Source organism: Thamnophis sirtalis, unplaced genomic scaffold (genome assembly GCF_051295495.1).
Source record: "Thamnophis sirtalis isolate CommonGarterSnake01/CBP01778 unplaced genomic scaffold, rThaSir2_p1.2 scaffold_15, whole genome shotgun sequence".
Lineage (NCBI taxonomy): Eukaryota > Metazoa > Chordata > Lepidosauria > Squamata > Natricidae > Thamnophis > Thamnophis sirtalis.
This window is the reverse complement of record NW_028261395.1, coordinates 33,146,043-33,377,838: the sequence shown is the minus strand read 5'-3', so window position 1 is coordinate 33,377,838 and position 231,796 is coordinate 33,146,043. Positions and strand designations below refer to the sequence as shown.

Here is a 231,796-nt window from a genome sequence, read left to right as displayed (position 1 = left end):
GCTAACTGTTAACTGTATACCACAGATTTGTGTTCATCCTTCCATCATAGCTGAAATTTAAACCTTTTAATTGTATCTAAAAAAATGAAGTCAAAGGAAAATTGTGATTTGGTAAATTTTCTTCTTTCCTGTTCCACCAATGGAAATGATGCAGTGGATCAAAAGCTTTTCTTCTTCAAAATGCCACTTGTTTATTAGAAAGTCAATAAAACTGTGCACGTAGCTGACCCAAAAATAAAAAAAAATTGGAAAAAATTAATAAAAGAATATTAAACGCTTTAAAGTCAAAAATTTTCCCCCCACAACAGATGTCATATCTGGCCTCAAATATTGATAGATCTTTTGATTGACAAGAAGTGCAAGTTGTTATGCCTGATAAACTATCACATTTATCTACTGAGGAATAGTGTGAGCAAACAGGAAGTGGCAAACAACATGCTAGAATCTATTTATGCTACTATGCGGAGAAACTAAATGTAAAGTAGCTGTTCGTTGTTTTGAGATATACTCTACACATTTATAAGTGCAGACCATTTGCAAGTTCTGAAAGAGGCACAAAATCAGCTCAGTGTTGATTCACTGGGGACTGTTAAGATCTGGTTAATGGGTTATATATGGAACTTTAACAGATTAACAGAGTTGGAAGGGACTTTGTAAGACATCTAGTCCAACCTCCCGCCCAAGCAGGAGACCCTACACCATTTCTGACAGATGGCAGTCCAATCTCTTCTTGAAAGCCCCCAGTGATGAAGCCTCCACAACTTCTGAAGGCAACTTCTGTTCTGTTGATTGCTCTGTCAGAAAGTTCTCCTTATTTCCAAGTTGACTCTCTCCTTGTTCAGTTTCCATCCATTATTCCTTGTCTGGCCTTCAGGTGCTTTGGAAAATAGCTTGACCCCTTCCCTCTCTGTGGCAGCCCATGAAATATTAGAAGACTGCTATCGTGTCTCCCCTGATCCTTCTCTTCTCTAGACTAGCCATGCCCAGTTCCTGCAACCGTTCATTGTATATTTTAGTCTCCAATCCCCTAATCATCTATACCCTCAAACAACCACATCTACCTATCTCAAGTCCTTAGAAAGGGCTCAGTTGGCAGATAAAAATGCCAAATCCTTTTTCCCACTTTTTGAAGATTTTTTTTTACCACCTATTAGCCTGAACCTGTAGTGAAATAATGCTTTAAAAAGTGAAAAAAAAGGTTCCCACGATCGCATGGCACAGCTGAACCTTCTCCCCCCTCCACTTCTTAAAGCATTTTTTACTACCGATTTGGGTGAATAAGTAGTAAAAAATGCTTTAAAAATTAAAAAAGTTGGCCACGCCCACCCAGCCACATGACCCCCTCACCAAGCCACGCCCAGAGAACCGGTGGCAAAAAAAAAATACATTTCACCAGTGGTTTGTTCCATCTTCACAGCAGTCTCAGAATTAATTGACTTGGCTTACTATTTTTAGCCATCAGAAGACTATGAAGATAGATCTTCCTTGCTGGGCTAGGAAGCTGTCTGTATTTGTGTGTGTGTGTGTGTTTGTGTGTGTAAAAAACAGTTTGATTGGTCTGCCCCTTGGTGGGAAGGGTTGGTTTCTTTTATTCTCGTGTAACATCTACCGCTAATATATTGCCTCCCCCCCGCACGTTCTCAGTACTAGCACTTTGTTTTATACAACTTAGAAACTCTTTATAACATCCTCCATAATGTAGGAGCAGATGAGCAGTAACTCATGGCCTGCCAGAGCCTTGGAGTCTCCTTTATATTTCTCTATGGAACAACCTTTTGCATTGTTAGTTATCATTTGTAACAAATCTGTATTGTCATCTGCTTTTGTTTCCGTCTGCAAACAAGATTTTTATATTCTTTTCTTTAAAAAAATTTTTTTTTGAAAGATCAGTCTATTTTGCAAAATAGGAGATATGATATGTGGGAAAATAGGTCTTCTATAATCTGTTCCTTTTTTTTTCTGAAGTTGTATTTTCTGCAATCGAGTTTGAAGCCGTTTACCTTGAGTTGTATTGTTTATTTGTCTGTCTATGTATTATTGTGCTTGAAGCTGAAGACGTCGTTGACAGGCAAGGTATTATAGCAGACAATTTTGTGCACTATGCTTAGATCGAACCACAGGCAGTTCAGTTCCAGATTGTCCAAGCCCAAAATTTCAAGCCTGATGGCATAGGGAATTCTATTGTGAGTAGAGGTATCTCGTGAAATACCTCTGGACCCGCTCAATCATGTTAATGTCTGATATACAGCGTGGGTTCCAGGTGAACGAGCTGTATTCAAGAATTGGTCTGGCAAAGATTTTGTATGCCCTAGTTAGCAATACAGATATGAAATGAGATAACTTGCCACCTCTTGCCCTGTAGCACTGAAGCAGGTGGCTAGGGAAATCTGTTTCTCCTTCTCTTTCCCTAATAGAACTTTCCAGCCCATCTATATTAGAGTTAATGAAGATTTTATATATCCCCAGGATGTTTGCATTATGGACTAAGAATCTATTACTTTTAACTTTAGCACATTCAGACATGTATGGCTATGCAATGTACACTTGAGCACTAATTTCAATTGCTAGAGAATTGGAGTATATATCACTTTTAATGTACAGAAGAGGTTTTAAATATGTGGGAAACATCTTAACTTGAAATGTTATCTTGCTACACAAAGCAAAACTCTATACCCCGCTTGTCTCCCCACAGTATTGGGAGGGTTTTTTAATTTATCAATTTAAAAAATGAGATTCCTGAGGAATTAAGTTGAGGTTTTTTCCCCCAATCAATTTCTCTCTTCCTCCTGCTTTAAATATCTTTCCCATGACTAGGATTATGCAAAATGAAAACAAATGAACATTTGTAAAATTTAGGGTGCAGTGAAAAAAGGCCCCAACCTATAGCTGAAGAGAATATTTAAAAAAGAAGAAGAAATTAAGAGAGAGTTTCCACTGCTGTGAACAGATTAATTCTCACACAAAAGATGCCAAAAGATTTTTTTCCCATCAAGTATGTTTATTTACGGATTCCTCTAAAAGGGGATAGAAGGACAACATATACAAAAATGACACAATTAAATTAGTGATTTGTTAACAAAAATCTTAAATCTAAATCTGGATCAGTGCCACACAGCCAAGTGCCTAAGTTATGCTGATAGCTAGGACTGTACAAAACGTTCCCTAGTATAGGAAACAGCTGGAAAGCAACACTGCAGCTGGAAACTGGCCATGCAGTGGCAGGAGAAAAATATAAGGCAGGAAGGCTCGCATGTCAGAAGGGTGCAAATAGTACAGAGCATCAGTTGACCACTCACTGTATATTTAATATTGAAGTATGGGAGAGCAACTACACTGGACAGTTTTCAGTCTGAAATAGGTTCCATGCTGCCTGTCACAGCAGGCATTTGAAAGGAAAGTTGTTCAATTATTACAAAGAAACTGCCGTTAAGGGACACTCTCTTTTTAGACAGACATATTAATATTGCACACTGCCATGGAGAGAAAAGAAGTTATGTGGAAGTTAAAAGCTTTGCTTTTAGCCTTTCCATTCTGGTTGGAAGAAGATCAACCATTTCTCTACTCAGTTCTAGCTCAGTTTCAATAGCTTGGACCGCATCTGTGTGCTTCTCACAATAATCCACTAGAAATGAGTAATATTCCAAGGAGGACTGCATATTCTCCAGCTGCTTTTTGCCATCTGCAGTGATAAGCTTGCCATAAAGGCGTGCAATATGGAATTTGGCCACCATTGCAGGGCGTAGGACATCTTCCTCAAGGATTTCTGGGAAGATCTTATCAGGGTTCCTCAGTGAATCTAAGAAGAGCTCATAGAATTTCATGGCCATCTGAGCCAACGAATTTATTTTCTTGACTGTGTGGGAGTCAAGCTCTTCTAGTTTATTGCCAATGGCCACTTTTAAATCCATCATCTCATAATAGGTATCTGCCAATTCAAACTGAAGTTGTCTAGTGAGTAGCAGATAATACTGAGGATTTAAGCCGGAGTACAGTGGCTCCAGCATATCGATCCTACGCTTATGCATCTTGCAACGCCTCTCAAAATCATCTTCAAAGAAAGCCAGCACTTTAAATAAAGCACTGTGGTCTTGGATAATTTCAATGTGATCCGTGACATACCCATCTACCTGAAAGAACTCTTTGGCTTCATTGACATAGTTCTGACCTACTAAGAAGACTTCTCGGGCTTCTTTGAAGTCTAATGGAAACACACAACTCACTTTCTCTTCCATGGCCAAAATAGAATCACACAAATCACTCGTTCCAAAAAGAACAGCCTTTTTTCTTTCTTTTTCCTTCTCATCCTCCTCTTTTTCCTGCTGGGCTTTCAGTTCCACTTGCCTGTCTGGATCCAGCTCACCAATATTGTCCTAAAAATCAGCAGAATTGATTTTTAAACAATGGCTTGAATGTCACAGAATTAATTCCTTACATAAGGACAGTTCTAAGTTCTTAGTACAACAAAGACCACTCCAATTGTTTATAATTTCAATGAGACCAGTTCCAACATTTTTTTCCATCTTTTCCCCATAAAGAGTTTCCTATCTTTTCATTTGCAATTTGAAACTCTACAGCTAAGCTTTGCAACAATACTTTATGTATTACAAACTAGTTTCTCAGACTTCACTCGAATAACGTATATCACAACTAAAATAGGCGAATTATATCTAAAGGAAAGTCTCGTAAAGCAGTACACTTCACACTTGCAGTTTATGCGAATGTTTGTGAAAGGCTGACTTATTCACATCTGCCAAGATACCTGGAAATATATTTTGGTAGCCTGACAAGTATACATTCTGCTTGAAAAGAAATTAACAGACCACTATGAATGAGTCCTGCTTAATGCCTGCTGATTTGGTTGTGCCCTGATTCCACCTGAGGCCATGATTTATTTATTGTGTTGTGTGTGCTAGATATTCAAATATGATCCTTTTCCAATCCTTCAACAGAAATAATCCTAAACTCTTTTTTTATCTGACTTGGGAAACAAATCACAGAGGGAGCGGTTGTTGGCCATGCCTGCTATCAGGAGGTGCCAGCAAAACAATCCAAGCAGTGTGAGTTACTATGGTAATGATTGCATTACCGTTCTATACAAACACAGCCAATTCTTTAATAAGAAAGCAGTACTTTTGCTAAAAGCAATTTGCTGCTTTAGATGCACATAGTACAGTTCAACAATCTCGCAGCCCTTTGGTTCTGCACAAGGATTTTTTTTTCAATTTCTAGATGCATATTTAGACACAGAAACAGCCAAGCATAATATTCTATGAAGAAACTGTGACTAATTATTAAGCTGAAAGCAAAAATTATTTAAAACATCTCTTTAAACTCAAAAGTAGTAGAATGGGCAAAAACTACCATCACACATTCGTATATTTTTCTTTTAAGTGTACCTGATGCTGCCTTTTTTGTACTTATAGTTGATAGACACACAATTAAGAGTTTGTTACGGAAACAGAAGCCTGTGTATGCTGTTATATGCCACACTTAATTTCCAGAACCTAACTAGTTCCTATCTTTGGAGATGTAGCAGATACCTCGAGGATGAGCAATTTGTGGCTTACAAGCATCCAAAACTGCCCCATAGCCTCCCCTTCTTATCGTCTGCCTGAGAAATTAGGCCCCTCAAGAAAACTCATAGGATTCCCCCCCTTTTTTTTAAACCCTAACATTCACTTCTGCTCCACTGATATCTTATCCCACAGCATTTTTTGTAACGTCGTCTACTGCTGCTTGGTGGTGGGGAAGAGTTTTGAATGAGATGTTTGTACCATGCTTAATGGCAGGAGTAAATTAATATGCATGTAAGATATGAGAATTGCTTCATAGGGAGCCGAGGTAGCGCAGTGATTAGAGTGCAAGCTACTTCAGTTGACTGCTAGCTGCAGTTCAACAGTTCAAATCTCACCAGGCTCAAGGTTGATTCCTCCTTCCCTCCTTCCGAGGTGGGTAAAATGAGGAGCCCGATTGTTAGGGGCAAATAGGCTGACTCTCTAAACTGCTTAGAGAGGGCTGTAAAAGCACTATGAATAGGTATGTAAGTCTAAGTGCTATTGCTATATATGAGAAAAAATGAATTCTACGTTCACATTTTTGCCCCTTTGTCCTGATCCAGTTATTGATACAGAACTGCTACTGAAAATTAGTCTTAAAGTAATGTAGGGCTAGGATGAAATAGGCTCCTTCTCTCTTAAGGCTTCGGTTTCAGTAGGAGATGTATAATTATTTAGGTTTATAGTTACAAAAGTAAACAGCAACAAATGACAGTTATTTACATATGGTCCCTTGCATACCTCAAGCAGCTTTCGGGCTTCCTGTAACAGGTTCAAACAGTATTTAATCCAACACCTTGCAATTTCAGCTTTTTTCTGTCGAAGATCTTGCTGGTCTTGTTCGGATTCGTCTGATTTTAAAAATATAACATGCGTTAAGCTGGCCCCCTCCAGTTAGACCTGGAAGAGTTTTCTCAGAAAAGAACATTTCAAAATCCCAACTTTCATTCTTAATAGCTATATTAATAGCCGATTATATAGCCAAAATCTGATTCTGAAACTATTCCATATACTGACATTGATCAATTTCATGACACTTCCTTGGCTCTGTGAATTTCCATTTGGGAAAGGCAGGATATAAACACAATTTAGAAGTGAAACATAACCTGTTTCCCTGAAGATAAGACCTCCCTGGATAATAAGCTCAATCGAGGTTTTTGAGCGCATGCGCTAAAATAAGCCCTCCCCTAGAATATTTAAATGCATGTGCTGCTGGTCCCTGCCATTTCTTGGGGGGGGGGAACATGCAACATGCACCCCACATGCACCTGCCATCCACACAGAATGGCCTTGCAGAGGCCGCTCCTGAAAACCTAGCTACCATGCCCTTTCTCTTAGTGGCAGAAATAGAGACAGAACATCTTGCCCTCTTTGGATCAGCTGATCCGCAGGCCATGGGCCGAGGTTAAGGGCCTCCTGTACCTCAAAAATAATAAGACCTTCCCAAAAATAAGGCCGCTTATTTCAGGGGTCAAAAGGAAATAAGACCCTGTCTTATTTTCAGGAAAACACAGTAGTTTTCCTAATAGGATTAAAATAATTTAAATCAATTTCTATATCAACCCTCCAAGTAAAAATAATACATAAAACGAGCAGAGTTTATTGCAAATATAAATTATATTAATAAAGGAACCTATCAAATGTTTTCTTCCTTCCTTCTGCCTAAAGGCAAAATAGCAAAGCCATTTCCCCCTTAGCATTAGCATGGCAGTAGCCTAAATCCATACCAAAACCTTCACAATGATATAAGCATAACAATGAAAATAAAGTCTTATTTGGAGTACTTATAACCAACTTTCTCAATGTACCTGAATATTTAAAATAATGTAAAAATTACTAGGGATAGCCAAAAGCATACACAGTGTAAGTTTTCCCTCACTTCACTTTCCTGTTAATTAATTTCTGGGCCAGGGTAGATTTTAGAGGAAATGGCTGCTAGAAGAGTACGTCTGGCTCATGGTGAAATTTCCTCTCAAGCTGCTATTTTTCTCTCTGACCGTTTTTACTCCTACTGGCTGATGCAAGAGAAACAGTAGGGGCAGAAACATTTATAAGCTATCTGAAGAAATTCTAGTTTGCTAAAAGGAGATATTTATACTTTTTTCCCCCTCAACTGAACCCTCATTTTAATGTTACAAAAATCAACTCGATGGTGAAACTGATTGAATGAGACAAAGATGAAGGGGAACAATGGCTGGAGTCAAGAAAAGAAAGCAAGGCATTTAGCATTGACACTAAGCCAAAATCAATATCACCCCAGTTAAAACTGGAATGAGGATACTTACTGTCTTCTGCAGATGGCATATGTCCAGCTTCGCCAATGATGACACTGGCAGCTGCTAAACAATGCCTGGATTCCATGAAACATTGCTGTAGGGAAATGATATAATGGTGCTTGTTTTGGGACCATAATACAATCCTAGATTTCAGTTAAAATACTTTAATGTTAGCGTTCTGAAATTAGATGACCTACTATGTTGCTTAACCTTATAGCTGAAAAACCAGACAGCAAATAAAATTTTGCCTGTATAAAAATTGTTCCAAAAGAGAACATCATTCAAAAATGAAGAAGTATTTATATGCTTGTCACCACCAATTTTTTGCTACTTAAGACATTATTGAATATAACTTTCACTTATATAAAAGCCAGAGACTCTAAAAAGGCATTGCACGTTTTGCCAAATATCTTTATTATGTTCTTTGATTAGTCTTTGACCAGCCTTTATAATAAAAAGTACAGTAAAATAATGGTTTAATAACAACAATTAGTTCTTAAGAAATGGAAAACATAATGAGATTAAAACAGCATGTCCACTTAAAAAAAAATTGCACAGCTGTTTGACATGGTAAAAAAATTGGCCACCTGATTTGTAAGTGTCCCTTAAAAATAATACATACAATCTGCATGGCCCTCTTATTTGGAAATGTTTGGTGCAATCAAAGCATGTCTTGGGGCATCATACAAGGGGCACCATATGTGAACATAGGCAACTTGCAGTTATTTTTGTCAAGGGAAGTGTATATAACAGTATACAGAATAAGAGAGTTGGAAAATACTATTATTTCATCTCTGTCAGTAAGAATTAAATCCTCTAGTTCCCATCTCTACCTTTTGGGAGATAAACATGCTGCCCAAATCCTAATATTTAAGATAATTTCTGTAGCAATATTTTACTGATCTGTGTGCAAGGGTATGTGAACATAAATATGTACATCTATTTTATATCGTAGTCTTAAAATAAAGCTCACTACACTGATATATTCTTTAATATTTGTCAATTAAACAGTATTATTTTGAGATTTCATAGCTACTCTTATAATATGTCTAATTATTATGCATTATTGACTCAGCTTTGATCAAAATGTAGGAAAACAAGTTATGTAACTGAAAATCAATGTCAGATCTATTTGCTTGACAAAATAATTTTAACAGCAATCCAGTTCAACCAGGTGAGTCCATGCGGGAATCTAATGCCTGCCAATAAGCATCATCCTTTTAATATTTTGATTTAACAAATAAGATACACAGAAGAAAATACTGAAATAATTACCTTGGTGAGATAATATTGAGACAAAATGGCTGCATTGAGAGCCCATTCTATTGGGTAGTAGCCACTATACTCAAGCTGCCGTTTGAGAGTGGTGTGGCAATACTGGGCAGCTTTTTCAGTCATTTCCAGGTGTTGGTAGACTTGGGCCAGATAATACAGTGTATGAGTATAGACTTTCTCAAACCTGGAGAAACAACGTCTTAGTTTTAATGATACAAAATAAACTCTTTCACCAATTTCCATTTCATTTTTTTAACTCACCCACCTTTTTGATCGCTCTTGGTCTGAGTGTTTCTCTTCCATCATGAAGTGCTCGCTGGAATCAAGTGGAGGATTCCCATTCTGCAAAACACAGCATGTGCTGAAGGTAACATACAGCAAACTTGTGCTCACTCTGCTGGCTGCATTGAGGTACTACGGCAAAACCTGTTTAGAACTAGGATACACTCTAAGGCAGAGGTGTCAACCTCCATTTCACTGAGGGCCGCATCAGGGTTGTGTTTGAACTCGGGGGTGGGTGGGAGGGGGATAGACGTGGCCAGGGTGGATGTGGCCAGATCGACATCACTCGTGTAAGGGACGCCTGTGGTGGCCTGAGCACTTTGCTAGTGACAACAAGCTCCCAAGCGCTGTTTTCGGCTGCAATGGCCTCCTGCAACCCTCTGCCAGTGAAAATGGAGCACAGGAGGGCTGCATGCAGCCCTCCCAAGTTCTGTCTTTGCTGGCAGAGGCACCGCGGGCTAGTCCTTCAGTGTTTCCAGGGTGGCGCCGCAGGCCAGATCTAAGCATTCTGGAGGACCGGATCCATCCCCCAAGCCTTGACACCCCTGCTCCAAGGAATCACTCCAAACGTATAAACAAAATGAAATAGCAGAAATTAAAGACAATTCAATTGTTTCTCCTTAGGAGAAAAAAATTATTTCAATTTATATGACGGCCCATCTCAAATTCATGACCCTGGGCAGCTAACAATAGTTAAGGGCACTAACCAAAACACAAAGCAATAAAAAAAAAAACAAGAGACATACAAATAACAAAACTGGCTCTACTAGACATCCAGATCACTGAGCTTTATTGCATAGCATACACTGCTAATCACATAGGTTTAACATATATTCCATCTTCCTTATTCCAACGAAAGAGAACTGATAGAAAGGAAACATTTTTAAACCAAGGACAGGTAATCTAGCGCCCAGAGATATCAATGTGCACATGACCTTTTCTGCCCTTAAGTACTTAAGGTAATAAAAATAAATAACTTAAAAACTGGTGTATCACTGTAGTTAAGTACGTAACAAGGTTGTAAGATGAATCTGGCTTCCCCATTGATTTTGTCAAGTCCCAAAAGATGAACACATGATGCCAGGACACTCATAAATATGAGTCAGTTGTCAAACATCTGAATTTTGATTACATACTATGGGGATGCTGCATCGGTCATAAGTGTGAAAAACAAATAGTAGGTCATTTTTTCAATGCCATTGTAACTTTGAACAACTTTGTTGTTAAGTCTAGGATCACCTGTACTAATGAGTTGAGTAACATACTGTATTTTTTGAACTATAAGCCGCACCGGAGTATAAAACGCACCAAGATTTTGAAGTGGTAAATTAAAAAAAAGATTTTTGCACTCTGCAGGGCTCCCAAACCCTCTGCATGCCTCGTTTTTTGTGAAAAATGGGGCATGCAGAGAGTTTGAGAGGCCTGCAAAGTACTCCTGGGGGCTGGCAAGGCAAAAATGAGCAAAAACGGCAATGTTTCGCGAAAACAGGCCTGTTTTTTTCAAAAAACACGGCATGCATAGGCTTTGGGAGGCTTGTAGAGTGCTCCTGGAGTTGGTGAGGGGACAAAAATGGCCCATTTTTCGCTCATTTTTGCCCTCCCCAGCCCACAGGAGCACTTTGCAGGCCTCCCAAAGCCCATGCATGTCCATTTTTGTGAAGGGGGTGGGGTTTCGGAAGGTCAAAAATGCTGTATTCAGTGTACAAGACGCACCCAGATTTTCACCCTCTTTTTTGGAGGGGAAAAGGTGTGTCTTATACTCCAAAAAATACAGTAATTTGTATTACAGTACATGGTTTGGTAATCCCTCGGAATGAAAGGCAGGCCGAACATTTCTAAATTAAAAGAAAAACAGAAAGGTCCAAATGGAATGCTTTTTTTAACCTCTATTAGGGAGCATCCAATCAGATACGATCCTGTAGAACTTGGATACACTTCTATGGAGTGGAATGACATAAAGATAATAACAGATCTGGTATGGTAAAGACCACTAATGAGTAAATTCATGTAAAAGATGAAGCCTGGCAAAGAACCCATTAAAATTGTATTTGAAGAACTGGCTTGTTACTTCTAGTTGAAAGAAAATTCAGTTACATAAGACCTGAACAATAACACAAACCAAGTGAAATATTTTCTACATTCATATGCATTCATTCACCAATTTTCTGCTATAATTCATTAAAATATGTCTGAAGATGTCTCCTGGGGTAGCTGCAGATATAAATAGAGCCAAAGATGGCTATAACAATAGATCCATTGTGCTAAATGTAACAATATAACAAAATCAACTGATTGTAATGCATGGTGAATTTGGCCCCCATTACAAAGTGCTTTATAAAAAAACAATGAAATTTGATTGTTCTTTGTAGCATTATAGCCACACAACAATACTCTTACTGGAATATTTCAATACAACTGGTAAAACTAACAGAAGTAATGGTAAGATTGTTTTGGAAATGCTTTAATAGCTAAAATGTTTAAAATGTTAATGCAATTTAATGTTGCATGGACACTAATATTCTAAGCAATTTTTGCACCGATGTTTAAACATCAATATTTTTTTTGCAATTGCAACATTTGATATCTCAGGTACATTTAGCTATCAATTTTCAAAAGCATGACACATAAGAGGAAAACCTTTAAAAATCTTTGCAGGCATTTTTTTCAGAAAACTCAATCATCCACATAAGTAGCCAAGGAATACCACAAAATTATGAAGTAAACTGATTCACGTATTACCTCTTTCATGTACTGGTTATATAAAGCCTCTGCAGATTCCAGATAAGTCTGTGCTGTTTTAATGTCATTTCTTTCTGACCAGAGGATACCCAGATTATTCTACAAAACATGAACAAGTGGGTTATTTTTTAAAATGATAAATGGCACATAATAGATAACCTGTAACTGAAATTACATGGGAGTAATATGGGGATCATTTCAGAAACAAATACTATATGAACTGCACTAAACAGAAATTCACTAGAGTCGGGAACGGCTAGCACATATGTGCAAGGAGAACCTTTACGTTTACCTTTAAACAGAAATATTATAATCATTTCAAGTACTGGAAACATTTCATGCTTTATTCAGGAGAAACTCCTAGGAAACAAGCTGTATTTGATATCAATTTTACCTACGAGGAGCAGTAAAAATTATTTAAATTATTGCATCAGATAATTATTTTCAATTCTATAATTTTAAAGAAAATATTGGATAGTTGAAGGCATAATTTAAGCAGGATGTTACTAACTATGGTTCCTTATTGTTCAATGTTATTTGGCAGGAAATAAAGGAATTTTTAAGAATGTAATGTAAAATTCCTGACTTCCCAGAATGACTCTGTGAATAACTGAACAGGCATTCAACTCTGCCTTCAACAGCACAGGATATTCCTAAGCTGTGAATGGAAATGATGCTCACTTCCAACAGAGCAGTATATACTAGCTCCCTTATGGACCAGTCTATTGCCTGTATGCTAGATAGAACAGCTGAACTTCCTTGATGACTATCAGAAACACAGAATTGATGACAGCAAAGAGACACAGCATGCTAGACTGATACCATTCCCACCCACCCATCCATCCCCAAACCCTTATGTCGCCTAGAATAGATATTTCTCTTGCAGGCTTCCAGTATGAAGTAGGGGAAAATCATTCTAATCATTAAATGGTAAAGTTCTTATTCTGATTTGTGAAAGATGCAAAGGCGTTTCACTGGGTCTCTTATTAAGCAAATTCCAAAGCTTATCCCTACAGGGTAGCCACTTTGAGGAATTGATCAAGGCAATTCTGCAGTCTGATCAAAGCTTGCAACAGATCACTAAAACGCTGAAAACAATAGGCCTGTGAACACTGAAACACCATCCACATTGCAATATTCTGCTTTTACCAGCTCAATACAGACTAAAGCCTTATTACCCAACTCTCAGAATTTTGCATCACTGTTCAGAGGGGCCTTTTATCAACTCAGTATTTTCTTTTACTATTCGAAAATACACAAACATGTAAGAGCTAACACAGCGTTCTCAACACACTCCTCCATACAGGACTGCCTGATGGGCAGTTGCCTGTGGGCCCCACGAGCATAGGGGCCCAATACTAATCTGTGTATGTTAACCCTTCAATGCACCTTGCATCATAGAAACACAGCAACACATTTATTACATTTTACTGCATGTTTTAAAATTAATAGGTAAAGGTTCCCCTCGTACATATGTGTTAGTCGTTCCCGACTCTAGAGGGCAGTGCTCATATCTGTTTCAAAGCCGAAGAGCAAGCGCTGTCTGAAGATGTCTCCGTGGTCATGTGGCCGGCATGACTAAACGTGAAGGCGCACAGAGCGCTGTTGCCTTCGCTTCAAAGGTGGTTCCTATTTATCTACTTGCATTTTTACCTGCTTTTGAGCTGCTAGGTTGGCAGAAGCTGGGACAAGTAACAGGAACTCACTCCATTACCCGGCGCTAGGGATTCGAACTGCTGAAGTGCCAACTTTTCTGACTGACAAGCTCAGCATCTTAGCCACTGAGCCACTATGTTCCTTTTTAATTAATACTAACATGCAAATGCAGATTTGATTTCATCGACCATTTACATTTTTTATTCCTGGGAGTAGTTGTCATAGGTGTTCCAGTATACACTGCTTTGCCAGGGGGGCCATCATGCTGTTAAGACAGCCACGTGACCCGTCAAATGCACGCCCGTCAAAAGCGCGCTGACAAAACCGCGGCGAAAAAACAGCGAGGACGAAATCGCGCCCACAGAAGCGCGCCGATAAATGCGCACCGACAAAAGCGTGATTAGGGTTAAGGTAAGGGTTAGGGTTAGGGTATTACGTTGTTTTTGCGTTGTTTCTTGATGGCGTGCTTTCGTCGGCGCGCATTTATCGGCGCACTTCTGTGGGCGTGATTTTATCCTCGCTGTTTTCTCACCACGGTTTTGTCACCGCGCTTTTGTCAAGCGCGCATTTGTCGGTGAACCAGACAGCCCTGCCTCCAAACAGGCCTTCTGACTTCAAAAACTCCACTCACTGGAAAATTCTGAGAGCTAGTCGATACATGTCAAAGCAGCCCAAGTTCCTGGATCCGAGCTGGCTGGCTAAGGGAAAAAGCTTGCAGAATGCAACATTTCCATCCCTGTCTTACCGTATATTGGATGCTGTGCTCCCTCCCCAATCCTAGCACCCTTGTCCCCAAATGAAGCAACACCATCACTCTGCTAAACAACTAATTCCTCACCACTGTCAAAGTATTCACTAAGGCTGTTTTGCTATTACTATTAGTCTTCTCATCGTTCCTATCACCCATCTCCTCCCCCTTATGACTGCAGGACTGTAACTTTGTTGCTTGTATCCTTACTATTTATGTGGATTTTTATTGTTTCCTGATTGCTTATTTGTTATCCTATGACTATCATTAAGTGTTGTACCTTATGATTCTTGATGGATGTATCTTTTCTTTTATGTACACCGACAGCATATGCACCAGACAAATTCCTTGTGTGCCCAATCACACTTGGCCAATAAAGAATCCCCTCCTATTCTTTATCCTATCCAATCCTATATCCTATCCTCTGTCCTATCCTCTTATCCTCTATCCTGTCCTATCCTATATTCTATCTCCTCTCTTATCCCATCTCCTCTCCTCTATCCTATCTCCTATCCGCCCCTGCCTCCCATCCTTGGCGGCCTCCCCCAGATGTGCCGGGGGACGCTCCCATCCGCTCTAAGCGGGCGGGCGAGGCAGGCTCCTGCTTGAGGTGGGGGGGGGGGTCCTTCCCGCACCTGGGCTTGGATGTAGAGGGAGACGCAGTCGCGGGAGAGGCGGTGTCGCTCCAGCAGCTGCAGGCACTTGACCAGGTGCTCCTCGCCGGCGGAGCACTCCTGGGTATCGGTGTGGTTCACTCCCAGCTCGTATTCCACCACGGCCAGGCGCACCGCGCGGAGCCGCTGCTCGCCCTCGGCGGACGCCTCCTCATCCTCCTCCTCCTGGCCAGGGCCGCGAGCGCCTTCGGCTTCCCCGGCGCCCAGCAGCTGCTTCAGGCCTTCGAGCAGCTCCCGCGCGCCGTACTTGGAGCGGTAGGGCTCGGTGTCCGGGTCCTTCTTGGACTCCACGTAGGAGAGGTTGAGGGCGCTGTGGAAAGTCTCGCACAATGAGGCCCACTCGGCCGCCGCCGCCGCCGCCATTTGCCCACTCTCGACGCTGCCTTCGCGGAGGACGCCGCTTGCAGCTGCTCTCGGCTGGCGTCGCCGGACCCCCCTCCCGGCGCTCTCTCGCTCTCTCTCCGATAGTCCGCATGCGCAGAGAGAGAGAGAGAGAGAGAGAGAGACGTTCGCTCACGCGCCTGGTTTTCCCTCAGTCAAAATGGAACAGCCGTCGCCGCCGCGGGAAGTTTTTCGTGACAACGGTCGCTAAGCAACCACGGACTCTTAAGAGAAACACCTTCGTTCAAGGGTTCCTCTAGAACGGGTCTCCAACCTTGGCAACTTTAAGACCGCTGGACTTCAATTCCCAGAATTCCTCAGCCAGCTTTGCTGAGGAATTCTGGGAGTTGAAGTCCACAAGTCTTAAAGTTGCCAAGATTTGTTGTTAGTTGCGACCACATGGACAACGTTCCTCCAGGCCGTCCTGTCTTCTACCATCATCTGGAGCTCACGCTGATAACTAATCAAATGAAATGTTTAATATACAAAATTAAATTTGAGGATGTTATTAACAGTAAAACAGAATAATAGATGGAAATGATATGTTAAATATTAACTTGAGGCAAATAATGTCAATATATTAAGAAGATATTCATATTAAGCAGATTATGGAATGAAGATGACTGAAATGGAAAATGGAAAAAAGATGTAAAAAGTACATCTTGTAAATGTAAAATGTACATAAGATGACATAAAATGTAAAATTAGAAGATGTAAGGAGGGGAAAACCTGGACAACACTTCATTTATAAAGAAGTTTAAAGTATGTAACAAAACAAAAAACTTCGTTTGGAAAAAAAAGCTCACACCTACTGCTTCAGTGACTCCATCCAGCCACCTCTTTCTCTGTCGTTCCCTTCTTTTGCCCTCAATCGTTCCCAGCATGAGGCTTTTCTCCAGCGAGTCCTTCCTTCTCATTAGGTGGCCAAAGTATTTGAGTCTCTTCTTCAGGATCTGGCCTTCTAAAGAGCAGTCAGGGTTGATCTCCTCTAGGACTGACTGGTTTGATTGCCTTGCAGTCCAAGGAACTCGCAGGAGTCTTCTCCAGCACCATAGTTCAAAGACCTCCATTCTTTGGGGCTCAACCTTCCTAATGGCTTCCTTTCACAGCCATGTGTAACCAATTTCGTTGTATTTAAGTACAATGACAAAGATTATACTTATGTCAAGGTTGGACACCTCTGATCTAAGGTTGCCCAGCTCCCTCCAGTCCTCTCGGATCCCGGGACATGGCCTAGCATGTAGTTTTTCTGACACCAAAATGGAGAAGGGTTTTGCCATTGCTTTATTCCGTGTTCTTCTTGACTTCCCCACTAAATTATAGCTGTAGCATTTTTGGGGGGTCTCCCATCCAGGGATTAACCCGCTCAGACTCTGATTAGCTTTTTTTCAAGTTAGCTTCCACTTACAGTACATAACAAGGTTGGAAGGGACCTTGGAGGTCTTCTAGTCCAACCCCCTGCTCAAGCAAGAAGCCTATGCCATTTCAAACAAGTGGCTGTCCAGTCTCTTCTTAAAAACCTTTTTGAACTTTTGAAGGCAAATGGTTCCACTGATTAATTCTGTCAGGAAATTTCTCCTTAGTTCTAGGTTGCTTCTCTCCTTAGTTAGTTTCCGTCCATTGCTTCTTGTTTTGCCTTCTACTGTTTTGAAAAATAGGTTCCTTCTTTCAAATATTGGATGATTGCTATAAAGCCACCCCTTGTCCATTTCACTAGACTAGATATGCCCAATTCCTGCAACCATTCTTTATATTTTAGCCTCCCGCCCCCCTAATCATCTTTGTTGCTCTTCTCTGCACTCTTTCCAGCATTTCAGCATCTTTTTTTATATTGTGACCAAAATTAGATGCAGTATTGCAAGTATGGTCTTGCCAAGGCATTATAAAGTGGCATTAACACTTCACATGATCTTGATTCTACCTTTTTCTTAATGCAGCCTAGTTCCACATATCTGTAGTTTACAAATCACTTCGACCTCTAGCTGAAGAACCTTGGGAACTATAATTCTACAAAGAAAATAAGCAGCACAGACTCCCCCCATTTTCACTTTTCATTATTTTAAAATTAAATTCATTTTTGAAATTATCCAACTTTTCCCACACTCAAAGCCATGTTAAGTTTCCCAATAGAACGGTGCTCTTTAAATATTACATACACTCTTCGGCCACTTGGAACATTTAGCATTTTTCTTTAAAAGGATTGACAAGTGGATTCCTATGCACTATATGAAACTTAGCATGTTTTTGGTTTTCTAATAGTAAATACGGTAGTTTATTATAATTTTAGTTCCATCTCTGCTGCTGTTGTTGTTAGTCACAAAATTGTATCTAACCCATTGCGACCCTGATGGTTCCTATAGACATAATGAGATTTGAGGGAGGGGGAATGGAACAGCAAAAAAAGAGCAAAGAAATTCAGCTGTTACAAGTGGAATGTTGTGCATTTGAACATTCTGATAGAATGTTTCTTATCCCCCCCCCTTTTTTTCTTTTGGCTTCAGCCCCAATTCTTTTCATAGCCCTGAGAATTCTGAGAGTTGGAGTCCACAGGTCGTAAAGGTAATCGACCCTGACTTAAAAAAAGTGCTAGGAGCTCCGTTTCTACTTGTCCCGCATGGGAGATCAGGAAGTGTAAAACACGGAAGCCCCAGAAGTGCATCTGCGTGCTGACATTTTCTCTGCGCTGCAGTTTTTTTCTTCTATTTTTTTCTAAAGCTTTGTAAAACAATCTGAAGGGGCAGAAAAAGATCAAGACAACAATTTATGATTTCAAGGGATTAACATTTAAATCTTCCTTCTATAAAACAATAGTCAACTCCAGGCTCGCAAGATCTAGTTTGTTCTTAAATTAAACCTCAACAGCTCAGTAACTAGAAAAAATTGTGCCCACAAGTTTGAATACCGTAGTAGACATACATAGAGCTTGCAAGCACTTTAACTCCAAATCTGTTACATGGGGAGTTCCCCCTGTGCATAGTTCCTACACTATGCACAGTATTTAAAAAATTCTAACTTCTTTAAGCAAATCACCCAGGGAATTAATCAAATCTACTTTCATCCCGTGATGGGATTCAAATAATTTAACAACTGGTTCTCTGCCCTAATGACCAGCTGGGTAGGGTGTGGCTTGGTGGTCATGTGACCATGACCAACTCAATGTCACTCAGGTCGATGGGTGCTTCGCCTTAGCTGTTACAATGTAATAAGGGTTAACCAGAGGCAGTTTCTGTAAGCAGGGCAATAAAGATTAGGCTAGAAACAACACCTGAATATTTCCTTCCTGCCTTCCTTACAGGATTAGCTGTGTAAAGTGGAAAAAAAGAAAATGAGATTTCTTCCAACAACTGGTTCTCTGAACTGCTTAGAAAGTTAACAACCGGTTCTCCTGAATAGGAGCGCACTGGCTGAATTCCACCACTGCTTTCATCCAACCATTTACATGAAGGGAATTTTAATTAGACCAGTGCTTCCTGAGTTTTTTTAAATAATGATCTGTCTTCTATTATCAAAAACTTTTGAGAGGTATCATTTGAACCAGGGATTGGCATCTCTGAGGAGCATGCTATACACAGTGTATCAGAAAGAGATCTGCATGATTTCCAAATAAAAGACAAATTCTATTTAATTCTTTAAATATCACCTGAAAAAAGTCAAGTAACATCTTTTCAATAAAATAGTCGATGTTTACTTATACCAGTAAAGGAATGTATTCTAGAAAAAATAAAACAATAATACAATTTCAAATTCTGCAATTTCAATTTAAGTTGAATGCGGATTGTCTCCTTCCTCCATGTTAGGGCATATGCAAAAAATAATAATAATCATCGAACGCACTTTTCCAGATACATAGGAAAATGTTTTTAGAATGATATTCAGTTGCTTATTTCTGTCTTATTTCTGTCACATATGCCCTTTAGGTTAATTCATTTAACATCTAACCACCTTCCAAACTTGTGGCTTTGATTTAACTAAATAGCAGTATTTTTAAAAAAGGGAAGCCAACTGAATGAACAAATCTCAATTTCAAGAATTTGAAATTTGATATGAACTGATCTGCAAAAGCTTTCTTAAAAAGCAAGAAGAATGGATGACTGTGTAGATCATGGTTTCAATAAGGTTTAGAAATCCTTAATGATCTGGAAAAAGTAAATAATACAGAGAATGGGGGGGGGAGCCATAGGGAGCATCCACAACATATTCTCAACATTTCTAATGTGCTACCAACCTCCAAAGGCTAGAAATTTACTTGAGCCCAAGATATTGGGGCACTGCAACTAATTGTGGCAGGGTAGCAGTCCTTGTGCTTAAATAATCTTTTCAATCTGAACTTTTGCAGCCCAAATTGAATGAACGAGACACATCCAGGCTAATAAATAAAGTGTAAATTAATTTTACTTATAGTAAAATGAGGTTCGAGTCCCATTTTGACATATTAACAAATTATCAAAAAGCTTGGTTGTAGCTCCGTTTTTGGCCCCTATTTCTAAATCGATCAGGCCTGTTAAAACCACCGTTTCGTCTTCCATTCCGGAAATCCGAGCCTCCATTTCGGCCTCCCTCCCGTGGTGAATTTTCAAGCTCAGGCAATTCTGTTGCTACAGAAAGTTGCCAGCGTCTTGTATCTTGCCAGGTTTCCTAATTTAAAAAAAAACATTATTTTATAAGAAGAGCAGAACTGACAAACTTGCATGCTGACCAACATGACTACTAAACAGAAAGTAATAAAAAATGTTTAAGCTTCACCAAAGAGAGACACATGAATTATCACAAACTACTGTATTTTTTGGAGTATAAGACGCACCAAGATTTTGAAGAGGTAAATTAAAAAAAAGTTTTTGCACTCTGCCGGCCTCCCAAACCCTCTGCACGCCTCATTTTTTGTGAAAAACAGGCATGCAGAGTTTGAGAGGCCTGTAAAGTGCTCCCGGGGGGGGGGGGGGGGGAGAGAAGGTGCATCTTATACTCCGAAAAGTACGGTACTTTTTGCACCTGAATTCAAGGTCTTTTGCTTTCTTTCGGAACAATGTTTTCAGGGGATTTCAAAACTTGGTATTTAACATAATACTGATAAAACAGTGTAAATGAAGGATGCTTTCATAGGTTTGAAGCACTTATAAAATAAGAATAGGAAAAGGCAACTTATTTAACCCTTGAGTAAGAAACAATCCATTTTTAAAAAAAGGATGTACAATCACCAACAGCACATCCTTAGCCTAAGTTTGAGATCATGAGATTCTCCAAAATAGTTTCAGAGGAGTCATCAGTGACAAAACGTGGATTATGATGTCATCATGAAGTTTTCATCATTTGCTCCTTGCTCCTCCAATGCATGCCTATGCTTACAGTGTAGATCATGGGTATCAAACTCAAGGCCCACGGGCTGGATCCAGCCCACAGGGTGGTTAAAACTGGCCTGCGGGGCTGGCTTGGAAATAGTGAAGGACTGGACCGTGGTGCCTCTGGTAGCCAAAACAAGGCATGGGTGGGGGCACAGGTACCCCCTATATCCTGTTTTGGCCAGCAAGGTGCTGCTGGAGGCCCCCCCTTCCCCCGCACGAGAACTACAATGCTGATCTGGTCCTCAAAGAAATCCAGTTTGACAACCCTGGTGTAGAGCAACTAACATTTCAGTTTACTCTATCTCCTATTCAGGTGTCTAGAAAAAATACAACGAAGGTTTAAACTATGTAGATAAAACTTCATCCCTAAAGTGATAAGAGGAATTTCATACAGGCTTGGGAAGGCATTGCATGGACAGCAACTGCCTCATGAAGGACCAGGCCATGTGTGACTCATCAGCTGTGGGAGGAAGAAGATGGCAAAGGTCAGGTGGAAGGTCTGGGGGCAGGTGGAAGACAAGAGAGGCACTAAAGTGCAGGGCACTGGGGGTACAAGACACAGTGTAGAGTGAGTGGTTAAATGAGCAGGGGGAGGGGAGATATGTGGGTGGGGGGAATTGAAGTGGAGGTACTTATGCCATGACATCACTGTAATTTAGGAAACATGACACAGCTGGCAAACAGCTACTTAATGGATTTCATTCATTTTCAATTGGGCAGAACTAGTCTGCCCCAATTGCGGGTCCTAGTCTCCACTACTCTACATGCCATATCAAACCACTTCATCCCATTAATATTATATGCCACAGCAGTGTTAATTCAATTCAATGACAATAGTCCATAACAAATGCTTATATGCCCCCAATTAGGCAAAAAACCCAGATCAGATTCTCACAGGCTGAACTGGAAACTTATGCTGCTGATTTTATACAGCATTGCTGAATCCAAATTTGCAGACCTGGGAGAGGACTTCAATGCTAGATTTGGGTCCCAGGAAATACATCCTCTATGCACAGCACAAATTTCCCCTCCCAACTCTGGAGCCAATGGATTCCTTCCCATCCATTGCTTAAATGTTAGAAAGCAAACTTTGCAGGACTGCCTGGCTCAAACAGCCTTAAGGCTAAATCTCTACATTTTAAATCTTTGGCTGTAATTAAGATTTGATTTGACATGAATCAGAGGCAAGTGCAGCAGGTCAGGAGAAGCATGAAGCTTAATGAATGCAACCAGCACCATGAAAACTGCCATTGCAAAATGGTGTGGTCACATGATATTTCGCCTAACGATGGCATGGCTTAGCAGTGAAAATTCTGGGTCTAATTAGGGTTGTTAAACAGGGACTACCTCAGTGGTGTGTTACGGATCCATACCAGATTCCGGTACGGTTGGAACAGGCCCGGCGGCGTCCACATAGATGTATGCAGTGCATGTGCACACAGTGAATGCATGTGTCTTACCGCCTCTGTGACGCTCCAGCTGCTCAGCAGAGTGTCAAACAGGCACTGTACGCGTCATGAGCGTAAGCCTTAAAAGAGGCTCATGCGGACGGGTGGGCTCTCCGGAGCACCGTACCAGAACGGTATCTGGTGCTCTGGGCAGGCTCCAGTACTCCCGTACTGGGGCGTACTGCCTGCAACCCACCACTGGCTACCTGTACATATTTTAAGTTCACTCTGACACTTTATGAAGTCTCTGGTAACAGTGGACTGTGAAACAAGCATACAAGTAAATATATGTAAGATCATCTGAGTATAAATGACAGCTGAAGGGTATCCAATGGCATGAGCTACTCAAGGCCGATTCACATTGGAAAGTAAAATCTTACCTTTATTTTATTTAATTCAGCTTTTGGAATATCAAAACATACGCCCTTAACACAAGAAAGAGACAGAATATCAGTCATTGAAGAAATTCAAAATTCTTTAAGGAGCAGGATACTTGCATTAATATACAAGCAACAGATTAGTCAAGAACACCTGTCTTTAATCTACTGTCCTAGTTATAATAGTTGACCCACACAGGAATTCTGAATTGTAATTTATTCATAAAATATAAACAACCATTCTAGTCTGGGTTTCTTCTAAGTCCAAAACTCTCTTCTGGATAAAGTCTTCCCCAATACCTTATCAACACCGTATGCCTGACTTAAGCTTCACTCATTACCAAAGTAGGCAGTAAAGAAAGCAATTACTGGAGGAAAATTTCCAAGTAATGCCTATAAACCATATAGGCAGGAAAAAAACGTTTCTTACCATTTTTCCTTTGAGAAAACACAGTCTGGATATTTTGTTGTCAATGTCCTCACCCAATTGTTCTTTCAGACCCCGCCAAGCATAACCAGCGGAATGCATTTCAACCGAGCACTGAAGTATCATGGTCACAAAACCCTTTGTTTAAAAAAAGTGATATAAATTTATGATAGTGTAATTATTAGTGCATACACAAACACACAAATTGCTAAAGCTATTACCAGTATTGATTAAAGAATGCTGAGATATCTGCTAAACATTTTTTTCAGTGAGCAGAGTATGAACAACTGAAAAATGGGATAACAGCAACCCAGCAGGCAACATAATAACCAATCAAAAAGGGAAATACATAGAATATAGTATACAGTAGAAACATAGGGCTGGAAGGGACTTCGGAGTCCACCCCCTCTATTCAAGACAGAAGACCCAATACCATCCCAGTCAAATGGTTGTCCAATCACCTCTCTATATAAAAGCCAACTACCACTCACTCATCATGAAATCTCCAGAACTATAAAGCCTACAAACTTGAAATTTGGCACATATGTTCCTCTTGGCTTCTAGGTGATGGCTAAGAAAGGATTTGTCAAAATGACTATCAGATCATCAGTATTCCTTATACAGTATTATATTAGCATGCATCAATGCTAAAGGAGTTAGATGTTCTACTCCCCCTGCCCCTCGCTAAACTGGGTGTGGGTGTGGCCAGTGCATGACTCATCTGGCCTGCGGGATTTACGTGTCAATTTATCAAGCCCGATTACATAGTTTCGCACCAAAGCACGGATATCTCTGTATGTGTTCATCAACAGGATAAAGATAATAGTCAATTATTTTTAATTTGCACTGGTTTCACTTCGCGAAACACATTTAATACTTCTTGAGACTGAAGCCATTAATTTGTAATATAGGAAACTCCCAATTCTTAATTGTAAATTTCTTATACAATAATATTTATTTTTATAATTTCTTAAAATATCTTTGAAATATATTCAAAATCATCGATTTTAGAGGCAAATAGGGCATTTGGGCCAAACAGGTAACATAGCAAGTTTTAACTGAACATATTGCCATTCAGTTGTATTGGCATATTCCTTTTAGTTTTTAAAAAGTTTTTAAAGTATCATTAATACCTGATTACCTATCTTATTTTACCCCATGTTTTGTAAAGGAGACATTTTTTTCTGATTTTTTTTAAATATAAGGGTAATTCCACTACATGACAGATAAGCTTACATTTGAATTTCTTACCCTGTAATGACTAAATGTATTCAAACACCTTAATTGTAGGAAATATTAAATAATTCCAGGAATAGTTACTTAACTTTGGAGACACAATACTTTTTATGACTCTACACCAATTTACTAGCTACAGTTATACTTGGATAGATTAGAATGGGGGTGTCAAACTCGATTTCATTAAGGGCCACATCAGGGTTGTGTTTGACCCTGAGGGGACCAGGATGAGCGTGGCCAGCTTGACATCACTCATATCGGGAGCGCCTGTGGTGGCCTGAGCGCTCTGCCAGTGAAAATGGGCTCCTAAGCTCCATTGGCAGAAGCACTGCAGGCCAGTCCTTAGCTGTTTCCAGAGCGGCCCTGCTGGCTGGATCTAAGTACCCACGTGACGCATCCAGTCCCCAGGCCTTGAGTTTGACACCCCTGGATTAGAATAATCCATGCCCTGCTAGTATCCTGACAATTGCCACCAGGGTCTCCTTAGTACCCATCCATGTACTAATTAAGCTTCTATACCCAGGAAGATTGGCCAGTCAAAGAAGAAACTGTTTCTATTTTCTTAATTGTGATTGAAAGCTGTACTTGTAAAGGCCTCTTTGAAAACATATGCATAATGCATAAATTTTAAATGAGTCCTCGGGTTACAAATATTGCATTGGGAAAATCAGGATGTGTGTAAGTAACTATTTTATTACCGCATCAGAGTTGAGCAAAGAGCGCTGTTCAAGAGAGGTAGCTCCTGAGATATGAGCCAGGGCTGCAGCCAGAGCTTCCACGGCCCCCTTTTCTTCTATTAGCTGTTCAGCAGATTGTCTGAAGTAGTCAATGGCAGATGGAGGAACAGAATCCAAAGATCTGAATGAAAAAATTTAAGAATCAGTATTTACAAAACCACTAAAATGATCAATGAACCATTTATGAAATGTTCAAACAGAAACTAATGTACAGTGGTAGCAACATACATCACGCATGAAATTAAAAAGGCTTCTGTCATAAAGCTGTTTATCTCATTTCAGATACTAATTTTTACTTAACGTTTAGGATTAACGTACCTGATTGCATCTTTGCTGGAAGCTTTAATTATGTCTGTTGCTGTAGGAACACCTACACGTTTAAATGTAATGCCCTGAAAATAGAAGGCACACTGTTTCACTGACAAAAGTTAGTCAGAAAACTAGTCCTAAACACTTCAGTTGAAATGGCAAAAAGCACTTTAAAAATTTATACGGCTTTTAAAAAATTACAACATAAGAGAGATGTCACAACTTCCACTAAGAAATTTAAATATAATTACCGCTTTTTGTTCTACAAGTTTCAGCTGATAATCTTCCCTGCGCTGATAGAAACAGATACAGATCCCAGTCCGTCCAGCTCGGCCTGTGCGTCCAGAGCGATGAATGTAAGACTCTACATCCTTTACGAAGAAACATTCAAATGATATGCATGTTGCAGAAAAGCCAACATTTCACTTACAAATATACAGAATGCTGTACTCTTTAAAATACACTATTAATGAAAGCAGAAAGCTGAAACGAAGCTATATTTGAGCAAACTAGGAATTGCCACAACAGGAAATTATTTACCTTATTTTTCAAAGTATAAGAAGCACCTTTTTCCCTCCAAAAAGAGGGGAAAATCTGGGTGCATCTTATACATTGAATACAGCATTTTTGGCCTCCCAAAATCCCCCCCCCTTTCAAAAATGGCAGTGTATAGCTTTTAGGAGGCTTCCAGAGTGCTGCTGGGGGGAGGTGGGAAAATGAGCTACAAATTGGCTGTTTTTTGCTCATTTTTGCCCCACCAGCAGGAGCACTCTATAAGCCTCCTAAAGGCTATGCATGCCCTTTGTTTGACAACAGATGGGTCAGTTTTCGGGGAAAAAAACAAAAAAAAAACCAGGCCATTTTTGGGAGGTCTGCAGAGTGCAAAAACTTTTTAAAATTTGCCTCTTCAAAAACCTGGGGCGTCTTATACTCCGGTGTGTTGTATACTCCGAAAAATATGGTATGTCACCATTGTGTGACATTTAAGTGAGAATTCATTTTAAGAAAGTTAAAATTAATAGCTTAAAAAAATCTACGTGAACAGCAAGATGATATAGGGAGAATTCATGAAGAATTACAAAGTATTCATGGATGTGCCTGGAATAAATAGCTGCTTTGGAATCCTTGTAAAAACAGTTGGAATCTGGCCCATCCTCACACCCCAATGTCCTGATAAGACAGTATAGCAAATTTTAGCTAGCAGTCTAAGAGACAGATTAAAGTTCTATTTTTGAAGAAATAAAAATAATTTCCCGACTTTCTCACTTCAACTGTTTTCCAGCAGAAAAGGCAAAGCAACTTAAATGAGGATCCCAAGTCCTCTTTGCAGCAAGCTTTAACAATTTTTTTGGTGTCACTTTAACTAAGCAACAGCACCTTTTGGTACAAATAACTTTTCCCTCTGCCCAAACCAGTTATTTTACCTTTGGTGGGGAACTCTGTATCACCAGATCAACTTCTGGAATATCTAAGCCACGGGCAGCCACGTTAGTTGCAACCAGTACTCCAAACGCTCCATTACGGAAGCCTTTCAAAGTGACCTCTCTCTGCTTTTGTGGAATATCACCATGTAAAGATTGTGCATCCTGAAAACATAAAAGAAATAAATTAAGAGAATTGTCCAAATAACAGGATTGATTTCCTTCAATTCAATGAGATACCAAAATCTCTGCTTGGCAAGACTATACTAGAGTTACTCCAAATATTTTGAAGGCTAAACTGCTTCAAGACAAAAGCACTGCAGATAGCATCATAAATACCACCACATTTTAGAATTAAAAAAGGCTCATATTTTCCTTCAGCTAAACTCCTGCACCCAATTCCTGGATGTCAATTCTGCCTCTTCCCTTGATCCTGACGCCTACCATATTTTTGGAGTATAAGACGCACCAGGATTTTGAAGAGGCAAATTTTTTAAAAAAGTTTTTGCACTCTGCAGACCTCCCAAAAATGACCCGTTTCTTTTTCTTTCTTTCTTTTTCAAAAAAAGGCCATAAATAGCCTTGAGGAGGCTTGTAGCGTGTTCGGGGGGGGGGGGCTCCCCAAAAACGAGCAAAAAACAGCCCGTTGTCCACAAAAACAGGCCCGTTTTTTGTCACGAAAAGGGCATGCATAGCCTTTAGGAGGCTTATAGAGTGCTCCTGGGCACTAAGAGCAAACATGAGCAAAACGCAGCCCGTTTTTTGCTCATTTCTGCCCTCCCCAGCCCCCAGGAGCACTCTGAAAGCCTCCTAAAGGCTATCTACAGCCATTTTGGTAAAGGGGGCGGGGTTTCAGGAGGCAAAAAAAAATGCTGTATTCAGTGTATAAGACGCATCCAGATTTTCAGCCTCTTTTTTGAGGGGAAAAAGGTGCATCTTATACTCCGAAAAATACGGTACCTCTCAAATATATGGAAAGAATTTTACTCCAATGTCTATAGCTGCCATCTCAGAATACCATAAAAACAGCTGGATATCCACCTGACGAAATCCCCCCCAAAAAACATTTAGGACATTTGGAAAATCAGAAAGTAATGGTTAGAAACATTATTAAAGAACAATTGAGGTATATTAAAATAAAGGGTAAATAAATACAATATGGAAATCTGTCACAAACCTCATCTTACTTGAACTCTATACATCAGGTTTTGTATGCAATTATATTAGGTCACAAACTGAACAAAAACTATATATAAATGAAAATTGGGATTGGTATTAAAACTTTCTGAGAGAAAGCCACCTGAAGAGACTAGAAGCATTTGAAATGTGGATTTACAGGCAGCTGTTACGTATAAGCTGGGTTGACAAAACCAGAAGTGAGGTAGTGATAAGCCTCCTAGGAAAGACAAGGGAAATCATCAAAACCATTAAAAAGCGAAAGAATATTTTGGACGTGATGAGACATCCAGAAAACTATGGCATCTTTCACTTAATCCTCCAAGGAACGATTGAAGGCAAAGGAGGTCCAGGCAGAGGAAGAACATCATGGCGTCAAAATCTAAGGGACTGGTTTGGACAAAGAGCACCTCTGTGCGGCTGTTGATAAAAATAGGATTGCTAACATGATCACCAACATCCAATGGATATGGCAAAAGAACAAGAATTAAAACTTTGGAAAAAAGATAAGGCCTCAAGGGGGAGAAATCAAGCACAGAAGAGGTCAAGACTCACTGAACAGCAGAAAAGTAAAGGTCAGATAAGCACGGAAAATTGTGTTCAGAAATATTTGAGGGATCAAGAGGTATTGCAGTTATGGATCGTAAGAAATCTTAGAAAAAGAAGAGGATCAATCAGGTTGTGAATTTGAAAGTATTTTGAAACAAATTCCTCTAAGGAACATACCATATCTGAATAAGTTGTTCATCTCTCTCTCATGTTCTATTATATTTATTCCTTTTCATACTTTTGGGTCACTCTACCTGTTTGATTGAGGCATTAAGAGCCAGTTCAGTTGCGTCTTTTTTTGTCTCACAAAATATGATGGTTCGTCCATGACTCCCGCTGTAGACTTGAATGACATCTCCAATCACTGCAGCTCTTTGGGACCAATGACATTCGATGGCTAAATGCTGCCAAAGCAAAGCCGTATTCATTAGCAATTAGCAAAAAGAAAAGGATGTGGGTGACAGAAATAAAAAATGTGAAATTCTGGTTTGTCCATCCATGCCCGCCATCTCAATCCTCTCTACTAGATCCTACAGACGCCCTTAGAAAGGGCTATGTGTATGCATACATGTTCATGATTTCCATCCAGATGCAGTTACAGTGTTAATCTTATGCTATTATAAAAAAGTTAATTTACCTCTACAGTCATAGCAGTTTTTTTAGTCTTCTTTCCAATAAGATCAACTTGCTCATATTTGGATTTCATATATTTCTTTGCTACATTGTAAACCCACTGAGGGCACGTTGCAGAAAACAAGAGTGTCTGTGGATTATCTTCGGAATCTTAAACAAATAAATAACACATATAAATGTTTAGAAAATCCATAGACATGCTCAAAAAAGAGCAAAGCAAGAAACATGTTTTATGATAGTATCTAGAAATATGTTTTGTGAATCTGAATGCCCTGCTTTCACTTGCATCATGACATTTGAAAAACTCAACAGATTGCAGGTTTCAAACATTCCACAAATGAGCCAAGTAGCATCCAATGATTTGAATTCACAATATTTTGTACATCTCATTGCTATGTAAAATATACCATATTTTTGGGAATATAAGACACACTTTCCCCTCCCTCTAAATGAGGCTGAAAATTTGGGTGCGCCTTATACACCAAATGTAGCCCCGCACATCCGCCAGCCCCCACCCTTCAGCCTCCGCCCGTTTCGTTTTAGACCTGTTCCAGGCTGCAGGGATTGTCACAAACACCCACCCACCCCCCGCTGCGCTTGCGTTTTTGGCTTCTGCACCTTCGCGAGGTGCAGAGGTCAAAATGGCAACCCGGAACAGCTTCCTTTTCTGACTAGTTCCGTGCTTCGCTTACTGTACTCACTGGAGCTCCCTGCGACAATCAGCTGAGTTTTTGAAGCTGCGTATCAGCCCCAATGAGGTATGTGCGAGCGAAGCAAGCATGCACGCTCACAACCAGTGAACCTGTTGCTAAAGTTCACCTCTGGGAACAGCTGATTGGGGGTATTCCAGGAGGCCAATCGACCCACCAATCAGCTGCTCATGTTGAATCAGACTAATGTGCTGAAGCTGACCAGGCTGTTTGCTAAGGACACTAGCCAGATGAATACAGATGGATGCTGGTAGGCAGAAGCAAAAACTTTCCCCCCCCCTTATTTTCCTCCTCAAAAATGAAGGTGCGTTTTATATTCCGAAAAATATGATAATCAATATGAATCTCAGAATATTGATTATTTGTGTGCTATCATTATTGCCAAATACTTCCAAAGTGTTTTTGGATGGGTCAGCAAGAAAAGAAATAAGGGAATAAATTATTATGCTTTTAGTATACAGGTGGTCCTCGCTTAACAATCACTCATTCAAACTTGCAATGTCTCTGAATAAGTGGTACTTATGAACAGTCTTCAAAACTTCCGGCTGTTGCAGCATCCCTATCACTGTCACTATTTGTGACATTTTTTGCCAACTTCCTACAAGCAAAGTCAGTACAGAAACAATAGGGTCGCAAATGATGACATGATGTCCTTGCTTAATAAGGGCGTTGGAGTCTCTTAAAGACTTGCAATTAGGAAGCGCTAGAACAGCTGTTGTTAAGCAATGCAATCATCTGTATCCCATTTTACAACCACGTTGCTTAGTGCTTATAATTCTACTCCCAATTGCCCCTGACAACCTGTATCCCAGGTTATTTTGATACAGGTTTTTAACTACATTCCATTTCTTTATATTCAGGCCCTATGACACATTACAATTGGCTCCAAATTAAATTTACCGTACAAAGTTAAATTTGACATAGAATCAGTGATCGAATCAGTGGCGAAATCCTCTGAAGTCTGCTACTGGTTTGCTTTGCGCACACATGCACGGCATTCGCCCGAACCAGTAGTAAAAAACTGCTGCCAGTTCGGGTAAACAGGTAGTTCCAACGATCAGCTGTGCTACAATCAGCTGTGCTGCGCGATTTCTAATTATCGCAACTACTAGTTCGCCTAAACAGGTACTATTTTTTTTACTACCAGTTCAGATGAATCGGTCCGAACTGGTAGCATTTCACCCCTGAATCGAATGGACCAACTGGTTTTCCTACTCCTGCACTTAATCCCTTACATCTTCTCTGAGCATTAAAAGCAAGGAACAGAAGATTCCAAAATAGAACAGATACATAGACAACATGCTTACCCTTCTTATAAGAATTCACTAAGATTTCTTCTACTTGTTCAGCAAATCCCATATCCAACATCTGATCAACTTCATCCAAGACAACATGTTTCAATTTAGAAAAGTCCAATTTATTATTTTGGAGGTGATCTTTTATTCGACCAGGAGTCCCAACGAGGATGTCAATGCCATTTCTAATTAGATCCACTAGAAGGAATTTTAACATGTTATGTATCAAACTTGCTGCTTAACTCTTATTGTAAGGCCAATGTTCTGAAATGTCAGCATTATTTATGTGTTTGACCTATATTAGTCACCAAACATGTTCCAACAATTTTCATCATCGTGCACTTAATTTAATACATATTCTAAATAATTGTACAAATATAAGAATCTAAAGCCACAATGAACTTTTACTTTAAACTAGGCACCACTCTAAAGTATCTAAAGCATCACACTAAAGCGTCCCTTCAAGTATGCATACATTAAATTGATTTTGTTTCACTTTGCTATATATGTTTTCAGTTATTTCAAATAACACATTAAAATAACATGTTACAATTTCATTACATTTCTGAGTCCAACAAATGAACATAATGCATTACAATAGTTTTTTTTAGAAGTATTATGGAGCAATATAATGCACATTAAAAAAATGTATTTTTAAATTGAAATGTTATATCATCAAAAAGTAAATTGTACTTTCTTACACTGTCCATTATACGCTGTTCCTCCATAAAAACAAGCCACGGTAAGTTTCTTTGTAATATCTTTGAAGTCTCTGGCAACCTGCATTGCCAATTCTCTGGTTGGAGTCAGAACTAGTACCTAATTACAAACAAAGAATTATTTGTGGATTCTTCTACAATTAGCACAAAGAGCAAGGTGAATCATCCTCCCCATTCCCCAAAACATAATAAAGATGTTAAGGCAAATAGATCTGCAGCCCATATGATGAGAGCAGTATCACTATGTACTTCTCATGTATAATTATATGAGCAGGGTGGATAAAAATTGATTATTTTTTAAAAAATAAATTTAAAAATTTGGATTTTTAAATTTTTAAATCAGATTTTTTTTAATCAAATCTATTTTAATAAAACACTTTTGGAGTAACAATCAATCTAAAGATTCTATTAAAGATACATTAATAATTTAATTTATTCAGCATGACATGGAGCTTAGTTTTGTAGCATGAGTCTGTATATATTCTGCAATATTGGGACTGTTGGTGAGTCAACAGCAGGTCAGAGGAAGAGCCGCTGTGGGACAGAGATGACAGTTGCTCTTTAAAAATTATGATTTAAATCGAGTTGATTTAAATCAAATCTACCGTGCATGAGTGACTAATGTATTTTTGTCCCCCCACTCAAGTTTGTAATTTCATTGTGACTTAATTACCTTTGGTGAACGGCCTCTTTTTCTTTCCTGTGGATCTCTATCAAGTTTTTCAATTAATGGAATGGCAAAGGAGAATGTTTTCCCTGTTCCTGTCCGAGCTTGGGCAACTACATCTTTGCCTTCAAATACTGGCTTGAAAGTCTTCACTTGTACTGGAAACAGGTAGGTGACACCACGAGCTGTGGAAGAATACGATTAGATTTTCTCTAGAAAAATATATGTTTATCATGATTAGTCCTAAATTTTTCTGTAACAAAACTTAAAAAAAAAAAAAAAAGAAAATACACAAGAGAGACTATGCTAGAGACATTTTTATTAAATACTTTACAAATTTGCTACACTCAAGTGACATGGAGTAAATCCAAGTCCAGCATTCTACCTAAAAGCAACAACATCCAGATCTATGAATCAAATCTTCCTTCCTTCCTTCTTCCTAGAACAGTGTTTCTTAAGCTCAAAAACCTTTGCATGTGTGGACTCCAAGTCCCAGACTTCCAGCCAACATAAAGTTAAAGTCCACAAATCTTAAAGTGGCTGAGACTGAGAAATGCCATCCTAGACATTTACTCTGATAATTAATCTTATAGATCATGGCATATTTTTTTCTTTTGTCATGAGGCTACAACTAATTGCTGAACTCTAGAATGATTAAAAAAATGCCTGGAGACCACCTTCCTACAGAAATATGCAAAATATCAATTGTAAAAGGATTTCATACTACTCAGGTGTTTGCACCAAGAAATTACAGCTTTTATCATTTTTAACCAAGCTATCTACAGTGTGTATATCTACATGAAATGTTGTCTGTGGCACCAAACATTATTATTCCTCAACTTTTATCTCATAAAGAACATGAAATTTATTCATGAGTTTACAGGATCTAGTAAGAATCATAGTAACATCAGAGTAAGTCAAAATTGACCCCTTACTTCTAAAAGAAAACAGCATATTCATTTGAAAACCAAGTTAACTTCTATGCAAATCTTTTGCAGGCAGTAATTCATCAATTAAATTAGGAATATTTCAATTATACCAATTCTCATCTGCTAACATCAAATCCTTTCGTGCAGAGATCATCAGGCTACCAGATAAAATTTGCTTTGGGCTGAAAACATTCAAAGAGTGTACCTTTCAGAAGATCAAGGGTTGCTTTAGAGATATCAAAATTGCTAAAAGCACCTTCCTTTTGTTCTGCTGTTAGTTCCTATTTGAAACAAAAATAAAAAGCAGTTATTTTTATAAGATTTTAATTCCAAAAAATATTTAAAGAACTGAAAGAAAAAAAGCATCTACAGTACTCAATACCCACACTTTGAAATATTCCCAAGGGGGAAAAATTAAATGCAACTATTGTTATAATTTATTTACAGAGCAATAATGTATGCAGCATGTATGTGTGTAATTAATAACATAGATGTGCTAAGATTGTTAAATACAAAATGCACCAAAGATAAACATTAGAAATACAAAGAGTAAGAAAATATAAAATAATGGAGGACAATTACTACCCTTATTTTCCCTGAAAATAAGACCTTCCCGGATAATCCAATTCCCGGCTTTTGAGAGCATGCGCTAAAATAAGCCCTCTGCCAAAAATAAGCTCGTCCCAAAAATATTGCAACACAGCAGCAGCTATGAGGTGACAATGCTCACCACCTCATACACCTCAAGAAAAATAAGACTTTCCCGAAAATAAGGCCAAGCACTTATTTTGGGGAGCAAGCAAACCGGCACTAAAAAAAAGCCAGAACCCACCCCTGCCGAGGTGAGATTGGAACCATCCTTGGTGTTCCTCTACAGAAATCCCTTAAAAATTATTATGTCAACAGGCTCAGGAGTCTCACAGAAATGGAGATTTAATGAGGTGGCTAGATTGTATATAACATCTATGCCAGTGATGGCAAACCTTTTTTGGCTGCCCTGGGAAAAGCGGGGGGAGCACGGGGGGGGCGTGCGCTGGCATGCCACACCAATGCTATGCGCACGACCACCCCAAGCACATGCGCATGCACACGATCAGTGACCACCACCCCGCTTTTGCCGTGGTTTTTTCACCTTCCCCAGGCTCCAGAGGATTTCTAGGAGCCTGGGGAGGGCGAAAACAGCCTCCCCTTCCCCGCTCCCCTGGACGCCCTCCAGAACTTCCCTGAAGCCTCTGAAGGGCAAAAAACAGACCTAAGGGGAACCCAGAAGTTCGGGAATGGTGATTTTTGGGTTTCCCATAGGGCCGATTTTCTATCTCTGGAGCCTCCATGGGTCTTCAGAAGGCTTCCCTGAAGGCTCCGGAGGGTGAAAAACAGCCCTACGAGCAAACCGGACTTCTGGTTTGTCCGTAGAGCCATTTTTCTCCCTCCGGGGCCTCAGGGAAGCCTCTTGAAGGCTCCGGAGGGCGACAAACGGTCCTACGAGCAAACCGGAAATCCATTTCTAAATTTCCGGTTTGCCCATAGGGCTGGTTTTTCGTGCTTTGAGCCTTCAGGGAAGCCTCCAGAGGGCGAAAAATGAAGTCAGCTGGCCAGCACACACATGGTTGCTGGCCAGCTGACAGGGCAACGCCTCGCATGCCCTGACAAATGGCTGTGTGCCACCTGTGGCACGCATGCCATAGGTTCGCCATCACAGATCTATGCTCTTCCTACCCTATTTTCTATTTAATATTATTTTAATTTTAGAGTCTTTTTGTAATTATTTTTTTATGATTTTATGTACACCACCCAAGAAGAGTCACATTTCGCTGAGATTCATGGCAATAAATATGTCTGATAAGTAAAAGTCTTTTTAAAAAAAAATGTTTTATGGGTACATTTTTTCTTTAAAAACATAAAAAATTCCATGTCTATCTGAACAGTCTGGGCATAATTCATTTTGTGTAAAGGTACAACAATAACCATTATCATACTAATAATTTTAATAAACATAGCAATATTAATCACAAAATAATAATACAATTAGTTTGTCCATCTTCCAATATTTTCAATACACATTTTATTATCTCTTTAAATTCTTTTTAAATTCTAACCTCTGTTTCTGTTAGTTAACGATTGGTAAAATATATCCCATTTTAAAGAGTATTCTGCTTCTTTCTTTTATCTTAAGTGTCAGTCTACCCATCTCAGCACATTCTAATATTTTTTATTACATTTTCATAAGTAAATGTCTTTTTGCAGTATAGATAGTCTACATTTGGAGACAACTGGGAACTGGCTACTTGATTATTAAGTGAAGCAGTCACTACGTGAAACTATAATTGCACTTATGATCTTCAGCTTTCCTTTGCTTTACAGACCTGTAAAGGTCATAAATGCAAGTATTGGTCACAAAGTTACTTTTTCATCATTGTCATAATCAAACAGTCCCTAAAACAAAGACTACCTATTAAACATCATAAGAAAGTGGCTCTATATCTCAATATGATATGTTAATATGATAAAGGATCTAATATTACACATCTTGACCAGTGGAAGAGCGAAAATGCCCCTTCAGAAGAGGAGACGATAAGGAAGATACTAGTCTGTGTGCAAATGAACAGACTAACATTAAAAATAAAAGATAAAGGAGATACAGAATACTATGCTACAATGGGATAGATTCTACCAATGGTTAGAAACATGAGGTAGAAGTTGGAATGTGGAAAAAATCAGGTTAGGTGGACATGGAAAGAGATACTATATATGTATTAGAATATAGGTATTAGAATGATAGATAAGTTGACATACTAGAATATGATGGTCAGAAATTACTGTACAACACTGTTTAAAATAGTATATATGTTATTTTGTTTTTACCTTTGTTTTATGGCAAGTGGAACTCCAGGACAATTATACTGTATTTAATATATTTATATGTAAACAATAAAAATATATTTTAAAAAAGGAAAGTGGCTCTATATCTTAATATTAACATACTATATTTGAAATCAGAGAATGAGATATGCAGCCTGATTCTATGCTTTTTATTCAAACTCCCAGTCTATAAAATCATGTTTATATACCATATTTTTCGGACTATAAGATGCACCTGTGTATAAGATGCACCAAAGATTTTGAAGAGGTAAAAAAAAAAAGTTTTTGTGTTCCTTGGCCCCCAGGAGCACTCTACAGGCAGGCTGGGGGAAGGCAAAAATGCCCCAATTTTTGCGAAAAATGGGCTGAAAATGGGCTGTTTTTTGGAAAAACTGTGGCATTTTTGCTTTTCCCCAGAAGCACTTTGCAGGCTTCAGCAGGGCTGGGGGAAGGCAAAAATGCCCCCGTTTGTGAAAAACGGGCAGAAAATGGGCCGTTTTCCGCAAAAACAGGAGCATTTTGGCCTTCCTCCAGCCCTGCTGAAGCATGCAGAGTACTTCTAGGGGCTGGGGGAAGGCATCCAAATGGGTTGCAGGGGCGGGACTTCGGGAGGCCAAAAATGGCTGTATTCGGTGTATAAGATGCACCAACATTTCCACGTTTTTAAGGGGAGAAAGGTGCGTCTTATACTCCGAAAAATATGGTAATCTCAAAAATACTTAATATTCAAATAGAAATGCACATAAAGATTATACTAATGAGTCATCAAGATTACGCTTTGCCCTGACATAGCTGTAAAATGCCTGATCTTTCTACTTTATAGTATTGACATTCTAAATAAAATATATTTAGTACAGAGAATAAATAATCTCACCTCATCTTGATCACTTTCACATTCTATATGTGAATCTTCACAAGAATTCTTCTCCTTTTTTGAGTGCTTTACCCCATTACTCATGTGAGATATTGAATTGCATTCTGAAATTCCATCTTCATTTTTAACAGCCATTTCTTTCTTTTTTTTAATTTTCTTTGCTTTTGGTGGCTCCAACTCCAAATCCAGTAATTCAGTCTCGGCTAATGTATGCTTTTTCCGTTTCTGCTTTTCTGCTTTATCTTTTTTATTCTTCTGTAAAGCAAGCATATTTGAACAAACATATTCAAATTATTAGACATACTTTCTTCAAACCCCCACAAATCATTTTCCTAACATTTATTACAATGTTAGGAATATAATTTTATACAGAAGAAACCAAGAAGAACAGAATCATTGCTAAAGACATATTGCTACATTTTTGGGGTGAACAGGATGCAGAAAATGGAAAATGTGTTTTGTTTTAGATCTGAGACAAACATACTGCAAATTGAATTACACATTAGCAAAAGTCAAAGATTCTGGGTTCTGGGCTACCTGAGTGGTGCAAATGGTTCCTGTAGTCTACAATTTTTTCCTCTAAAAATCCATTCCTGCTCCCACACAATTCAGTGACCCTAAGGACACAGATAAACCTCCAAGTGCTTCAAGGACCCTCTAAAAGGATGCAATGACCAGCTGTCTGCAAGGAATAAAAATCCTTCCATTCCCCACTATCCTGTCAAAGTTGAAGAAGCCTCTTGGATGAGAAACGAAACATCTTCAAAGAAAAAACAAGAAAGTCCAGTTGCCTCCTGAAAAAGCACTTTTGGGACAACCTGGATGACTGAGAATCTCTACAGACTTTGTGCATTAAATGGTAATTAATGCTCCATCCACAAAATGTACTATTGACATGAAAGATGACATTTAAAGAATACATAACCATCAAGTTTTAAAACACTATCTTTCTACTAATTAAACAAATGACACATTTTCCCCTTTGGCATAGATTTCATAATACAGTATTTTACAAGAGCAGTTTTAATGCAGAATTCAATATAATTATTAAATATGCAATACATTTAAATGATGTATATCCATTTATTATGCTCATTTTGGGGATTTCTTTTATTTCATTTGTTACTATAACTTAGTAACTAATTTTATTACTTATGTCATTTTACAATATGCAAGGCTGCCCAATTCAACACCAATTTGTGCCCCTTACAGTAGAAACATAAGAAACAATTAAAAAAAAAGAAATTCAAAGAAAAAATGTTTTAAATTTTATGTATTGTTTTCTCTATTTCTTGTTAAAAATTGTAATATAATTATTAAAAATATAGGAAACAAAAAGAGTGATTTTTTTCTAAAAAAAATTTCGTTGCCAAAAGCAACAATAATCAATGTTTCAGTAATAGGTTACTATTGTTAAGTAACCCGTCTGAAAATTAAAAGCATTAAAATATATCCCCAAAGATGGATATTAAATTAAGGCTCAATAACAAGAAATCATCAGTTATGTATTTAAATGAGGTAATTATATTTCCTTCATCCCAACTGATCTTCCTTTTACCCAAACCTAGGGCCTTCCAGATGTATTTTGATTCCAACTCTTGAAATCAATTACCTAACAGTCACCCCAATCACCCCAAAATAGGGGTACAGGAAACTTTATTTATTTTATTTTATTTATTTTGTTAAGCATGTATAAGATAACAGTTATAAGTACAAACATGATTATAAATACAGGAAATGGATCCGAATAAGTGGGGACAGTAGGGGGGGAAATTATCCAGAGGAAAAAAATATTAGCCAGATATAAAATGTTTAGAAATACTGAAAATATTCAGAAACAAGTAGAAATATATAGAAATGGAAATGTAACTGAATATCCATTGTACAGGGATCTCTTACTAACTCTTCGTTTTCTATCACAAAAACTTTCATTACGAATACCTTAGTTTACACATAAAACGATATTTGGTGCATTTCTTGCCATGCCTGCTTTTCGTTTTACATGCATATAATATATTTATTACATATAAACCTTGAAATTATAAGATCGCTGACAAGCTGGCAAAAATAAAAACGGGTGAAAAGGTTAAATTTTAAGAAAGCGGAGGAGGGACTCATTCCGGCCTTCCGCTCCTCCACGTGGCCCTACTTTTAGAACCAGGAGGAAGGAAATAAGCAAGTTTGTAAATATGTGTATACGGTAAACATACGGTAAAAACTGGATTATAAAACATTTTTGGTGGGAAAGAAATAGGAGCAAGACGTCAGCCTCTCGTCTTAGTATAGCCGCTATAATTGGGGGGTGCAGATTTTTGTACGGGAAGGAAGCCCGGGGAGAGGGGGATGAACGACGGGGAAGCCCTACAATGGGGAAGCCTCCGCCGTCCCGAGCCCTCCGCTTCCGGAGCTAGGCCAGACCGACACCGCAGCAAGCAGGCCGCTCGCTTCCTTGCGCAGCCGCGTCGTTTCCTGGCCCGCTGCCCCGCCTTCGGCCCCTCCTTCCCTGGCCGCTTGCTGCCGCCACGAGGCCGCTCGGCCGGCCTAGCCGCCTACCTTGCTCTTTTTGGGGCCGGCGTGGTGCGGAGCGGCGTCGGGCTCCATGGGGGTCTCGGGCTCCAGGTCGTCCTCGCTCTGGGACTCGAAGCGGGGGGCGGCGGGCATTTCCTGGGACTCTTGGCCGCGGAGGTGATGGCAGAAGCGGCTACTCGAAACCGAGGCCGGCGTGAAAGGAAAGAGCCCCGCCCCGCCGGCCCTGGGGAGGAAAGAGGGGCGGCGCGGGAGGAGGAGCGGCGGCCGCGGAGCTGCCAGGAAAGCGCTGCGGCCGTGGAGGGGGAGAAGCTGCCGGGAACGAAGCTGCCTCTGTACCCGTCAAGCGGCTCGCTGGGGTTGCAGGTACGGCGTCACCCCGCGGGGCAGCCAGGTTGCCCGCGTGGAAGGCAGGCCGCCGGGGCTCTCCTGGTTGCTGCGGCTGGAGAGACCGGGCGGCGTTGGTGCTCTGGGAGGGCTGAACCGTTCCTGCCTCTGGGTGGCAGCCGGGCTGCTTTCGGCGCGTCTGGAAGGGGACGGGGGCGAGGTGTGGGTGGGTAGGAATTGGAAAAGGTGAGGGGAAAGAAAGAAAGAAAAAGAAGAAAGAAAGGAGGGAGGAAGGAAGGAAAGATATAAAGAAAGGGAGGGAGGAAAGGAAGAAAGAAAAAGAAGAAAGGAAGATTGGAGGAAAGATGTAAAGAAAGGAAGGAAAGGAAAAGAGAGAGAGAAGAAAGGTAGAAAGAAAGAAAAAAGAAAGAAGGGAGGAAGGAAGGAAAGATTGAAAGGGAGGAAAGAAAAAAGGAGGGAGGGAGGAAAAGAAGAATGAAAGAAGAAGAAAGGAGGAAAGAAGGAAGGAAAGATAGAAAGGGAGGAAAGAAAGAAAAAGAAAGGGAGGGAAGGAAGGGAGGAAGAAAGAAAAAGAGGAAGGGAAGAAAAAGAAAGAAAGGTGGGAGGGAGGAAAGAAAGAAAAGCAAGTCTTTCCTGTGTTGGAAGACATGTCCATCTGGGTTTAGCTCCAAGTGGGGAGAAAAACACTGGAAACATGGAGGCTGTTTGGAAAGATGGTTTATTGATGGTCAGGACCACATGGGTTTGAGGTCCCAGGGAGCTGAACACCTGGTTTAATGAGCACCTGAATTTTTATACAGTTTGTTCTACAGCATTTTGTAATTTAGAGGCTTCTTGCTTTGTGTATTTTGTTATTTAATTTGAACTACTTTGTCTGGCAAAGGCCGGCAATGAGTTGGGGTTTTAAAATCTTGTTTAACAAATGTAATGTAATGCTAGATGCTGACTTCCTTGGGGTTTTAATCTTATCTTGAATAGAGTACCAAATCTGCATTTCTAAAAGTTGGCCCCTTAGTTTCTTACTTAGGGCAGAGAGCTGGGCTCTGAGTTTATTTAGAAACATGTTTCTCCTTTAGGGGAAAATAGTAATATTCTGCCTTTTTAATATTTCCTAACATATTTTGTTCTTCTTAAGAGGGGTGAGTGCAAACTTTCTTCACCTGCAAGCTAGAAAGTGGAGGGTTTGCAGACTCGCTGCCAAGGTTTGCATGGTCAGGTGGGAGAGAGGCTGGTAACTGAGGGGGGAGAGGTAACCGGCTCTCCCAGGGCTGGAGGCGTTTGGGAGGGGGTAGCCTGGCAGCCCAACGCTTGCGAACTGAGTTTTTTCTAGTACTTAGGAGTCCTAAGTTACGTGGGAAGGTAGGTAGGTTTAGGTTTTCATAATGATGTTGATAAAATAGCCTCCTAATAGCTCTGTTTAAGTTTACTTTATTGTCATTGCACCTTGTTATGTTAAATGTCTTCAGTGTACATTATAACTATAAAAATAAAACACACACATCCTTCACAATCTATTCAATTGAATAGAAAAACTAATATTACATTAGTATTGCACTGTACAGTAGAAAACAAAATTCTATTTAAAGCAGGCTTAATGCAACCAGCTTGTCAGAGGGAGAAGGAATGCACCAAACAGCGACAAATTATAGATCCATGTTGGCGAACTAAGGTGGCACACGGAACCAATTGTTAGGGCATGCGGGGCGCTGCCCTGTCAGCTGGCCATTGCATATGCACACACTGGGCAGCTGACTTCGGCCTTCTTTTGAGGCTGTTTTTTGCCCTCTGGACCCTTCAGGGAAGGCCCCTGAAGGCTCCGGAGGTCGAAAATCAGCTTTATGGACATACCATAAGTCACCATTCCTGAACCTCCGGGTTTCCCATAGGTTCATTTTTCGCCCTCAGGGAAGCTCCTAAGGCCTCCCGAGGCTGTTTTCGCCCTCCCCAGGCTCATAGAAAACCCTGGAGCCTGGGTAGGGCGGAAAAAACCACGACAAAAGTGGGGGGGGTTCCGCTGGTCCAGTACTATGGGTATGGCACGCCCGCACATGACCCCTCTGCGCTCCCACAACTTTTGGCATGGAAGCCAAAAAAGGTTCACCATCACTGTAATGTATGAATGAAATGTGATAATAAAACTACATAGAAGCAAAACTGCATGGAAATTGTTGGACCAATAGGATATGAAATGTGAGAAAACTCAAAACAATGGGACAATTTCCACGGGATAAGCAGAAAACAAGCTACGTGTAGATTCCTGTCTGTAGTGAGAAGGGAGATGCAGTAAAAGGTCTGAGACTGAATGATACATGATTATTCTTTTAAAGAGACTCTTTTTAAGAACTGTATAAAAAGGAACTCGCCTTGAATATGCTTGATTTGGAATCTATTCTGAAACAGCAGGTATTCTATATAAGCTAAATTTATGCAAAGATCTCTACATCTTGGTGGAGCACAACAGTCTAAAAATCCCCAGAGTTCCTGGGACAAAAGTATCATGTCTGTCTCTCTCTAAATAAGAAATAGGGAAACAATAAAAAATGTAGAACTATGCTTCCCACTGTCTTTTTGTCAAATATTATCACTTTGAACTTTTTAACTTTTGTCCATTTTAGCCTCCAAATCCTTACAAGGGTAATCATCAACTTAACTATTTGTTTAATGAACATTCAAGGTGATAATGGTGCTGACTGTTGTAGCATCCCTATGGTCATCTGATCAAAATTCAGATGCTTGGCAACTGGCATGATTGTTGCAACATCCAGAGAGCACGTCATCACATTTTGCAACCTTCTGACAATCAAAGTCAGATTTCAACTATGTTATTAACTTAACAACTACAGTGATTTACTTAACAACTGTAGCAAGAAAGGTTATAAAATGGAGCAAAACATACTTAACAATTGTTGCTTAGCAATGGAAATTTTGGACCAAATTGTGGTTGCAAGTTGAGCATTACCTGTAATGGTATGGTTTTCATCCGGCTAGTAAAGATGTTATTCTTTTCTGGTGTGTAAAATTAATTGTTTTATTTTTGTTATTTATTTTGTTATTTTTTTATATTGTGGTTGGACGGTGCCTGATTGGACCATGTGATGGACATGTGGGTGCTGGGCAGGGACCTGGACTTTCAGTTGGGTGGGGAAAAGCTGGAAGCTTTCAGATTTGGGTTTTCCCACATGTGCCAATATGACATCTCTAATAAAATGAAACTTTGAGGAAACTCAAGCCTCGGAGTCTTCTTTCTTTGGGAGTGTTACTTGGAACCCCGACACCTTATCCTATTTTGTTCACAGCTCAACTTCTGTATTTCACTCTTCCAGTGGAGGAGCAGTTCAGAGCCTCATGTTTCATACAGCACACCCCTAGATGGGGGTTAAAACTTTATAAACCATTGCCCAGAAGAAAACGGGTGCCTCAGTGTAAGCCAGTATTAGTGTATGAGGGTGAGGCCATCATGTGAGTCTTCGGAGCCCATATTTCACATGGTCGGTATTTCCAAATCTAAACTACAGAGAGTAAAACATAGGCTGTATCAGGGAGGTAGACACAATGGCAGCCACAATGGGGGTTGGGGTGGAGGGGGAGGCAGTGGCAGTCCCAAAACAGATTGACCAAACCAACTGGAGGCCAGTTCTCTGAAGATGTCTCCTTTATGTCCCCTGGGAGGTCGTCTGTTGAGATAGCACAGGGATCGGCAAACTTAAACACTCAGAGCCATTTGGACCCGTTTCCCACAGAAAAGAAAACCACAAAGGTCCTAACCGGAAGCTCCCTGTTCAATTCTAGAGCTGACCGGAAGTTCAGTTCCCCCACCATAGAGTCTCCTCCTAGCGTGGCGTACTTTTTCCTCTACCTGTCATAACCGAAAGCCCTATCAATTGTGGAGACAACTGGAAAACCCTCCCCTTGCCATAGAGTCTTCTCCTGGTGCACTATGCTTCTCTCCTCCCCCCCCCCCAGGACACACACTGGAAGCTCTCAAAATTGTGGCGCCAACCAGTGACGGAGCCGCAGCAGAGGGAGGAAAGAGCCACATGCAGCTCCAGAGCCACAGTTTTCTGACCCCTGAGATAGCAGGTTAAATGCTGATTTCATAGTAGAATACATTAGACTGACTTCTGCCACTTCATATGCTGCTGGCACAAAGACCAAGTTGTGGGAAGACAATCATGGGAAATGGTTAGTGCGGCATATCTGTACTACAGCAAATGGAATATGAGGACAAATGAAGGCACTGGTTGTTTTCACACTACGGGTGGAACCACACGCTAGAGGGAGTCCTCGTTTAGTGATTGCCTCAGACAGTGACCATTCGGAGTTACAAGGGTGACTTTATGACTATTCTTGCATTTAAGACTTGGCAGGTTTATAAAGCAAAGGAAGATCGCAAGCAGTCACATTTAACATACTGAATGTTTTGCTTAACTGGGTTGCCGGTTCCAATTAAATGAGGAATACTTGTAAAAGTATATTTTTTGCATCTACTCAACATATTTTCACATAAAATATTTTTTTTTAATTTCAGGAATATTCTTAGTCATGAATTTGCAATACTTTACCACTGAAAAATGAAATTCACCCACCATCATTTTTCTGAAATGTCTGGAATGTGATGCGAATGAAGGCATTTATATCGTGATAGTAACTTAATAAGCATGCCTTGGTTGATTATATGAAAGACTGAGTAAAGAAGCAGAAGAAATGTGGATCATATGAGTTCATGCAAGAAGATTGCACAAACTGATTGTAAACAACCTAACAGTTTCCAAAATGATTCACTGAAACATCTGTACATCCAGTACAGGAAATCCTTGACTTACAACAGTTTATTTAGTGACTGTTCAAAGTTATGTCACTGAAAAAAGTCACATGACCTTTGCAGCATCCCCATGGTCATGTGATCAAAATTCCAACACTTGGAAATGGTAGGTATTTATGATGTAGTGTTCTGGGTCATGTGATCTTTTGTGACCTGACAAAAGTCAGTGGGGAAGCCAGATTTAATTAACAAACTTGTTACTAAACAATTTTAGTGATTTAACTGTGGCACAAATGGGACAAAATTCACTTACTGTCTCTTAACAACATAAATTTTGGGCTCATTTGTGGTTGTATGTTGAAGACTACCTTAATGAAAAATTAGTGGGTTTAAAATTAAGAATGAGCAGATTAAAATATTCTGGGGTTTCTAAATGAAATAGAAATAGTCTTGGCTCATAACACATCAGATTTAACTGTGGCTGAAAAGAAGACTGTGGATAATTGATGTAGCAATACCAGGGGATAGTTGAATGGAAGAGAAAAGAATTGGAGAAAAATCACAAAGTATCAAGATCTCAAAATCAGAGTTGAAAAATTGCAGCATAAACCAGTTGCAAGGGTCACAGTGGTTATTGACACAATGGGTGCCACACCAAAGAATCTTGGAAAATCTGTACATTGACAAAATGTCCATTTGTCAATTACAAAAGGCTTCTCTGCTTTAATTTGAATGTATACTTTGCTGATACATTATAGTACATCACACCAATGAACAAACTGGTAGCTGTGACTTCATAATTGGGTGTTGTAGTAATAATAATAGTAGTAGTAGTAGTAGTAGTAGTAGTAGTAGTAGTAGTAGTAGTAGTAGTAATAATAATAATCAACCTAATAAATATAGCTTTATTTTAAAAGAAATGTATTTAACATAAACTAATGAATAACCACACATTTATTTTTCCAAGAAAGAATCCCTCGTTACTAGGATCTGAGTTTATTATTATCAAATACAGCAGTAAAAAAACAGTAGAAATATTTATTATAAAGTATTCATACATCTTATGGGAGAAATAGCCAACATCTTACCTACATTAGCACATGTGTTAGTTTACGCCATTATAGCAAATACATCAATAGATTTACAAACAGGCTCATCAACTTGGTTAAAAAAGGAGGAAAAATCAAACTTTCATCACTGGTGTCAACTGAAGCAAGGAGTTTGGGGTAAGAGACTTTCTGCCGTGTAAAGTCTTCTCTATACCTTCTAGGTTTTTGAGGAAGCTGCTGCTTTTCTTCAGTCCATACAAGATGGCAGAATTAGCAGATACCATACTTTGTGCTCCGGAAAGAATGGTATTTTTGAAACAAAAGATTCACAAAAAGGTTTTTCCATAGTTCATTGTACATAACAAAAAAAAAAATCAGACAACTCCAAAACTCTTAGAAAAAATATTGGCTATATGAAGGTTGTTCATCCAAAAATCTGTTTAAAAGGCTTTCATTTTAAGGTTTCTTTATACAGTCTTATAGTCATTTACTTCCAGAAATGTTCAAATGTATAAAGGTTATGTTTTCCATGTTTACATGCTGTTCTATAAAGTTACCCAAATCCTTGGAAACTATACTGTACATATTTTTCCAAATATGGGGGAACATAACCCAGTAAGCTGTTGCACTGTAACCAGTTTATATCCATCCTGCCTGATCTGGTTAGTTTTCTGGGTCTGAAATAGCCCTTAGCTTTTTTTGCCAATTGCAGCCAAAATACTTGTAAATTGCTTCTCTTGATGCTTGTAAGGCATAGTAGAAACACACTCCCATCACTTAAGGTTCCCCCTTGCACATATGTGCTAATCGTTTTTGACTCTAGGGGTTGGTGCTCATCTCCGTTTCAAAGCTGAAGACCCAGCACTGTCCAAAGACATCGTGGTCAAGTGGCCAGCATGACTAAACGCCGAAGGCGCATGGAACGCTGTTACCTTCCCACCAAAGGTGGTTCCTATTTTTCTATTTGCATTTTTCGTGCTTTTGAATGGCTAGGTTGGTAGAAGCTGAGACAAGTAATGGGAGCTCACTCCGTTAACGTAGTGTTAGGGATTCGAACCGCCAAACTGTTAATTGCCACTGATAGTCACTGAGCCACCTCATCTCCTACAACTAGCCTAATCCAGGCTTGTGATGAGAGCTACAGTATATAATTACTTTCATTTATATGCTGCTCAGTTAAGATAACCACACATACCCAAACTGGGTAACAACATTAAACCTTCCTGTTGGTTAACACAATGAAGAAACAATCATGAAAACAAGAACCACATTTTTCCAGAAGAGGATCTGCATACTATCACTCCTACATTCTAAATGTGCTTTTTCCAAAAAGCAACTGGACTTTCTTGGTGTTTTCTTTGGAAACATATCACTTCTCATCCAAGAAGTGTCTTCAGTTCTGAACAAGAGACGCTCCTAGGATGAGAAGCTAAACATTTTCAAAGAAAACACCAAGAAAGTCCAGTTGCTTTTTGGGGAAAAAACACATTTGGGACAACCATGGCCGGCATGATTGAGAATCTCCATAGAGTTTTCAGATCCTAGAGTTTCCAGAATAGCCAGGTATTGGGAGGCTTTCCTGAATGGCAAAAGAGATGGTGGTGACTAGTGCTGGGTTTCAAAAATTTTTAGAACCTCTTCTGTAGGTGTGGCCTGCTTTATGGGAGTGGCTTGCTGGCCATGTGACTGGGTGGGAGTGGCTTGCCAGCCATGTGACTGGATGGGTGTGACCAACTTGTAAAATGTGATGAAACTCACTTAACAACATTCTTGCTTAGCAACCAAACTTGGCTCAGAAACTCTGGCATTTGAAGCATGCAAGTCTTAAAGACCCTTGTACCCCTAACCCTTTAGAAAAAAAAACCCAGGGGTGTTCAAACTTGACAACTTTAAGACTTGTGGACTTCCTCCTCTCGCTCTTCCTCTTGATGATGTGCGGACGGGCAGGGGGAGGGAGCTGGAACCGGTTTTAAATGGCACTGTAGAACTACCAGGAACCCACCCCTGGTGGTGACTTAACCAGGAGTAGAGTGCTGTTTCAAAGGAGAGACAGTAATAGAAAAGGCGTGAATGCCTTGTGATCCCAGACAAAGACAATTCCTCAAGATGGAATTTGAAACATATCCTTCCTACCAAGTCTTATTGGACAAGTAGAAACACAAGCCTAGTTACCAGAGGTGGGGATCACATAATGTAACAACAGTGGTGGTTCCTACTGGTTTGGATGAACCGATAGTGGTATGGCAGCCCGGGTTGCTGGACCCGGCTGCGACCCAGGCCTGCCATGCTCTCGAATCATTTCCTTAGTCTGCCGTCACCAGCATGTTTCTGCACATGTGCGCATGCACAGCAACATGCAGCGCCCACACAAAACGCCCTTTCAGTGAACCGGTAGTAAACCGGTTAGGAATCCACCACTTTGTAACAACCAGTTTGCCCAGCATCGAAAATGTACATGTGTGCCTTCTGTGTATGCGCGCAGCTTAAAAAACAGTGATCATATAAGACAGGAGAGAGCCGGAGTGGGTGGGTAGAACCCGCTGGTCAAAACTACTGGTTTTCCCGCACCGGTCCGAACCGGCAGCAGCCCATCTCTGCTAGTCAGGTTTCAAGGCAATACGGCTTTAAAGATGACAACCAACGCCTTGATTTGCAACTAAAAGCCAATGCAATCAAAGCAGCTCTCACAGTAGTGATGTAACCTGAGCAGACCAATAGACCCTGCTGTAGTTTATGGACGAAGTTCAAGGGCAAGCAGAGATGAAAAAAAATTAAATTCAACAATTCAATTAACATTTTCCCAGTATACCTAATCTTGAAGACCATACTAAGCGTAATAGATGGAGATGGGCAATAGAAACAGCACTCCCATATTTGTGCTTACCTGGGAGAATCTATCCCACTATCTCCTGTTATACTCTGGTTTCCTGTGTCTTGTAAGTGGTTTTGGTCATGTTGGATTCCCCGATCTAGAGGAGCATCACCTGAGTTAACAAAAGACTGTCGTATTCCCACAAGGTCTGCCTTAATTTCCCAGTCTTTGGATGACAACATCAAGGAAGCTGTTTCCATAGCCACTTTGTCGGCCGACTTGTTCCAAATTCTGTTCTCTGCTTCCTGCACCTCACTGAATTCAAGGACATGCCTTTCATTACTATCAGTTCTCCAGCCTTGATCATAAATACCCTCGTTCTCTTCATTGTTTTTAGAAGATACTTGGTGGCACATGTCAGTTTCTCCTTCCAAGTTCATTTTGTCATATTCCTTTAAGGTACCCTTCGATTTACTCTGACTAAGAAAACCACTTTCTTCATGTTGGTATGTATCAACAGTATCTATATCGTTTGGGTAGCTTCGAAAGAATGAGCCAGCCTTTTCCTTTCCCAATACTTTTGGACTCGTGTCTTCTCTTACGTCATTCCATTTTTCCAATTCCGTTCTATATCGGAGTTGATAAGATTTCAATTTGGATGATTCAATTTCTTCTTCCCGGACAACGTCATTGTACATAGGACTACGAGCACCATCATTATCCACTTTTTGATATTGAACCGGGTCATCATAAATGAATCCCTCGTACTGCGGATTCACAGACTCAAGCCATTCGCTTGTGTTCTTGGACTGTGTCTCACTCTTAAAGTCCTTTTGTCTGTGCATGGCAACAACGTTAGACTGTTTAAATTGGCAGATAATACCTGCATCAGTGGGAAGATAGCAATCAGAAGGCTGACTTGGTAAACTGCTCGTGTTTGCTTTATCGCAGTGCGTTTGAATGCATTTTTCGGGATGCTTTTTCTCTTCTTCATTTTTGAATGTAGCATAAAGGTTAGAAGCCTCTTGCATCTCCACTGCATTTTGGGAGTTTGTCCCTCGTTGCAGATTACGTTGACAAGTGGCTCTCTCTGCCAAGGATGTCGGTGTGCCATCTGTTCGTAAAGCTTGGCATTGCTGGTGATCTGAGTGTTTCTTCTTGTCATCTTCAGCATCACACATCCCAGAGAGAGAGACTTTAGCTTTACAGTCCATGGTTCGTAAGGAATCTAAAGACTGGTACCATGAATGATGCTTCTCTGTTCTAACAACCTTGGAGTCTATATCATAATTTTTCTGATTTTTATAACCTTTGGATGACTTGTTCCTCCTATTTGGAATATCTTGAAATGGGTTATTAATTTCCCTTTTATATAAAAGGGGAGGCTCCATATCTAATGCATCATCAAACAGCTCTCTATTGCAAACCATCAATTCGCTTGAAATGTGACATAATGGATGTTCAACGGAGCTTGCCAAATGGTCATCGGCCAGTACCACTTCACTGGTTTTATATTTTCCTCGTTTTTCTTTAATATGCTGTCCCTTCCGGTGATACTTCACGGCTTTGTTCTGTTTTTTCCAACTGTGTGGTTTTGAAATGTGTTTGTGCTTCATTGTTAGTAGTTCTGTAGAAGTCCCTTTGCTGATATACTTCTTCTGTTCCTCCATTTTCCGCATGAGTGCTGTATGTTTAGTCAAGTTGTCGACAGTCAATATAGGATTGATACGCTTGATGATTTCATGTTCAACATCCCGTGGAATGTTCTCCAAATTATCTTCATCTCGGACCGGCCATTTCTCAGGAGGAAACTGAGCAGAAAATGTAGAGTGGGATTTCTTAGCCTTTTCTTTCTTGGAAGTGTTGCGCCAAAAGAGGCTAAGGCTAAACCTTTTAGCCTTGTCTTTTCCCTTGGCGGAAAATACCGAGTGGGCGATTCCATCAGCAAGTGACTCTGTACTTGGTTTTGGAAGTGAAGCTCTAGATTCACAAGAATCTTTCTGACTTTTCCCATTTGGCTCCTGGCTAATTAATTCCTGACATTTTGTTGGTTTCACTTCATTGTGCCCAAGGAAACAGTAACAGGATCTACAGTGTGAGACAATAGGCAAAGGATCTGGTGCCAGCTCTGTAGCATCTTCCATGCTTACCAAGTATGTGAAAGAAGGCTCAGGGAGGCATTTGTCTTCCAGCAAGATCCTCTTGTTGCTCTTCCCAGTGTTATTAGAGATAAAATAGGTATTTGGGGTTACTATGAAGTATCCTTCCCCGGTATGGTATATCTTTCGCTCTTTAATTAGCATCCCGAGAGTACTGTAGAGAATATCATGGGTGGGAGTTGCAATACCTAGAATAATAAGGATAATAACTTTTGTTAGGATTCATTCAACATTAAAATATTTTATTTTGATTAGTTTTTCATATAATCACAGTATTACAAGGTATTATGACTCTATCCGTCATCTCTCAGCCTAGTATAAACTGGGGAAAGAGATATAATCCTGGTTATTAAATTTTATTAATAAATGGTTTCATTAATGTTTATAGGTATTAGGAATATGGTAGCATTTGAGTAATACTTAAAATATTAAAATATTGGTGACTTAACAGGGGTCAACAAACAGATTGTATGAAGAAATGTAATGGACATTGAAATATATTTTTGGAGAAAACCATAAAGAAAAAAACTCATTTAAGATATTTTAGATTCTGGCCATATTTGCCATCACAGTAAATTATGAAAAAGCACCTATGATGATATAATACTATGTCTTTTTTCCCCAGAATTAAATGTCATTGGTTTCAGTTAGGTCTTCTTTATTGCTAAATACTGTATATACAGTGTCTTTAGAAAATGAAAAACAAATATGAAACCCTCACTGCGCACAAATAAGTTTCCTAATCAAAAAGACCAAATAAGAGTTTTAAGGTGTTATTACTCCCCCACTGTGTTGGAATGTAATTCCCACTGGCCATGCTGTTTACTAGAGGATAAGAATTGTATCATAAATTCGCCCCTCCCGAATGATGAATGAATGTTGCTTATTACTTTTATTATATGTGTCTACGTCATTGTTTGTATTCCCCCCTTCCTGATTTTATGTGAGCCGCCCTGAGTCCCCTCAGGGAAAAGGGCGGCCTACAAATGTTAATAAACATTCCAAACAAACATTCCAAACATAAAGAAACATAAGAAAGTCCAGTTGCTATTGCAAAAATGCGGTAAAGCATACACTCTAAGCTATACTTTAGATCTGAATTTAAAAAGGTGCTTCAAAATGCAAGTTAAAGATGCATTCACAAAGCTTGAAGATTCCTCTGAACACAGGACATTCATAAATTGCTATTAATGACGAAATCTGGGCCCTTAGTCTACCTTCAGGCTGAAGGATGTAACTTCTGGAAACTGATTTGGGATCTATTAAAACAACAAATTATATTTTCTGGAGGAAAGCAGGCAGATCCTTCAACTGCAGCATAAAAATGTCTTGAGCAGGCTGGAATGTAATTTCAGGCTGGAATGTGTATTGCACTGCAACTGCACTAATAGAACTGATCTGTGATTTATATACTTACATTTGGTATCTCACTGGGGAAAAAAATTATAAGGCTTTCTTTTTTTATCAGCAAAATGTTTGCTGTAAAATGCCTAAATACAGGTACATATATAGTTTCAAAAGAAAACTATCTGGACAATCCAACAAGGAATAAAAGATTGCTTGTTGAAGAAACTGAGTTTGACTACAGGAATGAAAAGAAAAGAAAAGAGATATAAAATGGAGTATCTTAACCAGAATTTTAAACCAAGAGCACTTCATATTAAAACGTTGCAGATCCCTTTTGGGGTGTATGCTTTCAAACTTTTATATGGAACAACTGTAGACTTGGGAGTCCAATGTGGCATAGATTGTATCTTCAAATGCCTCTAGTAGGATGCTTTCTCACAGTTGGACAATAGTGGGCAGCAAATACATAATAAACATTGCAAATGACCTACTAAGTAATGGAAGCTTGTGATTAGTTGACAGGTTCACTGCATGTTCATTAACTCTGAACTTTTTAAAAGTATCAAGCAGAAGAACCACAGTTCTTCACCACACAAGATACTGGAACTGCTTTGGGGGTTAGGAAACAAACTCTTTTGTCAATCCTAGGATTATTGGAGTGCAAAAACATGAGTGGAGATGGAAGCAAATGAAGGTGCTTTACTCCTTGTCAGAACTACAAGGTTCTCATTTCAAAATATATTGGATGTGCTCCCTGAACCATCTGCTAGCCACGGACTTGATAATTTAGTGACCACTGTGTCAGGCAACATGTTTTCTTGACGAATGGCATCTCACATATATGATTCTAGATGACTCACAACAGTTAAAACCAACAAAATGTAGAAATAAATGCAACGGATGCACAACTGTATTAGAAACACTATTAAAAACTCAAAACACAAAATGATGGCAGGCGAACACCAATCATACATCCCATTCAGTAGACAGTCCTCGACATACAACCATTCCTTCAATGGCCGTTCAAAGTTACAACAGCACTGGAAAAAAGTGATTTATGACCGTTTTTCATATGACCATTGCAGAATCCCCCTGGTCACATGACCAAAATTGGCAAATGGCATGTATTTATGATGGTTGCAGAGTCCTGGGGTCATGTGATCCACCTTTCGCAACCTGATAAGCAAAGTCAATGGGGAAACCGGATTTACTTAATAACACTGTTACTAACTTAACAACTGCAGTGATTCACTTACTGTATTTTTCAGAGCAGTAGAAGCACTGGGGTATAAGATGCACCAAGATTTTGAAGAGGTACATTAAAAAAAATTTTTTTTTTGCACTCTGCAGGCCTCCCAAACACTCTGCATGACTCATTTTTTGTCAAAAACAGGACATGCAGAGAATTTGTGAGGCTTGCAAAGTGCTCCTGGGGTTTGAGAGGCTTGTAGAGTGCTCCTGGGGGTGGGGGCAAAAATGAGCAAAAAACAGCCCGTTTCTCACTCATTTTTGCCCTCCCAGGACCCCAGAAGCTCCCAAACCCTATGCACATCCATTTTTGCAAAGGGTGAGGGATTTCGGGAGGCCAAAAATGCTGTATTCGGTGTATAAAACGCACCCAGATTTTCACCCTCTTTTTGTAGGGAAAAGGGTCTGTCTTATTCTCCAAAAAATACAGTAGCTGTTGTGGTAAGAAAGGTTGTAAAATGAGGCAAAACAACTGTCTTGCTTAGCAAGCAACAGAAAGTTTTGGCTCAATTATGATTGGTGTCAAGGACTACCTGTAAAATGACTTGGAAGCTCGTCATTACTAACAGTTTTTCCTAAATTCTAAAAGGGTAGTGGCCAATTGGAATTTCAAGGGAATGATGGTCCAAAGAAAAAGCACCAAGGCAGAAAAGAGGTCATCAGATGACACCCCTCCCCCATTAATAGATGGAACCTATAACATGCCTCTCCTGCTGAATCTCATGGGACAGGCAGATGTAACCAGGGAAGGATACTCCCTCAAATCTCAATCTTATGCCACATATGACTTCATACATCACGAGAGAGAGAGAGAGAGAGAGAGAGGGAGGGAGAGAGAGAGAGAGAGAGAGAGATTACTAGCAGATTGAACAGCATCTGGAAACACTCTGCAGTCAGTGAACCAATTTTCTGGAGTCACTGCTGGGTAGCTAGCTGAGAGAGGGCCAAATAACAGGGAGAAGAGTAGGATGTTGACACATCTTTTGCTGGAAATGAGCAGTTCGCCCATCACAGTGTATGGCAAGAGGCTGCACATCTCTGCATGCTCACTGGATACAGAGGCATTATGTGTATCTTGGGAAGAGCTGGTGTCACTTTGAGGTCCAAGCTCCAAAAATGCAGGGATAACAAGGCAGCTTCAAATGTGCATTTCCAGGTTTATATTGTTACTCTTAGGATGACCCAAAGCAAGTTAGAAGACATTGTTTTACATTTTGATCTGCAAAGGGAATTAAGATGGCTCCCCCATTCCCAAGCAGTCTCTAGCTTTTCACTCTTCTCACTGCAGCCTGAACTTTTATATTCAATATCCACAACCCTCGATTTAGCCGATTACCTGGGTAGTATTTTCCCAACTGATGCAGTAGTGTTTCCTGTGTAACTGTAATACGAGCTGCATTCATATCAGATATAGCACAACACAAGACCTCTGCCAAAGGAACAAACTGAGACTGGGAAATTGGATTCATGTGCACTGGAGAGACATCACCTACAATAAAAAGGGGATGGGGGGGATGAAGAAGACACAAGAAAAAAAATTAATTTTTGTACTTTTGAGTATTTTGTCCTGCCCCCCCCCCGTTTCCTTCAAAAACTAAGCTTTAAAGTATGTCTAAGAAAAATTATCAGAAAATACCTACAGATATCGGACTGTATTGAACAATAAATCTAATAATAAATCAAATATCAATAAAAACCGCTGCAAGTTCTGCAGGAGAAGATTGCAGTTGAGCACAACAGGAAGCAACTTTTTGGAATGAGATTGTGATCATGTCAAAATTAAACATTTGAGGAGGGATCATTGTTTACATTTCGCTGAATTGGTTAAGGGTACGAATTGGAGTAGAAAGCCTCCTGAGGTGTCCTTGATGCTCTCTGAGCTTGGTTGTTTTCTTGCAGACGTTTCAGTACCCAAACTAGGTAACATCATCCATGCCGATAGGGAATGTTGTTTGCTGTCAGTTTATGTTCTAACCTTAACATCAGACCAACAATCAAGAAGTAATATAGCTAATCAAAGAACTGCCAAACAAGGTAAACCCAACCAAAGAACTACCAAGACCACACCCACCAACTGGCAAGGCAAGTAGAATATAAATGGATTACAAACCCCATTCCTTACTACCACTGATGATGTTATCCATTTGGGCAGTTTGGACTGGTTCAGGTGAACCCGTAGCAGAAATTTTGAGTAGTTCAGACAACCGGCAGATACCGCCTATGTTTGGCACCACCCTCCCACCCTCATCATTCCCTGTCCTGTATTCCCTTGTTTTTTAGCTCAGCTGATAGGGCCGTTTGGGCAGAGGTGGTTTTCAGACAGTTTGGACTGGTTCAGGTGAACCAATAGCAGAAATTTTGAGTAGTTCGGAGAACCGGCAGATACCACCTATGGTAGGCCCTGCCTTCCCACCCTCATTGTTCCCTGTCCTAAATTCCCTTGTTTTTTAGCTCAGCTGATTTGCACGGCAGAGCGGATTCCCGCGCCACAGCTGAGCTAAAACACAGCTCAGTTCACCAGCATTGACACTGAGGGTGGTCCCTGAGCGCATGCACAAAGTGCTCTCTCATAGAACCGGCAGGAAAAGATTTGGAATCCCACCACTGAGTTTGTGTAATGAAACAACTACAAGAAAACAACCAAGCTCAGAGAGCACCAAGGACCCCTCATTTCAATCCTGAGCTACAAATTCCCCATTATCCTATCAGAGCTGAAGAAGCTTTCTTGGATGAGAAGCAAAACGTCTTCCAAAGAAAAAATAAGGAAGTCCAGTTGCCTCCTGAAAAAGCACCTTCGGGACAACCATGACCTGGATGACTGAGAATCTCTACAGACTTTTAGCTATACAGTTTGGGATGAACACCCTTTGAATGGTGTGGGAGTAGGAATGCATTTCCAGACGGAAAAAATGTAGACTTCAGGAATCATTTGCACCACTCAGGTGACCCTGAAGTCACAGATAAACCTCCAAGTGCTTCAATTACTCTGTAAAAGGATGCAAATGACCAGCTGTCTGCAAGGAACATAAATCCTTCCATTCCCCACTATCATGTCAGAGCTGAAGAAGCTTCTTGGATGAGAAGTGATTTGATTTGATTTGATTTGATTTATTGCATTTCTATGCCGCCCTATTCCCAGAGGGACTCAGGGCGGCTCACAAACCAAAGTAAGGGGGGGGATACAAACAGGAGGAAAACAACAGACAAACAACTACAACAATTTAAAAACAATCAACAAGCACACAATTCGAGCGGGGACGGGAACTCGTCCGCCCCAGGCCTGTCGGAACAGCCAGGTTTAAGGGCTTTGCGGAAAGCCTGAAGGGTGGTGAGGGTCCGAATCTCCACGGGGAGCTCGTTCCAGAGGGCCGGAGCAGCCACAGAGAAGGCCCTCCTCCGGGTGGTAGCCAATCGGCATTGGCCGGTAGATGGAATTCGGAGGAGGCCTAGTCTGTGGGATCTAATAGGTCTATTGGAGGTAATTGGCAGCAGGCGGTCTCTCAAGTACCCAGGTCCAATACCATGAAGGGCTTTATAAGTAACGACTAGCACCTTGAAGCGTATCCGAAGACCAATAGGAAGCCAGTGCAGCTCGCGGAGGATAGGTGTAACATGGGTGTACCGGGTTGCACCCACAATCGCTCGCGCGGCTGCATTCTGGACAAGCTGAAGTCTCCAAATGCTCTTCAAGGGCTGCCCCATGTAGAGCGCAAGTGAAACGTCTTCAAAAGAAAAAAACAAGAAAGTCCAGTTGCCTCCTAAAAAAAGCACCTTTGGGACAACCATGACCCGGATGACTGAGAATCTCCTCAGACAATCTAATGTCTATGTGTTCAATTTCTAGTAGTGAATTTGAAATCCTTGGAAAGATATGGCTGGGTATGTATGACTGATCAGTCCTAGTATAAGATGAACCTAGTTATGTTCGGACTTCTGCTGGTCAAAAGAAGTTTTAAAAGCAGCTGTATGTGGAGGGTTGAATTAAACGAATGAAATTATGCATAACTGTTCAATTCTACATCTTTTACCTTTCATTAAATAATGTAGACAAATACATTTATTCAAATCCTTAGCACAGAAGCGCTGCATGTTATTTCAAGTATTTATTCTGTTCATATTTTAAAAACATCCACCTGACAGAAAGACCATTAAAGTCTTTCTTGGAATTATATGAAGCGTCCAACCTACATGTTAGTTTAGAGCAGGGGTGTCAAACTCAAGGCCCGTGGGTCGGATCCAAGTTGCAAGGTGCTTAGATCTGGCCCACAGACCCATCAGCGAAGGACTGGCCTGCAGTGTCTCTGCCAGCAAAATGGAAGTTGGGGAGGCTGTGTGCAGCCCGCCCCAATTCCATTTTCAGCCGCGACGGCCTCCTGCAGCCCTCTGCCAGCAATAACGGAGCTCAGTGAAGCTTTGTGCGGCCTGCCCAGGTTCCGTTTTCGCTGGCAAAGGGCTGTAAGAGGCCGTAGCAGCTGAAAACGGAGGCTCGATGAGTGACATCTAGCTGGCCACGCCTACCCTGGCCATGTGTGAGCAACATGATACAATTTGGAGTTAGAAATTACAGCAAAGCTAATCTTCCAGAACAGCTCTGACAATTTACAGCTAAAGGCTTAAAAAACAAATCTGAGATCGTTTTTTCTGAAGTCAACAAAAAACAATAGTCTCTTTTGAAGAAGCTGTTAAACAGTTCTTGACCTTTGTTTTACCAATTGCTGTTTTTATGTTTAACAGAATGCCTTAGGAGAGGTTCCAGAGAATAACTTCCTCAGTGACGTTGCTAGGTTACTCCTACCAGGGATTTAAATCAGGGTCAGCTTGCTTTGTATGAAACAGAAGTGTGCACACCCGCACGCACACAGAATGGATTACTGTAAACAGAATTGGTTTCACCACTTACCTGGAAAGGACACCTTAAATGTTTTTACTCTTTGCATAAGATTTATTTTCTGTATTGTAAAAAATTCTTACACAGGAAATAACAAAATATCAGAATAACAGAATTGGAGGTCTTCTAATCCAAACCCCTACTCAAGGAGAAGACGCTATACCATTTCAAACAAGTGGCTGCCCAGTCTCCTCTTTAAAACCTCCAGTGATGGAGCATCTACAACTTCTGAAGGCAAAGCTGTTCCTCTGAGTAACTGTTTTCATTGTCAAGAAATGTCTTCTTAGTTCTAGGCTGCTTCTCTTGATTAGTTTCTATCCATTGTTTCTTGTCTTGCCTTCTGATACTCTGGAAAATAGGTTGCCCCATCTCCTTTGTGGCAGCTTGCCAAATACAGTAACACTGATATCATGTCACCCCTAGTCCTTCTTTTCACTGGCCTAGACAAACCCAATTCCTGCAACCTTTTTCATATGTTTTAACCTATAGTCCCCTAATCATCTTTGTTGCTCTTCTCTGCACTCTTTACAGAGTCTACGTGTTTTTTATAATATGATCACCAAAACAATGCAATATTCTAAGTGCGATCTTAGTAAGACTTTATAAAGTATATTAATACTTCACATGATCTTGATTCTTGTTAATGCAATCTAGGTTTCTGTTGGCTTTTATGGCTGCTGCCGCACACTGCTGGCTCTCATATTTAAATAAAATGGTTACCAAATAAAACATAAATCAACACTGTCTCCTATATACCATATTTTTCGGAGTATAAGATGCACTGGAGTATAAGATGCACCAAGGTTTTGAAGAGGCAAATAAAAAAAAGTTTTTGCACTCTGCAAACCTCCTAAAAACGGTCCATTTTTCGTGAAAATGGGCCCGTATCCCCCCCCCAAAAAGGGCATGAATAGCCATTAGGAGGCTTGTATAGTGCTCCTGAGGGGGGGGCAAAAATGAGCAAAAAATGGGCCATTTTTTGCTAATTTCTGTCCTTCCCAGTTCCCAGTAGTTCTCTGGAAGCCTCCTAAAGGCTCTGCACGGCCATTTTGGTGAAGGGGGCAGGATTTCGGGAGGCAAAAAATGCTGTATTCAGTGTATAAAATGCACCCAGATTTTCAGCCTCTTTTTTGAAGGAAAAAGGTGCGTCTTATACTCCAAAAATATGGTAAATGTATAGTTTCAAAACATACATTCTTACCATCCCTATATTTTACTACATTCATAAAGTTTAACAAAGTTTTCTTATATATACAATGTTTAAGGATTCAATCGGTTGGTACATTGTTCTAGCACAAGATTTGGATTACAAAGACCAGAAGGAAAAAAACAAACCCTAAGTAAATAGTTTAGGAAAGAAAACATGTAAAATAACAGCAGCAGCAACTCTGTCAAGATGGAGAAACTAAAAACATATTGAGAGGTACTAGTGTTCTTTGGACTCAAATTTACAGGTTTCTGCTTATGAAAGAGTACAGTAGTGGAATCCCAGCAAAGAAACCTATTTTCAATTTGGAATCAATATATCTGAATGAACATGAATGGTAGATATTCTCCAATTTTCTTCACAATCTCCATTTTGCACTAGAAGTTGGCTCTCTCTGCTGATGTGAAGTCAGCAACTTTAGTAGTCAGAGAAACCAAGTCCTAATATTATGATTCCAGTCCAATATTTGTAGAAAGAAAGGGCAATTAAAAAGACAATCCTACCCTCTTTCTCCCCAAATAAGACCTAACTGGAAAATATGTCCTAGCATTATTTTTCAGGATGCTTGTACTATAAGCCCTTCCCCCACAAATAAGCCCCAGTTAAGATTGCCAGCCAGATGGATGCATTAAGTACCATATTTTCCCCAAAATAAGACCTAACCAGAAAATAAGCCCTAATGCGTCTTTTGGAACAAAAATTAATATAAGACCCAGTCTTATTTTCAGGAAAACACAGTAGCTTCACTGCAGAAGATGGGGCTGAATCATTTCATCATTACTATTTATCTGATGTAATTATGGGGTATAGTATAAGCTGACCCAAAGGCCTAAACCTTAACAGAGGCAGAATAATCTCATCTGCCTCAAAGGCCTTCTTCTTTGCCCAGCCTATACACAGGGAGAAGTCATATCAGGTCCTTCAATCATTATTTACAAACCAAAATTCCAAAATTTTCCAGCAGACAAATAACATAATGGATCGTGGGGAAGGAAATGGATTAGCATTAGCCGGAACATTTCAGGATGCGTCATGGAAACAGAGAAGTTAGTGAACAATATCAGTTATTTCATGGATTCATGTCTACTTTGCAAATCTGAAGTTTTTCTACTAATTCTCCAGTTCTTACTGATACTGCATAAACAAACTCCATACAATTTTTTTTTCGAGGAATAAAAAGGTGCTCCTTCAAAAATTTTCCAATACTTGTAAAAAAAGAAATCAGCCAGTTTTCCGTCTGTACAAATTTCAATTAGCATCTCTTCCCTACTTCAACAGCCCTATATGCTTGAATAATCTAGCATCAAAAAATTATATAGGAAGAAGTGGCGCTAAATATATACTGCTTATCATCATCTTAGGAAGAAGTGAAACACAACCTCTCATAACTTATCTTTAAAGCTTACCAAGAATATTTTTTTTGGCCTCGAGAAAGAGGGAACCTGTCATTCATGACGGAAACCAAATCCCAGCCCTGCTAATAGTTAAAATACAGGGGTGGGGGGATTGGGGGTGGGAGGAGAAGAGGGGTTTGTTTACTGAAGCAGTCCTAGACAACTTGCCAAAAATTAATGTATAATTGATGCACAAATGATTTTACCCGTTTATACAACCCAGCTAATTGTTTGCATACACAAAACCAGCTAACCCATTTTCCTTTTTGGGGTATAGGGTGAAACTTAAATGTGGGAAAGTCGTTTTCATTACAGGGGTCAGATAAAAAAAAAATTCACAGTGGACAGAAAGTCTCTAGACACACTTTACCCACATAAAGAGATGTTTTGTTCTCCCTGAAATTTGAGCTTTGCTGGATTTAGCAGTGCCTTGAATGAGCAGATATTACATTTCTATTTTTTATTCAACTTAAAATGTGGCATAACTCAGGTCTTCAGTGTTCGGATCAACAGATCTGTCTTACGTGGGAATTCAATTTCACTTTTTTTTAATTGAAAGGTAAATACTGATTACATTTAAGACCGAATTCTGGCTCTTCCAAATAATATAATCCATACCTGTAATGTAATAGGTATCTGATTACAATTTTGTCACAGAGGACCAATGAGAAAGTAGCATCCTTTGGTCTTTGGCCTATTTGTAAAACCTCCCCCACCCCAATCATTTTTCCCCTCAAGATAATCAATTTCAGACAGAAATATCAACATTTCAGCTGTACGAGAGTATGCTGCCTCTTATACACATTTCAAAATAAGTTTCTTGCTGTCGTTGCACCCTCAAACTCTACACCTGAAGATTTTTCAAAAGTAGTCTAGTGAAATAAAAGTTAAAAATATGTATAATTAATCCAGATCTAAGAGATCTCTGAAGGTTACTGGAGATATCAGAGTCAACCTCACAGTAAGAGTTAAGGGCATCAAACATATCCACACCTTTAAAGATACATATTTCCAGTTCTGAACTTCCATCTTTTTTAAAATAATATTTTTATTGTTTGTATATTGCAAGTTCCATTTCTATATTGAACAGTGTGTTTTCTTGGTATCCAAAGTGTTCAAATGTAAACATCATTATAATCATATCAACATACAAACATATATTAAAAAATATCGATCATTATTAAAAAGTATACTATATTCTATATAGACATCAATTATATAACCATCAAAGTATGGTTATATGTTCCATCTCACTGGGCTGTCCCTCTCCCCAAAAATGGGAGGGGAGAAATACTGGAGAAAAGGGAAATAAACTCTCACTCATCCGTAGCCACTCCGTAAAACGTGGAAACAAACAAGCTTGCTTGATACAGATTTAATGAAGAAAGTCCAAAGTTCGGCACGAATGATTCCTGAGTAGTTGTAAAGCCAACACTGGGAGCTACCACCTACCAGTACTCTACCATAGTCACGCCCACGCCCCAGCCTCACCCACGTAGCCAGCTTTCAGAGTAGCCGGGTTCCTCTTCCTCGCATTTACTAGTTACTTTGAGATTGGTGCCAGTCAGCTGTTTCGCAGGTAGTGCCAGTCAGATGAAGACCTGCTGGTAAGGAGGAGCAGGCAGCCATCGGCCTCCTCACGGGAGCAACCGGGACGCTATCCACCGGGCCCACACCATTCCCATAGCCATTTCCGACTTCCCGCAGCTGTTTCAGCCTTCCCCCATTTTCCTCAGGTTTGGCAAGACAGTTGGAGCTTGACATAAACAACAGGAGATAATTAAAGGATGATAAAATTGCTGCTGGGTGACCTTGGGCCAATCCCTTCCTCACCTGTAGGAAGAAGAAGGAGACCAAGGAAAGCCATTTCTGAAAATGCAGCCAAGAAAACTTCAGGGACTTGTCCAGGCAGGTGCTAAGACTCAAAACTGCCTTGAAGGCACACATACACATCAAAGAATCTATTATAAGTCACATCTTATATACAACATAAAGGCAAAGCTCTTCTATAAATCTTTACTTACAAAGAAAATTAAACATTCAAAATCCCACTGAAATTGATGGGGTTTAAATTATTTACAAGGAGCTTGTCCTAGGTTGCTACAATTAATTTATAATAAATATCTCAGTGGATTTTAATAATTTACCGTAGTTTAGGACCATATGTAACTAAGATTTTAATAACTTTTACTGAGTCCGTTGAGCTCACCGGATTCGCAATTTTGAACAGCTTCTTAAATCAGAAAGCCTATTAAATTATCTCCCAATCCTCTAACTGTTTGAGAATTTTACATGAAGTTATAACATTTCCTTCCAAGTCTGGCTTGGTCTTGGATCTCAGATGAAAACTAAAGATTGGCATAAAAATCTTTATTATAATCATCCACTAGTCAATGCAGGTAGTTGGTGACTTACCGTATTTTTCGGAGTATAAGACGCACCAGAGTATAAGATGCACCAAGATTTTGAAGGGGCAAATTAAAAAAAAAGTTTTTGCACTCTGCAGAGCTCCCCCCCCAAAAAACACCTTTTTTTGCGAAAATGGGCCCATTTTTTGTCAAAAAAAGGGCATGCATAGCCTTTAGGAGGTTTGTAGAGTACTCCTAGGGGCTGCCCCCCCCAAAATGAACTGAAAGCGGCCAGTTTTTTGCTCTTTTCTGCCCTCCCCAGCCCCCAAGAGCACTCGGGAAGCCTCCTAAAGTCTATGCACGGCCATTTTTGCAAAGGAGGTGGGGTTTCGGGAAGCCAAAAATGCTGTATTCAATGTATAAGACACACACCCAGATTTTCACCCTCTTTCTTATACTCTGAAAATATGGTACATCCATAATTAGGACTGGAAATTCCATTGCTAAGGATTGTGGTTATTGCATAAGCTATCCCAAAACCATGATCGGTTTTATGACATATTTACCATGGTCGCTAATCATATTAGGCGGTCATTAAACCAATCTGGGTTCCCCCTTTGTCTTGGTTTATCAGAAGCTGGCTGGGAAGATTGCAAATGGTGATCCATTGTAAATGCATGCCAATTGCCAAGTGCCTGAATCATGATGTTACTGTAGGGACGCTGTGATGGTACAAGGAAACTGGTCATAAGTCATTTGGGTTCGAAGTTTGGTTGAAATTGCTTGAGGTGTTTCAGAGTTATGCAGACACACATCCATTTACATATAGAGATTTATTAGATATAGAGATCAATATGACATATTCTAACACTCCCTTCTCCCCTTTTTCCCTACAACAAGATCAATTTGACCCTGGGTCTCCCTAGTGCTTGTCCATTACCTTGACCACTCCAAAATGCTGGCTTAATTCCAACAGGTTCATATTATCATATGTGGTGGTCATGTGCAGAAGCAAGAAAACATTGGATTAAAATAAGAGCATGGCTAGTGAAAATGTTACAAGAAACAGAATTTAGACCAGAAACATTTTTATTAGAGAATAAAAGAAGAGAAACATAAGAAAGAGGACACTTATTTGATTATACATGTAACTACTGCAACGAGAATTGTATTTGCTCCAAATTGGAAATTAAATAAGTTACCAACAGATGAAGAGATAATAAAAAAAAAAAAACCTAGATTGTGCAGAGATGAACAGTTTGACACTGAAAATAAAGGATAAAGAGGAATCGGTGTACTTCAAGACATGGGGAAGATTTTGATTGGCTAGAGAAAGGAAGCTAGAAAAGAAAGTAAGGAGAACATACAAAACCCAGAAGATACACTATTAAATGAGAAACGGGAAAGAGGGGAAAAACAGAAAAGAAAATACTAAATATACAAGTATATATTCAAGAGCGAGATATAAACGCAAAAAAAAACATAGGATAGATTAGTGAAGGGACTAAGAAATGATACTAAATTATATTTGTGTTTGTGGAAATACCATCCCCCAAAAACATAAATTGAGATTTGAAAGAGACATCTATAACAACAGAAAAAAGGGAGAGAGGAGGAGAGAATGAGAGGAAGAGGAGGGAAGTAAGAAAGGTAAGGAGAGGAGGGTGGAAGGGTGAGAAAGAGAAGGAGAGAGGGTAGGAAGGGGAAGAGGAAAAGTAGGAGTAGGGGAGAGGTAGGGGAAGAAGGAAGGGGAAGGAGAGGAGGAAGAAAGAAAGTAGAGAAGGGAGGGAGAAAAGAAAGGAAAAATAAGGTGGTGTTACAACAGGTGGAAGGGATGGTAAATAAAGCAACCCAAACTGTATATTATAACCTATTAAATGGAATAACAAATGTATAAGAATGACAAATGTAAAGAATAATAATAATTATGTGAATATATACTTACAATGGTATGTAAGAGAATAAAAAATAAAAAAATTGGGAAAAACTGCTGGCTTAATTTCAGGGCATTTAAGTAAGCAATAGCTAAGGATGTTTTCTACACTAACTTATTAAAAGGGCAACTTTAAACTGAACTCACTCTTGGAATGGGGATGAGATGAAGGTAACACCCAGGGTGACTTGTCCAAAAACGGAAAAATTTGTGGTTGGGTGCACCTGGAACAAGACAGCCTTAGGTAACCCTTGTTTTTAATTATTAATTCCATTTTCTGAAGCCATACCATGCTATATGTAATTTTATTAACGTTTTTCCCCACCCACTCCATGGAAAACAGCATTAATTGTTGACTTGAAATGAATGTGTGCCAGGACATATAAGATCAGCTTTTTCCTTTATTAACATATGAAACGTCAGAGGAAGAATAAACAAATGCGGTGAAAACTATCTAGTCAGCAGGATTCCTTAGGCCCTGCTTACTCCTTTGTCAAATGAAGCAAATCTTCATTAACATCAGTATAGGATTAACTCAGGGTTTAAGAAGGGGAGTAATGAGGAATACTCATTCCATTTCAAAGTTAATTTCTAACCAAGGCTTTCTCTCTTACTTCCACAAACACACTTTTTGTTTTGTTTTGTAGATGTGCTTTAATTTGGTCCAAAGTGATTTTCGTCCCTGTACCTTCCCCCTTACCCCCTACTTCTGAAATTTCTGTTTATTGACAACCACAAAAAACAAACAGCCTGAAATGTTGCAGTACAATTTAGATCCTATTGTGAAACCAGGTATCTTTGTGTGCAGGAAAATCATAAACTGAGAAAATAAACAGGCAGAAGTGGAGAGTTGCAGAATATATTTCTGAGATTTCAACAACCTTAAAAAATAATTGCAGATAATTAATTACTTGCATCGTATTTAGAACCAAAATCAAAGTATCAAACATAGTTGGCCCTTTGTTATAACTTCAGCTAAAAATCTTTTTCTTTATAATCATTTTCTTAATTTCCTGGTCTTTGTTACACTTGACAGTATTGGGATTATTACAATAATCGATGAACTTAAATTCTGAAGGAACATCTCTCACCATACTCCTCATTTACTGATGATCTATTTAATTAATTTATACCTCAACTGTTCACCAAAGAATTATCCTCAATGCAATGCAGTAAAATGTAAAACTAAAGTGTTAAAAAGTTTAAAGCATGCATCATACATCACAATACATTGACATCATAATATTCTTTATCTTGAGTGACAGCAGATAAACTGGAATTGAATCTGAGCAGAGTTTGAATTTGGAGTTTTGGGTTGAGTTTATGAATATACGGTAGGAATCAAATTAGATCCAACGAAACTTGTGTAGAATTTTTTTTAATTTAAAAAAACCCATAAGATCACTGTATTTATGGCTGCATCTTCTTGAAAACAAATCCTTGTCACTAACTAGATTTTTGTTTGGTTTTGGTCTGTTTGATTTGGTTCACAGGATTCAGGCTACAGAAATATTAATGAAAACAACTTGCTATGTAAGTGCCAAGGGAATACTGATGGATGAAGGCACATGGTGGTGTTGGAAGAAATATCCATCTGGGTTCACTTCCAAGTGGGGAGAAAGATACTGGAAACATGGTGGCTGTTTGGAAAGATGGTTTTAAATGGAGGACAGGATCACATGACTTGAAGATGTTGGGTGAAGAAAAAAAAGTGGGGGGGGGAGATGCTGAGAGTGCCTGAGTTTTATACCCTCTCTGGGCTTTTGAATTTGAGCTTGCATTCTGATTGGTTGTCTGACTCCCATGGGGCCATGCAGGGGCAACTCTGTCCTGAGTCCCAGGCTTGGTTGAGCCTTGCTGAGTGATGTAATCTTCCCAGGTGCCATGTGGTGAGATGGGTAGAGGGCTAATCTTATCATGTCCTGAGGGCCATGTCTTAATCCCATCACCTTGGAGCTGAAGGGGGCGGGGAGACAGGGGGCTGCAGGAAAGTGCTTTGTCTTTAAAAACATGTTTCTCCTTTTCTCATCGAGGGAAATATAATATTCTGCCTTTTTAATATTTCCCAGAATATTTCATTCTTTTAGGAGGGGGTGGGTGCTAACTTCCTACAGTGGAAAGGAAAGAAGGTTAGTTAAATTATATCTACTTTCTTTTGCTTTTGAATTTTCCTGAGGTATCTGGCTGGCCACTGTTAGGAAAGGAAAATAAAACTATCAAGTCAAACTCCACTCCTGGTGACTTTGCAGACATTCCCATGAAGTTGTTTTGGCAAAAGTATAGAAATGGTTTGAAGTTTTCTTCCTCCTCAATGTTTTTCCACCACCCAGCCCAGGCTAAAGCACTATTATTCCATGTTTATTAGATCTGAATCTAAGGAAAGAGCTAACAGAAAGTGTTAACAGAAAATGCATATTCTGGCCAAAAAAGGTCCCTATGTTTTGACAAAAATAAAAATCTAACCCTAATATTAAAAGAAAAAAACCCAGCATTGATGGTTATCATTCAACCTCTGGTAAGAGAGAACTGAAAGAAGAAATGATAGAAAAAGCATCAGCAGTCCTATCTTAATAAAAGAGAGAGAGAGAATTGATATAAATAAATAAATATGTAGATTTAAAACCATCAAGGGACCCGTTGTACAGCTTATTCCTTTCCCTTTTAGTATTAAACTGACTACAGGCCACATAGTTTATGGACTGTAATTTTAATTTAGTTAAGACTATGTATAATTGATAAACTGGATTTTATCACAGACTAGCTGATAACTGGGTGCTGCCCAGGTATTTATTTATCCCAACCCTCCTTCGATTAATGTTGCCACAATTTCTAATGTTGGATTTTTCCCCTTACCAGGGGGAGCCCCCTTATGGAGCACTGTAAAACTGTTGCTATGGCAACTCCACAGTGCTGTACAGTAGAAGCCATTTAAGGCAGTATGGTAGAAGCCATTTTAAGGCACAACAGGCTGTATCTTAACAGAACACACACCCCAAGGGGTGTTAGGGGTGTCTTACCCCCACAATATTTGTTTCCAGAGAGTAAGTCATCTATGTACCAAGTTTGATTGAAATTGCTCGAGGCGTTCTAAAGTTATGCTGGCACATACAGAAACACACACACAAACAGCCATTTTTATATATATAGACTAGATAGATTTTACCTGTTATTTATTATTTTATAGATGGAATTTTTAAATTGTATATTTACTGAGTGTTTTTATTTGTTCGGGTCTCTGGTCTCTGAATTGAAACCATCAAGGAATGTAGAAAGCACCAGTATGAAAAAATGATTACAAAAATGTGAACTTGAGTCCCTGATTCTTCTAATTACATATGAAAGAGCCAGTTTGGTATACTGGTGAAGGCATCAGGCTAAAAACCAGGAGACTGTGACTTCTACTCCCACCGTGGGCACAACGTCAGCTAAGTGATCTTGGGTCATTTACTGTACTTTTCGGACTATAAGACGCACCAATCCGATACACCTAGATTTACATGAGAAAAACAAGAAAAAAATAGTTTTTGCCTTTCGCGTGTCACATTTTTGCCCTCCCCAGCCCCCAGAAACACTCTGCAATGCTCAGCACAACCCGTTTTCACCAAAAACAGGCCTGTTTTGGCCTGCAGAATGCTTTTGGGGGCCGGGGAGAGCGAAAACACAACACACGGAGGGCTTGGGAGCCCAAAAATGGGCTTGTATTCAGTCTATAAGACACACCTAAATTTTCACATGCTTCCCCCTTGGAAGGTGTGTCTTATACTCTGAAAAATATGGTACTGTCTCTCAGTCCTAGAAAGGAAGCAATAATCTAAAAACAATAATGAAAAATCTTGCAAAAAAAAGCAAAGTCTCCAAGAATCAGACACAAATAAACAGGAAAAAGAATAAGACATCAAAATCTAGGATATATATCCATTTTCCTTCATTTACTTGCCCCATCTCATCAAAGGTTTTTAATTTTTTTTTAACTGCAAGAATTGTCAAGGTATTTAGAAGTGACTGCAGGCAAATTTCATCCAATATTCAAATTCACTCCAGAACATCACCAGTTCCATTATTTATTGGCAGAAAAGGGCTACAAATATAATATGTACTATATTATAAATATAAATATTATCATAATATTTAGTGTACTAAACAATTCAGAACAAGCATCTATTACAAGTTCAAGCTTGAATCCATTAAGCTTCTTCCTATGGATTCTTGTTTGATCAAAATTTAATTTCAAGATGCTCAAGAATTAAAGGTAAAGGTTCCCCTCACACATATGTGCTAATTGTTCCCAACTCTAGGGGGCAGTGCTCATCTCCATTTCAAAGCCAAAGAGCCAGCGCTGTCCAAAGACGTCTCTGTGGTCATGTGGCTGGCATGACTAAATGACAAAGGCGCACGGAACATTGTTACCTTCCCACCAAAGATGGTCCCTATTTTTCTACTTGCATTTGTACATGCTTTTGAACTGCTAGGTTGGCAGAAGCTGGGACAAGTAACAGGAGCTCACTCCGTTATACGGCGCTAGGGATTCGAACCACCAAACTGCTGATCTTTCTGATCAACAAGCTCAGCATCTTAGCCACTAAGCCACTGCATCCCTCAAGAATTAGAAAGTGGTTAATTCTTAACCAGACATTAACAAAAGTCATTCAACTCCTGTCTGATAAAGCTGTGAACCAAAGGACGGTCTGATGGGAGTGCAGTGAAGCTTTTCTGTTCCCATGCCCCTGGCCTTCTCCTCCAGAAAGGTGGGTCTTCCATGAAGAACAATGGGCTGTACCAGCAAGGGTGTTAATTACAGAAGGTCTGTGTACATGTAGAAGCAGATGAGACATTTGCAAAGAGATATTTTAGTCAGACCCTGCTCCTTTAACCTACCCTTATCATACTCTCTGGCAATGACGCCTTCATCCATGTTCCTTTCTGTTATTATAAACTGGACAAAGTAAAGCTAGGCACCTCCTTGTTCCTCAATTCCAGTAGCCTCTTTATCATCCTAGTTGACAGCCCCCAATAATCTGGGGCTGCATTTTACTGACTTTGGAAGCAGTGATGAGATTTTTAAAAAATTACTACCGGTTCTGTGGGCATGGCTTGGTGGGCATGGTTTGGTGGGTGTGGCAGGGGAAGGATACTGTAAAATCTCCATTCCCTCCTCATCCAGGGGAAGGATACTGCAAAATTCCCATTTCTTCCCGATCAGCTGGGACTCGGGAGGCAGAAAATAGATGGCGGCGGGGCCAGTCAGAAGTGGTATTTAATGGATCTCCGAACTGCTCAAAATTTCCACTACCAGTTCTCCAGAACTGGTCAGAACCTGCTGAATACCACCTCAGCTTGGAAGGATGAAAAGCTGAATCAACTTTGAGCCAGTCAGGTTTGAACTCCTGGCAGCGTGAGCAGAGTTAGCCTGCAATACTGCATTCTAACCACTGCACCACCATGGCTCATGGTGTCATAAAGTGTTAAAGAGCAAAGGGAGAGAATCAAAAATACCACAGTAGTATAAAAATAAAATAATATTTAAGACACAAGACAAATGTACATGTAGAGGGAGATATCCATATATTAGCTAGAGTTGGAAGCTTGTTGGAAAAGGGCCCTCTTCACACACTGTATTTTTCGGCATATAAGACACACCTTTCCCCCCCAAAAAAGAGGGTGAAAATCTAGGGACACTGGATACAGCATTTCTCCCCTCCTGAAACCCTGCCCCATCCCATTTTTTGCAAAAGGGTGTGCGTGGCCTGCAAAGGGCTCCTGGGGGCTGGGGAGGGCAAAAACAAGTGAAAAGGGGCCCGTTTTTCACAAAAACGGGGGTGTTTTGCCCTCCCAAGCCCTAGGAGCACTGCAGGCCTTCCAAATTCTCTGCACGCCCCATTTTTTGCTCGTTTTCACTCTCTCCTGCCCCCAGCAGCACTCTACGGGCCTCCCAACCCTCTGCACACCCTGTTTTTTGTGAAATGCAGCTGCCAAAAAAGCCAACACAGTTCTAGGCTGCATAAACAGAGGGATAGAATCAAGATCACGTGAAGTGTTAATACCACTTTTTAAGGCTTTGGTAAGGCCACACTTGGAATACAGTTTTGGTCACCAGGATGTATAAAAAATGTGGAGACTCTAGAAAGAGTGCAGAGAAGAGCAACAAAGATGATTAGGGGACTGGCGACTAAAACATATGAAGAATGGTTGCAGGAACTGGGTATGTCTAGTTTAATAGAAAGAAGGAATAGGGGAGACATGATAGCAGTGTTCCAATATCTCAGGGGTTGCCACAAAGAAGAGGGAGTCAAACTATTTTCCAAGGCACCTGAGGGTAGAACAAGAAGCAATGGGTGGAAACTAATCAAGGAGAGAAGCAACTTAGAACTAAGGAGAAATTTCCTGACAGAACAATTAATCAGTGGAACAGCTTGCCTTCAGAAGTTGTGAATGCCCCAACACTGGAGGTCTTTAAGAAAATGTTGGATAGCCATCTGTCTGAAATGGTATAGGGTTTGCTCCCTAGGCAGGGGGTTGGACTAGAAGACCTCCAAGGTCCCTTCCAACTCTGCTATTGTATTGCATTGTATTGTATTGTATTTTATTGTATCTTCCCTTTCCTCGTTCCACTCTTTCCATCTCCAACCACACTCAGTTCACTGTCAATATCCACTGTTATCTTGCCTCTTTGTTCATTTTTCCCCTGGGTTTTTAGGACTCCAGCCTCCACTTTTTCCATTTGCTGAATATCTTCTATTTGCTGAGTATCTTCCATTTTTTCCATCAGGTTCTACCACATTAAAGTTTATATTTTCAATGTTTTCCAATCTCTTCTCAATTCTCTCTGTTGTTTCTAATAATTTTTGAATTCCAGACATAATCTGTTGTAATGTTATGGTTTCTTTTTGAAGTCGTGTCATCCTTCCAATTAATTTAACACTGCCACTCTAGTTTAAAAACAAATATTTGTTTTCACTTCTTTCCAGTTAGCCAGAAGCATCCAGAGAGCACCTGCCTAAACCACCCATACTCTTCTCTATAAACAAGCTGAAGCCTTTGAAGTACAAGGTCAAAATGATCAAAGGGAAAAAAGAAAAAGCAATGTTTCCAGGTCTCAACCTCCAACATCCAAGTGGTAGTGTAACTTCTTTTCCCTCTAAGATTACTACCTTCTTTATATACCTTTTAAATCTTCTTTATGTTTCAGGCTTAGAAGAAACAAAGTTCTTAAATGAAACCAAATAAAATGAAAAAATCCATCCCAACCAGTATTGTAGAAGTAAAGGAAAAGATTTAATCCATAGATTAAAAAAAAAAGAAAAAGAAAATCCAAAACTTTCACTTTAAAAAGTAAAAAATGTTCACAAAACTTCCGTTGATTAAAAAAAATTAAATAAAAAAAGATAACACACTGTCCAATAAGGCTTAGTTTTGCCGCTTATTTCCTTTTCTTTACCAGTTTAATTTAACTTCAATCTTTTTTGGGCAGTCTTTTATAAAAATAAGATTTCCTCACCAGATGGACACACTTTCTCTTTCCGCTTTTCCTCCCATTGCGGAGCTGTCCTGACTTCAGCAGCTTGAGGCTGTGCTTTTTGTCACCGGCTAGAAGAGATTCTCTTGGATCCATCAGGGACTTTGCAATGTCCCTGAGGTCAGCAAGATGTACTCTTCCCTGTCACCGTCTCTTTGGGATGGTTTAGGTCCAGATGGACCGTCCAGCAGCAAAAGTGTTGACTGCGATCTCGGAGCTCCAAGATTGCATGTCGTGTCGTTGTAACGTCAGCTCCTTTCTCTCGGAAGTTAAACTTTTGTTAAACTTTTGCTAAACTGCACACATGTACGCAGCGCAATATTTGAAGCAAACCGGTTGTACAGCTGGTAGGAACCCACCCCTGGATTCTTTGAAGTTAAAAGACATTTTCAGATATCGTGACATGTAGAGTTAATGAGCAAAGTGACAATTCAAAGATCTAAACTAATGAATATATTAAGAGAAGGTTTAATACAAAGTTACCAATAACCCCCAAGAATATTAAAAGAAACCTGCCTTAATTTCTTTGTCAGGATATGTGAGGCTCACATTTCACCTTAGAATAGAACAGGGCACTGGATAAGGAAGAATAAAAACTTAATATTGATATTCATTTGCATTTCACTGAAATTAAATATAGTTATTCCCTAATAGTTTATTTAATAACAATGTTCACCTTCTTTGACTTGAAAAATTCCATTCATCTGTAGCCATTGAAGTCCTTGTGCTAAAATTACTCCCAGGCTGCTCCTGGCTGACTTTCACCTGAAGACTGCAAGATTTGCTGCTCTTTTGCACCCTAACCACCATGTTCAATTTTCCATATTACACAGACTGAAAGCTTATTTTCCATGCCTTCAGCCCCAAACACTCTTACAGGCTGAAAGCAAAGTATAATACTGTACTTCTCTCAACTTCCCATATCAAAGCTCACGTTTCATGGTTCTTCCCATTAGTAACAGGATCTCAGGGTTTATATGGTTCCAATAAATTTAGCTATATATTTTATAGGATCTCAGAAGAATTTGGCTTGACTCATTTTGATGTCCAGATCTCTATCATACAACCTAGCTTCAGTATAATTATACCTACAGTCTGCAATGAAATTCAGAATGTTTCCACATCCCTACATTAAAGTATTTTATACTTAATATCTTTATAAGTAACCGGAATAAAAAAGAGATTTATCAGCTATAGATCAGAAACTGGTATTGTTTGTTACATGAAATAGCATAAAATGTGCAGAAGTAACTATACTCCTAGAAGAACCATCCATGTATAGAGTACATACAGTACATTATATTTACTGCCAATCTACATATATAAAAGCAAAATGCCACTCACGCATCATCACGAAATCTCCAGAACCATAAAGCCTACAAAATTTGGTACATATGCTCCTCTTGGCTTCTAGGTGCTCACTAAGAGAGGATTTTTCAAAATGACCATCAGATCATTAGTAATTCTTATACAGTAATTAACATGCTCTCATGCTAAGGAGTTAGACATTCTACTCCCCCTCCCCACCTGAAAAGAACTCTGTTCCAACTGGCAGATGTGCCACTCCTTCACTCAGGAGCAGTCTGGGGCTCCTTACAGTACTAAACATTGGTACCTCACCAAAATGTCTATGCCTTCCACCTATGGAACTGCTTCTGGACTCAAGGCGGCAGGAGCAATATTCCCTTATGTGTTTCAATCACCAACCACTACTGAGCCAACAGATTGTGAACCAAACTTCTCCTCCATAGCCCGATCACATAATTTTGTTGCGAAGCACGGGTATCTAGCTACTTTAAATATATTTAATTCTACTTCAAGGAGCTCAAGATGACTCACACTGTTGTATTATCCCTATTTACACTGTATTTTCACAACAATCTTGCATAGCTTAAAGAAGATGCTAGTGGGATGAGCAATAATCTTCATGACCACATCAAGATCTGAACTTGAATCCGGCCCATTCTAGCCCCACTGGGGCTTCCCCACGGCGATCCCTGCATCATTGAGTCATCTCAGAAATATTGCAGCAAGAAATTTTTTCCACCCATTGCCATTCCCTATCCTGACATTATTGCCTGTTTCAAGTGATTGCAGTCACACAGCTTCCCTCCAAGTAAATGGACAAGAAGACCTAACTGATTTTATACCGTATATCCTGAAGTTGTCTTTGGTGAATTTTGGAATGGAAGAAAAGATTAACACCAGTACAGCTAAGCACAATTGAAGCCTGTCTCACTCATGGTCTGGCAAAGACAACATTTTGGGCAATAGTAGGGAAAAATGTATGTATCAGTGCCATAATTAGCTCTAAAACTAACTCTCTGCGCTCTGTATCTTGGGTTCTTTTCTCACTGTTGAAGATGTAGTGCTCTCCAACCATCTTTGTATCAATAGAAGACAACAACACCCTACCTTTTGCTGGCTCCACTGCCAAGCATTATCCTACACCTATTGCCTCTGCTCCTAGCTGGTCACTGAGGTCTGAGGATATGAGTGACAAAGCTTAGCAGATTTTATGCACTTTGGACAGCTACTTTGACCTCTACTGAACAGAAATGTTGCCAAGGTAACGTTTATGTCATGGTTTAAATGCAAATAGAGAGACCCAACAAGAGTTGTGAACGGTTTCATCACTAACTCAGACTGGTTTTGGGTACTCTGGTACATGTGATGAGACTCTTAGTTTAGAAAAAGTAAATCATAATTTGGACACAGGCAGAATGAGGAAACCATTAGTCTAGAAAATATATGAAATCTGGAAAATATGCAAGAGATTTCAGGAGAACTCGGATGTCTTTCAAATTACTCCTAGTTGAAAGAGATCATGAACTCTGAAGAAACATAAGCCAAAATGCTTTATGCAGTAATATAGGGATGAACATTTAAAAACCAATTTGAAGTACCTAGAAAAGGATGTGATGGAATAATTAAGATAAAGAGAAGGAAAGAATTGTGTGGCTTCAACAATTCATACTTGAGGTCCTGAAGCTCAGATAAAGGTAACACAGGCTTTGCTCTTCCCTTTAAGAGAGTTTCAAGGTGGGGGAAGGAGAGCCACCATTTCAAACTGAAACCATTTTACTGAGCTCAGCAAACATATGGAAATAATTTACAAGGCGAAGTCAGGTTATACGATTCCCAAAATGGACCTGTTTTATTCCATAATAGCAATTCATATGGTGCAGGGGAATCTTAAAGAAACAGGTAAGAGGATATGTGCCATTTTAGTCCTTGAATTATTACCATATTGGAGCCTGCCCTTCGTGCTCATGATGGTCATAAAGCAAGATGGACACATCATCAATCCAATTTTATGACCTTTTTGCCATGGTCATCAAGCAAATGCTGAGGGAGTGGTGCGGTGGCCGAGCAGTGGAGCTCTCACAGTCAGGAGAATGTGAGTTTGATCCTAGATAGAAGAAGAAATTTCTCTTTCTAGGCACAGTGAGAATATAACTGCTGAACAAATCTCCACATTGGTGTCAGGAAGGGCATCTGGCCGGTAAACACTCTGCTAGCTCTATTTAGCTGCCCAGACTCCACCCCACAAGGGATTATGGGGTTGTTAAACCAGTGGTGGGTTTCCCTTTTTCACACCCCTTACCAGTTCGCTTGTGCGCATGATGGGCAGGTGGGCACAGCCTCCCGCTATCACTACTACTGGTTCACCCAATCTGGGCTGAACCAGGAGCAGCCCACCTCTACATTAAATGATGATGATGATTAAGCAAATGCTGAGATTATTGAGCAAAACCAATGGTTTGCTATGGATGCAGTTTTGCTGCAAAAATGCAGCCTACCGAGTGCTCAAACTGCGGTCATGTGACCAGGGGTACAACTGTTGAGACTTTAGATCTAGGTCATGGGTATCCTCCAGGTAGACCCATAATAACTGTAAGCAGTCACTAAGTGACTGGTGATAAGTTGAGGACTTCCTGTGCAGTTCTGATGTAAGTTCCCCTGTATCCTTAAGCATTAACCATTGTCTAAATAAGGGGTAGCATAGATGCTTTCACAAGGAATGCTAGTTAGGTGCAAAGGCCAACCAGAAGCAAACAGGACTAATTTTAGGAGCCAAGCCCATAAAATTAAAACTCCTGCCAGAATAATCTTCACTTTGACAAGCCATACTGTATTGTTTCTTTTCATTTTTGGAAACAATCCACTCTAAAGTGTGCAGTTTCTCTGTAGTCCTGCTTAAACAGGAGAAGTAATAGAAACTCATGCTGCTGTAGCAGTCACATACCTTCCTCCTGAGAACATTACATTGCGTATCTAATATCACGAAGAGGATACCAAGAAACAGACAGGGCAGGGAGGGTACAGGCTAACATCTGGAAACTCTCTGAGCTCTCACTAAAGAACAACAGTGGGCTTTCTTTTCCGTTATAATTCTGTTATTATTAAAACATTTCCTCTGTAACTGCTAATAATTAAGGTAAAGGTTCCCCTCCCACATATGTGCTAGTCGTTCCCAACTCTAGAGAGCGGTGCTCATCTCCGTTTCAAAGCCGAAGAGCCAGCACTGTCTAAAGACGTCTCCGTGGTCATGTGGCCGGCATGATTCAACGCCGAAAAGCACACGGAACGCTGTCACCTTCCCACCAAAGGTGGTTCCTATTTTTCTACTTGCATTTTTTACATGCTTTCGAACTGCTAGGTTGGCAGAAGCTGGGACAATAGGAGCTCACTCTGTTACGCAGTGCTAGGGATTTGAACTACCGACTTTTCTGATCGACAAGCTCAGCATCTTAGCCACTGAGCCACTGTGTCCCTAATTATGCGCTAATAATTATCACCTTGTAAATTCAGATATTTTGTGGCAATAGGTATATCCCTCAGTTCTATAGATTCAAACAGGATAATGAATATAGAAAGGACCAACATGTAACTTAATTATGGGAATGCTTATTTAATTTGCACCCTGCTTTTCTTTCTAGAAAACAGATTGTTCCCTCTCTTGTATGTATTTTGTACATATTTCAATCCCTCTACAAAATCTCTTTCAGGATGGAAGGCTCTTCTTATCGTGGTTACTGAATTCGGAAGGGTTAATCTGCTCACTATTTGGGGGCAGGAAATAGAACTGATCATGTAAGATTTAATACAGACGTGATCACAGTTCAAAAGTTCTTGCAAGACCAGCCAAACTTCTCTATACAAAACTGCTTTCCACCCAAAGTGTGGCCTCAAATGTTGGAGCTTGGCCATCCCAAGGTTTCTTGCCAGGTCTGAAGAGATCTGAGATCATCAATCATTCTAATACAAAGCAGATTCCTCTTTACTAAGTTATTTTGGGAAAGCCATCGGGAGTTCTATAAGCTAATTGTAACTGACTATGGACCTGCCTGTAAGAAATATTCCACAGTGGGATTCGATTAGCAGAATTGGAAGGGACTTTGTAGGTTATCTAGTCCAACCCCACCCACCCCCACCCAAGCAGGAGACCCTACATCATTTCTGACAAATGGCAATCCAAACTCTTCTAGAAGGCTTCCAGTGATGAAGCTCCCACAACTTCTGAAGGCAACTTCTATTCCACTGGGTGATTGTTCTCACTGTCAGAAAGTTCCTCCTTATTTCTAGGTTGAATCTCTCCTTGTTCAGTTTCCAGCCATTATTCCTTGTCTGGCTTTCAGGTGTCTTGGAAAATAGCTTGACCCCCTCCTCTCTGTGGTAGCCCCTCAAATATTGGAACCCTGCTATTGTGTCTCCCCTGGTCCTTCTCTTCATTAGATAAACCATGCCCAGTTTTTGCAACTGTTCTTCATACAGTATTTATCTGATGCAAACAAAACCATGATCAGAAACTCTTTCATGAATGATAAACTGCCTTGCATTACCCACTCAGGTGGCACACAGAACATTTGCCAATTGTGCTGAAGAGGAAACAGCTTTTTTCACTGTGTATGTCTCTCCGGCAGTAACCTTAGAAGGACACGCAAATAATTCAAGTGTGTTACTAAGCTACTCAGGTGACTGCTTTGTTTTTTTAGCCATGCCTCAAGCACCTGAATCCCTTTTTTGTCTCAAGAAACAAGTTAAGCAAGATTGACCAAGATACAAGTGTAATTTGTTTTTCTTAGCTTCCAATCTGGTTAAAGCATTGGTGAGAACTTTGTTTAAGTATAAATTTCTCAATGATTGCTAAATTACTGTTCTAGCCAAACTAATTGTCAAACTAGAAGTCTCAAAGAAAAATTGTTGCATTCATAAGGCATCATCAAATGATTAGGCAAAAGGAATCTGGTTATGGCTTTTCTAAATATGATTTTTTTATTAAAAGACACTCTAGAAAGAGTGCAGAGAAGAGCAACAAAGCTGATTAAGGGATTGGAGACTAAAACATATGAAGAACGACTGGAGGAATTGGGTATGTCTAGTTTAATGAAAAGAAGGATTGGGAGTGACATGATAGCAATGCTTGAATATCTAAGGGGCTACCACAAAGAACAGGGGGTCAAGCTATTCTCCAAAGTAGCAGAAGGCAGGACAAGAAGCAATGAATGGAAGCTTCTCAAAGGGAAATCCAATGTACATTCCTATTCTAAATCCCATTCCTAAGAGATCTTTAAGGAGCGTGCATAAGCACACCAGCATGCCTACCATACTGTCCTAATAGTCCCTTGTATTCATATACACTGAGCCGAGGTGGCGCAGTGGTTAAATGCAGCACTGCAGGCTACTTCAGCTGACTGCAGTTCTGCAGTTCGGCTGTTCAAATCTCACCGGCTCAGGGTTGACTCAGCCTTCCATCCTTCCGAGGTGGGTAAAATGAGGTCCCGGATTGTTGTTGGGGGCAATATGCTGACTCTGTAAACCGCTTAGAGAGGGCTAAAAGCCCTATGAAGCGGTATATAAGTCTAACTGCTATTGCTATATTCATTTCATGTATTCATAATCATGACTATACTTACATCTGTTATCTAATTCATCCTTGACGAAATAAATAAATATATAAAAATAAAAAATACAACTAATGAGAAATTTTCTGACAGTCAGGAAATTAACAAATGGAACAGCTTGCCTCAAGACATTGTAGGTGCTCTGAAGGTTTTTAAGAAGAGATTGAATAACCATTTGTCTGAAATGGTGTAGGATTTCATGCTTGAGCAGGGGGTTGGACTAGAAGACCTCCAAGGTCCCTTCCAACCTTGTTATTCTGTTACATAAGCTTTCATGAGCTGCAGCAAGCTCACCAGTCCTCAGCACTGGTCACCATAGAATTTTTTGTGAGATAATACATTTAAATAAAAGTAGATTTCAAAAGGGAAATAGTTGAGCTACACTGGCAAAAAAGATTATATTGATCTTAGTGGATGCTCAGATGACCTTTGACAATGGTAAATGCAATTTGATATGGATGGCTTTTACTGGGACGTTTAGCTAGTTACAAATGCTAAGGTAGAGTTAGAATGTTGTGCTTCTTGTTACAATGCAAATAAATTGCAACCTCTCTGGAGGCTGTTTAAATCTGCACACAAAGTGAACCGATTTCCAGTGTTGCATCTCCACATACATTCATTAAGATTCCAGTCATCCAGGTCATGATTACCCCAAATATGCTTTTTTCCAAAAGGCAACTGGACTTTGTAGGGTTTTTTTCTTTGAAAACATTTTGCTTCGTATCCAAGAAGCTTCCTTCCATTCCCCATCATTCAGTTAGAACTGAAGAAGCTTCTTGGATGAAAAGCAAAACATTTTCAAAGAAAAAACCAAAAAATGTCCAGTTGCCTTTTTTGGGGGGGAAAAAAACACCTCTGGGTCTCCACAAACTCTTCTTCTGCCTCTGTTCTCAATCAGTTTTTAACTGATACACTTCACTCCATTTCAAAGAGAACTAAAATGCAGAACTAGATCTGCCATCAAATGTTTTGAAAGAAGCAACTGGATGCCCAGTTGGGGCAGATGCTTCCCTCCCCCACGAAAAAAAAAATCATTTTCATCATCCTAAGTGGGAGTTTCTGAGACCAGACGTAATTTCCCTAAGTGGAAAAACAGCTTCACATAAGCATTTTAGGTAGAAAAATGCAGGCAAAGATCCATTTCTTGCTCTCCTGATAGGATACCAATCCTTGATCATGTATCCCATCATCACTTATTGCTGCCATGTTGGCTGTGGCTGATAGCTACTTGAGTTCATTTGGACAGTCACAAATAGATTTAGTACTAAAGATTTATTTAGCAAGGGCATCCTGGTTCAGTTCATTCTTTCAACAGGGCACTTTTCCTAAGATTTGTTTAGTAGGTTTATCATCCTGGGATATCCCCCAAATTTCACGTGACAATTCTTCAAAATTCTCATCTCAGGTTAAGGAAGAAACAAGAGCAAGGGAAATAATCCTCAAACAATTAAGGGGTTTTTCCACTTACTGTTTCACATGAACGAATCACGTAAGCCCTAGTACAGGGGTGTCAAACTTGTGGCGTCATGGCGATGTCACATGATGTATCACAATTCCCCCCCCCCCCCGCACACTAAGCCGGGCATGGGTGTGGCCAGCATGTGATGTATCCGGCCCGCGGGCCGCGAGTTTGACAGCTCTGCCCTAATACCACAGTCTATTCAGATGCAGTGACATAAAACAAACTTCCTAACCTGATGCTTTCCAACTGAGTGAGAATTTCAACTCTTCTAACCCAAACACATCTGAAGATTATCTGAAGACTATCAAGGTCTGAGCCCAGCCTAAGAAATAGGGCCATTTTAAATTAAATTATAGCATTTAAGGATTACAACACGTAAATAAACAGATCTCAAGTAAAATATCTTGCAATCCTTTAAAAAAAAAAAATCAGCTCCCCAGAACTTAATTGGAAACCACTTGATTTCTTCTTGCAAGAAATCCTTCCTGACCAATATGCTGGATGAATTGTATTTCTTGGCAGCCGTACATGTGCTGTGGCCTCCCTTGTGGGTCCAGTTGCAGGATCAAGGAAAGAGTTGTTGCTTGTAATTATCAAAAGAATTTGGCATTTCGCTTTCACTTCTGCGGAATCAAGTTTCTTACACTTTTACTTAAAGTTAGGTGTTACAAAAATGCATAAACCTCCCATTTTGTAATCTTAAGTAGATCAATCTTTACCCAACTGAAGTAAAAATATACAATTTTAAATGGTTAAGAGCCTGGGTTTAAGATTGAGAATTATACGGAACTTATAATTTATTAAAGCAACACAGACTGCTGACATAGTTAATGTAATTGAGATTCTAATTTTATTTCCGGGTATATTTTCTTTCTCTCTCTTTTTTTTTTTGAAAGAAAAACAGATGGTTTGTTTATCTAAGGTCATTAGGCGTCTCCGGAGGAGATAACTGAGTTCAAATAAAAAGACACTTAGTCTTTTTTAATTAACAGCAGCAGGAGATTTTCAAAAGCTCCAAAGTCAGATCCCACTTAGCTCCCACCCCAAAACAAGAGGAAAATCCCGTTGTCCATTCGGCACCTCCCCATGTCCTCACACACACAACTGCATGATGATAGATGTTAATCAATCTGTGCCACCAGAATGGCTGAACCATTAAAGTTTATGCCATGCCTCACTAAAGGTAGTCCTCAATTTATGACCACAATTGACCCCGAAATTTATGCTAAGAGAAACATTGGTTAAGTGAGTTTTGCCCCATTTTACGACCTTCCTTGTACAGTTGTAAAATGAACTACTGCAATTGTTAAGCTAGTAACATGATTGTTAAGTGACACTGGTTTCCCCACTGACTTTCCCCAAAAGTCGCAAAAGGTGATCACACGACCCTGGGGCACTGCAATTGTCATAAATATGAACCAGTTGCCAAGTGTCTGATTTTTGATTACGTGATCATGGGGATGCTGCAATGGTTGTAAGTGTGAAAAATGGTCATAAGTTATTTCTTTCAGTGCCATTGTAACTTTGAACGATCCCTAAATGAATGGTTGTAAGTTGAGGACTACCTGTACTGCATGTGTACTAGCCCTAGAAGCTAACAATCAATTAAAAACAATACTGCACAACTTTAGAATCCTTTAAAAGAAAAAGTAACAAAACATTATAAAAGAAAGATTATCTAATAAATGAAAACAGATACAACAACTATTCATCTTTGAGACTAGGCATTGCTTTTGATGAAAAGCAGTCTAAGCATAACTATAATAATTATTTAAATAAAATTTACATCAATACCTTTCTACCACATTTCCCCGAAAATAAGACAGGGTCTTATTTTCTTTTTACCCACAAAATATGGCTTGGGCCAGGGCATCGTGAGTCTGGAAGGCACGCGAGTGGGAGCAGAACAGCCGCTTGTGCAACCCCCCTCTCCAGCCGTCACTGGCATTTCGAAGGCGCCAAGCTGCAAGAGCCGGGCGGCAATGAACAGGTGCTCATGCGGCTTGGCGATACCCTAGGTCAGTGAATGGCACTGTGCCTGGCTGGAAAGGGGATTTGCCGGGTGGTTGCTTGTGAGCGTGGTCGCTTCATGGCTGCTCTGCTGCGCTGCTGCGACAGCGCAACACAGCTGTTCGCCCCTGAGATTGTGCCCGGCTCTTTGAGAGCCCGCTCGCAAGAGAGTAGTCGCCCGGCAACCCCTCTCTTCAGCTGGGCACAGAGCCACTCACCAACTTAGGGTATCCTGAAGGTGCCAAGAAAAGCTATAAACTTTGCCCCCCCCCCCCAGTTCCTGCGACTTGGCCCCTTCAGGATACCGCTAGGTTGGTGAGCGGCGCTCTTCCTGGCTGGAGGTGGGGGGCTAATTGCGGGGGGGGGCTTATATTTTTGCCACCAGAAAAATGTGGCAAAGCCTGAGTTTCAGGACAGTTTGTATTTTCGGGGAAACACGGTACATAGGCAGTACATCACCCGAGATTATCATCAAAAGCAAGGAGTTCCACAATTTAACAGAATAACAAGAGTTGGAAGGGATCATGGATATCTTCTAGTCCAACTACCTGATCAAGCAGAAGACCCTATGCCATTCCAGACAAGTGGCTGTCCAGCCTCTTCTTAAGAGCCTCCAGTGATGAAGCACCCACAGCTTCTGAAGGAAAGTCTTTCCACAGTTTATTTATTCTGCCATTTGTACCTCCCCACCCAGTTTCCACAAGTAAAATCAATAGGGAAGCTGGCAGGAAAAGTTGCAAGTCACAGTCCTAAGATGTCTTGCTTAATTAAGTTGATTTGCTTAATGATCACAGCAAAAAAAGTTTGTAAAATTTGGTATGGACACATGATGCCTCACATAATGACTGTACCCCTAGCGACTAATTTTCTGGTCCTTATGATGGTCTTAAATTGATGACTATCTTTATGGATCATATGGTAGTCGGGAGGCAGACTGGTATGACGAGACAGTACCTAGTGTATTTAGAACAAACATATAAACAGTTTACTACTTTTAGATTACGAGTATCCATCAACATCCTCAATGATGCCTTCTGGATCAAGTACAACTTCTGAAGGTTGTATGTTGAAGAACCATCTCAAGCAATGTGAAGGAATGCGTTACTATGAATAGGTCTGATTTCATGAGGAGCTGATATTGTTGATGACACCAGTTGAAGCCAACAAATACCTACATTTCTGACAAGAGATCCTACCCAAGTCTCCAGATGCAAAACTTGAATCCAGAACATCTTAAGAGTACAAACCCACATCTTTATGAAAAGTTGTCTCGCACCTATAAGAACTGACTTTCTATTCCAGAGCCCACTTTTTCTCTGATTAGGAGAATCTAATCTTATCTGCAATAGGTGTCAATTTATGAGCTACTATCCAGCTTTAATGCTATTAAACACAGATTAGCATCTTTCCTGGTAAGCATATGTGTGTCATCAACATTCCTGACTGTGCAACCACCACGCTAAAGGTCTCCCAAGCATTTTGTACAGGTTGGCTGAGGAATTCCAGGGGAAGGCTGGGAAGGCTATCTTGGATTAATGCTTTATGGTTTCTACATAATGGCTACAAGCCATCTGCTAATTCCAATCAACATGATCTCATGACTGCAAAATATTATGAGTCCAGCCTCATTCTGCATAGTTCATATATTGCTGCTGACATTGTAAACAAGTGTGCTCTATGGAAATTCAACTAATTATTCACTTGTTTCAATGCTGAGGCCAGCAAAAGGTCATTAGTCAAGACCAGTCCACTCCTTCCACTCCTGCATCTTGCCAATTTAGCTGGTACACAACTGGAAGGGATGTCCAATGTTGCACAGACAAAGGCAAAAAAAAAAAAAAAAGTATTTCAGACTGCTGGCTACCATTACTTAAATCAAACCTATTTTCCCAGATCACACATACATGGAATACACAAAAGTTAATTCTTGAACCTGGTATGACCTTCTGAAAAATTATCAGTGTTACCAGTTCTCTAGTTCTAGAAATACTTGACCCTATAGCATTTCCTCAGTAATATCCCAGAAAACAAAATTAAAGTAGTTTGTTTTTAATGCTTTGTATGCACTATGACAATGACATGTAGACTCTCGTTTCTTGCTAAATGCATATGGAATTAACTTTCTAATCAACGTTGCATTGGCAGTGACTAACATAATCCCCAATGGTTGTGAAGTGTAATATGTTCTATTGGTTCTGAATTCGTGTTACGGGAACCCATCTTTGTGATAAATCAGGCAATTGTGCCTGGTGACATAAGCAATGCACCACATGGTACAATGAATGAACCTCACTATTGTGATTTATTCCACACACAAATGTGTCCCTCTGTTATCAATTACTATATATATTTCTATCTATCTGCCTTTATAACTATATACAATTGCTGTCCATTATATAGCTTACATAGGGACACGGTGGCTCAGTGGCTAAGACACTGAGCTTGTCGATCAGAAAAGTTTGGCAGTTCAAATCCCTAGTGCCACGCATTGGAGTGAGCTCCTGTTCTTGTCCCAGCTTCTGCCAACCTAGCAGTTTGAAAGCATGTAAAAAATGCAAGTAGGAAAAATAGGAACCACCTTTGGTGGGAAGGTAACAGCATTCCGTGCGCCTTTGGTGATTGGTCATGCAGGCCATGACCACGGAGACGTCTTCGGACAGCGCTGGCTCTTCGGCTTTGAAACGGAGATGAGCATTGCCCCCAACGATGTACAAGGGGAACCTTTACCTTTACCTTTACCTATATAGCTTACCTTTAAGCATCCTTCCTTGCTCACCCTCAGAAATGCAAAGCGTTCTTATTCATTCTATATTATGCGAACCCCAAATTCCTGCACCAAAGAGTTAGCGGTCCTTAAGTCCTTAATTCCAACCAAAAAGCCTCCTCTCCCTTCCCGCTCATCTTAGCCTGCATAGGAAAAGAAGCCACACACAGCTCTGCCTGAAAACCTCCCTTGACTTTTTAAAACCCAACGAAAAAAAACCGAGCCTCCGAGGGGCAGCGGCTGGCACCGGGTAACTCTTCAGCAATCCCAATTGCCCTCTGAACGCACCGCTCCCCGCCTGCGCCGCTTCCAAACCCAACGCGCCTCCTCAGGATGGGCGACGGGCGGTTGGGGCTTTGAAAGCTCCCTTCAAGGGAGCCCCCTGGCGGGGGTCCGGATGAAAGCAGGGCAGGGGAAGCGCGGCGGAATTTGGGGGCCCCAAAACCCCGCGGGGAGGTCTCTGAAGGGGCGCCGAAGGAGCGGTTACCTCGGCGCTCACTCACCTACGGCTCGGATGAGGAAGCCCTTGGGGGCCCGCAGCGCTCTGCGGAGCCAGGCGTCGCGGAGGAGTTGCAGGGGCGCCGGGGGGCCTTGCAGGAGCAGCACGCCGCCCCGCAGCCAGCCCTGAAGCCGTACCCGCCCCACGGCGCGCACTAGTCCGGCGTTCCAGTAGCAGGCGGCGTTGGCGCGCCGGAACGCCTGGAAGACGGCCGCGCCGCGCGCTTCGTCCTCGCAGCAGTCGTCCGCCTCAGCCTCAGCCCCCTCAGCATCAACCTCAGCCCCGGCCGCTTCCCGGCGACGCAGGACTAGAGCGAGCGAGCTGGGGGCCAGCTGCACGGCGGCGCGGCGGGGAAGCGGCGAGGGCGACATGCTGGGGCTGCTGCGGGGCGCGCTCTGCCCGCGGTGCCCGTCAGCGCCGCCGCCGCCGCTACCAAGGGAACCGACTTGTTCCGGGCAAGGGGCGGGGAAAAGCTGGCCCGGCTCCAAGCGAGAAGAAAGCGGGGCGAGCTGCTCTTCGGCGGCGGCCCCGGAGCCAGAATTGCTCGGCTGCCCTCCGAAGCACCTGGAGGAAGGAGGGGGAGGGTGGAGGGCAGGCTGGCCCGCGCTGCAGTGCGCTGCGCTCCCGGCTGCAGGGCGCGCCATTGGTCCCTGCGGGGCGCACGCAGCCCTCGGGCGGCCTTTTCTCGCTTCTGCGTGGGATCCTCACCTGAAGCGACTCCGAGGCTGGTTGGGGCAACGCCGTTCCCCGCCGATCGGAAGACAAATAGGATGCGGTCGGGGAAGGAAAGTCCAAGTAAACAAAAAAGTTTTACCTCGCCTGAAATCTTTTTTTAAAAAAAATTTTTATTTATTTTTTCATCACCACTCTTCCATCATTAATCTTACTGTGTCATCATATTTAACAGTTACATCATTTTAATCTATTTTTATTTTACCTTTACCTTTACATTTCAATTGCCTTTTAATTCAACTCCTCCCCTATAATTCTACATTTTCTCCAAATTATTCAATTTCCTGTTTCTTTTTGTCTATATTCGTTTTCTATCCAGTAATAAAAAACATCCCCATATCTTATAATACTCTGATTCTTCCTTCTCTTTAATTGCCAACGTTAATCTGTTCATTTCTGCACAATCTATTTTTAATTACCTCTCCCTCTGTGGGATTTTTTTCCATTTTCCAATTTGTGCAAATAAAATTCTAGCTGCAGGTATTACATGAATAATTAAATATAAATTTTCTTTGCCTTGCCTTGCCTTGCCTGAAATCTAACGGAGCCTTTTTAAGTCAAAAGAAGTGCAGCATCTCTTGGAATACTCCGTGGCAAGCCAGGAATCAGTGTAAGAAACTGATGGAGATAATGTTGTTTTTGCAAAGAAAGCCATTGTTAAGAGATGTGGGTATAAAGGTTTAATATGACCCTGGGACATTAAAGGTAAAAAGTTGAAGACTGGAAAACAGGAAGAGACTGCTATTCCAGTAAGGGAGTCAGCTTGGCCAAGCAAAACTTAGTTAACAGCAGTCTAGCAATATAGTGGAGAAATTAATCGCTTGCCTCAATTTATTATGTTTATGCTGCAAGGTAAGGAAACAAGAAATATCGGTTAAGAATTTTTTAAAAAAGAGACAAAAGGTAGTCTGGAAAATAGGGAACTGTGCAAAGATGGGGAAACAGAATAAACATGGGGAAATGCATGGAGAATCAGGCGTTCCGGGAAGATTGCAACCCTGAGGTCTTTGTCAAAGGGGGCTGCAAGGAGGGATTTGTGGTTTGGGTGAAAGGAATAAAAAAATTGAAGAAATGTATTCCTTTGTGTGCCTATCTGCTAGCCACTCGTTCTTGCAAGAACGCCTTTTACATGCAATTAACTGCTTGCTGCTTCACCATGACTCTAAAATTTTTGACTAGTTGAGTCTGTTTCTCACATCAGGATAATGATGCATTAAGTTACAACTAAGGGAATAATAATAATAACCCTTCTAGTGAATGTGTGGGTGACCATGCATTTTCAGAGGTAGAAGAGGGGCCTCTGCACGTTAGTTAACCATCAGACTGTCTTAAAGAGACGGGGAAAAATTGCTGGCAGAATAAAAAAGCTATGAAAGAAAACGCAAGATGACCTGCAGAATTGATCAAAAGGATGACACACATCCCTGAATAGAAAGGGGAGGGGAAAAGGTGTGGGAGTAAGGTCACTAAATAAAGTATTTATTTATAAATAAGGAACTCTTATTTCAATTTCTGCTCTGTTCTGCTCTACCACCCTACCCTACTGTTTACTGCTTCCCCACCAACAGGAATAGTGCAGAGAAAAAGAAAAGCCTCCTTCCAGGGCTGCTCCATTTCCCCCGCCCCCTGCTATCAAAGTGGACACACACACACACACACCCCGGGCGCCGAGCTCAATAGGGAAATGGGAAATGGAAGGCTTTTCCTTTTCCCCTAATCCTCATATTTCCCCCATGCCAGCAGCTGCCTTTCCCATTCCACTATTGAGCTCAGAACCCAAGGAGATCCACTTTGATAGGGGAAGGAGAGAGTAACGGAGTGTGAGGGAAGAAGCCGCTTTCCCTCTTTCTCTGCTCCTCTTCGTGCCGGCCTCTATTCAGAGGTGGTATTCAGCAGATTATGACCAGTTCTGGAGAACCGGTAGCAGAAATTTTGAGTAGTTCGGAGAACTGGTAAATACTGCCTCTGACTGGCTCCACTCCCATCTATTCCCTAACTCCTGAGTCTCAGATGATTGGGAGAAAATGAGGATTTTACAGTATCCTTCCCCTGCCATGCCCACCAAGCCACACCTGCAGAACCAGTATTAAAAAAATTTGGACCCTACCACTTCCCTGGGCCGTCAAGAAGTGATGAAAACAGAAAACATTGATGACCAGAGCATTGCTTATGAAGAAAAGGGTTTCCATGCTCCCTAGGATCTCAAATAGCAGGACTGAGTAGAGACAATAGCCACTTTAAACATTCTTTGAAGCACCACTGAATGTTTCTTTAAAAATAGAATATGTATGGGCGATGCTTATGTCTTTGAGCAATTAGGAGCCTTTTTAAATCAGCCCTCCTTGACTGGGTGCCTTTACTGTCCCAACACTTTTGGAGGGCACACAGAAGTGTCAGCCCTGTGAGGTTAAGCCAGCTCAGGAAAGAGAAATGCAGGATTCCTATCAGTTGTAGCATCCTTCTTTTTAAGAAAATATTTTACAGCTAGGAAGCAATTGGCAAAGATAGGCAAGTATAGTTGGATTCTGATGCCTACGTACTTTATTATAATGCAGTAAAGTAGAAACATAGAGCAACAGAGCATCAACACCAAGATTAATGTCACTGCTGCACTTTTGCCAGTAACATTAATTGTATTCAGGATGCAAAACTGCAAGATCTGGGAGACGTCTCTGACTGTCTTGCTTGCTCTGAAAACAGTGGGTCTATATAGTGTTTCTCAACCTGTGAAAGCTGGTTGGGGAATTCTGGGAGTTGAAGTCCACACATCTTCATGTGGCCAAGGTTGAGAAACACTGGTCTATGGGATGTGGACATGTCTCAAAAAAAGAAAGAAAGAAGAAAGAAAGAAAGAAAGAAAGAAAGAAAGAAAGAAAGAAAGAAAGAAAGAAAGGCAAGCTGACATAAGGAGGCTGGCAATACAAACTTCATCCCTTTGGTAGATGCCTGTGACATTGACACCAAAGGGGCGGGGCTTGCATTTGACCTTGTCTTATGAAATAAAGGAGATAAACTAACAGCTGGAAGGGATCTTGAAGATCTTCTAGTCTAAGCCTCTGCTCAAGCAGAAGACCCTACCATTTCAGACAAGTGGCTTTCTTAAAAGCCTCCAGTGATAGAGCACCCACAACTTCTAAAGACAAGCCATTCCAGTGGTTAGTTATTCTGTTAGAAAGTTTCCCTTCTCCTTTTCTAGGTTAGTTTCCATCGTTTCTTGTCTTGCCTTCTGATGCTTTGTAAATAAATAAGTTGACCCCTCCCTTTAGATATTGGAAGACTGCTATCATGTCACTCCTGGTCCTTCTTTTTACTGGACTATCCACACCCATTCCTGTAACCATACTTCATGTTTTAGTCTCCAAGCCTTTAATCATCTTAGTTGCTCTTCTATTTCCAGTCTCAAATCTTTTTTATAAAGCGATGACCAATTTCATGTGTGGTCTTACTAAGTTTTATAAACCAGGGCTAATACTTCACATGATCTTGAGTCTATAGCTATTTATGCAACCAAGGATTGCATTGGGTTTTTTGGCTGCTGGCTCATATTTAAGTCCACTAAGACTCCAAGATCCCTCTCAGAGTTGTTACTTTTGAGCAAGATTTCACATAATCTGTAGTGGTACATTTGCTTTTTATTGCCTGTGTAAAACCTTACTTTTCTGTACATTTAATTTCATTTTGTTGGATGGGCCCCTGTGTTCAAATCTGTCAAGATCCATCTGGGGTGCTGGCTAGTCCTGCCTGCTTAGTGTTGTCTGCTAATTTGATGAGTTTCCCTTCTGTTCTCTCATCTAAATCATTTCTGAAGATGTTGGAGTACTGGGTCTAAAACGGAACCTGGGAGTACCCCACTGCTTATTTCCTTCCATATATATGTAATTCTATTAATGACTATACATTGAATGCAGTTCGGTAGCCAGTTACAAATCCATCTGATGGTGATGCTGCCTATCCCACATTTTTCTTACCAAGAGGTAGGTTGTGGTCTACTTTATCAAATGCCTTACTGAATTCCAAGTGTACCATGTCCACAGCATTTCACTAGTCCATTAATTTAATCACAAAATTCTGCCCAAAAAATATAGCAAGTATTTTCTTCCATGAATTCAAGGGACTGTTCTGCCCATGACCCGATAAATATCACCAAAATGGATTATAACCCGTAAGCACTATGAAACAGCAAATTTCAATCAGCAAAACCAGGAGCTGGTTCAGTTCATAACCCCTCTCCCAAAAAATTGCAGTTTAAACTAATAGAAATAAAATAATCGGACTAACAAGCTGCTACAACAAAAGAGCCTGTTTGGTCTAGTACTTAAGGCATCAGGCTAGAAACTGGAGACTGTGACTTCTAGTCCTGCCTTAAGCCATGAAAACCAGCTGGGAACATTGGCCCCATCACTCCCTCTCAGTCCCTCACAGAGGTTGTCGTGGGGGGAGGGGGGATAGGAGGATGAAGTATTAGATATGTTCACTGCTTTGAGCTGTTTATAAAATTAAATAATCAATCCATAAATATTCCATTACCATTATATGAAGGAAAAGACTAGAAGTAATGGATTCCAGTTAACTAGAATGCCTGAAGAACTTCAATAGACTTCATTAAAAAAAGCAAACACAAAAGGTGAAATGATGGTTGATAGTTGAAGGCAGAAAGTGAAAATATATTTAGGATATTTTTGTTGCTGAGGAATAATCCACTCAGGATTTGCAGATATAGAAAAATCGTGAGCCAGATGTGAAAAATCAACACTTCTTTGAAATGTAGCAACCCTGCAGGGAGCAATTCTGTGGCTTGTCCTATTCAGTAACGCACAAAGGCTGCTGCTATTTTATGTTTTTCTTGCTGGGGTCTCAGCCCAACCATTTCCTCTGCAGCTCCCCCATTTCTTTACTGCATTTGCATTCTTTAGAACCTCAGCTCCACTATATTTGTCTTCTTTCAGTTGAATTACTCTAAACCTGTTGCAACCACACATCCCGCATTTATCCTCACATTTCCTCCCATGTTTCTCTCTTTCCATTTCTTTGAGATGTTGTAACATTATCAACGGCTCTTTCCCCCTTTTGAGATAACCGTTTCCTCCTGCCTGTCTGATTCACAATGGGTTAAAAGACTTGGAGATGTTCCCTGGAGATCATTTTTTGGGCTGGCCAAGGAGGTTTGCCCAACAGGTAAACCCTCTTTTCCTCAGCATGTTTAGTCAGCATGGGTAAAAATTCTACATGCACTGAACTAGCCCTTAGTGAAACTTGCCAGCCCAATCTTCAGTGAGAAAGGAAGTTGTCTCCCAGATGAAAGTGCCTGGGGGAACATTACAGACTACCTGACATCCCAAGGTCATCTCTCAATACAGACACTCTGTAAAAGGTGCTTGGCACAAACTTTGCAACACTTTGCTGCAAGATGACACTCAGAGAAACCTTCCTTGTGGGAAAGGGAGAAAATTTCTTTCATGCGACCTGCAATGTCTCTTTTGATCTTTACATTGTGCTGCGTTGCTATTTAAAATTTGCTTTCTGGATTAAATAGGTAATAATGTAAACATTATCCATTTGATTGGGAATGGGAAATGTTTATTCAAAATGCTTTCACAATCAATTGTCAGTATTTGATGTCAAGGAGCCCAACAGAACAATTTGAGACATTAAGGCTTCTGCCTTTTAAGCTACCAACAACATGGTGTCAATCTGGCAGCTACTTAATTATAGCACCTAATTTATATCTAATTCCAAGTTTCATATTAAGTTACTCCTTTCATACTGAGAAAACTGAAAATACTTGTCCCCAAGTATACTCTTCCATACCACATTATGTCGTTAATATAACAAAAATGCTGTGTCACAGCTTAAATTTAGACATTTTATGACTTGTGTGAAATGCATATAATACCTTCATTGGAAGACAGTCTTAAGAAATTAACACTGGGAAGGTAAATAGCCAATTTAATGAAAGCCAATATAAAACTAGTAGCAATTTTTCCAAATAAAGCATTATACTGACATCTACTGGCCTGGGGTGTCTTAGTCAATTGTACATTCTCATAAAAATTTTAAAAGTTGCTAATATATTAATGTAGGGATAGAACATTTCAAGGATTACAAAATATGTATAATAAAACAAATATGTTTTCATATAAATCCCAATTTATCAATGTTCTATAATTTCCTTATTCTTTTCCTCAATTACTGTGTATCAAAACAGTAATAAGAACTTCCAAGAAAACTCACAATTCAAAGGGAAAAACTGTGACAAAAATTCAAGAGTGTATTTAAAAATCTTTACTGGCAAAATTAAGCAGCATGCTATGATTTATATACCCGATTTTTTTATTTAAAAAAAAACCCTAAATAATCTGAAATAAAACCGAAGAATGGCATCTCTATAAATAATGAAAAATGTTTGCACTAAATCTTAAAAGGAAACTTTTGGTAATTAAATACTTGCTATTTTCCATGAAGTTGATGAACTTTTATTAGCATTCAAACTATAACCAAGTTTACCCTAAAACATTTTGCAATGCAAAATTATTTCCACTCAAGGAGTGTCTAACAAATCGAGGGCTGTGAATTACAAGCAATCTTTTGAAGCAGGCTCACACATTTATAAAACTTTATACAACCTTGCTTGGACTAAGGTATTTATACTACTAAATTAAACATGCATCACTTTCATACACTCCAGTTTCATGATTTATATTACATTATGTAACATTCTTTTTTTTTCTCCAGCAAGCAGTATGTTTGTCATACATTTGCTCCATTTTCTTTGGATGTTTGATCTTTACCTTCATTCTTCACACTATCCTATAGAAAGAGAAGACAGTGAATCAGTGAAAAGCTACAATAACCAAAATTAAGACATTCTGCTTTTCCTATTCCCAGGAAATTTTGAAAAAGCATTACAGAAAGCTTTACCTTCTTAAGAACCATGTGTATTTCATCCATAACGGTTGCCAAACCTTTGATGGTCTTAGTCAGCTGCCCTTCAAATTGTAGATTTGTATCTTCTGAGAGCTTCAAATTGTCTTGCAACTGGCTGAGCTCTTTTTTAACCTCTTTAATTTCTGCAGAGAGGCTTTTGTTTAAATTCTCCAAACTCAATATAGTCTTTTCATCTTCATCTGGAAAAATGGAATGATTTGTAATCTTTCAAACTGCATCTTTCTAAAAACATTAAAATGATTACAGAAGACAAAGGCGTAAAATATTAGGCTGTACCTTAGTCTGTAAATCAGAACCAGTAAGATTTTTTTTAAGACATGCAGTGCCTTTGAGTCAGTGTTGACTCCTGGAACTGCTTGGATTAGTCTCTGCATTTTACTTGACAAGAAGTTGTTTGCCCTTGCCTCCTTCCTAGGGATGAGAGGGAGGGACTGGTCCAAAGTCACTCTGTGCCTAAAGTAGGATCAGAAGACAGAGCCTCCCTGTTTCTAAGCTGATATCTTAACCTCTAAAGTCTAAACCAAATTGGCTCTAATGACTTTACTATCATTATGTCCTTTTTGGTTAAAATGATGAGGGCAAGACTATTAAAAGCAATTAACCTGACTCAGAAAGTGAAAGTCCATTTGTTAATTGGCACACATATCAGAAGTACAGTATGCATTTGAAAAATATTATACATTGTATTATGCTTTCTTTGCTTATAACAAAAAAATCCCCACCGGTTATTGTAACAGTTATTCCTGGGTTGCATCTACAGAAGCAGTTCTCTCTTTTCTCCAAGCCAACCCAACTTTCAAATACTTGAAAAAAAAATCATACATTCTCCTTCCAGTCCGGTGCCAATTCTTTTGGAGATATAATGCCTTAAGCCTTTTTGAATTAATTAAAAAAATATTCACTCTCACCTGTTTTTTCTTCCAGTGACTGAAGTTTCTGTTCCATTTCAGCTCGTGCTTTTTCACTCTTCTCTAACTTGTGCAAGAGACTCCCCACATCCACCATGGCTCCATTATAGACAATGAGACCAACATTTTCTTCGGATGTTTTGGATTCTTGTTTTATCGCAGGAGACGGCAGAAGCAGCCTATTTCCTATATGAATTAAAAATTATCATTATTACAATTTAATAAAACCAAGTTTTATTTCCATAAGTGCAATAAAATATTTTTAGCTTCAAATTAATTCGGTTTTATGTATTTGGTTTTCTGCTTACTAAAAATATATTTTTCTTACTAAAAATAAAAAAAATATTACTGATATTTTATTTTATTATTCTTTTATTGATGCATATCTGTTCTTGATTTGTATATTCAAATGTCTGGAAGCTTAACACCTGTTGTTCACCCAAAATAAACCAAAAATCTTTATTCCTATCAATAGTCCTGGGAATTTATATTTATTTCCTAATTTTTCAGTTTGTTTTTAAAAATTTTAACATTATACTTTTTCAACAATTTTAAACATTAAAAATAAATAAAACATTTTACATGTAATGTCCTTCCAATTTCATGAACTTCGGAAACACGAAACTAGAAGCATAACTCAACAGCAATCAAGACAGTGATAACCATTACAAAAAAAAAATCAAAATTAGCATGCTGAAAGTATTCCAGATTTGAAATATCTTAATTAATAAAAAAATATGCTACCAAACAGTTCTTCCGGTGGACTTTCCATTTCTTCTGGATTTTCTTCATCTTTAGAAGTATCTGTCAGTTTTCTATAAAAGCAGGATTCACGAAGTACTACTTTACTAAGTAGTTTCTTAACCTAAGGTTAACACAAAAAGACAGATTATTATTTTAAATAACTAAATTATGTCTTACTCAATAAAGATATTATAGAATAAGTACAATAAACAATTCACACAATTTTGAACTTGAAATGGATTTATTTTTTACATGAAATATTTTTCTCATAAGATTGGTCTTCAACAAGACCACAGGTAGTGTTCACTTAATGACCTTGAGACTGACAATTCTACCACTGAGTGAAACAGTCATTAAATGAGAAACCATATAACTACCATTCTGCTTTCAGGCAGGAAAGAGACAAGATCAGTTTCACTCCCTTTGGCTTTTGTCTCCTAACCACTCCACATTCTTTATGAATGCTTGAGTGTCTGCTTACTGTCTTGTACACATTGAAAACAATGTGATCATGCTGTAGCCTGGAATCCATATGCGCTCTAATCAAGCACCTTACAGTACTCTCTCTTTTTCTTCCTCCCTGCTATGTGATGCGGGTGGGCAGGGAAAAAAGGAAAGTCATTTCTCTAGGCAATTTCTCCTTTGCACGAACCTTTCCTGTTGCTGGAGGGATCACATTGCTTTCAATGCATAGAAGAGCAAACAGCTTACTCTTCTACAATCCTTTTCTCTTCAATCAATCTGTTCGGGGGTGGGGTGGGGAGATGACCAATGGTCAGACAAAGGATAATGGCATACTGAGTATAAGTCATAAATAGTTGTACATGGGCTGCAAAGTTATTGTTTTTCAACAGCCATAATATTGCTGGTGGTCAGGAAGCAAAAATTACAGCAACGCACCTGAGCTCTTGAGAGGTGTAGTCCAAGCGTGTACAATATCTCTTCCAAATCTTTTTCAAGAAGATATGCACAATGGCATTGATCAAAATAAACAAATGCCATCAGAAGATCTCGATTAATAGTTATCATCTGGGTCTTGTTTCTTTCCTAAAAATACAGATTATAATCATTTTTGTGAATACATTTCTTTACTGAATTAGTTTATAATACAAAATCTTACTACAATATTATAATACTAACTACTATTACAGAGCTAAACAATAAAAAGCCTCCACTTATTATAGCAAAACAATTAATCAAATTCAAGCAGGAATTGTTCTCTTATATGCAACATATTACATAGCAAGGCAAGCTATTTAGAGTGTAGTTTTTGGGGGGAAACACCCGTTATTGAGAAAATAATCAAAACCATCCAAATAGAAATGAGTTTGGAATATATTATAAAATTATTTAACTAGCAAACTAGCAGCTGGAGGAAAAAGAAGAGGAGGAGCTACTACAATCCTTTAAAAAAAAATTTGGGAGGAGATGCCTTTTCTTAAATATCTTTTCATAATCTTCATACTTTCATTTTAATCTTCACTCTAGAGTTTATTCTACGTATGTATATGTATTCCTTTCCATTTTGTTTTATTGTTTTACCAAGTAAAAAATAAAACCAGAAAAAAGCGACGGTCCAAAATGTTTTTGCAAAATGTTCAGAATTGTTGCCTGCCAGCTAAAAGAAAATAGTGTTAGCAATTAACCTAACTACTTTCTGAAAACAAATTATAATACAAATTATGGGACGGAACTATTTTCATGTCATTCCAGTGTGAATGGAAAAGTGCTTTTATTTTAAACACAAATTTTAAATTAAAAAGAATTAAAGCACATTCCTTAGTGAAAAAACAACATGGGTTTTTTCCATCCATGTGCCAACATGAAATATCATATAAGACAATCAAGCACTCTCTTATCCATGGTGGAAATCTGACATTATTGAGTCCAGATAATCAATGGTCTCCAGACACTTCTAGATTTGAAAGTTAATCAGCCAAATGGAGTAAGGCATCCTTTCCAGAAACCTCCTCCACATCCTTGAGATCTGCAAATTGAAAGGAATCCAAACAGGACAGAATGGTCACCAAAGTTACATCACTATGGCCTTTCCATACTGGAACCAAAATTGTGGAGAAAGTGGATTGGAAATAGAATAATGAAAAATAATGCAAACTAATAATGGGATTATATCTAGTATTTTGGTGACAGGAAGGCAATGAAATAGTATTAAGCCTGACAGAGCCAAATACCTTCTAGGAGTAAGGTGCTAGCCTAGAACTAGGAAGCTGTGAGTTCTAGTCCTGCCTTAGGCATGGAAAACTGTCTGGTTGACCTTGGGCCAGTCACTTTCAGCCCAAACAACCTCACAGGATTGTTGTTGTGGAGAAAATAGGAGAAGCAAAGAATATTAGGTACAGTCATCACCTTGAATTATTTGTAAACAATAATAAAGATGGTATAAAAATCAAATTCATAAATAAATAAAATACATACCTTATCTTTAGAAGCCCTTTCTTTACAATGTCGACTTCCCTCCCTTCTGTCATCTCGTCTGTTCATTTCCTCGTCATCCCTATCTATAAAAACAGATAATAGTTTTTTGCATTCTCAAAACATCTTATGCTATCAAAATATATACTGTTATTTCTTAATATTTGTTTATTGAACAAATAACATCAGAACTAAAAGATACAAAAGGAAAACATGAAAAACCCTTGGATCTGTGATGTTTAAATATGTGGAAATTTACTTTGTTTAAAAAAATAATACAGTAACAAAGGGCTTAGCATAACCCAACGATTAAGGTTTGATTTCAAAATTGATTGTTGTCATAATTTCTTGCATATATTAATTAAATACTTCTTGTTATTAAAGTTGACTACATAACTGTTGTTTGGGGTAGAAATAATGAATAAGGAAATTTATAATGTTTCTATCCTTCTTTAAGTATATAAACTGATATACAGTCATGTGAAAAAGAAAGCACAGCCTCGAGTTCTATGGTTTTATGTATCAGGACATAGTAAAAATCATCTGGTCTTTTAGTAGTTCTTAAAAGTAGGTAAATATACAACTTCAAATGAACAACAATATGTGACATATTACACCATGCCATAATTATTATTATAAAAAGAAACCCAAAATGGAGAAGCCAACAATGACCTTAGAGAAGTAATTGTTGCTGCCCATCAGTCTGGAAAGGGTTATAAGACCATTTGCAAAAAATTTAAAGTCCATCATTTTACACTGAGGAAGATTATTCACAAGTGGAAAACATTCAAGACAGTTGCCAATCTTTCCAGGAGTGGATGTCCCAGGAAATTAACCCCAAGGTCAGATGGTGCAAAGTTCAGAAAATCGAAGAATTACATTTCAGGCTCCATAGGCCTCAGTATGTTAAATGTTAACAGTATATGATAGTGCAACTACAAAAGGACTGAAACATCTCATACCAACTGTCAAGCATGGTGGTGAAGGGATGATGATTTGGACTTGTTTTGCAGCCATGGAGCCGCCCTGGATACAGTGAAGGACCGGCTTGCAGTTCCTGTGCCAGTGAAAACGGAACTCAGGAAGGCAGCTTATGCTGGCAGAGGGCTCCAGAAGGCCATTGTGGCCAAATATGGGGCCTTGATGAATGACATGGAGCTGGGGAGGGGGGGGGGGTTGGCCACCCCGAGGTCAAACACAACCCTGATGAGGCCCTCAATGAAATCAAGTTTGACACTCCTACTTTACAGACACAGGCTGTGGAAGAGCTGAAGAAGCTTCTTGGATGAGAAGCGAAATGTCTTCAAAGAAAAACCAGAAAGTCCAGTTGCCTCTTGAAAAAGCACCTTTGGGACAACCATGACCTGGATAATTGAGAATCTCAATAGACAAAAGAATCAAGATGTTGTAATGGTCCAGTCAAAATCCAGATTTCAACCCAATTGAAATGCTATGATGGGGCCTCAGGGGAGCTATGCATAAATTCATTCCCATAAACCTCGATGAACTGAAGCAATGTTGTAAAGAAGAGTGGGCCAAAATTCCTCCACAATGATGTGAGAGACTGATACAAAACAATTACTTCACGTTATTGCTGCTAAAGGTGTTCTACAAGCTATTGAATCATAAAATGTACTTAGTTTTTCACACATGGCTTCACAATTTTGTCTTTTTTGGGGTAAAATAAATGATGACATAGTGTAATATGTTCTGTGGTGCTGTTCTTCTAAGGTTGTATTTATTTACTTTCAAGAACTGCTAAGGACCAGGTGATTTTTTACTATGTCCTGATGCATAAAACTATAAAATTCAAAGAGGGTGCATTTTCTTTTTCACATGACTGTACATAATAATTCCTTTTTGCTCTTTATTTTTGGTTTGCTTCTTTGTACATTGTTAAGTATTTCCAAAGATACATATTTCTCAACTGGATAAGGACTTTTCCCTTACAAAAGGAAAAAAAGAAGTTCTGCTAACACCATTTGCAAAAACAAAAATAAAATACCGGTAGTTCTTTTTTATTGTTTTATTAAGCAAGGTGAGGGTTATTACTTTTTATTGTTTTTATATGAGATTTTTTATGTTTGTAAGTTGCCCAGAGGCACTGAGAATTGGGCAGCCATATAAATTTTCTTAAATAAATAAATAGAATGCTAACTTTTTTCCACATACTGCATGCAACTATATCACAAAATTGGAAATTCTACTTCCTTTTATCTTAAAAAAAAATATCTTCAACATACCATCATCTTCATCTTCTGCATCTTCAGCTTCCATTGGATCATATTCTTCCTGGTTATTGTCATCTTCTATTTCATCATCGTCCTTAGAATCATCCTTCCTTTTATCTTCCCTCTGTAAATAACCACAAAACATTAATACAATACTTGATTGGACAAAACTATTTTAAACCTCCATGGAACCAGTTAATAGCATGCAAATAAGGTTCTAAAACTGTCAAGATCTTGGCAAACAAGCAACAATTGCATTTCCTTATATACCACTAGGGACGCCGTGGCTCAGTGCCTAGGACACTGAGCTTGTTGATCAGAAAGGTCGGCAGTTCGGCGGTTGGAATTCCTAGTGCCGTGTAGCACAGTGAGCTCCTGTTACCTGTCCCAGCTTCTGCCAACCTAGTAGTTCGAAAGTATGTAAAAATGCAAGTAGAAAAATAGGAACCACCTTTGGTGGGAAGGTATCATTGTTCTGTGCACCTTCAGCGTTTAGTCATACTGGCCACACATGACCACGGAGACGTTTTTGGACAGCGCTGGCTCTTCGGCTTTGAAATGGAGATGAGCACCTCTCCCTAGAGTCAGGAACGACTAGCACATATGTGCGAGCAGAACCTTTACCTTTATATACCAATTTTTAAACTTAACACTGAAAAGAAAAAGAAATTCACTTGGGAATTCCTACCAAACAAAATCTAAAAATACTTACTGTCAATATCAGCTTAAGTTGGTTTTGTTAACATGTATATATATGAAATGACTAGCACATATGTGCGAGGGGAAGCTTTACCTTTAAATTATATGAAAAAAAAGTAAACACATACAAAAGAGGCAAATTGTTTCCCAGAAAAATGACACCAACCTTTCTGTCATCTCTATCATCTTTTTTATCTTTATCATCTCCAGATTTTCTTCTTTTGGGCTTAGGGTCATCATTTTCATCATCTCTTTCTTCCCTTTTCTCTTTTTTCTCATCTTTCTTGTTCTTTTTGTCTTTTTTATCTTCCTTATCCGGAAGAGACAACAATGCTTTGTAGATTCGTACACCAAAATCCCTCTGAAGCATTTCATTGAAAAGTTCTGCAAACAATGAAACCTGAAGGAAGAATATTGAAAGAACCAGTCATTACTTTTATATAACTATATAAAATATTATAGGTATATTATATTCTTAACGGCTGTACTTTTAACAAGCTACGATGGCTTCAGAAAAAGTGATTTATGACCAGTCATGTCTGGTCATGTGATAACAATTCAGATGCTTGGCAACTGGCACGTCATTGTGATTTGTGACTTTTCCAACTGACTTCTGACAAGACGAGAAGGGAAGACGAGTTTGCTTAATGACAGCTTGATTCACTTAACCACCACACAATTGTTATGCACCTAATGACTGCAGTAAAATTCATTGTAAAATCAGGTGTAGTCACATGACTTGCTTAATGATTGATTGCTTAGTGACCAACATTTCCAGTCCCAATTGTGGTCATAGGGTGTAGACAACCTGTACCACTTATTACCATACTTGTATAAAAAAAACAGAACAATCAAAATTATAAATATTGAACCACAGTTGTAACAAAATCTGAACTTCCTAGTAGAATCCTCCCCCCCCCCCCCCGATCTAAATCTGGCATCAGGCACTCATCAAAAAGCAAAGCTGTAGAATAAAATTAAAACTCAAAATAAAAGAGTCCACCTTTAGATTAAAAAAGAAACATTCATCTAATTCAGGGGTCAGCAACCTGCGGCTCTGGAGCCGCATGTGGCTCTTTCATCCCTCTGTTGTGGCTCCCTGCTGCCAGTCGGCGCAACAATTGATAGGGCTTTCAGTTAGGACAGGTAGAGAAAAAAGGATGCCGCGCTAGGAGGAGACTCTATGGTGGAGGAAGTGGACTTCCGGTCGGCTCCAGAATTGAATTGGGGTGGTAGTGGTGGTCCATTTAGGACCTTTGTGGCTCTGAGTGTTTAAGGTTGTTGATTCCTGATCTAATGTAATGGGAGCAGATGGAACTCAAACATCTGAATTCCTGAAATACCAAAATGAGGAAAGAGTTACCTCAAAAGAATGTTCTTTGTTATCTTCCAGTCTGTAATCCAGAAGAACACTAAGGGACATAATACTGCAGTCAAACTTCCCACTTTTGGCTGCCCAATTAGGATGCACAATGATTGCAGGTTCATCAGGCAAAACGTATCTTCTCTCTCGACGCTGACGTTCCACTTCTTCTAACCGTTTTCTCTCTTCTTCCTAAAGAATGGAGAAAACAATTTGAATGGAAATGTTTCATGTCCTATGACCTCAACATGGGGGAAAAAAAGAGAGAATGTTTTGGCCCACCACCTTACTGAGAAGGGAACATCCAAGCAGGGCATTCTCTGTGGATAGCCAATGCAATGTAAGCAATAACATCTGTAAATTCAGATCTTTATTTAGCCATAAAGCATCTGGACATTAAAATAGGATCTTATTTTTTTTGCCCCCTCCCCCCGAAATAAACGCTTGGCCTTATTTGGTGCAGCAGGTGACGAGCGTAGTCACCTCATGGCTGCTGTTGTGTTGTGCATTGCTGGGCCTGCCACTCTTTTTGCGGAAGGCATTAGCATGACAGGAGGAGTATGGTAACTAGGGTTGCGGGAGCAGCTGTTAGGTAAGGGCGTGTTGGGTGCATGGGGCATGTTCCCCCCCCCCCGCCTCTCCCCTTGTGTTGTTTGCGCAGCTACCAACCAGAAGAAATGGCGGGGACCGACTGTGCATGTGTTTAAATATTTTTGGGGAGGGCTTATTTTCGGAGGAGGGCTTCTTTTAGCGTATGCGTTCAAAAGCCCGATTGGGCTTATTATTCTGGAAGGTCTTATTTGGGGGGAAACAGGGTAGGAGACATCATACCTGGCTCCTCCAGAGGACATGCCTCTGGACATCCCTCTGGAAAAGAGTTTTAGGCTCCTGTCTTTGAGAGCAATTGGAGGGAAAGTGGACCCAGAGTCAGGCCTTCTCTGGGATGAACCTGAGGCTATGAGATTCTGTCCCTCTGGAGATGCATTTGGTGCCCTGCTTAATGGCTTTTCCAGAGGCTGTCAGGATGGTTTGGAATGAGTGAGCTTTTAGGAAAGGTTTGATAGTTGATTTGCAGGTTTTTAACTTTTGTTTTGATTTTATGGCAAATTTGGGCGATCAGTCTGGCATATTTTTTAGAATGTTGCATGTTTGCTTATTGGAATTTACTGAGATTATTCCTAGACAGCATAAACTATTTGGATTAACATTTTAACATATGGTATATTATGTTAAAAAGTATGATTAGTATAGACGTAGCATTAACACCTAAGACTTATATACCGTTTCATAGTGCTTTACAGCAGTCTCTTAAGTGGTTTAGAGTCTGCATATTATTTCCTACAATCTGGGTCCTCATTTTACCAACCTCAGAAGGATGAATGGCTGAGTCTTGAGTGGTCAGAATCAAACGCTGGACAGTGGGCAGAGTCAGCCGGTAGTAGTGCATTCTAACCACTGCGCCACTATGCAGGGATTTATATTTACATTATAAATGTAAATATAATTGACTTAATTCCTTTTTATGGTTTCGTCGTCCTTGTTGAAGATATACAAATATTTACATGGAAACAAATGGATTTCTTTCCTGTAGTTTTATCAACAGGAACCAATTATGAGAGAGGGAATCCAGACTACAATTAAGTCCAGGTTCTTGTGATTTTTAAAGACTGATTCTGATAACCTTGTCCTTCTCTCACATACTTAACCATTGAAAACTTAATTTTGAATTAACTCATAATGGATCGGCACATAAACATTGATTTGCAGTTGTCCACCTCTTTGTCATCTTCAGACTTCCTTTCTTCTTCTTCCTCATCCTCCTTTTCAGATTTCTCCAATTCTTTCTGTTCCTCTTTTTGCTCCTCCACTTTTAGTTGTTTTGTTAGCCGGGCTATTAGCTGGGATTTCAGACCCTTCGAGCTAAGAGTCCGACTTTCTAATTCCTTGCGTAGGTCATTCACCTAATTAATATAAATACATAAATCAGATATGTACTGTTTATACAATCAATTACCTTGAGGAACATATCCTCATCCATTCTAAAACATGAAACTTTAGCAAAAAAAAAAAAAAAAATTAAGATAGCCCCTAAAAAAAGTGTATTTTCCAACATTTCAGAAAAATAAATAAAAACATCCTTCAATGTTTTAAAGAATTATGCTTTAAGCCAGGTCTTCCCAAGCTTAAGATGCGTGAACTCCAACTCCCAGAATTCCCCAGCCACCATTGTTGGCTGAGAATTCTAGGAGCTAAAGTCCACATGTCTTAAAAGTTAGCAAGTTGAGAAACCTTTCTTTAAGTTATATATATATATATTTGGGGAGGCATCCAATGATGACCCTGCCATGGTCAGAAGCAAAACTGAATAATCTTCCCCCTTCAACTCTTTCACTTCTAAGGATCTTCTGAGTTCAAGAGGGGTAAAAGGGAGGGGCATCTCATGGCTGTCTTAATACTGGATCTAAGCTTCACTGCATTTACCTTCATTGCTTTAGGATCAAGTTTGGACCAATGAGTAGGAGTAGATATTTCTTTAGCTTCCCCATCATCTTTTTCCTCTTCATCCTAAAAACCCAAAGAAAAACATTTTTCTTCAGGGAAGTATTAAAACAAAGTTCCGTCTTTTTAAAATTCTGCAGCTGATTTGGGCAAGATCACAAATGTTTCATCAGATAGTCTTCTCCTAAAGTGACCATTTCAACAAAGCCACATACCACATTCTGCTATTTTAATAATGATCACAGTGCCTCTCTCATCAGCCAATAAAGAGTCTCCTCTGTGAAACACAAAAGGGTGATAAAAAAACCAACAATCAACAAACATCAGGGATACACAGACATTTCTGGTCACCACTAACCACATAGCCTGTGATTTTCCCCAAATTTCAAACCACCCAAAATATTCTCATTTCGTTTAGACCTTTTACAGAAACCAAGATGCCAACAGCCATAAAAGGCTATGTAATTTCAACATTTTGCCTATTTCCAAGTTATATATAAATATATATATATATATCCCCTAACATTTTAGAGAAAACTCAAGGTTTTTTTCCTTTACATAATTCTTAACATTGAATCTCACTCAACAACTGGTCCCAGATCCAGCAACTAATTCTAAGATGACACAGATTTGTGAATTCAATGCAGAGTTTTAATTCCACCTGTTGTATCCGCACACACTCTAAGTTAATACACTAGCTGAAATTAAACCAAAAAAAAAAGGATTCTATCCTGCTGAAAGCTGGTTTACCAGTCATTGTTACCAGTTATGTTCCTTCTAGGTATGTTTGTGGTGTAGCATGTGATGTGCGTTTTGTGCCTGTGTTCCTGCGCCTGTGAGAAGCAGAAATAGAAAAAGGGATTAGCGTTCAGTGCCTGTTCTCCATCAGCCTCCTTGCGTTCACCCTGAAGCTTCTCGACCAGCTGCTGCTTGTATCCTCGGGAGAGGGTTTCCCACTCTGAGCGGGTGGGAAGGCAATGCCAAACATCCGGGAAAAATAAAACCACTGTCTCCACATGAGCTGGAACCGTACGCCCCTTGTGGGTCTCCTCAGGGCGATGGTAGCGAATCTCTGCAAAACGGTACCTGTTGCAAGGGAAGAAGCATGTTGGAAAAAAAATTCTAGAACACATTTTATAGAGCCTAGTTCACTGCAGCACATCAAGTAAAGAAACTTTGCTGCGACAACCTGAATTTTTTTCTAAAGAAAAAAAACCAAAAGCCATATATTCTCTTTGGAAAAACGTGAGGAATTTATTTTAAGACACCTGCTCAAGAATGTATATTAATTGCCAAAGGTAACGCATTGGCTACTCCGTATCAAAATGCGCAGCACTGGACTGAATTTAGGTTTAGTAGAATTATCTTTTAAATTTGGTGTAAAACTTGCAAAGCATAGAAAGATGATTTAACATCGAAGTAGAAAATCCAACAGGAGAAGATATGGCTACCCCAAACATCTATTTGTAACACAAGAATAATGAAATGAAGTTTCCTTGACGATCTCCTCCAGCTATGCGTGAAATGAAAAATATTTTAACATACAGGCATTGCAAAATTCACACAACAAATACATGATTTTAAAAGCTCATTTTTTTCAAACCTTTTGGCACCAAATCACATTTGCATTGTTAACTAGGACAGCAACTTGAGTAGTTTTACCTGGATAACTACTGGATCCTGATAAAGAAAGGAAGAGGCTGGCTTTGATAAAATCATTTCAATTTATGCATGCTTCAAGCTCTCCAGAATATTTCAAGAATACAGTACTTACCATTGTGTGCAAACACTTAAATCAATTCCTGTTAGGGCCCTGCAACACCGGATAGCAGTTTTAATCAGCACAGATGGGTCTTTCTCTGGGTCAGGTCCATCCAATGAAGGTGACCAATGTCCACCAATAGCCATGGCTTCATCTTTCCCCTTCATACCCACTAAAAACTAGACAAGAAAGTTACTTAATTAATATTTGGCTACAAGAAGAAAAAGAAAATCTCTAAACTGCGAAACAATAGCACTGAACTCCTAAATGAGGGTTGGTTGGCTTCTCAGCATAAGCAAGTCTGACTGGATTTGTGAGTCTTATAGCACAGCCCTATATGACAAATTCCATGTGAATATAATTTGGCTTTATTTTAGAGTTGATGAGTCTGTGACCTATAATAAAGAAGCAGCAGTCTTGCAAAAAACATGAGTTCAGCTTTTGTTTTCCACAATATATTTCAGCAATGGAATAGGTTTAAACATCATTACCCATTAATTTTGCAAGTTCCCTGTGTAGGTTCTGCCACTGGACAGACGCTGCATACAAAACAGATCGGAAATAGTCTAATAAAATAACTTTGTGAAAGCTAGGGCAGAATACAAGCTTGAAAATATGGTTTTACACAGCTAAAAATAAGCAGATGCTAACTTGACCAGCAAGCTGGACTTAAGACATAAGAAATGCAATCATTTTCAAATGCTCCCAGATAAGTCAACACAGAAATTCTATGTCCACGAGTGGAATTAAAACAGCTCATCCATCATATATTCAACATGATCGCCGGTAAGGAAGGATGGAAACTAAAGCCACACCCCCAACTTGGATAAGGATTTTGTAACAAAAACGTTTTTACTAGAATTTCTTTTAACCTTTATAAGTCTAGCGGGGTGTTGAAAACCATCCCGGACTTCTTGTGAATCTTCAGCAAGGGCACATGATTTGTGATAAAGATCTTCCATGCTTGGACTAGCCATGAGCATCACCTGTTAGAACAGCAAGAGAAGCATCATGTGAAATAAGCCATGGTACAAAATGTAGTACAAAAGCTGACCCTCCAAAGATAGAGACGTTTGGGATGTGAAAGGGGGAGAGGGTCTGATTTTCTTTCTTTTTTTAATGCCAACCCATCATCAACAAATAGATGAAATCTGACACAAACCTGAGTGACCTATATGAACAAGTAAAAATTTACATACTGTATATATTTTAAAGGGGTCAATTTAAGAAACTCAACATAACTTAATGCTTCATTTTTGATTCAATGCTCTTTAGATATTCAAATTACAATCTTAAAAGCATTTATAATCTGCATATAAGTTTCAAAGGCCCACTAAGAGTCCATAGACAAATACAAACGCAACTGCGTATTCCTATCAATTTGAAAATGAAACGTTAAGTGCTCGGGACAAAGTGATTTGACCACGGCATTCCTGTTTTCTAATGAATTATGTGATGTCCAAACAATTCTTTTTATAATCATCATGATAACAGTTACTCTTTATTTCAAGGACAGACAGGTAAAAAGACTGAATCCATACCCACTCTAGTTCCTGAACCCCCTATTAAAAATAAAAAACAGAGAGTATGACAGAACTAAAATCTCCCTGGATTTGTAAAGAAGATGTGGCACTTGGGATGCCACACACACCTTTGCACTGTAAAGATGATCAGCATCTGCTGGGTCCAGAACAGCGGTGTTCTTATCCAGGGGGTCGACTTCCCTTTGCATTACATAGAAATTGCAGTAGTTTCCCAGCTGAAATGGTCTTGGCATAGGAAAGGCATCTACCCAAGTAAACTGGGCATCAAAGAAGTCACTTGGAATATATAAGTTCTGGTATCGTCGCCTCAGTTCCATCATATCACAACTAAGGCTTTAAATGATAAGGACATTTATTTTACAAATGTAAAGACATATCCAAGCATATTAAAAAGTTCAGTCTCACCAAAAATAGAGCTGAGCATAAACAGTCAGTTTGGTTTTTGACTTTTCGCTTTGGATTTAAAGAAAATTGTAATTTTTAAGGCATTTTGACAGACCACACTCAGAATAGCAGCCTTTTATTATTATTTGTGTAGTCTTCATTAGCTTGGACAGCTGGCTAGAATTCTAGGAGCTGTCAATAGAAATGCAAGTTTGGAAAGGATGCTTTTTTTTAGATTACAATGAATAAAAATGAAGATTCTTAGCCTCACCCATTCCATACTTCAGTCTCTTTCCATAAATAAAAGTAAAAATGAGATGCATTAAGCAACGTACCAATCTAATGAGAACTTGGAAAACTGCACTGTATAGCGAGGCACAACACGCCGGGGTCTTCGAGGGGATCTTTCTCTCTCTCTTCGAGGGGATCTCTCTCGGGAACGTTTTCTCTGGGGTGATCTTTCTCGCGACCTGCGCCTCTCACGCTCTCTCTCACGACTTAAAACAAACATGAAATACATTTTTTTAAAAAAATGTAGCATTAGGAATGTGGCATTAGGAATGCCCCAAACAAAGTCTATCATTGCAGCAACAGTGAAATTTAAATAATATTCCTATAAATTTCCTTTTATCAAAATATTGCTTTTATCTCATCTTTAAATAGTTATCCATGAAAGAAAATTAACAGGAATTTTATAACCCACCTTCTGTCATCTTTTCTGTTAGCCATGGGGTCTCCTCTGTCATTCCGGCCTGAAAATCTAGGCGGTGGATCTAATCTTCGGGCTGGCTGAGGCTGTGAAACTATTCGAACAGGAGGCTGTAGCAAACCAGCTTTTGGGTAGGGGGGCAGGGAGGGGGAGGAAACAACAAGTTTTTAAAAAACTTTTTCATAATAGTGTATTAATAAAATAAAGCTGTTGGATTACTTTCTGTATTTTCAAGGTGGGAAGGTACCGAAATACCTAATCACAAATCAAAGCCTTCATTAAGGCAGATTTAAAAAACCAGGGATGAAGCTGGTTTATTATGGATACACTAACATACCTGTCTTATGGCTTGTAATTTGCTGCAGATGCCAACAGTAGGATCCAGTATAGCTAACATAATCATAGCACTTACACAAGGGGTGTCAAACTGAAGGTACTTAGATCTGGCCCGTGGAGCTGCCCTAGAAACAGTGAAGGACCACCCCATGGTTCTTCTGCCAGCGAAAACGGGCTCCCAAGCTCCGTTTTGGCTGCCATGGCCTCCTGCAACCCTCTGCCAGTGAAAATAGAGCTCAGGAGTCTGTTTTCGCTGGCCGAGCAGATGGGCAACCACAGGCACCCCCACAGCAGTGATGTCAAGATGGCCGCGCTTACCCTGGCCACCCCCAAGATCAAGCCCAACACTGATGAGGCCCTCAATGAAATAAGAGTTTGACACCCCTGACTTAGACTTATATACTGCTTCATAGTGCTTTTACAGCCCTCTCTAAACTATTTACAGAGTCAGCATACTGACCCCAACAATATGGGCCCTCTCATATGGGGATTGTTTGGAATTTTGTACATCACCCATGAGTGTTATATTGAAAAATGCATATGAAGGGGATCAATTTGTTTTTCCTTTCTAGCTAACAACATTGGGAACTTTAGAATAAATTTCCGATCCCTTCCCAGTCAGGTGGCAGAACAGAACTTTATCTGTCCAAGCCACTGATGACAAAACAAACTGCAGATGATAATGTCTGGCCCATCTATGTTCCTGAGCAGCACATGAAAACATACTAACCAAAATCAAATTGACCAAAAGTCCCAAGTCATGCTCTAGGGAATACCTTTCTGTTGTGGCTGCTGTAATAATGGCTGGGGTTGCGCCTGAAGCAAAGGTGTTATAGAAGCGGCTGATATTTGTGCCTGCAAGAGAGGCTGGGGCTGTGCCTGGACACTGAACGCAGGCTGCTGTGCGATGGGCTGGAGCCCCGGTGGAGGAGTCTTGAGTAAAGGCTGGGTCTGAGTTTGGTTCTAGTAAGGGGGAAAAAAGAACATCATGTGGCTCAGCTTTACCTCAGAGGTGCCAATAACAGTAGATTGGAAAGTTGGTTTTGTCAAAAGGGCGGCTGTGTGAATTTGAAAAAAATGAATGAATGAGCAAGAGCTTAGCATACCTGGTTTGGTAGTGTTTGAATTCGCTGTGCGTTCCATTTGAAAGGCATATTAGGATTATACGTGGCTTCTACCAAAACACGGTCTCCGACTTGAGGAGTCTTCCCTTTAACAGCGCTGTAGAATTAAAGAAGGCCACGATATTAGCAATAGAATAGACATAGAATAGAATAGACATAGACTAGAATAGAGAACTAGAATGAATGGAATGGAATAAAATAGAACAGAATAGAATAGAATATAGAACTAGAATGTATTGGAATGGAGTGCAATAGAATATAATTCTTTATTGGCCGAGTGTGATCGGACAAGGATTTTGTCTTTGGTGCATATGCTCTCAGTGTATATAAAAGAAAAAAAATACATTCATCAAGAGTCATAAGATACAAAACTTATTGACAGTCATAGGTTAATGTCAGCACTCCCCCAGGTATATTTGCTGGGTGGAACAGGTTTCAGAAAAGCAGACATAGGACTAGTTGAGGATTTTAAAAACCCAACAAATACATTTTAAAAAAAATAACACTTCTGTCTGCAACCTTCTGTATGCATCTTCTTGGAAGCATCTGGGGCGCAGTTCATTACTAAAACACAATTCATTATTCATGCTGCCATCAATTATGTGCAAATGAGAGATTAACTCACCTGAGTTGGAAGAACACATCTTCATCCACAAAACCAAAAGTGTCATGGAGCTTGGTAACCACCCCAGTGAAGACTCGCTGTTTCTGGGGCTGGGTCTGCTGCTGACTTGACCGTGGTGCTGGATACGAAACAGTTATCTGTGCTGCTGGTTGAGGTGTAGAGAGGCTAAGGCTTGTTGGCAATGCCACAGCTGGCTGAATAAGAAAAAAATGAAGCGAGAAGCCGTATAAACATTCAGAGCTTCCTAAATGTTAGGCACTAACCAATATTCTGGTAATGAGTGGTACCAAGTGATGGGATAGCATCTGTCAGAAGCACAAAGGGGGCAAGATGAAAAAGGGTGTTTTCCCCCTTGTTCCTAACTGTAAATCCCAAAAATCTCAGGTAGGTCAACCAATGCACCAGAAACCCAGCCTGCACATAAGGCAGCCTTTTCCGCCAAATTAACACCAAAGATAGAGGGATGATTTTGAAGAAACAGCTGTCCAGTAAGCAGATCAGGTGTTTGACGCATACATTGATGCATCCATTAAATTTTGTAAGCAAATAAATATCATATATGAGATATTCACTGTGTGAATTTTGTCTTAGGACAAAAGGCAACCACTATCAATAATTAACTAATCATCTAATCATCTTTGTCATCTAAACATCTTCCATATAAAAGCATTTTGCCCTACTTACTATTTTATTTTGTTATTGCCAATTCAGCCATATAGTGTGTTGTAATTTTTACACTTATTCTAGTCGCCTAAATGCATTTTCACCCAGCTTTGTAAAGATGCACCTGCATTTTTTAACAGAGGCATGTTGTATATCAAAATAATTATTTTTACCATTAAGCATTCTGGTGTTTACAAAGTGAAAGCAATTTGCTCTGAAAAAAATACTTATTTCATTTTTAAATAACTTTAAACTATTTTCAAATGCTGATATTCTTGTTTGAAATTTAAAGCATGCATATTTGGAAATTAATTCCATTGGATTACAAATGTAAAACCACCAAATATATCTGATACTTTATTTTAAAATATGAACTACCCAACATAAAAGTACTAATTCTTCCAAGTAACAGTGTAATGGAAAAAAATAAGAGAAAGCATTATATACAAAATAAATATGGACTACAAATTTGATAAATAAATATTACCCTAGAAAATATATCCAAGGGTTTAATCAAAATATTAAATATATAAACTGCATGGCAAAATCTGTCATACTTACACATATATTCATATTAGGTTTTATAACAAGAAAATTTTTAAAAAGCTAACTAACCTGAGTTAAAAGTGTTTGCTGAGGCTGCTGCAACTTAAAAAATAAACAAGATAATTAGTTTTTATACTGCACACTTTGATTTCACCTGTATTTACATACATAAAATATTGCAAAATATTACATTGCTTATGCCTGCTTTCTACCATTGCACAGCAAACAGGTTACAATTTCCATGAAAACATGTACAACATATTTTAAATACTAAACTATTATGTAACTTTCAACATTTCCCATTTCATGCTGAATTGTTTTACCTCATCAAAGAGAAAACCAGATACAAAGGAATCTGGAAAAATGTTTCCTTTGTTGTGTTATTTAATACATGCTGGTTTGCCTATAAAACTAACTGTATATGCACCCAGACTGTAATATTAACATAAATAAAGCTAATCATTTTTTATTTTTTATAAAAAAAGATATTCCAACTATCCAAACAGAAATATTTTCCAAATCACTATAATATTTTTCTACATTCAATGTAAGCTAAATATATCTATTTTGCGCATTTATTATTAAATAATATATAAAAAGTGACTAAATCCATGACAAATAATGCTTATTGATACAGCAAGCAATATATTAACAAGTCTTTCGTGGGTTTAAAGACATACAGGCAGTCCTCAACTTACGACAATTGAGCCCAAAAATTTTGTTGCAAAGTAAAACATTTGTTAAATGAATTTTCCTCCTTTTTGACTTTTCTTGCCACAGTTAAGTGAATCACTACAGTTGTTAAATTAGTACCACGGCTGTTAAGTGAATATGGTTTGCCCATTGACTTTGCTTGTCAGGTCGCAAAATGTAGTGACCCAGGACACTACAATGTCGTAAATATGAGTCAGTTGCCAAGCATCTGAATTTTGATCACATGACCATAGGGATGCTGCAACAGCCATAAGTGTGAAAAGAGGTCATAAGCCACTTTTTTCAGTGTCATTGTATCCCTGAATGATCATTAAATGAACTGTTGTAAGTTGAGGACTACCTATATTTAACTTAAAAAGTCTCCTTTGGGTCACACTGAACTCCTGTAACTTGTCAGTGTAGTTTTTTGGCACCAATACAAAATGCTTTAAAATATACTTTGTGGCCTTTTGCCCAGTGCTTTAAAACAAAAGTCAAATTCAGATACAACAAAACAACCATAAAGAGTTACACCAACCTGCTGTTGTACACTATAGAGGGTCTGCTGAGGTTGTGAATATTGCTGAAAAACATACAAACTGGGAATAACATATATATATATATATATATATATATATATATATATATATATATATATATATATATATATATATATATATATATATATATATATATATATATATATATATATAAGATAATTACATGTAAAATAAAATTAAGCTATTGCACTGTTAGCAAAACTTTGATAATATTTTCAAAGTACATAGAACAAAGTACATAGTACATAGAACTGAACTGACATACAGAAAGTATTTTTTTTCTCAAAAATCATTCTAGAGACTATAACATGAATGGATGTGTCATATGTGGAATTCAATTTAATAAAGCGAATAGCAGTTGCCTAAAAGCATGAATGTTAATTTAACAGTCCCTCTTATTCTGTTTTCATTTACATCAGTTATTTTGGAAGAAGGAAGTCATATCCTTGAATATTTTTGTTTAAAGCTTGTGTATGGCTCTTGGTTTCCAAACTCACATGAAATCAAGTTTTAGGCTCAAACTACTTCTGGCTCAAAATAGGGATAAAACTTGCAGAGCCCTATTAAGTAGCAATGTGTAATATATTCCCCCAAAAGTACAGAGGATCTCTATCGTACATGTACAGACTTAAAATGCAGTACTTCCCCAAAATAAAAACCATCCAACTTTGCAGTTTATTCTTTGACGTTATCACTGGCTACATTGGGTAAAAGGCTGTTTCTTTTACCTGCTGTAATGCGGCAGCTGCGGCTGCAGCTTGCTGTTGCAAAGCAGCTGTTTGAGTGAGCTGATAGTTTGTTGGAGTCTGAGTACTGAGTCCTGCCGCCAATGCAGTTTGCTGGGTATATATTGTAGGAGATGCTCCGAGTAATGAAGGCTGTTGTACACCCAAAGCAGCTGAAAGGAGAGAGCTGAGCATTAGGAAATCTTAATTTTAACTAATGGGATTTCAAGTCCAATCCAGCACTATAGATTTTAATAGCATCAAGATTTTGTAGAACCACTGATTGCATTTTGAAAGGTGCAACTTTAGTTTTAAATTGAAACAAAAATATTTCCTTGTGTAATAGACAGTGGTGAATGTACAATGCTGGCAAAATATGTATTTACTTAAACATACAATGCAAATGTAATTTATTAGGCCTCTTTTTACATTAGAATTAATGAGTGCTCTATATAAATTCAGGTGATTGCATAGAATTCAATTCTTCTTACAATGTGCCCAGTAAAGTACAGTATCTTGATTTAGAAGAAAGGTCTTATTTCAACACATCACTTGCTTTCTGATGGAAATGCTATTACAGAAGGCCAAATAGCTTTGCCATCTTAGTTTAGGACAGGGTTTGACATTTTAAGTGAGCGTCAGAGCAGAGAAAATTGCTCCAAAGTAATTAAATAGGATTTCTGAAATTAGTTCCATCTTTGATCATCTTTTTTATTCATCTACAACTTCATGTTAATGTGTTAATCTGTTTTTGCTCATCTGCATAAAATGACAGATCTTCACAATAATTCACAATATTCCAAAGTATTCTTTAAGAAAACACCGTAATACTGTACTTATATTCACGTATGTCTGAAATGATTCCAGAGACATTCTCATACATTGTATATATTTCTCCTTCACACTATTTATCTCTGCTGAAACATTAATCAATTAAGATGAAATAACTGTAGGCCTTAAGAAATAAAATACATCGTAAAAAACGCCAATCAACGTCATTGGCGCACAAGTATTATGGTCTGTAAACAATGGTTTATATTCACCATGATCTGAACCATAAGAACATAATTAAACCTGCTGGATCAGACCAAGGCTTACATCATCCCCAAATTCTGTTTCTAACAGGGGCCAAAACTATACAACAGGTGTTTGTAAGCAGGAAATGACATACGCTTGTCTTGCTGATATATTCCTACAACTATAAGTAGTCCTCATTTAGTAACCACAATTTTGTTGCTAAGTGAAACAGTTGCCAAGAAAAACCACAACTGTGCTTACACTCTGAGTTCAGCTTTCCCTTGCTTTACCAACCTACAAAACTTGCAAATGATCACAGTTACTTTTTCATCACTGTTGCAATGGTGAAAGGTCACTAAATAAGGCAGTTGCTAAATGAGGCTGCTTGCAGTATTTGGAGGCATGCTGATTGAAATACAGAAATAACGGTCTTCTAAACTAAAAATTTATAAAATGCAAAAAAGTTAACTAAATTCAAAAATCCCCAAAACAAAAAGAACATACAAAATTATAAAAGAAGAAATAAAACAAAAGCTAAAAAACACAGTTTGTATGTATATATATATTCAAAGACATACATACACAAAGTTGACAGTAAACATTTCAATGGATGGAAGCCATAATTTATCACAGTTGTCCATAACTAATCTTATCTTGATGAATTCAGAAAACTGCTGATTATTTGGAGCCATAAGTTTATCTTTCCAATGATGAGCAATAAGTATTTTAGCTGTAAGATGAGCTTCAAAAGAATATAAATAGCTGAAAATATTGAACTTATGTTATTGAAAATAATGCATGTAATAACTTCCTTCCCAAATGTAACACTGTTGAAACATAGTTAAATGAATCGTTAATTTCACTGCACCTCTAATAACAATTTATTCAGATTTCTTTCTATAGAAATGCAATAAAGTCCTGAAATATTATTTTTGTTACCACTACATTAGTGTCAGGAGACCAAAGTCTTTCCAGTTTAAAAGGATTGAACAGCGACGTCACTGTTGCCAGTGAAGGGGGGGGGGACACCCAGTAAGGGGCTCCTTTCATGTCCCCATTAAGTTGCCCGCCAATGTGGTACCCATCTATCTACTCATGGTCACTCACTTTGAAATGTTGGGTTGACAGGAGCTAGAAGCATGTAATGGGAGCTAACCAGTCCTGCAGCAGCAACTGGGTCTCGAAGACAAACCTGCTGATTGTCAGCGCAATCTCCTAACCTCGTGACCCACTAAACTCCTCTCCCCCACAGTCCTCTTTATTTCTTGTTGAAAAATATGTAATCTAAAATTTATTGGTATTTTTTGAATTAGTTAAATAAAACTTGGAAATGTAAACCTTTTTTTGCATGTATGAAATGGTACACACACACACAAACAAAAATAAAGATAAGGAAATAAATGAATAACTCTTGATAGATTAGGTCGCACTGCTTTTATTAAACCCATATTTAATGGTATTCATGCTTGTGCAAATCATTACATGTTATGTTAATAAATTCCCAATTATTTAAAACACTACATAAAGCTTATTTAATCTAACTCCCTTTTTCACTGGATGACTCCAGTTTTAGTTTTTCCGAGGGGGCGAGAGTACTCTGTTCGTTTTATTTATGCCATGATTGATTTTATACCTCTGATCATGTTTTACCTCATGATTTACCATTTTTCTAACTGGAAGGCTCAGGCCTCTTTCTCTTAGGAAAGGTGTTTGTGTCACTGATGGTGATGATTTTGTTTGCCTTCTGCACTTCTTCCAGCTCCATTATATTCATTTTAAAACATGAGAATCTGAATTGTGTACAGAATTCCAGATTTGGAATTCATAAAAATATTTCAGCATTGGTAATTTATTATTTTAAATCCCTTTCCAATTAATCCCTAAAATTTACATTTTTTTCACAGGTGTCAGACAAAAACATTCTATTTGAGGTATCTATATCAGCTAGATATTTTTCCAGCTTAGTTTTAGATAACTCAGACCCTATCAGAAGTTAGGGGAAAAAAACTTCAAGGTAACTTAACATTTGCTTAAGTTGAACAATCTACCATCTGGTTAGCTATTCACCTACCTAACGCTTTTAGAGCTCTGCACATTTCCTTGACCTTCATTAGCCCAAATGATTTAATTAATCCTACAAACTCAGTTGCCTAATGCTTAATATAAATTAAGATCCTTTATGAATAAATTAAAGAGCCAACAGAGTTGTTTCAAGAGATTCCATTTCTTATCCCCTCTACTGAGACAACCTATATTTGCTTTCAGTTTTTAACTGAACAGCAATTCATAAAGAAGCAGTTATCTGATAATTGGTAGGTTTACTCAGGAAAAATCCTTTGTCACTGACACTGATCTGACAGGCAAGTTACATATTTTGCTGGACTATCAGTGTCAAATTTAAGTTTTTAAATAATAATGGGTTAGTACCATCAGGGCTTGTTTAATTACTGTATAATCTTTCAAAATGTCCTAGAGCATCCTCTTTTTTATTTCAGTTCTATTTAACTACTCCAATTCTCTAAGAAAGTTAATGTCCTGTATCTTTTGCAGAAAAAAAAGTTGCTATGACTTTATAAAGGTTGTGGGGGAAATGTCTGTTTAAATAAGAAACCAAAGAGTTTGGTGATAGATATAACAAAGTATTTTTTACTGGCATTTACAATCACAGTGATCACTGGGCCACAAGAATGTAAAACAGCCCCCACATTTCCTATCATATCCCTGCATTAACCCATTTCAAACAATGGCCCTATTTCTGTATTTTGAATCATGTGCAACCTTGCAATGAAGTACTATGCAGCATCAGTTGGTTGACTTAAAAATCCATTTAGAAGCTGGTCTACCAAAACCCTGTTTCTGTTTATTTTCTTCTTTCTAAAGACTATTGGCTGGAACTAAGCCACTATGGCTTACTTAAGTAAATCATTGTTAAAACAAACCATAATTCAGCAAGTTTAACTTGCAAACAGTCTTCAAACTTTAAGCGGTATAATATTGAATGTTATGTTTATTTTGTTATATTTGACAAGATTCAATGGTATAACTGAATACCATTATCTATCTAAAATAGATATGAAGCAGAAAATAGAGGTGTTTTAAAAGATATTTAAGCATATTTTTGTTACATAATAAATGGAACAGAAGAGGGGGATTGTGAAAATAAAACGGGGAAAATATAACTAAAAATATCATGTGTATGTTTCAGAGATTTCCTGATCAGAGAAAATCAAGAAAAGCAATCATACATAAATATTGATATAAAAGCTTACAACGCTTCTCAACAAATGTTAGTCATTCATCAGTGCAACTTTTTTTCTATTCAAAATTAATATCTGCATTGTTTTCAATCCACTTAAAATGTTTTTCAAAGCTAATCTTTTTACATTTGTTTTATTTCCATTTATTCAAGACAATCAGAAAGGAATCAGAAGTAGTAGTTATTGTTTAAGAAAGTGCAAACTGACCTGGCTGAGAAACTGCTGTAGCTGTAAACTGAGTTGCCCATGGGGGATTCTTCTGCCCTCCAAATTGTGCCATTATGAGAGGTAAAATTCTTTTGCCAGTTTAGTTTCTAAAAAAAAAAAGCTGACTATTAACACTTTAACATGCAGCTAATTCCTGAATCATGGGCAAAACTAACTATATGTGACGTATATATGCATTTACATTTATTTGATTTATATGGTTGCCCAAGTTGTAAAGTGACTCTGGACACCTTCCAATTGTACAGAAGCAGGAAAGCAAGAGAAACAGAACAATGAAATAAAAAGGGAAAAAGAGTAGTCAAGGCCAGACATTGTAGAGTATATTCAAAAATATTACATTCTAGACAGTTTCATCTTTCAGGTTGGCTAATGATAGGGGAAGCACCAAGTATTCAGGATTTTACTGTACAGTGTGTCCGTGGGATAGGAGCCATCTGAACCTTTGAGGGGAGGGATGATGTTCCATGGGCAGCTGCTATAATAGAGAAGGTTTGTCCCCTGGGTTCTGCCAGGGGAGAAGAAAGGACTTGAAGTATGCCCTCCTGCTAGATTCTCTTGGTACAAGCTGAAACAATTGGAGACAGGTGGTCTTACAAATAATCTGGCCAGTATATGAAAATCCTTAACAGATGAAAACTATGTTTGTTTTATGTCTGTGGAGATTTTAAGTAATCCAATACATAGTTGTCTCCAAGATGCTTTTTTTGTCAAAAAGCAACTAAATTGGTGTTTTTTTTTCCCTTGAGGAAGAAGAAAACATTTCACTTCTCATCTAAGAAGCTTCATCAGTTCAGATGGCGGTGGTGGTGAAATAGAAGGATAGGTACGAAATTATTCCATACCTATTTTTCCATTCCCCTCACTCAATCAAAACTGATGAAGCTTCTTGGGTGAGAATTTTCCCTTCTTCAAGGGAAAAACAGTCTGGTTCCCTTTTGAAGAAAAAAAACACCTTTGAGAAAACTGTTTGTTCTAATAAAAGAAACCATGACAAACCAGATGTCTTGAGAAAGGAAGTGATAGTAAATCCAGTGAAAAATACAAATAAACTTTGGTTCTCACAAAATTTCACCTATTAGCTCTACTCATTATATACAAATGCACAAAATCTGATCCATAACAGGTAGAGTTTATATAGTCAATCTTCAACCAGTAACTCATCAAGAACACTTTTAGGTTGTTTCTTCTAGTAAGAAAATGCATCTCCACCATGATCCAGCAACTGTGGTTCTATTAGACACTGAACAACAAAGCAGCCAAATACATGTAACCAAGTATATGAAGCACAAGCGATCACTTGGTGATTTGATATGTCATGCAAATATAGGAAATTAATCATTGAGCATCCCATATTAATCCTGCTAGTATCATCATGGATAATCATGGTGTGGCAATTAACAAACATGTCATCCAGATACACTTAGCAAAAAATTGCTAGCGCAGACAAATGACAAGGAAATTTCTAAACAAAAGTAAGTTGAGCTTTAAAAGAAAAATAAACCAAGAAAGCAGCTGACTTTAAGGAAATGGGGTGTCATCACACCCCAGGTTATACATGAAAACACAATATATTCCACTGCCAGACAGCTCTACAAAATAGAAGAGGAATAAAAACAGGTGTTCAAAAATTCAGAATCAGAACTGGAAGTTGTTCTCATGCTCATGGAAAACTAAACAGGGCTATGTCTTGGTCTACCCAGAATAGCAAGCCTGGTTCACTTGGTCCCAATTTCTCTTTGAATGAGTGAAATCAACCCAAATAAAGAAAAAGTGCTCAATAGTGAATTTGTGGGATGCAAATGACTGTGAGCCAGTAACAAAGAAGAAACTCCCCTGTTGGTTTAGTCGCCCTGGCCCATAATAGAATAGAATAGGAATTGGATAGAATAGGATAGAGTTCTTTATTGCCCAAGTGTGATTGGACACACAAGGAATGTGTCTTTGGTGCATATACTCTCAGTGTATATAAAAAGACAAGATACATTCATCAAGAATCATAAAGTACAATACTTAATGATAGTCTTAGGGTACAAATAAGCAGTCAAATTATACTAGGAAACAATCAATATAAATCATAAGGATACAAGCAACAAAGGTAGTCATGCAGTCATAAGTGCGAGGGGATGGGTGATAGGAACGATGAGAAGACTAATAGTAATAGTAACGCAGCCTTAGTGAATGGTTTGACAGTGCTGAGGGAATTATTTGTTTAGCAGAATGATGGCGATTGAAAAAAAAAGTTCTTTTGTCTAATTGTTCTGGTGTGCTGTGCTCTATAGCGTCGTTTTGAGGGTAGGAGTTTAAACCATTTATGTCCAGGATGCGAGGAGTATGTAAATATTTTCACGGCCATCAAAGGTTCCGTGAAAGGACTGCGAAGGGCAAAGGCGGGCCTCTTGCGGTCCCGGGTCAGATCTGCCTTCTCCTTGTTTAGGGAAGCGTCCTTAACGGCGAGGGGAAAGAACCCCGGCCCGTCCCCTCCCCACGACCCATCCACAACGCGGGACTGAGGCCTGCCGTCACAGGAGAGCTTCTCCCGCCCTCTTCGCCCAAGGCCGCTCTGAGGAAATACGAAGGCTCCCCCACTTCCCGAAACCACCAGCCCGGGCTCCCCGCTCCAGCGCAAATAACGCCACTCTCTTCCCGGCCCTTTTACCTGAAAAGAGCCGAAGACGGACTCGGAGAAGCCATTTCAAACTCCTCCAGCACCCCCAAGGCGAAGAGCAAACGGCGCAGGCGCAGAAAGAACGCGCGAGGTTTCGAGGGAAGTCAGGTCAGCTCCGCCGTCGCGCACAAGAGTGACGTTGCCAAAATCAGGCCCGCTTTCGGCCCTCGTGCACGTGCTCCGGGAGGCTGGGATGACGGTCTCCAAAACAAAGAATGGAATCGCGTGGCGCATGCGCCGAAGACGGAAGCCGAACACGAAGGGAAAAGCCGTCAATGAGGTTGCGTGGCGTCTGTTTTGCCACCATCTTGTCACCGAGGCAGGTGATAAGGGTGGTGCTTTGCTTCCGGGCAGAGGAAAAGGTGCTCCTTTTGCGCAACTGCTCATCTTCCAAGAACTTAGTTTTGTTTTAGCTCGTGTAAAGCACTTGTTTTCAGAAATATTTGCCGGTCACTGTCCCTTTGGAGATCAAATGGATTCTATTGGAAAGGTCTTTCAAGAAGAAAAGAGCAGCGGTCACATGAGATGATCTACCAGTGGCCTCCAACAATAGTTAGGACCAAGTCTGTTTTTCAACCACGGCAGCTCTAGAAGGTGTGGACTTCAAATCCCAGAATTCTCCAGCCAGCTGGGAGTTGGAAGTCCACAAACTTGGGGGTGAAAAACACTAATCCAAGTGAATCAGAAATTTGGATATGGTTTTAGGAGCGCTTGATATTAACCCCCGCCCCTTGCCTTTCCATTATGTCTTTTTCTCTTTCAATTGATCTCCCCACAATATGTTAAACCATTTTGGGAGGAAAAAAACAAAAGAAAACTACAAAATCTGAAATAAAAAAATAGGTACAATTGATGATTTATGGGCAGTATACTCTCTGCTGCTGTTACTTGAAATAACTTAAGTGCTGAATAAAGTAGATACCTGGAATAGTACTTACTGTAGGAAGTTAGCACCCGCCGCTCTCTTAGAAGAATAAAATATCCTAGGAAATTTTGAAAAGGTAGAATACTGTAACATAGAGAAACATGTTTTTAAGCATTCACTCTTAATAGCCCCCACGTTTGTCACTGGGCCGTTAAAAGGCCTGAGCCAGTCTATTCTACATAACAAAGATCTCCCCTTCAGCTCCAGGATGAGATGGGATTAAGCCATGATAGTATTAGCCCTTTACCCATCTCACCACAGGGCACCTGGGAAGAAGCAATGCTCAACCAAACCTGGACTCAAAACACAACCTAGACAGTTGCCCCTGCATGGCCCCATGGGAGTCTGGCAACCAATCAGAATACAAGATCAAAATCAAAGCCAGAGAGAGCATAAAACCAAGGTCTTTCAGCATCTCACTCTCTTTTTCTTCTTCACCCAACATCTGGAAACGTGATCCCCCTTTTCTCTTCAGGAGCTTGAGCCATGTGATCTTGTTCTCCATTAAACCATTTTTCCAAGCAGCCTTCATGTTTCCAGTGTCTTTTTCCCCACTTGAAACTGAACCCAGAAGGACATTTCTTCCAACATTAGGAAGGGCAAAAATCTCTCTCAAAAGGCACCTTATTTTGCCTCTTTGGGGGTAAAACTGAATTGCTGAAGAGTTGGCAAAGCATAACAAAATGGAAATGATTTAGCATCTCAAGTGCATTATTTGCAAAGGTATCCCATAGATCTTCCAGTAGAAGGACAAGTTGTTGTTCAACCTGGCCAACTTGTGTGCTTCAACTCCCAGAATTGCTGGCTGGGGAATTTTGGTAAATTGAAATCCACAGATTTTTAAAGTTGCTCAGGTTGAAAACAATACTCTAAGGATAATCTTTCAGTGAAAATTCATGCTTCTCTGCCTTTTTAATCCCTTACACAGGATTTTTATGCTAATATTTTATGTTGCTGTTTCTGTTTTGTGGTTCCTTTTAAAATATGGCATGATTTCAACATATATAATTTTAAGCCTTGTTTAAGGCTGAGCTGCAACTGTGATGCAAGATAGACCAAATAAATGAAACCCAAGGAAATGAAACCTTGAATAGATACGATTATTTGGCTAGATGATATAGTAGTTATGCTCATTAAATGATTAATAAGTACTCTTCTAAACATTCACTATTAGATTTAGAACCAATATTAAAATGTTGCTGTCAGTCTTGTTTGATATTGTGTCTCAGTTGAATAATCAGTTATCAGAGATTCTTAATCTGTCATGCTCATAAAAGTTCTAAAACTGTATTAATTCCAAGTAGAAATTTCATAGGAAACAACCAAGAAACATTAACATTTAATTAAAGTTAATTAAAATAATTAGGAAACATTTAAATTACATAAAACCCAAAGAATTGGGAAATAAAGAAATCCCGAGAAATAGTGACTGCCACCACCTATTTCAGAAGTGCACGTGGGGAAAATGTTCTTTCAGATACTCTCATCCCAAGCTATTTGACTTGGATAAAGTTGTAGCAGGGGTAGTATTAAATTCTTACGAGATGTGCTATATTGTTCCACAGTGCTTTGGTACTAAAACTTTGCAATGTTTATAATTTTTTCAAGGACATCCTCATGCATATTATTCATTTCAGCTAATCTCAGGATATTAAACTTATTTTTCTAGGTAAATGGAGCAAAGATTGTAAAAGGTGGTCTAAATGACGCATGTTTATGTATCCATCAGAGGCTAGGTTTGCATATGTCTTTGCCTAGTCTCATATGTGCAATAAGCAATAGTAATAGCACTTAGACGTATATACCACCTCAGTGCTTTACAGCCCTCTCTAAATGTATTACAGAGTTAGCATATTGCCTCAAAAAATCTGGGTCCTCGTTTTACCAACCTTGGAAGGATGGAAGGCCAAGTCAATCTTGAGTTGGTGAGAATCGAACTGTAGCCACTGATTCACCAGTATCTCACACCAGTAACCCGAGTTAAAATAAACTGCAATATTAATATGGACATCATGCAAAAATTGACAGTAAAAGCCCCTTTAACCATAGAAATATAAATAAATTAACTTTCACCTTTTGAAATGAATGGGATTTAAATTTGCTTATATTTACTAAATTATATGTGTAGCATGTTTACATTTGTTGCAGAATATTTGGCAAAATACATAAATTCACGTTCATCATGCTTGTGTTTCAGAAAAACTGCAGGGACAGTACCTTAAAAATGCAGTATATAGAGGTGATCCTTGAGCTTCTTTTATTTGCAGCCATACAGTATAGTGAACCTACCAGTACCATATAGTGTATGGTATAGTGAATGTACTAGTTTTAAGAAAAGGGCCACATTCATTAATACAGCATATCTTTTAGGTGCAAAAATTTCCAGTTGAAATTTTCCTATTAATTCTGGAATAATAAAAATGTGTTATTTTATGATTGTATCTTTACTGGCCCTTCATACAAAGTACTCTAAAATCTATTATTGTTATTAACAGAATAACACGAGTTTGAAGGGACCTTGAAGGTCTTCTAGTCCAACTCCCTGCACAAGCAGGAGAACCTATACCAGTGATGGCAAACCTTTTCAGCATCAAGTGCCAAAAAGGTTGCATGGAAACATTGCATGTGCGTTCAGGAGGGCCACACTCCGGAAAAGCTGAACTTCTGGATTTTGGTGCCCATGTGCACCAAATCAGCTGGTTGGTGTGCACGTGCACACCAGTTTTCAGCACTGCTGCACACACAAAGGACAGCTGATGGTCGCATGCACATGTGCACTAGAAACCCAGAAGACAGAGGCAAGGCCACGCGTGCCCAGCAGCATGACTTCGTGTGCCACTTTGGCCACGGGTGCCATAGGTTCGCCATCACATACCTATACCATTCCAGACAAGTGGCTGTCTAGTCTTTTCTTAAAAACCTCCAGTGATGGGAGAACCCCAACTTCTGAAGGCAAGCTGGTTAATTGTTCTGTCAGGAAATTTCTTAGTTCTAGGTTGCTTTTCTCCTGGATTGCTTTCCACCCATTCATGTTGTTGTGCATTATTCATGTTGTGCATTACATGAAGGGCCATCAATGTAACTTTAACTAGATCAGTGTTTTTCAACCACTGTGCCGCGGCACACTAGTGTGCCGTGACATAGTGTAAGGTGTGCCGTGGGAGAATTACTTTATATATAGTCAATATAGGCACAGAGTTAAATTTTTTTAACATTTTCTAATGGTGGTGTGCCTCGTGATTTTTTTTCATGAAAAAAGTGTGCCTTTGCACAAAAAAGGTTGAAAAACACTGAACTAGATGGTGTTGCATGGGATCGAGTCTGTGCACATTAATGTTTTTACTTATGTGCAACTATTACCGTTTTGTCTTTTCAGCAGCAATTTTAGGATGCTGACTTTTCATTCTCTGTGCAGCCATTTTGTGATGTTCAGTGATGGCAGAGTTCTTAATTTCAAAACACCCATGAACCTCAAAACATTAAGAGATCCTGTCACTGCAGTAGACAAGTCAATGAGTTGAAGCGAGGTTCTTTTCCATTGGGTTAATCCAAGGTTTACACCTGATTAAAAATCAGTTTCTGAGGGTTGCAACAAATGGATTTTTGTTATAAAGTTGGTTGAGGAAGAAGTGTTGACATTTTCACTCACATTCGCTGTTTACTGGTCTTCTTCAGTTTTCTGAAAATGTAGGGATGTTGCATTTTTCAGTGGGTTGCATCTTTTACAGGCTTTAACACTTACTTTGATTCTCATTTTCCATCCTTAGAGGCATAAAAATGATAGCAGACTGTTTTAATTGTCCTGTAAAATAGTATCAGTACAAAACCCCAGTATAGGTAGTTCTCGACTTATAACAGTTTAGTGATTGTTCAAGGTTAGGCCATTGAAAAAAGCAACTTGTGAGTTTTTCACTTATGATTGTTGCAGCATCTCCATAGTCACATGATTAAACATTCAGACACTCAGCAAGTGTCATATTTATAAGGGTTGCAGTGTCCTGGAGTCATGTGATCACTTTTTGCAAACTTCTGACAAGCTAATGGGGAAATCATTCACCCAACAACCATGTTATGAACTTAACAACTAGTGATTAACTTAACAACTATGACAAGCAAGGTAATTAAAATGGGAGGGAAATTCACTTAACTGTCTTACTTAGCAACAGCAACTAGCAATGTTGCTAATTTCTTAGCAATTTGGGCTCAATTGTGATTTTAAGTTGCATATCCTGATCCCAAAAAGCTAAAGGTTGTGTTTTTTAATTTGCCTCTTCAAAACCTTGGTACGTCTTATACTCCACTGCATCTTATACTCCGAAAAATACGGTATATGTCCATATCAATGAAGGACAGATTTCTGCTATATTCTTCTTCTGGCATAATTGTATTTCAAAGTGAGGTTCTTATTTTCATGTTAATATGTAGAATTTGTGGGTAGTTTGGCTATACAAATAAGATCCTTAGTATTAGTGTTCTCAGCTGACCAAAACCTAACTTCTTTAAACAGAGTTGAGCCAAAGAAATCATAATTAAGTAAATATAGAGATAACCACTTGCACCATTTAATTCCTCCAGATCACTGCTCTTAGAACAAAATTCAAAGAACAATAATAATGACATTGTATTGCTATTGCTAAGTTTCATATTCTTCCACTGATATGAACATGTGTTTAGATACGCTGTATATTCCTTTAGTAGAAAGAAGTGACCTCTAAATGAAGGAAAAATTAAAAACCACATGCAAAATAGAAGTATAAAATTTATTTGAAACCATCCATAATGTTCTGCATTATCAGGAATGATACAGTTTGTAATTTTGTTTTTGGAAAAAGCCATGACAAAAAATTAAAATACATTTTGCAATGACAGCAACTTTATCTTGCCTTTTAGGTAATTTTTAAAGAAACATTTAAGGTTTAAACAGATAGGACATACACAAGAATAAAAAACAGAACAAACCATCTCCACAATAACAATTCTTACATGTATGTTTCAATACAATTTCAATGCATCTTGCTACAAAAACAAATCATATACAACTGCTGTGCACCAAAGAGTAGCTTAGTATGATCTTTCAAGTAACATGCAGTCAAAACTCACACTTTTCAAGTACTGCTGGTAAATGTTCCCTTGTCTGAAAATGTATTTCTCTCCCAGAGTAATGAAAGTTTCTTTTTCCTGTAAGTTTTGTGAAATAGTGAAGTGCTTTTCTTCCATTTTATTAACTAAGTACAATGGTAAATGTTAAAAATGTGTCTGCCTTTTCATTTTTCCACCATTAGATCTTCTTAATATAGTAGATTGTTTAAAGGAGAAAAAATCAAAGTCTAAGTTAAATGATAAAAAATAAATATGCACCTCCGTTTTATTAAACACACATACCACACACACACAAATACAAGAAATATTACTCAACGGCAGAGCTCAAGTTTTTTTCTTACTTAGCATTTATTTAAACTTTCCAATTTAATTTTTAAAACATTATTAGAACGGAAGTTACTGCTCGTGCCATTGATACCGGGTTTACATTTAGAGACAGTCTAGCAAAGATTAGTCACAGCTAACTTCAGTTGAAATCAAAGGGACACACACACCTTGATCCTATGCACTTTTATTCAGAGAGCATTTCTCCAATAAAGCGAGTCAAACTAAATCCTTCATCAAATACTTCTAAGATTTCCCCTCACAGTTCTTAGTGTGGAATACCTCTTAACGAAATATATGTACGCCCAACTTTATTTACAGAGACAAAGTGGAATCCTATGGAAAATTTACTCCAGTGTGAGTCCCACTGAACCTGTGGGGATTTACCTATGTGTAAACATGTAGCACAACCTTTTTGACATGAGGGATCGATTTCGTAGAAGATCATTTGTCCATGGACTGGGTGGTGGTGGTTTCAGTTTTGCTTGCTCCCTTGCCATTCACTTCCAGTTGTGTGGCCCAGTTCCTAACAGGCTAGGGACTTTATACCAGTCTGTGGTTTGGGGAATCTTGATGTAGCAGCTCCAATCGCATAGCTGCATTCTTAAACATACTCCCTTGAGAATTACTAAGCTCCACTGAATTCAGAAGCACATTTTGCTTAAATATGCTTTTATTTGGCTGTTTGTCACTACTCATGTTTCCAGACTGCACAATTAGTTCAGATTATTTGAAATACAATCCAGCGAACCTCCTCTTTTTATGCTCAACAGTTTCTGAAACTTGTACAGCTTTGCTCCCCTTTTGCCTATCTAGATCAATGTTTCTCGACCTTAGCAGTTTTACATCTGAAAAGTTGAGAAAACCTGCTCTAGATTATAGCCCTGCTTCTGAAATACACCACCACTTGATATTTTTTTTAAAAAGCTTTCAATATTTTGAAATATATGATTGAAAACAAATCTAATAACATTTTTTTTCTTGTAATGATAACGCATATATTACAAAGCATGACCAACATATCCTGTTTTGAGTCTTAGGCAACAAATACATTCAGCATTAAAGGACATAAAATACAAAAGCTTCAAATCTGCCATCTTTTGCTAAAACGATTAAATGACATTTCCACTTTATTCTAGTTTTGCATTTTCGCCATGTAAAGCTTTTATGACATATGGGAATTATAGCAGGAACCTAATTATAGGCATTACCTCATTATAAAGCATGTACTTTTTATAACTACATGCCACTCTAATCTTGTACTCCTTTTTCAAATGAACTTTGACCAGTGAAAGATTTCAGTTGTCCCAGAAACCATTCAACTAAATGAGCTTATACTTGCAAATCTAGGCCACTACTGTACAAATTTTAATTCTACTTTCAGCAAGAATATATTTACTAAGATTAAACTCTTGTTAACAAGAGTATGATTCTGCTTTATTTTGTATACTTGGAACATTACATATGATGGTTACATGCAGAAGCAGTTATGTGAAAGGCAAAGTGAGAGTTGGGTCCATTATTAATCGTATAACATAGAAATTCCTCAGAATTGAGCCATGGAGTAATACATAAACAAGCTTCATGCGAGAGGCTTATACCTGAACATACAAAAATTTGAGAGCAATCCTTCATCAGCAATATTTTGCTTTTTAGGACAGATCAGTCATATCATGATTTGCTGTCAAGAGGGACAGAAGAAACATATATACCTATACATGTATGTATAGATATATAGTTATTAATCTCATATGAAATCAGTGCATGAATAACATAGAAGATAGTTACTTTAATTTTTAAACTTTACCATAATAGGGCATGAATTAAATAATATAAATCAGGGGTGTCAAACTAGCAGCCCAGAGCCCAGATGCGTCATGGCCAGGCCCACCCCAGGTCCACAAAGGGGGAAAATGTCATGATACATCACATGACAGCAACATGATGCAGTGAGTTTGACACTTCTGATATAAATCCTATTTTTTAAAAAAATAATTGGGAAATATAATCAAGTCATTATTGGCAGAATATCCATTTCATCAAAATTCCACATTCTACTGGTATGGTTTAATTAACAATCTTGTACACAATTCAATTATCACATTCGTTCTGTCGGCAAAGCAGACTATGATATATCTGCAGCAATAAAACCTATGTTTTGAGTTGTTGATTTTAATATCTTTAATTTTCACAAGGAGTGAGAAATCTATCTAATATATGATAAGAGATGGGAACAAAAACCACAAAGGAAAGTAATTCCTTATGGATTGCACATTTGACTTCTTATATTATTTCAGCGTTACAATCATGTTAAGAAGGAAATGTTATAGGTATCTGTTATAGTGACCTGGAAATTTGGTAAAGATAACTGATGCTTATAAATGAAAATTATATATTCTTAGGCTTATATGAATTGCAGTAAATTACTGTATATGTAAAATTGTTTTTCATGTTACAGTAACATGGGATAATGATTAAATGGCCCTAAATTGATTTGCAGCTATGCTGTTCTTGATTGTTGAAGATTTACTAGTATGTCAGTAGCACAATGGAGGTCTATCTATAGGTAATAGGCTTAAAATTACAATTATCTTGAGCTGTACAGGTAATTTGGAAGGAACATCTCCTGTGAAGTTATGTCCAACAAAAAGATAAAATCTTATTTGTTTTGGCATGTAGAACACTTGTTAGTCAATAATCTACTTTCATTCCATTTATGGGATTGGGGGGGGAGTCTCCTTTGTTGTTTAAAATGTTCCTCAACTACCAACTTCATGAAGAACATAAATTTCGCTTCTTTGTCATTCTAGATTTTGCTGATAAATATTTCTGGATAAAGGAATATAGCTGCCCCAGTGCTACTGAGAAAAAGCAGATATATTAACTTTTTAACATCACATCTTTCTTCATGTAATATATAGGATGGTCTTTCTGTTAGCTTTTCAATTTCAAATTTCCACCCTGGTTTGGTTCACTCTCATTTTCCAGTGCATACCCAAATACAATTAGAAGCAATGGAGCTTTGCTATTCTATTATGCTCTTATTTGTGGACCACCATAACAAATGTATAAAATTTTATCTTCCCTTGTACACATTCACCCAGTTTTAATATGAAGATTCTTTTTCAACCTTGGATGTAAAACGTTAGTGAGACAAGTATTTTACTGCTCATACAGTTAAGGCATATAAGAAAAATAAGAGAATCCAGGTGCATAGCCTTTAATTTGAAGAGGGTGAAGCACTCCAAATGCTCTCCTTTCAAAACAAGCAAGGATTCTGTAGTTAGTATTTCATTTGTCCTAACCACTTAATCTCTTCAAACATCAGCAAAGCTTCGGTCACCGAGTGAAGAAAACAATTTGTTCCTCTTCACTCTGACCTTTCCTAAGCCTCAAATCTGCTCAGGGGGGTTAGAGGACAACCTAAAATAAATTCAGGGAAACAGTGAAGTGCAAAGTCCCATTCTGTGAGTAAATGTACACATGACAATGGATTTGTCACTACAGTTGTGAATATGAATTCAATTAATCAATGTCACTGTGCTATTTAATCGGGGCCATAAGAAGCACATTGCATAACTGAATGACAAGGCTCAGAGGAAATGATCACATCTGAATGTAATTAATAATATAATGGTGTGCTCTTAAATAATGTATTGATCTGGTAGAAGCAGCTTTTCTATCCTTCTTGACTACATTTTAGTTTCGCTTAATGATGAAAACTGAAATCTAACATTTGAAGGGCCAAAAACCGGTACTATTTCCCTAAAGAGAGAAAAGCTGGGGCCTTCAAACAATGGAAGCTGCTCAAAACAAGTAACATACACCCGATCCAGAGCTGGATGCAAATTATGTTTTCCTCTCAATGCAGTCAATGCCAGGGTTAACTGAAACTCCATTGATCCTTACTTTTTAGCTATGGTATTCACTTTTATTAGACTGAGAATATGAAGGTCAAAATAAATTTGAAAAGTAGATAATACACAGTCATTGTAGAGACTGCTGAAACTCCTAATGCATTGCTGAATTTAGATAATAAATCTGTGAGTTTATAATGCTTTAAGTTTGTTTCTTTAGAAATAATGTACCAAAATGAAGTTAAAGAACAGGTGTTTAATACATACGAGATACAACTATATGCCTATATCTGATGATTTCTGAAAACACTATCCCAGAAATCATTCTGCTTGTGGCAAGGATACTTCTAAGCAGAATGGAAAAGATGCAGTAGGATAGGTGGAAATAGCTCAAAAAGCAGTAAGAACACCACATTATTTAAATGGAGAGACTTAACAATATCAGCTGTCACATTCGTCTCAGTGTACCAAACCAAGGTTAAAATACCTTAGTGCCAGTCTGTAAAGGATATAATAGACTGTGAGGCTCATTCCAATATTTGAAACAACCAAGTCATCTACACAAAGTTCTAGCTGGCCGCAAAGAATGTTTAGGAATGCTCCTAAGGAAAATTCTACCTTCTATGGTTTCATATTTATGGTAGATCTTGATACATGTAACTGATATTTCTAGGTATAATATTGCATTAAGTCAACATGTTCTACACAGAAGTGTGACTAGTGAGTTTAGGATTACAGCTGGTGGCTCTTGTGAAGCCTTTCAAATTGCTTCAACCAATAGGAAATTTAAAAAGGGCAAATGCTTTCTTTAAAGCATTCATCATGCATGCTCGAGGATTTCAAGCTATTTCTCCTTACCTCTTCATTAAAGCAAGTTGGAGCAAATATCACGACAACTTATTATCAAAAAATTTATTCTCTTCAAATGGAGTTTTTTTATGTGGGAGATATTTTTCTGTCATTTTTCAAGGGTTTCAATTTGTATTATTTAATGCAGATTCTGAATACATGGCACTGCAAAGTTTGAAAATGCCTGCTTTAGAGATATTGATGTAACTCCTGGGTTTTTAAAATCTTTATTTTTTTAATATAGCATTTTTAATGAGATGTTAGTATGTTTTGACAATTAATTGCTTTGATATTTCTCATTTTGAAGGGGTCACACACTGAATGTCTGAAATGCTTGTTGTCAAATTTAAGTAACACTCCTGCGTTCATCACAGGACCAAAATCATTAGATGCCTCAAGTGTATTTTTTACAGACAATTTCATCAAGAGTCTTATTCCAATAAAATCTTGAAAACTATGCATTTTATTTCCTTTCTTGGTCTGGCAACTCCAGACAGCCACATTGAACCTTAGATCAACTGCCCAAGAAATTGCTCTTACAAAGTAGATAAAGTTATCATAAATCTTTGCTGCTACAAGCTAATTCACAAAGTACACCAGTGTCTATGATAAATATTTGAAATGCTACAATAACTTACAGCTGTATATACAGTGTATTCTCACTCTGCATGCATGCTTGATGGATGTTGGCTTGTAAAACAGCAATTTCAGTGAGATAATACAATGAGAAACATTACTTTTCAGATGCAACCACCATTTTGTAAGCTGTATTGTTTTTACAAATTTATGATAATTAAAATAGATGGCTGAACCCAGACAAAACTTTAACAATATTTCTTAATTTCAGCAGTATGTTTTCTATGTTTGGGTAATCTGATTTATCTAATGAAACATTTATTAGCTGCTAAAAACAATCATGTGTTTCCACCTTTAATTCATTCTATGCAAATATGCCCTATGGCCGTGATGGCGAACCTATGGCATGTATGCCGGAAGTGGCATGCAGAGCCATCTCTCCTGGCATGCCAGCCATTGCCAGCTGCTTTTCTGGGTTCTGGCATGCACATGTACACCAGCCAGCTGGTTTTGCGTGCGCAGGAGTGCCAAAAACTGCAACATGTGCATGCACACGTCAGGAACTGGAAGCCCAGCTGCTCTTCCAATTTCTGGTGCTGCCAGGGAGCTGCTCTTCCGGTTTCTGGTGTTCACCTGTGCGCACGCTCCTGTTTCAGCACTCAGTGTTGAAAAGTTCGCCAACACTGCCCTATGGAACCTTATCAGTGGACTTCCAAGTAATAGATTTTATTCCTTGCTGTCTGATTAGGTGGACATGTGGTTTCCCTATTGAGCATTGTTGTTTAAGAGCTGATATCTGCTAGCAAATATAGCAGTATATTTTCTATAGGTTTATAGGGGAAAACACTAAACTACTCAAGCACAGTAATTTGAGATCTATTTAGAAATGCCAAATCTTCATAATTTGAGTCAGTTATTTTTCCACTATTGCCACAATCTGAATTTTCTGCTGTAATATTTATATAAAAGGAATCAAAAGGAATTTAATCCTAAACAGTTTATTAGTAGTGTATCCCCATAAATGTCAAGTGGTAACAATACCGTCCTACATACATTCATTTAGAAATCAACACATTATGTTCAATGGGACTTATTATAAGCATAAACAGATTGGCAAACTAAAAAGCATACTAGAAATTATAACTGACAGACGGGTTGAGCAAAACTAGGATGAAGTGTAGATGTTTTCCACATACACTGTGAAATATTATCCCCAGGATCCCCCCCTCAGAATTACTAGAAAGCATGATTAAATTAGAAAAAACTATACAGATGAGTTGCTGGATGATTTCACCCTACGTATTGTAATGACAGCTATTATGTTTAATAAATTTCAGGTTCACAAAAAATATGCAATTCTTAAAATGTAAAGCTAAGGCACACAAAATTACCATACCAATTAATGTATATATCCAAGAAGCAGTAAACTGCTGGTAGAAAATGATATAATATTGACTTTTATTATTTACAATTGTTACATAGTCTCTATTTGAACTAATCATAATCTTTGAACTAAGAAAAATGCAGCATATGGGTTTTGTTTTTTTTTACAAAGTTTGTTTTAAAAAATATAAAGATTGGGTTGTTTTTCTCTTTATATACTTTTCTAAAATGTTATGACTCCAGTTGTTCAATAAGCTGTTGCATAAAGATTGCTAGTGATATTGTGACTAAGTATGAAGATCTGATCTAAAATTAAGTTTGAAATCCATGTTTGATGATATTCGGAGGGTACCTCTTTGTACAATTATAAATCATAACAGGTTGAACTTTCTCAGCCCTCACCAAAGTCAGTGAAATTGGCTGGATTGCACACTCCTGATTTTAGTAGAACATCTCTACATCTTAATACTCAGTAACTTAGGAAAATTTCTCTAATATCTACAGTGTCTGCAAGATGAAATTTGTCTGTGTATGTATTCAGCTGTCAAAAGTGGAAATGCACCAGGAAACATGAAGATATCTAGCACCAGTCTTGCCTGACATACATACATATCATTTAACATGATCAGCATCATCAATAATTGCATTAATCACCTATTAAATGAGAAATGGAGAAGGGACAGACATCAAGCAGCATTCAAACATGCTGTTTTGTCTTCACTTTGCCTAAAATGTATTTGTTCTGCTAGATAAAAATGTTATATGTAATATGCTTGTTTGCATGGATGAAGTTGAGAAGATCTACTACCATGTGAGTGTTGTGGATGATGGATGTCTTGAAGCCTTTGACCAGTGTGGATATCTAGTATTACACAAATGGACTATGTGAGTAACTGGAATAAATTCCACATTCTGAACTTCAGAATCAGAGGTGACAAAGAATAAACCAATTTTCCCCAACCTAATGCCTTTAATATATTTTTTACTTCCACTCCAATAGATCGCCATTCAGCAAATTCTTTGGAGAAAGCTGGGACAAACTATATAAATCAACTATTTTTCATTTTCCTGAATTATATTTTCAGATTAAACACAGAAGGGTAGACATCTAATAATAAAAGCAGCATGTCTAGATTTTATTAAAAAGCAGATCTAGAAATTTGTTACAGCACCACTATAAGATATTATCAAGTATGTTATCACAAATATTTTATTTCTGGTTATTCTGGTGGCACTTATGTACATCATGGAGCAGGAATAGGAGAGAGGGATGTAAAATCAAGAGTTAACCTCATATGACTGCCCTGATTAAATTGGATTATTAGTAAATAGCTTCATTCTTGTGTATAAACTAAAGGGTGTGTTTACTCAGAAAGGCTCATAATATGATAGCAGCTGGCCAATTCAAATCACCACAAAAAAAGAAAAGCCTGAGATAGTCTCATAATGTTTAAAATTAAGATGCTGTCATTAGGACAAATGGATGCTAGGTGATTTAATTAATTTATTATTTGGAATCAAGGTCTGGTTCACATCCACACTCAGCCCTACTCAAATTGGGATTGGTCAAACTCACTGGTTTAGCTTCAATAATGTTATGTAATTCAGACCATGGCATGGAATTAATTAAGACTGATAAAATCCCTGGCATCCAGTTGTCTAAAATTATAATCTTGTTACTTATGGTAATTTCTTCTTCCCTTTTTTTTCATTCCAAATATACCAAATTCTCCTGATTCTAGTTGACAGAAGTCCTGAGCTGTATTTTAATAGTTCTGCTTCTCATCGAAACTGAGAAAAGTAATTTACACCACACATATCCTGTTGTATCACATTTAAGATTTTTGGGATTTAATATTAAAAGCTCTATGATATTGGATCATTTAATGCTGCTTCCATTAACAAAGGATGTGGCCATTCCAAATGAAAGGTGCTAAGAAATGAGAAGCGGTAGCAAGATGTTGGGGAAAACCCAGCCGTGGTTATATCTGTTCAGCTAGTTGGCAGTTTTCAGGTCTGCTGGAAGACATCATTCTGTCTCTAGCATTGAACTGGGAATTTCAATCTAGTTACGTTCTGTCTACAAAATGGAACTCTGCCTTGCACAACTCAATCCCTTTAGTCAAATCCCCATTTAGACTTACTATACCTTGGCAGTTGCCTTCCCTGGTTCTTGACTGAAACACAAAGTTGATTTGATCAATCCAGCCTTTGCACTTAGTAGTTCAACTAACAAACTCTGGTACATGAAGTGCAAGCTGGAACATTGAATAGTGTTCCCAGGTTGGAAAAAAATGGCAAACTCTCTGAGCCTGTAATGCTGCATGGGTTACCATTCAGAAAAGAGTATGATGCAAAGAGGAAATGGCGTGTTGTTACATGGTTATTTTGCCACCAAGAAGTCAGACACTATATTCTGGATGGGTCTCCAACACAGACCGCTACCCATTACAGACCTTATTTCCTGGCTGGAGATATCAAGTGGGATGGGGAACTATGCATGTTTTGTGGAATTGATCACTTGGATATCTCAGTGTGTCTTATTCAGCGGTGAAGGAGAGGAGAAAACTGATAATAATAATCAGATGTTTATTTACCTGGCAGAAAGCCCACTGAACACAATGGGATTGAGCTTCAAGTAAACCTGCCTAAACCAGGTTGATGGGCAGCTCCCCACTCAAGAACATTTTGGATGCATAATAAATTCAGATGTATCCTACACTGCTGATAGGGCAGAGCTCTTAAAATCCAACATGTTAACAAGGCATTGCAATTTATGCATTGAGGCCCTAGAAAAAATCTTTCCAAGTTGGGTAACTTCAAGATCTATGGAACGATATCCCTGGATGAGGCCCAATTGTATTGTCCCATAAAACTTGGAATGCCCCCTATGAGATAACATTTGCCCTTATTGCTCAAATTATAAACTCTTTTTTAAAAAAAGACCCTAGAAATACAAGTATAGATAAACAACTTAATTTATATTTGCAAATAATGAATTTTCTGGACTTTATTACCCTTTTTATTTAGAAACAAAAGCAATGGAAAAAAAGAGAAGGGAAGATTCTAAAACCCAAGTATTTTCAATATCTATGAATTGATGTAGCAATATGGAACTTTATATAGTAAGAAAAAATAAATTCCTTGGTAGAGAATGCACAAACCTTAGACAAATGTGATCCTTATACTATTTCAAGTTAACTTTAAAAATAGAAAGTGCTTTTAAATATATATATTTATATGTATTTACATTTATAACCTCCAATCATTACTAGTGATATTTGTTTGCATGTGAATGCATGTGGATCATACACACATGCACAAACTATACATACATGAAAAAAATCTATATACAAATAAATCATCATTGGTTCTTTCTCCTTAAGCTGGGATTCACAGCAAGTGATTGGAAGCTGTAAGAGCAATGGCACCATGAAGAAATAAAATCAGCTTATTTTTAACTGTTCAATATGATTAAGCACCAAGAGCTGTGTATAGCTAATACTGTCTAACTTGATTTTACATAATAAAAGATGAAATCAGTTAAAATCTTTATGAAAAGTCTATTTATAATAAACAGACGATTCAAAGCACCAAAGTATAAATTCCAAAAAGGTAATAAACCAAGTAATTCAATCAGTTAATAATCTAGCCAAATTTTCTTAAAAGATGTGTGCATGCGTGCACGTGCATGCATGTGAATACACATGCACACACACACATACACACACACATATATATATACACACACACTTGAGAATCACCAGATGTTAAAATATATAAAGTCACAGTTTAAAAACAAAATAATTTTTACCTCAGCCTTCAAAATGGTTGAGATGAACAAAGAGTAAACCATATGAGACTTTGTTCTTTAACAGCACCTTTAGGATTGTGTAACACTGCTCCAAGGCAAAAGTTGTGTTGTTGCTATAAGAGCTTATGCCCAATGGTTGTAGGGCCCTGCAACTTGTGTGAGGGCATAAGTAGACACCGTTAGAATATTATCATGAGTTACTGTTAATGCTCTGCGAGATGGAATTTGGTTGAATTCATTTTCTTTGTAGAAAATCTCTTGGGTTGCATTGGTCTGATTTGCATTCTTGTCAGTGGCTGGCAGACCGGTGGCTTCAGTTCCTGATTTTCTAGCTTCCTTCTCTTTTGCTCTCTCTGCCATTTTGGCCTCCCACAGGGCTATCCCATGTTTTGGCTCATTTAAGTTTTTGTGTTGGTAAAAGACTAGAGAGATCCGTGTGGGATGGTTCCTGTTGGGCTTTTTAAGAGGCGTGGTGGCATGAAGTTCGCGCCGTGCACATTCAATTAAGATGGAACCATGGGATGGTGCTACAGCTACCCCACCAATGTCATTGTCCAAAAAGTTATGCTCGCTGTCAGACCACATTTCTTCTGCTTTTTCTTCAGAATCTGTGTGCTTTAAGAGCTGGCCGCTGGATCCGTTTTCTACACAACTTGGGCTTTGCCGTAATCCACTCTTTTGCATGGGGTGCTCTTGGGAAGAACCATTGCTAGAGACATCTTCTGGGGTGCCCAGTTGCAACATTGATTCACAAGAGCTAGCTACCTGGGACACAGAAGAGGACTTTAAGTTAACTTCACAATTTTGCTTGTTAACTAGTTTGTGTTCAGCGGTCAGGGGCAGATTCTCTCTGTTGTCTGGTGACCTGGACATAGTCAGGTCTTGAAGAAGCAGAGGCACACCATTTCTCTTCTCATCCATCACAATTCCAGTATAATCACGAGTGGACATGTCAAAGTTATTGTTACCTTTGGATGTCACGTGAGGTTTATTACTACTGCATTGTAAATACCCGTAGGGAGTAGAAACATCTTCTTGGCTATTAGTTACTGGCATTAGACTACCACTTAATGGAGAGCAAGAGGATAAACTATCCAGTTTTAAAGGAGAAGATGGAGAACGTTGCTTCAATGGGGAGCAATCGGTAGCAATCCCTAAATTAGGTTTTATGCTTGGAAAGTATTCAGCTGTCTCCATTTTTGTCTCAGGTTGCACTATATTTATTTTGGTCCCTAAGGAGAAAAAAATAAATAAACTGGTTTCAAATATAAAATTCTGTCCCCCCCCCCCAGATGTTTGATAAATACATTCACGTTAATCCATTTTAATTAAACCCATTTTAAACTCATTTTAATTCCTCCTCAATGCAGACACGTTGCAGTTTGGCAACACATTTTCCCTCACATTTCCAAGTTATATTTTTTTCCAAGTTAGAAATTCTTTTCATGAAAATGAAGATGCTTAAAACTTAAATAACAACAGCTTGCACACTGTACAGAGGTATCAGCAGCTGTAGGTAGAGGTGAGATCCTACCGGTTTAACAACTGGTTTGGTGATTGCGGGCTTCATGCACCTGCTCGCTTACTTCGCTCATGCATTTTTCCTTCTGCATTACTGCTGTGGAGGAAAACAACTGAGGCGTGGCAATCCTCTCTGCTGTGCGACTCAGCTGAGAAGATATAGGTAAGTAAAGCACAGGGGCAGGTGGGCGGGCCCACTTGCTCGTCGGAGCAAACCGGTAGAATCTCACCCCTGGCTGTAGGGCTTTGCCATCACGTATTTAAACCAAACATACTTTTATACTAGGTATAATACCGATAGTCCTCAACTAAGTACAGGTAATCATCGACTTAATAACAGTTCAGTTGGTGACTGTTCAAAGTTATAACAGCACTCTTGCACTCTTTAATGACACGATTCACTTAACAACTGTAGTGATTTGCTTCACATCTGTGGCAAAAAAGATCATAAAATGGGGCAAAACTGACTTAACTATTGCCTTTTTTGGGACAATTGTGGTCATATTTCCAGGACTACCTGTGTATATATAGTACTGAAATGCTTTTGCTTTCAGTATTTTACTTTGTTCAATTTTTATACTTTGCATTTTAGACACACAAATGTGAATGTCTATAACGGTGCCAAACTCAAGGCCGGGGGACCAGATCCAGCCCCCCCCCCCCGCGGGGTGCTTAGATCTGACCCACAGGGCTGCCCTGCAAACAGCGAAGGACCGGCCCATGATGCCTCTGCCAGTGAAAACGGAGCTCGTGGCCCTCCAAGCTCCGTTTTCACTGGCAGAGGATTGCAGGAGACAGTCGTAGCCGAAAACGGAGCCTAGGAGCCCATTTTCACTGGCAGAACACTCAGGCAACCACATGCGCCCCAACATGAGTGACGTTCGCTGGCCATGTCCACCCTGGCCCACCCAAGGTCAAACACAACCCTGATGCGGTCCTCAACGAAATCAAGTTTGACACCCCTGTTCTATAACATACTCATATCTATCACTATCAGCTATTATTTGAAGCTCTGTTGTACCTACCTGAACTTTGTGATGCTCTCTTAGTATTTTCTGGCAATCCATTTTTTCCCCTTACAGCAGCAGAATGCTTTTTTTCAGCTAAACTTTGCTTTTTTGCATCTGGTTTTTTCTTGGTTGCCCTACGTGGCTCAGCTAACATCCTCACTTCGCGGGGGAAAGCAGTTAGCACCTGGATTGCCCCAGTTTTAATCTTGGCTTCCAGCCCTTCTTCTGTGCCAAATTCATCTGTTTGTGATATTTTGTAAAGAGGCAATACATGAAGTTGCTCATCATTTGGTATCACACCTACTATACGGTTGTCTTCTTTTGTTAAAGTACAAACCTTGCCAGAAAGGGAAATAAGCAACTATTAATACATACATATACACAGAAATACACAAACACACTTAATCAACTTCAGTGAAAACTATAAGTGAATGTTTAAGCTAAAAGGTTGCAAAGACAATCTATTTCATCTTCCTTGTAATGATTTTATGTATGTTACATATAAAACATAACTAAACCTACCCAGAGAAGGTCCTCGTCTTACAGTCATTTGTTTAGTGACCAGCACTGAAAAAAGTGACTTGTGACCATTTTTTAAACTTATGATTGCTGCAGCATCCCATTGGTCAAGTGATCAAAATTTGGATGCTTGGCAACTGTCATGAATTTATAATGATTGCAGCAGAGGTGGGCTGCACTTATGTTCACAATGGGCTCGCTGGTTGTGAGCGTGCACGCGCCCTCACTTCACTCGCACGCAGCCCTTTGGGACTGAAATGGAGCGTCAAACATGCTGCTAATTAACTCAGGCAGCTCTGGTGCGTACAAGCAGGGGCAGTGCGGAACTCAGCTGCACAGCGAGGGCAGAGGGAATATGAAAAGGATAGCGCAGCCAGCCAGCGATCACAGCTAAGGGCTCGCCCAAAGCCATGTGACCCTGCAGCAGCCCACCACTGGATTGGAGTCTCTTGGGGTCATGTAATCATCTTTTGCAATCTTCTGAGAAGCAAAAGCAATGGGGAAGCCAGATTCACTTAACAACCATGTTACTAACTTAACAATTGCAGTGATTCACCTAACAAGCGTGGCAAGGAAAGTCGTAAAACGTGGCAAAACAAAAACTGTCTTGATTAGCAACAGAAATTTTGGGGCTCAATTGTACTTTCAAGTTGAGAACTATTTATATATAGTTTCTTTATTATTTATATATAGTATGGTTATTATTTATGCAGCCTGACATTAAGAGTACAATCCAATAAAGATCTCATGAAAAATATATTTGATAATTCTTGCAGAACATTTCTTCAACCTAAATTGAAGAAATGAGAAACAGAGTTCTGTTCTTTTAGAAAACAATACAAAGAGGGATTGGTTTGATCATAAAGAAGGAATGTGCCTCAACAGGACCACCAAAAGCCAGTCATCCTTTACTTGGCACTCTTCAGATGCTGGACTAAAATCCCCCAAATCCTGTGCTGGGTGGCAGTCTGGGTACACTATCTAACACAACTGAAGAGCTGGGGAAGGTTGCATTGTCTTGAACCAGCCTGTACTGTGAAAGAAAAATTCCTCACCTACAGAAGCCCAGATAACGAAGGCCATTTAATGTAAGATTTCCTGCTGAATGGTGTGACTAAAAACACACATTTGTCAGGGGAAATGGTCAGAGTTAACCTGTCCAATAAGCCTTGTCTTGCCTGGGCTCCCTTATGCCGCTGAACTCAAAAGCAAATAACTGTGATGGCAAATCTGAAAAGCCAAAGGATTAGAGTTCCCCTTCTTAAAAATGAAAGAATAATGCATCAAACTGGTTTGGTGGCCCAATGGAAACCAAATGGACCAAATCTGGAGTCCCTGTATCGAATACAAGAATTTGGTGCATCCCAAGCTCCTCCTGGGCTGCAAGTCCTGAGTTCTGCCCCATGAACGGCAATTAAGAAGGCATTGGTGCTGCCTGGAGTAGCGTAATCCTTAAAGAGGAAGTGAGTCTAAGAGGAAAATGCAAAGGGGGCTTAGGGGAAGTAGGCAAGACATCTGGGACTTGATCCCAGGCCAAATCTGTCATTGACTAGAATGGTAGACAAAAGGCTGTGTCATTTCTTCCTCAACATTCCTCCATTCTTCAAATCACAAGCCTGCAAGGACAACCGCATCAGCGCTGCTAAGTAGCTTATTTCACGAAGAGCAGCTCAGTCGAGGCTGCACAAAAGCTCAGGGAAGGACAAGAGATTCAAACATTCAAAGAGATTTCTTTTTAATGCCCTCATTTATAACAGAGGGCTGGAAGTTCCTACCACAGTCCTCAAGACTCTGTATCCTGCCCCTAATTCCTGCATTAACATTTTCCACTGGAGGCTGTTTCACTCTTGTTCTATGACTGCGGCCTGCATTTTAGGTCTTGACCACAATGATGGGAGAGACCCCCTAAGGAACAGATTGATCAGCAAATGCTAACCATCCAGTCGGAGAAGCCGGCAACATTCCTGCAGCTCAAGGCTGGGAGCTGAACGTCAAGGCTCACTGCTAAGACCTTGAGGAATTTCCTGGATACTTGACTTGGCACAGCTTGACTAAGCTGTATCCAACTTAAGGACCTAAAGAACCCATACAATAAGTTAGGTAAGAAGGTTTACTGCCTGCTAGGAAGAAGCCGTAAAATAGTTGATTATCTTCTGTCAACATGAAAGTGAAATTCCTTTTTTATTCCCACCGAATTCTGATCCAGATGCTGCTTCTTTCTCCCACCCACCCATTCCTTTTGTTTCAGCGATATTTGTGCCCTGCACTTTTTGGCCTTGAAGCTCAGGGGATTGACATCTCTGCCCTGATAAATTATTTCCAACAACTTATGGCATTGTAACTAAAGATTTAGAAGTGAATTTTGTACGAGACTGCAAAAACTAACTCTCAAGCAATATTTAACCTCAGTAACCAAGAAAGTTTATTTAAAATAATTTATTGTACAATCATTGCACAATCATGTCATTTTCCAAATTTCACTTACCACAGTACTTCCATTGTGCATGTTGTGAGTATCCTTGTGTGCGTGGGCACAGAAATCAATGCAAGCTGTCACACCAGAGAAAGGCCGGCCTTTCTTGCTCCCAAGACGACAGTCAGGACCCAGATGCTCATTCTCCACCTTAGAAAACAAGGCAACAGGGTCTTATTTCAGAAACAGAGTAAAGCATGTTGTCAACATCATTACAATCAATGCATTTATACATAACTAGCTGATAACCCGGCACTGCCCGGGTATTTATTTATCACAACCCTCCTTCTATGAATGTCGCCGCAATTTCTAATGTTGGATTTTCCCCCTTACAGAGGGAACCCCCTTGTGGAGTACTGTGAAGCTGTTACCATGGCAACTCCACAGCGCTGTACAGTAGAAGCCATTTTTAAGGCAGTATGGTAGAAGCCATTTTAAGGCACAACAGGCTGTATCTTAATAGAACACACACCCTGCTTTGTTTGCAAACCAAGGTAACACCAGACGCCAAGTTGCAGTTGGACCGTTTATTAGCAAACTAACATAGAACTACGACAGACAAAAAGAGAGGCCGTCTGATGGCTATTTTTAAGACCGCTATTGGTGGCCAGCCAATCTGCAGCTATGTTTAGCGCGCCTGTCCCCCAGCGCGCTGGAACCAATCACCGAAACTCGGCTCAGCCCAGGTCGGAAGTCCGAGGACGTAACACACCCCGAGGGATGTGAGGGGTTTCTTACCCCCACAGTTTTTGTTTCCGGAGTGTAAGTAATCTGTGTACCAAATTTGATTGAAATTGCTCGAGGTGTTCCAGAGTTATGCTGGAAAACAAACACACACAACACACACACACACACACACACACACAAACAAGCGCAGCCATTTTTATATATATAGATAATATGAAATATTCATCAACCTACTTGGTTGTGGAAAGCATCAGGGGCAAGTTTTTGATATAATGGAGCCACATCAGTAGCTAAAGTCTGTAAATTGTTTTCCAGATTTTCTTCCTGGAAATAAAGAAAGCAATTACCCCATAATTGCATTGTTTATGAATAAAGCAATTAGTAAAAGCAACCTTAATTGTAGCTTATATTTGATACTTAAGTTTCCTACTGTAATAGTAATACTATCCATATATTTAAAAGTAGAGCGGACAAAGGGGAAAATATTTCTTTCTTCTTTGCAAGGAAACCATTTCTTAGCCCAACAGCTATTAACAATGTTAGAAAGCCTATCAGGTTGGCCATGAAATAGTGACTTTTCTTCCTTCAATATACTGAATACAGGTAGTTCTTGGCTTATGACAACAATTGGAACTGGATTTTCCATTGCTAAGTGATGTGGTCATAGAGCATGACCACATCGCTTAGCAACAATTATCCCTGAAGTTCCAATTACCATTGTAAACTGAATCCCATAGTTGTTTGATGAGACACCTTTCTACTGGGGTCCTACAACCACAATTGATGAAGAAGCTGGCAGGAAGTTGCAAATCCCAGGCCAGCAGGCATTTGAGTGACTTCTGCTGTGTGAGTTTGGGGGGGGGAGGGATTAAACAGTGGGGGTGGGATGCAGGGTAGGCTTGGTGACATTTGGGGAGAGGGTGTGATGATATGAGAGGGTGTGTGAATGGCACGCAGATCAGGAAAGGTGCATGGAGGTATAGCATGGATCTGGGAATGTGCTTGAGACTGTGGCATGGATCAGGCAAATGTGTAAGGGTGCAAGTGTATGTGTGTGGCATGTGAAGGTGCAGAATGGGTTGGGAAGAATGTATGAGGTTGTAAGGGGGTGTGCTAGATATGCAATGTGGCTTGGGGAGGTCGTGTAAGTGTGAAGGACAGGTGGGGGAGAACTGCAAGGGGGTACCTGAGAGCCACAGTATTGTTCTGACCTAGGCTTCCCAAGAGCATGAAGCAAACTCCTTGTCCCAACAAAAACCCCTTTTATTAATTTACCGTGAATTCTGCTAATTCACATGAGCAAAGTCTTTTAAGGGAGGACTTATAGTCACACTTTATCTGGCTTGGAGAGCTGCCAGGCCAATATCTGCAAAACGTGGCAAGGAGCCTCGGAGAGTCAGGAGCCAATTAAGTGAACTAATTGTCTCCTGCAAACTCCACTCCCCTTTCACTCCTCTTTTATTTCCTCTGGGAGGAGCTATTCATCATCCACCTGTGGCCTTACTCCTAAGTCGATTCCTGTTCTTTAACTGTTCCCTTCGTCTGGCAACTCTGCGCATGAGCACACTGGGAACAGGCTCCAGCTGTTCGTCTGCCTCACTGATGTCTGACTCTGAAGGTAGCAGATGACTGGCATAGAGCTCTGGCACCTCTCTCTGCCTCCGACACAGAGCCCACATCAGAGCTTTCCCTAGACTCCAGGACTCTCCCATGTTCTTCCCCAACCTCCTCACAGTCCAAATCTGCTGCCAGCTCTGCTGGCCGCTGGCAGGCCACAACAAGCATGGCTCAGGGCAAGTACATGAAGGCCAGGGACAGTGCACAAGGGTTAGGAATGTGTTAGGGAATGTGTTAGCAATCAACCAATGGAATGCCTTGCCTTCAGAAGTTGTGGAAGCTTCATCATTGGAAGCTTTCAAGAAGAGACTGGACTGCCATCTGTCAGAAATGGTGTAGGGTCTCCTGCTTGGGTAGTGGGGTTGGGACTAGATGACCTACAAGGTTCTTTTTAATCTGTTAAATTCATGGAGGATGTGAGGGTCTGTGTGAGAGACACAGTAACTCTTGGAAAGTGTGTGGAGGTGTAATGTGAATTGTGTGTATAGGCAGGGGAGAGTATATGTGGGGCTAGTGCGCAGGGGTATGAGGCATGGTGAAGGTTGAGGTGAGTGTGTGATGACTTGAGTGTTGTGTGAGAAGAACAGGTGAGGGAAGGTGCTTCAGAATATAGGATGGGTCAGGGAAGGTATTCAGGGTGATGGAGTGACTCAAGGGCCACTGTGAGGCTGTGCAAGGGTGTCTGTAAAGCTTGGATAGGGTGCAGAATGATTGACAGCACACAAAGGCTGCAGGAGGATGTGCAGATGAGGGAGGTTTACCTCTGTAATGGGTGTGTGATCATGGGGTGCTGCAGTAGGTCAGAAATGCTCTGAGGATCAATCACAACCATCATTTGTTCAGCACCATCATAACTTTGAATGGTCACTGAATGAATGGACACAGATGAAGGACTACCTGTATAGAATTTTAAATTTTACTACATAACTGACAATACAGCTATTCAACTTTCTCTTTTTTGTTCGTTTTCATATTGTGTTAAAAATAATTAGAACTACTCTAAGAGGATTATTTTATTATCCTCAGAGGAGAAGAGACATAAGATGGAAGATAAGCAAGAGTTTCTTCAAAGGGACCCTTTGAGTCTAAAAAATGGGGACTCAGTAGATCAAACTCAACCTCTTTCCAGAAAGAGGCAAAAAGGAAAAAAAGCACAAAACAAATAATAATTCAGGGGTCTACAACCACGGCAACTTTAAGACTTGTGAACTTCAACTCCTAGCATAGCCAGCTGGGAAATTCTGGGAGTTGACATTCACAGGTCTTAAAGTTGCCAAGGATGGACACCTCTGCAATAAATGCTTTAAATATATATTACTAAGTTAGGCTTCTGGCTAACAATAGAACAACAAATATGTGGCCCATTTTGTACTTGCTAAAGCCAATATATCAGTTTAGCAGACCAATATAGAAGCCTTAGAAAGTATGAGATTCAGTGCCCAGGTAACTAACAAGGCTAATCTCACTAAGTAGACATGGACCTGTCTAGTATTTGGGAGGGGAGAATTTCAGGAAAGTATTTTCAGGCTGTAAGATTGATTGGAAAATTGAAAACACATATTAAAAGAGGGATAAATTGACCCTCTATTATTCCCAAAAGAATTCTTGAAATGCACCCATCAATTCAACCACGGAAGTGAATGACTCAACAAGACTTTTACATTATAAATATTTAGGTTTGGAAAATATCCCATTATTTAAAACAGAGTAATATCCATTAACAATGTAATGAGGTAATAAAAAAGCAGAAGAATATCACAGGTGAATTTACACCTTAACCTATGCACAATGTTCAAAGGAGTCCTATTTCTCAAGCTGAACTTACTATCAATTTTGGCTGTAACCCTTGAACAATATGTTTCATTAGATGGTTACACTTTTACTATAAAAAACAAATGAACAAAAAACCCCAAGAGCTTAAGTTTCTCCCATCCAGATCCTGTGCTGTGAATAATTGTAAATGTGGTTTGCTGAATCTTACCACCCATAATGTGCAGTTTATAGACTGATTGGATTCATTCATTCCATAAAATTATCTCACCATAATTCTACATGATGCTTTGAACCTGGCAAGCTATAAGCAAGTCACGGTTCAAAGTTAACTCACTTGTTATGCTAGAAAGCAGAACAAGTCAAAATTAAGCAGAACAGAAATGAAAGAGCAGCTTTAAATTCTTCTTTGTACAGCAGGAAGAGGGCAAAGGCAGGGGGCAACTGCTTCTTGTATCTCATTCTTTTTTTCTTTTTAAAATATATTTTTATTGTTTACATATAAATACATTGAATGCAGTGTAATTGTCCTGGCATTTCCTTGCCATAAAAAGTGAAGACAAAAAACCTATATACTACTTTGTTTCCCCGAAAATAAGATAAGGGACTTATTTTCTTTTGACTCCCAAAATAAGCGCTTGGCCTTATTTTCGGGGAGGTCTTATTATTTTTGAGGTGCAGGAGGCAGTGAGCATGGTCACCTCATGGCTGCTTTGTGTTGCAAGATTTTTGGGGAGGGCTTTTTTCAGGGGAGGGCTTATTTTAGCGCATGCGCTCAAAAGCCCAATTGGGCTTATTATCTGAGGAGGTCTTATTTTTAGGGAAACAGGGTATTTTAAACAGTGCTAGTGTTGTACAGTTATTTTTGACCATCATATTCTAGAATATCAACTTATCTATCATTTTAATACCTCCTTGAGCACTATTGAGCAGAATAAGTAAATCACAATAGCACAAATCCACATAAGTGTGTTACCTGTCCAAAAATTATTCTGGACTACTTTCTAGACAACAGATGTTTCTAGTTTTATCTCTATACTACAGGCTATTCTTACCTAAAGAGCATAATTTTATACTTCTTTACATTTAACCTCATCTCACTCCGTCCAGGGGTTCAAATGATCCATATCTGTCTTTACTTTCAATCTATCTTCTTCTGCATTTGCATTCTATACCTCCTAGCTTTATGCCATCTGTAAAATGATCAATATTTAATATTTAGCTAAAATAGAAGGTTCTAATAAAAACAATGACAAGAAGAACTTTCATTTGTTTGCTCTATGAACTTTTTGATCACCCGAAATAATTGTACAACCAAGTGCCTGCTTCAGGAGTATGTACTACGCTGGAAGTTAGCAAACGTGTACATAACAAGAATTGGCATTTGTGAAATGTTCCATATTTTAAAAATAAGGAACATTTTTTATAAAATGGATTGCTCATATACATTAGTCACTGTGAATGTGCGCATTCAATCTTAAAAGGAAAATAAAAGCATACTCTTAATTAATTTTAAGAGGCGAGATGGCGCAGTGGTTAAGAGTGCCGTACTGCAGGATACTTCAGCTGACTGCTAGCTGCAGTTTGGCAGTTCAAATCTCACCAGGCTCAAGGTTGACTCAGCCTCCCATCCTTCCTGCGTAAAATGAGGACCCAGATTGTTGGGGGCAAGAGGCTGACTCTGTACACTGCTTAGAGAGGGCTGTAAAAGCACTATGAAGTGGTATATAGGTCTAAGTGCTATTGCTATTGTCCAGCTTAGTGTACCTGCTCATACTTGTCAGTTTTTTGACAGATAGGAAGCAATAGGTGAGGCTAGGGAAAATTACATGTGGTACCTAGGCAATGAGCCCCAAGGGCTGAGAGCTGTTTTCTCTCTATACCAATGAATGCACCTCAAGGAAACCTTCTGTTAAATTCTGAAGTTTGCAGATGACATAAGGGTCATTGGCCTCATTCGAGTTAGTCATGAGTCTGCAGCATGTATATATAGACGAGAGGTTGAAAACCTGGCCCTGCGGTGCAGCTATAACAATCTGGAGCTAAATATGCTTAAGGCTGTAGAGATGTGGATTTTAGGAGCAGCCCTTCTATTCTACCACCTCTTACCATATTCAATAGCACATTATCAGGGCTTGAAATGGGCCCTTAACATTAGAACCATCATTATAAGGCACAACAAATATTCTTCCTGTGTCAACGCAGGACATTCTGGAGCTGTTGGTGCGGTTTTACAGAGGAATTTTTGAGTCGGTCATATCTACTTCTATAACTGTCTGGTTTGGTGCAGCAAGTAAACAGACAGGTACAGATTCCAATGAATAGTTAAGATTGCAGAAAGAACAATTGCAACCAGCCTGCCTTCCATAACAGCCCTTTATATTGCGTGGGTCAGGAGGGCTGAGAAGATATCTGCAGACCTTTCACATCCTGGGCATAAACTATTTCAACTTCTTTTCTCGGGCACAGAGGGCCAAAACAAGTAGACACAGGGAGAGTTTTTCCACTTGGGCCTTCACTCTGCTGAATAACTAATGCTCACACTGCTGCCTAAAGCTAGTATGTATTTACCCAAGTAGTATGGCTGCAACATTATTGTTATTTATACTTCTTATTATGAAGGATAATACTTCATACTTCCCCCTCCTATTGGCATTCTTACTGGTGTATTATTACCAATAAGAGCCGTGGTGGCACAGTGGTTAGACTGCAGCACTGCAGGGCTAACTCACTGCTCACTCCAGGAGTTCAATTCTGAGCAGCTCAACGTTGACTCAGCCTTCCATCCTTCTGAGGTGGGTAAAATGAGGACCCAGATTATTGGGGGTAATATGCTGACTCTGTAAACTGCTTAGAAAGGGCTGTAAAGCACTATGAAGTGGTATATAAGCGCTATTGCTATTGTTATGATTATCATTAATCTGTTGCTTTGCATGTAGACTGACAGCTTCTGCACTGGAGACACATTCATTATGTGTGTAATCACACTTGACCAAATAAAGTGTTCAATTCAATGTGTACAAATTGGTAAATTATGGTGGATGGATCAGAGTAATGAAAGCATAGCATTTTGGAGGTGACAGGAGCTGAGATTTTATGTGCTTACTTACATGTAAGACAAGTCAGTACAAGTGATTTACTGTGTATGAATAGAAATTGCTCGTTGTAATGCTTAGCTTGCTCATCTAAGCCACATAGAGAGGATGTAATCTAACGTGATTCCACTCATTCTGAAAAGCTTAAAACATTTATAATACCTGTGCACTTAAACCGTAGCATTAAAATTTGCATTATGGAAGAAGGAAAGGAGAATACTTACTTGGGAGTGATCATCTGTGAGAAGTCTAAATTTTCTGGGGATTTTGCTTCTGGCAAACTTACAGCCATTGTAATACATGCTCCAAGAACAGCCAAATGAAAAGGATGCCCCACATGTCTCTGGGTCGAGACCTTGACAGGCACAAGTACGACTAGAAAAATTAACCAAAAGTAGGTAATCAGCTAGTTGGGCAAGATCCTCATCTTCAACAAATTGATGCCCCAAATCTCTGTCAATCTAACATATACATTGAAAGCTAACATCTGGGGAATTCTTAATTTTAGATTAATCTGTGTTATTTTGAATGGAATAGACTAGACTAGAGCAAGACAAGCATGTAGACCACTGGCTGCTTCTGATTATGACCAGTGTAAGAATCAATCAGATCTGATGAATCTCATGCTGCAGGCTCAAAAGTGGCTTTTTTCTCCTTTCCATCACAGGGTAGACAATCACTAAACATTTAAGGCTCTAGGGCAGTGTTTCTCAACCTTGGCAACTTGAAGATGTCTGGACTTCAACTCCCAGAATTCCCCAGCCAGCATTTGCTGGCTGGGGAATTCTGGGAGTTGAAGTCCAGTCATCTTCAAGTTGCCAAGGTTGAGAAACACTGCTCTAGGGCTTTGCCAAATACCTTGTTGCTATCACATCAGATTCCTCAGCCATTGCTCCCCAATCAATTATGGGTGGAAGCAATAACAACTTGTCTATAATCAACTTTAATACATTTTTCTGTAGCTTGAATTTAACATTACACAATATTACACCAATAGAGGTGGTCCTTAATTTACAACTACAATTGAGCAGTGAGACAGTTGTTAAGGGAGTTTTGCCTATTTTACAACATTTCTTCCCACAGCTGTTAAGTGAATCACTGCAATTGTTAAGTTTGTAACACAGTTGTTAAATGACTGGCTTCCCCACTGATTTTAATTGTCAGGTCACAAAAAGGATCACATGACCCTGGCAATTGTCATCAATGAGTCAGCTGCCAAGTGTTTGAATTTTGATCACGTGACCACAGGGATGATGCAACAGTTGTAATTGTGAAAAATGGCCATAAGTCACTTTTTTCTGTGCCTATGTGACTTTGAAAGGTCATTAAACAAATTGTTGTAAGTGAAGGACTATCTTCAGGCAAAGAGGCTTGAAGGTAGAGCTACCAAAGTGAATAGATACTGTTAATTGGGTTTATGAGAAATAAATAGTGCACTTCTTTGTGGCTGTGTATTTTTTTCATTTTTAGATCATGTAAAAAAATAATAATGACTGTGCCATCACTGAGGCAGCTTCAAATTGCCTTCCATACTTAGTTGCTAGTATTATGGAAGACTCAAACATGTGTAGTACAAAGCAAGTTTGTTTCGGTTGTAGAAAGTTCACTTCCAGAAAATGACTGACCATTCCTGGAATTATCAAATTGGGGCCTTCTAAGAGAACATCAAAAAATGTCCTGATTGGAATGCAAAAGTTTGCTCCAACCTTTCCAGGATTAAAGTCGGCACATGATTACATACTTTAATTTGGCTGCTCCGGTCAGTAGGAGACTAAGTAAATAACATACATTTATGTGAATTATTTAGAATAATGGCTACATCAGATAATTAGGTTTCTTCAAGCTTGGTTTCCAACTCAAATCAGATTTGAGTGCCGAGAACAAAGTACTGAAGTTTTGTTAGGATAGGAATAAGATACAAGCCTCATTTCAGGCACTGTATTAAACAAGCCTGAAAGGGAATTTGTAAGATTTAATTGCAGCAGCTGTCATTAAAAGCAATTTGGAATGATGAAGCAGTGGTACACCAGCACACTGTTTCTTCACATTAAGAAAGTTTCAACTATATTGAGTTTATATTTTGCCATCTACAAAAAATGTAGAAAGAATGTGCTTCATTCTATTTACCTGTAGAAGACATCAAAAGCAAGATAGAAAGCTGTGAGTAACAACAGAGGACATTCTTTAAAAAATGAAAGAAAAATTATATTTTCATATAATCGGTTTTTGCCTGGATAAAATAATGAAAAATGAGAAAGTTCATTTTGGTCCTCTTAACACATCATACCCAGAATGCTATCTGCACTCTACTAAAAAATTAGAAATTATTGTGTGCTTCTTTTTCAATTGTAATGACCATAGTGAAGACTGTCAATCAAGTAAAATTATTAGTCTCTCATACATCCCTTATATTTTAAAATATGCTCATACTATGAAATATTTTAAAGCGTACTTACTCTTCATTTAATGCACATCTACGGCTAGTTGGACAGCCATATTTTCTGAGACTCTGGGTCAGTTCCTTATACAATGTGTCAGCAAGAAGGTGAGGAATTCCTTCCCAAGCCAAAATAAGTATCACAATCACAGCCGTTTGGCAGTGATGTCCTGCACGCTGACGAACTAAGCACAGCAATTTTTCTTCATCACCACTTCTCCGTATCACCTGGAAGACAAAGGAAGGGTTTGCAGATTAATCATGGAACATCCTAGAATGGAAATCTAGCTATTATCTCTCTAGAGCTATTGGCTCTCTAGAAAGAGCTATAAGGATCAGCAAATTTAAAATAGATGAGAACACGAAATGAGCACCAAGCCCTATAGTACACATTGAAAGGCAAGGACTTTAATCACCTTGTCACAGTTGCTACTCTCATGTTTTTGACACCCACCTCCTCTACCTCAAGGACAGTCCAGATTAACAGAGTTGGAAGGGACCTTGCAGGTCATCTAGTCCACCCCCCTGCCCAAGCAGGAGACTTTACCTAGGATCAAACTCACAACCTCTTGATTGTGAGGCCAGAGCTGTAATTGTCTATCACAAGTTTTTTTCCCTCTTATGGATTTCATCAATCTTTCACTGGTTAATTAATCAGAAGATATCATAGTTTGAAATCCCTTTCAGACAGTTCTTATTTCTGAAATTCCAATTATATAGTTTTTCCTAAAATAAGATCAAAACACACCAAAAAACAGAAAACTGCAATGTAACCTACACACTTAGCAAACCTCTTTTCTTTGTAGACAAAATTTTGGTCTACAAAATAGTGTATCCACTAATTTTTTTATCCTCAAGTATTCATTCAGCCCTATTTGCATACTGCTGTTGTCAGGCCTGCAGCCATCTTTTCTTTTGGATCTTTGGCCTGCCAGGCTTTCTATTATTCTACTATGGGTTTTTTATTGTGGGAAAATGGGAGGGGGGATTGTAGGGAGTTGGATGCTATGTTAGATGCTATGTAGCCATAACAAAATTCTTTCTAGAAAGCCAAGGTCATCCTTTGCCTTTGCACCTCTAAACCTGACAGGAACTGGATGGGTGGAACTGCCAGCATGGCAGTGAAAGATTGGACCATGTGAAGGACTTGTGAGTGTGGGGGCAAGATCTTGAACTTTCAACTGGATGGGGAAAACTGGGAAGCTTTCAGATTCGGGTTTTCCCAAATGTGCCAACATGGCTCTCTTAATAAAGTGGAACTTTGAGGAATGCTTTGCCTTGGACTCTGATTTAATTTTGGATGCTATCTGGAACCCTGACAGCTGTATCTACTTGCTTATTAGAAAATAAACGTTAAACTTAGAAACAGACATATTTTCAAAAAGATGTGAACCTGGAGAAAGGCTGCTTCAACTACATCACATTTCATTTAACTTTCAGAAAATCTTATCATTCAACCGTTTGCAAAATGCTATCCATTAAACCAAGTCAGTAACAAAAGATTTGCAATTAAACCAGACAGGCCTGGAAGGATAAATCACATTTAAGACAAAGGTCACAGAGTATTCAGTGCTGCTGGATCACAATGAAAAAGGTTGGCATCATCAGGAGTGAAGCAAATCAAAGTAAGACTTGCCTAAAGTGACGGCAATTTCATCAGACAATTTTTCCCCACATTGACAGTATTTAGCAAGCATGTGCAGGATTGGGCAGCTTTTCTCAGTTTGTATCTCTTTGGCAGGCTGGGACTTCTCAATAACGATTCAATAGCTCTTCTGATGCAATTTCCCCCCTCTTAAAATATCATACATTTCCCTTAACCTTTAAAAGGAAGCACAGTTTCCCACTTTTTTTGCCATCCCTTTTGGAGAAAGACAGGTTATAATTCTTACTATTTCATCTGTGCTTCATTTAAAAAACAACAACCCCAAATCTATCATTGAAAAGAAACAAAATTTAAAATTACATGATGTATACAGATAGTCCTGGACTTACAACAGTTCATTCAAAGTTAGAACAGCTGGAAAAAAAAGTCACTGTTTTTTCCACACTTACGACCATTGTAGCATCTCCATGGTCATGTGATCAAAATTCACACGCTTGGCAACTGGCTCCTATTTATGAAGGTTACAGTATCCTGGGGTCATGTGATCACCTTTTGCCACTTTCTGACAAACAAAGTTAATGGGAAGCCAGATTCACTTAACAACTATGTGACTAACTTAACAACTGCAGTGATTTACTTAACAATTGTGGTAGGAAAGGACATAAATGGGGCAAAACTCACTTAACTGTCTTAGCAACAGAAATTTTAGACTCAACTGCGGTCTTTTAAGTAGAGGATTTCCTGTATTATTATTTCAGAAGTGTCTAACTACATTTTCCATGCCTGCACATTACTATTATTTTAAAATAGATGTGTAGAATGAATATTATTACAGGTATCCTCAACTTATGACTACAACTGAGCCCAAAATTTCTGTTGTTGTGAGACATTTGTTAAGTTTACCCCATTTTATGACCTTTCTCAACATAGTTGTTAAGAACTACTATACCTTAGTCACTAAGTTAGTAACTAGGCTGTTAAGTGAATCTGGCTTCCCCATTGAGTTTGCTGGTCAGAGGTTGCAAAAGGTGATCACATGATCCTTGTACACTGCAAGATCATAAATATGAGCCAAATGGCTAGCATCTAAATTTTGATCACATAATCATGGAGATTCTGCAAAGGTTGTAACTGTTAAAAATGGTCATATGTCACTTTTTCAGTGTCGTCGTAACTTTGAACAGTCACTAAATGAATTGTTGTAAGTCGAGGACTACTTGTATTAATAAATTATAGAAAATTTTAAACGATCATTTTTCTCAACATTACAAATGAACTTTTATGAACCATCCGTTTTCCTAATACCCTAATAAAGAAAGAAACTATGCAAATTGGGGAATCCATTCTGGCCTGCTCTCCTTATCTCTACGCTTATAACAATACTGTACAGTTTTCCCAGTAATGTAGTATTTTCCAATATGTGCGATTCAAAAGACTTATATCTACTTCAGATAACAATTATGCAGAGCAAATAACTTTACAAGGAAGACATATGAAATAAATATATATCTCAGTGTATCTATACAGCACCACTAATCACGCCTTTGATCTAAGACTGCAGTGCTCAACGGCACAATTCTATCCCAAAGTTGAATACAAAATATTCCTTTTGCAACAAAAAGCAATTGCTGCCTTATCATCATTATATTATGCAAACTTCTTGTATAAAGAAATTGTGTAGGCAGGGCAGCAGTAGGATGTTTATTCCTAATTCACTCTTTGGGGAGGAAGGCTAATTACTTAATATTATCATTGGAAAGTAGAAATACAGATTAGGGTACGGTAGACTGTTGTACTGTGGGATTTTTTTCTAAACTGTAATTCTCACAAACTCTTGCCACTGTAGCTGATGGAAATTAAAGTCCAAAATGACTAGAGGGTATCAGATAGTCAAACTCTGGGTCAGGTTACTTAAGGAAAAAACCATTCTCAGTTCAGCTTTTCTTTCATAGTAGTCAAAAGGCCCCATGAAATTCACAGAGAGTCTCCCTTGTAATCAGCAACCAATTTTAATTGCTTTTCTTCACTTTCTGACCTAGACATTTCACTCCCATATCGCACAAGGAGCTATAAGGCATGAATGGAATACATTTCATGCCCAACCATTAGCTTAGATAACCATGATGTTGTCAAGCCTGCAGCCATCTTTTCTTTTGGGTCTTTGGCAATGTTCCCTCTAATTTTTTTTCAGTGTGTGAGGAAAAGTATAGTGTTTGAATGGCACATTTTCATGCCTGAGCACCTGAAATTTTTTTTAGCCATAATTGCCATCAGAGCAGAGGTTGGGGAGGGGGCCAAGGAGGAAAAGGGTCCCCTCCCTCTCCCTCAGACCCCCAGGAAGGAAGGAAGGAAGGAAGGAAGGAAGGAAGGAAGGAAGGAAGGAAGGAAGGAAGGAAGGGGGAGGGAAAGGAAAGGAAATGGGAAAGAAGAAAAAGGAAAGGAAAAAAGGAAATGGAAAAGAAGGAAAGGAAAAAGGAAAGGAAATGGGAAAGAAGGAAAGAAAAAAGGAAAGGAAATGGAAAAGAAGGAAAGGAAAAAGGAAAGGAAATGGAAAGAAGAAAGGAAAGGATGAAGAAGGGAGGGAAAGGGAAGAGAAAGGAAAAAAAGAGAAAGGAAAGGAAAGGAGAAAGGAAAGGAAAAGAGAAAGGAAAGGAAGAGAGAAAGGAAAGGAAAAAGGAAGGGAAAGAGAAAAGAGAAAGGAAAAAGGAAAGGAGAAAGGAAAAGAGAAAGGAAAGGAAAAACAAAAGGAAGATAGAAGAAGGACAGAAAGGGAAAGGAAAGAGTGGAATGGATTGGTACTGCTCAAAAATCAAGTCTCAAGATCCCGTGGGCCCCTTTGCTCAGGCAATCCAACTTCGCAGAAAGACTGCCGAGTCCAGAACGGGGATTCAGACGACGCAATGCCTGGGAAACCCCAGATGTGCAGAGAAACGCAGGCTACAACCAGCGAACCGCGTTTTCCCAGGAACCGACAAAGCCCTAGAGGACCAATGGGAATTCTCCCTTCTGCAATGTCATCAGTCTCCGGGCAGAGTCTTCCTTGATTTCACCAATCACCAGATGGAGGAGAGCGTTTGGTGCAGGGAGAAAAGGGAGGGAGGGGGGATATTTTCAGTCATATTTTAAGATATTAAAAAACACTGCAAGGCAGTTGGAAGATTGGACCATGTGATGGACTTGTAGTGTGGGGACAGGATCTTGAACTTTCAACTAAGTGGGGAAAACCGGGAATCTTTCTGATTCAGGCTTTCCCAGATGTGCCAACACGGCTCTCTTAATAAATTGGAACTTTGAGCAATACTTTGCCTTGGACTCTGATTTACTTTTGGATCTATTTGGAACCCTGACAGATGTTTGAATACATCCTATCCTTGTTATAAAAATGTTTTAAATATACAAACGGAAATAAAAGACTAGGCTAACCTCTACCACATATTTATATCTTCCAGTATTACGGTGTATTTGTACCTCTCTTTTCTGTTCAGCTAGATTAATATTGCATAATCCTACTCATTCAACGTATTGTATAGTTAACACACAACCCCTTTTACCACTGTGAATAGCATCAGAGATAAGTCACGGGCTGATTCAGATAGGTGTGCAGCATAGACTTTAATATACTCTGCCTGAGGGTGAGTAGAGACAAGGAGGAAAAAGAAATTGCATATTTGTTTGTATGCATCAGAAATTAATGAGAAAAGGCCTATTGAAGTATTTACTGGCCTATAAAATGTTTCACGGACAATGGACCTACTTTGTTTCTAAGGGATTATGGCAGGGATAGGATTCTACCGGTTTGGACCGGTTCAGACAAACTGGTAGCTACGACTATCAGCTGGGAGCGAACTTGTTCGCTCCGACTTTGAAGTGGGGCTGCCCCTGCGCTATACTCATGTATATTTCCTTTTCCAAAGCCCAGCTGATTGGTGTGGCAGAGTGGATTGCTGTGTCTCAGCTGTTTTCTTCGCCAGCAGTAATGCGGAAGGTGAGTTTTCGGTAAACTGTGCATGTCATGCATGTTAGGTGCGCACTGAGCAGACCGGTTGTTAAACCGGTAGGATCCCACCCCTGGATCATGGGATCCCACAGGAACATCTGAAGTGTGAACTGACAGAGCCCATGAATGAAGGGACAATGTGCTATTTATGTGTGCCTCACTGGACCTTCTTTGGGTTACCACATTCCTGCTCCTGTGCTCTAATACAGTATAGGACAATGATGGCGAACTTTTTAGACACTGAGTGCCCAAAATTTGTCCGCATGCATGCCCAAACTGCCTGCGCAGCAGAGACTCCTGTCAGCTGCCCGACAGGAGGCGGGACATCCCAACACTGGCAGCGGAACAGGTAAGATATTTTTCTTTTATGAGCTTCTGTTTCGTTGAGAAACAGAAGCTCACGAAAGAAACGCCATGGAGATCTGACAGCGCGCATGCCAGCAGAAAAGGTTCTGCATGCCACCTCTGGCACGCATGCCATAGGTTCGCCATCACAGGTATAGGATCAACCTTTGGCCCTTCAGGATAATGGCATTTGCATCATTCCTCTACCTTAAATTTCTTCCATTTGAAATGAGCAGGGAGAAGATTGTATTTTTAAAAAATACTTCCCAAGTTCAAATATCTTTGTGCGATTCAATGATGGCATTTGAATAAGAGAGATTATTCCAGAATATTTTTATAATGTTGTATAATGATGTAAGATGTACATATCCAATTCCTTTGTTAATATGTAGATAAAATTATATGGAAGTAATCTTTTCCAATTATGCAAAAAGAATGTAATCTAATCTCTAAAATGTTTTTTTTTAAGTTACTGTCATGGGCAACCATATTTCCTAGAGCAACTTAATTGCTTGGATTCTACTTACTTGAAATATTTCTCTTAGATTGATGAAGCAATTGTCACAACCCTTGGCAGGATCTCTGGAATAAGGAACAAGTTCTCTGTGAATAAAGATTACTTGAGGTAGATTGTCCCTTCAAAATTAGCCAAACTAACTAGGATGCATGTTTTTTGGATTAATATACTTAAAAATGCAGAAATGACCTCGTGCTATAGTAGTAATTACACTCAGGAATTAAATGAAAAATGAATTTCTCTTTAAATTTGTTTAAATTAGAGCAAAACAGCAAAATGAAGACTTTAGAGGACCACAATTGTCAGCCCAGATACAAAGCCAACATTGCAGAAATTTACAACACAATGCAATGTGGAAGGAACCAGAAATGAAACTGGAAAAGAAAGCCTGCTCTGCTTAGCATCAAAAATAAATCAATGATGCAAACCAAACACCATTTGCTATAAGCTTGTTCCAATTGAAGTATATAATTGGAATGATATATTTAGATGCTGAAACGCTGCTGGAAATTACATCTAACCTGCTTTTTTTCAATTAACAAAGAAAAATACAATAACAAATATAATTTTACTGTATTTTTGGCTCAGCCACCACTGCATTCCACAACAGATGCTGATACAAATAATGTGAAGAGAATTCTCGTCTGCACTGTGCAAATCTGTATTGTTCTGTGCATAAGAGTCATGGCCTATTAGCCTAACCTTCCTCCAGAAAACAATGGTAGACACCATTGGATTATCCCATTCAAATCAAATGACCAGAAATTGATAGCTCAGGGTTGAAATGAGGAGTCCTTGAGCTTGGTGGTCTGAGCTTGGTAGTTTTCTTGACAACCTTTCATTATCACCCTACCCTGTTTCCCCAAAAATAAGACCCAACTGGAAAATAAGCCCTACCATGATTTTTCAGGATGCTTGTAAAGTAAGCCCCCCCAAAATAAGCCCCAGTTAAGATAATCAGCCAGACAGAGACAATTAGTACCGTAATTCCTCAAAATAAGACCTAACCAGAAAATAAGCCCTATTGCATCTTTTTGGAGCAAAAAATAATATGACATCTTATTTTCAGGGAAACATGGTAGGTAATTACAACAGCTCAGATAATGATCAGAAATTGCCAAGCAATAAGCCTTAAATGTGTAAGATCCATTTCTTTCTCATTTCCTTTGCTTGTTATATTGAGATTTATGTGTATGTAGAGGTGCCTCCTGCTGGTCACTGTAACTCATAGCACCACAGAGGATATATACGCTGTGTAAAAATAAATCCCCCCTCTTTTAAGGAGGGGATCATGTCAAACCCCAAACGTGAGAGCATGGCACAATCTAAATCTATACTGTGATCTTCCTGCTCTGGGAGCTTAAAGGAGGATCTAATTGTTTTTATAGAAGTGCACCCGAAAACCCATGATTTCCCCTGGTGAATGCACTTAATCTTAAGGTTGAAAGAAAAGGGATTTGCAGAGAAGCCAAGAGAGATAGTGGTTAGCATCATCCAGTCAAAGTCTTACAGTCAGACATTGAAGGATACAATTCTGATAGGATAACTTTATTCTAGAAAAACTCCTGATAATGAAAAATCAAGCTATGATAAACTCAAAAGAGTTTCTAAACACTTTATACAGCAATACCAATATCCAAATCCTCTCACTTTTCCTTCAGCCCTTATATTATCACAGACTGAGAAGCACTTGTTTCTCAGAAAGAAAATTGGTTAGCACTTAGGCATTAAAAGGAATCTGGTCTCAAATTACTTGCTTCCACAGTTGCCTTCAAAGTGTTGGGTAACTAACTTCAAATGAGTGACTTCCTTGCTTTACAAGCTAAAACATGTGGCCTCAGGCTGGTTTCCTGGGGATCTCAAATATCTACCTTTTGGAGGAATAATCTGGTATCTATAATCATTCGTAATATATTAAGCCTCATCCTTCAATTTCAGATGAAGGTTTTTTGGAATGATGTCTTTTTCCCCCCTTCAGGTTTCAAATGAATCATATAATCCAAATGAAGCAGCCCCAAATAATGCCTCTCAGTAGAGTTAAAAATTGCAGCTTTGTCATTGCTCAACAACCCTATGGATTTCAACACCTAGCACTTTATTTCCATGCCCAAGAACACATGCATAGTGGACATCCTTGTCTTGAAATCCCCAAAACATGGAACTCTCAATCTTCTATTCTAAATTTTCATGGAATTGCTGACTAGGGAATTCTAAGATGAAATCTTGAATTTGCAAAGATTAAGAAACACTGCCTTAACTGTAAAGGTAAAGGTTCCCCTCCCATATATGTGCTAGTTGTTCCAGACTCTAGGGGGGTGGGTGTGCTCATCTCCATTTCAAAGCTGAAGAGCCAGTACTGTCTGAAGATGTGTCAATGGTCATGTGGCGGGCATGACTAAATGCCAAAGGTGCATGGAACGCTGTTACTTTCCCCACCAAAGGTGGTTCCTATTTTTTCTAATTCCATTTTACATGCTTTCAAACTGCTAGGTTAGCAGAAGCTGGGACAAGTAACAGGAGCTCACTCCATTACGCGGCGCTAGGGATTCAAATCGCTGACCTTTCTGATCGACAAGCTCAGCATCTTAGCCCCTGAGCCACCGCATCCTGAAATGTATCTTGTTGCAATTCAGCTCATTTTAATTCTTACAACCAAATTACATCTTTAAGGTCAGCTCTAGATTGCAGAAAATACTTAAGGTTGAAATTACATAAGCAAGAGACCCTTGCATTTTTAATGTAATTTATTAACCTTTATTAAAGGTTAATAAATTACATTAAATTATACTATGTAACTCTACTGTGATATATAGCAGCATTGTGCGATATATCTCAAGTTCACTTTCGCAAGACAAGGAAAATGGGATTTTACAATGTCAAATACAGAATTCTGCAGTTTAACTTTCTACTTTACCGGCATAATTAATATCTTTATTTTCAGAGTAACAGCGTTAACTACTGACACTCCAAGTATCTGCTTTCAATCAATATTTTTCCAGACTCCAACACAAACTATATGTTACAAATTACTCATCACCATTTATTCTTGGAATTATCTCTTGGGCCCTGTTTTAACAGGGTTACTCAGGATCTAGCATTTTCTCCACTCTTCATGTAACATTTACTTGAAGCTGCCAGTGAGATAATCCATTGCATGGGTGAGGTAATAGCAGTCTTCTAGCTTTCCATCTAGTGAACTAAGCCATGCTGTCAATATCCTGTCTCAGTCTGGAGACTGTGGAGCTTTGAAGATGGAATCACAAGTTTCAGCTCAACCCTCGCAAGACTGAATGGCTTCTTGGCATCTGGTTCCAAGGATTTACCATTATTCTGGATGGGGTCGCATAAAATGAGGTCTTCCTGGACTCACAACTGTTGCTCAAAGAACAGCTGCTGGTTGTGGGCAGGGAGGCCATTGCACAGCTTCTTCTTGTGCATCAATTGCATCCTTTCCTGGATTGGGACACTATGTTCTCAATTACTCATGCCCAGGTTATTTGTTAAATGAATTACTATAATGGCTGTCCTTGAAGAGCATCCAGAAGCTGCAGTTGATGCAAAAGATAATGGTGTAACATGTAATATGATTACAATGCAGTATTGCAAGGTAACCATGCCCACAATCAAGAGCTCGATCCTGACTGGCTCAAGGTTGACTCAGCCTTTCATCTTTCCAAGGTGGGTAAAATGAGGACCCAGATTGTTGGGGGGAATATGCTGACTCTGTAAACTGCTCAGACAGGGCTGCAAAACAGTATGGAGTGTTATACAAGTCTAAGTGCTATTGCTATACAGTGGGAGTGCAGGTGTAGTTATTTGCACTTGTTGAATAGCACACAATACACCTCTAATCTTTGAGCTGTATTGGCTTCCAGGTGCAATTCAAGGTGGTGGTAATAACCTATGAAGTACTGAGATGTGACTGGATATTGAAGGAACACTTTCTCCAAGGTTATTCTACCCATCCTATCAGATATGGCTAAGGGTTCCATCTACTAAGTAATGTCATCTTAACAGGACCCTAGAAAGACTGACTTTTCTGCTGTGGCCATTTGGAACATTAGTACACCACCTCCACAACTTAGACTGGCCCCTAACCTTTTGGCCTTCAAGAAGTGCCTGAAGATATGGTTGTGTCATCATGATGGGAGGGGGGGTGGAGTCCAGTGATGGTGGAGAGTTTTTTCAGTGATTATACTGACTAGGATGTATGGCTGCTGTTCAAGTTGGGTTTTTTATATTTTAATGGTGGTTTTAATACCATTGTAATTGGTTTCATTCATATTTTTATTGTTTTATTGCTATTGTTTTAATTAATTAAAATTGTTGTGAGGTGCTCAGTCACAAGCGCAAGTTGGACCACTATACAAATTGAATGAATGAATGAATGAATGAATGAATGAATGAATGTTTAATTAATTAATCACTTTGGGGCATAAAAGTCATAGCCAGGCTCATACAGGAAACTCAGGATGACCTAACGTCCCCTCCCTTCATTTCCTTAATAGCTATACTAATCAGAATTTCTCCATCAACCATTACCCCAGCCTGGGATAGAAACCAATGTTGTATAAAATTCCCCATACATGTTGATGAACTTATTGGGAACACTAAACAGAATGAAGTTTCTCAGGAGATGTTCTGTTCCACAAATACACATAATAAAATCCTTATGCTACTCTATCACAGATGACTATGATTTCAGAAGCAATGAAACCCACATGTTGGTATTCGTTCAAGACTAAGCATGGAGCTCTTTGTCTGAGAGAGGAGGAGGAGGAAGAGTACCTGATAGGCCACCCTCTCAGCATAATAAAAACTGGCTGCCTTCCTGTCTGAGGATTAAGTTCTTTCCTACCACATCTCTGTTTCATTCAAGATTCAGTTGGATAAGGGCTAAAGCTAAGTCCAAACCCAACCAAGAAAAGTCACTACATATCTGTGGCAGACCTCTTAATTTTAAGAGTAAACAGTTCTATGCTGGCACAGCAAGCACCAGTTATCTAGGCAGACCCAATGGAAATTGTACAACTCATGGAACAAGCCAACATTAACACACACTAAATCACACTCTGCAGAGCTGGCAATAAAAAAGTCATAAAAAAAGGTAAAAGTTTCCCTCGCACATAGTGCTAGTCGTTCCCAACTCTTGGGGGTGGTGCTCATCTCCGTTTCTAAGCCAAAGAGCCAGAGCTGTTTGAAGACATCTCCGTGGTCATGTGGGCAGCATGAGTAAACACAGAAGGTGTACGGAACACTGTTACCTTCCCACCAAAGGTGGTTCCTATTTTTCTACTTGGATTTTTACATACTTTCAAACCGCTAGGTTGGCAGAAGCTGGGACAAGTAACGAGAGCTCACTTCATTACACATACTAGGGATTTGAACTGCTGAACTGCCGACCTTTCTAATTGACAAGCTCAGCGTCTTAGTCACTGAACCACCACGTCCCTTCTAAGAAACTCATAGATAACTCTAAAAACAATACAGAAGCTGTACCTGTGTTTTATTGAATATATACTTTTTAAAAACAAGTCAAAGATATTTAAAACTAAATTTTTCTTAAAGAATTGCTTTTACTGAGAACAATGAGCATTGTTTATTTCAAGGATAAATAGGACACCGGTACTTTTTCCAGTATTAAATTAAATCTCCAGCACAATGACAGGACTGCCATCCTTTTCACTCCAGCTTTGCTTCACTAGATGCCAGTCTGTCATGAACTAGGGGGGAGGCAGCTGGGGGAAAGTGAAATTAAACACCATGCTGTCCCAAGACATTGGCTCATCACTTCAAGACCACAGGCTGGGAAATGGAATATAACAGCTCACAATCCAGCCTGCCTTTGCAGAGACAGTTACCAAAACACCTTCTTCAAATTTAAATGGACAATTGCGAGATAACAGGGGGGAGGAATGAAAAGGGAAAAATTAACTGGAAGACTTTCACATGCAAAACCTTAATTTTGGCTTTGCTTTCTTGGCTTTTTACTAAAAGAATTATTTTTGCTACACATGGAGTCAAGAGTATTTCTTTCCTAGAGGACCAAACTGGAGCAGGCCTGGCACACAGTTTTAAATTCCAGCATAAATCAGGAAATTGTAACATTGGCACTAACTGCAGGAAATACTTCCTAAGAAATGAAACAGTATTGAGAATCCACTGGCCTATAGGCATCGAGGTCTAATCCATAATTTTGTTGTCCTTCCCAAAAGAGGGAACAGCTAGCAAGAGATTATACTTCTATTACTAGTTACCGGACAGTTCATATCAATATATTTATGAAACAAGCTTAATTGCATCATAATTTCCCCCCCAAAAAGAAACAGGGAAGGAACAACTAAGAAATGTATGAATATTTAGTATCATCCAATTTGATATTAATCTATAATCAATTCAATACAGGTAGTCTTCATTTAGCAAGTATCTTACAGTGACCATTCTCAGTTACAACAGTGGCAAAAAGTAACTTTTTACCCTTCACAGAGCTATGGAGCAAAGGAAAGAGTGCAGTACACTCTGACGTAAGAGTATAAGCACAGCATGGTTCCACTTAGTGATCATTTCATTTAATGGCCACGTTGCCAGTCCCAACTTGGTTGTTAAATGAGGACTAACTATATATGAATAAAATAGCAATAGCAATAGCAATAGTAGTTAGACTTATATACCGCTTCATAGGGCTTTCAGCCCTCTCTAACGGTTTACAGAGTCAGCATATTGCCCCCACAGTCTGGGTCCTCATTTCACCCACCTCGGAAGGATGGAAGGCTGAGTCAACCTTGAGCCAGTGAGATTTGAACCGCTGAACTGCAGATAACAGTCAGCTGAAGTGGCCTGCAGTACTACACCCTAACCACTGCGCCACCTAAATATTCTACTGCACTCAATAGTCAAATGCTTTTAAAGGTCAAAATGAAAAGCATGAAAACCACAACGTAATAGCTGATTCATAATACACGTGTTTGCCATCATTGCCCAATTACATTATTGTTACAAATAAACTATCTGAACCAGATTTTAAACTACATAAAGACACAAAGCATATTTTGCAGGTTCAGCAGTGTCAAGATTTGAAGATACAATCTACAAGTCAAGCAGGTCAGCTCCAAAATATTTCAGAAATAATTGTATACTAAGACTTATCATACCATCCAAAATACTTTTAATTTGTCAGCGTTGATTTCACCAAATCCTCTGTGTAGATGTTTAGAGCTAAGCATTGGGGAAAATAAGCAGTTGCCATGGAAATTAAAGAAATGTGGATTACTGCCAAAATCCAGCCACAATCTGCATCAATATTTTGCAATCAATAATACAGGCGGTTCCAATATAGGTAATTGGGTTATAATGAAAATTGGGACTGGAAATTTCTATTGTCAAGAGGGGGAGTCATGAAGTCAAAATGTTGCATGACTATGTAGCTTCATGACCTCAGTTCTGGCAGTCTTGGTTGCCACTGTTATGTGAGACCCATGCAGGTCATTAAACGAAGACCTCACCTGACAGGACTTCCTGCCAGTTTCTGCAATGACTTTGTTTGTGAGGATGCTGCGATGGCTGAAACTCCAAGGACCCCTTTGTAAGTTCCCCCACATTCATCACCATTACAAGTTTGAACAGTTACTGAATGAGTGATTGTAATGTAAGGACTAGCTGCATCAAACCCACAGAAAGAGCTTCATGTTGTCTGTACCAGAGGTAGTATTCAGCAGGTTCTGACCAGTTCTGGAGAACCAGTAGCGGAAATTTTGAGTAGTTCGGAGAACCAGTAAATACCACCTCTGACTGGCCCCGCTCCTATCTATTCTCTGCCTCCCAAGTCCCAGCTGATTGGGAGGAAATGGGGATTTTGCAATGACCTTCCCCTGGAGTGGGGAAGGAATGGAGATTTTACAGTTTCCTTCCCCTGCCACACCCACCAAGCCACGCCCACAGATCCGGTAGTAAAAAAAATTGAATCCCACCACTGGCCTGCCCCCACTTCTTTCTCTAAGAGTCTATATTTAAAAGAGCATCCTTGGAGTCCGTGCTGTTAAGCTCCCTTGACATGAAAACCTCCCTGTATAGGAAGGTTTTCAAAATAATGTGCCAGACTCCTTGCAGTCTAGATGAAAATTGTTAAAGATTTATCTAACTGCTTAGATCAATGGCATTGATTGGAAAGAAAGTTAAGGTTACGATCAAGAATTCAAGCAATAAGCTTCTTTCAAATGAGAGCCCTATGCAGCCAATTTAGAATAGCAAAAGCTGTGTCCATTTCCTTGCACTTTTTCATCCGGGGCTGGAAGCAGGCAGTCCTCATCTGCTCTTATCATTGACAGCCCTACTACTGGTTTGACAAATAACTCTTGCTCATTGAGAGAAAGGTTGCGGAGTTCATTCTGATCCCTCTCCTCACACCGATGCCATGTTGTTCTCTTTCTGAGAGCTTTTGGGATTTTGTTACGTTGCAATGGATTTCTGTCTCTTGGTGTTTCATCAACACATCCTTGAATTCTCTTCCTGGTTTCCATTTTGTTGCCTATTCAATTCCTTTCATTACTGACTATGTAAATTAGTCTTCATTTACAGTAGCAATCACAACTGGAATTGGCAATTCCATCACTAAATGAAGGGATCACAAAGTGGAAAATCATGTGATCCAGGCTGTGATTTCTACTTCAAAATTGACAAAACTAATCAGTTTCACACCTTCAGTTTGGTGTTTTTTTTGCCTCTATTCCCACACCCTTCGGAATGCTCACTTGGGACAACTAAGAAAAAAAAAGTTTTTATTTAGATTTGTTGGAGAGGAAGGGATTATAAGAAAGTTTAAGTAGGAACACAGTGAGGAATACACATCAAAATAATGTAGTGGCATTGGTGGCCACAAATGTGCTATGCAAACAGCCCCACTGTGTGCCTGCTTACTATTTTGTAATCCCTTCATCTCCAAACTCTCCAGTCTCAAAAGTGTGGGTGGGAGGAGCAAAAAATAAGCAATTTCTATGGCAATCTCTTCTCTGCTTAACTTATTCTCTCTCTCACACAGAGTAAGATTGGAGAGAAAGGGATTAAAAGAAAGTAAGAAGGCACACAATGAGAAATACACTGGGCTGTGTGCATGATGCACTTGCAGCTACTGGCACATTGCTTTTAATGTATAGTGTATACACTATTGTATGTCTGTTTACTCTCTTGTAACCCTTCCTCTAATTTCTCTGGTCTGCAAGGGGGGAAACAAGGACAAAGAGCAGGTCAACATAAGACAACCCATACTGACCGTATGGCAATCGCAAGACTGAAAGACACTGCTAAGGTCATAAATGCAGGTATTGCTTACAAAGTTATTTTTTTCAGCACGGTTGTAAGTTTGAAAGGTCACTGAATGATGCAGTTGATAAGTGAGGACTATCTGAACAGTAATTGTATTCTTTTTAATACGTATCTTCCTATTTATATACAACAGTGCTTTTTAGTTTAGAGTGGGATATATTAGTAAGATAAATGTCTTTGAATAACATGGAAAATATTTTTATGGACATGAAGCATCATCAATATTATAGGAAAATATAGTTGAAGTAAACACAAATGTGTCTTACATTACTAAAAAATAAAAACTCACCCACTTGGCAATTGGACACCCCTGGGAACTTTTTCCTTCTCTGCCTGTATACACCACTACCTCTATTCTTACAGCACTTCCTTTTGCTCCATACCTGCACAAAGGGAAACAGAAAAAATAATTAACAGATGATCAAAAGACAGCAACAGTTACTGTGAGATCCATTTTGAATTGACTCTAAGATATTTCTGAAAGCAATACTCTCTGAAAGGAGACTCATCTAATCCCTACCAAAGGAGCATAACATAACAAAATAAATACTGATTAGATTTTTTAAATAACAAAGCATTAAACCTGAGGCACCACACTTTAGCACAAAGAGAAAGGCCTGATGTTGCTTCTAAAAATGACAGATTTTCGGTTTTTGAAGATCCTCAAAAACGTTAAGAATTAAAGACAGTCACCAAGGACACACAGTGCTCTGAGAGCATACTAGTGCACTTACAAATGAAAGGCTAAAATGAAAGGATAGAAATCTCAAGGAACTAAATTTCATCTATACATTTGAAGAAATCTCTCTAACAGGAGACTAGAATACCTCTTACCTAATGATATCAGCTCCATTAGGTAAACTACTGTATATCGTGAAAGCAACTCCACAGGAAGTCTTTTTATAGAGATTGGCTAGAATAACAAAATCTTGCAACTCTGTTTAGATTCCTCCTTTTTGTATTGCAATGAATTAGGGAAGCGTCTGCCTGAGCCACTTCCAAATTCTATCTCATTGTGACTTAGTAATGCTTCAACTCAGTGGTGGAATTCAAAAATTTTAACTAGCGGTTCTGTCGGCATGGCTTCGTGGGCGTGGCAGGGGTTCTGCAAAATTCCCATTTCCTCCCGATCAGTTGGGATGGGAAAGAGAATCGATGGGGTGGGGCCAGTCAGAGGTGATATTTACCAGTCTCTGAACTACTCAAAATTTCCAGTACCGGTTCTCCAGAACTGGTCAGAACCTGCTGAATACCACCTCTGCTTCAACCCTTTTCTTAGGCAACAGATCGTGCATATCTCTGTCAAGAACACCTTTCTTACTCCTTAGGTGTAGCTCTCCAGCCTTGAAAATACTACCTAAGATGTTGTAATTACTCTTTTTTATAGTATGAGCAAGGTTATGGTTCAGCTTTCTCCAATTTGGCTGGGAAATTATGAAGAAGTCCACATCATCTGGAAGGATGCCTAAATTGGATGAGCTCAAACTACAGGACTTCCAAGATCCATTCCAACATAAAGAAATGTCCTACATTTTCCCTGTTGCGTTAGAAATCCTTCTTTTACTACAAGTAAGAGACAGTTTTGTCTAGTGGTTAAGGCACCAGGCTAGAAAGCAGGAGACCAAGAGTTCAAGTTCCACTGCCTTAGAGATGGGATGTCAAACTGTATTTCTTCAAGGGCCAAATCAGCATTGTACTTTTCAGTGAGCCAGGGGGGAGGGACACCCTGTTTTGGCCAGCAGAGTGCTACAGGAGGCTATTCAGGCAAGAAAATGAGATGTAGGGGGCCTCACATGGGTACCCTGAACTCCATTTTGGCTACCAGAGGCACCGCAGGTCAGATTTAAGCACCCCCAAGGGCTGGATCCGGCCTGTGAGCCTAGAGTTATTTGTAAAAATAATAAGAATGGGATACAAATAAATCAAATAAATAAGTATCCTTCAGTACTCAGATTGCTGATGTGGCATTTGAGGTTTGTTGTTGGTTTAAGAGGTGGGGTGGGGGGAACTAAACCGTTTCCACTCTGGACATCACTCTCTTTCATCCTTAAGCAGCAGACAATGGTAAACCACTTCTGCAATCTTGACAAGAAAACTGCAGGGACTTCTCCAGGCAGACACCAGGAGTCAGCACTGACTCAAAAGCATTTCGCTCTCAAAAGTACACTGCTCTGTGCCATGCAAATGCAATAATTTTCAAGTAAAAGTTGTCACCACGAGGAGGCATTCCTGTTTTAAGAAAAGGACAACTTTTTTTAAGAGTTTGTGATTTTCAATTTGTGCAAATACCTGTACAATGTGTGTAAGAACTGCTGTCCAACAACAATGTCCATTTTTAAGTCAATTAATGAAACTATTAATTGGTTAAAGCAATTAATTTATCAAAACAGTGGAGTTCCAATCAAAATGTTTCACGAACCAAGGCAATCTTCAGTTTTCAGACTTATTCGCTGTAATTAGGTCTAGGAGCACAGTCCAACATGGAGGGAACTAAACTTTAGCTGAAAATTAAGAGAAACTGCCTTCCTTTAATCACCTCCTTTAAAAAATATATATTTATACAATATCTAATGGGCAGTATAGACAGATTTCATTAATTCAGATCCTTAATTACTTTCTAGGGGGCTGACAATAAAAAAAATGGAAAAACAAATCCAAGAAAAATACAAAACACAAAGAAATCACAAGCAGACCTAAAGATAGACATGGAAACAAACCGGAAAAGTGCCAGAGTGCACAGAAGGTAGACAAGATTACATCCAGGAACGTTTTAAGTCTTTGATTATAATCAATTTAGTAAAGAAAAAACTTCTTAACTGAATGGTTCCAGAAACAGCCTTGGTGTTAGCTACTGCTATTTGATAATCTTGTCCATAAATAAATGCTTACAGTTAGGACTTGTGGGATACCCTTGATCTCAATTTCAAATATAGGTAGACCTCAACTTTCAACAATTTGTTTAGCAAGCATTCAACGTTATGATGGCCCTGGGAAAAGTGACTTGTGAGCAGTCCTTAACAACAATTGTAACATTCCTGGGGTCATGTGATCTCCACTTGTGACCTTCCGAGCTGACTTCCAATAAGCGATGGGAAAACCTGGGTCCACTAACCACCCTGTGAGTCACTTAATAATGGGGTGATTCGCCAAACAATCATGGCAAAAAAAAGAAGGTAAAATCAGACACAACTCACTTAACAATGGAAGTTCTGGTCCCAGTTGTGGTCATACGTGTAGGACTACCCGCAGTGTTTGTAGTTACCTACTATGTTTCCCTGAAAATAAGACAGGGTCTTATTTTCTTCCCCCCCAAAATAAGTGCTTGGTCTTATTTTTGGGGAGGTCTTATTATTTTTGAGGTGTGGGAGGCGGTGAGCGTGGTCACCTCATGGCTGCTGCTGTGTTGCAATATTTTTGGGGAGAGCTTATTTTTGGGGTAGGGCTTATTTTAGTGCATGCGCTCAAAAGTCCAATTGGGCTTATTATCCGGAGAGGTCTTATTTTTGGGAAAACAGGGTAAGTTCTATGGCTTCTTTACATATTCATTCCTCATTGGTCTGTTTTGGGGCAGAAGCTGTTCTTTCAAATATACATACCATAAATTACGCTGAATCCTCTTTCTTCTTTCTCTGTATCTTTAGTTTGATGCTACTATTAGAATTCCTGATGGTATCACTTGAAAATATGGGCAGCTGCTTTCAAACCAGGTTTCTGACCTAATGTTGCTGTTAGACCGGGGAGTCAAACTCACATTGTCACAGCAGAGTCACGTGACGTATTGGAACTTTTTTCCCTTTCGCTAAACCGGGCGTGGCCAGCGCATGAAGCATCCAGCCCATGGGCCGGGAATTTGACAGCCCTATGTTAGACAAATCTTGTTTACAAGAAACAACACAAAGATTTGCATATCTTCCTCCATTTTAATCCTGGTACCCAAAGAAAAAGTCTCTACCATCTTTGCAAGTAGTTATAAAAGCTGAAGAAATGAGAAAAAAACAGTAAAAATCCTGCTAGATAAGAACAGGGCAATGCCAAATAAGAGCAAATATGCAATATTTGCAGGCATATATTTGAAAATGCAGGCATATATTTGCAAGGGTTGCAATTCTTTTTTTCTTTCAAGTTCACACAGGTTTATCATCTAGTCACTTGGCACATTTAAATGTCCTGCTTCCCTTTTTCTTGCTCTCCTTTTGCACCCTGCTGTGCCCAATTTCTTCATCATTTCCCAGTTCCAGGTAAGCAACATGGTAGTAAAACAATCCTAAATGATGAGGAACATGCCATAACAGGTGGGCTGGACCCAGGCAGGGTGGCAGGAAAGAATGGCATTGGTTCTATTATGCTGAAATAAATAAACACTGGAATCTTTTAACTCAACTTGAAGCAAACAGAAGGGCTTTTTTGTGAATAAAGTTTCATCACAATCAAACTCTCCAAAATTACAGATGCTAAGCAATTTGAGGGAAGATAAGCAAACTGCAGGAAAAACAAATCAGCAAGAAAATGAATGGGGAAATTGCAATGCAGATTGCCTTATGTGAAACAGGTCTTTATGCAAGTCAAATGTATCTGATGTTAAGTATTGCTAAAAATAGTTTATGATGTTGACAGCTTAAGTTACAGTTTTCATATCACTTGCTCTGTTCATATTAAGTGTATTAATTTAAGCACGTCTCACAAGAAAGTGTCTTGTAGTAGTGCAATGTCAGTCAAATTATCTAAAATTTCCTCCTGATTTGAGATTTCACCAGTTTCCAGAGGCCTCAAATTGAATAATACGGTAACAAAATACTGAACGAATCCAGGATGACTTTATCTATAGCCTACTTATAAACTTTTGAGTTACAAACTTTGACCAATACAAACAAACTTATCCACAACTCCCAACGTAGAAGGTCCCAGAATCCAGGAAAAGGTTACTTTATGTTCACAAAACACGAACTTTGGACAAAATAGACTTACAAACAGATGTTCAGCACAGAACCTATTTGTAAGGAGAGCACTGTCTGTACACTACTAAATCTTTTGTGTCTGATTGTTTGTAACCTTCAATTGTACGAAACGGTGCATCCTAGGGCAACAATATTTGAATGAACCTATCTCAAAAGCCTCATTTAGAGAAGGGGTCCCCAATCCCTGGGCCGTGGCCCACCACCAGGCCTTAAGCCTTTTGGAACCAGGCTGTGAAAGCAATGGGCAAGCCGCACATGCGTCCCCATTCACACGAACAGCAGGCAAGTCTGCATGTTTGCCAACCGCTCATGTGGAACCATCCCCTCCACCTCCACCTGTCTGCAAAGTTGAAAAGGTTGGGGAACTCTGACTTATAGAATGTGCCCAAAATTTAGAATCATGACCCTGAGGTACTGAAATCTAGCAAAGTTGTGGCCACTTCAGTGTTGCCATAGTCAGCCATAGTCAGGGGTACCGGTTCTCTACCCAGTTGCTGGGTAGGTGTGGTCTACTCAGCCTCCTGCACCAGGGGTGCATTTTCGCCCTCCCCAGGCTCTGGAAGCTTTTCTTGAGCCTCCAGGAGGGCAAAAATGGCCTCCCACAGGCTCTGGAGGCTGGAAACAGGCCCATTTTCAGAAGACCCATTTTTTGCCCTCCCAGAGCCTCCATGTGGGCCTTGCACTTTCCTGGCATGATGAACAGGCCACGTGGAGACTGAGAGGGGAGGAGTGAGCAGGGCCATTTAGTCCTTGCAACTACCAGTTTGGCAAACCAGATGTAAAATTAACATCTAGTTTGTCCAAACCAGTCCAAACCGGCTGAATCCCACCCCTGGCCATAGTCAAATAATTATTTCCAATGCTTCCTGCCAGCTTTCTACAAGGAAAGTTAAGTCTCTGGGAAAGTTGGTAGGAAGTTAGCGGTTGTTCCCACTCTCCATGCTTTTTTGCCTGTTCCTGATCATTTGTTTTTCTGCTTAGATATTAGGTATTCAAATATCTCTGAAATGGTGACCCAATTATTTCCCAGGTTGTCTAATCAATTTTAAATCAATCTTTAAAGCAACTTTAAAGGTTAAATCAATCTCCCTCAATTGCTAGTCTCTGAATATATTGGAATTATAGCAATTAACTCCTCTGGAAGGAACAAAATTGTAGAAAACAAGTTGAAGATTTTTGGAATTTAGATAAAGGTCTATCTTTACAAAACATATCTAATGCACAAAGGAAATATGGGATTGGTGAATGTCTCCCAGCCAGCACACATCCTCAAAATTCAAGAATTCATGCTTGTTCATCGTGCTTGTTGATTTAAGTGATGTTAACTTAACAATTCTGGGTGGTATACACCTGCATGGATACAAATTTCAACAATTTGTCATACAAAGCATTGATGTTACTGAATAATAATGGGTACATGCATTAAAAACTGGTTTTGATTATTTGATATTTATTCTAGTAAAACCAAGAAGGAATAAGTATAAGAACAACAACCTCCAAATCCACCCTATGACACTTGAAGCAATCTAGTTGAATGAGAGATAGCAATAGTTATAACATTTAGACTTATATACTGCTTCACAGCCCTCTCTGTAAGTGTTTACAGAGTCAGCGTATTGCCCCCAACAATCAGGGTCCTCATTTTACTGACCTCAGAAGAATGGAAGGCTGAGTCAACCTTGAGCAGGTCAGGATTGAATTCCTGGTTAAGGTCAGAGTCAGCCTGCAATACTGCATTCTAACCATTGCGTCACCACAGCTTAACATATTTCAATATATTAAAGGATGGCAATGTGAATTTGGGGAAGGGGGCCAAGTGAGAGCTCTAGGAATTCCATAACTTCTCTCATTAGTGCAAAAGCAGAGTACTGAGTAGACAAAATAAATACAAGGCTTGTGATAGGAAAACGGGGGAGGGGGGAAAGATTTTGGTAGCCAACATCCTGTAGGAATGTAAGCCTGTAGGTACCCTGATTCCCTGAAAATAAGACCTCCCCATATAATAAGCCCAATTGGGCTTCTGATCACATGGTCTTAAATAAGCCCTCTCCTGAAAATAAGCCCTTCCCAAAAATATTGCAACACAGCAGTAGCCATGAGGTGACCACGCTCGCTGCCTCCTGCACCTCAAAAATAATAAGACCTCCCCGAAAATAAGGCCAAGCGCTTATTTCAGGGGTCAAAAGAAAATAATTATTTTGGGGGAAACACGGTACACACCAGGCCTAGGTGCTGTGCTACAATTATAGCACTAAGTGCAAAACAAAGGCTGAGTACCTAGATTATAATTTGAACAGCTTGTTGCATGAATCATATCTGAATTTCCCCCATGAAATTCTCCCATAGTTCAGTCTTCAATTACCCTTAGCAACTTGATTACACCGCTTAGAATTAACATGAAAGAGATGAATTTCTCCACATCTCCATAAAGTGTATCGTGACTTTCTACCCAATACCCAATGCTAACAACCACTTAAAGGCAAATGAGAATATTCAAGCTCATTTTCTAAAACAGACTCGTACTTGCTATGAGTAAGTGTTCTAATATATAGTATAGTTCATATGCAAGGGTTATTGTTCAGAACCAGCATAACAAAGCCCACCAAAGCATAACAAGAACACACTAGATATACTACAACTACTATCACCACCCATGTGTAAAATTGATTTTGATTTATTAGTATTAACATTTATTTCCTCACCTGTCCTCCATTATTTCTCTGACTGCAGCAATATTTGGGCCCGTTCCAAGGTGTGTATAATATGGACCCTCATCCTTCTCTATAATTTGTTCTGCAAAAAAAAAAGTTTTAAATAGCTGTTAAAAATATTGCATGGACATTCAGAAACACTACTTAAATTCCTTAAATTAAACTGAGCCTCATTTGACTCAGGTTAACTATTCTGTTAGCAATAAACAAGCAGTCTTCGACTTATAACCATTCGTTTGGAATTATAATAATGCTGGGAAAAGTTACTTATGACTGGTCCTCAGATTTATCACCGCTGCCACATCCCTGCGGTCATGTAGTCAAAATTCAGGCACTTGCCAATATGCGTGTGTTTATGGCAGTTGCAGCGTCCTGTCTTGTGACCTTCTGAGGGGGCTCCTGACAAGCCCAGTCAATGGGATGGAACCAAATTCACTTGATGACTGTGCAATTCACTCAACAACTGTGGCAATTTGCTTAATAAAGGCAGCGAAAAGGCCATAAAATTGGATGTGACTCACTTAATGAACGCATCACTTAGCAACGATTGTGGTCATAAGTCAAGGACTATCTGTAAAACACTTCTATTAGATAAACTCATTATTATATAATTTTGGCACTGAAATGCCGGAATGGGATTAGCAACTGAGTCACACTTCAATATGAACAAAGAGAGATGGTACTAACACTATCAACGAAGGTTATTAATCTAAAATTAGTAATACTGCCATATAAGTAAATTCTGCAGGTGGTTGAATTTGTTAAATAGTTTGGATCCTTCCTTTCACATTAAAAAAAATAGACATTATAGAGTATTATGTTGCCACTGGAATTCAATATGTTGGCCAATATGGATTAAGCTTAACTTCATCATTCATAAATGCTATTAGTCACAATTCCTGCATAATTCTGAACAAAATACCGGTAAAACAATTCCTTTCCTTGTAAGCTGTGGAAAAGAAAGATAGATAGTTGGGAATTTTATTAGCTCTGATTTCACAAATTGATAAAAGCTCAACATTAATAGGTTTTACATTTGAAGAAAATTCAAGAAATCCAGCTAGTCAAGGAGGTATCTGCAAAGAATCTGGATAAATGTAGAGGATCTTCTTGTTATGGATTAAAATGACCATTGGCTTACCTGAATGGTCGTTCTCTAGGCGCTGCGGGAGTGTCCAAGCATGGGTTAACTTCAGTTTGCTGCCCAAGGACTGAGTTCAAATCTTTGTGTAGCTATGCCTCCTGTTCCCCACAGAGGCTGAATTTTAAAAACAAAGGTATCCGATCCAACGGTTGCTGTATGGAAAAGTCCATATCTTATGGTGCAAGGTCCTGCATCCATCCAAGAAAAAACCCCAGGGTGGGGTTGGACACTCCCGCAGCACCTAGAGAACGACCATTCAGGTAAGCCAACGGTCATTCTCCTAGGCGCTGCTTGGAGTGTCCAAGCACGGGACATACCCAAGCTATATAGTCCCAGGGTGGGAAGAAGGAACGTCCCGGTTAACAGGGGCCACAAGGACCCGTTGTAAGACCCGCCTTCCAAACGAAGCCTCAGCCGAGGCAAAGGTGTCCTGTCTGTAGTTTCGAATGAACGGAGACAGCAAGGACCAAGTGGCCGCCTGACAGATCTCCTCAATGGGTGCTCGAGTGGCCCAGGAGACCTCGTGGAGTGTGCTGTTATACGAGGAGGAACAGGCCTGGCTTGTTGTTCGTATGTCAACTTTATGCATGCATGCAGCCAGCGACCTATGGTGGAAGATGACACCTTCCTGCCCACTGAAGTAGGTTGGAACGAAACAAAGAACGATTCCAACTTGCGAAAGGAGGCCGTCCTCTTTCTGTACACCCGCACAACGTGGTGCATATCCAGCTTGTGCCAGACCCGCTCCCTGGGATGGCTAGGGTGCGGGCAAAAGTTGGGGAGGATCACCTCCTGCGTTCTGTGGAATAAGCTGTTAATTTTTGGTAAAAAGGCCGGGTCCAATCTCAGAAAGACCCAGTCCGAATGTATGATACAAAAATCCTCCCTAACGGAGAGCACAGCCAGCTCTGAGATTCTGCGTGCAGAGGTAATGGCTATGAGGAAGGCAGTTTTGAGCGAGAAATGTCATAGACTAGCTGAGCGAATAGGTTCGAATGGCGGTGATGTTAGGGTCTGCAAGACAATTGACAAGTCCCAAGTCGAGTAACGGTGCACTGTCTGGGGGGTATAAGTTGGTAGCCCCCTTCAGGAAGCAGCAAACCCTTGGGTGTCTGCTGAGCGGTTGAGAATCGTCTCTAGACAAGATGGTGGCTAAGGCTGCAGTCTGCCTCCGAAGTGTGTTGGGGGCAAGACCCTTGTCCAAACTGTCCCGTAAAAAATCCAGAATTTGCGGAATTGTCACAGCTGTGGCGATGATTTGATGGAAGTGACACCAGGAAGAGAAACTGGTCCATGTCGCGTCATATATCTGCACATTGGAAGGTCTCCTGGATGCCTGGATAGTGCAGATGACTCTGTCAGAGAAGCTGTCCTGCCTTAGGAACTCCCGCTCAAGTGCCACACGGCCAATTGAAGCCATCGAGGGCCCGGGTGAGGAATGGCCCCCTGGTAGAGGGAGATCTGCTCCTGAGGAATGCGCCAATGCTCAGTCATCAACAGACTGACAAGGTCGGCGAACCAGGACCTCCGTGGCCAGTGCGGAGCCACGAGCAATATCTTGGCCCCCTCCAGTAGGATCTTCCTGATCACCTGAGGTATCAGTGGGAGGGGCGGAAACGCGTACAGCAGTCCCGGGGGCCAGTGGCATCGAAGAGCATATGTCCTTTCCGCGTCAGGGCATTGGAACCTTGAAATAAACTGGGGGAGCTGAGCATTCTCGGGATTGGCAAATAGTCTAGAACCGGGAGACTGAACCTCTGCGTCAGCTGGTGGAACAGAGATGGATGAAGCTGCCACTCCGAGTTGCTGATAGTCGTTCTGCTCAGCCAGTCCGCCGTCACATTGTTCTCCCCGCAGATGTGATCCACCCTCAAGGACTCGAGGTGGCATTCTGCCCAATGCCCCAACGCTTCTGCCTCCGACATCAGGGCCGTCAATTGAGTGCCGCCTTGATGATTAACGTAAGCCTTGGTGGCGATGGTGTCCATCAGAATGAGGACATGACGGCCCTTGATGAATTGAGAGTGGCGCAGGGCAAGTCTGGCGGCTCTGAGCTCCAGCCAGTTTATGTTGTGGGCGAGCTCCATCTGTGACCACCTGCCCTGTGTCACGTGAGTCTGTAGGTGAGCGTTCCAGCCATATAAACTGGCGTCTGTTGTTATGACCAAGCACTCTGAGTTTCTTGAGGTCCAAAATGGCTCTCACCCCTCCCAAAGCTTTGGAAACCAGAAAGAGAATCGAGTAGAATCCCCCACCTTCCTGACCCCGGGGGGTACCTGCTCTATGGCCGCTATGTCCAGTAGATGCTGGATTTCCGCCTGCATCATTTGTCGCTTGTGGGCCGACTTTGGGATGGGGCAACAAATGAAGGACCAAGGAGGAAGGGATAGGAAGTCTAAGGTGAGACCATGACGAATGGTGTTCAGTACTCAAGTGTCCGTTGTTTTCTCCTCCCACTGGTCAGCGTAAAGCTGTAGCCGACCCCCGATGGAAGGGGACCGATGACGGTCACTTGGATCTGCGAAAGGAGCGGTTGGAGAACCCCCCTTGAAAGGACCTGCTGCCTGGGTCTGTCCCTGAAGGACGCCCTATCCTGGGTGCAGTCCTGTGATTGGGAATAGGACCTGGCAAAGCTCCCCGAGGTGGAAGGGGAGTCATTGTTCCGAAAGGACTGCCTACAAAAATAGGGCCGACCTTTGCAGTCCGGTTTCTTGGTGATCGCCAGTAAAATCTTCCATTTGTCCTTGGACTCAATCAGGACAGAGTCCAAGACCTCCCCAAATAGCTTGCCATCCTTGAAGGGTGCCGAGGCCAACTTCCACTTAGCCTTCATGTCTGCCTGCCAGTGGCGTAGCCACAGCAAGCGGCGGGTGGTCACATTTGAAGCATAGCCCTTGATGAAAATTTGGTGCCGTTAAGTGAAGCGTCGGCCGAGTACTCAACCGCTGCAATGATCTTATTCATCTCTTGGCGTGACCTAGTATCCCCAGCAGGGAGGTAGGCTAACAGTTTGCAAAGCCAAAATAGTGCTGTCCTGTTGAAGTAGGCAGAGGAGGAGGAGGCTTTAATGGCCCACTCAGTGGCCATGTGAGTTTTATAATGGGCCTTCTCCATCTTTTTGTCTTCCGCTTTCAGACCCTCTAGCAGGTCAGCTGGGAGGGCCGAGTTGGAGGTCAGCGCCACTATGGGATCATCCACTTGTGGAAGCTTTAAGAGCTCCTCCATGGCGGTCTCTACAGAGTAGAGCTTCTCATCCACCCCACTAGGATTGGCTAATGACCTGGGTTGAACCCATTGTCACTGGATGATATCCAGGAACAGCTGTGGCGCTGGAACCAACTCCTGAGGAGTGATTTCCTTAGAGGCCTGTGCCTGGATCCCCCGGTCCTATAGTCTCCTTGTTACCCTGATCAGTGGTATTCTTATCAGATTGTGTGGGAAGTCCCATTTGAATGGACGAAGCCCTAGCCTTGATCAGAATGGCCTTGAACATTGTAGGCTTAAATAAGCCAGATAATGCGGGGGCGTTGGGGGGGCGGATTCTCATCCTCCAACAGATCAGGGGCATCCTGTCAACCCTCCTCCTCATCAGACACCTCGCTGACCGCTGAGGAAGCAGGAGGGGAGGCCCCAGAGGGTTGCGGGAGAATTCCAGTGTTCTGCCCTCTGGCTTTGGCTTTGCTCAGGAGGGGCAAGGATAAACCCAGTTGTTGGATGCCATTAGCAATCTCCTGTGATATTGCCCATTGCACCACCTCCTGCATTGCTTGGGATAGCTCAGGAGCCTCCCCAGAATTAGGGCTAGTGGGAGGAGCCTCCTCCCCCATTAGAGAACAAGCCTCTTCCATGTTTACCTCCTCCAGAGAGGAAATAGGAGACCTGGGGGAAGCCCTGGAAGGGTTGGGAGAAAATCCAAAATCCCCTTCGTCTGCCAGAGATGGAGAGCCCTCCTGTGGTGTCTCCACTAAGGGAATGTCTGTAGAAACTGGTGGTGGAGGTGGTTTCCTGGCTTGTAGAGTTTGTGCCTGGGTACTAACTGCCTTTGGAAACTCTCTCTCCAGGGCCTTCTGTCCCCTTTCAGCCAACCTTTCTGTAGCTTTTGAGACTTTCTTGGCTTGGGGCTGTTTCCCTTTTGAAGGGCAGCCTGCACTGTCCCCCTTAGCAGCAGGGTTGGGCCTGCTGCGTTTTGTTAGCAGGAGGTTCAGCTCAATCCCTGGCTTCAGACACGTTCCTGTTGGCTATGGCACACTTCTTTCTCAGTCAGAGCTTTAGATGTGATAATCCCAATAATGTAATAGTTCTGGAAGTATGCCTCTTTAATTCAGTCCAAGTTCTGAGAAAAACGGGGCCTTGCCGGGATCAGTAACAGTCAGCAATATTTTGGCGCCAAAATGGAAGTCCCAAGGTGCTTCAGATCTGCGCAGTGATAAAGCAAGGAATGGCCCGAGAAAGCCAAACTCCTTGCAGCCGCTCTCCATAGTCTTCCTGGGGAGGGGAAGACCTGCCTGGAAATCCAGAGCGAGATCCCAAATTAAGAAGCCCTCCCAGCGGCGATCTGCAGTGGAAACCAGGTGGCGGCAAAGCAAACTGCTTGAGAATAAAGTGTGCCACTTTTTTTTTCTGGCCAAAATGGCCACCGCAAGCTACGGAGCGCACCGGGGAGCTGCCGGCAGTTCTGAGAGCTCAGTAAATTTAGAGCACCGGCAGCAAACTCAGAGAGGTCTCTACCTGCCTACCTGCCCTCAGAGCTCGCCAGCAGCCGGTGACGAGCCTCCCAGTGGTGCCTCAACTGAGGTGGTCGTGGAAGGCAGCCGTGCTCCGAGTACCTGTTCCGCACTTCAATTAGGCGTGAATCTTTATCCAGTGAATTTTTAAAGAATCCTAACACTATGTGCTAAACACAAAAATAAGAAAAAAGGCTACACTAACTATTTGGAGAGTCCAAATTGCTGTTCAAGGACTGGAACTCCCCAACTGCATCCTTTTAGGGTGACTGAGTTTTTAAAACTGAGCCTCTGTGGGAACAGGAGGCATGGCTACACAAAGATTTGAATTCAGTCCTTGGGCAGCAAGCTGAAGTTAACCCATGTTTGGACACTCCAAGCAGCGCCTAGGAGAACTCATGAATTACAGCATGTGTAAATATTTGGAAGTTTCTGGGGAATTCTGAGGAAAAGAAAGATTTTAATAAAAGAGAATATCTGTAGCTCAGGGTTGAACTCTGGAGTTCTTGGTGCTCTGAGCTTTTTGCTTGCAGACGTTTCATTACCTGACAAGGCAACATGATCCATACAGAAAGACAGAAAAGATTTCAAAATTCAACCATGCAAAAATAAACCACAGGACACTTACCCACACAGTCACAGGTTGGAAAATTACTCTGTCCTTTCTTTGAAGGTGTATCAATTAAATTCTTTGTAGGGGTATCTAAGAATGTCAAGGGAGATTCAAGAAAACTACTGAGTGTATTCTTTGTTGGAGAACATCTTAAGTTCCCAGTACCCTGTTGCTTTTCAGTCTCTAAAGTTCTTAATGTTGGAAATGTAGCTTCACTTACATGCTCCACATTTCTAAGAGTGTGCATGGTATCCCCTGGCAAGCCATCATCACCGTTACAGAGGATCAGTTGCAGATTTTGATCCTTTTGTTCCACAGCACCTTGTGATTTAGCTTGGCTTTCCTCGCAGATGTCACCATCAGCTCTTTGACTGAAGATCTGAGGAAAAGGATTCAGCTGAGGGATATTCATGGTTTGTTGTACCTGAGAATTCTTGTCTTTTTCTGTAAACATCTGCCCGTTTTCACTTCCTTGTTTTATGCAAAAGTCTGTTTTTAACTGAGGAACAGTCAGCAGATTACTAGAAAGCGGGGCTCCACGTTGAAGAGCCCCCGTGACCCCACTCAGGCTGCTGGCACCTTGTGCATCGCTAAAGCCTATTGTCTTGAGGGGCTCTGGCACCATTTCACAGCCTAATGGCTTATTTCTTATTTTGCCTTGTATTGAAGCCGGTAAAGGCCGATGGAATATTATCTGAGTTTTCGGAAGAAATAATACAGCTGGTTTTTGCTGGGATGACAAAGCACTCCGATTCCGCGCCTTCGGTCCTTTGGTTTTGGAAGATTTTTTCCCCAAGGCTGACAGCTTGGCATCTTGTGATGCAATGCGCCCAAGTCTGCGCAGTTTAGGTTTTTTCTGTATGTCCTGCAATTCACTATACTGGCATTCTTGCTGTAGCTGACTTGGTTGGTCTGGTACTACTTGAGGTTTCTTCTTCAATCTTTTGGCCCTCGGTACTGATTTCTCATTCTTCCGAGGTGGCTGCCTTTGCTTGACTAACGAGGAGGTGTAATTGTTCCTCCCAAATACCGATTGTTTCTTCTGCAATAGGCACTGATCCTGCTTATTTTTTGATTGCATATCAGGTGGTAATCGACCAAGAAGGGTTGTCGTCATCTTCGGATTGGGGCTTGTTCTGCTCGATTCAATTATTGCTGCGAGTTGAGTTAACTGGGTGGCTACCTCTTCTTCATCTTGGCTGTGAATACCACCCTTAAATACAGAACTGCTTTTTAAATTCAGGTTGTGAACAGCCTTTCCCTCCCATTTGCCAAGCATCTCTCCTTTGTTCCACCACTGTCTGGCGGTACTTGAGGTTTTGGAACATGGCCCAAGAGCAGTTTTATGATGAAGAGGACATTTCTTGGTAGCAATACCTGAATTTCCACCAGACGCTAAAGCAGAGAAAGGTCTGGTGTCTTTTGAGGTGCAATGCAACCTACGCAGTAAGTTAGATGGACATTTACTGGGGAACTCAGAAATAGCACCTTGAGCCTTGTAGAACAGACTCTTATGGTTGATTCTCCTCTGGGAGGAAGGATGAGAAAGAAGCTGTGGGTCTTTTTGTGGGCAAGTCCCTTTTATTACTTTCAGTGCAGATGATTTTAAGGGACACGGGTTATCCTTTTTGTAACTGTTCAGCAAATGCGACGCTTGCTGCTCTAAACCTTCTGGTTTAGCTGGTGAAGAATGGCCTAAAGGGACCTCGGACAAACGTGTTAATGCCTCAATAGCTACCACCTGTTCCACAGTTAAATTTCTGTTTTTAATCAGAGATAAAAAAGTTGACTGAAGTTGCAAATCTTCAGGTTGGGAATCCTTACTAGGAATATCTGAAGCACCATCATCAAGACAAGCACCCCTTTCAAGCACAGGAGTACAGGGTGGCTTGTCCTGCAAATGTAAAAGTGAAATGGTTTGCAATAGTGAATTTTCGGCTTCCTGATTTGCGTTTGGGTTTTCTGTCTGGTGGCCTACAACATAGTCCTTCTCTTCTGGAATAGCACCATATGTTCCAGTTGCCAAAGGGTAGATGCTGTTCAGCTGAGCCGCTTCACCCCAGGAGGCACTGGAGTTACTGTGATTGCAGCTGTTGGCCAGCTTTGCAGTAGTGTTCACATCTGCTTTTTTCAGTGTGCTCACATCTGATTTCAATGATGTGTCACATTCTGCTGGTGAATGCGGTAAGATTTTAATGCCATTTCTAGCTGTATGTGCAAATAACTTGGGGGCCTCATCTATTATGCTGGAAGAATAAACGAGTTTTGCATCCTTTTCAAAATGTGTTAAGTTCTCATTCCTGGTTTCAGCGTTACAGAGCTCTCCATTCACATGGATATTAAGTGATGGATTTTCATTCGGCACCCACTTCTCTGTTTCTAAGCCGGCCATACTTCCTTTTTCATTTGTCTGCACATCTTCCCAGGGCAGTGAGTAGTTTGTTTTCAACTTGTATTTTTCACCATGGCCATATGCAACATATTCCACAAGCTCTGCTCTGCAGCCATTTACTAGTTTGCTTTTTAGATCTCCCTGCAAAACAGTACAAATACATTTTAGCAAATGCTGTTCACCATGGGATTTCATAAGCATTGGCAAAAATAGCAATATCATATGAAAGTTTGCAATGACTATCTGACTAGATGCTTTTCAAAGCAAGTGCTACCCAAGATCAGATTCTAGAACAAGGTACCAACTGTTTCCTCCTAAGTAATTTACGCTAAAATCAATAGGCCATACAAAAAGCAACCACAATATTGATTACCAAGGATGTGTTTGTTTTGTATTTAAAAAGAGACACTACAATAACAACAATTTCAAATAAAGGAGATGTTTGGTCTAGTTAGTATTTAAGGCACCGGGTTAGAAACTGGGAGACCCTGAATTCTAATCACTTTAAGTTATTTATTTAAAAAATGCAAAAGTAGGATATGACTTAATTAATTATTTAATTAATATACGCTTATCTTATTTTCTTTTCTCATGGAAAATGCTCAGCTAAATGTGCATCTTAGATTAGCCTGGTAGTCCACAATCTGAGTAAAACAATTCTGAGACATCAAGTCGGTATCAGAAAATGCAAAAAATGTGATGGAATACTTGTACTTCGTACAAATAGAAAACATGGCAGAAATATTTTCAGAAGGAAGAATAAATCTTTTGAATTGAACCAATGAGTTAGTAATTGGAAGTTTGAAGCTTTGGCTTTTATTTTTGTTTGCTACTTTTGCCAGTTATGGAAAGAAAAACTCTGAATGATGCTTCAAAGAAAGACAAAAGTCATCTTTGACACACTGTCTATTATCATGCTTCTAGTAAGGTGGCCACAGAACAAAACTATTTGTAATATTAGACCAGACTACAAAATGAGAAGACATCCATGAACAGGAATGGAAATTATGTGTTTTCTCTAGCTTTAAAATTCAAAGCCAGACAACTGGCATTTACTCTGAGTACACAACAAAATTATAGAATTACAGCTGCCCCAAATGAGTTGTTTGTCAGAATGAACTGGATGTATTATTCTCACCATGTTAAGCTGCAACTATAAGTAACGCAAGCATGACTGTCAACCTTGGAAAGAATGCCATTTCATAAACTGATAATGACCTCGCAACTTTAAAATATTGGTTTACAGAAAGTTTCTTTTGGTTTTCCATTTTGTGCCCTCAAAACCACAACAGGAGAAGGAAAGTCTAGCTTGCCATGTGTGTGTGTTTGTGTGTAAAACAGAATAAAATTTCTATATATTAAAATGTAATTCATAGAACTGCCTCACAGCAATTCAAGGTTTGTTTCTTATCACGGTCTGCTAGGAAAAAGAGGGTGTTGTGAGTGTATAATTTCTGCAGATTATTAAAGTAGGTTATTTTGCAAGCACTCTGGGTTTGAGCACCATCAACATAAAAGTAACTGAAACGTCTGAGGCTAATTTGGGTCGCAGCATGCCAACTCTATGAATGAAAGCCAACAAGAAGACCAACAATACAGACATGTGTATATAGTAGGACAGTCAAGAATCAAAACTATTGTGCAGATGGCCCTAGATTCAGCTCTAATTCCTAATGCAACTCAGGTTAAAAATCATTGAAACCATACCAGTTCTCTTAAATAAGACTATGTGTTTAGCCCCATCAAAGTACTATAGTGTCAAGCATGCCTCCCTCAGTAACCAAGAAAGAAACCTCTCAATCCAATAGTTGTGGAATTAAAAGTACTTTTACTGGTTACAAAGAGATAGCAGCGAAGTAAAGCAAGGTTGAGGCAGAAAAGCACGAAATCATACATATCAAACTTTTGCCCAGCCCCCTCCCTCCAACAACCCCCACCCCATTGCCCAATCTGCATCTCCCTTAGTTGTCATGTGGGTTGCATCTCCAAGTAGCATCATCAGGTTAATATGCAGGACGGTTGGCCTTGACCAGGTCCAAACATCAGCCATCAGCATGCACAGACGATGGTGAGAACAAAACTCCCTGTTTGACAAATCCTCCTGTCCTTATTCCCACCCCAAATACCATGCCCTCCCCCTCGTTTCCATGGCAGCCAAAAACAAGCAAGCGAAGCAGAGGTTGACATCCGGCCCTCCTTCAAGAGAGATATCATCCCTGCAGAAAAAGAGAAAAGGAAAACAAACAATACAAAACAAGAATATATTAAATAAAGGTTTATCAGGATAACTAGAGTAGAATTACCATAAAAGTCTGGGAGCTCTAACATGAGATTTGTCAACCCATTCCACCTGAGAAGGGGGGAAATGTTTCCAGAATACTAAATACTGAATGCGACCCCTATGTTTTCTGGAGTCCAAGATTTCTTTAACCTCAAAATGTTGTTCTCCCTCAATAAGAAGAGGGACCAGAGGTGAAGGTTGAGGAGGACGAAAAGAAGAAGTGTGTTCCGGTTTTAACAGGTTCACATGAAACACAGGATAAATTCTTCTAAGGGTCTTTGGCAACTCCAATTTTACCGGTACAGGATTTATGATTTTCACAATGGGGAACGGTCCTACATACTTCGGGCCCAGCTTTATGCCAAATTGTCTAAATGTGAATTTCATCAGGAGAAGATCGATTACCTGGGATACCGTATCTCCCACAAAGGCATCGAGATGGACCTGGCAAAAGTCCAGGTCATTACTGATTGGGCGCCTCCTCGCACCTGCAAGCAATTGCAAAGTTTTCTAGGATTTGCACATTTTTATCGTCAATTTATTCTCTCGTTTGCTAGCATCGCTCTGCCCATTACAAATCTTCTAAAATCAAAAGGAGAAGCAAAACCTCAGCCGGGAAGCCTTTGAACTGGACTATGGAGTTTCAAGCCACTTTCGAGAAATTAAACCTGTTCTTTGCAGCAGAACCAGTTGTGAAACACCCTGATATGGATGCGCCATTCGTGGTACAGGCTGATGCCAGTGACGTGGCAGTGGGAGTTCATAAAGTTCAGAGGCTCGGAGTGAGGACTGAGCGGACCAAAGTCATGTGTTCTTCACATATTTCCGTGTAGATAAGGATGTCGTCGAGATAGACTAACCCACCCTTGTACAGGTGCTCATGCAAAACTTCATTTATTAATTACATGAAAACTGCTGGCGCCTTCTGCAGACCAAACGGGAGTACCCTGAATTGGAAGCATCCCAAAGGGCAATTGAAAGCAGTTTTCCACTCACCCCCTTCTTTGATTCTGACTCTGTAGTAGGCCTCCCTACTCTCTCTTCAATTTTCTCTGTTACTTCTAATAATTTTTGAATTTCAAACATAATCTTTTGCAACGTTAAGGTTTCTTTTTCATGTTGCACCATTCTTCCAACTTGTAAACACTGCCACTCTGGCATTCAAAACTTTTTATTAAATTTAAAGCAAGTTCATTTATAATCTTTCAAGACAAGGCTTTGTTTTCACTCCACTCCAGCTGCCAATAAAGCTCCTGAAGAGCACCTGTACAAACAACCCATGCTCTTCTTACTATCACTCTCTGTAAACAAGCTGAGGAACCTTGAAATGCAAAGTCAAATGATCAAAGAGAAAAAAGAAAAGACAATATTTCCAAGCCTCCAGGTGGCAGTGTTCCTTTCCCTCTGTTATTACAGCCCTCTTTGTATTCCTTTATATCTTCTCTATATTCCAGGCTTTAAATTCTTAAATGGAGCAAAAAAAACACAAAACCATCCAATCCAGCATTATAAAAATAAGGAAAAAGATTTTAATCCATAGGTATAAAAAAAAGAATATAAAAAGTAGAAAAAGAAAAACTAATCCATTCAATTTAAAGAATAGGAAACATTTGCAAAAGGTCCATCCGTAAAAGAAATTTTTTTTAAAAAAAGGATAACACACTGTCTAATGTAGCTTAATTTCGCTTTTTCTCTTGTTTTCAAATTTAATTTACCTTTAAATTTTTTTTGGGGGGGGGAGTAAGATTTCCTCACCAGATGGACACACTTTCTCTTTCCGTTTTCCTCCCGTTCCGGAGCTGTCCCAACTTCAGGAGCTTCAATGGCTGCACTTGTCGCCGGCAAAAAGAGATTCTCCTGGATCAATCAGGGACTTTGCGGTGTCCTTGAGATCAGCAGGACGTACTCTTCCCTGTCACCATCTCTTTGGGACGGTTTATGTCCAAAAGGACCGTCCAGTGGCAAAAGTATCGATTGCGATCTTGGAGCTCCAAGATCACACGTCATGTCGTTGCGACGTCAGCTCCTCCTTCCTCACGAAACTCTTGAATGTAATCAGCTACCAGACTTCTGCCCTGAGTAAGTTTTCATTTTGGTTCTTGCCTTATGCTCGGCTAGCGGGTCATCGAAGCGTTTCCTCAGGACGGCCTTAAACGCATTGTAATTTTTCAGCAGGGGGGAGTCATCATTATGCAAAGCGACCATCCAGGCTGCCGCCTTATTTTCCAATGCCATAGTCATCACTCTCACCTTGGCTTCTTCATTGGGGAGATCTTCTCCAAACTGTTGCATGAAATTCCAGACCTGGAGCAGGAAAAATTCCTAGTTCCCTGGGGTCACCTCCAAATTTCACACCAAGAGGAGGAACTTTTGCTATTCCGAGTCTGCAGGGTGCCCCTTCCCCCTTGGAGGGGCTCGTGCGGCTGCTGCTGCTGCTGCTGCTGTTGGAGCTCTCCCATCCTGATCAGCTCCACTGTCTGCCCCCAGGGCCCCCCCAGAGTGAGACAGGTCCTCACGTTTCTCTTCTTGATCAGGAAAAACAGCTTCCTTCTCAGCCCGGCCCTCACGAAAACGACTCTTCTCCCAGGCCTCTTGGAAGACTTTCATAACGTGGGACATCATGAGATCCTCCTTTTCGGCTTCCTGCCAGGCAGCTGCAGGTCACCGGCGTCAGCTGGTGTAACTCCGGCAGGAATTTCCTCAGGCTCATATTTCTGCCCCACTTCCAACAATCACCTAGGGCAAACAGATCTTTCCTCCAAATTCAGTTCCGCAATACGCTCCGTCTCCAAAGGGCATGAGTCTCCTACAGCCAGCCATTTGTCCACCTGGTCACTGCCTGGGTTGGACATTTCTTTGGAGGCTTGGGTGTTTATAGCACTCCCCTCAGAAGGTGTTAGCTCCAGGATGAGCGTGAAGAGAGACCTTGCTTAATGTCAAGCATGCCTCCCTCAGTAACCAAGAAAGAAACCTCTCAGTCCAATGGTTGTGGAATTAAAAGTACTTTTACTGGTTACGAAGAAATAGCAGCGAAGTAAAGCAAGGTTGGGGCAGAAAAGCACGAAATCATACATATCAAACTTTTGCCCAGCCCCCTCCCTCCAACAACCCCCACCCCATTGACCAATCTGCATCTCCCTTAGGTGTCATGTGGGTTGCATCTCCAAGTTGCATCATAAGGTTGGTATGCAGGACGGTTGGCCTTGACCAGGTCCAAACATCAGCCATCAGCATGCACAGACGGTGATGAGAACAAAACTCTGTTGGACAAATCCTCCTGTACTAATTATTGCATGTCCTACCTCCCCGTTTCCATGGCAGCCGAAAGCAAGCAAGCGAAGCAGAGGCTGACATATAGTCTAGTGATTGACTTCAATTTCTAGTAGACTTCTATTTGAGCATAACAACAATGCTGTTAAGTGAGTCATTCAATTCTAACATTAATATTCTCTCAGGTCTAACCTGAATAGCTTCTGCAAGTGAAACAAGATTTGCAAGAAAGAAGACAAACAAGCTATAATTCTAAACAATCCTGGTTTCCTATTCTGTGAAAATTGGCCCAATGCATAAACCAGACAAGGCTGTAGTCAGGTAAAAAATTATAAGTATTCATTTTACATGCAACAGCTGCCTGGTCTGTATTATAAAAAACATTGTTGGTCATATTAGTGCCCTCTACATGTGATGGATTTAATAATTCTCAAACAGCTTGGTCAACACATTTAGACAGATGGATTTAGAACAGCTAGATAGAAAGCTTCATGTACAACATGTACAACTCAATCTCACTTTGATGATTAACAACTTTCAATATACAATTGTTTGTATGCTTAACAGCTTTTACTTGTGTCTACTTTCTTCAGCAGATAAATATCTTCTGAATTTTCAAATGAACATGCATTGTCCATTCACAGAAGACAACAGTAAAGGTAGAGGTTTAAATACCTCCAAATACCTTCCAAATTATTTATTACGCCTGCCAGTGATATTAATGGTAATTAAAAGAGAGATGAGAACATTTCATCAAAATCTGTATCCAAATTCTATAACAGCTAACATAAGAGAGGTGAAGTCCAAACTAGAAAGCTAACTCTCTTAATACCAGTAGAACTAGATAGAAGTGAATGCAAAATTATGTATGCCTGGAATTTTACAGAAAACACTTGCAGTGGGCATTTATTTTTAATGAGATTACTTAAAGTCTACCTCCTTATTTCTCACCAAAAAAAATATCCTGTTATGTGATTCTTCTGCCACAATTACCTTGTTCCCATATTCTACTGAAAATAAGCTTTAGCATATACTCATTTAAAGAAATTATTCTTATTTTCACCCTTGAGAAACAGTTTGGTCTAGTGGTTAAGGCACCAGGATAGAAACCAGGAGACTGTGAGTTCTAGTCCGACCTTCGACATGACAACCAGCTGGGTGTCTTTAGGCGAGTCACTCTCTTCCAACCCATGACATAGGCTTGGGAAACAAGCCTGTTGTTACAACCAATGCAGCAATACTCAACTGATCTGGAAAAAGTGGATTATGCACTTGTTGGAAAATGCAAGGAAGAAAAAAACATCTTATTTTTATTTTATTTTTGCCCTTGCCAGCACTCTCTTTCCCATAAATTAAATTTCACAAATAGTATGTCCTGAATACAATTAGTAATTATTTGATTGCTCCATTTCTGTTTATATATGCATATCCCATACTTTAAAATGCCATTAATACAAGAAGAAAATTAGAGTAAGAATATCCCAGCATTTATTTAAACAGTTCTGGCTTTGGCTTTTATATTGCTTATATTTATAGACCTCAAAATAGGGCATGCAGGATTTTTTCCCCAAATTTGTTTGGCAAGAAAAGAAACATAGAATTAAATATAAATTATTGCAAGATGCTAAATAAAGAGGAAGGCAAGGATTACCATATTTGAAATTGTACTTTGCAGTTTGTTGTTTAGTGTAGATGAAAGAATTAGTGACTTTGTAAAATAGGGGGGGGTATTAGAATTGGAAGGACATGCTTAAAATTTGGATGGCAATGTTATTTATGGCATGAAAAGGTTAAGAATGTAGATTTTAAAAATCATTTTATTACATGTGACCTATTTAGACTTTGAAATAGATATAAAACAAGATTTTTTTCCTAACATACTTTTATGGTTATCACCCCAGGAAGCATTTTTAGAAGAGAAATGGTAGTTAAACAAAATTGGTTAACTTATGTGGATGTACTGTCTTTCTCTGGAGAATTTAAATTAAAAACAAGAGAACATCTGGAATCAGAAGGTTACATATGTCATCGGTTCTCCTACGTCTAGCTAATAGAAAGATTAAACTTGACAAGAATTATGATTTTGAACTTGGTAAGAGCGTGGTATGGAATTGTGTACAAATGATGCTCAAATTATTGCCAAGCTATACATTTTTACTGAAAACGGAAACTGTGAATAAGTTAAAGTATATAATAAGATAAAAATCTTATTTTGGATATAACATCTTGTTGGATCAATGGGAAAATATATGGAAGGATTGAAATTTACTTTGAACTTTAATCTTAAAATTACTTTTATAAAATTATGTATCGCTGGTATCTGACATCAGGTACTGTCAAAAATGTGTAATGGAATTTCAAGTATTTGTTGGAAACATATCTAATCTCTTGACCCAAGAAATGCGCGCATGACAAAAGCACACCGACAAAACTGTGGCGTGAAAACCACGACCTCATCAACGTGCCGACAACAGCGCACCAACAGAAGCACGATTTAAGTTAAGGTAAGGGTTAGGGTCAGGGTCAGGGTCAGAGCACGCTTCTGTCAGCACGCTGTTGTTGGTGCGCTTCTACGCTCATTCATCGGCGCGGTTTAGAACTCGCGGTTTTGTCGCTGCGGTTTCGTCGGGCGCCCTTTTGTCGGTGAACCTCTAATCTGAAGGTACATTTTTTTCATTTTTGATGGACATGTAATAAAGCTAGAAAATGTTGGAACCAAATATATATTCGTTCAGAAAAAATATAAAGGTAAATCTACAATTGAAACTATAGGGTTTTTTTGGGGGGGAGGGGTTTAATGAACAAGCAAATTGAGAGATCTTATGGAACTTTAGATATGATAACAACGGCAAGACTTTTCTATGTATAAAAGATGGTAGGATTTACAAATATAGGTAATTCTAGTGCTTGTTTAGTAACCATTCAAAATTACAATGTCACTGAAAAAATGATATGTCTGTTTTTCACAACTACAACTGATGCAGCATCCCTATGGTCATCTGATTAAAATTCAGATGCATGCCAAATGACTCATATTTATGACGGTTGCAGTATCCTGGGCTCATTTATTCATCTTTTGTGCTCTTCTCAGAAGCACAGTCAATGGGGAAATCAAATTCATCTAACAAGCTTGTTACTAATGTTAACAACTGTGGTGGTTCATTTAACAACCTGTTGCCAAAAAGGTTTTTAAATGATGCAAACCCCACTTAACAACTGTCTCATTTAGCAACAGAAATTTGGGGTTCAGTTGTGGTCATAAGTCGAGGATCAACTGTACCTACAATGGGAAAATGGATGATTAAACTGATGGGAATGATGGAGATGGCAAAATTGACAGCTTTGATTAAAAATAAAAAAATGACTAATTTTAATTCTACTTGGAAACCAATCTTTGATTTTTGTGAGAAATCGAGAGAAATGAAACTTTGATTTGGGGATTGATGATTAGAAATATATGAGGTTGTAAAAGTAGCATAGACTATTGTTAATTTTAGCGTGTTTTTATCTATATCTGTATCAAAGAATGCTGAAAGTCATGCTTGCTTGTTTTCCTTTTTCCCCGCATCTTTATCTTACTTTTTGTCTGAACTTTTTCCCTATTTTCTTTTTCTCTGTAAGATGCAAGATCAATTTAACACTATAGTATGAAAGATAAACTATGTGTTTCCTAAGCTTTGCAATCCATTTTTAAAAATAACAACAGCAATGGAAAGATTGAGGGCAATATTGATTCATTCATTTTTATCATATTCTCAACCACTTGCTTTCCAGTTTGTTCTAAAATATATATACTTTCAAGAACAAGTCTTCTCTATGTAGTCCTGTAATTTGATTTCTGCATTTTATTAGCTGTTTTTTTACAAGTCTGAAGAATTCCTTGAATGTGAGGAAACTTCTCTTTCTCAAGCATGTGTGCACACAAAACAGTTACATTATGCAAGAGAAAAGCAATTCAAACAATTATATTTAAGGTGGTGGTCATTAACTAGCAAGTTTATTACCAATTTACAACACCTACTGATGATCTTCATAGTGGTGGATGATACGACATCTAACTGCAGAAGCTGTTTAATGCTCCATATATTTTAATACAGGCCTATTAATTAATTCTGCAGGATTTAAAGATGTATAGTCGGCCATTGAGATACCTTTTACCATAATCTTCACCAGGCTAGCATTTTCTTTTTATTGTAATTATTGTCCCATTTTATATTGTTCTATAATTAAATATTTGTCAAGTAGTTGTTCTGGTTGTCTGATAAGGAAGATAACCATGTATTCTAGAAAGAAAGGTTAATTTTAGGACACAGGTCCAAGTTCATCTGAAATGATCCTATCTTTTTATATATTTCCATCTGACTCATTCTATAAATTTCACTTGAAAACATTGGGCCCAAAATCAACATTTTTAAAATTAATTGCACACACAAAATGTGCAATTTTAAAAGAAAGATAGAGAAATGCAAACCTATGGCTCTTCACATTTTAAATTCATCTGAACAACTACTTTTCATTACAAAGGTGGCAGAAGAAATTTGGTAAAGTAAGAGCTCATCTTTCATTCATTCATTCATTCATTCATTCATTCATTCATTCATTCATTCAATCAATCAAATTTATTTGGTCAAAGACCAGCAAAATTGAGAAGAACAAACAAAAACAGACTAAAGCAAATAAATATGATAATGTACTAATAGCTAGAATAGCTAAAAAAAATCACATTGATTGATCATCTTACATTCTGACTCCAATGTCAGGATAAACACCATTTTCTTTCAAATTTTTAATCCCTTCAAACATCTTAGAAAAACTAAACCATTGTCTGAGATATTCAGGGGCATAACTAACTCTTGGGAACCTTTCTATATAAATACAAATAAGAATTTACAGTATTTTTCGGAGTGTAAGATGCACCTTTTTTCCACAAAAAAGAAGATGAAAATCTGGGTGCATCTTATACACTAAATACAACATTTTTTGCCTCCCGAAACCCCGCCCCCTTCACCAAATTGGCCATGCATAGCGTTTAGGAGGCTTTCAGAGTGCTCCTGGGGTTGGGGAGGGCACAAATGAGCAAAAAATGTGCCATTTTTTGCTCAATTTTGCCTCCCCAGTCCCCAAGAGTACTCTGAAAGCCTCCTAAAGGCTATGCCTGCCCTTTTTTTAAAAAATAAATAAATGGGCCCGTTTTCGTGAAAAATGGGCCGTTTTTGGGAGGTCTGCAGAGTGCAAAAACTTTTTTAAATTTGCCTCTTCAAAATCTTGGTACGTCTTATACTCCAGTGTGTCTTATACTCCGGTGCCTCTTATACTCCTAAAAATACAGGTATTTGACTCATAGTTGACTCACTGAGCCGAGGTGGCGCAGTGGTTAAATGCAGCACTGCAGGCTACTGCTAGATCAGCAGTTCAGCGGTTCAAATCTCACCGGCTCAGGGTTGACTCAGCCTTCCATCCTTCCGAGGTGGGTAAAATGAGGACCCAGATTGTTGGGGGCAATATGCTGACTCTCTGTAAACCGCTTAGAGAGGGCTGAAAGCCCTATGAAGCGGTATATAAGTCTACTGCTATTGCTATTGCTATTGCTAGTTCTACTTAAGAGAATCTCTTGATTTATATCATATAAATTCTATTACTAATCTTACTGCTATATTAATTCACATTTCTTTTTCTTTGTCCATTATAACTACAGACTTTTAAAATTATGCCTTTTATACATTAAAAACCTTAAAATGACATATAAAGCTTCAGATAACATACAAATTTACTCTACACTTGCACTGAGATGTCAATGCCTGGGGAGAGAGAATAGAACACTCACAGGAAAAAAAACATTCCAGGCCTTTCAATGCTGCATGATTAGGGGGGAAAAAACCCACTGTTTTTTGCTGCCTATTTATATTTACTAAGTACTATATATATTACTTATATTTACTATTTATATAATAAGTTGTATTTTTATCCTGAGAAATTCTGAGAATTTGGTGTTCTAGCCAAAAATGCATCCTGAGGTATACACAGGATGTTTCCAAGGCACTCTCTCACACACATTCCCTCTCCCCCCTGCTTTATAAACATAAACTGAATGTTTCTTTGAATGCTATTGGCAAGTTAAATAATTAATCAGATCTTTTTTAAAGAAATGAACATTAGGTATGGTAGATATTGTGTTGAAGAAGCCCGGAAAACCTAAGTCACAATGAGAAATATTTTTAAAATAATAAAAAATTTGGATGTTAAAAAATGCATTGAGAATTGGGTTCTTGCATTTCTAAAGCTGTATATCCTATCATAAGACCTGGACTTATGTTAAAGCATTATGATCATCCTAACAAATTCAGTAAAGGCTAATTGATTTTTATTTTTTTCATTTAAGAACATTTATATGGCCATCCAACTCACTCTCAGTGACTCCAGGTGGCCTTACAAGGGTAAAAATCCAATTTAAAAAAACAATAAAAAACAATAACACTCCACCTCCACCCTCTCGTGACAACAATTAAATGAGCCATTTGATGGGTTCCATCCCAATCTGGGGTCTCCAAGCCAGTTGGCAAAACTACATCTTCGGAGCCTTGTCAAGAGAGTATCAAAGTGGGGGCCAATCCATGGGGATGATGTTCCACAGGGAGGGAACCACCATAGAGAAGGCACTTTTTGGTCCTGCTAGATAGACCCCTTTAAGAGAGGGGACATGTAACATTCCCTGTCTCTAAATTTAAGTCCTCCAAATAACCTGGTCCCAAGCCATGTAGGGCTTTGAAGGTGACAAGCAGCACCTTGAATTGGACGTGGTAGCAAATTGGCAGCCAATGAATACATTTAAAATAGTTCTCTTGTTAGACTTAATATTTGTAGGAATTTCTATTACTCTTTCCTAACCAGCTCAGAGACTTTTGTTCCAAGAAATCTGGCACACATATGCTGACATTTGTCTATGTACAATTTTAAACAGTCTCTCTTGGAAAGGCAAATCAAAGAAATTGAATTTCATTTGTCCACCAGGGGGCAAAGCCTTTTTGACAATTATTTTCCTTTGGTCAAAAACTGTTTAATTTTAAACATATTTGAGATTATTCTTACAATTTTATGAAAGAAAAGACACATTCAAGTCAAGGTCAGATGGGGGTGACTAATTCATACAGTTGTCTTGGCAGGTGAAGAAAATAGTTTGCCATTTATTTATTTTCTGGGATGCCTTTTCAACTTCCTAATTTAATTTGCATGCCTGGGATTTCCTTGTGTCCTATCCAAGGATTGACAAAATGCAAGTTCATTTAGCTTTTTAGATCAGCTAAGATTGGCTAGGTATTGCCCTCTAGCAAGGCCGGTAATTTATAATGGTGGCCAGAGATTGTAGGCTTCTAAGTGCATCACACCTGGATCACTGACGCGAGTATCTATGCCATGAGCTACTTGTGTCTGGATTAGTCTTCCAGCAAATCAAATATTCTAATCTGTTCCTCCTGCAGTTCAAACTACATTCCTCCATAAATGGTGCTAACCTCTCACTAAGATGGGGTGGAACAAGGGCAATGGTATTCAAACAATATGTTATAGAAAACTGAAGATACACTGTGCATCCATTTAATAGATTTGGTGGGGGCATGAAATCATCTTGGAAAGAAAATCAACTACCATCAGCACAGCATCTAGCCAGTGATGGCTAACCTTTTCCAGACCAAGTGCCCAAAGCATGTGCATGCGCATGTGCCCCAAATCCCCAAAATGAAATGCATGCACCCCCTGCACATGCACTCGGCTCCTCCATGCATGCATGTGGGGGCCCCTATGCATCTAACCCCCCCCCCATGCATGGGCAACAGAGACCTGAAGACCAGCTGGCCGGTGGGAGGCATGCACGCATGCGTTGCAGAGCTGAACTGGGGCGACGGCTTGTGTGCCATCAGAGAGGGTGCTGTGTGCCACCTCTGGCATGTGTGCCATAGGTTCGCCATCACAGATCTAGGCTTTATTCTTAACACATAACGGAGTCCAATGAAGCTGTCCTAAAGACCCTGTGAGGATGAAACAAGACCAGCCAACTTCACACTGAGAACCATGACACAGTGACAAGTCTAGCTAGCAAAGAGAAGAAACATCAACTTGAATGTAAGGCCACACCAGTGACAGAGAAGGTAATTAGTCATTTTAGTTCCTCCAAAACTCAGCTGGCTGCTGAGGTCACTGAGGAGTTTTTCCTCTCACAGAAGGAAGAACACAGATAGAGGCAGTGGTTGTGAGGCTAGGCAAAGAGAAGATAAGGGAACCCCTGTCAAATTACTCTCTCCCATGTTACACTTAACAGCGCAGTTAAGCCCCTTCCATATTCTGTGCTAGCATTTGATGTTTTAAACATCATTTAAATGATGTTTTTTCACAGAGCACTTCATGTACAGGCTCATCCAAATCATCACTCGAGGTTCAAGGCTAGTGAAGGACATGTTTTTTTAATAAGCTAGTTTTATCAAATAGCTGAAAGACTGTCATTCAAGTGGAAAACACACACACACACACACACAGAGGGAGGGAGAGGGAGACAGAGAGGGGGGAGGAAGGGAGGGAAGGAATAACAGCCACATAGCTCTAATCTTACATTATTTTCTCACCTATGTACTTTATTGTGCAGAAGGCAGCCATTTTGCAACAAGAGGAGGTGGTTGACATCTCACATCATTACTGAAAATGTCTGCACTGATCTCCCTTCTGAGCTTAGTCCTTCCTTCCACCTTCCTAGCTAGCTCTCCCTATCAGTCAGATGAAGGGATTATTAAAAGTTGGATGGAGTGGTTGAGGTTAGTTCTCAAAAGTACTAAAAATGGATGTAGTTGTCAAATTCTGGGCCATTCTAAATGAGAAGGGTTCCTCATATTGCAGCTCTCTCTGTCATTAAACTAATAAATCTTACCCAATGGGAAATTTCATTGGTCTTAGGAGATATCTAACTCACACTAAGCAACGAAGGTTACCTTTGCAGATTCCCAGCCTATTTGTCCAGCAGAGACAAATAGGCTGGGAAGTGCTTGGTACAGAACAACTGATGTAGTGGCAACCACAGCTGAATCTTGGATCATGATAATTCAAGAGTTAGTGCTCGTAGCAGATTCTGTCCCAACTGCTGGACAATCAAGTTTATTATTTTTGTTAACTGATCCAACTGGCTCACTGCTGATTTCTACTACTGAAGCAAGGCACTAGTGACCTAATGCACTGACCAAGCAGTTGCAAGGGAATCCGTGGTCATTTACTCTTTGAGTCAGAGCACAGCTATGCAGCTTATTTTATATAAGGTAAGTACTAGTAGATTTCAGGACATCACACAGTCATTGTAATGAAGTCCTCAGTCCAGAAACTGAATCAAACACTTAGGCAGCTGACTTACAGACTTCAAGAACACATCATGGCTGGCTTTTATTGCAGACATGAAAGAAATCACACAAAGAACATCAGTCGGCAGGAATCAAGATATGTGTGCATGTGTCTCGGTGTGTGGATGTGGATGTGGATGTGTTTGTGTGTGTATGAAAGGGGAAGAGAGAGAGACCTACTGACTAACCTATGTTTGAAATCCTAGAGCTTTTTCTCTCACCTTTTTCAAAACAATGAATTTTAGCCATACTTTTCAATGCCCTGAAAGTTCCTATCTGCCCAGTCATTTATCTTTAAGGTCTGTTCTGACAACTTTGTTTTTTCTTATTATAACTATAAATACTATAAATGTTTATAGATTGCTGCTCATTTCATTAGATACATCTTGTTTTATCTGCAACAGATCAATATAGCTACTTTCTTGGAAATTAAACTAAAATGACTAAGTTAAAAGTCTTATATAGTGGGCAAATAATCTTAGAACACAACATCACAAACAACTTGCTTATTAATATGGAGGCAAGAGAGATTAACCAAAGGAGTAACTGAGCTCTCATTAGGATTATTGAACAGAGAATTTGAGGTGGTAGCATTATCTAGGCAAAAATGGGATATAAATGCAAGAGAAATAAAAAGTCAATCAAAAGTAAAAAATATGGTCCTGAGGCTTTGAAGATATTGCTGATCTAAAAAGTAGACTCCATAAAACATACCCTTTGGGAGTATTTTAATGATATTACTATGCTCATCAGTAAGATAAAGAAACACCTGCTATGATCATGGTTCAATATTAAATGAAAATTAACCTGAAATAAACTTATTAAATATTATATATTGTATCAACTTTGTATTATAAAACCTTTATCTCAGTACATAGAAATAGCTACATTGGTTACATTAGGTAGCAAGACTGCATTTATTAGGAATTAAGATATATTAAATTTTCTTAGTTATTGACTTACATCACAATGCAAATAAGAATGTAGTTTATTTAAATAAAACCCATCCTGCTTACAAATTCGAAATTACTATATCCTATAAAAGTACTTGGTAACATAAATGTTACTTCAATAACCTTCAACAAATTATTGCTTGTTTAAATTTTATTTGCTACTATTGCCATTAGTGGCCTTAGATGGGGTCCTCAAACTTTTTAAAGGGGGGGGGGCAATTCATGGTCCCTCAGACTGTGGTGAGGGGGCGGACTGGGTAGGTGGGTGTAGCTAGGTGGTCATATGGGTGGATGTGGCTAGGTTGTCATGCGACCGTCTGGGCATGGTCAATTTAGCTGTCCATTAAACAATACACACACATTAAACTTTAATGTGTTATGCTCCTGGGGGTGGAATGCAGGTTAGTGAAGGGATACAGCTGCCTTGGGGTGTGTCTCCCTCTCGCCTTCTCTGTGGAGGCTGGGGTGGCCAAAACTTGGCCCATTTTTGGCCTCCTTGGCCTTCAGAACCACTCTGCCGCCCAAAAATGGGCCCATTTTTGGCCTCCTGAGGCCTTCGCACTTCCCGTTTTTGGCCTCCTTGACCTCCAGAAAGTGGGGGGATGGGTAGATGGGGGGATGTGGGGGAGCAGCCTTGTGGTCCCTCGCTGGCCGGATTAATGGTTTGACAGGCTGTATCTGGGCCCCAGGGCGTAGTTTGAGGTCCCCTGCTTTAGATAGTTAACAGATATTCATATACAATAGTAATTACCAAAACCTAAGTAACAAAACTATTTTTTTAAAAACTTCATAAGAATTTTTTTAAACAAAAAGTTTTAAGCCAGTTAAGTGCTAGCTTTAAACATCACCACCAAATTCTACCCATCAGGGGAAAATAAATTTTAGCTGCTGCTGTTAAACAGATGTGTGGTGCCCCACTGAACATCTTAATTTTAGGACAGATCACACAGATGTAGACATTCTTGCAAAACAAGGTCCAAATTACAGAAGTCTTCCCACATCATAAGAATTGAAGACTTGAACTGTTTCTGGAAACTATCAGTAACCAGTGCAACTAATCCAGGGATGTGACATCTTACAGAAGCACTATTCACCATATAAACTATTACATTTTAAGGTTGGGTACTATCAGAATACTAATAACACTTAGCATGAAATCCATGCATGATTCTTCTCATTTCCTAAATAATAATGTCCCCCACATAATAATTTTCAAAAGGGCCAAGCAAAACTTCCCATTATCCAAATGAATAAAAAGACAACACTAAAAACAATGCCATGTCTATTTTCTTCAAGCAACTAGAAAAAATACTATAATCAATAGAATAAAAAAAGCATTTAAGAAATCCAAGATGACAACCGGGACATACTTCCCTTAGTTCTTTCTTAGTACAGATCATCCACCACACAATCAAGTTATTTAGAACGGAGTCTAAATCTAGTTTGAATTTCTGGAGTTCCTGGAGAACAGAATTAGTGTTTTTTTTCCCACCAGCTTGGCTAAATAGGGATTACCAGATGTTGTTTCCATTCATATTCTAGAATGCATTTTAAGAACTCAAGGCTTGTGGTAAGGTTATGGGTCAACTCAATTATTGCCCAATTATTAACATTTCTTTCCACCTGGCTATTGCAAGGACACTCTATCAGCCTCTATGCATAATAAGACTAACCTAATAATATCAACTGTGCATTCATCCATTTATCCTATTGTTTGTTTGCCTGTATACTGCCTTTGTTATTTTTTACAAATAATTTAAGGTAACAAACATACCCAAAACACTTTCTTCTCCTATTCTCCCTCCACAACAACCCTGTGAGGTGAGTTGGGCTGAGAGAGAATGACTGGCCCAAGGTCATCTAGCTGGCTAAGGTGGGACTAGAAAATTTCTAACCTGGTTAGGTCTTAACCACTAGGCCAAATTTTAATTTTAAAACATCCTACTTATTTTCAGGGGAATGTCAACCTAATAGAAAACATTAGACTAACATTTCTACTGGAGAAGCTGCTGAGAGTAGATCATGACCTGTGTTTGAGTACCTGCGTTTCCAATAGTTGCAAGCAGTTATTCTTCAATGAAATGGAGTCAACAAGCAAAGTGGAATCATTGCAAAGTATTAAGTTCAGGAATGTACTCATAGCTCCAATTACTATGTAACAAGGGAACCAAAGAGATTAATTTGTCTAATTATTCATAATGGTTGTCATGTAGAAAGCTTTAGTCATTAATAAGATTGTGCAAGGCTCACCAGTCCATCAATCCCACAACTTGAGATCAAATATTGTAAACAATGCCCCACTAGCAAGCAGATACAGGAAGCAAAAGCATGGGAACCAGAAGCAGGGACTCCTTCTTAAGGGCATGGGATCAATTTATTTATTGGGTTAGGTGGCCATCCAACTTCAGAAGACTCTGGAATTACTACCCCCAGTTAAGAGTAGCAGCAGCAGGAGAACATCACCACCTTCACATAAGGGCAGCAATTTTACTACGTTTGGTCCAGGCAAACAATAAGAGGCACATGGCTAAGATAGCAGAATTCAGATCAACAGGGCTATAAGAGATGAGCTCTGTTTCCTTACAATCTTATGATCCTCAGGAAACTCTTGCAGTGTTTAACCTATTGGTCCTGGTCCTGCCCCCTCAAGGGACAGAGAATATCTACTTCCTCTTCTACTTGAGAATTTTTCAGATATCCAGAGACTGCTCTACACAGCCCCCCCTAACTTCTCCCCTGCAGGCTAAATATACCTAGAGTCAGTTTGGTATAGTGTTTAAGGTGCAGACCTAGAAATCAGGAGCTCCTCCCCCACCTTAGGCAAGAAAGCCAATTGGGTGACTTTGGGCAATTCATTCTCTCTCAGGCTAACCCACCTCACAGGGTTGTTGTTATGGGGAAAACAGGAGAATGAAGAAAATCAGGATAGGATAAAAAAATCTTACAAATAAGAATACCCAAGCCATTTAATAATTTCTCGTAAAGTGGGGTTACCAATAATCTCACCCCCTTGGAACTCCTCCTGTGAATTCACTCACTTCTCTCCATCCATTTTGGTGTTCAGAACCAGACACATTACTCCAAATGGTGTCTCACCATGACAATGGAAAGTAAATTCACTTAATCACTATTTAGTTTGCTTTTTCTTGGTAGCAAACTGTTGAATGAGAACAAGGAATTTATTGTTTTCTTCCTTAAATTATTGATTGCTGTTAATATCAGAATATCTTACTTGAAAATAAATCCACTGATTTTGACGAAACTTCAATTTAGGAGTGGACTGTAAATCAATTTCTCAAATTAAAATATGAACAAAGTAAAGGTCAAATTTGAATGCAGACCATACAAAGACTGTATCTTTTGGTTCATTAAATCAATCAATCAAAAATCACAGCTCTAAGAGAACAGGTACATTGATCAAATTCAGAAAAGAATGCAGTAAAAACTACTGTACAACATGTGTAGGAAATTTACATGCAGTTATTTCCCAATTCTCAAAAATTTCCCAACTCTGAAAATTTCACTAATTAACAATATCATCTAATACACATTTACTTATAAGTCTCAGCGCACTTATTATATGTTATGCCTAAAAAGTCTACACAAACGGCAGCCATATCTGGAGATTTTAGTAAATGCTTAGGCATTATCTTAAATTTTTAAAGAATATCTGCTTTACTTTTATATCTGTATTATCTTTACAGGCTATTTTGCCCAACAAATTATTTTCACTATTTTTAAACAATGATTTGCAAGTGGCAAGGGCAGAAAATACTTCTAAGTACTGTATTCCACCACTTAAACAAAGTATCATTACCACAAAGCAACTACTTTAATAGTCATTAGGATTTAAAGCCTTAAACCTAACACAAGCTTCCAAGAAATCCATACAATGCTAGAGACCCAGGCAAACACCCCAATAAGAAAACGTACCCACAATTGGGTGCGATACATTTTTACCGTCAAAGCGCTACACGAAACACCCTGGCCAAGAGTTAGAATTCTGTAAGGCTAGAATAACACGCAGGATGGGAGGGGCCCAAATTCTCTATTATGGGGTGGGGATTCCCCACCGTAAACAGGGATTTCCTCAGCACGTGTGCAGGAATTCCCTGAATCACTGAAAGAGAACAAGGTAGCCATTTATAGAGGTCAATTACGTGCATGCAAATAACATGGAACACGTCCTGGGGTTTTCCCACTTGCTAATTCTATGACTCCACAATATTTAAACATTTTCAGTTCGGCACTCATTTATTGAAGAACATGCCTTTTAAGATTACTTACCAGTTTCAGACCGTAATTGTCTGAAAACATGTCATCTTTATGGAAAGGGGCAATGGATTTTACTGAACGTAGCAAAACGAATATTAGCACAATTATTCAACATTCGGTATAAAATAGGTGCAGCCTAGAAACAAGTTCGTTTTCCAGCATCCTTTCCAGGGCTTCCCCTGAGCATATTTACTCAGCAGTCATTCTGAATTAATTCAGCAGGGCTTACTCCATCATAATCATCTTTACCACTGCAGCCTTCATAGAACAAGGAGGAATATCAAGAACAGCACTGGCAGTTTGTGTATTCAGTGTCAGATGGGCCACCTTATCCCAGGGAAACAAGAGAAAATGTGGTGAGCTTTTTACATTTAGCTAAAAATACCAACATCTGGGAAGTCATGCCCCTTTTCTCATTCCATCCTAAGAGCCAGACCCGTCTCTAAAAATGCGATTAATAAAACAAGCAATAGGGATTGGGGATTTTTTTTGTTTTACCTTTGGAACTCTTCGCTTCCTTCTCTGAGGCCTTTTGTTTTCAGTTAGCACCTAAAGAAAGACATCAAATGGCAAAATAAACCCGGGTAAATAAGCCAGTCAAGTAAACAAAAACCAGTTTTTCCATCTTTCTGGGAAGACTTCACGGGCACACCATCACGCAGGACTTCACCCGCGACTTAAAACGGGGACCGAGCAAGTCAGCCGCACTACCGCGGGGGAAAGAGGGTTAACCGAGGAAAAGAGGAGGTGGAGGTGGGGGAGGGGAATCATAATAAACAAACCACCTTTCCCCCAGCTCAAAAGTCGGGCTGAGGGAGGGCTCGGCATTCTTCACAGCGAAAGCCACAGGGTAGCCATCTTGCTTCCTTCTGCAGAAAAAGCCCTGTGCGGAGTGTGCACTTCTTCAGCGCGCTTTGGCAAAATTATGCTCATAGTGCTTCCACAGCCACAGCGGCGGCGGCCGCTCGGAGAGCGCAGCAAAACCTGCCTGCCAACGCTAGGGACGTGCTAGGCATGCCTCGCGATTATTATTACGCACACATACACGCGCGCGCGCGCGCGCCCACAGACACACACACACAGACGGATGAGGAGGGGGGAGGGAGGGGAGGGGGGAGGGAGAGGAGGGAGGGAGCGGGGTGGGGTGGGGGGGTGAAAGACATCCAGAAAAGGCCGAGCCAATGACAAAGCGAGACCAAAGCGTTGTCCAAAGCGCTCGCTCGGCTCCCCCCAAACAAAGGGGCTTCTTCTGTGGGCTTTGCGCGCAGGGCAGGCGGCCGCCAAGCAAAGACATGGACTCCCCTTCGCCCGCTGAGGGAAATCAAGGCGGGGAGGGGTTGGTGGAAGCGAAGTGTTATTGTTACGTTTTTATTTTTAAAGCAAAAAGTGTTGCGAGGGAGCAGGAGAAGCCCCCGTCTTTGGCTGCACCGGCGCGAGGCGAAAGGCACCGGGGGGGGGGGGGCGGCGATGGTCCGCCGAGAGAGAGAGAGAGACGCTCGCATTCGCCCCCTCGGGCGCGTTTTTGCCTTTATAAGGCCAGGGCTGCACTGCCGGTCCTGTTTCCGGCGTGGGTGAGGCGAGGACAGCACCGGGGGGTTTGCTCCTGGCCGGCCCGCAGGCAGCACACGCTCCCTCAGGGGCCGCGCCTCGAGATTAACGAAGAGCAGGCGGCGGCGGACGCCTCTTGAGGGCTCGCTCAACAGGTTCCCAGCGGCCCCGGGCTGTCGCCTGGATTCTTCGGGACACGTTTACCTGCAGCTACCTGGATATGAGTTGAATGGACGGGATTTACTTGGCCGGGCTGCCTGAGGGAGGGAAGCACACCGCCTGGGCTTGGGGTAACCAGCGAGGCTGAAACACCCGCGGGCTACTTTGTGACTCACTGTCTTGTCACCCAGCCAGCCTGGGAACGCGACCCAAGACGGGGGACAGCGATTTTAGGCAGGCTCGGGAAGAGCTCCAGAGAAGAGCCCCTCTTTGTTATCTAGGAGTTGCTATGTTGTGGTTTTCCAAAGATATGCGGCACAATCTCATTTGCGACAATTCCCCCGCCTACGACAAACTCTTGTGAAGAGATCAAAGTGATGCTTGGAATAATAGACTTCATAATACCGAGCGTGGGATGTATTTAGCCAAGCCCTCGAAGAGGGGGGGGGACGGACGGTCATCAGTTCAATTAACTTCCAAAATGTTTTGGGATGTAAACAAAATGTCACATTAGATCACCTTTTGCCATTTGTGTTCCTCTCTCAAATAAGGCTGCTCTTTGCAATCCATTGCAACTGAATAATCTTATCACACCCTCCCAAGGTCAGAAGAGGCATTCGCATACAATCCCAAATCAGCTATTTACATTTTAGCCTAATGTGCTGGGCAGTCCAGACTAATCTGCTGGCTATTTTTTGAATGTTTTGTGCAAACCAACTGCATAAATATTTATAGTCTATTATCTAAAGTGGCACTGATAAAAAAATCATTTCAAGAATACATTCTGTAAGGAAACTTCCTTAAGTACAGGTCCCCGAATCTGGTCTTTTCAAGCTCTGGTACCATATTCTTATTAGACAAACGTAAGCATGTCAATCTTGGACTGTGTTTAATACAACACATAACGTCATAGCTTATTGATTAATCAAGATACTATGATTGGGTTCATATTAACCACTGCTTTAAATCACAGCAGATTGTGCCTAGTGTGAGATCCAAGCCTTAACAGTAGCGTAAGTCAAGACCACAGCAAAACCCTCAATTATGGTTTCCATCCCTGGTTTATTGTAAATTATCTTACCTGAACAATGGCTCTATGCATTATGCAAACCTCAGTGGGAAGGTAAACATATGATTAACCTCTCCTTTGGGATTCTAAATAAGAAACTGAAAAAAGGAGTTGGCTGCAAAACAGGGACTGGTTCTTACCTCAATTTTCAACTCTCATACTCTTGCAAGAGATAAAACAGACATGATAGTTGGGATGGGATGGGATTCAGCCTTCCAAGTAGAATAGCACCACCTCCAATAACGGTTCCACCACAAAACCGCGTTCGACTAAAGCGCGCTCGACAAAACCGCGTAGCTGACGTCATCACAGCGCGACGAAAAAAGCACGCTGTAAACGCTAAAGCTAAAATTAACCCCTAAACCTAACCCCCCTAAACCTAATCCTAAACCTAACCCTAAACCTAACCCTAAACCTAATCTAACCCTTAACCTAAACCTAACCCTAACCCTAACCCTTAACCTAACCCTAAACCTAACCCTTACCTTAACTTGAATCGGCTTGCTTTCAAAGCGCTATTTAAAGCACCCTTTTTTCTCCGCGGTCGCTGTTGTCGCCCTGCTGATGACGTCAGTGACACGGTTTAATCGGTCGTGCTTTAGTGGAGCGCGGTTTTGTCGTGCCACGCCAATAACTACTATATGATTTTTAATGGTCAATTCCCATCCTCCCAAAACCCCCAATGCACAATCATGGCAAAGATTGCTAGTTAATAGCTGACACTGAAGGTGACTCAAAAACCATGACTAATTTATGGCTGTCATTGTGCTGGATAGCACAACCAAAGGTAAAACCTGCCAAGGTCAAGATACTCGTTATCAGGTCAAAAGTGCCAAAACAGATAGCCGATACATACTTCATAATAATGTTTTTTGTTTATAGCTGTAGCTACAAACCGAGAATCAAATACTAATATTTATTCAGAAAGAAAAAGGATGTGCTGCATGTTGCAAGATTATCTTATTCTGGGGACAGTGGACTAGGAGACATTTTAAATCAGCCGGCAGAAGGCTTGGCAGTTTGTGACATCTGTTGAATTGTTTGAATATTTTTTATAAAGCAAAAAGGCACTTCATAAATTATGCTCTTCCTAAACCAAAAGCATTTGCATGTTGGCAAGAAGTAGGTACATAGAAACATGAAACAAGTGCTGCAGTACATTTTGCTGCAAATAAATATACATATGTCTCACACACATTCACGCGCACACATTGGTTATTAGGCTCATTAGTCCCCAATTGCCAAAGTGACTTAACAGTTTGCAATAAAAACAGAACTGTAGTTAAATACTGGCATATGAAAACCCTCTTTCAATTTTTTTTCATAAGGTAGTAAAGAGCACTAGAAGGGAGAGCATTTAGACCTGGAAGGCTACAGAGAAGGCTCCTCAAATGATTTCAATAAATGTTGCTGTATGTATGTAAGGACTATATTAATTAAATTTTTTGAATCAAGGTACTTCAAATGGGCTAACATGGAATCCGTCCAAAATCCAGGATTCTTGTGAAATTGAAATTTGACACTATGACATTTTATGACATAAAAATTATCATTAAAACATTTTATACAAAATGTTATGAGATATTTCCTGTGGTCAACTCCTGATGTTTTAATATATAATTCAACATGAGCTATTTTCAACGCAGATACCACTCTGAATATGTCTGAATATCTCTGAATATAAAAAGAGCCAAGGTGGCGCAGTGGTTAAAATGCAGCACTGCAGGCTACTGCTAGATCAGCAGGTCAGCGGTTCAAATCTCACTGGCTCAGGGTTGACTCAGCCTTCCATCCTTCCGAGGTGGGTAAAATGAGGACCCAGATTGTTGGGGGCAATATGCTGACTCTCTGTAAACCGCTTAGAGAGGCCTGAAGGCCTATGAAGCGGTATATAAGTCTACTGCTATTGCTATTGCTATGTCGTTGAGCTTTTCCAGTGAAGGGAGCCTATTGGATGCATTGCCATTGTTGAAGACATTAAGGGATCTGGTAAGGAAATAATGACCAGATGAGTCATAGGTTGTCTAATATTATCTAAATTCAAACTTGCTTTACAAAATTATCCTGGAGACAGACATTCAAGAGAGGCCCAGACTTAACTAACGTTGAATTTATCATCACCCAACTTCAAATCTCTTAATGATTTCCCAATTTTACGTAAGCACTATAAGCTCCTAGAGACAGAATTGAGCCTTCAGGGATACCATTTTGAAGAACTGTCTCAAAATGACATCATTGGAAGTCTACCTTAAATTTCAAAACAGCAGCTCCTATTCCCAAATCTCTCTGATGATCCACAAAGAATCTAGTATTGCTAGCATCAAAAATTGCTGATTCAGATTTACAACCTGAAATGTTGTAAATTGCTTGGCTGCTTTAGGATTTATGCCTCACCCCTAAAAAAAAAAGCTTTTTGTAAAAAAAAAGAAAAAAGGCATAATATAGCATTTGTTTGTTTTTGCTGTGACAAAATTGAAAACGTATGCAATCCAATCTTATGCATTTTTTCTTAATCATCATGCCTTTTCTTTAACATTTGTTTTCAACCGTGTAAAGGATTACAGCTTTAGGGGGAAAGTCAATACTATTGATGGAATTTCATCTGACAGTGAACAAAACCAGGATGATTTTCTCCAAAGCCTTCAAATGCAGGTGGAGCCTATTTATGAGACCGAAATATTTGGGGATGGAGAGAGAAGGGTAAAGGGTCATACTAGATGACTCCCAATTCCCACCCTTGAATCAGCATGAAAAAAAAAAATCCTAGAAAAACTTACATGGTAAAAAGCCACACTGAGGACAATGAAGCGTATTTTCAAGTAAATGTCGGACTGCACGGTTAATCTAATTTGACAAATCACACTGGAAGCCTTGAGGTTTTGACACACGCTGTTCATTCATTCAAGTGTAAAGTATCAACTAATGTGCAAATTAGTGCAGCCAAGGGCAGCCCCCAAACCTTTCTACACAGACTTTCAGGCTGTCCCAGGTTGCAGTGGGAGTGTGACTTTCAAGGTTTTTTAAAAATGTATTTATAAAGAACTGCTTCAGTCTACAAGTTCTCTAAGCCAAAAGAACTCATAATCTTCCAGGTTCTAGCCTGATGCCTTAACCACTATACCAAACTGTAAACACACAGTCATATGAAAATGAAATATTAACAATTTAATAACAACATGTGGCACATTCCCGACAATGGGGATCTAGAGATAAATATTTTTATCCTGAATGGGCCTTTTCAGTTTATTTCAATGGCCTTAAGAGCCAAGCACGGATAATAATTTTACCAACAGAATTAGACTGAACAAAGTGCATTCCTAATGCAATTAAAAGAAACGGAAACTACTAAACAGTACTATATATTCAAGTTGCAAAACTCTTTCCTCCTTATCAAAATGCCCAAGGAAATGAATCTTAAAACACCAGAAAGGAGTTAAAAGAATAGGGGGCTGTTTTCTGGAAGGAAAAGAAAAAGTATGAAGAAAAGGGTGAAGCAGCAAAACCTCACTCTACAATGAGATCAAGAGAAATCAAAGAAAAAGACAGGCAGAAATGCTAAAATTTCTCCTTTTCTTGAACAGGATGCCGTTGAATAGCAATAGCAATAGCAGCAATAGCAGTAGACTTATATACCGCTTCATAGGCCTTTCAGGCCTCTCTAAGCGGTTTACAGAGAGTCAGCATATTGCCCCCAACAATCTGGGTCCTCATTTTACCCACCTCGGAAGGATGGAAGGCTGAGTCAACCCTGAGCCAGTGAGATTTGAACTGCTGACCTGCTGATCTAGCAGTAGCCTGCAGTGCTGCATTTAACCACTGCGCCACCTTGGCTCGTAGTCACTTTAATTCCTTGTTTTAATTACTTCCCATTTTAAACTCCCATCATTCTTTTTTAGTGACTTGGGCAGAGATTTATTAAATAGTCAAAACGAAATAAGCAACAGCATTTAGACTTATGGTATATACCGCTTCATAGTGCTTTTACAGCCCTCTCTAGGCGGTTTACAGAGTCAGCATATTGCCCCCAACAATCTGGGTCCTCATTTTACCCACGTTGGAAGGATGGAAGGCTGAGTCAACCTTCAGCCTGGAGAGATTTGAACTGCCAAATTGCAGGCAGCCAGCAGTCAACAGAAGTAGCCAGTCAACAGTACTGCACTCTAACCACTGTGCCACCAAGGTTCATAATGAAACATCTTCAAGCAAACAGCCAAGCTCAAAAAGCACCAAGGACTTTTACTTCAATCCTGAGCTAAAGATGTTCTCTTCTACTGCAACCTCATTTACGTGCAAAGTTTGAATATGTCCTTTTGAGGTCACTTCAAGGCACTTTACAAGGCAAAATGTAAGCAGTAATATAAAACGGGGAAATAAAAAGACAGCTCCGAAGTTTTAAAATAAATGCAGCACTTGACATTAAGGAATTAAAAATGGACATCCATGTCTTATCATTATCCAATTTCATCCTCCAAGTAGATTATCTATTCTACATGGAATTATGCACTAAGTTTTATTTTCAGTATTCTTTTTCCACAAATATTAATTTTCCCAAGACATATTATTGACAAGATAAACAAACTCTGGAACAATCTTGCAAGGAAATCAAAGCACAGTGCATTACTGCTAACAATGCTTCTACAAGATTTTATAAAATAAAAAATAGCAAGATCAGCTCACTCTGATTTATAACAGAGCAGAATTTAGTCTGTGCTAAAATTCATCTGATTCCCATTATGACTACCAAGCCAACAGCCCCATCTGACAGCTTCATCTCAAGCTTCCATTTACAATATTTATTTTATTTTTATTTTATTTTTATTTAATTAGTTTGTATGCCGCCCACTCTCTAGAGACTCAGGGCGGCTTACAAGTAAAAAAAGGGAAAGGGAAACATACAAAAAACAAAACAACATTAGAAGGTCCACAACATTCACAACTTAGGATGGGGCTGAACAGAATCAACAGCCCCAGGCCTGCCAGAACAACCAGGTCTTAGTCGCTTTGCGGAAGGCCAGAAGGGTAGTAAGGGTCCGGATCTCAATGGGGAGATCGTTCCATAGGGCCGGAGCAGCTACAGAGAAGGCCCTCCCCCGGGGAGTCACCAGTCGACATTGACCGGCAGATGGAATCCGGAGGAGGCCTAGTCTGTGCAATCTTATGGGCCTCTGGGAGGTAACTGGCAAGAGGCAGTCTCTCAGGTTGATAATACTGTATCAACAATTCTCTCAAATCCAGAATTTGTTTACACCTGACAACAGATAATTTAATATCGATTGATATAATGGAAGTATTATTGTAAACATCTTTACAATAAACTTGAAGATTGGGTTGAATCAGAATATAGGTTTGCCAAAGAGCAGGCTGATTTCAGAGAAAGGCATCTGATTATAGCTGATACTCTTACTTTATAACATCTAATGGAAAAATATACTGCTTAAAGGTGAATCCACATTATATGCCACTTTCAATGAATTTAAGTTTGCATTTGATTTTATCTCTAGATCAAGGATGTGGTGCAAACTTTAAAAATCTACCAAGATTGGCGCGTGCGATTGTTGATGACTATATTAAAATTCTAGCTTAAAAGTCTGTTGTAATGTGCAGGGACATCACACTAGAGGAAACTTTATGCAAAGATGATTTAGGTAGAACTACATTATTTAATGTGTATATTAATTCTGTAGTGACTTGGTTAAACAGTTTCTCCTACCACCCTCCAGTACTAGCGAATAAACACACTGCAACACTTTTGTATGTGATTGACACAGTACTGTTGTCTTATATAGCCATTGGTTTAAAAGGATCTCTATGCATGTTGGCTGAATGCTGTCAAGATGAAACATTGGAAATGAATTATACCAAAGCTGGGATCTTTCTGTTTGCTTGGCAACTTAAGGGACAACTGATAGAGTAAGTTAAAATCTTAAAATATTGGGTGATAGTATATAACCGTGATGGCGAATCTATGGCACATGTGCCAGAGGTGGCACACAGAGCCCCCTCTGTGGGCGTGCGTGCCATCTCCAGCTGCTCTTCTAGCTTCCGGTGCATGCATGCGCACTGGCCAACTGGTCATCGTGTATGCCGGAATGCCAGAAACCTGAAGACCATGTGCACCAGCTGGTTGGTCTTTGGGTTTCCGATGCTCTGGTGCACACGCACGTGCGTGGATTCTGGTTTGTGTACTCGGTGCTGAAAAGGTTCTCCATCACTGGTATACAAGATAAGATTACTTTATTGCCATTTTTTTTACTGTGAGCATACCTGCAGCACATTAAAAATGAAATTCTGTTGCCTGTTCTCAAAAGAGCAGTCCTCTAGTAAGCGTTGGGTCCATTATTATTATGCTGTCCCAAATGCTCCCAAATCAGGTATGCCCCTAAATCAGGTGATCTTGCCTTTATTCTGGAGAGGCACTATTTATACCAGCTGTCCTTAAAAAGTTTTCTCGGCAGAGATTTAGTTGCACAGTTTTTATCTAGGTGTTTAGGATCATATAGCTGTTGTATCTCTCTCCTAAAATTTTAGGCATTATTTTTCAAGTAGTGTGAAGTGTCAAATATTATCCTTTGAGACAACTAACATTACAGTGACCAGTATCTGGCTGTGTGTGGATTAGCAGGAGACCCTATACCATTCCAGACAAGTGGCTGTCTAGTCTCTTCTTAAAAGCCTCCACTGATGGTACATCCACAACTTTGGAGACAGCCATTCACTGATTAATTGTTCTCACTGTCAGGAAATTTCTCCTTAGTTCCAGGTTAGATCTCTCTTTGATAAGTTTCCATCTGTTACTTCTTGTCATGCCCTCAGGTGCTTTGGAGAAAAGGTCAACCCTCTCTTCTGTGTGGCAGCCTCTCAAATACTGGAAGATTGCTATAAAGTCACCCCTTGTTCTTCTCTTTATTAGACTAGACACACCCAGTTCATGCAACCGTTAATTGTATGTTTTCCCCTAATCATCTTTGCTGCTTTTCTCTGCACTCTTTCTGGAGTCACATCTTCTTCTTTCCTTTCTTCATGATCAAAAGTGGACATAATATTCTAGGTGTGGTCTTACCATAGTATAAAGCAGTACTAACCCTTCAAGTGATCTTAATACTAAGATAAAGGTTCCCCTTGCACATATGAGCTAGTCGTTCCCGACTCTAGGGGGCGGTGCTCATCTCCATTTCAAAGCTGAAGAGCCAGCACTGTCCAAAGACTTCTTTGGTCATGTGGCCAGCATCACTAAATGTCGAAGGCGCACGGAACGCTGTTACCTTCCCACCAAAGGTGGATCCTATTTTTCTACTTGCATTTTTACATGCTTTCAGACTGCTAGGTTGGCAGAAGCTGGGACAAGTAACAGGAGCTCACTCCATTACACAGTGCTACAGATTCAAACTGCCTAACTGCCGACCTTTCTGATCAATAAGCTCAGCATCTTAGCTACTGAGCCACCATGTCCCTTTATGATCTTGATACTATCCTTATTTTATTTTTTGCAGAGTTACTTATTTAAGAGGAGTGGTTATATAAATTATCTAAAGTAAATAAATATGTTGTTTTAAAGTGTACACCCCTCTCAGTCATGTTATGTGGGCGACAATATAAATTGATTGAATGAACAAATTTTGTTTTATCATGACATCATATGCACCCATGTAAAGTGGCCTAACACTTTCCCATTCATGAATGATCGTAGAGCTGATCCACACTTCACAGGAAAGATTATTCTTTTCCATCAACCATTATAATCACAGTGAATTCAATCTGACAGACCCCGTCTTTGCATTATCACAAGTGTTCTTTGAATACTGCCCAAGACACTAACGGCATCTACAATGCTGAAGGAAATTCAAAATCGAATAAGTCTACATTTCCCATCAGCTAAATAGGCTATTCATTCAAGTCCAAGGGGGAAGAAATAGTTTCCTTGGCTGAGACATGAAAAGATTAATATCAATATAGGAGCATATTTTTCCACCCAAATACTTCAGATTTTAAACAACATCAAAGTTCAGAGATGCTCTCAGTCTTTCAGGCTCCTAGATCTGCTGTAAAACTTATTTTGATATACAGGGCTGACCCCCAGGGAACAAAAAAGTCAAGGTTTTGTTTGGCAAAGTTAAAATAAACTAGAAAAGGAAACTAAAACCAGCTTCCCTTCTAACATTATTGTCTGGGCTAAATGCTTCCTGCTGGTCTGGCCAATTTGCTTATAGCTCCATCCTCTGGCTAAACTCAGAGGTAGCCTGGATCTCTGTTTGACATCACTGAGAAGTCTCAGGCTTGAAATATGCCACAGAATCACATCTGATTCTCTCTTAAAAGTAGCCCTGAAGCACATTAACTCCTCCTGCTTGAAGAAAGCTATTTTTACTGTGATAAACCACAACAATAAACTGCTCTATTTCAGAAAAAAAGATGAAAAATTATATATATTTTCTCCTCTTTTCAGGATTATTAGTCTTTTATATATTTCACTGTTTTGAGTTAGTTATAAAAGCAATAAAGATGCCATGAAAACCAAATAAATACATTTGTTTTGGTTACCAATCGTATGTGGTGGGATTCAATTTTTTTTACTACCAGTTCTGTGGGTGTGGCATGGTGGGCATAGCATGGCTTGGTGGGTGTGGCATGGCAGGCTGTCTCAATTTCCTCCCCACTCCAGGGGAAGGATGCTGCAAAATCCCCATTTCCTCCTGATCAGCTGGAACTCAGTAGGCAGAGAATAAATGGGGGCGTGGCCAGTCAGAGGTGGTATTTAACGGTTCTCCGAACTACTCAAAATTTCCGCTACCAGTTCTCCAGAACTGGTCAGAACCTGCTGAATACTGCCTCTGTATCATACGGTATTTTATTATTTTACTTTTTTAAAAAATTTCTGGTGACTAAATTATCAAGATGCCAGAAGCCCAGGTTGTTAATTAACAGAAATCATCAAGCATAGAGTAATATTCAAAGGTGAGGAACATCTGCCTTTCCAGCTGGTGCTGATCTATCTTTGTGCATAGCCAATGAAGGTGTAGTCTAGCGGAAGTTGTAATCCAGCAACACCTGGAAAGCTCTAGATTTCCCACTCTTGAATTGGTTGTAACAATACAGTAGAAAGGTTGCATTTAAGGCATCACAGAAAATAGAGACCAAGGTGAGAAGAGGGTAAAGTACATACAAGTACTGTATTTTTCTGAGTATAAGACACACCAAGATTTTGAAGAGACAATTTTTTAAAAAAAAGTTTTTGCACTCTGCAAATCTCCCAAAAACAGCCAAACGGACACATTTTTTTTTGTCAAAAAAATGTCATGCATTGCCTTTAGGAGGCTTGTAGAGTCTCCTGGGGGCTGGAAGGGCCAAAAATGAGTAAAGAATGGCCCATTTTTCATGAAAACGGGCCTGCTTTTTGCCAAAAAAGGGCATGCATAGCCTTTAGGAGGCTTATAGAGGTTTCCTGCGGGCTGGGGGGGGGACGAAAACGAGTAAAAAACTGCCTGTTTTTTGCTCATTTCTACCCTTCCCAGTTCCCAGGAGCATTCTAGTAGCTTTCTAAAGGCTATGCAGGCCATTTTTGCAAAGGGGCAGAGTTTTGGGAAGCCAAAAATGCTGTATTTAGTGTATACGACGCACCCAGATTTTCACCCTCTTTTCTGAGGGAAAAAGGTGCGTCTTATATTCCAAAAAATACAGTAGTTGTTTTAAGTAAATTGTTTTACCATTCAAAGATACAAAGGCACTTAAAAATGATTTATAACAGTTATTCACACTTATGACCATTATGATCCCTATGGACAGATGATCAAAACTTGGACACTTGGCACCTGGCATGTATTTATTACAGTTGCAGTGCCTTGGGGTCACGTGCTCCTCTTTTGCAGCCTTCTGACAAGCAAAGTTGATGAAGAAGCCAGATTCACTTAACAACCCAGTTGCAAACTTAACAATTGCAGTGATTCACTTGCAACTATGACAAGGAAGGTCATACAATGAAGGAAAACTCACTTAACTGTCTTGCTTAGCAACAGAAACTTTAGATTCAATTGTGTTCGTAAGTTGGGGACTCCCTGCAATTCCAACAGAATAGATGTTGAAAGGAAGCATAATAGGGCAATTCTTTCCGCTTTGCTGGAGCTACAGACATGAAAAGGAGCCCTGCTCTAAAAGACTACAACACAACAGTTGTAAGACAAAATGTAAAAGGAAACAGAAAATTTTTGAAATCAAAGCAGGCAGTTTTTCTGAATGCACTCCATATTGAAAGCAACACTATCATCTTGAAATAAATCCAACCAGCAATATTCAATTATTAGAATAGAACAGGATTATTCTCCAAAGCACCGAAGGGCAAGACAAGAAACAATGATTGGAAACTAATCAAAGAGAGAAGCAACCTAGAACTAAGGAGAAATTTCCTAACAGTAAGGACAATTAATCAGTGGAACAGCTTGCCTCCAGAGATCGGGGGGGGGGGGGACACACTGGAAGAAGAATCTAGACACTAGACAGTCACTTATCTGAAATAGTATAGGTTCTCCTGTTTGAGCAGGGGAGTGGACTAGAAGACCTCCAAGGTCCTGTCCAGCTCATTCATTCTATTCTATTCTAGGACAGAGTGGAGTGTTAACCATCTCCTTCAAAACATTAATCACAATTAAATACCAAATATATATTTTGAATGATATTTGCTAACAAAGTATTCACCACCTCTTTTGAAACTTCTGTTCTTAATCGCTCAAAAATTATATGAAGTGCATTCTACTTAATGCCTGCTCTGCAACAGAATTCACATGCAAAACTTTAGGTCAGGAGCATCCAACCTTGGCCACGTACTAGCTGGGTAATTCTGGGAGTTGAAGTCCGCAAGCTTAAAAGCAGTGGTGGGATTCAATTTTTTTTAACTACTGGTTCTGTGGGTGTGGCTTGGCTTGGTAGGTGTGGCAGGGGAAAGGTACTGTAAAATCTCCATTCCCTCCCACTCCAGTGGAAGATTACTGCAAAATCCGCATTTCCTCCTAATCAGCTGGGACTCAGGAGACAGAGAATAGATGAGGGCGGGGCCAGTCAGGGGTGGTATTTAGCGGTTCTCCGAACTACTCAAAATTTCCGCTACCGGTTCTCCAGAACTGGTTAGAACCTGCTGAATACCACCTCTGCTTAAAAGTGGCCAAGGTTGGACACCTCTTGTTTTAACGGGTTTGATTTCAGTGAATCTCATACCATCGGAAAGCCAACCATTATTTCTCATTAAGGGCAAACAGATTTCAGACACTTTGATCAAAATTCCAGTAATTCAAGCAATATTAAAACAAAATCTGTTTACCTCTGCAGGCTGCTTTGAGGGTGGAATGGACGGCAAGGGCTTCTTCAGTTCTTCACATTTTCTCTTTTTACATATCCGGTGGCTAGTTTTGCGTTTCCTACAGCAGCTACACTCTTCACAGTTAGTTTTCCGCAGACAAGGCTCACAAACTCCACAGCGCCTTCTTTTTTTCTTTTCCACCACAGGTTGCAAAGAGGCAAGGCACCCACCAGTTGGAGATTCAAAAGATGGGGGCTCGGATGCCCCCACTGTGTTGGGGTCACATTTCCTGGGGTCCTGGGGACAGAGTGTGATTTTTCCATCTCTTCCAAGCTGTAACAAGGGATCGGATTGCCTTGAAATAGACTTGTCAGACGGCACCGTCCTTGGTTCTTTCCCCTCTCCTGCACCCAAGGGCAGCCTTGCATTAGGGGACTGTGAAAAAACTTCATTAGACGCTTCCCTGCTGACTGGGCTAGTGGTGTTTCTATCTGGATTAAAGGGTGCAGAGGCTGGATCTGAACTGAATGTTTCTGCAGCAATCCGTTCCAGAGTCCGTTCCAGGTCATCCAAGGTGAAATTACTCAAAGAAATGCTAGAAATCTGTTCACAGACGGACTGTTCGTTTGGTTGCTGGTAGCTATAGCAGGGAGAAGAATCAAGTGTTTGGTTGCTTGGCACCAGCGTCAGATCCACTGGTATAGCGGCGTCTCCTGCAAGGTCTGGTTCTTTTAAGCATCCTTCTGATCCACAGGCACACTGCAAATACTTCTCTTCTGCAAAAGGAGGCTCAGCATCTGGTTTGTTCAGGGGTTCCGGCAGAGCACACGGGTCATCCAGATGCAATTTTGAGATCAGTTCAGAGGTAATCAAAACGGCAGCATCGGATTCATAGGGATGTAGCACCATATCGTGTCCAGTTTTGGAATGAGATTCCAGAGAAGTCTCTGGACTTTTATTCTGCAACGTCAGGTCTTGATCTGAGGAAAGGCTCAACATGGAAAAGGAATGTGAACAGAAATGTTCTGGGGGGACAGGAGGTAAATTCAGGTTACTCGTCACATATGGTTCTACGGACGTCCCCAATTCATCTTCCTGTACCCTTAAAGTAGTGTCAAAGTCAAGGTGTAATTGGTGGATTAGAGGCTCAGACAAAATTTCATTTGAGGTATTAGTAAACAAATCTTCTAGGGCCTGCTCACGGGAAACAAATTCTTCACATCTGTGTTCTTCTTCAAGTATTCCTGAATTACAAGCATCGGTCACACCATTATTAGAAAAAGAAATTTTTGAGGGGTGCATTATCCCTCTTTTTTTGGCTTGATTATCATCTACAGAGGACCAGCCTGCTTCCTGAGAACATGGGGCCTTGTCTCCTTTGGGAGAAGGTAATTCACTATTCAAGTTTAAATCTCGTGCAAAAGCTCTTGTAGTCTGTTCAACGTCTTTCCTTTCTAGTGCAGAGGAAATTCCTGATCTGGCTTTCTGTTTTTTTCTTGGGCCACTCTTTTTGGCTTTTGAGATTGTCGATGCTTGAAACAGCCTATGGGAAAACGGTTTCCGGCGAAGAGTCATGGAAAATCCACCGCAGCTCAAAGGAGGCTGGTTGTGGAAGATAACATTATCCGTTAATTCCAGGTTCATCCAAGAAGTTCCAGAAAAGGCTTTGGTTACACTGCTCCGGAGAAATCGGCATGGCGAACTTAATGGAGGTTTACGTCTTTGGGATTTTTTCTTGCCATCGTTCTGGTCTTCTATTAATTTTCTACAGCCTGTAGGACACTCTTTCTTTGAGGACTCTTTCTTGGCATCTTTTATTCCTTGACAAGATTTCTTTTTAACAGGACTCGGTTTCTTTTTGCTTATCTCCTCTTTTTTAATTAATCGTGAAGATCTGGCATCCCGGGCCATTTCTATCAAACTTTAGATGTGTCACTGGAATTAAGAGTTCATGGAGTCTTGCAAATGTTCCTCATTTCAGGAGAAGCCTGTACATTTGTCAGGACATTCTCTGTGTAGTACAGAGCTGAAATAGAAAGAAAGAACAATAAAAGTATTGGGAAGAATTTTAGGTTTCAAGTAAAAGCTTTAGAACATTCATGTCACTTTTTATAATCTCTGTAGCTTTAACATCGAATTTGCAAGATGCATCAAAAGCTGCACAGGCTAAGAATTAAGAGGAAAAGTGATATAGCTAGCAGCTTGCTTAAGGCACGGAAGGGGTGGGGGAATGGAGTAAGACAATCCTGTTCATAGTTCCAATTTGTTTAGCTCTATGCTATGGAATAATATTAAAAGTATAGCACATGTTTTTTGGCAGCAAAGTCTGGATGAAATAGATTTTCTTTCATCTGAAGGTAGTGCTTTATTTTTTTTTATAGTATTGTATATAATGCTTTACTTTTTGAAGGCTTGTATTTCCCCCAAGTCTTAAAGTATTGCTGGAGGACAAACAAAACAGAAGGTTGAAGGGTACTGAATCCACTGAACACCAATATAAATGGAAAAGCAAAGCTTCCTCCCCCACTTTAAACTGACAAGCACTGAATAATGAAGCAAACATGAAGAGTTGCGACATCCCCTTTCTCTTAAGATTTTCAAAGCAGTCTTGGCAAGTTTTAGAGACAAGTAATTGGAAGCCCCAAAACCTTTTGAAATAGGAAGCACTGCTAACTTCTACACCCACATGCTTTGCTTAATGGCATACCCACTATTTATTTTCCCCTACTATGCCAAGAGGGCAGTGCAGAAGATCTGCAGAATTTACAGAAATGGGTATCCAAAAGTAGCTCCTTGCCAAAGGAGATTTTCTATCTCTTCACTATCTCTATCGAAGAGCCGAGGTGGCGCAGTAGTTAGGGTGCAGTACTGCAGGCCACTTCAGCTGTTATCTGCAGTTCAGTGGTTCTAACCTCACCAGCTCAAGGTTGACTCAGCCTTCCATCCTTCCGAGGTGGGTGAAATGAGGACCCAGACTGTGGGGGCGATATGCTGACTCTGTAAACCGCTTAGAGAGGGCTGAAAGCCCTATGAAGCGGTATGTAAGTCTAACTGCTATTGCTATTGTTCTTCTCCTGGGCCTGAGACAATACACAGTGCTTACTATCTGTTAGTAAATATCCATCTCTGTTTAGAGATCCTTGGCTTATTCAAAATGTTCATTTCCTTGCCAGGTGTGAGTGACCAGGACTGGGCCCAACCATTTAAACCCCAAAGGCAAAACATTTGGACTGTAGCTTTCACTGTCATCAGACTTCTGCTTATCTCCATTTTAAGAACTTGCAGAGCAGAATTTCATTCATTTGCCCAGAACACTGAAACATGTGGATCAGCTCTCTTGATTGGGACAGAGAATACTGGTTGGTTGCAACCTCATCTGACTTTCATATAAAGATGTCTCTGGGCCTGACTTGGAAAATCCCTTCATAAAGATAATGTTTTTCTTGATGGTACAACCACCAGTGGCTTTGAAGGGGAGGAGTGCAAAATTATGTGCTAATGAGGAAAAAAAAATCAACAGCAAAGGGGTAAGCAAATTTATGGTCCGTTAAAAAAAATGTGGAAGTACTGAGAGCACACCTTGGTTACCTTTACAAAATGGTTGCTGGAGATAGCATTGCCTGCTCACAAAATGGCCGTCATTATGAATGCAGTCAACTACAAATCATCAATTAATCCAAAAGCAAACAATTGCAAAATTGTTCTCCTTTAACCTCAAGGATGCTTTTTAACCCCTACTTTTTTCTCCTTTTCTTGAGCAATAAAGTAAATAAAAATAAATAAAATAAATAAAAATAAATATAGAGTGCAATCACGTTCCCCTCATTTTATACTTCCTGTCATGTCTATGTGAGGTCCTGAGGAATTCTTGCCAATAAAGTTGCCCGTCTTTTGCTTTGCAGATACCATATTGCTATATCATTATTTTGATCCATTTTTTAAATGCCGGGTTGGGTCCCAGATGTGCAGCTGCCAAGGGGAACCCTTTTGCCTCTCTCTGCTCTAAGAAAGAACACGAAAAGACCAGACACTATGTTTGACTCAGTTAGTTCTGCTGTTCGCCTCTAGAGTTGTTGGATACGAGATGGACAACTAAATTTCCTAAATAAATACATTCATCCAGCAAAAGCTACCATCTTCAACACAGTGTCTATCAGATGGATGTTCCCTTAACTCCCCTAATTTGGCATACAACAATTTCATATCTCACAAATGAAGGCAAATATACATGTCCCAGGATAATGCTGCAGGATCCAATCTAGGTCAGTCACAGGAACCAGAGGTTCAGTTTTCCGAACTTTCAGCTAGTGCTGGAGCCCATCCTCAGGGAACTTCTCTCTAGCGGAGTGTGTTAGCACTTCTCTCTAGCACACAATCTCTCAGAGAGGTTCCCGAGGATAGGCTCCAGCACAAGTTTGAAAGAAGACTAAACCTCTGGTCCCAGATTGGATCAGGGGTAAAATTCAGCAGGTTCTGACAGGCTCTGAAATACCAGTAGCGGAAATTTTGAATAGTTTGGAGAACCGGGAAATACCACATCTGGCTGGCCCCAGAGTTGGGTGGGAATGGACATTTTGCAATATCCTTCCCCCTGCCACGCCACCAAGCCATGCCCACAGAACCGGTAGTAAAAAAAAATGGATTTCATCACTGGATTGATCCTGCAATTTTATATCTAGTAGCCCACAAGGATCATCAAACTTCCAATTATTTTACATCTTTTACATGGCTTGACATCTGTTGCACAAGAGAACCTCAAAATGTTCCTGAAATGAGATTTCATGCAGCTATAGCCCTATAGCAAATGCCCTATGGATAACTGATAAACATCAATACCATACTGACAACTGATAAACCTATCAAGATGAAAGCTGGCTTCCTGTCTAACTGGAATGTTCCAGGGATATTTAAATTTGTTTTGGAATTTGGCGGTTGCTTATAAAGTTGTGGTTTGTATGGACTGCCTTTACATCTGTGCTCCTAGTACAGGGGTCTCCAAACTTAGCAACTTTAATATTTGTGGACTTCAAGTCCCAGAATTCCTCAAGACTGGAATTCTCAGAATTCTGGCTGAGGAATTCTGGGACTTGAAGTCCACAAGTCTCCTGTTCTAGAACATTGCCCCCCCAACCTTTAGGACACCAGGGACCAATTCCATGAAAAAAGTTTTTCCGTGGACTGGGAGCGCATGGTTTTGTGTGCTGCCTGCATCCCACAGATGGGACTTCATTTGTTTGCACAGCTGGGGGTTGGGGACTCCAGTCCTAAAATATCTATAAGGAGAATCAGTTTCTCTTCTAGATCCAAACTGCTCTGAACCTTTGCATGGACCTTCTATACAGTGCCACAGAGGTCCAGACTCCACTCATATGGGGGGGGGGGTAACACTGGACTAAAGGCTGACTAGGAAATATTTCTGGTCTTAGGGCAGCTGCCAGTCAAAACCTAAGCCTCAGCTAAGTGGAGCAATGATTCATACAGGACACAGCATTGCCAACAAAGATCTGAACTTATTGGCTACACTTTCTATGTTATAATGCATACATGATCCAATAAATTCAAACAAAAATATTTATTCATCAGAGAACCAGTTTGATCCAGTAGTTAAAGCTCCAGAGTAGAAACTGGGAGAGTATGTGTTCTAGTCCTGCCTAGAGCATGAAAATAGAGGGAAATAAGAGGAAAGAATATTTGTTCACAATTCTGAATTCTAAAATTCATTATTCTAAAAATAATGAAGGCAGAATAAAAAGTCTAAAATAAAAAATAACTAATATCCAATTAATTCAGTGAGGCTTTCTCCCAAATATAACTCCGGCCTATCTATCTATCTATCTATCTATCTATCTATCTATCTATCTATCTATCTATCTATCTATCTATCATCCATCTATCTATCTATCTATCTATCTATCTATCTATCTATCTATCTACCTACCTACCTACCTACCTACCTACCTACCTACCTACCTACCTACCTACCTACCTTTCTTTCTTTCTCTTTCATTCATTCATTCATTCATTCTTTACACTTTTCAGGCAAAAAGCTGAAAAATGCCTTTCATTTAAATTGTTTACAAAATAAAAGCAAGTAGTAGAGGGAAAACATAGAGGCAGTGGAAAAGAAATGTGGGGATTAAAAGACAACACCATTTTTTTCCTTGCAGGCCTTCAAAAATGCTGAAGGGAAAATGGTTTCTGCGTGCCCTAAGGTACTTAGAAAAATTAAACACAGCATGAATAGAAATAAGAATTGGATGCCAAAAGATATAGGCAACCCAAGAATTGGGAGAGTTGATTCTGCAAACCAGATGAAGAAATGATCGGTGTAATTATCACATTACTACTTCTATACTCATGGTTTTTCTACTGGCCAGATCAATAATCCAACTGGGAACCACTTAGAGAACACTAAACATCATCCCTGAAAAAGATAACAAACATCTTTATCATTATTCTCAAGAAATATGAATCCACATGCTCAAGGGGCCACCAAGAATTAACTTGACTTGGGTCTTTCCATTTTTTTCTTCTTCCAAAAAGTCTGGAAAGATTTCCTTTGTGCTCAGTCCAGCCAAGACAAGTTGTTTATATATTTTAACACCTTGATGAGGCCCCTGCAAGTACTATGTGGATTTCAAACTGGCATTAACCTCTGCTGGAAACCTTAAGTGTATATGAGGTCCAATAGATTGGACTACAGCCAATAAAACCATTTTTGAGGAATCCTTGGTGCTCTCTTAAGCTTGGCTGGGAATCCTGGCCGGGCAAGCTACTGTATATAAACGGAGAGCAAAGCCCTCCCTGGTGGAAAGGCTGCAAACAAACAACAGGCTCAAAGAGCACCAGAAACTCCACAGTTCAACCCTAAGCTACCTATATCTTCTATTAAAACCATTCTTTTCTGGGAAATATGACAAATGCACCATATGTTGCTTCAAGACTCAGATGATACCCTCCGGTTGCTTCCAAAGGGCTTTAATTCAGTCTTCTGTGAAAAGTCACAGAATAACGCACTTTTGCTTATATTAATGCTTTTGGTGGCAAAAGATGACTTTATCTGGATTTGTTCTAACATTCCATGCACAAGGCAGCACCACTGCACAATAAAAATGCTATCTACAAGCAGGTACATATTCTGTAAAGGTTCTGAGGAGAGTGACCTGTTGTCACTAAATAAGTGGAAACACACAACACACAAACCCATTTTCATAAAGGTGTCTCAGCTACAACTTGCTGCTGATTCTTAAAGGAAGAGAAAGTCTCTAAACGGTATTTTAAGTCATGTCAATTGTACCTTTTATTTGCTTTTACAGTTTGACAATTGCACATCAGCATTCTTAGAAATGACTCGCAGATTCTTTGACAAATGTCTGTTACAGGTAATCCTGGACTTACAACCACAATAGAGCCCCAAATTTCTATTGATAAGCAAGGCAGTTGTTGAATTTTATCCCAATTTACTACCTTTTTGGCTACAGTTGCTAAGCAAATCATTGTTGTTAAGTGAATTATGCAATTGTTAATCGAATCTGGCTTTCCCCCATTTGCTTATCCAAAGCTGGCAGGGAAGTTTTAAAATAGTGATCACATGACCCCAGGGAGAGTGGAACTGTCATTAATACCTGCCAGGTGCCATGTGGCCAAATTTTGATCATGTGACCATGGGGATGCTGCAAAAGTATGAAAAGCAATCATCAGTCACTTTTTAAAGTCCTGTTGTAATTTCAAACAGTCACTAAGCAAATTGTTTTAAATTGAGGAATACTTCTATTGGAACAATCCACCCCTCATCTTCCACAATGGATTTGTTCCGAAATACTTAAGAAGAACTTCACACTGTCCAGCCAAATACCAACACTAACAACGGTGCCCACTGATAAAAGAGGGAGACCTTTTGAATTGCCCACTTTATTCAAATGTGCAATCTGAAGGGTAATCTCCAGAAATGTTATTGGCCATGCAGCCAGATGATCTATTTCAACATTCAAGCAGCTGCAGGTCAGGAAGCATTCAAAATATTTATGACATTCCCAAATTACAAGTTATTCCAGATTGGACACCCCTCATGGCACATTGGATGCAGGAATGATGGCATGCACATTTTCATCACAGTGCAATCAGCCTTTATGTTAAAGGAAGGCAACTTTTTTTGAAACTGTAATGCGCAAGAGGGAGCCATACGCTAGAGAGAACTGTGATCGACCGCTGTTCCTCTGCACATTTGCTTAAGTGCTCAAGGATATGTACATCCATCTGTCACTCCTCTTTGCTGGTTGATGAAGATGCAGTTGTGGCCGAATCATCGTTGCAGTTTAATGAAACATTTGTGCATCACAACAAGAAAGGCACATTTTGAAAAGTCAAGACCCCCTTCATGGGTCTCAAAAGCCAACTTTTGCCCTTTGAAGTTGCTCTCCCTCAACACTGCTACTGAATAAATCAGGATGGCATGCATCCCCATGCCATGCAGACTTGTATTTCTGCTGGATTCTTCCAAACTGATTATCGCAAATCAATGGCTTGAAAGCGGCTTGCCTATCCTGGCCTCTGTCCCCGTGTTCAGAGGATCAAGAAAGAGGCCTTTTCTCCGCTTCAGAAAGTTCTCTACTCACTTCCTACCGCTTGCAAGACGAAGCCGCGACAGCGTTTAGGGAAGCAGAATTACAGTGAAAACCTTATGACATGGCCACATGGTCTGCAAGGGGCAGAAGGAACAAGGGCTAAAGGGGGAGAGGCAAGGCTGCCTGTCCTTCCAAACTTCTGCCTAGAATGTCGGTGAAGATTCTCCATCATCCCCGGTAGAGTTGACTGGAAGTTGAGTCATGGCAACTGGGCTTCTTTTTATTTGGGGTTTTTTAAAGCGTTGGGTTCGAAGAAGCTTCTTCAGTCTCAAGCAAGCAGGATCCTCCTAGCCAACTTGTTCCAGGCTGAAGAAGCTACTTGGAGAAGACACTACTCAGAGATGAAGCTACTTGGAGAAGAAGCTACTCAGGGAAGAAGCTCCTTGGACAAGGAGCAGCAGCAAGACATTTCAAAAGCAAAAAGGGCAAAACAAGTTTAGTTGCCTGTGTGACTCAACTTCCAAACTGCTGCCTAGCATGAGCCCCGCGGTTGCTCAACCGCAGAGAAAGAGAGAGATAGGACCTCCTTCCTCCAGAAGAAGCAAGTTATCAGCAATTGGGGAGGGGGGGGGAGGACGGGAAGAGAAGACCAATCCAGGCCTCGATTCTCATTTCAAGCAGATGGCTCCCTGCAGGGAAGAAAGGAGGAGGTGGGGTGGGGGTAGCATCTCCAGGATTTAGTAGCCCAAAAAGTGGTCGAGAGTCACGTCCTCGAAGGGGCTGAATAGCCAGTCAACAAGTTACATTCCATTTTAACTGCTTGACCATGCAAGAGAATGAGCCACGATGGGGCGTGGAAAAAAAACCCACTCCAGACCTTATTTCACTCTATGCCTCTTCAAACACCCCCCCCCAAAAAACCCCACACCCTTCCTTTCTCTCCCCCCCTCCAAGCTTCTGTTTAAAGCGAAGTTTAGAAGATGCCGTTTTAACTTTCGCAAAATCGAAAGCTTCGGAAAAGAAAAGTAAAAAGAAGAGGGGCGACCGGGGTTGCTGATCCGTCCTTTTAAATCGTTTTCTCTTTGTATGGAGATTTAAAAAACGACTTTGCCTGCCCACGGCGGGTTTTTTCTTCCAGGCTTGGCTTTGGTCGCTTTAAAAGGCAAATTTCGCAAATACTTGGATGCTTTTAAAAACGAAAAACCAGAAGAGAGGGAAGGAGAGGGAAGGAAGGGAGAGGAAGATGGGGAGGGTAGGAAGAGGAGAGAGGGCATGAAGGGGAAGAGGTAGAGAGGAGTAGGGGGGAGGAAAGGGAAAAGGAAAAGGAAAGAAGAGGAAAGAAGAGAGGAGGGAGGGAGAAAAGGAAAGTAGGGGAGAGGTACAACAAAATAGGTGTATGGGACAGTAAGCAAAGCAATCCCCATTATATATTTTAATTTTTATATGGAAAATTTAATGTTAAAATGTGATAAGACTAATAAGTAAGAGAATGCATACTTGTAAATGTGTTTATGAGACTAAAAATAAAAACTTTTTTTAAAAAAACACGAATATTTTACATTGGGCCCTAATTTTCCCCCAAACGTGCCAATGATCCGCCTTCCTTCCTTCCTTCCTTCCTTCCTTCCTTCCCTGATCATCAGCCGAAAAGTTTGTTGGCAGCGTGGAAAGTTTTTGCTGCAGAAAAAGCGATCCTGGTTTTTTTTGGGGGGGGCGAGGAAAGGGTCTCTTTGAACCACCCCAAAACCTCGCTAACCAGTTTCACGTGCGAAAAGGGCTTCGGCACCCCCTCTCCTCCTCCCCCCGCAGGATCGGCTCCCCCCGGGGCTCGATCCGCTGATACGTACCAGTTTGGCTGCCTTTTCAGGAAGAGCCTACGAGGCATGCATGGCTTTGCAATCCGCCAGCGCAGAAAAGCAAGGGAACTTCCATGGCTCCTCCAGCCGGCTTGTATTTTGCGGACAGGAGAGGGGGAGGAGGGGAGGGGGGAGAGAAAAAGTCCTCCAAGGTAAAGAGAAGCCCACCCACCCCCCGACCCCGAGCCCTGGGCAAAGAAAACGTGCTCTCCCAGCAGAGATCGCAACTTCCCCGGCCAGACCCGCTGGGAGGGAGGCTACTCCGCGCGGCGCTGCAGCCCTCTCTCCGGCCGGCCGAAGCCCTGGGGTGGAAAGTAAAACGCGAGCTGGATTCGCCACTGGAGCGGGATCGCTTTACTTTCTCCTGGGGGGTGGGAGGGTGCGGTCAGCAAGCCATGATTCCGAAATGGATTACTAGCAGCGGATCACTTAAAAAGTTAGAGCCTTCCTTATGACAGAATCAGATTAACAGAGTTGGAAGGGAATTTGCAGGTCCTCTAGTCCAACCCCCTGCCCAACCAGGAGACCCATCGGGGATGTGGTTCGATGTGGGTAATATTTTTCACTCCTCAGACTTGCACCCCACACCCCACCCGAGCTTGGATTTCCGTCTGTCAATGGAAACAGACATCCTAAGGAAATAAGATTAATTTAATTTTGATGAAGGGTGCAGTTGGTTTCCACCTTTTCGCATCCTGACCAATTCAACTTGTACCAATGTTTTGGAGATATCTCTACCACTTTTTGGAACATTATATTTACTCACATACTTATTAGCTTTTCACCAACGTAAACTAGGGAGTGACCCAAACAGTTTGAGAATATGTATTTTCTTAACAGGGATGTTATTACCCACTTTTAATGTCAATATTATTATTTTTAATATATTGTAAAAATTGATGTCTATTGCTGGTCTTTGATTGTAATAATTATATATATATATATATATATATATATATATATATATATATATATATATATATATATATATATATATATACATACACACACACACACACACACCCTG

At 39.7% G+C, this 231,796-nt stretch overlaps 5 protein-coding genes and 1 non-coding gene across 9 annotated transcripts; all 6 read right to left on the bottom strand.

The window, feature by feature from the left end:
- Positions 1–2,977: 2,977 nt before the first annotated feature.
- KIFBP (kinesin family binding protein) lies at positions 2,978–15,683 on the bottom strand. The gene is made up of 7 exons (XM_014063321.2): positions 15,167–15,683; positions 12,128–12,226; positions 9,372–9,448; positions 9,107–9,290; positions 7,841–7,925; positions 6,297–6,406; positions 2,978–4,370 (listed from the first exon to the last, which is right to left on the bottom strand). The coding sequence occupies exons 1-7, from the start codon at positions 15,566–15,568 to the stop codon at positions 3,492–3,494; spliced, it is 1,836 nt and encodes a 611-aa protein (XP_013918796.1). The 5' UTR covers positions 15,569–15,683; the 3' UTR covers positions 2,978–3,491.
- A 4,277-nt stretch (positions 15,684–19,960) lies between these two features.
- DDX21 (DExD-box helicase 21) lies at positions 19,961–40,041 on the bottom strand. The gene is made up of 15 exons (XM_014063319.2): positions 39,845–40,041; positions 37,292–37,546; positions 33,764–33,839; positions 32,636–32,814; positions 31,945–32,062; positions 31,256–31,441; positions 29,243–29,388; positions 28,860–29,009; positions 26,884–27,045; positions 25,711–25,830; positions 25,469–25,542; positions 25,112–25,271; positions 23,181–23,315; positions 22,754–22,798; positions 19,961–20,221 (listed from the first exon to the last, which is right to left on the bottom strand). Exons 1-15 carry the CDS (start codon positions 39,950–39,952, stop codon positions 20,030–20,032), a joined length of 2,106 nt encoding a protein of 701 aa, XP_013918794.2. The 5' UTR covers positions 39,953–40,041; the 3' UTR covers positions 19,961–20,029.
- Positions 40,042–45,814: 5,773 nt separating this feature from the next.
- STOX1 (storkhead box 1) lies at positions 45,815–87,092 on the bottom strand. The gene is made up of 5 exons (XM_087701813.1): positions 86,473–87,092; positions 54,879–55,031; positions 48,861–51,135; positions 47,979–47,980; positions 45,815–46,268 (listed from the first exon to the last, which is right to left on the bottom strand). The coding sequence occupies exons 1-5, from the start codon at positions 86,837–86,839 to the stop codon at positions 46,111–46,113; spliced, it is 2,955 nt and encodes a 984-aa protein (XP_087557939.1). The 5' UTR covers positions 86,840–87,092; the 3' UTR covers positions 45,815–46,110.
- Positions 87,093–92,755: 5,663 nt separating this feature from the next.
- CCAR1 (cell division cycle and apoptosis regulator 1) lies at positions 92,756–122,001 on the bottom strand. 3 transcript variants are annotated; one of them, XM_087702274.1, is made up of 25 exons: positions 121,852–122,001; positions 119,175–119,281; positions 114,697–114,866; positions 113,947–113,991; positions 112,785–112,817; positions 111,507–111,700; positions 110,864–110,978; positions 110,534–110,720; positions 109,416–109,545; positions 109,048–109,209; positions 108,436–108,661; positions 107,657–107,770; positions 106,797–106,963; positions 105,898–106,108; positions 105,005–105,088; positions 104,299–104,484; positions 102,524–102,715; positions 101,327–101,560; positions 100,474–100,585; positions 98,234–98,316; positions 96,698–96,844; positions 95,798–95,918; positions 95,054–95,239; positions 94,119–94,324; positions 92,756–94,007 (listed from the first exon to the last, which is right to left on the bottom strand). In XM_087702274.1, the coding sequence occupies exons 2-25, from the start codon at positions 119,245–119,247 to the stop codon at positions 93,948–93,950; spliced, it is 3,438 nt and encodes a 1,145-aa protein (XP_087558400.1). In that variant the 5' UTR covers positions 119,248–119,281; positions 121,852–122,001; the 3' UTR covers positions 92,756–93,947. The 3 variants fall into 3 exon arrangements, with proteins under 3 accessions (XP_087558400.1, XP_087558401.1, XP_087558402.1); XM_087702275.1 differs by having other exon boundaries at positions 112,785–112,811; XM_087702276.1 differs by lacking the exon at positions 92,756–94,007 and having other exon boundaries at positions 94,272–94,367.
- On the bottom strand, positions 107,215–107,277 carry LOC148042542 (small nucleolar RNA SNORD98). The gene has a single exon (XR_015695192.1). It is a non-coding gene; the product is annotated as a small nucleolar RNA SNORD98 (small nucleolar RNA).
- A 5,525-nt stretch (positions 122,002–127,526) lies between the features above and the next one.
- On the bottom strand, positions 127,527–230,926 carry TET1 (tet methylcytosine dioxygenase 1). Of its 2 annotated transcripts, XM_087702230.1 has the most exons (14): positions 230,761–230,926; positions 220,371–222,375; positions 206,788–206,838; positions 183,763–186,280; positions 177,258–177,348; positions 169,894–169,983; positions 160,293–160,347; positions 153,837–154,045; positions 151,605–151,755; positions 145,133–145,222; positions 144,224–144,361; positions 141,235–141,556; positions 138,689–139,920; positions 127,527–128,072 (listed from the first exon to the last, which is right to left on the bottom strand). In XM_087702230.1, exons 2-13 carry the CDS (start codon positions 222,258–222,260, stop codon positions 138,812–138,814), a joined length of 6,714 nt encoding a protein of 2,237 aa, XP_087558356.1. In that variant the 5' UTR covers positions 222,261–222,375; positions 230,761–230,926; the 3' UTR covers positions 127,527–128,072; positions 138,689–138,811. The 2 variants fall into 2 exon arrangements, with proteins under 2 accessions (XP_087558356.1, XP_087558357.1); XM_087702231.1 differs by lacking the exon at positions 160,293–160,347 and having other exon boundaries at positions 169,890–169,983.
- Between the last annotated feature and the right edge of the window lie 870 nt (positions 230,927–231,796).

What these genes read in the sequence shown, in the direction of transcription:
- KIFBP (XM_014063321.2), bottom strand. Translation starts at nt 15,568, where the DNA reads ATGGCGGCGGCGGCGGCGGCCGAGTGGGCCTCATTGTGCGAGACTTTC. An exon ending in CCCTCTACATCCAAGCCCAG is followed by an intron (nt 12,227 to 15,166) that starts GTGCGGGAAGGA and finishes CATGTTTTGTAG; the next exon opens with AATAATCTGGGTATCCTCTG. An exon ending in ATAACCAGTACATGAAAGAG is followed by an intron (nt 9,449 to 12,127) that starts GTAATACGTGAA and finishes TGTGTTTTGCAG; the next exon opens with AATGGGAATCCTCCACTTGA.
- DDX21 (XM_014063319.2), bottom strand. Translation starts at nt 39,952, where the DNA reads ATGCCCGCCGCCCCCCGCTTCGAGTCCCAGAGCGAGGACGACCTGGAG. An exon ending in AAAGAGGCCGTTCACCAAAG is followed by an intron (nt 32,063 to 32,635) that starts GTAATTAAGTCA and finishes GTTTGTAATTAG; the next exon opens with GTACTAGTTCTGACTCCAAC. An exon ending in TACAGAGTTCCCCACCAAAG is followed by an intron (nt 25,831 to 26,883) that starts GTAAAATAACTG and finishes TTCTTCGTAAAG; the next exon opens with GATGTAGAGTCTTACATTCA.
- STOX1 (XM_087701813.1), bottom strand. Translation starts at nt 86,839, where the DNA reads ATGTCGCCCTCGCCGCTTCCCCGCCGCGCCGCCGTGCAGCTGGCCCCC. An exon ending in CTTCCTCATCCGAGCCGTAG is followed by an intron (nt 55,032 to 86,472) that starts GTGAGTGAGCGC and finishes TTTTTATTGTAG; the next exon opens with GTGATGTCTCTCCAGTGCAC. An exon ending in GTTGGGAAAATACTACCCAG is followed by an intron (nt 51,136 to 54,878) that starts GTAATCGGCTAA and finishes TTATTATTCTAG; the next exon opens with GTATTGCAACTCCCACCCAT.
- CCAR1 (XM_087702274.1), bottom strand. Translation starts at nt 119,247, where the DNA reads ATGGCACAATTTGGAGGGCAGAAGAATCCCCCATGGGCAACTCAGTTT. An exon ending in AGCAAACACTTTTAACTCAG is followed by an intron (nt 111,701 to 112,784) that starts GTTAGTTAGCTT and finishes TTTCTTATTCAG; the next exon opens with CCAGCTGTGGCATTGCCAAC. An exon ending in ACCCCGCTAGACTTATAAAG is followed by an intron (nt 106,964 to 107,656) that starts GTTAAAAGAAAT and finishes TTTCTTGTCTAG; the next exon opens with TTTTTAGTGGGTATGAAGGG.
- TET1 (XM_087702230.1), bottom strand. Translation starts at nt 222,260, where the DNA reads ATGGCCCGGGATGCCAGATCTTCACGATTAATTAAAAAAGAGGAGATA. An exon ending in CTGATGCTTTCCACAACCAA is followed by an intron (nt 144,362 to 145,132) that starts GTAGGTTGATGA and finishes TTGTTTTCTAAG; the next exon opens with GTGGAGAATGAGCATCTGGG. An exon ending in GAGAGCATCACAAAGTTCAG is followed by an intron (nt 139,921 to 141,234) that starts GTAGGTACAACA and finishes TTTTCTCCTTAG; the next exon opens with GGACCAAAATAAATATAGTG.